The sequence below is a fragment of the Homo sapiens genome, chromosome 5 (genome assembly GCF_000001405.40).
Source record: "Homo sapiens chromosome 5, GRCh38.p14 Primary Assembly".
Lineage (NCBI taxonomy): Eukaryota > Metazoa > Chordata > Mammalia > Primates > Hominidae > Homo > Homo sapiens.
Genome location: NC_000005.10, coordinates 43,559,580 through 43,847,937, shown reverse-complemented (window position 1 = coordinate 43,847,937; position 288,358 = coordinate 43,559,580). Strand labels below are relative to the sequence as shown.

Here is a 288,358-nt window from a genome sequence, read left to right as displayed (position 1 = left end):
CAAGGGTGGGAGTGGGTGAGGTATAAAAGACTACACATTGGGTGCAGTGTATACTGCTCAGGTGATGGGTGCACCAAAACCTCAGAAATCATCATTAAGGAAGTTATCCATGTAACCAAACACCACCTGTTTCCCAAAAACTACTGAAATAAAAAAGAAAGAAACTAATTTTTAAATCACATATAAATATATTTTTCTTTTTATGGAGAAAAGATTTCATTTTAAAAATAAAATAAAATCTTTCCATTCTGAAAAAATATTTTGTAGTCCTCTACTTTGTGTAATTGGCCAAGTAGAAATTTGTGTGTTTCCAGGGATAACTAGTTAGTATTGCTTTAAAAGTCTGAGAATCAGGGACTCTTCCCTAAGATAAGGGTTGTTCATAGTTGGTCTATATGGGACTTAAAAGTGTTTTAGTACGTAGACTATTATTTTTAGACAATAATTATGTGCTGAGCTCAAGGGATTTTTGCCATTTTAAATGCCTCAAAGACACATTTCAAACATTTGACACCATCAAATTGGACTTGTCTTCTCATATCGTCCTGGGTTCTCTGTTTTTTCATTTCTGTTTACATTGTTCTGGGGAATTAATATAATCACATACCTTTAACCACTGGTAGAAGTACACAATACCTCTAAATATTACATTAAAAACCAGCTTCAAATTAAAATTATTAACCAGGAATTCTTATGCTTCACTATCCCTCTTAAACTTAACATGTTGAAATTTCTTTCTCCGTAAGCTATTACCTCTCCCTAAATTCTCAATGGCATTGATACTGTCAACCTCATAATCTCTCCAGCTTAAGTATTATAGTTAGTATTACTTCTTCAGGCTTTAACCGTCTCACACATAAAGGAAAATAATATCCCTTGAATTGAGATCGGGTTATTCTGCATAAAACCCTTCCCATCACACCTGCTATAAAATATAAAATCCAAGTTTTTATCATGGACTTTTAAGACTCGATACTTTATGTGATCTGGACTCTGTCTATTTCTCTTCCCTCATCTCCTACCACTCATTAAGGCCAGTGACACTGGCCCCCTTTCCATTCTCATGACTACGGATGACTAACTCCTTCCTCCCAAGCAGGTCTTAACCAAAATATTGCCTCCCCTAAGAGAAATTCCCTGACTACCTGACTACCTGACCGCTTGTCAAGGTGCTGCCTCATCACCCAGTTTGATTTGTTTCAGAGCACTCACTTTGTTCACTTGTTTATTAGCACTCTGTCCCCTTCCCGCCCCCCACACACATTTGAATATAATTTATGAGAGTGTCCTTTTCTCAGTTGTTTCCTCACTATCCACTCTCCTCCAGGTAGATTCTTCCAAGTTCCAGTCTTCTCCCCCAGGATACCTTGCACTTTGCTTTTCCACTTGCTCATCACACTTAGAATTACTTGTTCAGGTTCTGTCTGCCACTATAGACCTGTGAGTTCAAAAAGAATACAGGATATATCTGTCCCCTTCCCCACTATTTCTCCACCACCCAGTACAGAGATTGATATAACAGGTACTTCATAAACATTTGTGGAAGAAATAAAGGAAGGGAGGGAGAGAGAGGAGAGGGAGAGCAGAAAGGAGGGAGACAGGGAGGAAGGAAGGAAGGAAAAAGAGAGGGAGGAAGGGAGGGAGAGAGAGGGGAGGGAGAGAGAGAGGAGGGGAAAGAGGGAGGGAGGAAGGAAGAAAAATGTGAAAGAATATGCTTTAGTATAACCAGTCTCCCGCCCCCACCCCCCAGATGCCTGGGACAGGAATTTCCCAGTATATGAAACCTTCAATGCTTGAACCTGGAAACTTCCAGGAAAACCAGTTCAAATTGACCATACTAGCTTTGAAGGAAACCCTTAGAAAACAATCATCTTGGACATGAAAATGCCTGCAGCTAAAGTAAGTCTCTCCTACATGTTTAACAAAATAGTCAGATGTAGTCTGTATTCATCTGGTCAAGCAAGATACTTCCTAGTTATATTGATTACTTCAAGACAGTCTCAGAGTCCTGCCATGACCATTTGTTCACACATAAGCATTGCTGGTACAGTGGCCACAATGTTTGGACCTGCATGAACAGCTGAACCAGAGGCAGACACTAGAGGCTGTTAGCAAATTAGAAAGCAAACTCATATAAGAACCCAGCTTCATATGTAGATAAGGGAAGGTGAAGCCTAAAATGGATGATGATTAACTATACCACCCTGTTGGAGAAAAGACTTGAACTTGACATTTACAAAGAAGGTTCAAGGAGAAGTGTCAGGAGAAGTAGATGCAGAAATAGCAAGAGATGTTAACATAAAGATGGCCCATGGAATAGGGAGCAATAGGTTTTTCAGTTTCTGAGTAATAGGATGTCAGAGCTATTAAGAACTGTATCCTAACTGTATCCTAAAATACATTGCAGTTTCCTTGAAGCTTGAGTGATTAGTGGTTGAAACTGTTTCATGCTTCCATGTTTCCCGGGGTATCATTACAATAAACCCCATTAAATAAGGTAATCTGAGCATGTCTATATTTCTTAGAAGTTAAAAGAACCTAGTAGATCATTATTTTTTCAGTCAATAGGATTAATGGGATAAAAAATGAGATCCAACACCAAAAAGTCAAAAAAAATAAAATAAGCTGAGAGATAGACCAAGCTCCCTGACTATCAAACTATCACAAATCCCTGGTGAGGAGAGATTAGAGGCCAAACGATCCACAGTCTTATGCCTTACTCACAGCCATCTCTGAGTTACATGTGCTTGTTTGGTTTTTTCTTTTTTTCCAAAAAATATTTTTTGGTTATTTCATCACTTGTAGTTTAAAGTTGCTATTTAAAGAGTTATTTAAAATCCTGTTTGTTGTGGAAATACCTGAATTTGAGTGAGCACACTCCAATAACCTACTGATAGATACCATGGAATATAAACAGAAATGAAGTACTTTGATTGGAAATATTTGCATTCATAGCTAATAGGAAGAGAGGAAGGTTGGGGTTATAAAGTTATCATGAATGCCAATATAAATACAAACAGAAGGCACACAAATAGGGAACAAAAATATAAACTACATATTTATTTTTCTTAATTTTATAATTCCCATGGAACTTGGTGACTCAGAACCTTATCTTCATTTCAAAGTGCTCCCAGAAACTTCAGAAGTTTTCTGAAACTTTCCAAACTTTGAAAGAAAGACAACTGGAAAATGGTCTGTCTCTAAGAGTATCTTTCCAGTAACTCAGAGTAAGAGTAGGTTATCTTACAACTGACAAATAGGTTACTGTTAACTTGTAATTTCTCACTTTAGGTTTCAGAGGATTTAGTTTTTATAAATTTCTCTATAAATATTTTATTTAGTTGTTGGATTCTTTAAGCATATTACACAAATGAGGGGGAATGGCAATCTTGAAGCAGGAAGAGGTGTGGCCAAGAATGGAAAACTGGCCTAAATTTAATCATTTCATTACTAAATATTGAGAGTTAATTCCATGTATAGTCTTTATTTTCCTTAAACTTCACGATATAGATCTAATCATTTATGTTCATGATAGTCACCATTATAATATTACTGCTAGACAAAAAAACTAAATGCCCCAAATCAAAATATCAGAATCAAATGCTAGGAAGCATACAAGGAAATGGGGTCTCACTTGTGCAGCTGGCAGGAATGTAACCTGGCCAGCCATCCTACAGAGTACTCTGGCAATATTTTATGAAAGTGAGTCTGTGCATATTCTAAAATTCAATAAAACATACACCCCTAGACATACACCCAAGAGAAACTTACGTACCAAATCCAAAATACATATACAATAGTGCTTCTTATTTCATCATATGTGGTATTAAGAGTTTGAGAACAACTTAAATTCCCATCTTAGAAAAACTGAGATGCCATTAAAAAAAGAAACAAACTAGGTCCACATGGATAGACTTAAAAAACAACATGTTGAGAGGTTGGGTGAAAAAATTCAAGAAACAGAAGCGCAGTGTAGTGCAACAGAATTTAGATAATTTTTAAAAGAAAGACTCAAAATCATATTACATATTTTTCATGTGTAAACACATTGGTGATTAAAAATACAAAAGTTCAAATGAATGATGTAAATCAAATTTATAAAAATGGGGCCAATGAGAAAAACAGGCAGTGAGTTTGAGGCCAAAAATGAAGATAAGACAATGAACCAAAGACAAAAGATCAATCCAATTCGATCCTCAGGTACCAACCTGCTGTCTCTCTTTCCTCACCTTCAGTGCACTTCTCAATCCAGTGGCTTTCATACATCCAAAACGATTCCAACAACACCAGCTATTTATTCTTTTTGCTAAATTCAAAGAACATTTTCAGCTCTCATCTTATCTGACTTCTCCCTGCATTTGACTTATCTTACTTTGTCTTCTTTAACACCACAGGCTTCTAGTTTTCCTTCTCTGCCCACCTTCTAGTTCCATTGATTTTGCTGTTTCACCCACTTCTTAATCAGCCTTTATATGTTCTCATTCCCCCAGACCCTTCCCAAAACAGACTTCTTTCTCTGCACCATCCAAGGTGTGGCCTCAATTCTCTTCATTTTTAAATGTTTCCCAAATATATTTATATTTCCAGCTAAACTACTGTCTAAATTTCTACCCATTTAAACAACTGCCTTCTTGACATTTGCATTTAAATATCACAAAGGCCTTCAAGCTCAACATATCCAACTCATGATCTTCCTCTTAAAGCCTAGTCCTTTCCCAAAGTACCCTATGAGTGAATGGCACCACCATCCATCCAATTACTTAAACCAGAAAACAAAAGTCATCTCTGACCCCTACTGTCTGACATTCTACTCATCTGATACCCATTGGATATATATCCAATATATCACTAAATGTGTTGATTTTTTGTGTCCTAAATGTCTTCTGCATACATCCACTTCTTTTCATCTACTACTACTGCCTAATTCCAAGCTACTATCATTCCTCACCTGGACCCCTCCAATAACTTCTTCACTCATCTTTGTATGTCCCCTGGAATCCATTCTCCCACAGGCCACCTGAGTGAGCTTTTCCAAATTGTAAATCTGATTGTGTTAATCTCAGCTTAAAACACTTCAGTAGTTTCACATTGCTCTTAGGATGAAGGTCAGCATCTTTAAGATAGCTTCTACACATTTGCCTAATTTATCACCTTTCTATGTCTACAGACTCATTACATATCCCTCTTCCCTTTGGTTATCATGTCCCACCTTAAGTTCTTCAAACAAGCCACACTTCTCTCCACCTCAGGGCCTTTGCACACACTGTGTCATTTGCCTAGGTTGCTCTTCCCTCTATCCTTAGTCTTCAGATCTCAGCTGACATTTCACCCAGGGAAGTCTTTTCTGATGGCTAGACAAGAGCAGGTTGCCGTATTTTAAAATCCCTTATGATTCACTACTTTTTCCTGTATAACACTTACCACCACCTATATGTTTATATATGTGGTTATTTTATCAATTTCTCTCACCCACCCCCCAAGAATGTAAGTTTCACAAGAGTGGAAAACATGTATGCTTTGTTCATCAATGTATGCCAATATTTAGCAAAGTACCTGCCATACTCAGTAAATATTTGTTGAATGAATGGATAAACTTGATATGCTAGGGTATTACCCATCCCAGAATGTATCTTCCAGTAAAATTTCATAAAAACCCTACCCCACCAAATTTAAGCATTGGCTTCTCAAATAATGCCACAGAGACTGATAATTATCTTTTAATATCTATTCTTTGTTTTTATCAAAATAGAATCCCCAGTTTGTAGGAGGAATAGGCACTGTTATGGAGTGAAGGTCTGTGTCTTCCCAAAATGTATATGTTGAAGCCCTAACTCTCAATGTGATAATATTTGGAGGTGGAATCTTTGGAAGGTAATTAGGTTTAGGTGAGGTCTTGAGGGGTGGCCCTATAATGGGATAAGCATCCTTATAAGAAGAAGAAGAGAGACCGGAGCTCTATCTTTCTCTCTGCCATGAGAACACAGTGAGAAAGCAATCATCTGCAAGCCAGGAAGAAGGCCCTCCCCAGGAAACAGATCTCTTGGCATCTTGATCTTGGACTTCCAAGCCTTCGATAAATAAATTGAGAAATAAATTTATATTGTTTAACAAATAAGTCTTGTTATAGCAGCCTGAGCTAAGACAGGCACTTAGGGGGAAAAAAGCCACAATTCTCAGTCTCACTTGCATCCCAAGGAAACTACGTGAATAAGTTTGAACCAATGCGATGCAAATACAACTTTCTGGACATGCCCTTGAAAGGAAGGGGCACACCCGCATCTTCCTCTTTTCATCTTTCTCCATGCTGGACAGAAATGTGGACAAGGTGGTGAACAGATGACAGCAACACTCAGAATGGAATAACAACATAGAAAAACCAGGCCCCTGAGGACTTTGTATGCAGAGTCACTACAGCTCCCCAGACTTTTAGAAGAAAAAGAAAAATTTATCTTCTTTAAAGCCTGTTTTCAACTTTTATTATAGCAACTAAACCATTCTTGATTAGATAATCAATACATTCTACTAATCAAAATATTAAACATGTGAATATTTCTATGAAGGGTGACACAAAAAGAAATTTTCACATGAATTCCTCCTAACAGATATGTGCCCAAAATAAAGTTAAGGAGGAAAAAAAGAGATATGCAGATTCAGGAAAAAAGAAATAGAAAGCAAGGAAAATTTCATGTACTGCAATATTTTTTCAGGCCTGCCCAATTCAACCATATGCCCAGCTTATGGCTGAGCTTTGTCATCAAAACACTTGGTCAAACACAGCGCCATCCCAATCTGCCCTCCAAGCTCACATTCTAATGTTCCCTCCTCTTTTAACTCTTTTAAAGGCTTCAAGGGCCTTGGGGAATCCATCTGCTTCCAGCTGTGCTCAGTTCATTTTTGATTCATCCCTCTCTTCCCTCTTCCTCTTTATCTCTGCATCTTATCAAACTTGAGACTCCAACTACACACTCACTCAGACATGAGGCATTGGTAGTAAGAGAAAAACAGCCCTTTAAATTTAATCCAAATGTCAAAGCCCCATAAATCCACCCCACCCCATGCCACCGCTTCTCCAGAGATTGCTCACATACGCATTTTGGTAGCTGCTGCCAGGGCACAGGTTGCGATCTAGCCCTCTCCCCATCTCCATTCACTTATTTATTTCCAGATGCCCTTGGTCAAGAGTCCCTTATCCTTATATTTCCACACAAATTTTATCTTCTCATTTGGCAGAGAACATGATGAGAACAATAACAAAGAGCTACAGGGATTAACTGACACTTAATGATTTCTCCTTTTATAGGATTCCAGCCAAGTATTCAACAAGCCATGCAACTCTCAATATGACTGCTATTTCCCTCATTGTGAATAATAGCTCATTCCTAAAGGGCGGGCTGATCTTTTGCTCCCTTAAACAAATGGAAAATGCTGAATTTTTCAAAGGTCACAAAGCCAAAACTAGCAAGCTCCTGTATCAAATAAATTGATAACATTTCATAATTATGTGAATTCAGATATATTTAAGTAGAAATACCAAAACTGAAAATACTTCTATTTTATACCTTGGTGGTGAGATCATTTTAAGTTATAGAAACAATTATTAAAACCATAGGCATTTGTAACTACCTGTAAATAGGAGGTAAGGGTGCCAATAATTCAATATTCAAATGCCTCTGTGTTTGATGGTAATTATCCCTATGACCAATAACTTTTTCTGTACTTCTAAACATTGAGTTCAGAAGCAGCTGTTACTCCCACATTTCTTTACTGCACACATATTATATGCTAGATACTGGGAGTATAAACTAAGACATGTCCTTAATCTCTGAAGAAGAAGATGAAACAAATGATACAATGTGTAAGTGCTGTGAGAAGGCACACATAGTCCACCTTGGAAAAGTGACCTCTAAATCTAATTTTAAAGAATAAGTAGGAGTTCTTTGGAGCAATGTAAGAGAAAATTCATTTTGCACAAAATATATAGCATGTCCAGAAGCACAGGAGCAAGAGTAAGAAAACACAACTAGTTGGTTACAGTTGGTACTCAGGGAGCTAGTAGGGAAATAGCTCAGAACAAGACTGGAAAGATGAGCAAGTACATGACCCTGAATTTCTGGCTACTTCAGTAAGTTAAGTCCAGTACAATGTGCGCAAACTCTTCTCTGTCATTACTTAAACTTAAACAACCATTTACAAATTACTAACCCTAAATATGAAAGAGCTAATACTGGGGTCTGATGACCAACCCATGATTGAGGCATTGATAAGCATTTCTCTACTTTCCATAAGGTGGTGAGATAAGTACTGTTACTCCTATTTCACCAATGAGTAAACTGAGAGCAAAAGAAGCTAAATGACTGCCCAGATTTATACCATTAGTCATAGAACCAAGAACACACCTAATAATTCAGACTAAAAACCAAGTCCAGTGAAATTTCCACACAACACAGCTGCTTCTCAAAATAACAACTACCAACATTTGTTCTGATCTATTTATCTTATGAAGTCATTTCAAATGCATCATCTGGCTCAATACCCATAAAAACACTATAAGGAAATTTAAGGCTCAGAGATTTATTCCAAGTTTGTTCAACTGTTTAAGTGATGAATCAGGGACTCAAGACATGTGAGGATGATGATCTTTTGGTTAAGCCATGAGTCTTCTACTAACAGCCACAGATGAACATTTATGAAGGAATTGGAGTCTTTGAGGGTAAGTTGGGAATGTAGTTAAAAACCAATAAAAACTACAGGTCAAGGAAGGGCCTTGCTAATCTAGATTTTGCTCTTTACCTCTTCATCAAGCCTATTTTTATTAATTTCACTATATATCTTTGCTTCATAGAAGTTATCAGAGTTGCCATTTTACATTTATTTCAGCAGTTGTTTGATCAACATGTCTTTCCTCTATAAGACTACAAGTTCCATGAGAACAAGAAGAGATCCATTTTTGTTCATTATTGAATCTCCAGCATCTAGCACATTTATAATAGGGACTCAGTAAATATCTTTCAAATATATGAAAAATTCCCCAATCCAGTGACTTTTGCAATCATCACCTGGAGAATTTGATTATATTGACTTTCTCTTTCTTGAAACCCTTTTTAGCATGAGCCCCAATAACATCCTCCTCATTTTAAAATAAATAAATATATATATTTATATATATATATAATATATTTAGGGCTATAAATGCAGTTGTGTTATGTGGATATATTGCATACTGCAGAAATCTCTTGGCTTTTAGTATTGTCCTTATTTTTCCTATTCCTTTCCATTGCTCATTCTTGGTGCTTCATGATTCCTCCCCTCAAAACTACCCATGAATGTTGTTCCCTAAATACAATCCTCACTTCTCTTTTCTTCCTACTTTATTTACTCTCCCTGAGTAATCTCACATACAACCAATAGTTCACCCACTATTAATCCCATTGGCTTTTAAATCTATCATCCAAGACCTCTTGCCTGACATCCTGATTCATATTTCCAAATATCTACTAGGCTATCTCACACACAATATGTTCCAAACTTAACCCACCATCTTGCTACCAAGCCTGTTTTCATGTATGCCTATGTTGATGAATACCAGTTGCCTAAGCCAGAAATTTTGGAATACACAACTACTATCTTGCTTATTCTCATCCTCATATCCAATTATTCTTTCAAGTTCTATATGTTCTTCCTCCTGGATATTCCTGTAATTTTTGCCATTCTTTCCATTCCTACGGTCACTATGTCACTAATTTGGTTCAGTCTATTTATTATCTTTGACCTAAATTCTTGTAGCCATTCTTGTGCTCCCCAGTCTGGTGACAGTCTAGGGTGTCTTGTGGCAGATTTGGTGTCTAGTGAGGGTACTCTCCCTGGTTCATAGATGGCCATCTTTTTGCTGTGTCCTCACTTTGCAGAGGGCACAAGGGGGTCTCTCTGGGGTCTCTTTTATAAGGGCACTAATCCCATTCATGAAAGCTCTACCCTTGTGACCTAATCACCTCCCAAAGATCCAACCTCCTCATATCATCACCTTGGAGGTTAAGATTTTTAACATATGAATTTGGGGAAAACATAAACATTCAGCCCATTACAATGCATAAATGATTTACACAAGAAAAAATTCTACAGAATCAGATATGGTATAATTCTAGCCCACAGACTAAGTTAGAATATAGTAAGTATGTATATATTCTAAGGCAAATGGTTTATTGGCTTATTTCAAAATGATTTTATTAATATTCATATGGCACACCACATACCTGATACAGAAATTTTTCATCAATTTATACAATAAGAAATTCTGACTCACAACAAATATTTTTGGCAGCAATTTCTGTAGACAATTGACCGTCCAAATCAGATTTGGCACCCAAGATCAATTTCTACATCTTCTTGGCCCAAAGTTGACTGTACATATCACTTGAAACCTAGTTTTTCAATAAATTATGATGTTTTAAAAATTGTATGAGCATACATCTTAGCCCCATAATAGGTAAATATGTGTAATTACATGTGTGCTATATTCTTTGGGGAAGCAAGATGTGATTTATGTAAAACATTCACATACAAACAAAAAAATGCATCCAAGCATTCTGTGCGTTGGTTGATGTTACTATTTTCAAGGCAACAGCTTGGAAATGTACTTCTCTGCCAGTTTACAGTTGCAGTTGCAACTGTATTCAATTATTTACACCTATAACTTGCAATTACCCATGATGTATACATAGGATTAAAAAGAAATAATATTTATTCTATCCCCTACACTCATATTTCCACTTTCTATTATAAATAAGAACCCAGAAGTGACAATTCAGCTTAGCCCATTCAACAAGCTTTTGGCCTATTCGGTGCAGAATGTGTATCTGGGATAAATAACACAGGTTGATGTGAGGAAGATGTATCCCTTTCTAGCTCCTCACAAATGAGACCCTTGCTAAAGGTCTTGTGATTTGTTTGAAAAGCTACAGATGTCTTGATTGTCAAATACCTTTCTATACTACTGTAAGTAGAGGAAATTACTAAATATTCCCAGTTTATGGATAATTTGCTATTTTTCTCACTATTCAGGTCCTGCTCATCTCCAAGAGTATTTTATTATGTACTGACCAACTCTATCTGTTCAATTATAAATCAAATTTCTTTCAAATTTTGAGAGTTCATAAAATAGGATGTCTAAAATCAATGCATACCTGTGTATAGCAGTTTCTTCTTTCCCCCCACAAAGTACTTGTGATACTAGTGATGCATCTACTAACTGTTGATATCTTAAATTTGATAAAATATATTAAATTCATAAAAATACAGCATATAGTAGCTATTAAAAAACAAATACACTGATGTCAAGTAATTATTTTTTAAATGTCCTTCATAAAAGTATCCAAGTTGCTTTTCAACAATACTATATTTATTTCTACCAATGCAAAACATGAAAATCAATTCATTATAGTGAGTCCTTTAAAATAGGAGTGATGCCTTATTACTTTGTACTCATACACCCTAGAGCATACCTAGCATATGGTAGTCTCTCAAAAGATCCCTGCTGAACGAGTGAGTGAATACAATCATCATGTACCGGTAAATCACAATGACACCCAAGCTTTTCAGTCCTATCTGTAAGCAAGGATTCAACAGAACAGCAAGACTTTCAGAATCTCACAAAGTATTTCTATTCTCAGATCACTTCAAATCATTATGAAATCCTCCCACCTGGCATTTGCTTTTAAAATCATTACTAGGATCAGAGGTCAGGAATAAAGAAAGAAATTAGGTTACTTCCCTTTCCTAAGCCCTGGGTTTTTGTTGTGCAGATTCAGGAATAAAAGAAAGGGCAGTTTTCATGTTATTTTTGTGTTATTTTTTCATACACCTCAACTTAAAAGGAACTGAGAAATGGTCTTATCTATCTAATAATTTTGAAGCAACCAAACTCCATAACTAACGTGATTTGCCGAAATTCATCCAGCTACTGAGGGCAGACATGGACTAGACCCATGCCCACTGACTTCAAGGTTCACACTTGCTCCATGATTTCAGCTCTGCCAAAGGAAAACACCACCTTCTTGAGCCAGGGCTGTAGTCTTCAAGCTTAGTAACAGGTCAGTCTTTGTGCAACGTTTACACAGAATTTCCCTAAAGCTCAAATAAATCATGGTCTTTGTCTATACCTAGGCAGAATAAATTCTTATCTCATCAAAGCTAAGTAATCAGGTGAGGCCGTATTTGCTGTCAACTCAAATTTAAAATTCTTCTATTTTAACAATTATCCATCTCTTCTACCCATGGGTTTTCCTTGCCATCTTTCTAGGGCTAGTACAAGCTGTCTCTGATATTTTATATGTTAGAATCTTGAGAAAAAAAGTTGTATTTCATTATGTTACCTTCTTCTGCAACAATGTTTATTTTTGCCAACATAGCTTTCATTAGCACTTCACAGTTTTAATTTCATTCTGTAATCTTTCTTGGACCTCATTTGCATTTTATATTTATTTACACATTATATTTTCTTTCCCTAGATTATAAAAAGTGATTTAGCCATTGTAGAATTTTAAAAACAAAATTGATGCATATTTTTAGTGACCATTCCTTCTTATACTTTTCAATTTTGTCCTCCAGAGCGTTCTCTCTCAACTTTATATTTAAGTATTGTGTTTCTTTCAGCATTTTTTCTGCTGTAATTTGGCAATCATCATTCTAAGTGTTACTTTCCTGGGTCTCACTTGATTATGAATTACAATCTAACTGAATTATGATGGCTATCACTCCGTTAAGCAGTCCCTTATGTCATCGCTGATCATTTCCTCTGTGTTACTCAAAAGACCGACATAAATTGTTTCCTTTCTTGTTTGTTCCTTTAAAGTCCATATTGGATAACCAACCAGTTCCCCACCATGTACACAAACTTGTAGTTAAAATGATTTAACATCCTGTGGGCCAGTTTATGTCCAAGGGGGTGAACACTTCCATAACCCCTTATTTAACTTTTTCACAAACCCTTTCCTTGTTTTACCATTTGCCCAGACAGCATTAGCCACATTCCTCATATCAGTTTACCCTGTGACTAAATTTAATTTTGAGTTGCTTAACAATGATACTACAGTTCTTTAAAGGTCTTCTCATTCTCTCAATTATTTCCAAACTTCATTTAGTTAGAAATTTGTACCCCCAAATTAGGCAAAATATTCCCATCCTGCTATAGAGGAGGGGAGAAGCATGCACACATAGTAATGTATACACGACTCAGAAAAATTGTAAGCGTTCATCACGTTCTATATACAAAAGAAATTTCTAAATTGCCTGAAAACAGTATCTTCTCATAAGTTGCCTCTGAATGGGAATCAGGAGTCCTGGGCTACAGTCTTGGCTCTGCCATTAATTAATGTGTGGCATTGAGAAAGTTAAATCTTAACTTCTATGTCTTAATCTGGAAACATAATTCTCCTTGTGATGCCATTAAGGCTAAGAATTTACTCAGCAACCACTCTCTCAAAGATGGTACAAAATAAACTCAACCCAGTCTTAAACTACATTGTCACAAATTCTGGATATTTGGGATCCAAATTAATGAGTTTGAACTACATTGTTGAATTTTGAGACCTAGTGACGTGGGACTCATTTATTTAAACCAATTAAGAAGACATTATTTTTAAGAAAATAGAAAAAGAGAAAATGCATGTCTCCAACAGCCAAATGAATAGGAGGAAGCTGGGAAGGATGATTCCAAACAGTAAGTGCAGCTGGGCACAGTGGCTTACATCTGTAATACCAACACTTTGGGAGGCCAAGGCAAGAAGATCTGTTGAGGCCAGGAGTTTGAGACTAAACAGCTGGTTATCCAAAACTTTACAGTTTACTTTGGAAATTTTATTTATTTGAATTGGCTCAATTATAGTATTTCAAACAAGCTTAAAATGAAACTACCCTGCCCTGCAACTATTCCTTTCTTCCTATAGTCTCTACTTTCTGTTCAAAATAGTCTTAATCATTCTTCAAAATGATGTAAAGAATTTAACAACGTTCTTAATATGTTCTGCAAATTTGCTAATTCATGTTTTTCCTAAAGTAGGTAAATAATTGCTTTTGCTTTCATGACTATTATTAACATTTGGTGAACATGTTATATCAAATCAATACTTAAATATAAAAGGAGGCCAGGTGCAGTGGCTCATGCCTGTATTCCAGTATTTTGGGAGGCCAAAGCAAGAAGATTGTTTAGGCCCAGAATTTCGAGACTAGACTGGCCAACATGGCAAAAACTCCATCTCTACCCTTCCCCCCACAAAAAAAACATATATATATGTGTTAGCTGGGCGTGGTGGTGCATGCCTGTAGTCCTAGCTACTCAGGAGGCTGAGTTAGGAGAATTGCTTGAGGCCAGGAGGTCAAGGCTTCAGTGAGTGGTAATCATGCCACTGCTCTCTAGCCTAGGTGACAAAGCAAGACTCTGTCTCTAAATAATTAATAAATGTTAGGTTGGCGCAAAATTAATTGCAATTTTGCCATTGAAGGTAAAGCTAAAAACTGCAATTACTTTTGCACCAATCTAATAGTAATACTTTAAAAAGTTAAAAGCATTATTTAGGCATTATAGAATAATAAATAAGTGTTGAATGTATTTGTTTTTTTTTCTTTAGAATGAAGCACAAGACCCAAAAACAGGATATGAGTACAGAAATAAAAATAATAGAGAATAGCTCTTATCATGCTTCCCCTAAGAGATTCCTACACATACACATAAACACATCATAAAAATACTGTTACATGGTTCTGAAAAAGAATGACTCCTGTTGATCAAACCATGTTAATGATGTTGTATCAACAATAGACTAATTTCAGGTTAACATTTTGTTTTACTTCATGGAAACCTAGAAATTTACAGTATGGAAAACACAGAATCTCACTAAAGATAGAGATTATTTTACTCTGTCAGTCATTAGAATCTCAACAATACCAGGCCTTAGAATTAGCACATCACTATAAACAGAAAAAAAAGAGCCATGAGAAAATCTTAGAACTATCTTTGGATTTTGATCACAAAACTGCAAAATGGCAAGAACGTTATTCTTATGTTACAGTACCTTTTGGGGAGCTAAAGGGTTGTTACCTTGAGAGCTAGGTTATGAAATGAAATAGACTTTATGAGCCTTGGTGGTGCATTAAGTACTGTAAACTCAGAAAGCTACTTATGTAAGCTTGAACATTTTAAGCTTTATCTATTTGTTTTAATTCTCCTGAAATTTCATAAAAATTCTAGCCTGCCTCATTCAGGATTCAGGGGAAGCTAGGAAAAATGTTTTAGTCCAAGCTTGAGGTCGAGTTTTAAGTGGGGAGCGGCAAACTAAGGGGATCAGCAGAGCACTGGCAAGAGGGCTCATAGTAAGAGAGTCTTGCTGGGATGGTAAACTTGGGCTGGAGGAAGGGAAAGGGTAAGGTCACTTGCTTTCATAAAGTTTAGAGAACAAGATACTCCTTCTAGTGCCTTGTGGAATCCATCTTTAATTTTAGCTAAATATCATTTAAATGTCACCATTTGAAAAATAATTTTAACTTAAAAATCATAAGCTTTCAAATAATTTAAGAACTTTTTTCAATATCTGATTTTAAAGGAGGATATAAAACTCAAGATTCCAATTTACTACTTTCAAGTAGTAATTTCAAATTATACACTTAAAATGTCATATCTACTCAGCTGGTGATTATGCAGAAAGTTTATTTCTGACATTATAGGATCAAAATCACCCACAGAACAGATATCAAGTGTCTTGGGGAAATAATATCTGAACATAGTCATACAAACAATAAAATAATTTTTCAACATGAGACTTATTATACTCGAAATCATCTACACCAATGAACTACTAGTTTAATATGTATATACAAGTGAGAGGTAAAAGGAAAGTGGATAAGTGGGGTAGGTGGGTGGATGGATAGGTGATAGATGATAGATAGATAGATAGATAGATAGATAGATAGATAGATAGATAGAAAGAAATAACCTCTCCCTTCCTTGTGGAAAAAAATACATTATTAAAAATCGATCTGACAGAGTTCAAAGATTGCATTATGATTCAATAAGGCTCATTTAGAATTCCAAATTAGCAAGTGTGGATCGAGAACATTTTGAAGAGCTTACCTTTTGAAAGGAGTCATAGTGTATTGCTAAAAATTAAAATTTCATTGATTCCAAAAAGATTCAACTCAACATACATGTTACAAATCCTTTTTTAATCTTTGAAAGAGCTGAAAATGAATAGGTCTTTCTGAAAAAAACAAGTTATAAAAGATATGGTAATTGTTTTATAGTTTTCATACCAGTATTTCTTGCTATTTTTCCATTTTTTCACTTTTGAAATGTGTGCTATTTTGAAACATATTTTCAGTTATCTAAATTCACTTTTCTATACATTAAGCTAGCATTGTTGGCATAAAAGTTGGTTTTAATTGTCATTAGCTGTTAAGGCATCAGATAACTTCAGTTTCTGTGTCCTCCCTTGAGATATTTTAAGATTAGAAGATTCAAATCTGATGTTACCATCACCATGCCTCTAAATGTTACGGATTTATGTTTTTGGTTAGCTTCATATTAGAACATAAACTCTTCAGGGAATGAGTTTCAATCTCAGAGAGAACCCATAATATTGATAAGCAGCTTTAACCATTTGGTCCCTAGTGACCATTTAATGCACTCAAGAGTCATACACTAAGAGATTCCCCAACAAATAAAAATGTCCCAAAGTCCCTAAATGAATTTCAGACCTTGATCATTTCAGGATAATTAAATGGAAAGAAGGGAGCTAGCAATCTGGGTAATTGAGCTTGCTAGACAGTCTTAAATAAATAAGAAATAATGTAATTGTCTATAAAATTTCAATCATCAGTCTATTGACTATAGAGATTTCAAGACAATCTGAAGCATCCTATCATGAATCTGTTTTTGTAAAAAGAAAACTGTATTTTGGGCTTACTGTTCATCTTTTCCTATAAATCATGCACATTTTGGTCTAGGAAATCCTGCCCTCCTAGTTGATTACCAATACAATATATAATTTGCAATAGAACTTTGCCTTTTGACTTCTTTGAAGAAACAATTACACATGTGGGCATAAAAAATTGGTCGCTTACACCCACTTGACCTTCTCTAAAAGGATTTCACAGATAGCCAGTAAGAATTCAGTAGCAAAACTATAATTTCTATCTGTACATTTCTGTGTTCATTAAGCTTATACTTATATTCTCTCATGAATAAAACTGTTAAAAGGTATAAAATGCTAAAGGAAAAGAAAATGAAAGCCAAGTGCCCAGAGGCTACATAAAGTAGAATGACTATTCAGTATATTGAGATATTTATTAATTCACTCATTCATAAAATATTTACTGAGCACTTATTGTGAAAAATTTACTCTTCTGAGTACTGGCAACAAGAGTTAGCATTTGTAGTAAGGTGTGTCTAGTGGTGTTGAATTTTCTCAGTTTTTGTTTATTTGGGAAAGACTTTATATTTGAAGAATAAATTTGTTGGATACAGTATCTTAGATGGCAGTTTCTTTTCTCAGGACTTTGAAAATATTGTCCCACTCCCTCCTGGCTTGTATGGTTTCCATTGAGAAGACTGTTGCCAGATGAATTGCAGCTCCTTTATGTTTCTTGCTTCTATTTGTTGCTGCTTTTAGAATTCTCTCTTTGTTTTTGACCTTTGAGAATTTTATTATTATATGCCTCTTAATTGGGTCAGATCTGTTTGGTGTTCTCTGATCTTCCTCTCCTTGGATATTTATATCTTTCTCAGGCTTTGAAAAGTTTTCTGTTATGATTGCTTTGAATAAGCGCTCTTCCACTTGCTCTTGCTCAACTCCTTCTTGAACACCAATAATTCTTAAATCTGGTCTTTTGAGGTAATTTTTTATATGGCAATCTTCTTTTTCTTTTTTTCCCTCTGCCTGTGTGTTTTCAAATATCCTGTGTCCTAGCTTACTGATTTTTTCCTCTGCTGGATCCATTTCGCTGTTGGAAGTCTCTAATAAAATTTTCAGTCAGCCAATGTATTTCTCATTTCCAAGGTTTCCACTTGATTTTTTATTATTTCTATGTCTTCGTTAAAAGTCTTTAAATTTTTTTCTGAATTTTTGTGCCCTTTGCAACTGCCTTCCTATATATCCACTGAGAATGGACTCAGCAAAACTTCACCACAGCCTCCACTAACAACTGCACCATAAACCACCAAGGAAATCAGAGATAGCTGTGATTTAGATTTAACCACTAAAGCTGGTTAAAGCTAAAGAAGTCATACAGAGACCAAACTACTGCATAGACATAAAATCAAAGCCAAAGTTGCTACTCAACTAACAATGTATATCCATGTTTAGGAAAATGTCCTCCCCTACAAAAGCAAATCCAAATAATTAGAAGGGGCGACTGTTACACTAGATGGGTAGACCTCAACATGAGGACACAAGAAACATGAAAAATTGAGGAAATACAACACCTCCAAGGGAACTCAATAATTCTCCAGCAGCAGATCCCAATCAAAAAGAAATTCGTGAAAAATCTCAGATAAAACATTAAAAATGCTGTTTTAAAGAAGTTCAGTGAGATATGAGAGACTTCTGAAATACAATACAGAGAAATCAGAAAACTAATTCAAGATATGAGTGAGAAATTTGCCAACAAGATCAATAATTTTTAAATGAACCAAATAGAAATCCTGCAACTGAAGAATTTATTGTATGAAATACAAAATACATTCAAAACTTCAACCATAGACTAGATCAAGCAGAAGAAAGAATCTTAGAACTTGAAGACATGTCTTTTGAAAAATAATAACAATGATTGAACAAAGTCTTTGTGACATTTACAACAACATAAAATGACAAAATATGCAAATTATTGGTGTCCTCAACACCAAAGAGAAAACAAAAGGGTTACAAAACCTATTTGATGAAATAGTAAATGAAAACTTCCCAAGTCTAGTAAGATATTTAGACATCCAGATACAGGAGGCTCAATGATCCTCAAACACATAAAACACAAAAAGGTATCTTCACCCGATATGATAGCCAAACTGTTTAAAGTCAAAGAAAAAGAAAGAATTCAAAAGTAGCAAGGTAAAATTGTTTAGTCGCCTATTAAAGGAACTCCCATAAACTAACAGTAGGTTTCTCATCCGAAACCTCATAGGCCAAGAGAATGAGTGTAATATTTAAAAGGCTAACTGAAAAAAAAAAAACCTGCCACCCAAGAATACTACAACCAACAAAAATATCCTTAATAAATGAAGAAGAAATAAATTCTTTTCCAGACAAGCAAATGCTAAGGGAATCTATCACCACTAGACTGGTACTACAAGAAATACTAAAGGGAGTTCTAAACCTCAAAGTGAAAGGAAGACATTTATCATCATGAAAACACATGAAAGTATAAACCTCATGGGTAAATCAAACACACAAATGAGAAAGAGAAAAGACTCAAATTATGCCACTACAGAAAAAAACAGACCACAATGACAAACAATAAGAGAAAAAAGAAAGAAACAAAGAATATAGAAAACAATAAAAAATATGACAAGGACAAAAAGCCCTGACATATCAATAATTACCAAGAATGAAAAACAGATTAAATTGTTCACTTAAAATATATAGAATAGCTAAATAGATCAAGAAGCATGATCCAACTATATACTGCCTACAAGCAATGCACTTTATGGGTGAAGACACATATAGACTCTAAGTAGGGATGAAAATAGATATTCCACACAAACAAAAACCAAAAGCAAGCAGTATTGGCTATACTTTTATAATATAAAACAGACTTAAGTTAAAAAAAGACAAAGAAGGTCATTATATAGTGATAAAAGGATCAATTCAACTAGAGGAAATAATTATAAATATATATGCACCCAATACTGGAGCATCCAGATTCATAAAGCAAATATTAATAGATCTAAAGAGACAGATAGATGCTAATACAACAATAGTTGGGGACTTCAATATTCACTTTCAGCCATAGACAGCATCATCTAGACAGAAAAATAAACAAAGAAATGGTGGATTTAAACAGGGCTTTAGACCTAACAGATATTACAAAACATTTTATCCAACAACTATATAATATATATTATTCTTATCAGCACATGGAAGATTCTCCAGGATAGAGTACCTGTTAAGCCACAAAATAAGTCTCACTAAATTTAACAAATCAAAATCCCATCAAGTATCTTCCCAAACTATAATGTAATAAAACTAAAAATCAGTACCAAGAGGAAGTTTGGAAACTATACAAAAATGTGGAAATTAAACAACATGCTCCTGAAAGGTCATTGGGTCAATGAAGAAATTAAGTTGGAAATCAAAAATTTCTTAAAACAAATTAAAATGCAAATATAACATAGCAAAAGTAGAAAAAAAATTTAAATAATCTAATACCCTTTAAGAAACTAAAAAAGTAAGAAAAAAACAAACCAAAATTAGCAGAACAAAAAGTAATAAATATCAGAGTAGAACTAAATGAAATAGAGACTAAAAAAATTCAAAGAATCAATGAAACAAAAGCTTGGTTCTTCAAAACGATAAATAAAATTGACATATCACTAGCTAGACTAATGAAGATTAAAGAAGGAAAATCCAAATAAACAAAATCAGAAATGAAAAAGGAGACATTACAACTGATAGAATAGAAATACAAAAGATTATTAGAAACAATTATGAATAACTATATGCTAACAAACTGGAATACTTAAACAAAATTAATAAACAGCTGGAAACATAAAACCTATCAAAATTGAATCAAGAAAAAATAGAAAACCTGAAGTTACAAGTAGTGAGACTGAATCAGTAATGAAAAGTCTCCCAATAAAAGAAAAGCTCATCCTGGGCACGGTGGCTCACACCTGCAATCCCAGCACTTTGGGAGGTCAAGGTGGGCAGATTATGAGGTCAAGAGATCAAGACCATCGTGGCCAACATGGTGAAACCCCATCTCTACTAAAAATACAAAATTAGCTGGGCGTGGTGGCGCTCGCCTGTAGTCCCAGCTACTTGGGAGGCTGAGGCAGGAGAATTGCTTGAACCCAAGAGGTGGAGGTTGCAGGGAGCCAAGATCACACCACTGCATTCCAGCCTAGTGACAGAGCAAGACTCTGTCAAGAAAGAAAGAGAGAAAGAAAGGAAGGAAAGGAAGGGAAGGGAAGGGAAAAGAAAGAAAGAAGGAAAGAAAGAAAGAAAGAAAAAGAAAGAAAGAAAGAAAGAAAGAAAGAAAGAAAGAAAGAAAGAAAGAAAGAAAGAAAGAAAGAAAGAAAGAAAAGAAAGAAAAGTAAAGAGAGAAAGAAAGAAAGAAAGAAAGAAAGAAAGAAAGAAAGAGAGAAAGAAAGAAAGAAAGAAAAGTAAAGAAAGGAAGAAAGAAAAGCTCAGAACTGGATGGAATCTCAGCTAAATTCTACCACACTTATAAAGAAGAATTAATACCAATCCTCATTAAACTATTCCAAAAAATTGAAGAAGAGGGAACTTTCCATAACTTACTGTATAAGAATAGTGTTACTCTAATATGAAAACCAGAAAAGGACACAGCAAAAAATATAACTATAGGTCAATATCCCTGATGAACATACACATAAAAACCCTCAAGAAAATACTAGCAAACCAATCTAACAGCACATTACCAAAATAGTATACTATTACGAAGTAGGATTTACAGCAGGGATGCAAGTATGGTTCAACATACAAATCAATAAACATAATTTATCTCATCAATAGAATAAAGGACAAAAGCCGTATGATCACCTCGATATATACAGAAAAGGCCTCTGATAAAATTCAACATCCCATCACAATAAAAATTCTCAACACACTAGGAATAGAAAAAGCATACCCAAAATGATAAAGGTCATATATGGCAAACCCACAGCTAACATCATATTGAATGGGGAAGAACTGAAAGCTTTCCTCTGAGATCTGGAACAAGACAAGGATGTCTGCTTTCACCATTCCTACTCAACATATCACTACAAGTTCTAGCCAGAGCAATCAGGCAAGAGAAAGAAATAAAGGGCATCTAAATTAGAAAAGAGGAATTCAAATTGTCCTGTTTTGCTGACGATATGATCTTATCTAGAAAAATCTTAAGACTCCAACAAAAAAACTGCTAGATTTGATAAATAAGTTCATTAAAGTTGTAGGATACAAAATCAATAAAGAATAATCAGTAGTGCTTCTATACACCAATAATGAACTTATTGAGAAAGAAACTAAGAAAGCAATCCTATTTACAATAACTACAAAAAATAAAATACTTAGGAATAAATTTAACCAAGGAGATGAAAGATCTCTACAAGGAAATCTATGAAACACTAAGTAAAGAAACTTAGGAAGATACAAACAAATTGGAAGACATCCCATGTTCAGGAATTAGAAGAATATCATTAAAATGACCATAGTGCTGAAAGTAATCTACATGTTCAATGCCACCTCTATCAAAAATATAAATGTCATTTTTCACAGAATCAGAAAAAAAAAATTCATTCATATGGAACCAAAAAAGGGCCAGAATAGTCCCTCTCCCTCTCCCTCTCCCTCTCCCTCCCCCTCCCCCTCCCCCTACCCTTTGCACGGTCTCCCTCTGATGCCCAGCCGAGGCTGGACTGTACTGCTGCCATCTCGACTCACTGCAACCTCCCTGCCTGATTCTCTTGCCTCAGCCTGCCAAGTGCCTGGGATTGCAGGGGCACACCGCCACACCTGACTGGTTTTCTTTTTTTTGGTGGAGACAGGGTTTTGCTGTGCTGGCCAGGCTGGTCTCCAGCTCCTGACTGCAAGTGATCTGACAGCCTTGGCCTCCCGAGGTGCTGGGATTGCAGACGGAGTCTCGCTCACTCAGTGCTCAATGTTGCCCAGGCTGGAGTGCAGTGGTGTGATCTCGGCTCGCTACAACCTCCACCTCCCAGCCGCCTGCCTTGGCCTCCCAAAGTGCCGAGATTGCAGCCTCTGCCCGGCCGCCACCCCATCTAGGAAGTGAGGAGCGTCTCTGCCTGGCCGCTCATCGTCTGGGATGTGAGGAACCCCTCCGCCCGGCTGCCCAGTCTGGGAAGTGAGGAGTGCCTCTTCCCGGCCGTCATCCCATCTAGGAAGTGAGGAGCGTCTCTGCCCGGCCGCCCATCGTCTGGGATGTGGGGAGCACCTCTGGCCTGCCGCCCCATCTGAGATGTGAAGAGTGCCTCTGCCCGGCCGTGACCCTGTCTGGGAACTGAGGAGTGTCTCTGCCCTGCCACCACCCCGTCTGGGAGGTGAGGAGCGTCTCTGACCAGCCACCCCATCTGGGAAGTGAGGAGCCCCTCTGCCCAGCAGCCGCCCCATCTGGGAAATGAGGAGCATCTCTGCCCAGCAGCTGCCCCATCTGGGAGGTGGGGGGCAGCCCCCGCCCGGCCAGCCGCCCTGTCCGGGAAGTGGGGGGCAGCCCCCGCCCAGCCAGCCACCCCCTCTGGGAGGTGAGGGGTTGCCTCTGCCCGGCTGCCCCATCTGGGAAGTGAGGAGCCCCTCTGCCCGGCCGCCACCCCATCTGGGAGGTGTACCCAATAGCTCATTGAGAACATGATGACAATGGTGGTTTTGTCGAATAGAAAGGGGGGAAATGTGGGGAAAAGAAAGAGAGATTAGATTGTTACTGTGTCTGTGTAGAAAGAAGTAGACATAGGAGACTCCATTTTGTTCTGTACTAAGAAAAATTCTTCTGCCTTGGGATGCTGTTAATCTATAACCTTACCCCCAACCCCATGCTCTCTGAAACATGTGCTGTGTCCACTAAGGGTTAAATGGATTAAGGGCAGTGCAAGATGTGCTTTGTTAAACAGACGCTTGAAGGCAGCATACTCGTTAAGAGTCATCACCACTCCCTAATCTCAAGTACCCAGGGACACAAACACTGTGGAAGGCGGCAGGGCCCTCTGCCTAGGAAAACCAGAGACCTTTGTTCACATGTTTATCTGCTGAGCTTCCCTCCACTGTTGTCCTATGACCCTGCCAAATCCCCCTCTCCGAGAAACACCCAAGAACGATCAATAAATACTAAAAAAAAAAAAAAAAAAAAAAGAAAGAAAGAAAGAAAAAGAGCCAGAATAGCCAAAACCATTCTGAGCAAAAAGACCACAGCTGAAGGCATCATCTATCTCACTTCAAAATGTATTAGAAAGCTATAATAACAGGATTGTTAAGGATATAAAAACAGACACATAGACCAGTGAAACGGAATAATGACACCAGAATTAAATTCACTTATTTATAGCCAACTGATTTTCAATAAAGGTGCCAAGAACATACACTGGGGAAAGGAAATTCTTCAATAAATAGTTTTGGGAAAATTTGAAATTCACGATATGCATAAGAATAGACTGAACACCTATGTCTCCCCATACACAAAAATCATCTGAAGATGGATTAAAGACTTAAATGTAAGACCTGAAACAATAAAACTGCTAGAAAAAAAAATAAAGAGAAAAAACAAAACATCAGTCTAGGCAAAGATTTCATGGCTAAGACCTCAAAAGCACAGACAACCACAACAAATAGGCAAATAGGATTATATTAAACTAAAAAGCTTCTGCACAGCAAAAGAAACTATCAACAGAGTGAAGATACAACTTACAGAATGAGAGAAAAATATTTGCAAACTATTCATCTGAAAAGGGATTAATATCCAGCATATACAAGAAATTCAAACAACTCCTCCATTTAAAAAGAAATCCCATTAAAAAGTGGGCTAATGATATGAATAGACATTTCTCAAAATAATACATACAAATGGCCAACAGGTATATGAAAAAAATGTTCCACATCACTAATCATCAGAGAAATGCAAATCGAAACCACAATGAGATATTATCCTACCCCAGTTAGAATAGCACTATTAAAAATACTAAAAATAACAGATGCTGGTGAGGTTGTGGAGAAGGAACTCTTATACACTGTTGTGGGGAAGTGAATTAGCACAACCACAATGAAAAACAGTATGGAGGTTCCTCAAAAACCTAAAAATGAAACTACCATATGATTCATTCATCCCACTACTGGGTATATATCCAAAGAAAAAGAAATTATTACGTCAAAGAGACATCTGCATTCCCATGTTTATTGCTGCACTGTTCACAGTAGCCAAGATGTGGAATCAATCTAGGTGTCCAACAACAGATGAATGGACTATTTAGGGGCTTGGAATCATAGGCGGACATGCCCCTAACTTTGCAAGATAGGCAATTTAGTACCATGGAAAGAAAATCAGATGTGGACTCAGGAAACTAAAATTCTTGTCTTTTCTGCCAAAAACTAGCTATACAACTTTAAAGTAAGTTACTTAATTAGTTTTCATACGGGTAAAATGTAGCTAATGATATTCTCTCTCAGTAAGATTATTTGTATTATTTAAATTTTATAAATTTTCATTATCATTGATACATAATACCTTATAATTTGTAAAAAAAATTAATGGATAAAGAAAATGTGGTATACATACATAATGGAATACTATTCAGCCATAAAAAGAATGAAATCATGTCTTTTGTAGCAATATGGATGGATCTGGAGGTGATTATGTTAAGTAAGATAACCCAGGCACAGAAAGGCAGATACTGCAAGTTCTCACTCACATGTGAGAGCTTAAAAAGTTGATCTCATAGTGATAGAGAATAGAATGACAGATACCACAGGCTGAGAAAGGTATGTGGGTGAGAGTCAGAGAGATAAAGAGAGGTTGATTAATGGGCAGAAACGTACAGTTAGATAGAAGAAGCAAGTCCCAATATTCAATAGCAGAGTAGGGTGACTATGGTGAGCAACATTGTGTTATATATTTCAAAGTGGCTAGAAGAGAGAACTTGAAATGTCACCAACATGTAGAATACCCCAATATCCTGACTTGATCATTACACATTCTATTCATGTAGCAAATACTCATACATACCCCATAAATATGTAAAATATTTTGTATCAGTAACAAAAATGATAAGCCCCAGCAACAATAACAAAACATTTTGAATATCTTTTTTGTGTTATTTTGAAGATCCCTGAATTTCCTTTAAACTGCTATTTTGAATTTCTGGTCAGAGAACTCACATATCACCATCTCAGTAATGTCAGTCCCTGTTCCCTTGCTTTGTCCATTTGAGGAGGTTGTTGTCCCTGTTTGCTATTGTTTCTTGTAGATGTACATCTTTGTCTTGCATCGACGGACTCGTTGTTTATTCCAGTCTTCTATGTCTGGCTTGTTTTGGTTATGATAGAATATGTTTTCTTAGAGATTCTTTGTAATTTACCTATTGATTTTATTTCTTTTATTTTTCCCACTAGGTTGTTACCTCCTTTCAGCAGTAAATGATGCCTAAAGCCCAGGCTGACCTTGGCTCTGGTAAAGGAGTGGTGCCTGTCTTGAATGGGGGAGGTTCCAAAGGGGAAGGGTGGCTCAAGATTTGTGCCTAGGGGCCCTGTGAAATGAACCTTCTACTGTGTGGTGCTGCTAAACAGCCACTCTGATTTGGAATCTCCTTTGGTGGATTGACAGAGCAGAATTTCCAGGGCTGGAGGTGGTATTTCTGCCTTCCCCTTTTCCTCTGGCTATCCTCAGGGATATTTCTCCCTTCAAGTACTCGGAATGCTTCCTATAAGTTGAGGCAGGGACAGATATCCTGCCAGGGAACTCACGGTGGTGGGGATACTGGTTATCCACCTTGTTCTCACTTTTTCCAATATAGAAACAGTGAGTAGCAGAAAGGATTTTCTGCATGCTTGATGACAGGCAGATTGTGAGAAGGGGTGCCTGATTCTCTTACCATCTTCTCAGAGTATCTTCATGTCTGTGGTCCCAGGAACTGTCTCCTCCTCATATTTGAGTTCTGGGATATTGCTTGTGATAATCTCAGTGCTTTATGTTTGTTTCTGATTTTCCGTAAGGAGGAGTAAAGCCAGCTTGCTTCTACACTGCCATTTTGGAACCAGAAATCTAACAAAAGATTTTAAAAAGGAGAAAAAGAAAAAATGATGTATTTTTCTCCAGATCCATTTAATTCCTTGGATGATGCTTTAAACATAGATGTACAATTATAACAATAGCCAGTGCCAGCATTATCACATCTTCTTGAAATCTGGCTAAATAGATTCATCATTAGCTTTCTCCTCACTTGCCAACGATTAGAAGAACAATCTTATGGCAACTTGAACTGATAAATAAATAAATGGCCAGATGTCATTTTGAATGACAGTCAAAAGATGTTCTGGAGCTGGCTCATACCAGTTCACAAGAGCCAATAGTTAAATCTTCAGGAATTTTGTCATCTGGCTAACATCATGTTGGTAGCTTGAATCAGGCATAGCGGGAGTGTTCATACCACAGAAATTGGCAAACACTAAAAATCAGGACTTTATTTCTATGAGCCAGTTGTTAAACATGTACACTGCTTTTGGTTAATAATAATAAATAACAGTACCATTAGAAGCTACTATTTTTTTCAGGCCTAATGGAGAAATGCAGCATGTTGAGGATAGTGTGCAAATTCACAACCTCCCTTAATCCTCACAACCACCATTTGAAATGAGACTGCCATTAACTCAATTTTGCAAGTGATGAAACTGGAATATATGAAGATTAAGTAAAATGTCCAGGGTCACATAACTAAATAATGGTGGAACCAAGACTCAAGCCTTCAGATTCTCTAGCACTCACTCTTAATCCAGATAAACCAAAGAGGTCACCTGGAACACAGTCTAGAGAGAATGAGTTTCTGAGTTCCTTTTCTTGACTTTACTCCCGGACTGGATACTGAACCCTCAAAGATGTCATAGATTCTATTGATCAATAATCACACACACACATACACATATACATCTTCCTTAGCTAATAGAACCCTCCCAGATTGATGGCAATTTTGTCAGGGAAGATCTTTTGAGGATTTTTAGGTAATCTTGCTGTATAATTTAGCTACATTCTTATTTTCCCATAAACCTTCCACAAAGACCTAACAACCTTCAAAACTACCAGAATCATATTTAATTGTGTGTGGTTTTCTTTAATACGGCAACATATGACATTGGCCAAACAATTAAAGTTGGGAAAAGACAGAGACTGCTGAAAAGGTCTCTAAAGTACAAAATTTACATTACTTAAAAGTAATTACCCTGTTGTTTAAGAGACTAGTGTAGGAAATTGTTAATTTTGCTTTCAGCAAATCTGTCAGAAAAAAAAAAAACTCACAAAGTGTGGAGGGGAGATTAGGTCAAGGAATAGAAAGAGATCATTAAAATCTGGTCCTAATGCCTTAGCACCCAGGCCAAATAAATTTCCAACAAAGAAAAATCTTTATTATGATATCAATAATTATGATCACATATCTCTTTGACTCATTACTACCTTAGCCTATTTTTACACTATCCTGTCTGTGATGCTTATTTTCATCATGTCTTATGATTATTAATTATCTGCATATCATTGTAGCAACATTTAACTGTGTTCTGAAGTATATAGTTTACCTTAGAATCCTTGAACATGTTGAAAGTAATGTTACCAATTATCTAATCTTGATGCTTTTATTTTAATATATTGGAAACTATGACCAAAGGAAGCAGGTTGCTAAATCTATCTCAAATAACGTATATATTTTAAGATTGTGGTTACTATATTAAATCATTTGATGCATTAGGGTATTTATAAATTTGCACTTTAAAATTCTCCCCCATGTATAGTGACATGAATATTTTACTGATGATATATTTAACATCCATGGCATCTGAATATAATATTGTTAAGAATGATGACTAAATTTTATACATATATAGAGTTGACAACTGCATATGTGATGGACAGATATGACAAAATTACACTTCCCACTCCCTACACCTTCAAGTAAAGAAAACTTTGTTCATTGACACCCAGCTGCATTTAATAGATTCTAGTAAGAAGTAAAAGAGAGAGTCACATTCAGCCATTAAAAGCTATTAACAATCTGTTTGAAATCAGTTCATCATATTAAATAACCAGCACTAATAGAACCACAGAAACCAGAGAACAGGGAAGGTATATTTTAATGAAATAAGAAAATGTTGGCTGGGTGCAGTGGCTCATGCCTGTAATCCCAGCACATTGGGAGGCCGAGGCAGGTGGATCATCTGAGGTCAGGAGTTCGAGACCAGCTTGGCCAACATGGTGAAACCTCATCTCTACTAAAAATACAAAAAATTAGACAGGCATTGTGGCAGATGCCTGTAATCCCAACTACTTGGGAGGCTGAGGCAAGAGAATCACTTGAACCCGAGACACAGAGATTGCAGTGAGCTGAGATTGCACTTCAGCCTGGGCAACAAGAGTGAAACTCCATGAAAGAGAAAGAAGGAAGGAAGGAAGGAAGGAAGGAAGGAAGGAAGGAAGGAAGGAAGGAAGGAAAGAAAGAAAGAAAAAAAGAAAGAAAGAAAATGTTAGTAACTGAATACCAATTTCACAAATTAGCCAAGGGGCTTGCTAGAAACATACATAAGTACAATATAAGCTTTGAAAAAGTATAGATGCCAAACTGCTATTTCAATTATCTATATTTTTACATCAAGCTAAATTTTCATAGTTCCTTCCTGTCATAAAAATGTTTTCTCTTGAATAATAATATTTTTGTTAATGAATAGGATTCATAATTATTTCTAATATTTTATGTTAGTTATCTAGTATCAAGAAAACCTTTCATGAATAGATGCCGAAAGTGCCTGGTCAGCTCCCACAGGAATTATATACCAATAGCCAGACTCATTGATGGGCAGTATAGCAGAACTCATTTGACAGTCATTATTTATTAAGAACCATTTTCACTATTAGAATATTTAGGAAAACTTTATGAATATTCATTGTATATTGCCAATATTACAACCAATATTTAAATTTTTCCATAATAAAAATATATATGTAGGTAAACAGAGGTAGATAAGTAAATTGTTCTGTCTTGGGCTTAAGTCTCTAAAGGATTCTTCAAATAAAAAGATATGGTACATGTTTATTTCCATCTATGCAGCCTGAACAGAGACCTGTCACAGCGGAAAGCACCTATAATCTCAACTACTTGGGAAAGCTGAGGTGGGAGGATTGCTTGAGCCCAGTAGCTCAAGGCCAGCTTGGGCAACATGGCAAAATCCCATCTCTTAAAAAAAAAAACTTTAGAGAATACCACAATCAAGGAATCAAAAGCATTTATATGTGAAATAACACCAGTGAAATCAAAGACACAATAGTTTCAATGACTAGGTAATATGACATTTAAAAAGTTATAAACATTCTCACTAATTAAATATTGGCATATATGACTAGTTCCCTTCCCAATATCCACACTTCCCTTCCTCCTTTCCAAGATAATCCCTATTTAGAGGGTGGAGAGGAAGAGATAGCAAGGTGCCCAACTTTAAAAAATAAATTACATCAGCCAACTTCCCTTGCAGCTAGGAATACCCTTGTGACAGAGTTAGTTCTGCCAACAAGAGTTAGCCAGTGTTCCTGGGAAACCTGAGTTAAGGATTTCTGAGAAAGCTTTGCTTCACTAATATAGGTACCACCCCTTTCCTACATTTCTTCCTTATTCCCACCTGGAACATGGATTTAATGGCTGAGCTGCAGCAGCCAGCTTGCAACTACAGAAATAAAGCCCAAAGAATTACAGAGACCTGAGTTCTAACATACTTGACTTGCTAAACCAACCCTTATGCTGTTAAACATAACAGCCTATGACACCATAAAAATAAAACACCTATTTGGTTTTATAGTTGGTTCTCAGAAGCCAAAAGCAAATGTTTATTAATAAAGAATATAAAGATTAAGGTTTTTCTTTCTCTTTAATTGATAATATAATAAAGTAAACACTTTTCAAAACTTGAAGTTTCAGCCAGCTGAAAATTCTCCATTTTCCTAAGACCATATCCATGTAGCCAGTAATTAAGTCAACCAACGTATTAGGCCATTCTTACACCGCTACAAAGAAATATCTGAGACTGGTTAATTTATAAAGAAAAGAGGTTTAATTGGCTCATGGTTCCACAGGCTGTACAGGAAACATGACACTGGTATCTGCACAGCTTCTGAGGAGATCACAGAAAATGTGAAATCAGGGCGGAAGGTAAAGGAGAAGCAGCACATCTTACATGGCCTGAGCAGGAGGATGAGAGAGAAGGAGGAGATGCCACACACTTGTAAACAACCAGATCTCATGATAACTCACTCACTATCATAAGAATAGCACACAGAGGGACGGTGTTAACCATTCAAAAATCCAATCACCTCCCACCAGACCCCTTCCTCTAACACTGAGTATTACAATTGAACATGAGATTTGGGTGGAGAGAGAAATCCAAACCATATCATTCTGCCTCTGGCCCCTCCCAAACCTCATGTCCTTCTCATATTGCAAAATACAATCATGCTTTCCCAACAGTCCCTCAATGTCTTAACTATTCCAGAATTAACTCAAAAGTCCAAAGTCTCATCTGAGACAAGGTTAGTCCCTTCCACCTCTGAGCCTGTAAAATCAAAAACAAGTTAGTTATTTCCAAGATACTATGAGATTACAGGCACTGGGTAAGGGAAATAGGCCAAAAGAAACGGGCTACAGGCCCCACGCAAGTCTGAACCACTGAAGGGCAGTCATTAAATCTTAAAGCTCCAAAATAATCTCTTATCATTTTATACCTCACACTTAGGGCACACTTCTGCAAGGGGTGGTCTCCCAAGGCCTTGGACAACTCCATCCATGAGGCTTTTCAGGGTACAGACCTCATGGCTGTTTTCACAAGTTGGCATTGAGTGCTTGCAGCTTTTCCAGGCACACAGTGCAAGTTGTCAGTGGATCTATCATTCTGGGCTCTGGAGGATAGGGGCCCTATTCTCACAGCTCTACTAGGCAGTGCCCCAGTAGGGACTATGTGTGGAGATTCCAACCCCACATTTCTCCTCTGCACTGCCCTAGTAAAGGCTCTTCATGAGGGCTTCACCCTGTATCAGCCTTCACCCTGTAGCAGGATTCTGCCTGGATGTCCTAGCCTTTCCATACATTCTCTGAAATCTAGGCATCAGCTCCTAGGCCTCAAATGTTACATTGTTTGCAGCCTCAGGCTTAACACCATGTGGAAGCCTCCTAGGCTTATAGCTTGCACCCTGTGAAACAGCTGTCCAAACTTTACATGGGCCCCCTTAAGCCATGGCTGGACCTGGAGCAGCTGGGATGCAGGGACCAGTGTCTTTAGCTGCAAAACCATTCTTTCCTCCTAGGCCTCTGGGCCTGTGATGGGAGGGGCTGCCTCATATCTCTCCAAAATGCCTTCCTTTTAGTTATGCAAATTTCTGCAACCTCCTTGAATTCCTCCCCTGAAGGTGGGCTTTCCTTTCCCACCACATGGCCAGGCTGCAAATTTGCCAAATTTTTATGCTCTGCTTCCCTTTTAAATATAATTTCAAGTTTCAGTTCATTTTTTTGCTTGTACATATGAACATATGTTATTAGAAGCAGCCAGGCCATATCTTGAACTATTTGCTGCTTAGAAATTTCTTCTGCTAGATACCTAAATCATCACCCTCAACTTCAAAGTTCCAAAGATAACTAGAGCAGGGGCACAATGCAGCCAGTCTCTTTCATAATACATAACAAAAGTGACCTTTGCTCCAGTTCCCAATAAGTTCCTCATCTCCACCTGAAACCTCCTAAGTCTGGACTTCATTGTCCATATCACTATCAGCATTTTGGTCACAACAATTTAACAAGTCTCTAGGAAGTTCCAAACTTTCCCACATCTTCCTGTCTTCTGAGCCCTGCACGCTCTTCCACCCTCTGCCCATTACCCAGTTCCAAAGCTGCTTCCACATTTTCAGGTATCTCTACAGCAATGCCCCACTCTGTGGTACCAATTTTATGCATTAGGCTGTTCTCACACTGCTATAAATAAATACCTGAGACTGGGTAATTTATAAAGAAAACAGGTTTAATTGGCTCATGGTTTCACAGGTTGCACAGGAAGTATGATGTTGGATTCTTCTCAGCTTCCAGGGACACCTCAGGAAACTCAATCATGGTGAAGATAAAGGGGAAGCAGGCACATCTTACATGGCTGAAGCAGGAGGAAGAGAGACAGGAAGAATGGGCCCACACTTTTAAACAGCAATATATCATAAGAATACACTCACGATCATGAGAGCAGCACTCACAGGGATGGTATTAAATCATTAGAAACCACCCCCAAAGTCCAATTACCTCCCATCTGGCATTTCCTCCAACATTGAGGATTACAACTGAACATGAGATCTGGGTAGGGACACAGATCCAAACCGTATCAACCAACCCATGTAAAAAGCAACCATTTGAAGACCTTTCATGAAAACTTACAATTAATGAGCTTGTTCATTGGTTAATGAGATCAAATAAGTTTCCAAACTATAAACTTCTTTCAGAATTCTGTGCCATAGAAAGGCAGGTATTCACAAATATATAAGTTCTACTTACTAGACAATGAGAAATTTGTAAAATCCATCTTATTTCCCTCTTTGTCAACTAGCAGAGAGTTCAGTTTCACACTCAATCACAATAACTATCTTATCTCAGGTACCTGAAGAAATTTTTTTCAACTGCTATTAAAACTGAGGTCTTGAGGATTCCAAGATGCCCGAATAGGAACAGCTCCAGTCTACAGCTCCCAGCATGAGTGACGCAGAAGACAGGTGATTTCTGCATTTCCAACTGAGGTACCGGGTTCATCTCACTGGGGCTTGTTGGACAGTGGGTGCAGGACAGTGGGTGCAGCCCACCGAGCATGAGCCAAAGTAGGACAAGGCATTGCCTCACCTGGGAAGCACAAGGGGCCAGGGAATTCCCTTTCCTAGCCAAGGTAAGCTGGAACAGAAGGCACCTGGAAAATTGGGTCACTCCCACCCTAATACTGTGCTTTTCCAACGGTCTTAGCAAATGGCACACCAGGAGATTATATCCTGTGCTTGGCTCAGAGGTTCCCACGCCCATAGAGCCTCACTCATTGCTAGCACAGCAGTCTGAGATCGAATTGCAAGGCAGCAGCGAGGCTGGGGGAGGGGCGCCCACCATTGCTGAGGATTGAGTAGGTAAACACAGCCACCAGGAAGCTTGAACTGGGTAGAGCCAACCGCAGCTCAAGGAGGCCTGCCTGCCTCTGTAGACTCCACCTCTGGGGGCAGGGCATAGCTGAACAAAAGGCAGCAGAAACCTCTGCAGACTTAAATGTCCCTATCTGACTGCTTTGAAGACAGTAGTGGTTCTCCGAGCACAGAGTTTGAGATCTGAGAATAGACAGACTGCCTCCTCAAGTGGGTCCCTGACCCCTGAGTAGCCTAACTGGGAGGCACCCCCCCAGTAGGGGCAGACAGACACCTCACATGGCCAGGTAACCCTCTGAGACAGAGCTTCCAGAGGAACGATCAGGCAGCAACATTTGCTGTTCAGCAATATTCATGGTTCTGCAGCCTCCACTGCCGATACCCAGGCAAACAGGGTCTGGAGTGGACCTCCAGCAAACTCCAACAGACCTGCAGCTGAGGGTCCTGACTGTTAGAAGAAAAACTAACAAAAAGAAAGGACATCCACACTAAAACCCCATCTGTATGTCACCATCATCAAAGACCAAAGGTAGATAAAACCACAAAGATGGAAAAAAATAAACCGAGCAGGAAAGCTGAAAATTCTAAAAATCTGAGCACCTAGCCTCCTCCAAAGGAATGCAGCTCCTCAAGAGTAACAGAACAAAGCTGACAGAGAATGACTTTGACGAGTTGAGAGAAGAAGGCTTCAGACAATCAAACTTTTCTGAGCTAAAGGAGGAAGTGCGAACCCATCACAAAAAGCTAAAAACCTTGAAAAAAGATTAGACAAATGGCTAACTAGAATAAACAGTGTAGAGAAGTCCTTAAATGACCTGATGGAGCTGAAAACCATGGCACGAGAACTATGTGATGAATGCACAAGCTCCAGTAGCCGATTTGATCTACTGGAAGAAAGAGTATCAGTGATTGAACATCAAATGAGTGAAATGAAGTGAGAAGAAAAGTTTAGAGAAAAAAGAGTAATAAGAAACAAAAAAACCCTCCAACAAATATGGGACTATGTGAAAAGACCAAATCTATCTCTGACTGGTGTACCTGAAAGTGATGGGGAGAATGGAACCAACTTGGAAAACACTCTGCAGGATATTATCCAGGAGAACTTCTCCAATCTAGCAAGGCTGGCCAACATTCAAATTCAGGAAATAGAGAGAAACCCACAAAGATACTCCTCGAGAAGAGCAACTCCAAGACACATAATTGTCAGATTTACCAAAGTTGAAATGAAGGAAAAAATGTTAAGGACAGCCAGAGAGAAAGGTTGGTTTACCCACAAAGGGAAGCCCATCAGACTAACAGCACATCTCTCGGCAGAAACCCTACAAACCAGAAGACAGTGGGGGCCAATATTCAACATTCTTAAAGAAAAGAATTTTCAACCCAGAATTTCATATCCAACCAAACAAACTTCATACGTGAAAGAGAAATAAAATCCTTTATATGCAAGCAAATACTGAGAGATTTTATCACTAGCAGGTCAGCCCCACAAGAGCTCCTGAAGGAAGCACTAAACATGGAAAGGAACAACCGGTACCAGCCACTGGAAAAACATGCCAAATTGTAAAGACCACTGATGCTAGGAAGAAACTGCATCAACTAACAAGCAAAATAACCAGCTAACATCATAATGACAGGATCAAATTCACACATAACAATATTAACCTTAAGTGTAAAAGGGCTAAATTCTCCAATTAAAAGACACAGACTGGAAAATTGGATAAAGAGTCAAGACCCATCAGTGTGCTGTATTCAGAAGACCTATCTCATGCGCAGAGACACACATAGGCTCAAAATAAAGGGATGGATGAAGACCTACCAACCACATGGAAAACAAAAAAAGGCAGGGGTTGCAATCCTAGTCTCTGATAAAACAGACTTTAAACCAACAAAGATCAAAAGAGACAACGAATGTCATTACATAATGGTAAAGGGGTCAATTCAACAAGAAGAGCTAACTATCATAAAAATATGTGCATCCAATACAGGAGCACCCTGATTCATAAAGCAAGTCCTTAGAGACCTACAAAGAGACTTAGACTCCAACACAATAATAATGGGAGAATTTAACACCCCACTGTCAACATTAGATAGATCAATGAGACAGAAAGTTAACAACGATATCCAGGAACTGAACTCAGCTCTGCACCAAGCAGACCTAATACACATCTCCAGAACTCTCCACCACAAATCAACAGAATATACATTCTTCTCAGCACCACATTGCACGTATTCCAAAATTGACCTCATAGTTGGAAGTAAAGCACTCCTCAGCAAATGTAAAAGAAAAGAAATTATAACAAAGTGTCTCTCAGACCACAGTGCAATCAAACCAGAACTCAGGATTAAGAAACTCACTCAAAACCGCTCAACTACATGGAAACTGAACAACCTGCTTCTGAATGACTACTGGGTACATAACAAAATGAAGGCAGAAATAAAGATGTTCTTTGAAACCAATGAGAACAAAGATACAACATACCAGAATCTCTGGGACACATTTAAAACAGTGTGTGAGAGAAATTTATAGCACTAGATGCCCACAAGAGAAAGCAGGAAAGATCTAAAATTGACACCCTAACATCACAATTAAAAGAACTAGAGAAGCAAGAGCAAACACATTCAAAAGCTGGCAGAAGGCAAGAAATAACTAAGATCAGAGCAGAAATGAAGGAGATAGAGACACAAAAATCCCCTCAAAAAATCAATGAATCCAGCAGCTGGTTTTTTGAAAAGATCAACAAAATTGATAGACTGCTAGCAAGACTAACAAAGAAGAAAAGAGAGAAGAATCAAATAGACGCAATAAAAAATGATAAAGGGGATATCACCACCAATCCCACAAAAATACAAACTACCATCATAGGATACTATAAACACCACTATGCAAATAAACTAGAAAATCAAGAAGATACGGATAAATTCCCAGACACATACACCCTCCCAAGGCTAAACCAGGAGAAAGTTGAATCCCTGAATAGACCAATAACAGGCTCTGAAGTTGAGGCAATAATTAATAGCTTACCAACAAAAAAAAGTCCAGGACCAGATAGATTTACAGCCGAATTCTACCAGAGGCACAAGGAGCAGCTGGTACCATTCCTTCTGAAACTATTCCAATCAATAGAAAAAGAAGGAATCCTCCCTAACTCATTTTATGAGACCAGCATCATCCTGATACCAAAGCCTGGCAGAGACAAAACAAAAAAAGAGAATTTTAGACCAATATCCCTGATGAACATCGATGCAAAAATCCTCAATAAAATACTGGCAAACTGAATCCAGCAGCACATCAAAAAGCTTATCCACCGTGATCAAGTGGGCTTCTTCCCTGCGATGCAAGGCTGGTTCAACCTATGCAAATCAATAAACATAATCCAGCATATAAACAGAACCAAAGACAAAAACCACATGATTATCTCAATAGAGGCAGAAAAGGCCTTTGAGAAAATTCAGCAACCCTTCATGCTAAAAACTCTCAATAAATTAGGTATTGATGGGACGTACCTCAAAATAATAAGAGCTATTTATGACAATCCCACAGCTAATATCACACTGAATGAGCAAAAACTGGAAGCATTCCCTTTGAAAACTGGCACAAGACAGGGATGCCCTCTCTCACCACTCCTATTCAACATAGTGTTGGAAGTTCTGGCCAGGGCAATCAGGCAGGAGAAAGAAATAAAGGGTATTCAACTAGGAAAAGAGAAAGTCAAATTGTCCCTGTTTGCAGACGACCTGATTGTATATTTAGAAAACCCCATCATCTCAGCCCAAAATCTCCTTAAGCTGATAAGCAACTTCAGCAAAGTCTCTGAATACAAAATCAATGTGCAAAAATCACAAGCAGTCTTATACACCAATAACAGACAAACAGAGAGCCAAATAATGAGTGAACTCCCATTCACAATTGCTTCTAAGTGAATAAAATACCTAGGAATCCAACTTACAAGGGATGTGAAGGACCTCTTCAAGGAGAACTACAAACCACTGCTCAACGAAATAAAAGAGGACACAAACAAATGGAAGAACATTCCACGCTCATGGATAGGAAGAATCAATATCATGAAGATGGCCATACTGCCCAAGGTAATTTATAGACTCAATGCCATCCCCATCAAGCTACCAATGACTTTCTTCACAGAATTGGAAAAAACTACTTTAAAGTTCATATGGAACCAAAAAGGAGCCCACATTGCCAAGACAATCCTAAACCAAAAGAACAAAGCTAGAGGCATCACGCTACCTGACTTCAAACTATACTACAAGGCTACAGTAACCAAAACAGCATGGTACTGGTACCAAAACAGAGATATAGACCAATGGAACAGAACAGAGCCCTCAGAAATAATACCACACATCTACAACCATCTGATCTTTGACAAACCTGACAAAAACAAGAAATGGGAAAAGGATTCCCTATTTAATAAATGGTGCTGGGAAAACTGGCTAACCATATGTGGAAAGCTAAAACTGGATCCCTTCCTTACACCTTATACAAAAATTAATTCAAGATGGATTAAATACTTACATGTTAGATCTAAAACCATAAGAACCCTAGAAGAAAACCTAGGCAATACCATTCAGGACATAGACATGGGCAAGGACTTCATATCGAAAATACCAAAAGCACTGGCAACAAAAGCCAAAATTGACAAACGGGATCTCATCAAACTAAAGAGCTTCCACACAGCAAAAGAAACTACCATCACAGTGAACAGTTAACCTACAGAATGGGAGAAAATTTTTGCAATCAACTCATCTGACAAAGGGCTAATATCCAGAATCTACAAAGAACTCAAACAAATTTACAAGAAAAAAACAAACAACCCCATCAACCAGTGGCCGAAGGATATGAACAGACACTTCTCAAAAGAAGACATTTATGCAGCCAAAAGACACATGAAAAAATGCTCATCATCACTGGCCATCAGAAAAATGCATATCAAAACCACAATGAGATACCATCTCACACCAGTTAGAATGGCGATCAGTAAAAAGTCAGGAAACAACAGGTGCTGGAGAGGATGTGGAGAAATAGGAATACTTTTACACTGTTGGTGGGACTGTAAACTAGTTCAATCATTGTGGAAGTCAGTGTGGCGATTCCTCAGGGATCTAGAACTAGAAATACCATTTGACCCAGCCATCCCATTACTGGGTATATACCCAAAGGATTATAAATCATGCTGCTATAAAGACACATGCACATGTATGTTTATTGTGGCACTATTCACAATAGCAAAGACTTGGAACCAACCCAAATGTCCATCAATGATAGACTGGATTAAATGTGGCACATATACACCATGGAATACTATGCAGCCATAAAAAAGTTGAGTTCATGTCCTTTGCATGGACATGGATGAAGCTGGAAACCATCATTCTCCGCAAACTATCCCAAGGACAAAAAAACAAACACTGCATGTTCTCACTCCTAGGTGGGAATTGAACAATGAGAACACTTGGACACAAGAAGGGGAACATCACACACTGGGGCCTTTTGTGGGGTTGGGGGAGGGTGGAGGTATAGCATTAGGAGATATACCTAATGTAAATTTCGAGTTAATGAGTGCAGCACACCAACATGGCACATGTATACATACATAACAATCCTGCTTGTTGTACACATGTACCCTATAACTTAAAGTATATTTTTAAAAAAACTGAGGCCTTGAGCAGGCCTCTCAGTTTCCTTATTTTTCAGCTACTATTAATGCATAACAAATTACTCCAAAATTTAGTGGCTTAAAGCAACAACCACCATTTTATTATCTCTCTCCATTTCTTTGATTCAGTACTTCAGGAAGGGCTTGGCTGAGCTATGGCTCAGAATCTGTTAGGTAGTTGCAGTCAGATGGTGACTGAAATCAGAACAGCAGGAGACAGGAGTCTAGGGACTAAATGATCATCTCCGTCTTCATGGAGTCTCACACTGTTTCCATGTGGTTTTTCCACATGGATTAGTTTAAGTTTCTTCGTAGGATGGTGGCTTCAAGGCAGTCAAGAGCACTGACCTGGCAGTTAATGGCTTTAAGAATAAGTATTCCAGCAAGCAACGTAGCAGTTTCATACTCTATTAGTTGAAGCAGTGACAAAGGTCCATCCAGTTCTAAGGGAAGGGGACATAGATGCCACTTCTCAATGGGAAATGTGACAAAGAATTTGTGGACATATTTTAAAACCACCACACCTTGAATATACATGCATCATAAACTAATAATAAACTAGATAATGGCAACTTACTATATAATTCTTTACCAAATGAAAAATTCTTTGGAGCACATATTATGCCACACATATAATGAATATGGCCTTCCATAGCCATAACTAATTTTGATTTTTGATTTGCAAATCTTTATACATATAAAACCAATATAAAAATAATTATGGAATTATTTTTATGTTATTTTTATACTTTTTATATTTTATATAGTATTTTATTTATGATATATAAATATTATACATAAATATATATGAATATATTATACATAAATATATAAATAAATAATACATATATTTTATATAATATTTTGTATATTATTTTATATTTTATAATTCTATATAATTATAGAATTATATTTGTTATATATAACCAATTAAATATAAATATAATTATGAAATTTGTTTTTATATTTAATTTGTTATACATATATAACATAAATATAATTCTATAATTTTTTAATAAAAATGAAAGGTCTTACTCTCACTGAGAATAATTATACTCTGATTTATCTCCTCTATCCAGAATTTTATTTATAGAGTTTTTTCAAAGCTGGAAACTCATACATCATAACCTAGAGAGATGCACACTTTTAGCAAATTTTCATGGTGAATGATTATGTTAAGATAAATTAAAACTTTTTGTCATGAGCTCTCGATTTGTTTATTGATAAAATGTGAAGTTCAGCAGACAATTAACAATTCTGCAATCCTCAGCCAAATTGTTGAGCTATACTTCAAACCATGAGAAAATTCTATAACCAAGTATTTGGAAAACTTAGGCACTTATTCCTTAGACACCTAACCCCAGTTCATTATGCTCATCATTTAAAAACATGCTTAAAGGAAGAGCATATCATCACACAATGTAACATAGAGTAGATATTGGAATACAAAATACAGTAAACCAGACAATGAAAGCCAGTTCATAACAAGAGAGCATGAATCAGGCCTACAACCAACACAGCTTAGCTGTAACAAAACCTTCACTCCTAAAACAAAGTTATATTCTTTGAAATGCGCTTTAATTATTCAAACTTTCCTTACTAACCTATTTACTTGTTACATATTAACTTATTTAAAACCGTTCATGTATTTCATTCAACACTTTTTCCCCTAAAACCTTACTGCTATATTCATGGAAATACTCTTTTTTCCCTAAAGTTTCTCTTTTTCACTCTTCCCGGGGGTTCCCCACTTTTAATACAATGAAATGCACAAATGTAGTAAACCTGTCACTGTCTACCTAACTCACACCCATTACAATTTCACTGATTTAAGCATGTGCCCCCACTAAAATGTCCCTAATCTTCCTAGCCCATCTTTATAAATTTTTTCCCTCCCCATGTTCATTCCTCTTAACTGAAGTAATTGCTCTTCTTCATCTTCCTGGTGCTTACTTTTGTGTCCTAAAGACCAAGAAAATAGATGTCCCTATAGTTAGCAATCCATTAGAGCATTCCACTTCTAATAGCAATATTGCTAATATTACTAATGCTCTCCTTTCCCATTCAGTAATTCATGACCAACTTCATGTATACAGAGACACCTCTAGTAACACACTCCATGTGGATCTTAGGATGTGAATGAAAAAAAGGAGATACTATAATCCTAAACAAGCTCTTTAGGATGTGCAGACATGCCGGAGACAGAAATTCCGGACCCTTGGACAGGGTCACTTCCTTATGTACCCCTGTGTCCACAGCACCTAGGGTAACTCTGGTTCATCATAGCCCTCAATCCACAGTGAATGTTGAATTCATCAATTGTTAGATAATCATGCGACCTTATAAAAGAGATAGATAGACCTTAGAAATTATCTATTCCAACCTCTTACTTCGCAGATGAAGAAACTAAAATCTAGAAGAAACATTATCTTGGCAAAGCCTTGGGAACTTGCCCAAAATTTAACAGCTAGGTAGCTAATGCAGCAATTAATCATTTTTCACAACAGTATGCTTTGTCTTACGGGTCTTCTAAAACCTTTTTGTGTTTGCACTTTAAAGAGATAATATTCCAAAGAATAAATATTCGCACTTTACAACCTAAAAAGTATGTTCAATTGATATATTAATTCAATTGAATATTTCCTCCATCTCAAACATGTTTTAATTGCTGATATTAAATTGATTGGTGCTCTCCTCACCACACCCCCAACCACTGCCCAATACAGAATCCTGAACTAACTGCTTCATTTAATCTGGCTTTGTTTATTGAATCTAATTTTGTTTGTCCAGCTGCCTTATGCATTTTTAACTTTGTAGTTTGTTAAGACTGACCAGGACACTGAAATATGATATGAACTTCAACGCAAATTTATAAACATAGTTTATTTTAAACCCCACTGAACAAAAACCAAGTATCTTCTCACTGCTATTGTGTGCGCTTCCTGGGAAGATAATTTTCCACCTTGAAATGGTGTAACTATGAGAGCAATTACTTCAAACTATTTGAAAAAGTGAGCCTGTATGGAGACTCATCTCAGTGCCTTACAAGAGTAAGGCATTTTGTATACCACTTATCTACTCCCACTGACTTTGCTGTTATTTGCTGCACACCCAATTTGTCTCTTTTCTATGTGTTTCCAGAAAAGGTGCATGAGTTAAGATGTGGCAATACAGGTCACAACAGGAATTTGAATCCCTTATTGTTTGCATGCTGCTCCTGATTGCAGTATCTGCAAACCACAACACCAACATCTGGGAAATAGAGTTAACAGCATTGAAAAAGCCTCCAGATGTCATATAGTTCCATCTTCTGAACCCAAGTCAGATGGTTCCTAATGATAACAAAGTTAAATATCTCTAAGGAAGGAGCTGCTATAACCTCCTTTGGTATCTATCATGCTAACTATGATAAACTGATAGAGTGAGTGTGGTATAGGCCATGTTCTCATGATCCAGATGGTTCTTTCTTATATAATGGAATTCTCCATTAGATGTCAACAAAACAAGAGTGTAGATATCTTTTCAGAGTCAAGTGTGAGAAGATACACAATCTGGCTTTTGCAAGAGTTATTAAGGAAGAAGAGAATAACAAGGAGGAACACAGATGTGAGGGAGAGAAGTTTTGCTTGGTTTAAACATTCACTGTCCCATGACATCAATGTTTAAAGACTAGTTGCTCTTGCCTTGCTCAGCTAATGTTATTGGGAGGAATCTGTGTAGAATAGAAACAAAAACTGACCTTTTATCTTAGACATAGCACCTGAGAGATAATGAATCACAACCAAAATCCCTTACATTCTGGGCATCTACTGGAAAAAGAAAAGGAAGAAAAAAGAAGAGTAAGAATAAAATGAGTCAGAACCATGATGGGCAACATAGCGAGAACCCGTATCTACAAAAAAGTAAACAATTAGCCAGGCGTGGTGATGCATGCCTGTAGTCCTGGCTACTTGAGAGGCTGTGGCAGGAAGATTGCTTAAGCCCAGGAGTTCAAGGCTGCAGTGAGGTATGATTGTGCTGCTGCACTCCATCCCCTAGGTGAGAATGACACCCTGTATCTTTAAAAAAAAAAAAAAAAACCATCAGAAGCCTCACTCTTCCTGCTAATGGGTTCTATTTACATAAACTTTTGAACTTTCATCCAATATATCTTCTAAGAAATAAAAAATATCTAAGTTTCAGTCAACTTGGCAGTGAAGGTAACTTCCTCAATGGAAAACAGATGACTAAACATATATGTTAGGTAAATAAATAATTATTGTTCATTTATTTGACTATGAAAGAAGAAAACAAACATTTATTGAGTGCCATTTATTTTTAAACTGTACAAGTCTGTGAGGCAAGTACAGCTACCTCTACTTTTATATAAAGGGAATTTACGCAATTGGCTTAAGGTTGAAGAAACAGTGTCCAGGTTCAAAATCTGGTGTTCTTCATTCTGAAATCACATAGTCTGTATATTGGGCCACACATAAAAAGGAAAATAGTTTATCTTCTTCTTTCTCTTGCATATAAGGACAGAGTTATTTTCTAGTGAGAAATAATTCTTATACACTTTGGTTACTGGAAACTTACTTTTTTCAGATGATGCATTAAATAAAGAAACCAGAGCTTAGTTTTACCTCTTTTGATATTGAAGTACATTAGCTGTGTCTCAAGGATAGGGGTTCCCATATATCCATGCTGCCTTAATCAGGGCTATAGTCTCAGGAGGATCTGTGCATTCTCTCCCATCACCCTACCTCTCACCTGAACTTTTGGAAAGATAATCTGGCCTGGAAGGAGAAGAAAATGGAGACAGAAATTTCCCCAGGTAAATCCTCACCATATAAGAAGTGAATTTGTAAGTAGCATTTAACACTCTATTATATATTGCAGTTTTTAAATAAATGTCTTATATCTCCTACTCTCCTATAAGCATCTTATGAGCAAGAACCATACCTTAATAATTTATGAATTCCCACAGTAAGCACAATAATATTCTGAATGCATTCATTTCAACATGTATTTGTTGAATATTAAAGGAAAACTTATTAAACCAAATATATATTTGTTGATAACCAACAGTTGCAGAATGTCAACATTGAATGAACCCTTAAAGATTATCAACTACAGCAACATATTTTACTAATGAGGAAACCTTGCCCTAGAGAGGCTAAATAATTTGCTTAATGTCACATAATAACATAAGAAGCCAGTACTAAAACACAGGCCTCCCATTTAGTAATGAAATGCCCTTTCTTTCATGTAACTTGGATCATCCTTCTTCTCATATGTCTGAATGAATAAATAAACTTACAAGTGTTACCAAATACAGAAATTGGCTGGACTAATACCATGCTGTGTAGGCAAACAATATCAGAGCCAGCCTTCATAGGATATGATTCTTGCCTCCCCAAAGGACATAATTAGACATGTACTACATAAATGACTGTTCATAAGTTAAACAATTAAACCGTATTCTCGAGTTAACTTCGTCTGTATCACTTATCCTCTGAGTTTCACTGGAACAGTCACCTTTCTCATATTTTGATTTGTTGTGTTCTTGTTTATATTTTTGAAAATGCTATTATGATAAGTCAAATTTCAGTGGAGTTCTTGGAATGCCTCACAACCCAAGTCTCAGAATTAAAGCCAAAAATATGTTTCTCCTGCCTTTTTCTTCTTTCCTTCCTCATTCTGCAGGTTAGTTTATAACAAAGAGAATTCATGAATCATAATTTTGGATGGAAAACATGCTACCCCAAGGCATTCTCAGTATTTTATAGCTGGGGAGAGCAACGCAGCAGGAGAGCCTGCAACAAATGTTGGGAGTGAAGAAGACTGAGGGGAAAAGAGGATCCACTGGTATGCTTGTGGTTCCATTTATTTCCTAGCAAGAAACAAGAAGCAAACCACAAAAGCCATAGTTTTCAGATCTCCTTTGCCAGGGATACTCCTGAAGGCAGCACATCCCACTCCAGTCATAATCTTATGACTGACTCTTGACTCATTTCTCCTGAAAGAATGGCACTTCAGAGCACCATTATGGGTGCCACTGCTCCACCCAGATCATTTTCCCCTCTTTTTAAAAAATATTTTTGTTCCTTCATATTTGTTTTCCCTTTACTTTTCTTTCTCTTTACTGGCTCCTTCAGAATCATGTACAAGAATAAATACTTCCTCTCCTGCTTAGGTCATTGTCTCTTTTTTATTTTAATTGAAGTAACTAATATATGAGCCTTCAAGAAAAGCAATGGCTGTAAACAGAAATTACAAAGCTGATGGGAATAGGATTTACAGAAACAACTTATTAAAATATGACACCTGACAACCTAGAAAGAATAAGGTAATTTCCCTGAAGATTAAAAAAAAAAGTCATCGCATATGTCACTTCCATTCTAAAGCAAAGATTGCTAATGGTTTACTAAAATCCATGTGCTTCTCTTTTCTTGAGTATACACCTATGCTATATTCCTTAGCTTTCCTTGCATTTAGGTGGGGCCATGTATTGAGTTCTGGCAAATGGACTGTGAATGGAAGTAGTGGTACGTGCCACTTCCAGACATAACCTATGTCAACTGTGAATATGTTTCTCTCTGTTCTTTCTACATTCTGGCTGTCAGAAATGGGGATAAACCACAATGATCTTGACAGTCGTGTTTTGAAAATGTCAGAGCCTAGATCCATGAGTCCTTAAGTAAAAAAGAGCCACACATGAATCAATAAATTCCTATTATTTTTGAGCTACTATATATTTTGGGTCTATTTATTATAGCAGCTAACATTATTCTAACTAATACATTCTTTTCTAGGGACTACAGTCAGAGAACAGGTATCAAGAGACCCATATATCACTGCAACTCAACTGGTATTGATATAACTGAGTCAATGAAATTGATCCAATTGTATCACTGAATACAATTTTTATCTTAGATGTATTCCTTCACTTCTTTGCATCTCTTAACATTTTTTAGAGATAAACACAATAGTAGTTAATCAAATAATTGTAGAACCGTAGTGTTAAAAGATCACTTAGCCCAGCTTCATTATTACACAGATTAGAAAACTGCAGCCCAGAACCACTAGACTATTTAAAACAGATCTCACAAATTAAAGTCAAAGTTGGCAGCAGAATCCAGGACTATTATTCCCAGTTCAGGGCTCTTTTCTCTAAAAAGCTTATAGTGGAATGATTCCCCACCAAGGTAATATTTTGATTAGTAAGGAAAAGGAATTCACATATGTATTAATTGGGATTCTATTTGTAGAATAAATAGAATTAAAGCCAAAAAATCTATTTGTTGAATAGAATCCCAATTAGCATTTTAAAAGTCATTCAATTGTGTAAGTAGCACTTTAAAAGTCATTCAATTGTGTAAGACTCTATAGTTAGATTATATTGAGCCATGTTAAATGTACATAATAAAAGAGAAGAATCTCTACTTCCTATGAAAAGAAAACATAATACTAATCATTTATTAACATTAATGATTCACAAGAAACAATTTTAAAGTTATATATTTTGAGCAATAACAGCACAAGTGTATTGAATGCCAAGGCTTTCTTGTTATATCACTCCTTGCTAATCAAATCTAAAACATTGGAGAGTAAATAAGTGAGTCTTTGGACTGTCCACAATTTCTTAAAACCAAGACTGTTCTGTTGGTGATTTATCCTGCAAATCTAACAAAGTGTTTGACACTTTAAAAACTGTGATAAATGTTTAATAAATGTGAATGTACTATTATATTTACCCCAGAGTACTTCTATGCCATGAAGTTTTGCATTACTATCATTAGCTACAGTATACTATCTGTTATTTATCCTTTTGTAGAAAGCCCAGCATTTACTGAAGCTGAGGGACAGAAAAGTATAGTGACTGCTGGGGTTTTAATCCCAATTCTACCAATTACCTTGTGTCCTTTACTTAACTTCCCTTTGTGCCTCCTAAGTCAAATAAGGTTCTGATAACAACAGAATATACCTTGGGGGTCTGAGTACCAGCAGGAAAACAATAACTCACAGAGTTTTTGTGGAAAGTTTAATGAAGAGATTATTTATAAAGTTATGAGCAGGTCATTGGAGCACCCCTGAGCTAGCAACAGCAAAGAGATTTTAACACCGCTAGACCCAATGGGTAAGAGAGGGAAGCTATTACCAGAATCCAGAGAGACAGACTTGGAGAAAACCAAATAAATGGGTGCTATTGTCTTTGAGAGAGGGATGCAGCCAACCTGCAGTGCCCCCAAAAGGGAAGGAATTAGGGTAATAACTACTATGGCCTCACTTTGCTTCCACCTTCTGATCTCACGCTGGGAACTCTCATTGGCAAAAAAAAAACAACCAGAAAACATAAAGCAAAATTTCCAGTCCCAAAGATCAGTCTCTTAAGGCACAGAGTATGGAAGTGTGAAAAGTGTCTGAAGAGGTAAATGAAAAATGAGCACACCTAATAAAGCTTTTGTGAAGATTTACAATGCTCATATACATAGCGTAGTGTCTAACACCATGAAAGTGCCTGCTATTATTAATTTTTATTGAGTAGAGCAGTGATACAGCATTAAAACCTGAAGCCATACTGCTGAAGTCCAGTGTCCAATTTTGCTGCTTATTACAACTGTGACCTTGAATAAGTTTCTTAATTTTTTTGCCCATGTTTCTTCTTCTGTAAAATGAAAACTAAAAATAAAGCCCTTTGGAGTTGCACGATGGTAATACATGTAAAACACTTAGAACAGTGGTCAGTATATATAAGAATGCAAACATTTATATTACTCTTTACTTAATATCTATTGATTAAACAGGGTTTTGGTTAATTCTGGTGTAATAAGACCTGGAAAGTAACTCCTTTTCACCTGAAATAATTCCCTACTTATTCCAAGGAAATATATAGAAGGTTTGTTAATACCCCCAGGGCTACATTATCCAACAGGTCAACTAACTACATGCTCAGTCACTCTTGAGACAAGGATAGAGCAAATATGGAAGGGAAAGAGATTAAGAGAGAGAGAAGGAAAAAGTTAAGCTTTGATGCATTTATCAGAAAATCTAGAAAGAAGCAATCTTAATTTCAGCATACCTCTAAGTTTCAGGGAGCTTAGGATTGTTTTTACTTTAAAAAATATACTAGAGGTAGGAGAGATGAACAGAATAATCTTTCCAGTTCTTGGGGTCTCTTCATATCTGAGTCTAGCACTAGGACTTCACCATTTGCTTGTGGCTATTTTTGTTTTGAGTATTTTGTGCAAGTTTTAGAGATGATGCAATTTCTTTACAGGATGCAATGAAGAGCAAGGGGAGCCTAAATGGAAAACAGAATACAATAATTGGACAGTTTATATATAAAAGGCATTGTATTGGGCTCTATCCAATATATAGTCCTGGATCAGAATTACTTTTGTGATTACTTTTTTCATTTAATAAAACCTCTAAACAGTAGAGATGCTCAATGCAACTTCAAAATAGCTTCCCAAGAAAAATGTCTCAAACTGTTTTGTTTTTCAGGAATTATTCCACACAAAAATTTCTTGAAATATTTTATATCTGTGACAGTTCGACAAACTAATCATTTCAAAACCCAACACCTCATGAATTTGAGTTTTTCTGTTGAAAGGACAAAGTACATTTTGCAGGGTGTTGTGGGGTTTATTATGTACATATGCCTGATGATCAGATTCTTCTAGTCTAGCTTGAGAGGATGCAAGGTGGCAGTCTCAAGTTATCCATCCCTCCTCAAGCTGCCCCCTCTGGGGCAGCCGCACAGGACCACTGGACTGCCCCTCAGCTGTTCCCCCTGTGACTTTGCAGTTAACAGAGGAATTGAACAATGAGAACACTTGGACACAGGATGGGGAACATCACACACTGGGGCCTGCTGTGGGGTGGGAGGAGGGGGGAGGGATAGCATTAGGAGATATACCTAATGTAAATGATGAGTTAGTGGATGCAGCACACCAATACATTCTTATTAACCACAGTTACTGTCACACACATCTGTGTGAAGAGACCACCAACAGGCTTTGTGTCCGTTTGAAGAGGCCACCAACAGGCTTTGTGTGAGCAATAAAGCTTTTTAATTACCTGGGTGCAGGTGGGCTGAGTCTGAAAGACAGTTAGCAAAGGGAGTTAGGGGTGGGGCAGTTTTATGGGATTTGTGTAGGTAGTGGAAAATTACAGTCAAAGGGGGTTGTTCTCTTGAGGGCAGGGGTGGGGGTCACAAGGTGCTCATTGGGGGAGCTTCTGAGCCAGGAGAAGGAATTTCACAAGGCAATGTCATCAGTTAAAGCAGGAACCGGCAATTTGTGCTTCTTTTGTGATTCTTCAGTTGCTTCAGGCCATCTGGATATATACCACATGCTTGGACTCAGAGGCCTGATATTCCTATCTTTTTTTTTTTTTTGTAAATATGTTTGTAATTTTATTTTTTTTTATTATACTTTAAGTTTTAGGGTACATGTGCACAACGTGCAGGTTAGTTACATATGTACACAAGCGCCATGTTGGTGGGCTGCACCCATTAACTCATCATTTAATATTAGGTGTATCTCCTAATGCTATCCCTCCACCCTCCCCCCACCCCACAACAGGCTCCGGTATGTGATGTTCCCCTTCCTGTGTCCATGTGTTCTCATTGTTCAATTCCCACCTAGGAGTGAGAACATGCAGTGTTTGGTTTTTTGTCCTTGTGATAGTATGCGGAGAATGATGCTTTCCAGCTTCATCCATGTCCCTACAAAGGACAAGAACTCATCCTGTTTTATGGCTGCATAGTATTCCATGGTGTATATGTGCCACATTTTCTTAATCCAGTCTATCATTGTTGGACATTTGAGGATGTGCCAAGTCTTTGCTATTGTGAATAGTGCCACAATAAAGATACGTGCACATGTGTCTTTATAGCAGCATGACTTATAATCCTTTAGATATATATCCAGTAATGGGATGGCTGGGTCAAATGGTATTTCTAGTTCTAGATCCCTGAGGAATCACCACACTGACTTCCACAATGGTTGAACTAGTTTACAGTCCCACCAACAGTGTAAAAGTATTCCTATTTCTCCACATCCTCTCCAGCACCTGTTGTTTCCTGACTTTTTACTGATTGTCATTCTAACTGGTGTGAGATGATATCTCATTGTGGTTTTGATTTGCATTTTTCTGATGGCCAGTGATGCTGAGCATTTTTTCATGTGTCTTTTGGCTGCATAAATGTCTTTTTTTGAGAAGTGTCTGTTCATATCCTTCGGCCACTGGTTGATGGGGTTGTTTGCTTTTTTCTTGTAAACTTGTTTGAGTTCATTGTAGATTCTGGATATTAGCCCTTTGTCAGATGAGTAGATTGCAAAAATTTTCTCCCATTCTGTAGGTTAACTGTTCACTGTGATGGTAGTTTCTTTTTCTCTGCAGAAGCTCTTTAGTTTGATGAGATCCCATTTGTCAATTTTGGCTTTTGTTGCCATTGCTTTTGGTATTTTAGACATGAAGTCCTTGCCCATGTCTATGTCCTGAATGGTATTGCCTAGGTTTTCTTCTAGGGTTTTTATGGTTTTACATCTAACATTTAAGTCTTTAATCCATCTTGAATTAATTTTTGTATAAGGTGTAACGAAGGGATCCAGCTTTAGCTTTCTACATATGGCTAGCCAGTTTTCCCAGCACCATTTATTAAATAGGGAATCCTTTCCCCATTTCTTGTTTTTGTCAGGTTTGTCAAAGATCAGATATTTGTAGATATGCGGCATTATTTCTGAGGGCTTTGTTCTGTTCCATTGGTCTATATCTCTGTTTTGGTACCAGTACCATGCTGTTTTGGTTACTGTAGCCTTGTAGTATAGTTTGAAGTCAGGTAGCGTGATGCCTCTAGCTTTGTTCTTTCGGCTTAGGATTGACTTGGCAATGTGGGCTCTTTTTTGGTTCCATATGAACTTTAAAGTAGTTTTTTCCAATTCTGTGAAGAAAGTCATTGGTAGCTTGATGGGGATGGCATTGAATCTATAAATTACCTTGGACAGTATGGCCATTTTCACGATATTGATTCTTCCTACCCATGAGCATGGAATGTTCTTCCATTTGTTTGTAACCTCTTTTTTTCATTGAGCAGTGGTTTGTAGTTCTCTGTGAAGAGACCCTTCATGTCCCTTGTAAGTTGGATTCCTAGGTATTTTATTCTCTTTGAAGCAATTGTGAATGGGAGTTCACTCATGATTTGGCTCTCTGTTTGTTTGTTATTGGTGTATAAGAATGCTTGTGATTTTTGCACATTGATTTTGTGTTCAGAGACTTTGCTGAAGTTGCTTATCAGCTTAAGGAGATTTTGGGCTGAGACGATGGGGTTTTCTAGATATACAATCATGTCATCTGCAAACAGGGACAATTTGACTTCCTCTTTTCCTAATTGAATGCCCTTTATTTCCTTCTCCTGCCTGATTGCCCTGGCCAAAACTTCCAACACTATGTCGAATAGGAGTGGTGAGAGAGGACATCCCTGTCCTGTGGCAGTTTTCAAAGGGAATGCTTCCAGTTTTTGCCCATTCAGTATGATATTGGCTGTGGGATTGTCATAGATAGCTCTTATTATTTTGAGATACATCCCATCAATACCTAATTTATTGAGAGTTTTTAGCATGGAGGGTTGTTGAATTTTGTCAAATGCCTTTTCTGCATCTATTGAGATAATTGCGTGGTTTTTGTTATTGTTTCTGTTTATATGCTGGATTACGTTTCTTGATTTGCGTATGTTGAACCAGCCTTGACTCCCAGAGATGAAGCCCACTTGATCACGGTGGATAAGCTTTTTGATGGGCTGCTGGATTCAGTTTGCCAGTATTTTATTGACGATTTTTGCATCGATGTTCATCAGGGATATTGGTCTAAAATTCTCTTTTTTTGTTGTGTCTCTGCCAGGCTTTGGTATCAGTATGATGCTGGCCTCATAAAATCAGTTAGGGAGGATTCCTTCTTTTTCTATTGATTGGAATAGTTTCAGAAGGAATAGTACCAGCTGCTCCTTGTACCTCTGGTAGAATTTGGCTGTAAATCCATGTGGTCCTGGACTTTTTTGGTTGGTAAGCTATTAATTATTGCCTCAATTTCAGAGCCTGTTATTGTTCTATTCAGGGATTCAGCTTCTTCCTAGTTTAGTCTTGGGAGGGTGTATGCATCAAGGAATTTATCCATTTCTTCTAGGTTTTCTAGTTAACTTGGTTAGAGGTGTTTAAAGCATTCTCTGATGGTAGTTTGTATTTCTGTGGGATTGGTGGTGATATCCCCTTTATCATTTTTTATTGCGTCTATCTGATTCTTCTCTCTTTTCTTCTTTATTAGTCTTGCTAGCGGTCTATCAATTTTGTTGATCTTTTCAAGAAAACCAGCTAATGGATTCATTGATTTTTTGAAGGGTTTTTTGTGTCTCTATTTCCTTCAGTTCTGCTCTGATATTAGTTATTTCTTGCCTTCTGCTAGCTTTTGAATGTGTTTGCTCTTGCTTCTCTAGTTCTTTTAATTGGGATGTGAGGGTGTCAATTTTAGATCTTTCCTGTTTCTCTTGTGGGCATTTAGTGCTATAAATTTCTCTCACACACTGCTTTAAATGTGTCCCAGAGATTCTGGTATGTTGTGTCTTTGTTCTCATTGGTTTCAGAGAACATCTTTAATTCTGCCTTCATTTTGTTATGTACCCAGTAGTCACTCAGAAGCAGGTTGTTCAGTTTCCATGTAGTTGAGCAGTTTTTGAGTGAGTTTCTTAATCCTGAGTTCTAGTTTGATTGCACTGTGGTCTGAGAGACAGTTTGTTATAATTTCTGTTCTTTTACATTTGCTGAGGAGTGCTTTACTTCCAACAATGAGGTCAATTTTGGAATAAGTGCGATGTGGTGTTGAGAAGAATGCATATTCTGTTGATTTGTGGTGGAGAGTTCTGGAGATGTGTATTAGGTCTGCTTGGTGCAGAGCTGAGTTCAGTTCCTGGATATCCTTGCTAACTTTCTGTCTTGTTGATCTGTCTAATGTTGACAGTGGAGTGTTAAAGTCTCCCATTGTTATGGCGTGGGAGTCTATGTCTCTTTGTAGGTCTCTAAGGACTTGCTTTATGAATCTGCGTGCTCCTGTATTGGGTGCATATATATTTAGGATAGTTAGCTCTTCATGTTGAATTGATCCCTTTACCATTATGTAATGGCCTTCTTTGTCTCTTTTGATCTTTGTTGGTTTAAAGTCTGTTTTATCAGAGACTAGGATTGCAACAACTGCCTTTTTTTGTTTTCCATTTGCATGGTAGATCTTCCTCCATCCCTTTATTTTGAGCCTATGTGTGTCTCTGCACGTGAGATGGGTTTCCTGAATAAAATGGGTCTTGACTCTTTATCCAATTTGCCAGTCTGTGTCTTTTAATTGGAGCATTTAGCCCATTTACATTAAAAGTTAACATTGTTATGTGTGAATTTGATCCTGTCATTATGATGTTAGCTGGTTATTTTGCTCCTTAGTTGATGCAGTTTCTTCCTAGCCTCGATGTTCTTTACAATTTGGCATGATTTTGCAGTGGCTGGTACCATTGTTCCTTTCCATGTTTAGGGCTTCCTTCAGAAGCTCTTTTATGGGAGGCCTGGTGGTGACAAAATCTCTCAGCATTTGCTTCTCTGTAAAGGATTTTATTCTCCTTCACTTATGAAGCTTAGTTTGGCTGGATATGAAATTCTAGGTTGAAAATTCTTTTCCTTAAGAATGTTGAATATTGGCCCCCACTCTCTTCTGGCTTGTAGAGTTTCTACCGAGAGATCAGCTGTTAGTCTGATGGACTTCCCTTTGTGGGTAACCCGACCTTTCTCTCTTGCTGCCCTTAACATTTTTTCTTTCATTTCAACTTTGGTGAATCTGACAATTATGTGTCTTGGAGTTGCTCTTCTCGAGGAGTATCTTTGTGGTGTTCTCTGTATTTCCTGAATTTGAATATTGGCCTGCCTTGCTAGATTGGGGAATTTCTCCTGGATAATATCTTGAAGAGTGTTTTCCAACTTGGTTCCATTCTCCCCATCACTTTCAGGTACACCAATCAGACATAGATTTGGTCTTTTCACATGGTCCCATATTTCTTGGAGGCTTTGTTCATTTCTTTTTATTCTTTTTTCTCTAAACTTCTCTTCTCACTTCATTTCATTCATTTGATCTTCCATCACTGATACCCTTTCTTCCAGTTGATTGAATTGGCTACTGAGGCTTGTGCATTTGTCATAGTTCTCATGCCATGGTTTTCAGCTCCATCAGGTCCTCTAAGGACTTCTCTGCATTGGTTATTCTAGTTAGCCATTCATCTAATTTTTTTTCAAGGTTTTTAACCTCTTTGCCATGGGTTGGAACTTCCTCCTTTAGCTCGGAGTAGTTTGATCATCTGGAGCCTTCTTCTCTCAACTCGTCAAAGTCATTCTCCATCCAGCTTTATTCCATTGCCAGTGAGGAGCTGCATTCCTTTGGAGGAGGAGAGGTGCTCTAATTTTTAGAGTTTCCAGTTTTTCTGCTCTGGTTTTTCCCCATCTTTGTGGTTTTATCTACCTTTGATCTTTTATGATGGTGACGTACAGATGGGATTTTGGCGTGGATGTCCTTTCTGTTTGTTAGTTTTCCTTCTAACAGTCAGGACCCTCAGCTGCAGGTCTGTTGGAGTTTGCTGGAGGTTCACTCCAGACCATGTTTGTGTGGATTATCAGCCACAGAGGCTGCAGAACAGTGGATATTGGTGAACAGCAAATGTTGCTGCTTGATCATTCCTCTGGAAGTTTTGTCTCAGAGGAGTACCCAGACGTGTGAGGTGTCAGTCTACCCCTGCTGGGGAATGCCTCCCAGTTAGGCTACTTGGGGGTCAGGGACCCACTTGAGGAGGCAGTCTGTCTGTTCTCAGATCTCCAGCTGCATGCTGGGAGAACCACTAATCTCTTCAAAGCTGTCAGAGAGGGACATTTAAGTCTGCAGAGGTTTCTGCTGCCTTTTGTTTGGCTATGCCCTGCCCCCAGAGGTGGAGTCTACAGAGGCAGGCAGGCCTCCTTGAGCTGAGGTGGGCTCCACCTAGTTCGAGCTTCCCAGCCGCTTTGTTTACCTACTCACACCTCGGCAATGGCAGGTGCCCCGCCCCCAGCCTCACTGCCGCCTTGCAGTTTGGTCTCAGACTGCTGTGCTAGCAGTGAGTGAGGCTACATGGGTGGGGGACCCTCAGAGCCAGGCACGGGATATAATCTCCTGGTGTGCTGTTTGCTAAGACCATTGGAAAAGCTCAGTATTAGGGTGGGAGTGATCCAATTTCCCAGGTGCCATCTGTCACCCCTTTCTTTGACTAGGAAAGGGAATTCCCTGACCTCTTGTGCTTCCTGGGTGAGGCAATGCCTCACCCTGCTTCAGCTCACATTCAGTGCACTGCACCCACTGTTCTGCACCCACTGTCGGACACTCCCTAGTGAGATGAACCCGGTACCTCAGTTGGAAATGCAGAAATTACCCATCTTCTTTGTCACTCATGCTAGGAGCTGTAGACTGGAGCTGTTCCTATTCGGCCATCTTGGCTCCACCCCTGTCTTCTTATATCAATATGAAAAACAAAACAAGATAGTAGTGAAGTATTGGTGTCATGAGGGGAGCAGGAAGCTGTTTGGTCTTATTTGCAAATTGATTTTAGTGGGTAAGGAAAACTAGTGTACATGTGCCTTCCAAATTAACATGTAGACACACATAGGTGGAGGAGCACAGAGGAAGAAGAGACCTTGTGTAAGGCAAAACTGGAAATGTAAAGTGGGTGAAAGAATTGGAGTGTGCTTTTCCAGCAAAGGTCATTTATCCATTCCAAGAGGGAGTTAAGAGTGGTGGTTAGGAGATAAGACCAGCTACGATGGTTTGGAGAAAAGTATAAGCCAGCAGTGTAGACAAGGGCAGGGCATTTATGGATGGGTGAGAATGAAGAATAGGAGTATGGCTTGACAGAAGATAGCAGGGATGAAATGTTTTTGGGATGCAGTCTAAGTAGTGGGGGTGACTGCATAAAGCCCTGTGGCAAAAAGTAGGGTAAGGAAGAATAGACCTAACAAAATGAAAGGATGTATTAGGCTTATAAGGGTTATTACTGTTCTTCAGAAATGTGAGTGAATTTAAGGGAAGTAGGGGAGAGTACTTGTAACTTCCAGGAGGAGGAGGAGAGATCAGGCTGGCTGTCTGATGGACACAGCTTTATTCTGGAAAAGTGAAACTAATGGGGAGGGTCCTGCAGACGGACGGCAGTTGGGATGCTATAGATGACTAAGTGGGGTCCAGTCCACCAAGGTTGTAGAGCTTGAGGGGTCAGATTTTTAACAAGAACTGATCATCCAGCTAGGGTGTCCTCATATGGCTGGGAATCTGGAGTAGGCAAGAGAAGATTAGCAGCCTGGCGAATTTCCTGTCTAGCCTGCTAGAGGACTGGAAGATAGTCGCCTAGAGGGCTGGTGTCTGGGATAAGGTTGGGGCCGAAGAAGAAAGTGAATTATGTCTGACAGAAGGGAAGAAATGACTGTGGTGGCCTCCTCAGACCCTGTAGGAAAGGCCTCTACCTACCCAGTTAAAGTGTCTTTCCAGACCAAGAGGTATTTTAGTTTCCCAACTCGGGGCATGTGAGTAAAGTCAATTTGCCCACCCTGAGCAGGGGCAAATCCTCAAGCTTGATGTGTAGGGAAGGGAGGAAACCTGAGAAATCCCTGAGGAGTAGTAGAATAGCAGATGGAACACTGAGAAGTGATTTTTTGAGAATAGATTTTCACAATGGAAAGGAAATGAGAGGTTTTAAGAGGCAGGCTAGAGGCTTGTAACTTATATGGAAGAGGTTATGAAATGATGGCAGAATAGAATGGGCATGTGAGGCTGGAAGGAGATATTTTCCTTAGTCTAAGAACCATTTGCCTTGTGTGGGAAGAGACTGATAGGTGGAAGTTTCAGTGGGAGAGTAGGTGGGAGTGACCTATGAGAAGGAGAAAAACTGGCCATGAGGGACAGAAGTTGGAACTTTAGCTGCTTCTTTAGCTACTTATCAGCATAAGCATTGCCTTAGTGATGGGATCTGATGCCTTTTGATGGCCCTTACAGGGACTGACTCCAGATTCCTTTGGAAGTAAAGTGGCTTTGAGGAGAGCTTTTATTAAAGAGGCATTAATGATGGAGGACCCCTGCATAGTGAGGAAACCTCTTTCAGCCCATATAAAGGCACGGTAGTGCAGGATATAGAAGGCATATTTAGAGTCAGTATAAATATTGACACATAGTCCCTTTGCAAGAGTGAGGGTCTGAGTTAAGGCAATGAGTTCAGCTTGCTGAGACATAGTGGAGGGGGGCAGAGTGGTAGCCTCAATGATAGATGTGGAAGACACTATAGCATAGCCTGCCTTTGCCGGTGATTGGCAATTGGGCCTGGAAGAACTATCATCAATAAACCAAGTTTGGTCTTGGTGGAGAACAGGAAAGAGGGAAATATGGGGGAATAGGGAGAATTAATGGTTTAGTTAGGAAGGCAAAACCACGTATCCAAAGGCAAAAGTACCTAATCATGCCTAGGAAGGAAAGGAGTTGTTGTTTTGTAGAAGGGGTTCGGGTTTGGGAGATTAGCTGGACACAATCAGCAGGGAGAGAATGTGTGTTTTCATGAAGAATTATCCTGAGACAGGTAATGGATGAAGAAGAAATTTGGGCTTGACTGAAGTAATGGGGGCTGTCCCTGAAGCTTTGCGGCAGTACAGCCCAGGTAAGTTGCTGAGGATGATGAGTGTCAGGGTTAGTCAAAGTGAAAGCAAAGACAGGCTGGGATGAAGGGTGCAAAGAAATAGTAAAGAAAGCATGTTTGAGATCCAGAACTGAATAATGGGTTGTGGAGGGAGGTATTGAGGATAGGAGAGTATATGGGTTTGGCACCACAGGGTGGATAGGCAAGACAATTTGGTTGATAAGGTACAGATCCTGAACTAACCTGTAAGACTTGCCTGGTTTTTGGACAGGTAAAATGGGGGAATCATAAGGAGAGTTTATAGGCTTTAAAAGGCCATGCTGTAACAGGCGAGTGATAACAGGCTTCAATCCCTTTAAAGTATGTCATGGGATGGGATACTAGCATTGAGCAGGGTAAGGGTGATTAGGTTTTAATAGGATAGTAATGGGCGTGTGATCGGTTGCCAGGGAGGGAGTAGAGGTGTCCTCTACTTGTGGGTTAAAGAGGGGGGATACAAGAAGAAGATGTGAAGGAGGCTTTGAACTGGGAAAGAGAGTAGCAATGAGGTGTCGTTGTAGCCTAGGAATAGTCAGAGAAGCAGACAATTAAAAGTGCCTCGACCTAATAAGGGGACTGGCCAGGTGGGGATAACTAAAAAAGAGTGCATAAATGAATATTGTCCAAGTTGGCACCAGAGTGGGGGAGTTTTAAGGGGTTTTGAAGCTTGGCCATCAATATCCACAACAGTTATGGAGGCAAGGGAAACAGGCCATTGAAAAGAAGGTAATGTGGAGAGGGTAGCCTCCATATTGATTAAGAAGGGGGCAGACTTACCCTCCACTGTAAGAGTTACCCAAAGTGTCTGTAATGGTCCAGGAGGTTTTTGAGGCAATCAGGTAGTGTCAGTCTTCAGCCACTAAGCCGAGAAGATCTGGGAAGTAGTCACAGAGCCTTGGGCCAGAGTTGCAGGGACTCTGGGAGTGGCTGCCGGGTGAGTTGGACAGTCCAATTTCCAGTGGGATCCCACACAGATGGGACATGGCTTAGGAGGAATCCTGGCTGTGGGCATTCCTTGGCCCCGTGGCCAGATTTCCAGCACTTGAAGCAAGATTCTGGGGGAGAAGGTCCTGGAGGAATGCCTGGCCACTGCAGTTTAGGCATTTTGAAGTTCTTGTGTCCTGGAGCTGTGGCTGGGGTTTCTCTCACAGTAGAGGCAAGTAATTGCAACTCTTCTCTATTATTGTACACCTTGAAGGCGAGGTTAATTGAGTCCTGTTGTGGGGTTTCAGGGCCAGAATCTAATTTTTGGAGCTTTTTCTAATGTTGGGAGTGGGTTGGTAATAAAATGCATATTGAGAATAAGACGGCCTTCTGGTCCCTCTGGGTCTAGGGCGGTAAAGCATTTAAGGGTTGTTGCCAAACAGGCCATGAACTGGCTGGGGTTTTATATTTGATGAAAAAGAGCCTAAATGCTGTTTTGGGAGAGGTCGGATAAAGAAAAAGGAGCATTAACCTTGACCATGCCTTTAGCTCCAGCCACCTCTTTAAGAGGAAATAGTTGGGCAGGTGGAGGAGGACTAGATGTGGAATGAAACTGTAAGCCTGTAAGCCAGACCAGGTGTGAGGAGGGGACACGATAGAAGGATTGTAGGGTTGGAGAGTGGAGGCTGAGGAAGAATTGGGACATGGCTCAGCCTGGTGAGAAGCAGCCTGAGGAGGAGGGGAGAAGTCAGATGGGTCCGTAGAAAAGGAGGATTCAAAGGACTTAGAGCTTGTGGTGGAGACTGAAGGAACAAACAGGAGAGAAAGAAGAAAGATGTGGGACAAGTCACATTGGGAGCAGAGATTAGGGAGGGACCAATGTGTAAAAGAATGCCTGGATATCAGGCACCTCAGACCATTTGCCCATTTTACAACAAGAATTATCTAGATCTTGTAAGGTGGAGAAATTGAAAGTGCCATTTTCTGGCTATTTGGAACCATTGTTGAGTTTGTATTGGGGTCAAGTGGTATTGCAGAACAAAATAAGTCATTTAGGTTTTAGGTCAGGCAAGAGTTGAAGAAGTTTTAACTTCTTGAGAACATAGGCTAAGGGAGAAGAAGGAGGCATAGAGGGTGGAAGTTTGCCGATAATGAAGGAGGCAAGCCCAGAGAAAAGAGAGGGTAGAGACATGGGGGTGGGTACTTGCCCCCCAGGGAAGGTGGTGCTTGACGTCAAGGTGAAGGATCAAGGCAGTTGTCCCTATGGTGATCAGACACCTCTGAAATGTGGGTGAATAATCAGGCAGGTGCCCCCACAGTGATTAGACACCAATGGAAGGCTGTATTCCCAAGTCCGTTACTGGCGATGGAGTTATGGGTTCATGGATAAAACATGTCTCCTTTGTCTCTACTAGAGAGGAAAAAGAACCTGGAATTGGAAGGACAGGGAGATTGAAGGGTAGCAAGAGAGGCTGGAGAAGAGAGTGAAAAGACCACTTACCCGATTTGAAATTGGTGAGATGTTCCTTGGGCTGGTTGGCCTGAGGACCCGAGGTCATAGGTGGATCTTTCTCATTGAGCAAAGAGCAGGAGGACAGGGGATTAATCTCCCAAGGGAGGTCCCCCGATCTGAGTCACAGCACCAAATATCATGTGTGTCCATGTGAAGAGACCACCAACAGGATTTGTGTGAGCAATAAAGCCTTTTAATCACCTGGGAGCAGGTGGGCTGAGTCCAAAAAGAGAGTCGGCCAAGGGAGTTAGGGGTGGGGCAGTTTTATAGGATTTGGGTAGATAGTGAAAAATTACAGTCGAAGGGGGCTGTTCTCTTGCAGGCAGGGGCAGTGGTCACAAGGTGCTCTGTGGGGGAGCTTCTGGGCCAGAAGAAGGAATTTCACAAAGTAATGTCATCAGTTAAGGCAGTAACTGGTCGTTTTCACTTCTTTTGTGATTCTTCAGTTGCTTCAGGCCATCTGGATGTATACGTGCAGGCTTGGGCTCAGATGCCTGACAGTTACCATGTTATACAACACACTTCTTGAATTCATTCTTCCCACCTAACTGAAATTCTGTATTCTTTTTGTACGTTGTTTGTATACCTTTTAAAAACTGAACACTAGCATTCCCAGATGCGAGAGAATTTTATGGTGAGAGCTAGAAAGTACAATTTTTAGTAGTGTAAGCATGCCTCTGTTGCCACTGTAGTCAGTTATGTTCCTGTTGCTGGCTAAGATTGAAAGAGGATGATGGGATTGGGTGGGAAGGGGTGGATATTTAGAGGAGACAAGCAACTCAGGATCAGACCAGCCAAACCAAGCCCAAGCTACAGGTTTCTTACCCTTTTGCTTGGAGCACTATCTTCAGCCCAGTCAAAGACAGAACCCAGAAGATTCTTATTTTGTCTTTCTTATTCTTTATACCACCAAGGAAGACTCTGTGACCATTTAAAACTCCACAGCCACATACAATTTCCAAAGGAGGAGAAAAAAGGAGTCAGGTCCCCCCATCTCCTGGGGTTGAAAATTTTTGAAATACATATTTTTAGTTCTTCCAAAAAAAGTTTAGTTCTTAAAAACATTGTTTATAATAAATCATATGTCTTTGTTTTAAAATTGTAATCAACTATAGGGTGAGAGCAGCTCTTTTAGAAAAACTCTGAAATTAAAACAACCACTTAACACTCCAACCTAATGCCTGCAGTAAATCAAATGTCTTTGTTGTTTAGGTTTTAGCTGAACAGGTCCATATAAAAAGAGAGTTTTAGCACTATATATAAGAAGAATTGTCTCTCCAAACCCGTCTAACAATTTTTTTCATTCTTTAGGTAAAAACGTCAGCAGGAACTTAAGTGGGGTATAGGCAGGCTACCAATAACTTTTTGTGCCAGACATTATATAACAAAGTCAAATTTTAATGTACACAAAAATGTACAGCAGCTTAAAAAAGCAGTTGTTCAAAAAGGTGTTCAATAAATCATTGCCACAGGGCTGGAAGGGCTGGGAGGGCATCTGAGTTAAAACGACAGCTGGCACTAGTACACTGTGTGACCTTGGCCATATCACTTAACCCCTCTGCCTCTCAGCTTCTTTGTGTATGATCTTTTTACTGCTCACCCTGTCTTTCCAGGTCAAACTATCCAGAGAACACTATGTGGCAGAGTGTTCTTTGCACGCTCATGACCCCTTCTACAAATCTGTTCCAGGAAGAGCATAATCCAGTGGCGGTTTTTTCTCTAGACAAAGCAGGCTCTTCCCTGTAGCTAGAGTTTCTACTCTTCCCAAAAACAGTAGAGAGAGATGAGAGTAGCACAGCATAGGGAAAAAAAGTATTGTGTCATAAGTCAGGAAGACTAGTTCCTAGCTCTGGCTCTGCTACTCCCTCGTTTGGGAAAAGACACTTGACCTAGTATGTCTGTTTCCTCAACTGTAAAAAATGAGGTTAGAATACGATCTATTTGTAAATAAAACCCAATGGTACTGGCACATGACTAGACAAAGACCAATGGAATAAAAAAGAAAGTTCAAAAAACAGACCCAACTACTTACGGAAATTTAATTTGTGGTAAAGGTGGTACCTCAGATGACTGGAACAAAGTGGTCTCTTCAATAAATAATGTTGGGACAACTACAGGGCCACTTGGAATAAAGATGAACTCAGATCCATTCTTAGTGACATGTATGAAAATAAATTCCAAATAGATCTGGAATCTAAGTGTATAAAAACAAAACCACTCAAGTGCTTGAAGAAAACATGAGTGGATTCCTCTACAATGTGAGTGAAAAGAAAAGCTTTATAAAGATAATGCAATAAAAGAAATATTAGTAAATTTGAAACTTTTGCCTATAATAATCAAAAACAAAAACAAATGACAAATTTTGCTATAGATCACAAATAAAGGACTAATTTGTCTTAATATTTTTTAAAACTTCATAATTGAGAAAATAATAGAAAAATGGGCAAAGACTTGAACAGAAAATTCAGCAAAAAAACATTTTTAAAGGTTCTTCAACATATGAAAAGGTGTTCAAGTTTACTCATAATAAAAGAAGTGCAAATTAAAACTACACTGAAATACTTTTTTTTCCATCAGACTAATAAAAATTCAAATGTTTGACCATACATTTTGTTGGCCTGGCTGTGAGGAAAAAAAGACTTAAAGGAAATTAGTACTAATAGCAATGAGCACAGCTAGTGCCCTATTCTTACTTTCTAAATACTATTCTTCATTAAAAGGAAACAGAGCTGCTTGCAGAAATGGCTGATTTCATGGCCATCTTGTTGGGACAAAAAATAAGAAAGTGCTCCAAAAAATGATGGAAATGCAGCACAAGGACACAGGAACCATTTTAATGGGATTTCAACTACCCAAATCTGTGATAATTTGAGTATGAAAAGAAATAAGGCTAATAATAAATTATAACCTACTGAATAAAATAAGATTTAATGAGTGAATATAGATAATAAATAGATAAATAAGTAGGATAAACAGGGTTTTTCTTTGTAGTAAAATTTTAGCTGATAAATGTGGAGAAAGTAAAGTTCAAAAATCAGTATCTGGCAATCATACTAGTAATGATTGGTATAGGCAAGAATCATCAATGAATGCTAAAGATTGATGAGAAACGGGATATTTTCATGGTCTCAAAATGTCTCTCCCTTGTTGTTTATTAGTTGTATAAGAAAAAATAGTCATTGTACGTGGAAGAAGCCAGAGAACACCTTGAACAGGTTATCAAAATTAGCATCACCAGTGAGAAGCAGACAAACATCATGTGCTTCCACATTTGATAATCTGAGAAGGGTAAGTCATCCTTATGGGGTATTCTGGATGAGAATGCAGAACTTTAACCGGACTATGAGAAAATATGTGGACAAACTCATACTGATTGACATTCTATAAAATATTTGGCCCATATTCTTTTAAAAATGTCAGTATTATGAAAGATAAGGATATGTTAAGTAACTTTTCCAAATTAAAAGAGAGGAAAAGATCATAGCAACTAAATACAATATGAATTTTAGGCTCAACCCTGTTTTAAAAGGGGAAAACTTTTTTTAAGGACATTATTTGGCACTGGGGAAAGTTAAAGTATGAACTGCAGATTGAAGTATCATCTCAATGTTAGATTTCCTAAATTTGTTATCTGCACTATGGTTACATATGAGAATATCCTTTTTCTTAGGATATATACAATAAGGTTTTAGGAGATAAAGGGCATCATGCATATAACCTACTCTCAAATTGCTCTGATAAAAAATAAATTACCATATAAATTTTTAAATATATGATTTATCATATGCTGGAAAAGATAGAGTATGATGTTTAAAGATAGATTTTGGTGCAAATTCTGTCTTCACCAATGACTTCTGACTTTTGACTTTTGGCAAGTTTTAACCTTGTAGAGCCTTAGTTACCTACACTTAAACTAAAATTAAAAGGTCTGTCTTAGAGTAGGTTGTGAATATAAATAATTTATGTCTTAATAAAGTGCAATAAAGTGCCTAGCAGCATAGAAAACATTGAATAGATTACTAGCTTCCTCTTTATTGCCACCTTTTCCTTCTAAATGCTAGGATATTTTAGAAACTCATTAACTTTCTTAGGCTGCTAAAATACAATGAAATATGTAGATGTAGAGTTGTCATCAAATTAATAGAAGTAGCCACAAAGAGGTAATACACAGTGGTCAACCCAAAGTTCTGTGTCACTTTCTGTATATAACAGTTTCAGAAGACAGTATGGCATCAAATTTGAATTTGAACAGGAGCTCCACCAGTTATTAGCTGTTGATTTTCCAAACCTTAATTCCTCACCCATAAGTCATGCATAATATTACCTTGCATAATTATTAAAAGGGCTAGAAAGAATATATGGAAAAGACACGTCCTGGCACAAAAAGGTGATCCTGCAAATTATAGCTATTACTATTGTGACACCAATAAATGTCTACTGATTCAGTTTTACAATCCCTGACAAGAGTTGTTTAAAATATAAATGGATATGTTTCTGAGAAGTAAATTATAGAACTAGTTGGGGTGTTGTTGCACAATCCTAAACTCCCCGTTTTCAAGATTGCCAATCAAGGGCAGTGATTGCTATTCAGAAAAATAACTATCAAATAGAAATAGAGTCCTCTTTTATTAATTGCTAAGGGAGAGCCCAATAACTTACAATTCCAGAAATTGTGTTTGAGATATAAAGGTAGCTAGTGATGTAGATAACAACTGAACAGACACTTTTCAAAAGAAAACATACAAGGAGCCAACAAACATGAAAAAATGCTCCACATAACTAATCATCAAAGAAATCCAAATTAAAACCACAATGAGATATCATCTTACACCAGTCAGGATGGCTATTATTAGAAAGACAAAAATCAACAGATACTGGTGAGGATCCATGGAGGAAAGGGAATACTTACAGACAGTTGGTCAGAATGTAGATTAGTACAACCTCTATGGAAAACACTATGGAGATTTCTCAAATAAATAAAAATAGAACTGTGCCTTATTCCAGCAAAGAGATAGTTTTATAAAAAGACACTTGCACTCGTATGTTTATCACAGCACTGTTCAGAATAGCACTCATGAAATCAACCTAAGTTTCCACCAAGAGATGATTGCATAAAAAACATGATTAATATATCACATTGAATAGTATTCCATGGTGTGTGTGTGTGTGTGTGTGTGTGTATGTATATGTATATATACATACACATATACACACATTATATATATAAAAAATATATATATAATATATATGATGGCTGAGCAGTATTCCATGGCATATATATATGCACAATATTACCTTGCATAATTATTAAAAGGGCTATACACCATGGAATACTACTCAGCCTAAAAAAGAATGAAATCATGTATTTTGCAGCAACATGGTTGGAACTGGAAGCCACTATCTTAAGTGAAATAACTCAGAAAGAGAAAATCAAATAGCACATGTTCTCGCTTATAAGTGGGAGGTAAACAATGTATACACATATATATACAAAGTGGAATAACAGACTTTGAAGACTCCAAAGGGTGGGAGGTGGGAGGAGGTAAAGGATGAGACATTACCTATAAGTTATAAATTACACTATTCAGGTGATGGTTATATTAAAAGCTCAGACTTTAACACTATACAATATATCCATATAATAAAAATGTACTAGTACCACTTAAATCTATGAATTTAAAAAAAATTAAAAAGAAAAAGAAAAAAGAATTAAAGAGAGAAGGAAGAAAGGAACTTTTCTTTTTCTTTAGGAATAAAAGTCTTTTTAATTTATTTTGGAAGGAAGTCGATGGTAATGGAGCTAAGAATAGAAATAACAGTCACTCAGATAAATGATACAAAAAAATGAAGTGCTACCCAAACAATTTGGGAAAGTATTCTTCTGAAAACTGAGAGTGGGGCCCCTGGAGGAGTTAGACATCACCAAAGGCTTTGGGGCTGCGGGAATGGAAAATTCCTTGGCTCCCTTTAATGATCTCAGGTGCCCCAGGTGCTACTTATTCTAAGATGAGATTTTTAGGACTCTCAATTTTCATATGTACTCCAAAGATTCCATTCTAGGAGTAGTAATGGGGAGAAAAGGACTTTCTGCTAGTTTCCAAAGCACTGCTTATAGAGCTAAAGCCCTGGGCTTTCCTCTTGGGTGCATTTTTCCCAGATGTGCTGTTTGGGAACTCAGCCAATGATGTGTGATTCCCAATTCCCTAGTCTATTACCACCCCATGGTTTGAGGATAAAGGTGATTAAGAAAGTTTACAAAGTAGAACTCTTGGATCAAATTCTATGGAACATTGAAATCTCATGACTGAATGTCACAAAATCCACCAACCATGTAATTATAAGTTCAAAACAACTAAAGAAATCAAACGATTGAAACTGGACCCCACAGTCTTTGAAAGATCACATCTGGAGAAGTCACTCATATTAATACAAACAGTGGCACCATGATGAACAAAATCAACTGTGATATGGAACTCAACATTAAAATTTTGGAAGTATCCACTTTCCAAATGTCAGTGTAAACATCCAGGATATTGTTGAGTTTCTCTTCTAATCTACACTTGGGGTAGGCCCAACCCACTAGCCTTCCTGAACTGCCCCAGTTGCAGCCAATCCAGAGAAGCCTCCAGGAGAATGGAATTTTTCCTTTTATTACACCATGGTTTCTTTCTAATAGGGATGCAAATTAGAAGAATTTCTGAGGCAATATGAATGTTCTGTTAAGGATGTGTCACCTACAAAAATTTGACCAGTTAGCAGAAGCAATAATAGGTCTCTAGTGTCCAAGAATTTTCAGTCATGAAAATTCAGTTGGGTTTGTGTATTTCTGTAAAACCACCTCCCCTTTTCCTGTTTTACCCTCTTTTGACTTGATCCAGATTCCCTCCTTATACTTCCTTCGTGAAGGTGATAAGGGGCCACCCATCTTTAATATAATTAGGCCAGTTCTTCCAATTATTTCCTTATGTTATTATTTTAATATAGGCAGTTGTTTGGAATCCCATTGTTAGGCATGTGCGTAGGAGGCCTTTCTTGGTGGCAATCCTTAATAACCTTCAAGCCACTTATTATACTTCTCTTCTCAAAACTTTGAAAACCTAGAGAGTACTTGCATTATGTCTTGAAATGTTAATGCATATAAAGCTTTTCCTTGATGTCCTGTGCTTTTGTTTCAGCTTCTTGTCAAAGAGATATCTTCTTACATTATCCTTATTCCTATGCACTTGTTTCTAACACACTATGAGGTCTACTTTTCTATTTCATCTTATTCCCTTTCAAATGGTACTCCCCCAAGTCTTTGGTCTGGTGACACTGGACCTTGAGTACACCAGACATGTTGCACCCATGGCCCAAAGAGAAACCAAAGAAGTTTGAAATTAGGAGACAATATGCCAGAAGAGATTCAAAAAGACATGCGGACAAGGCATTGCTGAACAGGACTTTGAATTAGATGCTCAACTGTTCCACACACTTGAATTAGGCCTAAAGTAACCCATGATCATTTTTGCTTCCAACTAAGGCAATTATATTTTCAGAGATAGTGATATGGTTTGGCTTTGTGTCCCCATCCAAATCTCATCCTGATTTTTATCCCCATGTGTTGAAGGAGGGACCTGTAATCCCCACATGTTGAGGGAGGGAGGTGACTGGATCATGAGGCAGTTTCCCCCATGCTGTTCTTGTGGTAGTGAAGGATTTCTCACAAGAGCTGATGATTTTTAAGGTGTTTGGCAGTTCCTCCTTCATGCACTCTTTCTCTCTCCTGCCACCTTGTAAAGAAGGTGTCTACTTCCCCTCCCACTATGATTGTAAGTGTCCTGAGGCCTCCCAGCCGTGCAAAACTGTGAGCCAATTAAACCTCTTTCCTGTATAAATTACCCAATCTTAGGTACTTCTTTATAGCAGTATGAAAACGGACTAATACAGATGGTAATATAAAAACACAAATGCCTTCTAGACTTTCTGGACCAAGAGATCGTCATTCAAATAATGCTAGATGTATCAAAGAAATATAATCATCATAAAATTCAGAGCCATGAGAGACATTCATGTTAGAAACAACTGAACCACCTAAAGGAACATATAAAGAAGATACCTTTTAAGATGCTTAATATAGCTACTGGCCCATGAAAAATACCAGATCCAGAAGAAATACACTGAAGAAAATAAAAGGAGCTCTAAGACTCCAAGTTTCCAATCAAGATCAGTAAGATAAATACATGAAATAAAGTGACGCTGGGATTTTAACAGTTCAGCTGAAATATCGTGTGCTAGAAAGTGAATGATTCTGGAACAGAAAATACCTGGTGCCTGAGTCACATGTTTTCTCCCACCTATGAGCACAGCATTGTCTGGTCCCTACAAAACCATTTCTTCTAAATGTTCATATATTTTTCCATGGTTCTTTGGTAAGATCATCACTATCCATGTTTTTCATGCATATTTTTTCAAAATTAAACAGTTCTAAAGAAGTAAAAGGCATCCAAACTGGAAAGGAAGAAGTCAAATTAGCCTTGTTTGCAGATAATTTGATCTCCTATTTGGAAAAATCTGAAGACTCCACCTAAAACCTATTACAACTGATAAACGAATTTAGTAAAGTTGCAGGATACAAAAGCAACATGTAAAAATCAGTAGCATTTTTATTTGCCAACAGTGAAGAGTCTGAAAAATAAATCAAGAAAGTGATCCAATTTACAATAGCCACCCATAAAATGAAATACCTAGGAACTGACTTAACCAAAGAAGTGAAAGATCTCTATAATGAAAAGTATAAAACACTGATGAAAGAAATTGAAGAGGAAAGAAAAAAAGGAAAGATAGTTCATGTTCATATATTGGAAGAATCAATATTGTTAAAATGTCCATGCTACCCAAAGCAATCTACAGATTTAATGCAATCCCTACAAAAATACCAATAACATTCTTCACAGAAATAGAAAAAACAATCCTAAAATGTATGCAGAACTACAAAAGACCTAGAATAGCCAAAGTTATCCTAAGCATAAAGAACAAAAGTGGAGAAATCACATTACCTGACTTCAAATTATTCTACAAAACTATAATAACCAAAACAGCCTGGTACTGGCATAAAAACAAACAGACCAGTGAAACAGAGAGCTCAGAAACAAACTTACACACTTACAGTGAACTTATTTTCAACAAAGTTGTCAACATACCCTGGAGAAAACAGTTTGCTGTTAAAACTGGATATCCATATGCAGAAAAGTGAAACTAGACCTCTACCTCTCAACACAGACAAAAATCAAATCAAAATGGAGTAAATTATTTTTCTTCAATTTTAATCTAAGACCTCACGCTAGAAACTACCACAAGAAAGCATCAGGAAAACTCTCCAGGACATTGGTCTGGGCAAAAATTTCTTGAGCAATACCCTCCATATACAGACAACCAAAGCAAAAATGAACTGATGGGATCACATCAAGTTAAAAAGCTTCTGAACAGCAAAAGAGACAATAAAGTGAAGAGACAACCCACAGAATGAGAGAAAATAGTTTCAACAATCCATCTGACAAGGGGTTAATAACCAGAATATACAAGGAGCTCAAACAACTCTAAAAAAACTAATAATTTAATTAAAAAATGGGCAAAAGATTTGAAAAGACATTTCTCAAAAGAAGATATACAAATGGCAAACAAGCATATGAAAAGTATTCACCATCACTGATCATCAGAGAATGCAAATCAAAACTATAATGAGATATAATCTCACCCCAGTTAAAATGGCTTATATCCAAAAAAACAGGCAATAATAAATGCTGGAGAGAATGTGGAGAAAAAGGAAACTTTGTACACTGTTGGTGGGAATGTAAATTAGTACAACTACTATGGAGAACAGTTTGGAGGTTCCTAAGAAAACTCAAAATTGAGCTACCGTATGACCCAGCAATCCCACTGCTGGGTATATGCCCAAAGGGAAGGAAGTCAGTATTTCAAAGAGATATCTGCACTTCCATGTTTATTGCAGCACCGTTCATGATACTCAAGATTTGGAAGCAACCTAAGTGTCCATCAACAGATGAATGCATAAAGAAAATATGGTACATATACATAATGGAGTACTATTCAGCTGTAGAAAAAGAATGAGATCCTGTCATTTGCAACAACATGGATGGAAATGGAGGTCGTTATGTTAAGTGGAATAAGCCAGGCAGAGAAAAACAAACTTCACATGTTCTCACTTACTTGTGGGAGCTAAAAATTAAAATGATTAAACCCACACAGAGAGAAAATGCTTATCAGAGGCTGGGAAGAGTAGCTGGGGTGGAGGGAAACTGGAGATGTTTAAAGAGTATAAGAAAAATAGAAAGAATGAATGAGACCTAGGATTTGCTAGCACTACAGGTTGACTATAGTCAAAAACAATTTAATTGTACATTTCAAAATAACTAAGACAGTATAAGCGGATGGTTTGTCAACACAAAGGATAAATGCTTGAGGTGATGGATACCCCATGTATCCTGATGTGATTACTATGCATTGCATGCCTATATCAAAATATCTCATGTAACTATGAATATATATACCTACTATGTACCCATGAAAATTAAAAATAAAACATTTTTAAGTAAATAAATAAAATGGTTCTGAATTCATTTTTGATTAAACATACTGCTTTCTCATAGAAAACCCTTCCAACCAAGACCCTCACCTAACCCTCCTAATCTATAGGTTCTTCTTATCCCTCTGGAAGTTACTACTCATATTTCCAAAGTGCAACAGAATGAGCATGAGAAAACAAAGATCATGAAAGAGAAACTAGGAGTTCAACCCCAGGGTAGTCCAGGAGCTTCTCTTCTCCTAGACAAAATTAGAGGTCAATTCAAATACAAGTCTTGAATCCTATGTAACAAACCCATTCTTCTCTCCACCTTCATAATGGTACAAGTTTTTTATGGACAAATTGTAGCAACCCATCCTATTTCTTTTTTCTTTAGTATAGAAAAAAGCGGGGAAGGATTACTAAAACTATAAGGGCCCAAGTTTGTTCTAAAAAAATTATTTTCAAGGAATAAAAGAGAAATTATCCCAGCCCTGAGATTAACATGATATTGTATGAACCCACCTAACTGTTCAGAGTTTGAGAAAATTTCCCTCGTCTCCTGGGTCCTATTATTTTTCCTATGCCCACTGGCCTAACATAAACCTCCGTACAAAACCCTGTCTGGGATCCCTGGATACAAATCTGTTTTCTCCCTGTCACCAAGCTGCCTTACACACTGAGTTCTGCATCCTCTAACTATGCATTTGCCTATAACCTCTGCTCTGTTTGAACCTCTGAATGTCCACCCCAAACTGCCTTCTCAAAATTTGAAAAAGTCCAGTTTGGCCTCATCTATGAGGCTCTAACCTCTAATTTAGCCCTAAAACTTCATTATTCACTCTGTCCCCAGCCTTGCCTTCTGGTCCTGCTCCTGCCTGACCTAACATGTGTTGACTGCTTACTACTAAGTCCAGATGCCAACCGGAAGACATTATAAAACTCTTCAGCCAACCCTTCAACTCAGAAAAGAAATGATGAGAGGCCTAGATATAATTTCCACATCAAGCATAAAAAAAGATCCTGCTGATCATTTCAAACATGAGTTGTAATTAAAGTGATTTGAGGAGAGAGTCTATTGAGAACTATAATTTTTGGCAAATAATTCTACCCATTTGGAAAGTAAGGTCTGTGTTTTTTTGTTTTTTTGTTTTTAATGATTCAAACAGAGTACACTAGCCACATGTGTAGAAATACACTTGTTGGAGTCAGGTTTTCATTGTTGCATTATAAAGGGTAGCTTTCACAAGAAAAATGTTAATCCTTGTAAGGAATTGGCATTAAATAACCATCAAATATTTCACTCTCATAGATACTTTAAGACAGTTTTTAAATCTTGCTACATTCTTCCATGGTTTTCTTCATTCCAATCTTAACATCAAAAATGAAATTCCTGAATGCGTAAGACTTAGGTCTTTACATTAAGTTTTAGTAATACCTCTACACAATATCTCTAAATCATTTCTGTCTCAGGGTTCACCATTGGTCACTTACTGTGTGAATAGTGAAATGCAGTGTTTTTGCAAATGGTACAATATTCTAGTGGAAGATGTAGTACCTGGCCCCTCATTTTGTCTGCCTCTGGTTTGTGTCAAGCTGACACTGTGTAGGTCAGTTCACTCGTCCTTAATACAATGTTTAAATACACAGTAAAAGCAATATTCATGGAGTGGTATAAATATCATACTCCCAAATTACAGCAGTTTTATTTAAATACTTCCATTTTCTACAGGACCCATAGAGATTTCAGTGTTTCCACAATTTAAGATTTAAACAGACCAAAAGAAATAGTCTAAAATGGATGATACAAAAGCAAAATATGAAAAAAGATATTATTGCTTTTTCAAAATCTCCTTTTCAAGCATCATTGCTTTGCAATTTTAGGGCTGGGGGATAGTGCTAGTGAACATATAGATCATTCTAGGGTGTAAATATCTGCTCTATAAAACACTTCTGTTTGTAAAAACCCTTTTTCTATCCCCATTGAGGAAGTCAGGGTGATGAAAAGAAGAGATGTTTGTGTCAGCAACACCAGACTACATTCATCATTAAGGCAACAAGACAGAATTAAACCTCCCCATATAGAACAAAACCACCAAGATCGTTCCATTGCTATACTAACTTCCCACACAGGTGAGTTAATGTATCACACCACCAGAAAGACATATATATTATTCATCACCAATCTCACTGATGAAAAGAACTTCCTAACTGTTTTGATTTCCCTGAAATCTGACTTTGCTGATTCTTTTAAAGTATGCAGTTTAAACTGGGTCTTCAGAGTGCTCTGAAAGGTTTTTTTTTTTAAATCTTCATTTTTATCCTTAAGTAATTGCTAAATAAATGTATGACCTAGCTCAGAAATTAGAGAATAATTTCTTAACACTCTTCTGTTAATATTTATCAAAATAACCTCCCAAATCCAGAAAGAATAAAATTCAAAATTTATTATAACATTTATCATTATGCATAAAGGATACATTTCATTTTTAAAGAAACACAAGAAAATTCAAAATAAATGTATATCTCAGTATTTCATTTTAATTACCTCCTCTGTTATGATGATTCAAATAAAAATGCTGAAATGAATATAAATAAACAAGCTTGATTAAAACAAAGCACATTAAAATAATTTTTCTTTTGAGAGGAATGCATAGCATATCTTAACAAATAGTTTCAGTAAAGAGCTTCCTGGCATGAAAGATGGCAACAGTTAGGCAATAACAAGGTAACGCTGAGTCATAGACCAAAACTTTAGCTGAAAGCTTCAAAGACCCAAAGAATTACTATTGAATAACATTTAAAGCCATTGATATGAGAAGAATTTTAAGTATTCCTCAAATGCAGATGTCTGTGGAATAATGAATTCAGTGAAGACTTGACTTTTATTGAGAACTTTTTGAAAGGAAACCTACCTCCTGACATTGGTTCAAGGGTAGAATTTATTGAAATGCAGTTGTTGTCAAGTGGAGCCCCTTTCCTTCGCTTTTTCTTTTCGCAATTGTGAGCAATCACTAGACACAACATGTTCCTGAAATGTAAGCCAAAGCCCCACATGCCTGCCCAGTTTCTATCCTTTCCAATTTACATTGACATCCTTGGTTCCTTTCACAGGAAATGAGCATTAGCCTCTTGTGCATCTTGCCTCCTCGGTAATGTCCCATCTGAAAGACCACTGTCAGAAACCAGCCAGTTCTTACCTGAACCAGACACATAATTGAAAAGCAACTCTGCAGGTATTTGGCAGATGAACTAATAGAGAAGCCTCTGCAATTCCCATTTTCATTCTACAACCCCACTGTCTGGTGCTTAAATCATTTTTTCCTTTTCTCTCATTGAATTTAAGTGAATGTTAAAATAGTTAAAAGGAGACCACATTATAATTTCTCCCATTTACTGAAATCTGCTAAGTTAGCGTACTTTTTTTTTTTATCATTGTAAGACATATTCCACCCTCTGGCAAGGGCCTACTTCCTGTTTGACATAATGAGCTGTGCCATCATTCATGAAAAGATAAAAAAACTTGTTCAACAGCCAATTTCCTGACTGATGTAATACCCGTGTAAGATATGGCCTACACCTCAGTCTGTAGGTTTCCAGAAAGCCAAAAACAAAAGTTATATTTTTGCTCCCTATACACAAGCCACCTCTGACAAAATTTCCTTATGCTTGTCAGCAATTCTAGAAGCAAATGGATTATTTGTTCCTCTATGGGAATTCTCAAAGCCACAGGATAATGATTTCAAAGAAAGGAAGGAGAAATGATGAAATAACAACAATGCTATTACTCTTTTAAGGAGAAAGACTACCGGCATATTTCTACTGGGTGGTCCAATTATTACAAATGAATATTTGTTTTTTATTTGTTTGTTGGTAGTATGACTTATTCCAGAAAGGATTTACAGCATCTTCAAAAGAAACTCATAACACATCAAGACACAATAACTTTAAAACACATTAGGAAGAAAATCAAATAAAGAAAAACTAAGGCGATGGAGATAAAAGGGACACAGAATTCAGCAAATAAAACTCACATTAAGTTCTTCTTGCTAAAGGTGTGTCACAGATTATTACTATTATTTTTAATTAACTATAAGTTAATAAATCCACAAGCAACAATACCACTGCTTGTGGAATGGGGATGTAGGATTGAAGACCTCTGAGAGTTGTTTCTGAAATAAAGATTGTAGAATTATAGAAAAGTCATTGGTATCACTAACTGATTGATTTATGTTGAAGGTAAACATGGATATTCTATGATGGAAATACTCTGATACCATTTTAGTCCTCAAATTCCTACATATTAAAGCTAAACCTGAAAGAATAGTTTTACTGTGAGTTTATGTTTGTCAATTAAGAACCTTGCCATAGTAATTTCCCACAAACAGAAATGTTCATGATTGGCATCATAAAAGCTGATGTCCTAGTATTTCATGCCAATGTTAGAAGAGCAGTGACACCATCAAATAACACTTGCAATCTGGACCCAGCTCTCTGTTGACTAGAGAGCAGTTTCTTGCACACTTATGGAAGAAATTTCACTACCAGATTAAACAGTAGCAGAAAATTGCTCTCTTAGCCACACAAGCAGTCAATACTCCTCCCATGGTTTTCGATGATTTATTACAACGCACTGTGAAGTTGGCACCTAGGAAACCAACTATTCACAAAATTATTCTATTTGAGATCCTGTGCATGACATGTTCTGACATGGCAGGATGATGTCTCAAAATCACTAGTAGCTGTCTTTCACTTGGGAAACCCCCAGTGACAAAGAGTTGGTAATTGCCCTAGTTCTTTTCCTATTGCTGCTTCCTCCATCGCCAAGCTAGATATGCGGAACTCTAGACACAAAGAGAAGTTCAATTGCTTAAAATGCTTTGGGGTTTTTTATGCTATTCTATCTTACAATGACAATAAAACTGAGAAAGAATTATGGACTTTTCTATACTGGCCAAAATGCTGGCAACATTCTGGCTTATGTTAAATATTTCACCTTAAGGCATAGGTAATTTGTGTTGGCCTTTTTTTTTTTTTTTTTTTTTTGGCACCAGTGTGGTGAGATGTGATCAACTGAACATCAAAATACTGCATATTGCCCTTGGAAGCATAATGCCCTTGGAAGCATATTGCCCTTGGAAGCATTTCACAGTGTAGAATTGAGATTTCCAAAAGTTCCTCAAGATTGGTTTCAGTCCAAAAGTGGAATATATCACAGAAGATGGCCAAATTCTCCATGCTATAATTGAAACATCCTGGTCATTGGGCGGTTAAAAAGTGCTAAAGCACAACTCAGAGCTTCTCAGTTTTGTTTTCAGAGGCCTCCTTGATGTATCAAAAAACAGAATAACAACCTACCTATGTTGTCTTTCACTCTTATCCAGATTCACTCACCTATCCCTTAGAAATATCCATAGAAATAACCAACCGACATCATCCTAGCTAAATCTAATCAAAATATTAATAATAGTAGCAGTTCCTATTTATAGAAGGCCTGTTATGTGCCTAATACTGCCCTCAGACATTTTATGTTATTTTACTCAGTTCTCACAATAGGTTTATAAAATTGATATTTTTACCCTTATTTTACAGTGGAGGAAACCAAAAGTCAGAAAAGTGAAGTCATTTGTCCAAGATAACTTTACTAACAAGTGGTTAGATATAAGAAGTGAAGTGTGAGACTATTGAAAATGTCTTTTAGCTCCTTGGAGAAATAAATCATATAAATTATAAATTATTTGAGACTTTTGAAAAAATTTTCCTACACTGTATATTGACCAACAGTGAAACTGTCAGGAAACATAGTCAATTAAGCATAGAAGGCCACATGGATGGCACAAGGTCTGCCTCCAGTCCAGACCAGCTGAATAGCCTGGCACCATGTTTATCAGTTGGTCACAAATTGCTATTAGTTAGCCTATACAAATGATATAATTGCCAACTAAGTGTCAGTAACCTTCAGTTCTTTCTAGCAATGTGAGACACCCAGGGCACAATTCATGTCATTTGTTCACTCATAATTTACCCAGATATTAAAACTAGTTCAAACTCCCTAAAAACACCGTATGTGTTTCAAGGAATCCAGGAAAACTCCATCCAACTGAAGCCTTAGTAAAATGCCTGCAACTAATCCATGGCCTATGGGTTCACTGGAAGCTACTTTAGGGGGTCAAAGCTTACACACAAGGGAAAACAAAATATGTGTGAATGCAGCTGATTCTTTCCCCCATAGCAATGCTGGAAAACTCATATAAATATACAAATACACTGAGCTGTATTGTGAAAGGAGCCATTTGTTTTACTAACACAAGTTGGTATGGTGCAAGATTTTTCTTGGCAAATATAGTAGACTACAATGGAAAAAATTATAAACAATGGAGTTTTCTGGCAATTTTTAAAAAACTGAATGAACAGCCTTTCCAAAAGGTAAAAAAAAAAAAAAAAAAGAAAGAAAAAAAAACCCTCTTTCTTTTCCTCGGTCTCCCATGAGATACTACTCACATATAATCACTTTAAAAGTCAAAGCAGATGAAGAAATATGGCTCAATGATCAGCAGAGCTTGTTAAAATGACTATTTGGTCACTAGCGAGCTACCCTGCCAAATTTCAACACAGAGAACTACGTAGGCCATGCTATTCTAGCCAGAATGAAAAGTCTGTCGAAGATGGTCGCATGCTAGAGTTCAGGAGGTGAAGAAACCACTCCTCTTCCCAGAATTCCTTTGAGTATAGTTACCGTCACAGTGACGAAGGTTTGAATACAGGCATTGCTTTCATTACTAAATGTTACTATAGAGACCAAATGTTCTTGCTTAAACACAGATTTCATAGGAAGTGTGTTGGCTGAAGGTCAAAAATATCAAAAATATAGAGGAGAAACTTCCCCAGAGATAAAGTATATGATACTAGCTTAAGAAATCTAAGCCTATAGTGGCTACACCTCTCTCCTGAGCAGACCCCACGCCAAATGGGTGAAGTCTGTCTTTAACAACCTGCACAACTCTTTTTCTACTTGATCATTCAGAATGGTTGAAAACACATATACACCCCATTCCAAATTCAGTGCCTACTCACTTCATTCTTTAATATGCTCAAAAGTACATTATATCATGCATTCATGCATATGTTAAAGATGCAAAACATTATGAATTAAATATTTTCTTAGTTTATTTCTGAAATATTTTTAACCAAGAATTTTACATACTTTTTCATATATAATTGTATAAAACTACATATAAAAGATACACAGTGGAGTTTAGGATCCAACTCCAATCCCTCCTTAACGAACTGATAATAACCCTTAATTACTGTGGCTAAAGGCCTAATTCTTACACAATTCTAGATCATCTCCTATGCCCCACACTAGGCTTATTCCACCTGGTTTGTACTGGGATGTGTCATTTTTACTTCAGAGTTTCTGCCACCAAAGTACATAGATGCTACTTAAGTACTTAATGTCTACCTAGTCTTACCCAAGTAACCAATGTTGGCAATCTATTAACAACCCGTGTGTATAATTGTATACCCTTTCCATGCTTATATATTCATATATATGTATATATACATATTTTGATACATATATAGAAGTTGGAAATTGTCTTTGATTTTCAAAAATGAGGCTATAGGTATACATATCTACAATATACACATTTTTTCTCACTTAAAAGTGTATCCTGGACGTCCTTCCCAGTATTCACTTATCTCACTCTTTCCAATGATTGTATAATAATTTATGGTAAGAATTTACTCAGCCATTCCTCTGTTTATGGGGATTTTATATAAATTCATGGTAAAAATTTAATCAACCATTCCTCTGTTTATGGGGATTTATTCCATTTTCTGTCTTTTGCCACATAAAACAATACTATCCAGTTAGAAGTAAAGCACCAATAGAAATAAATGTAAACTGCTAATAGAAATATATGTAATCTCTAATGACACATGAGGCCTGCTTCAAGTAGAACACCGAAGAGGAACTAAACGTACATACCTTCAATTGCTTTGTCCCTCTTCTGATCTGGTGTCATTGCACAACAGTAAGTATTCCCCATCTGGTTCCTCCGCTTCTACTCCTGTCCTGCTGCCTTTCATTCATCAGTAGAAGCCAATAAGTTGTTAAAATAATAAATCAGCTGATTTCCTTTCCTTGCTCAGAAACTTCCAACAGCTTCCACTCATGCAAAGAATAAAGTCATAGCCAACCAAGCCCTATGTAATACGGCCCCTGGCTTCTTCTCCAACCTCTTGTCATCCCACTAACCACATTGCCTTTCATCCTGTTCCTCATCTGCACCAAGCACTCTCCAGTTACCTGCCTTTGCACCTGCTGTCTTTTCCCACCTGAACCCTCTTCCCCAGAAATCTTCAGTTCCTTCTTCCACTTTATTCAAGCCTCTGCTTAAATGTCCTCTCCTCAGAAAAGCCTTCCCTAATTATCATATCTAAAAATGGCCACTTACCTTGCTATATTTGTCTTTCAGTCACTGATCACTACCTGAAAATATATTGCAAAATTATGAAATTTTTTATTTTCCCTCATTAAAATATAAGCTCCATGCCTTGTTCTCCATACTTTCCCCAGTTCCTAGAACAGTGCAATGCATGAATAGGTGTTAAATATGTGTTGAACAAATACATGCACAAAAATGGTTTACAAGGGAACACTATAAGACAGATACAGCACATGTAGATTTTGAGTCTTTTGCGAGTGTTTGTACTTGTAGACATTTTGCCTACATTGACTCTACCACTAACTTCCCTCTGCATTAGCACTTTATGTACTAAATCTTCTCCACAAGCATAGACACTTAAAATTTTCTATGAAAACAGAAAATTGTGTAATGGCCCTAAGGATTCATTACGCCGTTTGTACTATTGCACTCAGTTGCCTGAGTTTCCATTTAATTTTGCCCTTATGGTTTCCCCAAGCATGAACTACAGAGTTGTTAGTGGAGGCTAATGACACTGGAAAAGGAAACACAGGAGAGAAAACTATCTCTACATTTGAGGGGTGTTCTGTTTCACTTTGGGGTATTGTATCAAAAAGAATCCTGGAAAATAGATGCTAAGTTGTATTGACTTGTTTCTCATTTTCCTGTGAGTCCAAAATACTGTAATTGGAAAGACAGGCAACCCTCATTATTTCCTATTTACAAAGATAGATTGCACATGGAATTGAGCTTCAGTCAATAGAGCACATTAATCAGTTTAGAACAAATGTCACAAAATGGGAAGTGGTTGAAGATTCATTCCATTAAGCAGAATATGAGTAGACAGGGTTAACTCTATATTTTTCTTTTCTTTTCTTTTCTTTTTTTATTTTATTTTATTATTTTTGTTGTTGTTGTTAAGATGGAGTCTCCCTCTTGTCGCCCAGGCTGGAGTGCACTGGCATGATCTTGGCTCACCGCAACCTCCGCCTCCCAGGTTCAAGCGAGTCTCCTGCCTCAGCCTCCTGAGTAGCTGGGATTACAGGCACCTGCCACCAAGCCCGGCTAACTTATGTACTTTTAGTAGAGACGGGGTTTCGCCATGTTAGCCAGGCTGGTCTCGAACTCCTGGCCTCAGGTGATCTGCCTGCCTCTGCCTCCTGAAGTGCTGGGATTCCAGGCGTGAGCCACCGTGCCCGGCCTAACTCTATTCTTAATAGAACATCCTATCTGCTTACTAGTCATGATCTTAATATTCTTTCTGCTTCCAGGGCTTTCCTTAAGAGGCAGCAAGTTCAGCTGATTGGCTCCATCTCAAGCTTTGTATGATCCTACCATTTATATGGGGCAGACTCAGAGACATTTCCCAGTAGATGGAAGAAAGTAGGTTCACCAGATGATAGAGAAATCTGGGATTCATAGAACAAGCAGCCTGTGTATCCATCCACCAATACTATGGTAAGTGTACTCAAGCCAGTGTCTTTCCTGGTTTGCTTCTTCCCTTCATCCTTATCGTTACTTGAAGGCACTTCGGTATTTATTTTAACTTAACTTCATCTGAATCAAGATACTGACAAGGCCAGTAGAGTCCATAGTTTTTCTTTTTAATATATCAAAGAATTATACAGCTTACTATTTGCCAAACATCACTCTAATCATTTAAAATACTATCTCATTTAATCCTCACATCAACTCTATAAGGTCAGAGCTATGATCTATTTGGTAATTGACTTATTTAAGTCACTTAACTAGAGGGCAGCAGAGTCAGGATTTGAACCCTAGCACTTTGATGCCACAGTCCATGTTTATAACAATGACTGTGCTGCCCTATGATGTCACATATATCTGACAGTGTGGAAAGGAAAACAAGATATTTTCTGCAACTCTTCTCTTTTTAACTAAAAAAGCTACTCATAAAAATTTTCAATTGAAAAAGGAAATAACAAAAAGTAATTGCTATTTTCTGTTTTAAAGCTTATCTAACACTGACAAAACTTAGCTTGAGGAGTAAAGTTGTATTTGAAAAAAATGAGTAAAATATTAATGGTTAATGTCATTGATTTAGGTTACAGCACAACTATTTGCCTATGATAATTTCACTTACATTGCTAATTTTAAAACCTGTTCCAGAAGGTGGTTTTATTTCAGAGGAACACCCATTTATAAGCCTTGTAATCTGTGGTTAATTTTTACAGAATTTCATTTACTCCAATTTCTCCAAACAAAATTAGGCTGGGTTTATGTTGTATATACATTTGATTGCATATAATTTAGAATACATGCACTCAATTTTCCTATTGTATCTAATATTATTTTATAGCAACTTTTCAGAACGTTCTGTACTATTGATAATTTGTTTTATACAATGTAATATGAGGTGGGAACTCAAAAAAAGATTGCGTGCTTTAGGAGAGGAAAATGTTAAAGAAAATTTGTTTATAAAATACATGAACTAACAATGATGAATTGAAGAATATTATTCCACTAACTTGCATTGTATAATTCCTCTCATACCACAGTCTGAGATCTCAGACAAGGTCTTCTCTCTTTATTCCAAAAGGGAAAATTGATCACAGATTTGTGGGTAGTCTAGGGTATGATAGCCAGTATATGATTGAGTAAAAACTCAGATTTTCTACTTATGAAGAAACCAATAAGAAATATTTTCTGCCTTGTCAAAACAGCAATAATTCAAAGAACACTTTTAAAGCAGGTTAGAAGAAACGTCCAAAACCTGTGTGAGAGAAATTATAAAATTCTCTGAAACTCACACAGAACAAATGCAAAGACACCATGTTCTTAAGAGCCAGGAGTGTTACATGTTCATAAAGAGAACTCCACATGATATGGATGTCATTTCTCCCTACAGTTATTTATAAATTTAATAAAACCAAACAACAATCATTCTCAGACTTTTTTTCAGAAGACTTGTTTTTCAGCTTTTTTCTCAGAGTTTTTTTCAAATTGCATGTTAGAACAAAAGGACTTAACAGACATCTACAAAACTTTCCATCCAAAAGCAGCATAAGACACATTCTTTTCTAGTATACATGCAACATTTTTTAGGATAGACCATATGTTCACTGCAAAACAAGTCTTAACAAATTTAAGAAGATTGAAATTATATCTAATATAATTTCCAATCACAACGACATGAAACCATAAATTAATAGCAGGAAGAATCTTGAAAATTTTGCAAATATGGAAAAATTAAACAATATGCTCCTGGATAACCAATGCATTATAGAAGAAACCAGGAGGGGAATTTAAAAATATCTTGGCACAAATGGCAACAGAAATACAACTTCCCAAAGCCTATGGGATACAGAAAAGCTGTTCTAAATGGAACTTTATAGCAATAAAAGCTCACATTAAAAAAGAAGAACAATCCCAAAAAAAAACCTAACATAATGCTTCAATGAATGAAAAAAGAAGAAACAAAACCAAAAGTTAGCAGAATGAAGGAAATAATGAAGACTAGAACAGAAATAAACAAAGAGAATGTAAAGACCACAGAAAATATCAATAAAACTGAGGGGTTTTTTTTGAAAAAAGGAAAACACAAAGCCTTAGCTAGACTAAGAATAAAATAGAAGACAAATCAATAAAATAAAAAATGAAAGTGGAAACATTACAACAGATGCCTCAGAAATAAAAAGGACCATAAGGAACCATTATGAAAAACTATATGTCAACAAATTTAATAAGCTAGAGGAAATGGTAAAATTCACACAAAAACAAAACCTATCAAGATTGAACCAGAAAGAAATATAAAGTCTTAACAGACCAATCAAAAATAAAGAGATTGGAGAAGTAATTTAAAAAAAACTCCCAACAAAGAAAAGCCTAGCCCCAGATGGCTTCATGGCTGAATTCTACTAAACATTCAAAGAATTAATGCCTTGCTTCCTAAACTTCCAAAAAAAAAAAAAAAAAAAAAAAAAGGAGCTAGAGGGAATAGTTACATATACATTCTATGAGGCCAGCATTACTTTGAAATTTAAACCAGGCAAAGACATTACAAGAAAAGAAAATTATGAAGGTAGTGGGAGGATGAAATCAGGTTGATTAATGGACACAAATATATACTTAGATAGAAGAAATAAGAGCTGGCATTTGATAGATCACTAGGGAAACTATAGTTAACATTAATTGATTGTACATTTCAAAATAAAAGAGAATAATTCAAACATTTCTGATGTAAAGAAGAGATATTTAAGGTGATAGATATCCCAATTACCCTGATTTGATTATATGAATGCATCAAATTATTATATGTATCCCAAATTATGTATATTTAATATGTATCAATAAAAAATACCTTAAAGAGTCACTTTGCATACTCTCTCCCACAATAAAGTTATGTCAAAAATTTCTACAAAGAAAACTATAAAATATCTATGATAAATATGATGAATATTGATACAAAAATCTTCAATAAAATATTCACAAACTCAATTCAACAACACATCAAAAATATTGTACATCATGATCAAGTGGGATTTATCCCTGTCATGCAGGGCTGGTTCATCATATGCACATCAATCAGTGTGACACATCATATTGACAAAATGAGATAGAAAAACCAATGATCTTCTCAATTAATGCAGAAAAAGCACTCAACAAAGTGTATCTTTTCTTGATAAAACTTTTCAATGGTTTAGTTATAGAAGGAAAGTTCCTCAATATGATAAATGCCATTTATGAAAGACACACAGCTAACATTATATCCAGTGGGGAAAAGCTAAATACCTTTCCACGAAGATCCAGTACCAAGCAGGATGCCCATTCTCACAACTTCTAGTCCATATGGTACTGGAAGTACCAGCAAGAGAAATCAGAGAAGAAAAGGGGAGATGGAGCAAGATAGACAAATAGAAGCCTCCAGCAACCATACCCCTGCAAGAACACCAAACTGAACAACTATCCACACAAAAAAGAACCTTCACAAGAACAAAAATCAGGTGAATGATTACAGTACCTGTTATGAACACTGTATGAAGGAAAGAAACAATGAAGTAGAAAAGACAGTCTTCAATTCCTGACACCACCCTTCCCCCATCTCCCAACAAGAGTCGCATGGCACACATAGAGAATCTGTGCACTTGGAGGAGGGAAAGCACAGTTACTGTGGAATTTTGCATTGGAACTCAGTGCTGCTCTGTCACTAGAAAGCAACACTAGGTAGAACTAAGCCAGTGCCCACAGAGGTAGCATTTAGACCAGCCCTAGCCAGAAAGGAGTTACCCATCCCAATAGTCAGAACCTGAGTTCCAGCAAGCTTCATCACCATGGGCTAAAGTGCTCTAAGGTCCAGACTAAACTTAAAAGACAGTCTAGACCACAAGGACTGCAATTCCTGGGCAAGTTCTGCTGCGGTGTTGGGCTCAGACCAGTGGAGATGAAGTGCATGTGACCTAGTGAAACGCCAGCTGCATCAGCCAAGAAAGTACTTATATCACCCGTCCCCCAATGCCAGGCAGTACAGCTCACAGCTCTAGGAAACACTTCTTCCTTGACGAGAGGAGAGGGGAAAATAAAGAGAACTTTGTGATGTAACTTTGATACCATCTCAGCCATAGTAGAACAGGGCAGGAGGCAGTGTCATGAGGCCCTCATTCCAGGTCCTAGCTCCCAGACAACATTTCTAGACACACCCAAGGCCAGAAGGTAACCTGCTGCCTTGAAGGGAAGGACCCAGTCCTGGCAAAATTTATCACCTACTGACTATAAAGCCCTTGGGCTCTGAATAAACACCAGCAGTAGGCAGGCAGTACTCACTGCAGACTCTGGGTGAGACCTGGTGCCATGTTGGCTTCACGTGTGACCTAGTACATTTTCAGCTATGGTGGCTATGGAGAGAAACTTCTTTTACTTGAGGAAAAGAGAAGAAAGAGTAAGGGGACTTTGTCTTGCAACTTGGGTACCAGCTTGCCTACAATGGGACAGAGCACCAAGCAGACCCTTGGAGTCCTCATCCCAGGCATTGAATCCTAAATGACATTTCAGGACCTTCCCTGAGCCACAGAGGATCCTACTTCCCTGAAGGTAGAGACCTAAACCTTGCAGCATTCACCACAAGTTGACTAAAGAGCCCTTGGGCCTTGAGTGAACATCAGCAATAGCCAATAAGTACTTACCACTGGCCTCAGGTGATGGTGGGCCATGGGGAGAGACTCCTCTGCCTGAGAGAAGAGGAAGAAAAAGTAGGAAAGAATTTTTCTTGTAGCTTGAGTCCCAGCTAAGCCACAGTGGAACAGAGCACCGGTAGATTCCTGACGTTTCCAACTCCAGGTTCTGGTTCCCAGATGGTATCTCTAGACCTGCTTAGGGCCAAGAGGAACTCACTGCCCTAAAGGGAAGGAAAGAGACATGCCTGGATTTGCCAACTGTTGATTGTAGAATTCTTAGGTCTTGCATGAACATAGGTGGTAGCCAGGCAGTGGTCACTGTGGGCCTTAGGTGAGACCCAGTGATGTGCTGGCATTGAATGTGACCCAGCACAGTCCCGGTGGTGATGGCCACAAGGGAGCTTGCATAACCCCTACTCCAGCTCAGGGCAGCTCAGCACAAAGAGAGAGACTCCACTTGATTGGGAGAAGCTAAGGGAAGAGAACAGGAGTCTCTGTCTAATAATTCAGGGGATTCTCCCAGAACTTAACCAAGACTACCAAGGTGGTACCTCTATAAGTCTGCAAGGGCCAAAGCATTACTGGGCTTGACATGCTCCCTAATACAGATATGGCTATAGTGACCAAAGACATAGATTACAATACCAAAGTCCCTTCAAATACTTGGGAAGCCTTCTCAAAAAGGATGGGGAGAAACAGCCCAGATGTCAAAGACTACAATAAATACCTAACTCTTCAATGACCAGACACTGATGAACCTCTGTAAACATGAAAACCGTCCAGGAAAACATGACCTTACCAAATGAACTAAAAATGGACCAGGGACCAATCCTGGAGAAGCAAAAATATGTGACCTTTCAGACAGAGAATTCAAAATAGCTGTGTTGAAGACCCTCAGTGAAATTCAAGACAACACAGAGAAAGAATTTAGGATTATATCAGATAACTGTAATACAGAGATTGAAATAATATTTAAATATCAAGCAGAAATTCTGGAGTTCAAAAATGCAATTGACATACTAAATAATGCAACAGAAATTCTGGAGCTCAAAATGCTATTGACATACAGAAGAGTACATGAAGTGTTAAGAGTCTCTTAACAGCAGAATTGATCAAGCAAAAAAAAAAGAATTGGTGAGTTTGAAGACAGGCTATTTGAAAATACAAAGTCAGAGGAGACAAAAGAAAAAAGGATAAAAATCAATGAAGCATGCCTACAGGATCTACAAAATAGCCTCAAAAGGGCAAATCTGAAGGTGCTAAGATAGCCAATTAGAAGCAGCTGTGGTCCATGGCACTCACAAAGGGGAATAAAAGGGGCAAGTGAATTAAGCACCTTCAACTGAAATATCCAAGTTCTGGCACTGGGACTGACTAGGCAAACAACTCGACCCACAGAAAATGAAGAAAAGCAGGATGGGGCGATGGCCCAGCCAGGAGCAGCATGGAGTCAAAGGAACACCCACCCCCAGCCAAGAGAATGGTGAGTGATTGTGGGACCCCACCCAGGAAACCAGCTTATGCCACAGATCTTTGCAACCCATGGATCAGATGCCCTCATAAGTCCATGCCACCAGGGCCTTGGGTCTAATACACAGAGCTGTGTGGAGTCCCGGCACAGCATTGCCCAGGCACACACAGAGACCCAGGAGTGTTACAAACTCATGCCCCAGGATCCCCGGCAAGGCAGGAGATCCATTTGTACATATCCCTAGGAAGGGAGGCAAGCATTGTTCTGCAGGCCCCACTTCCATGGCAACTCAGAAGTTAAGACCCACTGGCTTGGAATTCCAGCCAGCTAACAGCAACAAGCTGGGGTCTGCCTGAGATGAGACCTAGTTCCTGGAGGGAGGGGTGGCCACCATCTCTTTAGTTTGGTTGAGTTAGCTGTTCCAACCTGCCGACTTTGGAGAATTCATAGTCCTAATGAGAAAGGGTCCCCCTCAACACAGCACACCTGCTTTACCAAAAAGCAGCCAGATTGTTTCTTTAAGTGGGTCCCTGATCTCATTCCTCCTAACTGGATGAGACCTCTAAACATGGGTCTCCAGCCACCTCCTACAGGCACATTCAGGCCAGCAACAGGTCAGTTCCCCCGGGAACGGAGCTTCCAGAGGAAGGAGCTGGTTGCCATCTTTGCTGTTTCTCAGCCTTCGTTGCTGATACCTCCAGGTACAGGAAAAAGTGAGGCAACTTGTGTCTGGAATAAACCCCCAGCAAATTGCTGCAGCCTTAAGGAAGAGTGATTTGACTGTTAAAAGAAAAAAAAACAAAAAGAAAGCAACATCAACAACAACAACATGAACAAAAAAGACCCCACAAAAACCTCAAAGGTCAGCAACATCAAAGATCAAAGGCAGATAAGCCCATAAAGATGAGAAAAATTCAATGCAAAAATGCCGAACACTCAAAAAGCCAGAATGCCTCTTTTCCTCCAAATGACCACAATACCTCTCCAGCAAGGGCACAGAACTGGGCTGAGGCTGAGATGGCCAAACTGAAATAAGTAGGCTTCAGAAGGTGGGTAAAAACAAACTTCACTGAGCTAAAGAAGCATGTCATATCCCAATGCAAAGAAGTTAAGAATCATGATAAAACAATATAGGAGCTGACAGCCAGAATAGCCAGTTTAGAGAGGAACATAACTGACCTGAGGGAGCTGAAAAACACAACACAAGAGCTTCATAATGCGATCACAAGTATCAATAGCATAATAGAACAAGTGGAGAAAAGAATCTCAGAGCTTGAAAACCACCTTTCTAAAATAAGACAGACAGAGAAGAATAGAGAAAAAAGAACAAAAGGCCGGGCACTGGCTCATGCCTATAATCCCAGCACTTTTGGGAGGCCAAGGTGTGCCAATCACGAGGTCAGGAGTTTGAGACCAGCCTGGCCAACATGGTGAAACCCCATCTCTACTAAAGATACAAAAAATTAGCTGGGTGTGGTGGCACGCACTTGTAATCCCAGCTACTTGGGAGGTTGAGGGAGGAGAATTGCTTGAACCCAGGAGGTGGAGGTTGCAGTGAGCCAAGATTGTGCCACTACACTCCAGCCTGGGCCACAGAGTGAGACTCTGTCTCAATTAAAAAAAAAAAAAAAAAGTAATGAACAAAACTTCCAAGAAATATGGGATTATGTACAGATACTGAACCCAGGACTGATTGGGGTAACTGCAAGAGACAGGGAGAATGGAATCAAGTTGGAAAAAATACTTAAGGTTATCATCCAGGAGAACTTCCCCAACCTAGCAAGACAGGCCAACATTCAAATTCAGGAACTGCAGAGAACCCTAGTAAGATACTTCATAAGAAGATCAACCCCAAGACACATAATCATCAGACTCTCCAAGGTCCAGACGAAAGAAAAAATGTTAAGGATAGCCAGAGAGAAAGGCCAGATCACCTACAAAGGAAAGTCCTCAGACTAACAGTGGACCTCTCAGTGGAAACCCTACAAGCCAGAAAAGATTGGGGACCAATATCCGACATTCTTAAAGAAAAGAATTTCCAACCCAGAATTTCAGATCCAGCCAAAATAAGCTTCACAAGCAAAGGAGAAATAAAATCCTTCTCAGACAAGCAAATGCTGAGGAATTCATCACCACCAGGCCTGCCTTGCAAGACTTTCTGAAGGAAACACTAAATATGGAAAGGAAAAATGGTTACCAGACACTACAAAAACACACTGAAGTGCATAGACCAGTGACACTATGAAGCAATCACATAAACATGACTATAAAATAACCACCTAGCATTACGATGGTGGCATCAAATTCACACATAACAATACTAACCTTAAATGTAAATGGGCTGAATGCCCAAATTAAAAGAGAATGGCAAGCTGAATAAAGAGCCTAGGCCCATCAGTATGCTGTATTCAAGAGACCCATCTCATGTGCAAAGATACACATTGGCTCAAAATAAAAAGATGGAGGAAAGATTACCAAGCAAATGGAAAAACAGAAAAAATAATGGGTTGCAATTCTAGTTTTTGACAGATGTTAAACCAGCAAAGATCAAAAAAGACAAAGAAGGGCATTACATAATAGTAAAGGATTCAATTCAACAAGAAGAGCTAACCATCCTAAATATATATGCACCCAATACAGCAGCACCCAGATTCATAAAGCAAGTGCTTAGAGACCTACAAAGAAACTTAGACTCCCACACAATAATACTGGGAGACTTTAATACCCCACTGATAATATTACACATTTCATCAAGACAGAAAATTAACAGATATTTAGGACCTGAACTGATCAAGTGCACCTGATAGATATCTACAGAACTCTTGACCCAAATTCAAAGAATATACATTCTTCTCACCACCACATGGCACTTACTCTAAAATTGATCACATAATCAGAAATAAAACACTCATCAAATGCAAAGGAACTGAAATCATAACAACAGTGTCTCAGATCACCATGCAATCAAACTAGAACTCAAGATTGAGAAATTCACTGAAAACCACACAATTACAAGGAAATTGAACAACTTGTCCCTGAATGACTCTTGGGTAAACAATGAAATTAAGGCAGAAATCAAGAAGTTATTTGAAACTAATGAGAACAAAGAGAGAACATACCAGAATCTCCGTCACAGCTAAAACAGTGTTAAGAGGGAAATTCATAGCACTAAATGCCCACATCAAAAAGCTGGAAAAATCTCATATGTACCCTAAAACTTAAAGTATAATAACAATAAAATTTTTTTAAAATGCTGGAAAAATCTCAAGTTAACAAGCTAGCATCACAACTAAAAGAACTAGAGAACCAAGAGCAAACAAACCCCAAAGTCAGCAGAAGACAGAAAATAACCAAGATCAGAGCAGAATTGAAGGAAACAGAGACATTAAAAACCCTTCAAAAAAATCAATGAATCCAGGAGCTGTTTTTTTTTAATTAATAAAGTAAATAGACTGCTAGCTAGACTATTAAAAAAGAAAAGAGAGAAGAATCCATTAAACACAATCAGCAATTATAAAGGGCATGTCACCACTGACCACACAGAAATACAATCATCAGAGAACACTATAAACACCTCTATGCACATAAACTAGAAAATCTAGAAGTTAATAAATTCCTGGACACATACACCTCCCAAGACTGAACCAGGAAGAAACTGAATCCCTGAACACAACAATTATGAGTTCTGAAGTAGTAATATATAGTCTACCAACCAAAATAAGCCCAGGACCAGACAAATTCACAGCTGAATTCTACCAGAGGTACAAAGAAGAACTAGTACCATTTCTAATGAAACTATTTCAAAAAATTGAAAGGGAGAGACTCCCAACTAACTCAATCTATGAGGCCAGCATATTCTGATACCAAAATCTGGCAGAGACACAACAAAAAAAAAAGAAAACTTCAGGCTAATCATCTTGATGAACTTCAATGCAAAACTCCTCAACAAAATACTTGCAAACTGAATCCAGCAACACATCAAAAAGCTTATCCACCATGATCCAGTTGACCTCATTCCCAGGATGCAAGGTTGGTTCAACATATGCAAATCAATAAATGTGATTCATCACATAAACAGAACTAACGACAAAAACCACATGATTATCTTCATAGATGCAGAAAAGGCTTTTGATAAAATTCAACATCCCTTCATGTTAAAAACTCTCAATAAACAGCTGGGCATGGTGGCTCATGCCTGTAATCCCAGCACTTTGGGAGGCCAAGGTGGGCAGATCACAAAGTCAGGAGTTTGAGAACAGGCTGGCCAATATGGTGAAACCCCATGTCTACTAAAAATACAAAAATTAGCCAGGCATGGTGGCAGGCACCTGTAGTGTCAGCTACTCAGGAGGCTGAGGCAGGAGAATGGCTTCAACCCAGGAGGCAGAGGTTACAGCTAGCTGAGATCATGCCACTGCAATCCAGCCTGGGTGACAGAGGGAGACTCTGTCTCAAATAAATAAATAAATAAACCCTCAATAAACTAGGTATTGAAGGAACATGCCTCAAAGTACTAAGAGACATATATGAAAAACTCACAGCCAATATCATACTGAATTGGCAAAACCTGGAAGCATTCCCCTTGAAAACCAGCACAAGACAAGGATGACCTCTTTCACCACTCCTATTCAACATAGTATTGCAAGTTCTGGCCACGGCAATCAGGAAAGAGAAAGAAATAAAGAGTATTCAAATAGAAAGAGAGGAAGTCAAATTATCTTTATTTGCAGATGACATGATCCTATAACTAGAAAATTCCATCATCTCAGCCCAAATGCTTCTTAAACTGATAAACAACTTCAGCAAAGTCTCAGGATATAAAATCGATGTGCAAAAACTGCTAGCATTCCTATAAATCAACAACAGGTAAGCAGAGAGCCAAATCATGAATGAACTCCCATTCACAATTGTTATAAAGAGAATAAAATACCTAGGAATAGAGGTAACAAGGGAAGTGAAGGACCTCTTCAAAGAGAAATACAGACCACTGCTCAAAGAAATTAGACAGGACACAAACAAATGGAGAAAATTCCAGCTCATGGATAGGGAGAATCAATATTGTGAAAATGGCCATACTCCCAAAAACAATTTATTAATTGTTAATAAATTAAATGCTATTCCCATTAAACAACCACTGACATTATTCACAGAATTTAAAAAAAGATTTTAAAATTCATATGGAGCCAAAAAAGGGTCCAAGCAGCCAAGATAATCCTAAGCAAAAAACAAAAAACAAAAACAAACCTGGAGGCATCACACTACCAGATTGCAACCTATACTACAAGACTACAGCAACCCAAACAGCATGGTGCTGTTATAAGAACAGACACATAGACCAATGGAACAGAACAGAGAACTCAGAAATAAGGCCACAAACCTACAACCATCTGATCTTCAACAAACTTGACAAAATCAGCAATGGGGAAAGGACTCCCCATTCAACAAATGGTGCTGGGAGTGCTGGCTAGCCATATCCAGGAAATTGGAACTGGACCCCTTCTTTACACCATATACAAAAATTAACTCAAAATAGATTAAAGCAATAGATTAAAGACTTAAATGTGAAACCCAAAACTATAAAAACCCTGGAAAAAATATAGAGAATACCATTCAGGACATAGGCACAGGTAAAGATTTCATGATGAAAATACAAAAAGGAATTGCAACAAAAGCAAAAATTGACAAATGGGATCTAATTAAACTAAAGAGCTTCTGCACAGCAAAAGAAACTATCATCAGTAGGACACAGCCAGATCTCATCTTGAATTGTAGTTCCCATAATCCCCACATGTCATGGGAGGGACCTGGTGGGAGGTAATTGAATCATGGGAGCAGGTTTTTCCCATGCTGTTCTTGTGATAGTAAATAAATCTCACAGGATCTGATGGTTTTATAAAGGGCAGTTCCCCTACCCATGCTCTCTTGTCTGCCACCATGTAAGATGTGCCTTTGTCCCTCCTTCACCTTCTGCCATGATTGCAGGGCCTCCCCACCCATTTTCAACAATGAGCCCCTTAAACCTGTTTTTCTTTATAAATTACCCAGTCTCAGGTATGTCTTTATTAGCATCATGAAAATGGACTAATACAGTAAATTGGTACCAGTAGAGTGGGGTGGTGCTGTAAGAATACCTAAAAATATGAAAGCAGCTTTGGAACTGGATAACAGACAGAGGTTGGAGCAGTGTGGGTGGAGTGCTCAGAAGAAAACACAGAAATGTGGGAAAGTCTGGAACTTCCTAGAGTTTGGATGGCTCAGAAGACAGGAAGATGTGAAAAAGTTTGGAACTTCCTAGAGACTTGTTGAATGGCTTTGACCAAAATGCTAATAGTAATATGAACAATAAAGTCCAGACTAAGGTAGCGGTCTCAGATGGAGATGAGGAACTTGTTGGGAAATGGAGTAAAGGTGACTCTTGTTACACTTTAGTAGCAAACAGACTGGTGAAATTTTGCCCCTGCCCTAGGATCTGTGGAGCTTTGAACTTGAGACTGATGATTTAGGCTATCTGGCAGAAGAAATTTCTAAGCAGCAAAGTGTTCTAGAGGAAACAAAATATAAAAGTTTGGAAAATTTGCAGCCTGACGATGCAATAGAAAACAAAAACCCATTTTCTGGGGAGAAATTCAAACGTGCTGCAGAAATTTGCATAAGTAACAAGGAGCCAAATGTTAATCACCAAGACAATGGTGAAAATGTCTCCAGGGCATGTCGGAGACCTTCCAGGCAGCCCATCCCATCACAGGCCTGGAGGCCTAAGAGGAAAAACTGATTTCACAGGCTGGGCCCAGGACTCCCCTGCTGTGTGCAGCTAGGGACTTGGTGCCCTGTGTCTCTGCCATTCCAGCCATGGCTAAAAGGGGCCAAGGTATGGCTCAGGCAGTGGCTTCAGTGGGTGCAAGCCTCAAGCCTTGGCAGCTTCCACGTGGTGTTGAGCCTTCAGGTACACAGAAGTCAATAATTGAGGCTTGGGAACCTCCACCTAAATTTCAGATGTGTGGAAACCCCTGGATATTCAGGCAGAAGTTTGCTGCAGGGGCAGGGCCCCCATGCAGAACCTCTGCCAGGGCAGTGAGGAAGGCAAATGTGAGGTTGGAGGTCCCACACAGAGTCCCTACTGGGGCGCCGCCTAGTGGAGCTGTGAGAAGAGGGCCACAGTCCTCCAGAACCCAGAATGTTAGATCAACCAACAGCTTGCACCATGCACCTGGAAAAGCCACAGACACTCAATGCCAGGCCATGAAAGCAGCCAGGACTGGGGCTCTAACCTGCAAAGCCACAGGGACAGAGCTGCCCAAGGATGTGGGAGCCCACCTCTTGCATCAGCATGACCCGGATGTGAGACATGGAGTCAAAGGAAATCATTTTGGAACTTTAAAGTTTAATGACTGTCCTATTGGATTTTGGAATTGCGTGGGATCTATAGACCCTTTGTTTTGACTGTTTTCTCCCATTTGGAATGGGTGTATTTACCAAATGCCTGTACCCTCATTGTATCTAGGAAGTAACTTACTTGTTTTTGATTTTACAGGCTCACAGGCAAAAGGGACTTGCCTCGTCTCAGATGAGACTTTGGACTATGGACTTTTGAGTTAATGCTGAAATGAGTTAAGACTTTGGGGGATGGTTGGGAAGGCATGATTGGTTTCAAAATGTAAGGACATGAGATTTGGGAGGGGCCAGGGACAGAATAATATGGTTTGGCTCTGTCCTCACCCAAATCTCATTTTGAATTGTAGTTCCCATAATCTCCACATGTTGTGGGAGGGGCCCAATGGGAAGTAATTGAATCATGGGAATGGGTTTTTCCCATGCTGTTCTCATGATAGGAAATAAGTCTCACAAGATCTGATGGTTTTATAAAGGGCAGTTGCCCTGCATATTCTCTCTTGCCTGCCACCATGTAAGATGTTGCTTTGCTCTTCCTTCACCTTCCACCATGATTGTGAGGTCTCATCAGCCGTGTGGAACTGTGAGTCCATTAAACTTCTTTTTCCTTATAGACCCAGTCTTGGATGTCTTTATTAGCAGCGTGAGAACAGACTAATACAGTCAGTGCAAACAGACAACCTACAGAATAGGAGAAAATTTTTGTAGATCTATCCATCTGACAAAGGCCTAATATCTAGAGTCTACAAGGAACTTAAACAAATCTATAAGCAAAACAAACAACCCCATTAAAAAGTGGGCAAAGGACATGAACAGACACTTTTCAAAAGAATACATACATGTGGCCAACAAACATATGAAAAGAAAAGCTTAACATCATTGATCATTAGAGAAATGCAAATCAAGACTGCAATGAGATACCATCTCATGCCGGTCAGAATGGTGATTATTAAAAAGTCAAAAAACTCAGGAGGCTGAGGCAGGAGAATGGCATGAACCCGGGAGGTGGAGCTTGCAGTGAGCCAAGATCACTCCACTGCACTCCAGCCTGGGCAACAGAGCGAGACTCTGTCTCAAAAAAGAAAAAAAGTCAAAAAACATAATACCAAATTGTTAAGAAAAGGAAAAACAGTCAAAAAACAACAGATGCTATCAAGGTTGTGGAGAAAAAGGAACACTTTTACACTGTTGGTAGGAGTGTACATTAATTCAACCATGTGGAAGACAGTGTGGTGACTCCTCAAAGACCTAAAGGCAGAAATACTATACAACCCAGCACTCCCATTACTGGGTATATACCCAAAGGAATATAAATCATTCTATTATAAAGATACATGCACACATATGTTCATTGCAGCACTCTTCACAATAGCAAAGATGTAGAATCAACCTTGGTGTCCATCAATAGTGGACTGGATAAAGAAAATGTGGTACATATACACTGTGGAATACTATGTAGCCATAAAAAGGAATGAGATCATGTCCTTTGTAGGGACATGGATCAAGCTGGAAGCTATTATCCTCAGCAGGAACAGAAAACCAAACACTTCATGTTCTCACTTATAAGTGGGAGCTGAATGATGAGAACACATGGACACATTAGGTGGAAGAAATAACACACACTGGGGCCTGTCAGGGGTAGTGTGTCAGGAAGGGAGAGCATCAGGAAGAATAGCTAATGGATGCTGGGCTTAATACCTTGGTGATGGGATGATCTTTGTAACAATCCACCATGGCACATGTTTCCCTATGTAACAAACCTGCACATAACGCACATGTACCCCTGAACTTAAAATAAGTTGAAACAAACAACAACAAAAAAAAACAGAGAGTGAGGCTGAGGGGTGGAGAGATTGGGGAGATGTCGGTCAAAGGAAACAAAATTTTGTTTAGACAGGAGAAATAAGTTCAAGAGATCTACTGTATATCATGGTGACTACAGTTAATAACAGTATACTATATATTTGAAAATTGCTAAGTGAGTAGATTTAAGCGTTCTCACCACAAAGAAATAAGTATGTGAGGTAATGCTTATGTAAAATAGCTTAGTCATTCCACATTGCATATACATATATATATAAACATGTTATACAACATATTTATAATATTTACTTATCAGATTTTACAAATAATTTTTTTAAAAAAATTAAAAATTAAAATAAGTACCTTGCAACTCTAAAGCAAATAAATTTAACCAACAAGTTGGTAGATTATCTGTACAGAGAATTATTTTTTTCAAGTGACTTTAAAAGACAATCATTTGTATATCCTTATTGGTGTATATTCTACAAGTGAAAACTGCAAGATAAAATCAAGCTGTTTTAAATAAATAAATAAACCTAATTGTACATAAAGTTGATGGAATAGCTTAAATGTAGTATCTGTATTGTACATCAGTGGTGGAATATATCCTAAGGACACAAAGAACCCCCCCAAAATCTTAAACTGCATTAAATGTCATGCCATTAGTAGTAGCAACATAATTGTTATTTTGAAATTACTATATAAGTATATTTTTTAAAACCTGAATACTATGTATATTCGGATAAAATAAATAATATATTAATATCATTAGGAATCATGATTCAGTGTAAAAGAAAAAAGATGCCCTTGTAAAATCAAAATGATTAAATAAAAGTCCTATAATCTTACATTTGAATATAAAATATCACAATAAAATAATTACTTTTCTCTTTCTAAAAAACAAATGTTTACTAATTAGCTCTGACCACTGTAAAAGCTTGGGAATAATAACAACTCAGTGGCAATAAGCACACCAAACACACAGATCTCTAAACACCACTTTTAAGTTGGGCAAGTAATGTACAAGATAAGTCTGAGAACCTATCATGCCAGAAATCAAGAAAGCTGTCAGAAACTACCAGGGTCATGCTAGAATAACATAGAAACCAACTCAAATTGACTCACTGGCTGAAGAGGACTCACAGAGCAAAGAAATTTTGAGCATAAAACACACACGCATATCAAATATATAAAGATCCATAAATTTACAAGTACAGAAAAAAATGACAATTACCTACTTGGTTATCATTTAATTTCTAGGTCTCCAATTCATTATTCTGAAATAATAAACTAACAGTAAAGGGAAATAATTATTTATCTTGTTTTTTTCCACAAATTCTACTTGAGAGTAACCAAACTGTTAATAAGGAAAAGAATTTCTACTCTAATGTAGGAATAATAGAACTACACGATCGTCATTAAAGGCTGCTAAAGCCATCAGATGAGGAATAATAGAACTACACCATCATCATTAAAGGCTGCTAAAGCCATCAGATGAAAGTAGTTGGAAATCTTTTTTTTTTCTTTTGAGATGGAGTTTCACTCTGTTGCCCAGGTTGGAGTGCAGTGGTGCGATCTCGGCTCACTGCAACTGCTGCCTCCCGGGTTCAAGCAATTCTCCTGCCTCAGCCTCCAAAGTAGCTGGCATTACAGGTACGTGCCACCATGCCTGGCTAATTTTTTTTTGTATTTAATAGAAACAGGGTTTCACTGTATTGGTCAGGCTGGTCTCAGACTCCTGACCTCAAATGACCCACCTGCCTCGGCCTCCCAAACTGCTGAGATTACAGGCATGAGCCACCTTGCCCGGCCTGGGAATCTTTAAAATGGGGATCAAACAGAAAACACTTGAACCACTAGCTATGGGGGAGGAGCCAAGATGGCCGAATAGGAACAGCTCCGGTCTACAGCTCCCAGCGTGAGTGACACAGAAGATGGGTGATTTCTGCATTTCCAACTGAGGTACCAGGTTCATCTCACTGGGGAGTGCCAGACCGTAGATGCAGGACAGTGGGTGCAGCGCACCATGCACGAGCAGAAGCAGGGTGAGGCATCGCTTCACCCGGGAAACACAAGGGGTCAAGGAATTCCCTTTCCTAGTCAAAGAAAGCGGTGACAGATGGCACCTGGAAAATTGAGTCACTCCCACCCTAATACTGCGTTTTCCAAGGGGCTTAAAAAAATGGCACACCAGATTATATCCCGGACCTGGCTCGGAGGGTCCTACACCCACAGAGTCTCACTCATTGCTAGCACAGCAGTCTGAGATCAAACAGCAAGGTGGCAGCGAGGCTAAGGGAGGGGAGCCCGCCATTGCTGAGTTAGTTGTTTGATTAGGTAAACAAAGCGGCCTGGAAGCTCGAACTGGGTGGAGCCCACCACAGCTCAAGGAGGCCTGCCTGCCTCTGTAGGCTCCACATCTGGGGGCAGGGCACAGATAAACAAAAAGACAGCAGTAACTTCTGCAGACCTAAATGTCCCTCTCTGACAGCTTTGAAGAGAGTAGTGGTTCTCTGAGCATGCAGCTTGAGATCTGAGATCGGGCAGACTGCCTCCTCAAGCGGGGCCCTGACCCCCAAGTACCCTAATTGGGAGGCACCCCCCAGTAGGGGTGGACTGACACCTCACATGGCCGGGTACTCCTCTGAGACAAAACTTCCAGAGGAACCATCAGGCAGCAGCATCTGCGGTTCACCAATATCCGCTGTTGTGCAGCCACTGCTGCAGATACCCAGGCAAACAGGGTCTGGAGTGGACCTCTAGCAAACTCCAACAGACCTGCAGCTGAGGGTCCTGTCTGTTAGAAGGAAAACTAACAAACAGAAAGGACATCCACACCAAAAACCCATCTGTACGCCACCATCATCAAAGACCAAAGGTAAATAAAACCACGCAGATGGGAAAAAAACCAGAGCAGAAAAACTGGAAACTAAAAATCAGAGCATCTCTCTTCCTCCAAAGAAACACAGCTCCTCACAAAGCTGGATGGAGAATGACTTTGACGAGTTGAGAGAAGAAGGCTTCAGACAATCAAACTACTCTGAGCTACAGGAGGAAATTCGAACGAATGGCAAAGAAGTTAAAAGCTTTGAAAAAAAATTAGATGAATGGATAACTAGAATAACCATTACAGAGAAGTGCTTAAAGGAGCTGATGGAGCTGAAAACCAAGGCTCTAGAACTACGTGAAGAATGTAGAAGCCTCAGGAGCCGATGCAATCAACTGGAAGAAAGGGTATCAGTGATGGAAGATGAATGAAATGAAGCGTGAAGAGAAGTTTAGAGAAAAAAGACTAAAAGGAAATGAACAAAGCCTCCAAGAAATATGGGACTATGTGAAAAGATCAAATCCACATCTGATTGGTGTACCTGAAAGTGACGGGGAGAATGGAACCAAGTTGGAAAACACTCTGCAGGATATTATCCAGGAGAATTTCCCCAATCTAGCAAGGCAGGCCAACATTCAAATTCAGGAAATACAGAGAATGCCACAAAGATACTCCTCAAGAAGGGTAACTCCAAGACACATAATTGTCAGATTCACCAAAGTTGAAATGAAGGAAAAAATGTTAAGGGCAGCCAGAGAGAAAGGTTGGGTTACTCACAAAGGGGAGCCCATCAGACTAACAGCTGATCTCTTGGCAGAAACTCTACAAGCCAGAAGAGAGTGGGGACCAATATTCAACATTCTTAAAGAAAAGAATTTTCAACCCAGAATCTCATATCCAGCCAAACTAAGCTTCATAAATGAAGGAGAAATAAAATCCTTTATAGACAAGCAAATGCTGAGAGATTTTTTCACCACTAGGCCTGCCCTAAAAGAGCTCCTGAAGGAAACACTAAACATGGAAAGGAACAACTGGTACCAGCCACTGCAAAAACATACCAAATTCTAAAGACCATCAAGGCTAGGAAGAAACTGCATCAACTAAGGAGCAAAATAACCAGCTAACTTCATAATGACAGGATCAAATTCACACATAACAATATTAACTTTAAATGTAAATGGGCTAAATGCTCCAAATAAAAGACACACACTGGCAAATTGGATAAAGAGTCAAGACCTGCCCTTTCCCTCTCCCTCTCCCTCTCCCTCTTCCTCTCCCCTTTGCACGGTCCTCTTCTCCCCTTTGCACGGTCTCCCTCTGATGCTGAGCCAAGGCTGGACTGTACTGCCGCCATCTCGGCTCACTGCCGCCTCCCTGCCTGATTCTCCTGCCTCAGCCTGCCGAGTGTCTGGGATTGCAGGTGCGCGCCGCCACACCTGACTGGTTTTCGTATTTTTTGGTGGAGATGGGGTTTCGCCATGTTGGCCAGGCTGGTCTCCAGCTCCTGACCACGAGTGGTCTGCCAGCCTCGGCCTCCTGAGGTGCCAGGATTGCAGACGGAGTCCCGCTCACTCAGTGCTCAATGTTGCCCAGGCTGGAGTGCAGTGGCGTGATCTCAGATCGATACAGCCTCCACCTCCCAGCCGCCTGCCTTGGCCTCCCAAAGTGCCGAGATTGCAGCCTCTGCCCAGCCACCACCCCGTATAGGAAGTGAGGAGCATCTCTGCCTGGCCGCCCATCGTCTGGGATGTGAGGAGCCCCTCTGCCTGGCCACCAAGTCTGGGAAGTGAGGAGCGCCTCTTCCCAGCTGCCACCCCGTCTAGGAAGTGAGGAGCGTCTCTGCCTGGCCACCCATCATCTGGGATGTGAGGAGCCCCCTGCCCGGCTGCCCAGTCTGGGAAGTGAGGAGCATCTCTTCCCAGACATCATCCTATCTAAGAAGTGAGGAGCGTCTCTGCCTGGCCGCCCATCATCTGGGATGTGGGAAGCACCTCTGCCCCGCCGCCCCATCGGAGATGTGAAGAGTGCCTCTGCCCGGCTGCGACCCCGTCTGGGAACTGAGGAGTGTCTCTGACCCACTGCCACCCCGTCTGGGAGGTGAGGAGCGTCTCTGACCGGCTGCCCCGTCTGAGAAGTGAGGAGCCCCTCTGCCCGGCAGCTGCCCCGTCTGGGAAGTGGGGAGCCCCTCCGCCTGGCAGTCGCCTGTCTGGGAAGTGAGGAGCATCTCCGCCCGGCAGCCACCCCATCCAGGAGGTGGGGGGGCAGCCCCCACCCAGCCATCCGCCCCATCTGGGAAGTGGGGAGCCCCTCCACCTGGCAGCCACCCCATCTGGGAAGTGAGGAGCGTCTCCACCCGGCAGCCACGCCATCCAGGAGGTTGGGGGCAGCCCCCACCCGGCCAGCCGCCCCGTCCGGGAGGTGGGGGGCAGCCCTCGCTCGCCAGCCGCCCCGTCCGGGAGGTGGGGGCCAGCCCCCACCCGGCCAGCCGCCCCGTCTGGGAGGTGGGGGGGTGCCTCAGCCCAGCTGCCCCTCTGGGAAGTGGGGAGCCCCTCTGCCTGGCCACCCCGTCTGGAAGTGAGGAGCCCCTCTGCCTGGCCACCACCCCATCTGGGAGGTGGGGGGCCCCTCTGCCTGGCCACCCCATCTGGGAAGTGAGGAGCCCCTCTGCCCGGCTGCCACCCAGTCTGGGAGGTATGCCCAACAGCTCATTGAGAACGGGCCATGATGATGATGGCAGTTTTGTCAAATAGAAAAGGGGGAAATGTGGGGAAAAGAAAGAGAGATCAGATTGTTATTGTTTCTGTGTAGAAAGAAGTAGACTTAGGAGACTCCATTTTGTTCTGTACTAGGAAAAATTCTTCTGCCTTGGGATGCTGTTAATCTATAACCTTACCCCCAACCCAGTGCTCTCTGAAACATGCGCTGTGTCCACCAAGGTTTTAAATGGATTAAGGGCGGTGTAAGTTGTGCTTTGTTAAACAGATGCTTGAAGGCAGCATGCTCATTAAGAGTCATCACCACTCCCTAATCTCAAGTACCCAGGGACACAAACACTGCGGAAGGCGGCAGGGCCCTCTGCCTAGGAAAACCAGAGACCTTTGTTCACAGGTTTATCTGCTGACCTTCCCTCCACTATTGTCCTATGACCCTGCCAAATCCCCCTCTCCGAGAAACACCCAAGAATGATCAATAAATACTAAAAAAAAATAAAAATAAATAAAAATAAAATAAAATAAATTTAAAAAAAAGAGTCAAGACCCATCAGTGTGCAGAGACACACATAGGCTCAAAATAAAGGGATGGAGGAAGATCTACCAAGCAAATGAAAACAAAAAAAGGCAGGGGTTGCAATCCTAGTCTCTGATAGAACAGACTTTGAACCAACAAAGATCAAAAGAGACAAAGAAGGCCATTACATAATGGTAAAGTGGTCAATTCAACAAGAAGACCTAACTATCCTAAATATATATGCACCCAATACAGGAGCACCAAGATTCATAAGGCAAGTACTTACTGATCTACAAAGAGACTTAGACTCCCACACAATAATAGTGGGAGACTTTAACACCCCACTGTCAACATTAGACAGATCAACGAGACAGAAAGTTAACAAGGATATCCAGGAATTGAACTCAGCTCTGCACTAAGCAGACCTAATAGACATCTACAGAACTCTCCACCCCAAATCAACAGAATATACATTCTTTTCAGCACCACACCACACCTACTCCAAAATTGACCACATAGTTGGAAGTAAAGCACTCCTCAGCAAATGTAAAAGAACAGAAATTATAACAAACTGTCTCTCAGACAACAGTGCAATCAAACTACAACTCAGGATTAAGAATCTCACTCAAAACCACTCAACTACATAGAAACTGAACAACCTGCTCCTGAATGACTACTGGGTAAATAATGAAATGAAGGCAGAAATAAAGATGTTCTTTGAAATGAACGAGAACAAAGACACAACATACCAGAAGCTCTGGGACACATTCAAAGCAGTGTGTGGAGGGAAATTTATAGCACTAAATGCCCACAAGAGAAAGCAGGAAAGATCTAAAATTGACACCCTAACATCACAATTAAAAGAACTAGGGAAGCAAGAGCAAACACATTCAAAAGCTAGCAGAAGGCAAGAAATAACTAAGATCAGAGCAGAACTGAAGGAAATAGAGACACAAAAGACCCTTCAAAAAATCAATGAATCCAGGAGCTGGTTTTTTGAAAGGACCCACAAAATTGATACACCACTAGCAAGACTAATAAAGAAGAAAAGAGAGAAGAATCAAATAGATGAAATAAAAAATGACAAAGGGGATATCATCACCGATCACACAGAAATACAAACTACCATCAGAGAATACTATAAACACCTCTACACAAATAAACTAGAAAATCTAGAAGAAATGGATAAATTCCTCGACACATACACTCTCCCAAGACTAAACCAGGAAGAAGTTGAGTCTCTGAATAGACCAATAACAGGCTCTGAAATTCAGGCAATAATTAATAGCTTACCAACCAAAAAATGTCCAGGACCAGATGGATTCACAGCTGAATTCTACCAGAGTACAAGGAGGAGCTGGTACCATTCCTTCTGAAACTATTCCAATCAATAGAAAAGAGGAAATCCACCCTAACTCATTTTATGAGGCCAGCATCATACTGATACCAAAGCCTGGCAGAGACACAACAAAAAAAGAGAATTTTAGACCAATATCCTTGATGAACATCGATGCAAAAATCCTCAACAAAATATTGGCAAACCGAATCCAGCAGCACAGCAAAAAGCTTATCCACCATGATCAAGTGGGCTTCATCCCTGGGATGCAAGGCTGGTTCATCATACGCAAATCAATAAATGTAATCCAACATATAAACAGAACCAAAAACAAAAACCACATGATTATCTCAATAAATGCAGAAAAGGCCTTTGACAAAATTCATCAACCCTTCATATTAAAAACTCTCAATAAATTAGGTATTGATGGGATGTATCTCCAAATAATCAGAGCTATCTATGACAAACCCACAGCCAATATCATACTGAATGGGCAAAAACTGGAAGCATTCCCTTTGAAAACTGCCACAAGACAGGGATGCCCTCTCTCACCACTCCTATTCAACATAGTGTTGGAAGTTCTGGCCAGGGCAATCAGGCAGGAAAAGGAAAAAAAAGGGCATTCAATTAGGAAAAGAGGAAGTCAAATTGTCCCTCTTTGCAGATGACATGATTGTATATCTAGAAAACCCCATCGTCTCAGCCCAAAATCTCCTTAAGCTGATAAGCAATCTCAGCAAAGTCTCAGGATACAAAATCAATGTACAAAAGTCACAAGCATTCTTATACAACAATAACAGACACACAGAGAGCCAAATCATGAGTGAACTCCCATTCACAATTGCTTCAAAGAGAATAAAATACCTAGGAATCCACCTTACAAGGGAAGTGAAGGACCTCTTCAAGGAGAACTACAAACCACTGCTCAATGAAATAAAAGAGGATACAAACAAATGGAAGAACATTCCATGCTCATGGGTAGGAAGAATCAATATCATGAAAATGGCCACACTGCCCAAGGTAATTTATAGATTCAATGCCATCCCCATCAAGCTACCAATGACTTTCCTCACAGAATTGGAAAAAACTACTTTAAAGTTCATATGGAACCAAAAAGGAGCCCGCATTACCAAGTCAATCCTAAGCCAAAAGAACAAAGCTGGAGGCATCACGCTACCTGACTTCAAACTATACTACAAGGCTACAGTAACCAAAACAGCATGGTACTGGTACCAAAACAGAGATATAGATCAATGGAACAGAACGGAGCCCTCAGAAATAATGCCACATATCTACAACTATCTGATCTTTGACAAATCTGACAAAAACAAGCAATGGGGAAAGGATTCCCTATTTAATAAACGGTGCTGGGAAAACTGGCTAGCCATAAGTAGAAAGCTGAAACTGGATCCCTTCCTTACACCTTATACAAAAATTAATTCAAGATGGATTAAAGACTTAAATGTTAGACGTAAAACCATAAAAACCCTAGAGGAAAACCTAGGCAATACCATTCAGGACATAGGCATGGGCAAGGACTTCATGTCTAAAACACCAAAAGCAATGGCAACAAAAGCCAAAATTGACAAATGGGATCTCATTAAACTAAAGAGCTTCTGCACAGCAAAAGAAACTACCATCAGAGTTAATAGGCAACCTACAGAATGGGAGAAAATTTTTGTAACCTACTCATCTGACAAAGGGCTAATATCCAGAATCTACAATGAACTCAAACAAATTTACAAGAAAAAAACAATCCCATCAAAAAGTGGGCAAAGGATATGAACAGACACTTCTCAAAAGAAGACATTTATGCAGCCAAAAGACATGAAAAAATGCTCATCATCACTGGCCATCAGAGAAATGCAAATCAAAACCACAATGAGATACCATCTCATATCAGTTAGAATGGCAATCATTCAAAAGTCAGGAAACAACAGGTGCTGGAGAGGATGTGAAGAAATAGGAACACTTTTACACTGTTGGTGGGACTGTAAGTTAGTTCAACCATTGTGGAAGTCAGTGTGGTGATTCCTCAGGGATCTAGAACTAGAAATACCATTTGACCCAGCCATCCCATTACTGGTTATACATCCAAAGGATTATAAATCATGCTGCTATAAAGACACATGCACACATATGTTTATTGCGGCACTATTCACAACAGCAAAGACTTGGAACCAACCCAAATGTCCAACAACAATAGACTGGATTAAGAAAATATGGCACATACACACCATGGAATACTATGCAGCCATAAAAAATGATGAGTTCATGTCCTTTGTAGGGACATGGATGAAACTGGTAACCATCATTCTCAGCAAACTATCGCAAGGACAAAAAAACCAAACACCGCATGTTCTCACTCATAGGTGGGAATTGCACAATGAGAACACATGGACACAGGAAGGGGAACATCACAAGCCGGGGACTGTTGTGATGTGGGGGTTGGGGGGAGGGATAGCATTAGGAGATATACCTAATGCTAAATGACGAGTTAATCGGTGCAGCACACCAACATGGCACATGTATACATATGTAACAAACCTGCACGTTGTGCACATGTACCCTAAAACTTAAAGTACAATAATAATAAAATTTGAAAAAAACACACTTGAACCAACTAATCAACATTAACATCATTAAGAGTAGGACAACTTGACATCATACACCTCATAATGTAAAGAATAAGTACACAGAGCTTCCTATGAACTAGTTTCAAAAAAACTGGACTTGAATGTAATTAAGTCTCTAGATCTTATATTCTAGAATTTGAATATAATTGTCTATAGTTCTTATATTCTAGAACTTGAATATAATTATATCTCTAGATCTCTAATGCAACAAATTTACAGGAAGTATGAGGGATAAAGGAACAAACTAGATGACACCATGAAGAAGCCATCAGCCAAATCCAGAGTGAGGAATGTTAAATGATGACACCAGCAACCTGATTTCTTCAACAAAGTAATGGCATTAAGAAAAAGGGAGATGAGGGGAAGAGAACCTGTTACAAACTGAAGAAAACAGACATATCAACTAAATATAAATGTGGTCTTTACTTAAATCCCACTTCTAATAAACCAACTGGAAAAGATATTTCTGAGAAAATTGGGAAATTTTTAAAAAGCCTTACATTTTAAGTGATATTAAGGAATTGGTGTTATTTTTGTTAGGTATAACAATAGTATCGTGGTTATGTTTTTCAGCCCTTATCTGTTAGCAATACCTACTGAAGTATTTACAGATAAAATAATATTGTTTTATCTATAAATGACTAATTCATAGATAAAATTGTTGGGGGAAAGAGAACCAAGTCAAGGGATTGAGGAAGACGTTACTTAAAATTGATAATTGTCGACAATTGTTGAAACTGAGTAATGGATATATTGGAGTTAAGTATACTAACTATACTTTCATGGATGTTTAAAAAATTCCATAATAAAAAGATACTTTAAACTCTTGGTTGAGTTCAGGTGTGACATTTTCAATTGTCAGGAATGCTATCCAGAACTTGTGCTAACCAGTCTTCCCTATTATGTGTAAGAAGCACACATTCCACACATTTGACATATTTACATGATGCTCTGTTCATCTCCCATTCTCCTTACTCGATGCATATCCCAATTGCCTCCAGGCCAAGGAAATAAAGGATTGAATAAGACCCAAAAATTATAGACCATGTGCATCAGTTGGTTCCACAGGCTAGTGACATCATAAAACTATTCAGTGTGTGGGCTAGCCTGGTTTAAGGTAATATTGGGTTTATTTTTGTCAGATGAGAACTGTGTTTGTCAGGACCCTTAATGCAGATGTTCCAATACAATGACAACCTTTAAATGTCAAAGCTGATTTTAAAATGAGACATTTCCAAGATTCATAAACTGGATTTAGAGCCCCTTTCTGGCACCACTGCTTTTCCTATGGACGAACACACAGAAAGGGCATGTGAAGACTTTGCAGTCCTCTGATGCTTCAGGCCTACTGGGCTGGATGTGCAAACAGCAACACTATCAAGCGATTCCCCAAACAACTTAAATCTCTTAAAAAAAAAAAAGTTTGGTGCTGTTGAAAAAAGAATATGGAAAAAACAATACTGCGACACAAAGATCAGCTATAAGAACACAACGATGCCATTATAAATGATAAAAAATCAACTTCTGAAAAAACACTGCAGAAAGCGCACAGATTTGGGAGTCAGATAAACCTGCATTTAAATCCTACTTTTATGTCTTGACCAGGTGTATATCCCATTGGCAGGATGTTAAACTTCTCCACGTTTCACTTCCCTCATTTGTCAAGTGGATATGAAAATGCCTATTTAATAGGACTTTTGTAAAAATTTAAGAAAATTTTACACATATATACAAGTGCTTAGTAAAACACATAAGTACTAAAAAATAGTAACTGTTACATGAATTAGAGTGATGAAATGTTCTATCCAATTAAGATAAGAAGCTCCAAAACTACTTTGCTAGAAAACTAAAAAGGAATGCAACAAACCATTTTAAGACTATTTACTATTCATAACAAAACATGAGCACTTTATAAATCATTTATCAATGCTGAATACATGTCTCCTCAATGCGGTAGAAATGGATATTTCTACAAACAAAAGGCAAAATTACATTACTGAAAATGCCTTGAGTGAAGAGAACAATCAGTTGGTCAGTGTAAATTGCAATTCTCTATTTCCTACTACCATTTCATGAAATTTCCATCAGTTCCTTTGCCACATGACTTTGATTTCTTCCCATCAATTCCTGCCCAGCCTGGTGTGCAATTCCCTTGGCCTATGCCCATGTGCTAATCCATTATCTCAACTCTAAAGTACATATACCTTTTCTTTTGTGTCATGTACATACTTGATTCTCCTTAACTATTGTGTATCCCAATTCTACACTGCCATTTTTATGTAGTATAACTTTATCAATTTATTAATATGGTCACTTATGATGCATAATAATTTGGATAGGCTTTTACGTATTGTTTTGCAAACTTACCATTTATGGAACCAGGTAATAGTGTAGATATATCTTCAGTTAGTTGCTCCTTTGGCATTCTGAAAACACTGTAGAAGTTTGTATTAATAATAAAAATAGCTAATATATATTGAGCATTCAACATGTATTAATAAATGCCTAAAATGCATTAACTAGTATTATCCTGATAACCCTAAAAAGAGGATACTACTACTATTTCCACTGTATAACAAGGAAACTGAGGCTTAAAAATCTCAATTCTTCCTGGAGTTCACATAGCTAGTACATAGAGGAATTGGTATAACAGGTCAGTGGTCAGATTCACGAACCCTTACTCTTAACCATTAGACTTTATCATTCATTTGTATTAAGGATTCTGCATTACAATTACTGTATAAGCTCTTAAGCATATTATCTATCAAAGAATAAAAACACAAGCTCCAAGTTAGTAAAGGTTATATCTCATTCATCTGTGTATCCCCAGTACCTTAACCTACATCCTGCCATACATAGAAAATCAATCTTTGATGAATGAAAAAAACAACTGATATCAAATATAAATTCTTCAAAGTTGTTAGCTCTTGCTATGTTTTGTTTTGAAATCAAATCTGAAGAATGTATCACCACTTATTTATTCACAGACTAACATAGTAATTGTGTTAAATATTCTGATCCATTAATTTAATGCAAACCCCCTGAGAATCTTTCATTAGCAGTATTTTAGTAGCCTCATTTAGTAGCCTAGTATTTTTAGGCACTTCAAAGTCACAAAACCAGTATTATATTTTTTCCAAAATACTCTGGGAATGTTTTTTATTTATCCAACTTTTAATCTAAGTAAACTTCCCACTTTACTTAGACCAAATTAATTAGGTGGTGTTCTGTTGGCTTTATATTTTTATTCCACTATTTAGAGTATATATAAGCCCAATTATTCCACTATTTATATTTTTATTCCACTATTTAGAGTATATATGAGCCCAATTTATTCCACTATTTAGAGTATATATAGGCCCAATTTATTCATATATATTTTTTCAACATATATATGAATATATTGAAATATATATTTTGAAATATATTCACAAAATATATGAAAATATATATTTCAATATATTCAAAAATATATGAATATATATTTTTCAATATATTCATATATATGTTGAAAATATATATATGAATACCTATACTTTCACAGTGTTTCAACTCAATAAAATTAATATTGTCAAGAATTTGGAAATAACTTTTGAATTTAGGCAAGTAGCAAATTCTTTTTCATGATAATAGTAATCAAGGACACAGACACCACTGAAAAAATAACTACCAAATAACAGAACTGATTAGGGTGGGAGGAGCTTCAAGATGGCTGAATAGAGGCATCTGGCACTCGCATCTTCCACAGAGAAGAATCAAAGTAGTGAGTAGAATACTTTGAATAGATTTCTAAGAGAGAACACTAGAATTAACAGAGAAGTGACAGGAACCACCTAAAGCAAGGAAGGAGAGAGAAGCAAGGCAGCCTGCTGTCCTAGGAACAGCTGGGAGCCCAGAGAGGCTCCCTAGTGCAGGGAAAGAGTAAGGGAAAGATCCCAGCAGTTTGCATTCCCACTGTGGACTCCTGTAATCCTCACCATGAGACAGTCCCTCCGTCTTCGTGGACCGAGACTAACATAGGGAGCTGCCTGGAGAACACACAAAGGTATTGGTGCAGAGTCGGAGCTCATGCTGCCTCCTTCACACTGCCCAAGACCTAACGAGCTACAGCAATGCACCATATGAAAGCCCAGCCCCTACCAGATTTCATCTTTTCTAGGGCCCAACAGTCCCCGCATCTCTTCATCCCTAAAGCTCCTTTGATATCTCCCATCCACAGCCTCCACGCTTCTGGCTGCTGCCACCAGGGCCAAAATGAAAGCTACTGAGAGCAACCCCTTCACCCACAGTAGTGGATATGCCACGCATTTGCAAGATCCCTAGGGCAGGCTCCCCCATAAGCAGCCGCTGTCTATATCAAAACTTCTCATATGCTCCACATAAATATATGCTTACCCATAAAAATTAAAATTAAAAAAATTAAAAATAGCTAGAAGAGAGGACTTGAAATATTCCCAACACATAGAAATGATAAATACTTGAGGTGATGAATACCTTAAATACACTGATTTGATTGTTACCCATTCCATGCATGTGTATTCCATACATATTAACAAAATATCACTTATACCCCATAAATATCTACAAATATTAAGCATCAATAAAAAACTTAGAACTAAAAATCCTTTTATTTGGCTTCTCATCATCATTAAATATCATTATCTAAAAGAAATATTTATTGAGTAACTCCTATGTGTAAGACGTAGTACTAACAGCCAAAGAAGAGATTAGTTTTAACATAATATGAACTCTTATTGTATGTCCTTGAGTTGGTAGCTCAACTATTTTGTGCAATTATCTCTTCACTTGTAGAATGGGAGCGTCCATTTCTATCTCTTCATACTTCACAGAGTTGTGAGATTTAGTAAAATTTAAAATGAGACTTTTGTTTAAAGATTCTGCATAAACTCAAGATATCTTTACCTCTAGGTATCATATTAAACTTACATGAAGCAAGCAATACTAAACAGCACAATGAGAGAGACATGGGACTTGAAATCAAGAAGCCCAGATCTTTGATAAGCTCTGACATCTTGCTTGAGGGTCAGATGACTGAGAAATAGGCTAGTCTCCCCATCAAGCAAAGGCAAGTCCTGGACAAAAGAGAAAAGGCAAGTCCTGATTATCCTAAGGACAGACACCCAAAGATGTAAGTTTCAAATATGTCTGAACTAGGAAGATCCACAAAGAAGGAAGATAAACAAAATGAGTCTCATAATCCATAGTCCCCAACTCTGTAGATTTAGGTTGTTATGAATTCAATTAGGCTGTTGTCATTCATTCACTTTTTTCACCAAAAAGTTATTAAACACCTAATACATGTCAGGCACTATGCTGATCATTGGGAACCTAAAGATAAATTAGACAAAAGCCTGTCTCTCAAAACAAAAATAAATAAAGCTAGGAAAACAAATAAATACATTAAAATTTTATAAGAAACTGTGAAAGTTGCTGTAATAAATGTACACACTAATCGTACTAGGAGCATATAAAAACAGCATGTAAACCAAAGTAAGAGAGGACAGGAGAGGCTAAATCCAAAAGGATAAGTAAGCACTACCAAATGAAAGGTATTGAGGAGGCTTTCCAAGCAAGAGGAATAGCATAACGAATCATTGCAACACCTCCATTATCTTAATTTTCCACCATTCCCTTCTCCAATCAACATCTCAAGTGATTCTTATGCACCCCATCCAATACCCTATCAACAATTTTTTGACCAATACAGGACCTCCAGTCTACAGACTCTATCACTTTTACACTGTCTCTCACCCTACTCCTGTCTTCTTTTCCTTCATTACCCAACTTCAATTCCAAGACTCATCATTAAATTCGCTTTTTTACATATGCTCTCAATTTCCTTGCTCCTTTCATAAATTCTGGGTGAGACTCCAATTCTACTTAAATGCAACTGTCTACCCTGTGCATAGCCTGAACAACTCAATGTTGTTGGAGAAAAGCAAACCACCATGCAACAGATCTCACTTTACACTTATTTCTAGTAAGCTAAAAAAAAAAATTAAAATAAAAAAATGCTCTTGATACTGCCTGGCAATTCTCACTTCCCTACTGTCCTACTCTCCTAAAAATCTATTTCACACATCTCACTTCAAATGATAAACACCTCTTCTGCCTCCTTGCTCTCAGCTCTGGCCTTTGTTCCAATTTCACCAAAAAATAGAACCCTTCAGAAGAGTAACTTCTACATCCTGTTTTCTCCACCACAACTGCCACTCTATATATCCTGCCATCCTGCCAGTTCAAAATGGTGAACCACCCAAGATCCTATTGGGGGCCAACTCCTCCACTTGTAAATGGTTCCCATCTGCTCTCATTTAGTCAAGGGCATTGCTTCTGCCGTTACTCCTACTCTCTTCCACCATCACGAATTTTTCTCTCTACTGAGTCAATAACATTTTCTTCTTAAAACGCTTTCCTCCCTTGGCTTATGAGGCACCACTCTCTCAGTTCTTTTTCTACCTCAGGGGCTGCTTATTCAGTCTCCTTCACTGTTTTTTCCTTATCTTCTAAAACTATAAACGTAGAAGTACTAAGACCTCTTCTGCTCTCTCCTAGGTGAGCTCGTCTATAAATTCCATCTATACTTTCACACTCTTCAGTCCCAACCTCTCCCCTGAACTATTGTCTCTTATATAGAGCATGAAGATTCAGAGCTTTATTGAGGGGAGGCAGACTGGGGTGAGGAGGGCATCCATAGAGAAGGGTCGTCCAGGATAAGAATCACAGTCCAAGCAGGGTTAAGAGGGGATCAGTGTGGGAGAGAAATTCAGCATGGGGTATCAGAGCCCAAATATGGTGAGAAGGATATTCATGCAATAGGATAGTCTGACATGAGGAGTCCAACCACGGAGTGGTCTATACAAGATGAATAAGGGATATAAGGGATGGACCATGAAACACAAAAGCCCAGGCAGGAAGAGGAAGACCTTCCCAAGGCAGTGTGGCCAGGCAGAGAGTACCACAGTTCAGCGCAAGTGAGGGAAGGAGGATGTTCATATTAGTACTACTATCTAGACACTACAGTGTGTCCATACAGATGTGTGACCAGGTACAGGGTCAAGATCTAAGTAGGATGAAGAGGATATCCAGGCATCTTTTAAACCAGGGACCTATTTGGTCTCTTTAAAGTAATTTTCAAAATCTCTAACCTGATATAGTATGTGTTTTTCAAGCTCACTTACTGTTATATCCATGTTCTACCTATAAATACAAAATACTGTGGCAACTTGTTGGAATGGGAGTGGGTAGGTACATGAGTGGTGGCCAGGTCTAGTATCATAGAAGAGGTGACAATATTTGTCGGACTGTAAGGATTAATTTGCTTTCCCTAGATGGAGAGAGGGAGCAAAGTAAATCTACACCAAAGGAATTGCAAAGATGTAGAATCATAAAAAATGTCATCCATTTAGTAATTTAAACTAGTTAAAGTCTGGAATGACATAATTTCAATTTGAACAGTAGATTATGAGAAGATACAGTTCCTAGATAAATCAGAGAACCCAACAACCATGTAGTAGTAGTGAGTATGGCATATAGGTATCATATCCAGTTCTGAAGTTAGATTTGCGCTATTATTTCTGCTTCGGAAATTACTCTTTGTACGATCCTGGACAAATTCCTAAACATTATATACCTCCATTTCTCTACCTGTAAAATTGGAAATAGTAACTGCTTCTACTTATTTCATAGATTTATTATGAAGATTAAATCATATAATTCCCTTAGACCAGTGATTCTCAACCAGGGGGTAATTTTGCCCCCAAGGGACTTTTAGTAATGTCTGGAGACATTTTTTGTTATCATGACTGGGGAGGTGGGGAGGCTGCTACTGTTATCTAGTAGGTAAAAGTCAAGGATGTTCTTAATATCCTATCATCCACAGGACATCCTTCACACAAAGAATTTCTGGACCAAAATATTAACAGTTCTGAAGTTGTAAAACCCTAACTTATAGTATACAGTGAATAAATGTTATGCGGAAAGAGGAGGAGGAGGAGGACGAAGTAAGGAGAAGGAAAAAGTGGTGGGAGGAGGAGGAGGAGGAATGATGCTGTGCACAGGAGATGAGCTTACTGCAGCTGCTTTCTGCTATGGTGAATGCTAAGACATCATGACCTGCTTGTCATTGACTGCACCCCCTAATCCCAGCCACCACTTACTCTTCTACTTATACAATTGGTCATAGGATGATTAGATAAGAATTACAAACTGGTGGGCCCTGAAAGGGGAGTCAAGCATCTGACCAAAGATAAGTTTATAAAACAGGAAGCATGAGTGACCAAACTCCCCTGTAACTCTAACACATAGGCACCATCTCCTGTCCCATAAAAAATCAACTCAGACGTGAGAACAGTAAATCGCAAGACCCAATAACCAACCATGAAAGCCAGCAGTTCACTCAGTCACTAGTCTTGAAAGAGTGATTCATACAACTCATGTCTAATGAACCAGGCATGTATTAAAAATGGACCATATCACACTAAACATTTCTCCCATATAAATCCTGTGAGGCCAAAAGATCTCTGAAGATTCTGCAATCCAGCAGGTGACAAAGCTAGAAATGGCTAAGAACAAGAACAGAGGATGCCCTGGTGAATATATAGGATCCATGACAGTATAGCTTTCTTCAAACTAAGCTTCAGCTAACCACGCTTTGGCAGAACAAAATACAGAAGCAAGGGTTGAGCCACAAACCAAAGAGCAATCTGCATGTATATAGACGTGGAAAGAATTGCTTGTCAGAGGCTGGTTTTTCTCAGCCACAGGCTCATATGCGATGGTATCATCTTCAAATTATGAAGGACAATTTGATTCTTTATCGAGGTATGCAGGGAACCAATGAAGGATAATACCCTAGTTGACAAGTTAATGTCTCAACAGGAAAGACCAATTAAGAAATGTGTCATTTAAGGCACTGCCTATACTTCCAGAATCAACTCAATGTTTTTGTTTGAACTGACATCTGAAAAGAACAACTAAATGCTGGGTCTGGAGTGAGGCAGAATTGGGTTTCAGTATTAGCTCCTCCATTCACTGACTGCGTCTTTGAGGAAAAGTTATTAAACTCTCCAGACCCCAATCTCCTCAACTCTAGAACGGGGATGCTAATACTAGCTACACTGTGGAGCTGTAGTGAGGATTAACTGTGATAATTCAGGTAGAATTCCTATCTCCACACCAAGCACAGAGTAAGCCTTTGGTATATGCTGGCTGCCTTTGGTGTCCATGAAAAAAATCATTTATTTAATTTTCATATATCATCTCCTATATTTGAGAGGAAAGAACACAGGTCTTCTCAATCATATCACATGTCGATAACTGTGAATTGGAGTGCAGGGGTTCATATACACTAAAAATAGAACTATAAAAAAAACTGACTGATGAATGTGTTCATAATTCTTCCCCAATGTAAACATAACATTTGTTTAGTTTTGATATATCTATTCAAATGTTTGTCCTTCTGTGTTCTTTCTCACACCCATATTACCACCACCACTTTTAGAAGAAAGGACATTTCTTTTGAATAATCTGTTCCTCTTATATTTTTCTTTCTCTGCTGTGCTACTGATCAATCATTGTCAGAAATCTGTCAGCAACAGAAGTTCCACTCAGTGCCAGGTACAGTGGCTCATGCCTGTAATCCCAATACTTTGGGAGGCTGAGGCAGGAGAATTGCTTGATGCCAGGAATTGGTCAACATAGTGAGACCCCATCTCTACAAAAATATTTAAAAATTAGCTAGGCATAGTGGCTCGTGCCTGTAGTCCTAGCTATTCAGGAGGCTGATGCATGAGGATCGCTGGAGCCTAGGAGTTTGAGGTTACGGTGAGCTATGATTACTCCACTGCATTCCAGATTAGAAGACAGAGCAAGACTGTGTCTCAATAAAAAAGGAAGAAGAAGAAGAAAGAAGAAGAAGAGGAAGGAAGAAGAAGAAGAAGAAGAAGAAGAAGAAGAAGAAGAAGAAGAAGAAGAAGAAGAGGAAGAGGAACAGGAAGAGGAAGAAGAAGAAGAGGAAGAGGAAGAAGAAGAAGAAGAAGAGAGAGGGAGGGGGAGGGGGAGAGGGAGGAGGAGAAGTTGTTCCACTGGCAGAAGTTTCCTAGTGGTCACTGCAGTAGCTCAGTCCCAGGAATTATATTGTGAAAACAAACCCCTTTCTTCCTGGAATGCTGAAGTTAAGCTATCCCAAAGTCCACGATTAGAACATGATTACTTCTAATGAAAGATACACTTAGTAAAATATAAGTCAGTTTCATATCTAGAGGGAGAATAATAATAGGTTAGAATACTAGAATAAGAGAAAGGAAGGAAAGAAGCACAAAATTAAATTAGTATTACCACTGATTGTTTTGTGAGCTGCAATAAATCAGTTTTCACTGTAAGTGAAACATGAAAAATGTTATGATCGCTAACATTTTTTAAATACCTACTAATGTGCCAAGCACAGTTCTAAGTCTTTTACATGTATTAACTCACAACAATCTTATGAGGTAGAAATTATGACAACTGCATTTTGTAAGATGAGGGAAAGGAAGGTTAGGGAGGTGAACTGCCAAGATTACACAGCTAGTAAGTGGCAGATCTGGGGTTTAAACCCAGGTAGTATGACTCCAGAGACTTTCCTTTTAACCTCTACTCTTTGATGTCCCTGAATAAAAGTAAAGGAATATTGCCTATCAGACAGCATTAGAAATCTAGACAACAACCCATTTCACAAGATAACATTAGGTAATGAAGCTATAATCTCATCATGGTAACAATTTAAATGATTTTGCCCCCAACCAAAGGTAATGTTGTATTTTAAGGAGAGTAAAGAAAATCTTTTAATTCATTAGGATTGTACAGTCAGCCCACAAAACTTTCAGAATTTGGTGATTGTAATCGTCTTAATGAGAATGAGTATTTTTTTCTTCCAAGAGTTTAACATTGTTACCAGAAAGTAATATGAGGTTTTCTCCAAGTAGTTTAACTTAACTATAAAGGTCTGTCTTAAAGTGTTCTAATTTTTCATTGTCTTTTTCTATTTAATTCACAAATTTCTCATTTCCCCTTAAGTGAATAAACCATAAACTCAAATATTTTTCTTCTCATTGGCTCACAAGCACCATCTAGTGAAAAAACAGAATAATTACAGAATAGTTTCTCATGGGAATCACTATTTACTTTGTATTAACAAAGCCCAATACAATACCATTTTTTCATTGTTCTAAAACAGAATGAGATGTGTTCAATGAAACGTTATAGACAGGGCTAAAATTTGCATTCAAAAGTTGTTATTGTTTTGAATTTGCAGATATTGAGAACTAGCTTGCTTTCTATTTCCAACCCCTATTGGCCTTCCCACTACCAGGGACTATGAGTTATCAGATAGCATTTAAGTGATAAATTTTATGGTACCAATATTGCAGAATTGTTTTTGAAATTTATTGTTCTGTATCAGCCCACCCTTTGCTCTCTCCCTTTTCCTTTTCATTTCTCGTGCTATGTTTTTAAAAATATATTCACCAAACCATCTATTGAGGACAACACTTGCCCTCAAGAAGTTCACAGTTTAGTAGATTTAGATGTTAGGGAAATAAAGTATTACAGGTATTATGATAGTGTATAGTGTATAGTAGAATTAATCAATTCAGATAGAATTGGCTACTATTTTGCAATTTATTGTAGATCAAGAAGCACATCTTATTATACAGCAGAAACTCTTTTAGCCAGCCTCCACTTAACCAACTCACTACATTAACTGAAGCTCTTCATTGCATCTGTAAAATATATTGATTAATTCCCACTGTATACTGAATGCTTTGGGCTAGTAGGCTACTCTAAAATGCTCGTGGACTTCTGTTGCTACCAGCTAATTGTATGCTTAACAAGAGGCAACTGGGTTTTGTTTCCAAACATGTTCATGCAAGATTTACTTGCAGTCACACAATATTAATTACACAATTTAATTAAATAATACATCAACCAATAAAATATAAGTTTAAGTACTATTGTCAAATCAGGTTGGAGTGAAACAACTATAAAAGATTTGAGGAAAATCATAAAAACTAAAAGAATTCTGCATTCAAATTGCATTGAAGATGTTTTTAGGTTTTTACTCTAATTTTAAAAAAAAACTTACTTGATGTCTATAGATATGTTTTATGCAAGAGAGACAGTGTGCAGCATTTCTAGTATCTCAAACCTTAAGATGAAGTGAACAATGATGACAAAAGGATTAATAACCAAGAACCATATAAAAAAGTGGCAAAGAGGCTTAAGAATAATGTCAAAAAAAGCAAAAGCACAAAGGGAGCTCAAGGCTGTGGAAAAAAACAATAAACTTCGCCCTTAAAATCATATTTAGCGAAAAATGAGAGCAGGAGATGTGCACATCTTTGGAGTATGGTAGATGATGTCATAGTAAGTAGCAGAGAGAAAGTTGATCTCAAATCCCATTTTCCTCTGTTTCCTGTAAAAGAGAGTGAAACTTAGATGGAAAAAAGACCCTTACAAAGGACCTCATAACTCCTCTAAATTGCGTTCAAATGAAACTTTCACATGCTATTTCCAAGCATAATTCCAGAGCATGCTTTGAGCTGACGGAATCTGTAGTCAGCCATCTTTAAAGAATCAAGACAAACTAGAAAAGTGTTACAAGTGTTACAAATATATTCCTGACCAAAAATGGCAAGAAGTGGATAGTGCAAATGATGGACTGGACTGTTAATCATCTTCAGCTACATTCCAGAACAAATTATTAAAATCTTAGACTATGAGAATTTTTAAAGGGAACCATGTTGAGTATGGATCAGAATTAGTTCATAGAAAACAAGTCCTACCAGAACTAACTCATTTCTGGGTTTGTGTATTTATTACGTTAGTCAGTTTCTTATTTTTGTGTGCTTTTAGAAGATATTTGACAAAGCTTCTAAGATATTTTTCTGGACAAAAAGTGAAGAAATATGAGTTCAATATACACAGTTGTTTCTACCTAAAGTACCCAGATTAACAGATCAGAGTCAGCCTTGGAGAAGAGCTTGGAATGCATGTTGCCCAGTTTTAGCCTAAGCCCTACAAAATGATGACATCTTTTTTCCCTCAGTGAATCCAGTGAGAAAATTGATGCTGTATTTGCAGGTGACACAAAATTAGAAGGAACAGTCAACACATTGGATGAAACAGAATCAGAAACCTGATCTCAGAGGATAGAAAATGGGCTCAAATGAGTCAAGTTAAAAAAAAAAAAAAACTACATGTGTAAATGGGAGAGAAATGGATTCACATCAGCAGCATGTGTAGAAAAAGATGAAGGGTTTTAGTTAAGTTCATTGTAAGAAAAAGAAGTGTCAAAAGAGTTCATGTTATCATAGACTGTATTAATTAAAGAATTAGTAGCTTAGAGAGGAGATGCCCAGAATAGTCTGTCAGTGGTGTCAAATGTTACAGAAATGTGCAAGAAAATGCATTTGAGATATGTATTTGGTGATGAGGTTATTGTTTACTTTCCAAAGTGATTTCAGTTAAATAATTAAGGTAGGGACCAAAAAAAAAATTTTTAAGGAGCAAACAGAATGTGAGCAAAAGTACCCATTAGAGGGCTTTGATTGGTAAAGGGAAGAAAATAACTTTTAGATAGAGAAGATAAGCTAATATTAGATTAATGTTAAGTACTCTTGTTTTTTTAAAAAAACTTTGAAATTTTATGCAATTTAGAGTAAAACAATTAAAATTCAAAAACTACATGCTTAGTATTCCTAGATTATTATCCAGCTTCAGCTGTGCTGTCTCTAATAATCAGTAATTTTTATATTTTATTTTAATTTTTTTTAAGATAAGCATATCAGAAAGACCAACTCTGGGTGATACAAAGGAACTAGAATATGGTTTAGCAGAATTATTGGAGTAGTAAAAAGAAAAGAGGAATCTAAACTGTGAGCAACAGCAGACAGAAAATTTTCTGCCTATCAGCTCTACCATAAAGAAACAACCTGTATAGGAAACATGGGCCAGAATGGAACAGAGAAAAGAGTCAGAAGATGATGAAGAACCCAGACAATAAAAAGAGGAGCACTAGAAGTAAAAGGAGGACAGAAATTCTGCCCAAACCAGGCTAGACTACAAGCTTCATAATTTTTGAATAAGGAAAGAGTAATAGTTAACACCGAACCACAATATGGTTTTCTAGTTGAATAATTTGTAGCTTGTTATGTGGATATGTATGCTTAGGTAGATAATGAGGACTACAGCTATACCATGAAAAAGAGAGGGAGAAGAAGAGAGAGAGAGAGGGAGAGAGAGAAAGGAAAAGAGAGGGAAGAAAGACAGGGAAAACTACTCAAGAGCAGCCTGCCCATAAAAAGGAGTACTACAGACCCTGGGAGTGAAGCACATGATCCTTCTCATGGCACCACACCAAAACAACTGATTCTGTATTTGTAAAGGGTGAAAAAATCTTTCTGAAAAATTGACTCTACCAAACACATGCATGAAGTTAAGCAAATGTCAAATTGGTACAATTACTATATTTCTTTGCTTCTTTGTTTAGTATCACAAAGAGTTCAAAAATTACAAATAGTTTCAACTTACTAAGAAGTTGTTTTCTAAATGTTAGTTGGCAAATCAGTTCTATGACAGCAAAGTGTTGTGGTTCAGAGTGGAGCCAGACAGCCCAGATTCAAATCCTGATGCCACCACCTACTTAATTAATTGGGCCCTGAGCTTCCACATCTATAAAATGGGATAGCTACTCAAAGGATTGTTCTGCTGTAATTAATAAGTTAGTATATTGAAAGTCTTTAGGACAGTGGTTGGTACTTAATCAGTGTTAAACAAATGTTAGCTATTGTAATTAGCATCCTTATAGAAAGAGGAACAGGAGCATAATAGGGCCGTGGCTATGGGAAAAAAACAGGAGAGAAATACCATGTCACCAGGAAACTGATGATAAACAGGCATAAGTCATTTTATTGTGCTTTAAGGCATTTTGCAGATATTGTGCTTTTTTACAAATTGAAAGTTTGTAGCAACCCTGCATTCAGCAAGTCTGTCAGCATCATTTTTCCAACAGCATGTGCTCACTTTGTGTCTTTGTGTCACATTTTGGTAATTCACATAATATTTCAGACTTTTATATTATTTTTATATTTGTTATGGTGATCTGTGATCAGTGATTTTAATGTTACTATTGTAATCGTTTTGGGATTGATAAATGTTGTGTGTGTTCTGACTGCTCCATCAACCAGCCATTCCCCAATCTCTCGCCTTCTCCTCAGGCCCTCCCTATTACCTAAGACACAATAATATTAAAATTAGGACAATTAATAACCCTATAATGGCCTCTTAAGTTTTCAAGTAAAAGGAAGAGTTGCACATCTCTCACATTAAGTAAAGAGATAGAAATGATTAAGCTAAGTGAGGAAGGCATCTTGAAGGCCAAGACAGGCTGAAAGCTATGCTTTTTGTGCCAGTTAACCAAGTTGTAAATGCAAAGGAAAAGTTCTTGAAAAAAATTAAAAGTGCTACTCCAGTGAACACGTGAATGATAAGAAAGTGAAACAGGCTTATGGCTGATATGGAGAAAACTTGAGTGGCCTGGAGAGACGATCAAACCAGCCACAACCTTTCATTAAGCCAAACCTAATCCAGAGCAAGGCTTAACTCTCTTCAATTCTCTGAAGGCTGAGAGAGGTGAGGAAGCAGCTACAGAAGAAAAGTAGAAAGCTAGCAGAGATTGGCTCATGAAGTTTAAGGAAAGAAGCCATCTCTGTAACATAAAAGTGCAAGGTAAAGCATCAAGTGCTGTTGTAGAAAGTGCAGCAAGTTATCCAGAAGATTTAGCTAAGATAATTGAAGGAGGTGATCGCGCTAAACAAAAGATTTTCAATATAAATGCAACAGCCTTCTACTGGAAGAAGATGACATCCAGGAATTTTGTAACTAGAGAGGAGAAATCAATATCTGGTTTCAAAGCGTCAAAGGACAGGCTGACTCTCTTGTGAGAGGCTAATGCAGGTGGTGACTTAAAGTTTATGCCAATGCTCATTTACCATTCTGAAAATTCTAGAGCCCTTAAGAATTATGCTAAACCTACTCTTCCTGTGCTCTAGAAATGAAACCGCAGAACCTGGATGACAGTGCGTCTGTTTACAGCATGGTTTACTGAATATTTTAAGCCCACTGTTGAAAACTACTGCTCAGAAAAATAGATTTCTTTCAAACTATTACTGCTTATTGACAATGCACCTACTTATCCAAGGGCTCTGCTGGAGATGTGCAAGCAGATTAATGTTATTTCATGCCTGCTAACACAAGAGTCATTCTGCAGCCCATGAGTCAGGAAGTAATTTTGACTTCCAAATCTTATTATTTAAGAAACACATTTTGTAAGACCATAGCTACCATAGATAGTAATTTCTCTGATGGATCTGGGCAAAGTCAATTGAAAAGCTTCTGGGAAGGATTCACCATTCTAGATACCATTAAGGACATTCATGATTCATGAGAAGAGGTCAAAATATCAATATTAACAGGAGTTTGGAAGAAGTTGATTATAACCCTAAAGGATGACTTTGAGGGGTTCAAGGCAGAATGGAGGAAGTAACTGCAGATGTGATGGAAATAGCAAGAGAACTAGAGTTAGAAGTGGAGCCTGAAGATGAGACTGAATTGCTGCAGTATCATGATCAAACTTTAACATATAAGGAGTTGCTTCTTATGGATGAGCAAAGAAAGTGAGATGGAATCTACTCCTGGTGAAGATGTTGTAAACACTGTTGAAATGACAACAAAGGATTTAGAGTAAACTTCGTTGATGAAGAAAGAGCAGGGTTTCAGACACCAATTTGAAAAGAGGTTCTATGAGAGTAAAATGCTATTACACAGCGTCACATACTACAGGGAAATCTTTCATAAAAGGAAGAGTCCATCAATGCAGCAAACTTCATTGTTGTCTTATTTTAAGAAATTGTCACAATCACCTCAATCTTCAGCCACCACTACCCTGACCAGTCAGGAGCCATTAACATCAAGGCAAGACCCTCCACCAGCAAAAAACTATATATATATATGACTCATTTATGGCTCTGATAATTGCATTTTGTAGCAATTTAAGTATTTTTAATTAAGGTATGTACATTTTTAAAGACATAATGCTATTACACACTTAGTTGACTATAGTTTAGTGTAAACATAACTTTTTTTTAATTTATTTTTTTTTAATTATACTTTAAGTTTTAGGGAACATGTGCACATTGTGCAGGTTAGTTACATATGTATACATGTGCCATGCTGGTGCGCTGCACCCATTAACTCGTCATCGAGCATTAGGTATATCTCCCAATGCTATCCCTTCCCCCTGCCCCCACCCCATAACAGTCCCCAGAGTGTGATATTCCCCTTCCTGTGTCCATGTGATCTCATTGTTCAATTCCCACCTATCAGTGAGAATATGCGGTGTTTGGTTTTTTGTTCTTGTGATAGTTTACTGAGAATGATGATTTCCAATTTCATCCATGTCCCTGCAAAGGACGTGAACTCATCATTTTTTATGGCTGCATAGTATTCCATGGTGTATATGTGCCACATCTTCTTAATCCAGTCTATCATTGTTGGACATTTGGGTTGGTTCCAAGTCTTTGCTATTGTGAATAATGCCACAATAAACATACGTGTGCATGTGTCTTTATAGCAACATGATTTATAGTCCTTTGGGTATATACCCAGTAATGGGATGGCTGGGTCAAATGGCATTTCTAGTTCTAGATCCCTGAGGAATCGCCACACTGACTTCCACAATGGTTGAACTAGTTTACAGTCCCACCAACAGTGTAAAAGTGTTCCTATTTCTCCACATCCTCTCCAGCACCTGTTGTTTCCTGACTTTTGAATGATTGCCATTCTAACTGGTGTGAGATGGTATCTCATTGTGGTTTTGATTTGCATTTCTCTGATGGCCAGTGATGATGAGCATTTTTTCATGTGTTTTTTGGCTGCATAAATGTCTTCTTTTGAGAAGTGTCTGTTGATGTCCTTCACCCACTTTTTGATGGGGTTGTTTGTTTTTCTCTTGTAAATTTGTTTGAGTTCATTGTAGATTCTGGATATTAGCCCTTTGTCAGATGAGTAGGTTGCAAAAATTTTCTCCCATTTTGTAGGTTGCCTGTTCACTCTGATGGTAGTTTCTTTTGCTGTGCAGAAGCTCTTTAGTTTAATTAGATCCCATTTGTCAATTTTGTCTTCTGTTGCCATTGCTTTTGGTGTTGTAGACATGAAGTCCTTCCCATGCCTATGTCCTGAATGGTAATGCCTAGGTTTTCCTCTAGGGTTTTTATGGTTTTAGGTCTAACATGTAAGTCTTTAATCCATCTTGAATTGATTTTTGCATAAGGTGTAAGGAAGGGATCCAGTTTCAGCTTTCTACATATGGCTAGCCAGTTTTCCCAGCACCATTTATTAAATAGGGAATCCTTTCCCCATTGCTTGTTTTTCTCAGGTTTGTCAAAGATCAGATGGTTGTAGATATGTGGCATTATTTCTGAGGGCTCTGTTCTGTTCCATTGATCTATATCTCTGTTTTGGTACCAGTACCATGCTGTTTTGGTTACTGTAGCCTTGTAGTATAGTTTGAAGTCAGGTAGCATGATGCCTCCAGCTTTGTTCTTTTGGCTTAGGATTGACTTGGCAATGCGGGCTCTTTTTTGGTTCCATACGAACTTTAAAGTAGTTGTTTCCAATTCTGTGAAGAAAGTCATTGGTAGCTTGATGGGGATGGCATTGAATCTATAAATTACCTTGGGCAGTATGGCCATTTTCACAATATTGATTCTTCCTACCCATGAGCATGGAATGTTCTTCCATTTGTTTGTGTCCTCCTTTATTTCCTTGAGGAGTGGTTTGTAGTTCTCCTTGAGGAGGTCCTTCACATCCCTTGTAAGTTGGATTCCTAGGTATTTTATTCTCTTTGAAGCAATTGTGAATGGGAGTTCACTCATGATTTGGCTCTCTGTTTGTCTGTTCTTGGTGTATAAGAATGCTTGTGATTTTTGTACATTGATTTTGTATCCTGAGACTTTGCTGAAATTGCTTATCAGCTTAAGGAGATTTTGGGCTGAGACAATGGGGTTTTCTAGATAAACAATCATGTCATCTGCAAACAGGGACAATTTGACTTCCTCTTTTCCTAATTGAATACCCTTTATTTCCTTCTCCTGCCGAATTGCCCTGGTCAGAACTTCCAACACTATGTTGAATAGGAGTGGTGAGAGAGGGCATCCCTGTCTTGTGCCAGTTTTCAAAGGGAATGCTTCCAGTTTTTGCCCATTCAGTATGATATTGGCTGTGGGTTTGTCATAGATAGCTCTTATTATTTTGAAATACGTCCCATCAATACCTAATTTATTGAGAGTTTTTAGCATGAAGGGTTGATGAATTTTGTCAAAGGCTTTTTCTGCATCTATTGAGATAATCATGTGGTTTTTGTCTTTGGTTCTGTTTATATGCTGGATTACATTTATTGATTTGCATATATTGAACCAGCCTTGCATCCCAGGGATGAAGCCCACTTGATCATGGTGGATAAGCTTTTTGATGTGCTGCTGGATTCGGTTTGCCAGTATTTTATTGAGGATTTTTGCATCAATGTTCATCAAGGATATTGGTCTAAAATTCTCTTTTTTGGTTGTGTCTCTGCACGGCTTTGGTATCAGAATGATGCTGGCCTCATAAAATGAGTTAGGGAGGATTCCCTCTTTTTCTATTGATTGGAATAGTTTCAGAAGGAATGGTACCAGCTCCTCCTTGTACTCTGGTAGAATTCGGCTGTGAATCCATCTGGTCCTGGACTCTTTTTGGTTGGTAAGCTATTGATTATTGCCTCAATTTCAGATCCTGTTATTGGTCTATTCAGAGACTCAACTTCTTCCTGGTTTAGTCTTGGGAGAGTGTATGTGTCGAGGAATTTATCCATTTCTTCTAGATGTTCTAGTTTATTTGCGTAGAGGTGTTTGTAGTATTCTCTGATGATAGTTTGTATTTCTGTGGGATCGGTGGTGATACCCCTTTATCATTTTTTATTGCGTCTATTTGATTCTTCTTTTCTTCTTTATTAGTCTTGCTAGTGGTCTATCGATTTTGTTGATCTTTTCAAAAAAAAACAGCTTCTGGATTCATTAATTTTTTGAAGGGTTTTTTGTTTCTCTATTTCCTTCAATTCTGCTCTGATTTTAGTTATTTCTTGCCTTCTCCTAGCTTTTGAATGTGTCTGCTCTTGCTTTTCTAGTTCTTTTAATTGTGATGTTAGGGTGTCAATTTTGGATCTTTCCTGCTTTCTCTTGTGGGCATTTAGTGCTATCAATTTCCCTCTACACACTGCTTTGAATGCGTCCCAGAGATTCTGGTATGTTGTGTCTTTGTTCTCATTGGTTTCAAAGAACATCTTTATTTCTGCCTTCATTTCGTTATGTACCCAGTAGTCATTCAGGAGCAGGTTGTTCAGTTTCCATGTAGTTGAGCGGTTTTGAGTGAGATTCTTAATCCTGAGTTCTAGTTTGATTGCACTGTGGTCTGAGAGATAGTTTGTTATAATCTCTGTTCTTTTACATTTGCTGAGGAGAGCTTTACTTCCAAGTATGTGGTCAATTTTGGAATAGGTGTGGTGTGGTGCTGAAAAAAATGTATATTCTGTTGATTTGGGGTGGAGAGTTCTGTAGATGTCTATTAGGTCTGCTTGGTGCAGAGCTGAGTACAATTCCTGGGTATCCTTCTTGACTTTCTGTCTCGTTGATCTGTCTAATGTTGACAGTGGGGTGTTAAAGTCTCCCATTATTAATGTGTGGGAGTCTAAGTCTCTTTGTAGGTCACTCAGGACTTGCTTTATGAATCTGGGTGCTCCTGTATTGGGTGCATATATATTTAGGATAGTTAGCTCTTCTTGTTGAATTGATCCCTTTATCATTATGTAATGGCCTTCTTTGTCTCTTTTGATCTTTGTTGGTTTAAAGTCTGTTTTATCAGAGACTAGGATTGCAACCCCTGCCTTTTTTTGTTTTCCATTTGCTTGGTAGATCTTCCTCCATCCTTTTATTTTGAGCCTATGTGTGTCTCTGCCTGTGAGATGGGTTTCCTGAATACAGCACACTGATGGGTCTTGACTCTTTATCCAATTTGCCAGTCTGTGTCTTTTAATTGAGCATTTAGTCCATTTACATTTAATGTTAATATTGTTATGTGTGAATTTGATCCTGTCATTATGATGTTAGCTGGTTCTTTTGCTGGTTAATTGATGCAGTTTCTTCCTAGTCTCGATGGTCTTTACATTTTGGCATGATTTTGCAGTGGCTGGTACCGGTTGTTCCTTTCCATGTTTAGCGCTTCCTTCAGGAGCTCTTGTAAGGCAGGCCTGGTGGTGACAAAATCTCTCAGCATTTGCTTGTCTATAAAGTATTTTATTTCTCCTTCACTTATGAAGCTTAGTTTGGCTGCATATGAAATTCTGGGTTGAAAATTCTTTTCTTTAAGAATGTTGAATATTGGCCTCCACTCTCTTCTGGCTTGTAGGGTTTCTGCCGAGAGATCCGCTGTTAGTCTGATGGGCTTCCCTTTGAGGGTAACCCGACCTTTCTCTCTGGCTGCCCTTAACATTTTTTCCTTCATTTCAACTTTGGTGAATCTGACAATTATGTGTCTTGGAGTTGCTCTTCTCGAGGAGTATCTTTGTGACATTCTCTGTATTTCCTGAATCTGAATGTTGGCCTGCCTTGCTAGATTGGGGAAGTTCTCCTGGATAATATCCTGCAGAGTGTTTTCCAACTTGGTTCCATTCTCCTCATCACTTTCAGGTACACCAATCAGACGTAGATTTGGTCTTTTCACATAGTCCCATATTTCTTGGAGGCTTTGCTCATTTCTTTTTATTCTTTTTTCTCTAACCTTCCCTTCTTGCTTCATTTCATTCATTTCATCTTCCATTGCTGATACCCTTTCTTCCAGTTGATCACATCGGCTCCTGAGGCTTCTGCATTCTTCACGTAGTTCTCGAGCCTTGGTTTTCAGCTCCATCAGCTCCTTTAAGCACTTCTCTGTATTGGTTATTCTAGTTATACATTCTTCTAAATTTTTTTCAAAGTTTTCAACTTTTTTGCCTTTGGTTTGAATGTCCTCCCGTAGCTCAGAGTAATTTGATCGTCTGAAGCCTGCTTCTCTCAGCTCGTCAAAGTCATTCTCCATCCAGCTTTGTTCTGTTGCTGGTGAGGAACTGCATTCCTTTGGAGGAGGAGAGGCACTCTGCTTTTTAGAGTTTCCAGTTTTTCTGCTCTGTTTTTTCCCCATCTTTGTGGTTTTATCTACTTTTGGTCTTTGATGATGGTGATGTACAGATGGGTTTTTGGTGTGGATGTCCTTTCCATTTGTTAGTTTTCCTTCTAACAGAGAGGACCCTCAGCTGCAGGTCTGTTGGAGTACCCTGCCGTGTGAGGTGTCAGTGTGCCCCTGCTGGGGGGTGCCTCCCAGTTAGGCTGCTCGGGGGTCAGGGGTCAGGGACCCACTTGAGGAGGCAGTCTGCCCATTCTCAGATCTCCAGCTGCGTGCTGGGAGAACCACTGCTCTCTTCAAAGCTGTCAGACAGGGACATTTAAGTCTGCAGAGGTTACTGCTGTCTTTTTGTTTGTCTGTGCCCTGCCCCCAGAGGTGGAGCCTACAGAGGCAGGCAGGCCTCCTTGAGCTGTGGTGGGCTCCACCCAGTTGGAGCTTCCCGGCTGCTTTGTTTACCTAAGCAAGCCTGGGCAATGGTGGGCGCCCCTCCCCCAGCCTCGCTGCCGCCTTGCAGTTTGATCTCAGACTGCTGTGCTAGCAATCAGTGAGACTCCATGGGCGTAGGACCCTCCAAGCCAGGTGCGGGATATAATCTCGTGGTGCGCCATTTTTTAAGCCAGTCGGAAAAGGGCAGTATTCGGGTGGGAGTGACCTGATTTTCCAAGTGCGTCTGTCACCCCTTTCTTTGACTTGGAAAGGGAACTCCCTGACCCCTTGCGCTTCCCAAGTGAGGCAATGCCTCGCCCTGCTTCGGCTCACGCACGGTGCGCGCACCCACTGACCTGCGCCCACTGTCTGGCACTCCCAAGTGAGATGAACCCGGTACCTCAGATGGAAATGCAGAAATCACCCGTCTTCTGCGTCGCTCACGCTGGGAGCTGTAGACAGGAGCTGTTCCTATTTGGCCATCTTGGCTCCTCCCACCAACATAACTTTTATATGCACTGGGAAACCAAAACATTTGTGTGACTCATTTTATTGTGATATTCACTTTATTGTGGTGGTCTAGAACTGAACCTGCAATATCTCCAAGTTATGCCTGTATACACCTCTCTACATGCATAAGAAGAGGATTATTTATATCTCACAAACATTTTGAGGGTTAAGTCTCCCAAAATTTAAACTGAGAGAACACATTTAAATGTCAAAGAACATACCAAACCAAAAAAGTGTTTAATTAAATTTAAAATTCAATGATCAGATGACAATGGGAAATGCTGTATATTATAACCTTCCTTTTGGAGATTTACAGAGCATATTATTATCAATCCTGTGACAAAAGAAAAAAAGCACTATTTAATTTTATTTAAGGCAGCATTTCCCAAACCTGTGTGACCACAGAACCCATTTTTCTCTTTCCTGCAATTAGCATTGCACTTTAAGAAGTGCTTCTCCAGATCAATTACTACCCCAGATATTCTAAATTGAAGAACAAGCAGCAATTATCCCTAGGGAAATAAAAGTGGCAGCTTTTGACACACACCCCTCAGAAAATGACAAAAATACTATTCATAAGATAAACATTGGTTAAAACATGATTGCTATTCTTGCTCAACCCATTCAAAGGTGGAATAGCAATATTAAAAGAAAATCTAAAGCTCCATCACTTCCTTTTTTCTTATATTAATAAACCCACTGTATATAATTTTTATGTTTAATTATTACAGGCTTCAGTGAAGATAAATCAGAGAACTGCAAAGTGTATTAAACCATTATGGTTCTTCCTTAACACGTCTGAAATTATTTAATTATAAAAGAAAGGGAAGCTATAAATTATTATGGTGTGGAAAAACAGGAATAATATTGACGGCGCTCCAGTGATGTTTTTACAATGCCTGCTAGTACAAGGCATGTTAGCTCTTATTAGTTTTCTCACTTCTGGAAATGATTTTGTTCATGGGCTACAACTGAAATGGGTCAGGCATTGTAAGGGAGCCTACATTGGTCTAATAAGTCTTCATTTCAAGCATAGCACACTTAGCTTTAATTTCCTCCTCTTGAAACATCTCATAGAGCTTTTAGAATGCCAAGTGACTGCTTTCTTGCCCCCAATAGTAATAAAAAACCAAGTCCAGGCACAAGAATTTCTAAAGAAAGAAAGAGAGAATTTAATTGTTCAGAATCACAGTTCATTCATTCACTCATTCATTTAACAAATATTGAGTACATTCTGTGTGTCAGCGTATATGGGAAGAATTGGGAATACTACAGTGGTCAAAACAGACAAGGTCTCTGACCCTTTGGAGCTTACAGTTCTAGGAGATATAAATATAATTACACATAAAAAAGGTTGAATTGCCACTGCGATAAGTGCTCAAAGAGGAGTTTTTTGGTACTATCAGAGCCTATAATGGGAAAATTAACCTAATCACAGGGTTCAGGGAGTTAAAAGCTGAAGGAACAGGCCAGGCATGGTGGCTCATGCCAACACGTTGGGAGGCCAAGGCAGATGGATCACTTGAGGCCATGAGTTCAAAACCAGCCTGGGCAACATGGCAAAACCCCGTCTCTACTAAAAATATAAAAATTAGGCAGGTATGGTGGTTCATGCCTGCGGTAACCCTACTCGGGAGGCTGAGGCAGGAGAATCACTTGAACCTGGGCGGTGGAGGTTGCAGTGAGCTGAGATCGCGCCACTGCCACTGCACTCCAGCCTGGGTGACAGAGCGAGACTCCGTCTCCCAAAAAAAAAAAGAGCTGAAGAAAGAGCAGGAGTTATTTGGATAGAGAAAAAGGGGAAGAGCCTACCAATCAGAAGTCAATGTGTGGGCAAGTCTTTCTGTTCCTTCTCAGTTAGCTGTTTCCCAGGAAAGCAAACTTACAAATTAATCCTGGCTCAATGGTGAATGACAAAGAATAGTGTATGTGTCCAGGGATAGTTGCATATTTATTCTTGGAGATGAAAATTCTTTAGTTTAGGAGAAAATTTTCCTTATTTATATAATGGTGAAGTTTCAAGTACCAGGACAGGCTGATAAGGAAAAGATTCTTGGTAAGCAGGGCTTGCCAGTATCTCCCAACTCACAATGCTTATAGCACCAGCCATCCACACCTCCATGAGAAAAGACGAAGTTGAGACAATAAGAGGAAAACTAGGGAAGGAGTTTAAAAAGGAATAATCAGAACTAAGTTAATGCATAGTTTGTTTGTTTAAAGAAAGAAGAAAGTTTGTTGTGAAGGCTGTTATAGCTTGTTTCAGTCTTCCATTGCCATATAACAAACCACCCCCAAACAACAATTTATTATTTCTCAGAATTCTGTTTCTCAGAAATTCTGGCAGGGTTCAGCTGGTGGGTCTCCTAATTCCCCATGCCTCTCTCCATGTTGCCTCTCATGATTCAGCCCAAGCATCTTTTCAACATAGTAACTGGCTCCCGAAAGGGAACTTTCTAGATAGCCAAGCTCCAATGCACAAGTACTTATGAAGTCTTGGTTTGCACTCTCTTGCTAATGTCCTATGGACCAAAGCAAGTTATATGGTCATGCTCAAAGTAAGAAAAGGATTAATTCACATTTGCAGGAATAAGTGCTCTTTGGATTTTTGAAAATGATATATGTGTACACATACTATCACCAAAAGTGTCACTAAAAATATTTAGCCTCCTCCTTTTCTCACATTTGTAAACAGTCTCCACACATATCTCCACTCTCTGACACAAAGAAGACAGATGTTACCAGTGTTGGAAGTTCCCTCGGTATTAAATTGTCCCCTATGGAAAAAGCAATGATTTACATAGGAGAACCATTAACTGTATTCATCATTCAATTCATAAAAGGCAGTGAAATAGAAGTCACCTAATTTTTATATTTGTTAGAAGAAGTGGTTGAAATTACTAAATAACACGTTTTAATCACCTGTAATTTTAATGATTTATGCCACCCAATTGCTCGTCACTATTAATAAGCACAAATTAGCCACACTTGCATTCATGATGTATTGTAGGGGAACTGTACCAGTTAAGGTTCAATCAGAGAAGCAGAACCATTATGTGTGATGGAAAAGAAGAGATTTTACTAGGAATTAGACTTCCCACAATTGTGGATGCTGGTGAAGAAGCCTCTGAAATTCTCTTGGCTCTGTTTCTGGTGGTGGGCCAGAGGTGACGATTGGTGTGAGCAGGGCTGCCAATGGACACAAAGTCAAGAGAGTGAGGAAAAAACAGAACCCTCCCTCATCTGTCTCTCACTGCCCTCATATCCAGTGACACACATGTCCTGCAGAAGCTGGTGCCCTTCACCATGGGGCTGTACATGAGCTTTTCCCAGGACGTAGAGAAGCTGAAAAAGAGATCCTGCAGGGGCAGGAGGAGCTGTGGTCCCAGCTGCCACGCCAGGCCAAAAAGGGAGGCCAGAGATCAGGCACAATGTGCACAGAGCAGCAGTCATGCCTGGTGCTCAGAACAAACCTTCAGAGCAAAATGGCAGCAGCTTCACTTCGTCTTCCAAATTTCATACAATTTCTCTTGGGGCTACTCCTGGGGCAAACCTCAAATCAAAGAGGAAGGAAATTCTGGGAAACATACTTCCAGCTTAGCCAAATATATTCCAAAACTACCGTAACCATACCCACCATCCATCAGAAACAGGGCTGCTTCTTGTCTAACAGACTAATCTGCGATCAAGCTAGAGGGCAAACAAGACACCAGGCATCAGAAGAAAATGGAGAAACTGGTACTACTGAATTGCTGATGCCTGGTTTCAACTGACTCAATATTTTCTTGGTAAGTTGAGCCCTCTCTAACAAAAAGAACAGAGAACGCCTTCTTCATTTATGCTCTAACAAATGAGTAAAAAATAGATTTTGAAAAATACTGGGAGTGTTAGTTTTTATTTTAGTTTTGCTTGAGAACTGCGTAAGGAAAGGGACATTGGTCAATGCCAAAATCTTCAAATAACTTTTGAAAGTCAATTAAAAAAATAATGACTATTCCAAGAGTCATGGCCCCATGCCTCCCCCTCACAATAACCTGAAAAATGATACAGTTCTCTAGCACAAGAATTTGATTTAAAACAATAACAATTAATTTAAAAATCTACATTATATTACGTATTTGAAGATAACTGTTTTCTTTGAAATTTCTTGATTTGGTGAATTTCCACATGCTTTCTCCTCCATTTAAAAATTCCTGTTCCTAACTGGGAACAGTGGTGCATGCCTGTAGTCCTACCTGGCTTGAGGCTGAAGTGGGAGGATCACTTGAGCCCAGAAGTTTGACTCCAGCCTGAGAAATATAGTGAGACTCCACCTCTAAAAAAAAAAAGAAGATGAAGAAGGAGGAAGAGGAGGAAGAAGACAAGGAGGAAGAGGAGGAGGAAAAGAAAATTAAAATTCCTGTTCCTTCCTTCTCTAACCATCTCTTCTGTATCTTCTAGAACACTTCCTCTGCAGAAACTCCCCAGAACCCCCTACTCAGATTTCACCTCTTGCCACAGGCAGTGAGAATCATTCCTCTATAAGCCACTGCCATAACTTGTAAATCATTTGGTTTTTGCACCAAATTGTAATTTAATGTCTTATATGTATCCCATATTATACTGCAAGCTTCTTGAGACAGGTGCCATGTCATGTGTGTATGTTACCTGGCACATGGCACATAACAAATGTTAGGGCTCATCATTGCTACCTGATTATATATTTTACAGATGGGAGACCAAACCAAGTCAGCAGTGGAAGGAACAGAATTCAAAACATTTCAAAACAAGCAATTTCTCACATCTCCTTATAATCTAGAAAATATCATTTACTGCTACCATTAGTTCCTTTTATAGCTTCTTCTAGTTTGAATTGCAACTCCTTACTCCACATCCCTTCCAAAAATCTCATGCTCATGGTCTCTCTGATTCTTCTCCCCTTTGATATCCCCTACCACTATTTTGAATTGAAAAGAACTATCACAGTTTGGGTTTCACCCCCATCTCACAAATGGTTGTTTGGTCTCTCTTCTTTCCAGGGAGTTTTCCTCCCCATCTCATGGAAAATGAAAGGTCCCCATGCGTACCAGTAGCCACTTCACCTTTCTCAATCTGTGTCCCACCTCAACAAGCCCTCTCATCCCACAGGCTCAAGTCCATCAAAAACACCAATGATGCTATTGTTCTATGCTCTCCCTGTAGTATAGTCTAATTTTATGCTCAGATGGTGGTATAAAAATATTAAATCATGGCAATTTTACACATCTGTCTTCTTTGTTCCATTTTGCTCAACTTCATTTCTATGGGGAAAAAAATATTTTTCCACAGAAGCAAAACCCTTATGCATAAAATATAAACCATTACATTTACTGAAATGCCCAAGTACTTGTAATTAAAGAAAAATATCCTTAATTGGCAGAAGATGTAATTCTTGAACTTCCATCTGCCACAGGTTAATTACAGGAAGGTTGTGATGTTTTGTGCTCCAATTTCTCTAGTAAAAATTACAATTAACAGCATACATAGAAATCACTTTTTTGAAAAGATTTCCTGAGTAATACATCAGTATGAAAAAAGTAGATGGGCTACAAATGCTAACTTGTGTTCCTAAAAGAATACTTACCAAAAGAGCTGTGTTTTGACCTTTCTGTGTTTGTTTTGAGATGTGTTCCAACTATGAATTAATGGTTCCTTTCAACTTTTGGCTATACATTTAATACCAAAGCATTGCTGAAAAAAAACTAACAGGAATGAGATGACAGCGCACTTTTCATTCCTCCTAGGGCAGCACTTTTTATTCCTTCCCCCAAACAATTCGCTGTCTCGCTAAATTTCTCAAAGTAAAGATTTCTGAAGCAATTGAGTTAGTCTCAGGAGATGAATTAAATGGCACCTCCTTAACTTTTTTTTTTTTTTTGCTTAGATCAATTCCTTCATAAATTATTTGAATAGAATGCCTACTCTTTTCCTTGTGAAAATAGCACTAATATTCTATTTTCCTACAGAGGCTTTTTAAAATTTCACCCCAAATATAAGTTGTAGTCATAGGAGAAATTTGCCAGAATCTGTTGAGATTACCATACCCTCTACTTCATGCATTTCTTCCTTCCCATTCCACGCTGCATTAAACATCTTGTAATTTCTATTTCATTTAGACCAAAGAAGAATCAGAGGATGTCAGTGTGCAAAGATATCAGTAACCAAGACTAGCTATGACTATGACAATAGGTATCTAAGGAATGCCAGACAGGATGGATGAAGACCAGGACACAACTCACTCCACCAAACTGTGATGTTACGTCATTTACCTTGGTCCCCACCCACTTTGCCTTTGAATGAAGACGTGTCCCCAGCAGTAGGAGAACGAGAAGGAAACACGCCAAATTAAGGTCAAATTTACATCAACAGAGAATATAGAGGCTCAAGAGAGGAATTCACTTAACTTATAGGAAAACGAAGTCATATTTTGGCACATCGAGTTTGTAGTCTTTGAGAAATGAAAATCCTCAGCAAAAAGCTTTTGTCTGACCAGCTGTGAGGTAAGAATGTGCAAGAAGTCAAAGCAAGCGAGGAGGCGGAGCCGGTACTGTCCTGGAAAGCAAAACCCAGAAAGGTGGCGAATCTGCTCCAAAGCTGCCTCTTTTCTGCTCCTAAGGAAGATGCATTCTCAGGATACAGGATTTTGTGCATGAGAAAAAAATGGCAATAGCTGCTTACAGAGAGAATGGGTGGAAATGCAAATTATGACTATATAACCAGCAACTTTCATAATTCTATGTAAAAATGGCATATAATTATGCTCTTATTTTCTCTATGAAATTGGAAACATCTCTTCCTCTCATTTTATAAATAAATGGCATCTTCTTGATGAAATTTAACTGCTTTTTTTCCCTTTTACGACTTGCATGCTTCCCTTTTTTTTAACAGAAGTCAACTGAATGGTTAAGTGGACCTTGCCATCAGCCAGATTTCAGTTTAAGTCCAACTCTGCCATTTGCTATTGTAGGATGCACTGAAACCCATAGGTTGTTAATAGAATGTTGCCTAGCACAAAATGAGTACTCATTAACTAGTAGATGCTATTACTATTATCCACCCATTGAACACTTTAAATAAAGGAACAAGGTCTTTCTATCTATAACCTTAAAAAAAGAAAAAAAATTGAGCCAGAATAAAATTCCAGATGAGTCCTGAACAGAAGACAATGAGAAACATATATAGTATACATTTCCCTTCCTCCACCCTGCATGGTTATATATGTATATTTATTTACATAATATATACATACATAATATATATTTTATATATGTGTTTATATATATTTTATATATAAATGCCTTTGTGCTTAATTTATCAAGAGGTGATACACTCTAGAAATGTAAGCATAACCAAAAGTGATTCATTTTGTAGAAAACAGTAACACTTTTCATAACGATGCCACCATCTAAATATTCATCAAGAGTTCATCACTAAAATCCACCCTTTGGAGCAACATGTACAAAACAGTATTCTGGGAAAGACACATTACAACAAGGACCACAGGCAGGACAGATATTCTGACATCCTTACACATATAGTATACCTATATGATTTTTGTGTTATAGTCTTTGAATGTTCTATTGGTCTCATTTACCATAGTGATTCTAATCCTTAAAAAAACACATTTCCTAGTTACTATAGCTATACCCAGTGCTCATGGGGCAGTTACTCCCAATCAGACACAAGGATGTGGACCTGAACTAGGTGTAAGCTTCCATGCCCATATATATCCCAATGGGACAAAACCAGAGCATTAGCTATAATTTAAGGACACAAAATTTTCCATGAGTCAATAAAGCTTTAAAAGGCTCTTTCTAGAAGGAGTGATTTCTGAAGCACAGTGTTCCATTAAACTCAGACTAGTGACAAAACATCCTAAAGGGATGAAATTCTGCTTCATCCCTCTGGGGAAGAAATTATCTCCCTCCTGTCATAGCACAAAGGGGTGATTTAGTGTCACATTCTCCCTTTTCTCTGGAGAGTTTTACACATGACCTTTCAGTTCTAACCCACTGATGCTGCTGCCTCCATGTGTATAACTGGGGACTAGAATCAAAGTCTAAAGAGAATTAACCAGGCACAGGACCCTGCTCCATTAGTGTTAATCACTGTATTTTTGTGAAAAGTGCACCCCCTAACTGGGAGGAAAAAAAAAAGACAAGTCTGGCTGACAATAACTCACTGGCTTTTAAAAACTCAGTTCCAGAAAGGCACTGAAAAGCATAACACAAGGTGGTAATCACTGGCAAAATATGAAGTGCAAAACTTCACTGGTGGAATCTAATTCTATCCCTGACTGTAGACATTCCTGAGTTCTGCTTTTCCCATAGTAAACCAAAAATGAAGTAAGAGAATAGAAAAAAATGGCCTTATTTCAATTTCTAAATGGTCCTTTTCCAAAGGTTTTTATTATTCCCTACATCATATCTCACTGATACTTTGTATTTTTCATATTCCCAAATGCAACAGGAAGGAGGGTGAGAAAAAGTTTATTAGATCTTCATATTCCATCTTTACATAGGGGAAACTTACGCATCCCAAACTTCCTTGCTCTGAGCTCCCACTTCCTTTTCACTTCTCTCTATGGGGGGAAAGAACTAGCCACCATCATCCTAAGGGTCACCTACTTTCCCCAAATCCACATCCCCTTCCTCAATTCTTCTCAAAGTCCATGACAACCACTTCTTCTCCCCACTATCCTATTGCTGCCATGTGGACTCCCCTCTGAATTCATAGTCACCTTAGGCAAGCAAGATCACTTTGACTCTCTTCATTCCAATGTCTTTATGTCTGCTTTTCACAGTGACCCAAACAATGTGGCCTAACTGTCCAGCTCTCTGAAAGTCTGGTTTTGTCTATGGATAAAATATGAAATATCCAGGGACAAACTGGACTCTATATCTTTTAGGCAATTTTTACACTAGTGTTATCCTTCGTAAATATGCTTTTGGCAAGAACTGGAAGGCAGAGCTCAAGGCAGTAATCTTTGGCAAAATATGAAGTACAAATATTTCCTACAGAATGATGAGGCAGTCACATGATTTGACAATCAACATGACAGTGATGTAATATCTCCCCACTATTTAGGGTTTCAACTTTTAAAGTTTTTAGCTTTAAAGAACTTTTAAAGTTCTTAGCTTTCTCTACCATTGTTAGGATTCCCTACTATTCCCCCAAATAAATTATCTTCCATGGACTATTTTTTTTTTTTTTTTTTTTTTTTTTGAGACGGAGTCTCGCTCTGTCGCCCAGGCCGGACTGCGGACTGCAGTGGCGCAATCTCGGCTCACTGCAAGCTCCGCTTCCCGGGTTCACGCCATTCTCCTGCCTCAGCCTCCCGAGTAGCTGGGACTACAGGCGCCCGCCACCGCGCCCGGCTAATTTTTTGTATTTTTAGTAGAGACGGGGTTTCACCTTGTTAGCCAGGATGGTCTCGATCTCCTGACCTCATGATCCACCCGCCTCGGCCTCCCAAAGTGCTGGGATTACAGGCGTGAGCCACCGCGCCCGGCCCATGGACTATTTTTTTCTACCACTATCTTAATCATTATATATAGGAGTTTCAAATATTGGTTGCTCTAATTACTGTTCTCATCATACACATCATTTTGTTGCCAATAGCCAAAAGATTTTCATTCAGAATTACCACATATGCCATGCTAAATGCCTTTAATCACTTAAATAATAAAGAAAACAGTTCAATTCCTCAACCTAATATGTAACTTCTAAGAGACAAAAGTTCAAGAACTCTGAGTGCTTCAAAATCCAAATGTGACCATTTCTGCTACTTTGCTAAACAACACTTTAAAAGTTTCACTTAGAAAAATTTTTTTCCTCCTTGTTAATTAACCTAATTCTTCTTTCCTTTGAGAATCTAAAGAATACCTGGATTATGCAAGCTGCTGCCACTGGAGGGAAAGGTTTTGAGTTTTTGTTGTTGTTGTTGTTTACTATTCTCACTGAATAATATTTGTTGGCAAATGCTCTCAAAAACTGGTGAACTATAAATTAGATATTTGAACTATTCTGCCTAGTTACACAAAAGAGCTTTCCAATACTAAAATGCTTTAATTCACAAGACTTATGCCTTAGGGGACTAAAAAATTTGTCCCTAGGTTAGATGAACATATGAGTCACAAGTTACTACTTTTAAAGAATCAACCTTTGGGATCAGATAAATTTTATGAAACCTTAAAGTTTACTGATATATAATATATTTTATATTTATGTTGGATGCGAGAATATAGCAAAATCTAAAAGTTAGGGTCATGACTTGGGTAGAATCAGAAAGGCAACGGTTCACTTTCCAAATTCATTACCAAATACTTAACTGATATTTCCTGACTCAGTAAAGGGTTAAAAGCCTACTGCACGAAGAGACTATTAGTCTCTATTAGTCCTCTCTATTCTAATTCCTAGAAAAAAAAGAGAATATAAAATGATAGTCTACATGCCAGAAAACTGTCCAGATAGATACATGAGTAGCAATATAAACATATATATAATGTGTAAAAACTTATACATTTACTTATTTTTTAATGTATGTATTTATTGTGTATAACATATTTTTAAGTATATATACATTGTGGAATGACAAAATCTTTCTAATTAATATGTGCATTACCTCAATTAGTTATCACTTTTGTGGTGAGAACACTTCACATCCACTCTCTTAGAATTTTTCAAGAATACAATATATTGTGTTTTTTTACCCCAAAATTTCTTTATTTTTTTAATGGGAAAGATCACATTTATTTCAGCAAATAACTTCTTTATAAATAGCTTCTGTTTTCTTTTTTTTTTTAATTATACTTTAAGTTCTAGGGTACATGTGCACAACGTGCAGGTTTGCTACATATGTATACATGTGCCATGTTGGTGTGCTGCACCCATTAACTCATCATTTACATTAGGTATATCTCCTAATGCTATCCCTCCCCACTCCCCCCACCCCATGACAGGCCCTGGTGTGTGGTGTTCCCCACCTTGTGTCCAAGTGTTCTCATTGTTCAATTCCCACCTATGAGTGAGAACATGCAGTGTTTGGTTTTCTGTCCTTGCAATAGTTTGCTCAGAATGATGGTTTCCAGCTTTATCCATGTCCCTACAAAGGACATGAACTCATCCTTTTTTATGGCTGCATAGTATTCCATGGTGTATATGTGCACATTTTCTTAATCAAGTCTATCATTGATGGACATTTGGGTTGGTTCCAAGTCTTTGCTATTGTGAATAGTGCTGCAATAAACATACGTGTGCATGTGTCTTTATAGCAGCATGATTTATAATCCTTTGGGTATATACCCAGTAATGGGATTTATATACATTTTTTGCTTAGATGAGTAATTTAAACACAAACTCCTAATTTAAGACAAATGAGAAAATAAAGGATAGTTAACAAGCCCTTAAAGACAAATCAACATTAGCATTTCACTACCTACAGATAATTTTTTTTTTTTGGTGACAGACTATAAGGTACAATAAATTTTTTTAATTATTTATACTTAAATATCATAAAGATATAGTGAATAATACAAAAATAAAATAAGTCATATCTACCAATTGTATGACTTATTGGAAAAAGAGGAATAATGAAATAGAATGTATAAAAATCATTTTTGTTGTTTTTAGATTTTTGCCATAATTTATAATCTAAGTCCACTAACCTTTTGGAATATTAATTTAAGAAATTATATATACAAAAATCCTTTAAATATCCTAACCAATAAAGTAAAATAAAATGAACAGGGCATGAATTTTCAATTCATTTAACACAATTGATGACAAAGGATTGGCAAATAGCAAAGAATAAGATAATACTAAATAAAAATATATATAAATTAAAATTTTTACTATGACAAAAATAAATAAAATCCAAGTATGATTATTTTTAGTTTAAACTGAGTGCAGGAACTACCTTTTCAAGAAATCAAAATTGCTTCTTTCTAGATATAACTACAACTACTTTGAGAGAAGAAAAAGGGCAGGAATAAAGATGGTGTTTACTTTCTTCTAATAGAATATACATGGTATAATTCAGCCCTGAGTTTACTAGTGATCTAAGATCAATTAACAAATTGCATTTATCACTTAAAACTTTTAAAAAAGTCTTTTCTGCTTTAACACACAAACGCACACACACACACACACACATACACAGATCTTAATCTCAGGCACAGCAAAATAGAAACTGATTATAAAACCAAAAGATACTGTGTGTTTTAAACTCACTAAACGCGAGCATTACAGTAACAAAATTTGTACTACTTCTTTTTCTGGTTTAGAGATTGTCTTTCATGTGTTAATAATTTTTTGAGAAACTTAGTACCAAACTAATTATATAGAGAGACAAATAATCTGAGTATTCATCACACATTCACCTATATTTAGAGCTTTAGGCACGATAGCAAAGTCACAAAGAAAATCTACACTTCTATAAAAAGACATGATCTTTACTGGTGCTTAAATGAACAAAGAGGTAGCTAAAAAAAGCCACCATTTCTCTCAAATGTCATCAATTACATAAGACCTCAAAACACACACTGATTTGAAAAAAAATCCATCCGTATTATAAACAGTGAAGACAGATTAATGTCATCTATTTCATAGTAGCAGGTCTTCCTTGATATTTGTAACAGGCAGAAATATTTGATTTTACTCTTTTGTCACCAGAGATAATTGCCACATCACTTGCCAACATGATGAACTCATTTTATTAGTCAAATGTTGAATTCCACTCAAGTGCACTTAATATAGTACTACACATTATAAGTTGATCGAAATTAAAGAGATCTCCAATTAGAAATGGGATCTTCAAAAATACTATTACTAATTTTCAAGTTGTATGTTTCATTGGTATTCTAATGAAACATATAAAGCAAATGATTTGTTTCCAGCATCTCTGAAAGATTATTTAGTCCTTTAATGTATTAAAATAGTAGTGAGAAAATGTGCCCTTGAAATATAGACTCTGAAGTACAATTTAAAAAATTAAAACTGATTTGATATGATTAATTCAAACTGCGGTTGAATTGCAAGGGGACAGCTCAGAAGTTCATAAAAGTTTCAAATTAGTCACATTTGTTGAAAAAAAAAACATAAAATGCAGGTGCCTGCAATGTTTACATTGTGTCAGATATTTCAGAGCCATGTATAATGTTGTCTTGAAATCCTAAACACTTAGTTTTTTAAAACATTTCTGGTTACTGAGGAGGCATAAAAAATCCAACAGGACTACATCTAAAATGAGGCTGTTCTTTCTCCTTTTATAAAATACTTTTGATTCCTAACACAAAAAATATGCACAGAAAGACATTTAGAATTTTCAATCCTTTTTTAAAATTGAGGGATTACTGCTTTTGAAAAATCTCTCTATACAGTTTTTGCTTTGCTTTCTTCAGTCTTCATTTTCTCCAAGAGCTTTGCTACAGATGTACATCACCATGTATACTGATACTTTATTTGCCTGTTCCCAAAACTGCAGAGGTGGCATTATTAGCTAACAGCTTGATCCTTAATATTTACTTCTGATAGGATTCTCTAACTTTCGCCTGGAGCGCGTCACATGTTTTCTTGGCATCACCTAGAAGCATGGCCGTGTTAGGTTTGTAGAAGATTGGATTGTCCACTGCAGCATAGCCAACACCCAAAGACCTCTTCATAACAATCACCTGAGAACCAGAGATTAAATGAGAGAGTGTATTTAACAGACCAACCTAGGACATGTTAGGCAAACAAACATTGCTCTTCACTACCTTTGAACAAGGCATGTACCACTACTAATTCTTTAGTGCAGGGACTTTAAAAATACACAAGAAATATTTTTAACATATGTTTACATTGTATTAACTTTAATACTTAAGTGTGCCCTTATTCTTATATCCATTAGAGAAAAAGTCATGTTAATAATTTATCTCTGAGTGATAAGATTACAATTATTTTCTTCTTAGTGCTTCTTCTCTATAAAGACCATGTATACCATTTTCTAGTCAGTAAAATAAGCATCTTTCTATGAATGTGCTAAAGAAAACAAGTTTAGTGCATAAGTTTCCACTACAAATTCTAAAACAGATGAGGTTGAGTGGGAAAACAATGTTATTCTTTTCTATGACTTTAAAGTATATCAGAAAGTTCTAGAACAAAAGCCCAAAGAGCAATCCAGCTTCTCACAATAGCAGAGCTATAACTAACAGAATGTTCCTATAAATCAAAATGGAAGAGGTAAGTCAATCTATAATATTGATATGTTATAGACATTTACAATGACATGTGTTATGGATGTTGCTGTCCTGCTGAATATCAAGTCATTTCTTAATGAAATGAAAAGTCTTTCTATGGTCTACTAGGACATGTAATCTATTAAAAAACAGAAGCAGTGCAAATGTATTCTTCTTCTTATAGCGTTAGTATAGTAATGCACTCTACAAATTCTCAAATATTGACTACTGACACAATTTTTCATACACACATAAACAAATATATTTTATGTCTACTCATTCATCACAAATATTAAGTTTTAAACTCCAATATTTACAATAAAAAGAAACGAAATTAAATGGAAATGTACATTATGTTATGATTTTTTAAATGCAGAGGTGACTCAGTAGTGGTAAAATGTGCCTACTGCTGAGGCAGAGGAAAATTTACAAGCCTTTGAGTTATCTAAAATCTAGCAATTAGCTTTTTCAGGAGGAATACACATGAGCGAAGCTTGCTTCATTATGCCACATTATTGTTTGGATTTCCAAATCACCTTTCTGCTAGACACTCTATAACAACTTATAAATTCCCTTTCAAAAAGTTAAGTGAAAAAAATATGCTCATCTTGGCATATGAAGGCGATTGATACTTCCCAGAGGGAAGCCATCTGCTTCACAGGACTCGATCTGGAATTTAGCCAGACTCATTACAAAAGCTCACAGCTCTTTTTTCAGCTGTGGTTACAGATTGTGTTAATCCACCCACATAATCTCATCTGGTTCTACTTGTGATTAGGGCATTCACTCAGGTTCTCTGGTGGCCGGAGAACAGACAGAAGCTGGATATAGGAAACTGGGCCCTAAACATGCTCTTACTCCTGGCCTCCTAGAAGGCATCATCATTTCTTATCAAATGATCAAAGAAAGTTCTGTGTGTATATTTGAAGTGACCTTTGATTATCAGAATGAAATACAAGTCTGAAACTTTACCTGCTTTGATTTCCAGACCTCAAGGACTGGCATGCCTGCAATAATAGAGTTGGGATCTTCTTGAGCTGCTGAATTAACAGTGTCATTAGCTCCAATTACAAGGACCAAATCAGTATCTATATAATAAAACAAAAAAGAAAGAATATAAAACTCAAATGGTCACTTTTACATATTTTCAGACAAATTATAGTGATCTTTACTTTATAATAACAATAACAAAAATATAGGATTCGCACTTGTGCCAGGCACTTTACAAAGAACTTTATCAGAGAGGTTAAGCAACTCGGCCAATTTCACACAGCTAAAAAGCAGTAGGTCTTGCATTTGAACTTGACTATCTTGACTACAGCCTGCATTATTATGCTTCTCCCTTCTCAATAAATCTACCTAATCTGACTCTATAACTTTTATGATCTCAAAATGATCTTGCAATAGGGTCACATGATTTTATGAAATTTGCATTCCACTTTCAACCTTTAAAATGACCACTTAAACCTCAAACTATAAGAATCCAAGAAGAAAACCTAGGAAACACCATTCTGGACATCAGCCTTGTGAAAAATTTATGACTAAGTCCTCAGAAGCAAATGCAACAATGCAATAATTGACAAGTGAGACCTAATTAAACTAAAGAGCTTCTGCTTAGCAAAAGAAACTAACAAGAGAGTAAACAGACAAGCTACAGAATGAGAGAAAATATTCACAAATTATGCATGCATTGGACAGAGTTCTAATATCCGGAATCTATAAGGAACTTAAACAACTCAACAAGCAAATAAAATAAAATAAAATAAATTTTAAAAAAATTTTAAAAAATATTTAAAAACTGGGCAAAAGACATGAACAGACATTTCTCAAAAGAACACATACAAGTGGTCAACAAACATGAAGAAATGTTCGACATCACTAAACATAAGAGAAATGCAAAGCAAAACCACAATGAAATTACTATCTCACACCAGTCAGAACAGCTATTAGTAAAAAGTCAAAACAATAACAGACGCTGGCAAGGCTGTGGAGAAAATGGAACATTTACACGCTGTTTGTAGAAATGTAAATTAGTTCAGCCAGTGTGGAAAGCAATTTGGAGATTTTTCAAAGAACTTAGAACTCCTACTTGACCCAGCAATCCCACTACTGCGTACATATCCAAAAGAAAACAAATCTTTCTACCAAAGACACATTCACTAGCATGTTCATCACAGCACTATTCACAATAGCAAAGACATGGAATCAACCTAGATGTCCATCAATGGTGCACTGGATAAAAAAAAATATGGTACATATGTGCCATGGAATACTACACAGCCATAAAAAGGATGGAAATCGTGTCCTTTCCAGCAACATGGAAACAGCTGGAGGCCATTATCCTAAGCAAATTAACACAGGAAAAGAAAATCAAATACTGCACATTCTCACTTATATGTGGGAGCTAAACACTGGGTACTCAGGAACATAAATACGGCAACAATAGAACCTGGAGACTACCAGAATGGGGAGTGAGGGATATGGGCAAGGGTTGAAAAACTGTGGGGTACTATGCTCACTACCTCCAACCCTCAGCATCCCACAGTATAACCAGGTAACAAACCGCACATGTACCCCTGAATCTACAATAAAAGTTAAAAAAATACATAAAAATAAAATAAGATAACTCCTTGAGAGTCTCAAAATCTGCATTAAAGCCATGTCCATAATTCCTGGAACTGGGTGGTGTCACACATAATTTAACAACAGTGGAATCTGAAAAGGGACATAAAATTAAAATGGCCTAAGTTTTCTCTTCAAGAACTGCAATATAAACTACCTTAGACTGTTGCCAAAAAAATGCTATGTGAATCTAGACATACACACAATTTCAATACTTTTTCTAATAAACAGCCTTTTTTAAGTTTACAGTGGATATTTGCCAGAGGGAAGTGGTTTAATTTTAACAAGCATAGGCTTGGGCCAAATGTCATTACCATTCAACATCTACCCTATGACAGCTATAACGTACAGCACCTTATCTAGGGAAATTCTAGTACTTTTTAAAAAGAAAAGAAAGAGAAAATTACTTCACCAGTCATACGTTAGTACAATTGAAAACCAGTAAAATCTCAGAGACTGGCAAGAATCAGACACTAAATTATCAACAGAAGCACTCATAAATGAAGAGCCTGAGGTTGGGTAACAAGCTACTGAGAATCAGGATCTGGATTCAAAAGCCAGGTCTGCCCAGATCCCCAGTCTTCAACATTTCTATACTACACACCAAGGTTTTCACCATCCTTCAGTTCTTCACGGAGGAGAAAAATTTACCTGTGCTGTTTACGAATCTTTTGTACCTTATTCAATACTATATTTCACTTATTTAATTTCAACTTATTATCTACCATGTACAAGTTCTTTTTCATCTGACTAGTCAGTCTTCACTGAATCTACAATTCATATCCCACACCTGCACTGCTTTATTCATAGTAAGAATATTTAAACTTCACAATTGCCCCCACCACTTACCTGGAAAATCATGGTTGATCTCATCCATTTCCAACACAATGTCATATGGCACACCAGCCTCAGCCAGCAGCACATTAAGCTGACCAGGCATTCGGCCTGCAACTGGGTGAATTCCAAACCTAGACATGAAACAAATGAAGAGCTGGCCTTACTTGACAGGACATAATGTACAGAGACCCCAATATCACCTCCAAATCTGCACACTTTGTTCTTGGCACCTCTGCTTTTTTCTGGTACTATCTGATCTCTACAGAATGAAACAGCAGTAGTCCAGATATATAGTCAATTTACAAATATTGAAGCTGAAGTTTCAGTATTTTAGTGTGCAGAAACTATAACTTCCCTCAGAAAAATAAAAGCTTAACTTTGTTTTCAGTGCAGTGAACTTCCAATAATGTTAATAAATAATATCACCTTACATTTAAAAATCACTGTGTTCTCTCATACTTTCTGGTAAATATTGAATCTTTAAAAACCTATTTACCTAGCCTGGAATTAAATGTTTCCCACGAAAAATCAACATTATTCTATCAAAAGCTGACTTCACATTCAACTTTAACCACTTTGTTCAAAGGTAGGGAGATGGCTGGGCATGGTGGCTAATGCCTGTAATCCCCGCACTTTGGAAGGCCAAGACGGGCAGATCACTTGAGGTCAGGAGTTCAAGACCAGCCTAGCCAACATAGCGAAACCCTATCTCTACTAAAAATACAAAAATTAGCCGGGCATGATGGTGGGCACCTGTAATCCCAGCTACTCAGGAGGCTGAGGCAGGAGACTCACTTGTACCCAGGAGGAGGAGATTGCAGTGAGCTAAGATTGTGCCACTGCACTCCAGCCTGGGTGACAGAGCAAGACTTTGTCTCAAAAAAAAAAAAAAAAAAGGTAGGGAGATAAAATGTTGTCATACACATGATGTTAAAGCCTACAGCCACTCAGAGAATGATATAAAATACTACTCCACATCACAGAAGACATGTGATGGGAACACACAGGAGCATCTAAAACACAGAGTGGGTAATACACAAGCAGAGCTCTACACTTAAGGTAAAGGACCCCAAAGCATCAAGCAACTTCTTTTGACCACAGATATAATGAGGTCTTTAAAGTTTTTTAATCCAACCTCTTGCCCAGTATTTATCTGTCTCCACAGTACTAAGAACAGTGTGTGGCACATAGAAAGGGCTCCATAAGAAGTGAATGAATGAATGAATGAATCCAAAAATAAATGCAGTTTATACTATCTCTTGGAAGAGATCCATCCAACCTCAGCCTAAATACCTTCAATGACCCTTCTAAGGTCTAATCCATTACTAGACTACATATATATATATATATATGTAGTGTATATATATATATAGTCTACATATATATGTGTGTGTGTGCATGTGTGTGCAAGTATGTGTATATATGTGTATGTATGCATATATATTCATATAGTAATATATTCATTCATATACAGTAAGTCCTCACTTATCATCCATAAGTTCTTAGAAAGTGCAACTTTTTAGAAAGTGCAACTTTAAGTGAAACAAGATATAATGAAACCAATTTTACTCTAGGCTAATTGATATAAACAAGAGTTAAGTTCCTATGGCATATTTCTGGCCACAGAAATATCACCAAACTTCTAAATAAAGACCAAAATACTTCTAATATTAAACATTGAAATAAATGTGAGCTATACATACAGTTAGGAAAGATTAATAAAATCAAATAAGATAATTATTTGCCCAAGGCAGGAACCAGATCTGGACAGGACACTATCTCATTGCAGGGCACACTCCCAGACACCCACACTCACTCAGACTGGAACCACGTAGACACATCAATTCACCTAACATGAACATCTTTGAGATATGAGAGGAAAGCAGAGAATCCAGAGAAAACCCACACAGGCATGGTAAGAATGTGCAGACCCCACAGAGACAATGGCCCCAGCTGGGAATTGATTTTTTTTCTCATCAAAGTGGTAACAAAATGATACTGAACAAAATGACGTTATTTGAGGATTTGCAATATATATATATTTTCATATATTAATATATTCAGTCTTAATACAAGATTATATATTATATAATATATTCATCCATATTAAGCCAGATAAATAAGTTATATGTGTGTATATGTATGTATATGTGTGTGTGTGTGTGTGTATATATCCAAAGAGAAACTCCACCTCATTTTTTTCCAAGGTCTATAGTTGTGCCATCTGGAACCATAATGAATCTACAACCTCTTTCATTTGCAGATTCCTGTCAGCTATCCTAGTGATATGGTTTGGCTGTGTCCCCGCTCAAATCTCATCTTGATTCCCACATGTTGTGGAAGGGACCTGGTGGAAGATTACTGAATCATGGGGGCAGCTCTTTTCCCATGCTGGTCTCGTGATAGTGAATAAGTTTCACAAGACCTGATGATTTTATAAGAAGGAGTTTCCCTGCACAAGCTCTCCTTTTTTTGCCTGCCACCATCCACATAAGATGTGACTTGCTCCTCCTTGCCTTCCACCATCACCATCCACATAAGATGTGACTTGCTCCTCCTTGCCTTCTGCCATGAATGTGAGACCTTCCCAGCCTTGTGGAACTGTAAGTCCATTAAACCTCCTTCTTTTATAAATTGCCCAGTCTCAGGTATGTCTTTATCAGCAGCATGAAAATGGACTAATATAGTAAATTGGTACTGGGTGTAAGGTGCTGCTGAAAAGATACTCAAAAATGTGGAAACAACTTTGGAACTGGGTAACAGGCAGAGGCTGGAACAGTTTAGAGGGCTCAGAAGAAGACAGGAAAACGTGGGAAAGTTTGGAACTCCCTAGAGACTTGTTGAACAGCTTTGATCAAAATGCTGATAACGTTATGGACAATGAAATCCAGGCTGAGGTGGTCTCAGATGGAGATGAGGAACTTGTTGGGAACTGGGGCAAAGGTGACTCTTGTTATGTCTTAGCAAAGAGAATGACGGCATTTTACCCCACCCTAGAGGTGTGCAGAACTTTGAACTTGAGTGAGATGATTTAGAATATCTCACAGAAGAAATTTCTGAGCAGCAAACCATTCAAGAGCTGACGTGGGTGCTGTTAAAGGCATTCAGTTTTAGAAAGAAAACAGAGCATAAAAGTTTGGAAATTTTGCAGCCTGACAATGTGATAGAAAAGAAAATCCCATTTTCTGAGGAGAAATTCAAGCCAGCTACAGAAACTTACATAAGTAATGAGGAGCCTAATGTTAATCCCCAAGACCATGGAGAAAATCTCTCCAGGGCATGTCAGCGACCTTTGCAACAGGCCCTCCCATTATAGGCCCAGAAGTTTAGGAGGAAAAAATGGTTTCATGGGCCAGGCCCAGAGTCCCTCTGCTGTGTGCAGTGTAGGGACTTGGTGCCCTGTGTCTCAGCCATCCAGCCATGACTAAAAGGGGCCAAGGTATAGCTTGGGCTGTTACTTCAGAAGGTGGAAGCCCCAAGCCTTGGTAGCTTCCACATGATGTGGAGCCTGCATGTGCAAAGAAGTCAAGAACTGAGGTTTGGGAACCTCTGCCTAGATTTCAGAAGATGCATAGAAACACCTGGATGCCCAGGCAGAAGTCTGCCACGGGGGTGGGGCCCTCACAGAGAACCTCTGCTACTGCAGTGCAGAAGGGAAATGTGGGGTCGGATCACCTACATAAAATCCCTACTCAGGCACCACCTAGTGGAGCTGTGAGAAGAGGGCCACCATCCTCCAGACCCCAGAATGGTAGATCCACTGACAGCTTGCACTGTGCACCTGGAAAAATCTGCAGAAACTCAATGCCATTCCATGAAAGCAGCCAGGAGGGAGGCTGTACCCTGTAAAGCCACAGGGGCAGAGCTACCCAAGACCATGGGAACCCACCTCTTGTATCAGCATGACCTGGATGTGAGGCATGGAGTCAAAAGAGATCATTTTTGAGCTTTAAGATTTGATTGCCCTGCTGGATTTCAAACTTGCAAGGGGCCTTTAGTCCCTTTGTTTTGGCCAATTTCTCCCATTTGAAATGGGTGTATTTACCCAATTGTATCTAGGAAGTAACTAACTTGCTTTTGATTTTACAGGCTCATAGGCAGAAGGGACTTGCCTTGTCTCATATGAGACTTTGGACTGTGGACTTTTGAGTTAATGCTGAAATGAGTTAATAATTTGGGGGATGGTTGGGAAGGCATGATTGGTTTTGAAATGTGAGGATATGAGATTTGGGAGGGGCCAGAGGTGGGATGATACAGTTTGGCTGTGTCTCTACCAAAATGTCATCTTGAATTCCCGTGTGTTGTGGGAGAGACCCAGTGGGAGGTAACTGAATCATGGGGGCAGGTCTTTTCTGTGCTGTTCTCATAAGTCTCATGAGAACTGGTGGTTTTATAAGAAGGAGTTTCCCTGCACAAGCTCTCTTTTTTGGCTTGCTCCCATCCATGTAAGATGTGACTTGATCCTTCTCGCCTTCTGCCATTGATTGTGAGGCCTTCCCACCCATGTGGAGCTGCAAGTCCATTAAACCTCCTTCTTTTGTGAATTGCCCAATCTCACGTAAGTCTTTATCAGCAGCATGAAAATGGACTAATACACCTTGGATGCCTCCTAAGCAAAACATCCTCAGTCCTTTCAACCATTTAATGAATGACAGACATCCTGACCTACTGCTGTCCTAGTCATCTGTATCCTATACTGTCAATGCCCAGCTTAAGCCTCAGTCCCTCAAAGTGAATACAGTGTGCTAGACATGATCTAGATGCATAAGGCACAGTAAGAAAACCATATCCTCACATCTTTCATTGATAAAGCCTAAGTCTGTATCAGCATTTATGGCCACCACAACACACTGCTGCCTCACACAAAAATTATGGTCATTTAAGATGCCTTGTTATTTTTCACAAGAACTGTTGGCAAGCCAGGCCTCCCCACTCTTCATATAGGCGCATCAGGGAAGAGGTTAAAGAGCATAGGACTTGACCCCTTCCTAAAAGGAAGACCTGAAAAGAGCTATAGATGGTGATTTATTTTGCCCAGACAAGTGAGAAATTGTTTTCGACATCTTTAAAGCTAATAATGAAGACTCTAAGCTACCATTAGGGGTCTTGTAATTGGAGGAAAAATACATCAAATGACAGATATTCTTTTTTATCAAATACCTCTATACACACAAACTAGAAAACCTAAAAGAATTGAACACATTCCTGGACACATACACCGTCCCAAGACTGAACCAGGAAGAAATTGATTCCCTGAACAGGTCAATAAAGAAATTGAATCAGTAATAAATAGTCTACCAACCAAAATAAAGCCCAGGACCTGATGAATTGACAGCTCAAATCTACCAGATGTACAAAGAAGAGCTGGTACCATTCCTACAGAAATGATTCGAAAAAACCAAGGAGGATAGACTCCTCCCTAACTCATTCTGTAAGGCCAGCATCATTCTGATACCAAAATCTGTCAGACACACACACACACACACACACACACACACACACACACACACAAACTTTAGGCCAATATCCTTGATGAACATTGATGCAAAAATCCTCAACAAAATACCTGCAAACCAAATCCAGCAGCACATCAAAAAGCTAATACACCACAATCAAGTAGGCTTCATCCCAGGGATGCAAGGTTGGTTCAACATATGCAAATCAATAAACGTGATTCATCACATAAACAGAACTAAAGACAGAAACCACATGATTATCTCAATAGATGCAGAAAATGCTTTCAATAAAATTCAATATCCCTTCATGTTAAAAACTCTCACTAAACTAGGTATTAAAGGAACATACCTCAAAATAGTAAGAGCCATCTATGACAAACCCATGGCCAACATTATACTGAATGTGCAGAAGCAGGAAGCATTCTCCTTGAAAACCAGCCTAAGACAAGGATGCCCTCTTCTCACCACTCCTAGTCAACACAATCTGAGAGTCTTTGCCAGAGCAATCAGGCAAGAGAAAGAAATAAAGAGCATCCAAATAGGAAAAGAGGAAGTCAAACCATCCCTGTCTGGAGATGACATGATTTTATATCTAGCAAACCCCACAGTCTTGGCCCCAAAGCTCCTTCAGCTGATAAACAACTTCAGCAAAGTTTTAGGATACAAAATCAATGTGTAAAAATCACTAGCATTCCTATACACAAACAATAGCCAACTCTAGCCAAATCAGGAACATTACAAAATTCCACATTACGAAATTCCATGGGTTTTATAAGCTTTATGTCAGGAATGGGACACAAAGACTAAATAGGTATTTTTTATTAGCACTGATAGCAAGTAGAAACAAACTGCAGAGAATGAACTATTAATACTCTAAGATTATTTTAAAAGGAATCCAGCATCCCTTCCTTCAGTGGGTTGTTGACAGTTTTATTTAAGTGAGAATAAAATTAAAGCCATTCATTAGTTTTAGGTGGTCATCCAACCTCACCATCTTAATGCAGGTTTTAGGTTCTTCAACCATGAATTATTCTATCACTTTTGGCAATATTACAGCTAGTTCAACACTTAAGTTAATTTTTTTTTAATTCTCTAGAAACAAGATTGTTTATTTTTTTAACCAAACATTGCTATCCTAATGTCACCATCTGTGCCAAATCAGAGTTTCAGTCACTCTTGACAACAAATGAATGAGGCAAAATACTGACAATTTATGTGCATACTTTTCATGTAGTAATACAAGCTATATTCAGTACTACTACAGCTGTTTTCAAACTGCTCCAGAGAAAGCATTTCCAAAATGTTACAAGGATTCTTCTGCTGAGATCTCTACTTTAAAAATGTAATATTTTACAGCAGCAATAAGAAAATATTTGGAAAAAAATTTCTCCAGCAATCAAAGTGCATGCTCATTAAATAAGAGGTATTTTTCTAAACCTCAGCTCTAAACATAAATATCTTTTCATATGCAGGTTTAAGCATGAAAATTAAAAATAGATTTAGAAAGAAAATGCATTATATTGAAATAACCAAAATATACTCCCAAGACTACTGATCACCAGGAATTTGAGAAAAGACATGATGAATGGAAGTTTCCAAGGTGCCTGAGTTTACAAATAACCATCACTGTTTTCATCAAGTTCCAGACTTTTAACCTTGTCTTCTACGGTGGAGATAGCTGAATAATCCCTCAGGTTCAGGGACAATAAAAGAAGAACTAGGAAAAAGATAACAGATCCAGAAAAAAAAAATAAATAAAGCTTACTTAAGTATAATAACAATTCAAATTTTTTTAAAAAGAGGAAAGGGCTGAATTTGTGTAATCTTTGAGTATGTGAGAAAGAAGGATGCAAACAAAGCAAAATGCACATGAGATTGACACAAACACATGGCTTTAAAGGCACATATGACACAAAGTGTTTAAAAATAAGAAAGTTATTTGAACATCAAAATGGAAAGGATAGTAAGAGATTATAACCCACTGCAGAAAGTGGGAAACCAGGAATCAATACTGATAACAGATTCATAAGTCAGTAAGAAATAAACAAAGAAAGAAAGAAGCACTCTCCCTTACAGTGGTAGACCATGAACTGATAAATGTGATGGGGTTTTTACATCACCATTTTGCAATCATCATAATAAAGATTGGTACCGTAAAAATCATCAGCATGGCCAGGCTCAGTGGCTCACGCCTGTAATTCTAGCACTTTGGGAGGCCAAGGCGGATGGATCACCTGAGGTCAGGAGTTCGAGACCAGCCTGGCCAACATGGTGAAACCCTGTCTCTACTAAAAATACAAAAATTAGCTGGGCATGGTGGTGGGTGCCTGTAACCCCAGCTACTTGGGAAGCTGAGACAAGATAATTGCTTGAACCCGGGAGGCGGAGGTGGCAGTGAGCTGGGATCGCGCCACTGCACTCCAGCCTGGGCGAGAAAGCAAAACTCCATCTCAAAAGAAAAAGAAAAAAAAATCAGCACATGTTCAGTCTAGGGAGTTAAGTTTGATGAAGAGCAAGATATTTGCATGGTCTTAAAGAGAGCTCAAAGCAGTTTGCCCCTGTTCCCTTACTCTAACCTCAACTGAGAAAGAAAAAAAAAATTAAAACTTTTAATGCTTTATTTGATAACTACGTCAATGAAAACTGATCTATAATCAGACAGTAGTTGCTAGAAATATTAACCACCTGTACACTTTGCTGAATGGGCATTTAATTATGTGGACAGAGTCCATATTTTTGTTTTCTCCCCAGATAATAATTCCTTGTAAATACCTAACAAAATAGATTTTACCAAGTTTAACATCCAAATCTCTGCCAAGAAGAACTTACATTGAAACTATAGTTTATTAATATGTATTTTAATGCACTGTTTGGTAGACACAGGTACTGACAATATTTTAACTCAATGTTCTATTTTATGAACCAAAGAAAGGCACAGAGATTGTGCTCCAACAAAGGCAGAGATCCTATAATTAAATTCTAGAGCCCTAGCGTGTGATTATTTTTGAATAATAATGGAAGAAAATCATTTCCAAAAGAATGTATCTTAAAATAAAAAGTTTTAGATTGAAAAAGTCATTTCACTTTAACAGAGATGCTTAGTAATATATCTAAAGTATCACATTGCATTATTAATCAGCTGATTTTCTTTCAAAGTTAATGCCAAGTTGTATTTCAACTGTTATCAATTTCAAATCAACATTTCAAATTAACTCAGAGACTTTTTCCCCCAGTTACCAAAGGTACTCTTCTATCACTGACTAAACCCAATGATGAAACTAAATAACTAGATTTAGCTCATAGAACTACAGATTTAAAAGATCAGAGGGCACTTGGATAAGGTTCAAGAGAAAGACAAAATAGCTAACAACTTAAAAAATAACACACTCTGGCCGGGCATGGTGGCTCACACCTGTAATCCGAGCACTTTAAGAGGCCGAGATGGGCGGATCACCTGAGGTCAGGAGTTCAAGACCAGCCTGGCCAACATGGTGAAATCTTTTCTCTATTTTAAAAAATACAAAAATTAGCTGGGCATGATGGCACATGCCTATAGTCCCAGCTAACTCGGGAGGCAGAGTTGGGAGAATCGCTTGAACCCAGGAGGCGGAGGTTGCAGTGAGCCAAGATTGCGCCACTGCACTCCAGCCTGGGTGACAGAGCGAGACTCCATCTCAAAACACACACACACACACACACACACACACACACACACACACACACTCTCTCAAAAAAATTCTGGATCAGTTGGCCAGAAAAAAAGGCAAAACTGTGATTTTCAAATAAACCACAGAAAATGACCAAATATTTCTTATTTGCACAGAAGAGAAGAAAATATTCAAATGCAAAAGAAAGAATTTAAAATCTTTTTTACTAAAAAAAAGCTTTTTGTTAACAATTTAAAACAAATGCCTTATCTAGGAAATTTCAGTCTTCTTTTTTGTGGGTCAGAGGGAGAGAGGCTCATTAATCTGCCCTCATGCATAACCCCCAGTTCAATCCAAAATGAATCCAAGAGTATTTTACATATAACTCAAAGGACGGTTGGCAGTGGGCATGATCAAGACCATTATGGAAGCTGGGACAGCCTTTTATTTATGGAAGGTGGGGGAGGGATTTCAACCAATGGTCTTAACCACTAGTAAGAGCAAGAAGCAGCTTAGAGGGAGCCCAGGATTTCCAGAATAACTACATGATGTTGCCCTAGCTCAATCCTACAGTACTAACTGCCTCTCAAATTAATCATGTGTGCTCTTTTGAGGTATTAAAAGTAATATTGGACACCAAAAATGTTTCCTAATTTCTCAATCCAGATCACCAATAAGCATCTCCTAATTCCCCCAGGCCCACCAGGCCCACTGCTCTTCCCAAAACCTGACTGATGAGAACTTAAGACTAAGAATCGTTGTTCTACATGACATTTAAAATCTGTATTAGTTTCATATTGCTGCTGTAACAAACTACCACAAATTCAGTGCCTTCAAACAACACAAATTTGTTATCACTTAAGGGCTGAAGGTCAGAAGTCCAAAATCAGTTTCCCTGGACTAAAAAAAAAAAAATCAAGATATCGAGAAGGCTTAATTCCTTCTGGATTGTTTTGTGATGAATTCTCCAGGTGTTCTTTGAGTTTTACTAGGTGTTATTTGGATGTGTCGATCTCTAGCAAGGCCAGGGGGGTTTTCCTCGATTATTCCCTCAAACATGTTTTCCAAATTTCTAGATTTCTCTTCTTCCTCAGGAACACCAATTATTCTTAGTTTTAGATGTTTAATATAGTTCCAAACTTCTTGGAGGCTTTGTTCATTTTTTTTTAATGCTTTTTTCTTTGTCTTTGACGGATTGGGTTAATTCAAAAGGCTTATCTTTGATCTCTGAAGTTCTTTCTTCTGTTTGTTCGATTCTATTGCTGAAACACTCAAAGCATTTTACATTTCTCTATCTGTGTCCTTAATTTCCAGAGGTTGTGATTGCTTTTTATTTATACTTTCTATTTCACAAAAGATGTTTCCTTTCATATCCTGCATCATGTTTTTGATTTCTTTGACTTGGACTTCGCCTTTCTCTGGTGCCTCCTTGATTAGCTTAATAATCGGCCTTCTGAATTCTTTTTCTGGCAATTCAGAGATTTTGTCTGGAAAGGACACCCTGTTCAACAAATGGTGCTGGGATAATTGTAAGCCACACGCGAAATAATGAAACTGAATCCTCATCTCTCACCTTATACAAAAATCAACTCGAGATGGATCAAAGACTTAAATCTAAGACCTGAAACCATAAAGATTCTATAAGATAATATGAGAAAAACCCTTCTAGACATTGGCTTAGGTGAGGATTTCATGACCAAAAACCCAAAGGCAAATGCAACAAAAACAAAGATAAACAGATGGGACTTAATTAAGCTAAAAAGCTTCTGCACAGCAAAAATAATAATAATCAACAGAGTTCATTCACAGACAACCCACAGAGTGGGAGAAAATCTTCAAAATCTATACATCTGACAAAAGACTAATGTCCAGAATCTACAAAGAACTCAAGCAAATCAGCAAGAATAAAACAAACGATCCCATCTAAAAGTGGCCTAAGGACATGAATAGACAACTCTCAAAGAAGATATACAAATGTCCGACTAGGATATGGAAAAATGCTCAATATCACTAATTATCAAGGAAATGAAAACCAAACCTCAATGCAATACCACCTCAATCCTGCAAGAATGAACATAATCAAAAAATAATAAAGGTTGGTGGGGATGTAGTGAAAAGGAAACATTTTTACACAGCTGGTGGGAATGTAAACTAGTACAATACACTATGGTAAACAGTGTGAAGATTCTTTAAAGAACTGAAAGTAGATCTACCATTTGATTCAGCAATCCCACTGCTAGGTATCTACCCAGAGGAAAAGAATTCATTATACAAAAAAGATATTTGCACACACGTTTATAGCAGCACAATTTGCGATTGCAAAAATATGGAACCAGCCCAAATGCCCATCAATCAATAAGTGGATAAAGAAAATGTGGTATCTCAGCCATAAAAAGGAATGAAACAATGGCATTCACAGCAACCTGAATGGAACTGGAGACTATTATTCTAAGTGAAGTAACTCAGGAATGGAAAACCAAATGGAAAATTATATGTTCTCACTCATAAGTGGGAGCTAAGCTATCAGGGCACAAAGGCATAAGAACAATACATTGAACTTTAGGGACTCAGAGGAAAGGGTGGGGGTGGCAAGGGATAAAAGAGTACACATTGGGTACAGTGTACACTCCTTGGGTGATGGGTGCACCAAAATCTCAGAAATCACCACTAAAGAATTTTTCCATGCAACCAAACACCTATTCCCCAAAAACCTATTGAAATTGAAAAAAAATTTTAAAAATTCCTTCTGGAGATTCTAGGGCAAACTCCATTCCATGCCTTTTCCAGCTTCTGCAGTCTTCCCTCTTTCCTTGGTGGGGGGGCTACATCACCCCAACTTCTGCTTCCACTGTCACATGTCCTTCTCTAACTCTGATCCTCCTGCCTCCCTCTTATAATGACCCTAGTGATTACACTGAGCCACCCAATGATCCAAGAAAATCTCCCCATCTCAAAATCCTCACCTTCATCAAATCTACAAAGTCCCTTTTGCCATGTAAGGTAAAATAGTCATTAGGTTCTGGGGATTCAGATATAGACACTTTGGAAGGCCACTATTCTGCCTACCACAAAGCTCTCCAGTCCTGAAATTCAGTGAACTAGGACTTCTATTTTAGCTAAATAACCCAATATATACGTTGTGATTACTTTTGGATTTCAATTTTATATCCTTCCTTGATTCTAGCTTATTTTGTTTAATTTTATTTGTTTTTAATACTGTTTTTGTCATCTTTAAATTAATCCATCTGGCTACCATCTTGAGGCTTTAACTGAGGTATCTTGGACCAAATTAGAAATTAAGGACCTCTGAATATATTTGTTCTCATTTTGATGCCTTGATTAGCTGCAGACTGCATAAAGACAATGTTTTTGTTGAGCTAGTTGTAAAGGGTAAATAATTACCAACATAACCATCATGTTATGCCTAATATCCCAAAGGACCTATCATTTTATATCTACTTGCACAGTAATTTATTACACTAAACTTTATGACTCTAAAGTCAGAGAAAAACACGTGCAAGATTATTACAAGAGAATGCCAATGTTTTGAGAAGAATAACAGAATACAGTCAAATGTGTAGAGATATATATGCACACTGATGAGTCAATGTGAGTTTATAAAAAATTCTGGCACAATGTAACAGGCTAATCCCCAAAGTATGTATTAAAATTAATTATATCAGACACTGGTTGGCCATAATGAGCAATTTCCCGGAACTGATGGCCAAAGCTCATCGATATTCCATCATCACATGAAGAATATCCAGAATTTCAACATGCAAAGCCTACCAACCTTTTAGTTCTTCTCTTTCAACTATGAACATTATCTTTTATTATGTATATGCTTAAAAAAGAATGAGCTATCCCTGACCATGACAAGATTCTACAGAGGAAAATAACTAAAATGAGGTCATAGAAAGATCTTGCAGGCTTTCAGAATTCTTCCTTTATGCATCTACTTCTTACTATACAATAACATAACTGGTTGACATGACTGTGCTCTCCTAAGAGTTCCTTGAGAATAGGAACAAACCATGTCTTATTTACCAGTTCCTGCCACTCTATTGCAAGGACTCCATTCAAGAGAGAGAAGGAGAGAAGGGGTTTTAAACAACACAGTGTGCCCAATAAAGTATACTGATTTATACACTATCTATGTCTCTTTTTAGAGAAAGGATTTAGAAAAGCAGTATAGGGTAGCAGTTAAGAGTTCTAGATTGCCACTGCCAGGTTCAAAGCATTTGAACAATTTACTTCTGTGTACCTCCATTCTTTCATGTGTACCATGGGATTGATAATAAAATCTCCTCAGAGGACTACTGAGGGATTTAAGTGATGTAGTTTGTATAAAAAGCTTTTCATACAAAGTGCTTTAGGCCAACACCTGGCAGACACAATTGTTCAATAAATGTACACAGCAATTATCCTGTTCAAATACATTTTTGTATAATAATATAAATGTTCATCTGTTTTTCAAATAAATGCATATTTTTAATAATCACTTAATACAAAGAAGCATACATTTTCACATTAAAACAAATGTTGATTTAATGTCAACACTTACTGGGTTGCTTTTCTAATTTTTATCTTGTAATGCCAGTAAAAATCAATAAAGTCCAATAAAAGCCAGAAATTATTTGTATTTGCAGCTACATCAAAAATACTAAAAAACTGTATAGTCAATCTAGATTGAGGCCAATAATTATAAACGTTGGGCTCCCTGGAAACTTGAACAAAACTAACATTCAAATACACATTTATTTTGATACAGTCAAATTTCAAAAGGCCATTTTTAACCATTTAACAGATATGATTAGGCAAAAATGTTGTTTCCTTGGTTGACAGATACAACAAATGTCATCAAATTAGGATAATCTCTTCAATATCTTGAAGCAAAAAAAAAAAAAATTCAACAGTATTTGTTATTTTCCTCTCTCAAATATGAAAACAATAGAGCCTTTCATGGAACATTAGATAATAAAAAAGCTCAGGCTTCAGTCATCAATTAAGAATAGACCCAGGCACAGTTCAAAAAAAGTAGAATAATCTACTCAAATGAAACAACCTGATCTTCAGAACCTTTTAAATTAACCAAGGAAGAATAAAAACTAATATAAGTGTATACAAGAACTATTCACGAATACTGAGTATACTTGGTAAAATATGAAGAAGAAGCAATTCAAAAAGTACTATTTTTTAAAAGCCTCTTTTATAATATATGGTGACATGAACCTCATTCTTTAGAGTTTTTCACAACTTCACATTAGATTTCAGATACCACATGTTTTAAAGGGGACACAACAACAGAAGTTTCCATGATCACAGACCATGGAGACAATATGTCCTACCAGAGTACACAGCAGCAGTTTTCTTGGGCATGTGAGGCTATTGAAGAATATAAAACATTCACCACATGGGTCCTACCACAACTGTTCAAATAAACTATGTTTTGCTTCTTGTATTATGGAAATATCCAGACCTAGTTCAGCAATAAACTATTAAGAATGTTTAATTAAATCAAGCATCCCAATTCAACAGTTACACAAAGAAACTGTAAGTACAATTGGGCCCCTTTCTAAACTATTTAGAGTGCTTTTTCCATTTTTCAGCTTCTTGCTATTATAAATAGTGACAAGGATCAACAGATTTTTTTAAAAAAAATAAGCTCTTTACAACCTTCAACTATTTGCTTACATGTTTTGTGAGTCACCATGCAAAATTTATGTCCATACTCCAAATGTTCAGTTACTTTCCCTTATTTTACTCTGTTTTACATTTTAAAATCAAGCTGGATATAGGGCAATGTACACTGATAGCATTTTGGAATTCTGCCTTCCCAATACTATCATCCCACAATTTTTCTAAATATGTTAATGATAACCTTCTAGGAGGTTGACAAATTAGGCAAAATACATAAACAGAAAATAAAAAGAAGGCTCATTTGTTAAACATCTACTAACTTCTCCTGTTTTAAAACTATAAATATTTATAAATCTATAAAACCTTAATGGTTTAAATAGAACTTAAAGATCTTCCAATCCAACTGCTTCTTAAGGTAGGAACTCTTCATTTAGAAATTATACCAAAAATGTTTGCACACTGTTTTGTCCCAAAAACAGGCTGGAAATTCCACTGTGGATACAATAAAAAGTCCGTAGTATGGGCTATAGCTCAAGGACCTTTGGAATTTTGTTTGTATGTGGCAGTGTTACATTCTGAGGAGGGTCTCTGGAGGTAATCAAATGATTCATTACTATATTCAGTATTTTTTTACATTTAATTATGCATTTCACCTGTGAAAAATATGATAGACTCCCTGAAAAGGCAAGTTTCTTTGGTTTATCACATGCTGATCAGAACTTCTGGTGACAGTTATAAATCATACTTATTAAAACTACAAGGAAAAGGTTTTTTTTTTAAGCAATCATTTTAGTGAATCAGTTCTGAATAAAAATTTCCAAATCATGGTGTCAGCAGGGTAATTGTTCCTGTTAGATAAATTATCCTTGGTAGTGAAAAGGCCTGGACCAACTGGGTCGGGCTAGTCTATCCATCCGAAGGGAAACATGGTAAGGAAGTGAAAAAAAAAAATTCCCGATGAGGCAACTGCTGTCCACAAAAACTAACGAATGAGATGGGTTGTAGAGTCAACATCTCTGGTGAGGCTTCCCAGGCAAAGGAATAAACACCTACCTTTCTAAAACCACCAAAATCCTTCTTAGAAGCAGCCGTTCTGATGAATTCACTCATATAATTCATAGTGAAAAAAAAGTGTTCATTTAACTTCCTAGAACTTTCTAAAAGCCAGAATTAGAGAACACTTTGTACTTTTCTTTTTTTGAAGGCAAATAAGGGCTGAACTGCTACTCTGTTTCTGAATTCTGTTGTTCATCCATGGCCTTCCCTTCTTCAGAAAAAAAAAAAAAAAATTATGAAAGAAAGCTTACGAAAATATCTCAGGGGAACAATTTTTCTAATGCAGAATAATAGACCTTGTCTTATGAATGTGAATCAGGAAATATTTGACAGGCTACAGTCACATTTTCCATCTGTACATGTGGCCTGTGACACTGAGGCCACCCAAAGAGATGAGCTGTCACCTAAGAAGGATCAGCTCAGATGGTCTGGTGCAAACATCAACGCAGTCCTCTATAAAACCATGTCCCAAAACTACCTTTTCCATCCTGAGGAGAGTAATTATAGATTGTGCCCAAATCTGGCTTTCCCATCGCTTAACCAAATCCAACTACCAGGCCCAGAATAGAAACTGTATGACTACTGACACTGTTTTGATTTTAAAATAGGCAACAAGATTATGAAGAATGATACCAGAAAAAAAAAATTCAATTTGCAACTAACTCTTGAATATTACATTCTGGCATATTATAGAGATTTAGTTAAAATTATACATAATTTCATCTTTCTGTCTGAATAATTTTTATGATGCTATTAAATGGCTGCTGGAATGCAATGGCTAATGAGCTCAATAAAATGAAAATTATTTATAAGCAAGATCCTTATTTATTTGTTCACATGAACTTCATTGTAAAAACTCAGCTCAAAGAGTTTCCTGTAACTAATACTAAAACCAGAAGCCAAAAATCACCCTGATGGTCAGTGACAATGATTTCATCAACAGTGAAAGTTTTTTCCTCAGATCACAGGAATGCCTGTGACAAGAGTTTATAAGGAATGCATCCTAGAGTGGTATGACCAAAAGAGGCTTTACAAAGCACCTAAAGCACAGGCTTTAATGCAGTCTTCTGTTCTTTCCACCATACCAATATGCTGTGGACAAGATAAAGCCAATCTGGGATGAAGGTGGCCACTTTCTAGGAGCATAACAGACACCTTTGATCTGGGAGATTACTAGCAACTCCACACAATAGGTTGAACATAGATGTGAGTGAATGCACATACTTTCTTTGGTTTTCCTCTCTTCCATCAAAGTTTCACTCATTTGACCAGTTACACGAATAACCCATACCCACTATCCTGCCACCATGTTTTTCGAGAAGGCAGCCCCAATGCAAAGTGCAAAGAAACACACCACATTCTTTGAGAAAACCAAAAGCGCTGGCTAATTCAAGGCCAAATAGTGGCAGCTATAACTTTGAAACTCTGATACAATAACCTATGTTACAGCTGTTCTCTGGTGTTTCAAGTAGCATTGAAATTGGGAGACAAATGGGCTTATAATCTCCAAGTCAGATTATCTTGAAGCCTATTAATTAATCAATTAATTAACTAATGTAAATTCCATAAGACCAGGAATTTTCAGCTGTTGTCTTCACTGAGGTATCCCCTGGACCTACAACAGTAGCTTAGGAAAGAGTAGTATATATTATAATTATTTGTTCAATGAATGGTTATGGATATGAATAGTGGTATCTTTATTTTATAAAAGTATTACAAAGCTGACATGAAACTGCTAAATAATGTCTATTTCGTTACTCAAATACTATACAAGATAATTTTAACTGGCCTAGTTTCTATTCTCGTCAGAAATACATGACTTTATTGCTTTACCAATTTGCAAGCCTTGACTCTTCCTCCACCCAAAAACATAACAAATCCAAGAAGGCTGGACTTTGTTTATCTGAATCATACTTATCCATGAAAAACAGGAAAATCCTGCCTGAGTGTGGTGGCTCACGCCTGTAATCCCAGCACTCTGGGAAGCCAAGGTGGGCAGATCACCTGAGGTCAGGAGTTTGAGACCAGCCTGGCCAACATGATGAAATCCCATTTCCACTAAAAATACAAAAATTAGTCAGGCGTGGTGGCGCATGCCTGTAATCCCAGCTACTTGGGAGGCTGAGGTGGGAGAATCGCTTAAACCTAGGAGGCGGAGGTTGCAGTGAGCCGAGATCACACCACTGAACTCCAAGCTAGGTGACAGAGCAAGATTCCAACAAAAAAAAAAAAAAAAAAAAAAGAATCCAGTTAGACAGTTAGATGGACAAAATATTTTATATTTTCAAGTGTCTTCAAAGAATCAATTTCTAAGTAAAAATAATATGTATTTAAACTTATAGCCATATTACACAAGACTGTAAAACATTATTAGACTGCAAATACCACAGGCAGCTAGATGTGTTTAGACAGTACATAAAAAATAAATGAAAATATTTATTTTTAAAAACATGCAAGATATTTCAGGTTGTAAAAAGTTTAAAATATCTCCTGGACAGCTAACTACTCCTTGCATTCTTACTACTACTCTACTTGTCTTAGCATACTATCACATTAAATGGAATTCATTCATTGATTGATCTGTTAATAGAGATTTCTTCATAACTATAAACTTTTGAGGACTGGACTTACGCATCCTTGTATGCTCAGTACCTAGCAATAAATTTCTCAGTAAGTTATTAGTAGAAGGATATAGCAGAACATTAACATGAAAGCAATACATAACATCAGCTAGTCAATCAAAGAAGTTGAGGCCGGGTGCGGTGGCTCACGCCTGTAATCCCAGCACTTTGGGAGGCTGAGGCAAGCAGTTTACTTGAGGTGAGGAGTTCAAGACCAGCCTGGCCAACGTGGCGAAACCCCGTCTCTACCAAAAATACAAAAATTAGCCAGGTGTGGTGGTATGCGCCTGTAGTCCCAGCTACTTGGCAGGCTGAGGCAGGAGAATTGCTTTGAACCCGGGAGGCAGAGGTTGCAGTGAGCTGAAATCATGCCACTGCCCTCCAGCCTGGGTGACAAGAGTGAAACTCCATCTCAAAAACAAAATAATAATTAAAAAAAATAAGTTGAAAGTTGTTCAATAAATTCAAATGACTTCTGTGATAATTCAAGCAATGATTTATAGAAAGAAAATCAAGCAGTAATTATAATAAAAAAATTCTACCCCTTTCTTTTTTTTTTTTTTTTTTTTTGAGAAGGAGCCTCGCTCTGTCACCCAGGCTGGAGTGCAATGGCACGATCTTGGCTCACTGCGAGCTCCACCTCCTGGGTTCACGCCATTCTCCTGCCTCACCCTCCCGAGTAGCTGGGACTACAGGTGCCCGCCACCATGCCTGGCTAATCTTTTGTATTTTTAGTAGAGACGGGGTTTCACCATGTTAGCTAGGATGGTCTTGATCTCCTGACCTCTTGGTCTGCCTGCCTCAGCCTCCCAAAGTGCTGGGATTACAGGCATATTCTACCCCTCCCTAATTACTCAATGGGAACATTATCTCTGCCTTATAATGAAAAGCCTATCATATAATCAGTCCAAAAATTGGGAAGGAAAAAGACAAAATATCTGTGGCTCTTACGTCGTAAGATTGTTGTCATAAAATCCTTTTAGACATCAAGCAGAAGTTAGGTAAGCTATACAGGCATTCTGGGCTACTGGGAAGCAAATGATATCTTGGCCACTAACAAAAGTCTAAGCCAGTGAACTTTCATGACATTCTAAAATGAGTTCTTGTCATGAAATGTCATGTGCTTCATTATATAATCTTAGCTCGTGAGCATATTATGACTATGGGCAAAGTAAAGGAAAACAGGAGTGTCTCTAAATCAATCATGGGCCATGAAGCCAGACAGACTGTATGACAGATGCGATTTTTCTTGGCACCACTTGGGTATAACTAATTGATGACAATCATATGTCCACACTGGCACATTTCCACAGGGGATGTGTGTGAATATGTCACCACATCTGGATGCTAGGCATGCTGGGGTCCTGAGGCACAAAGACCTGCTAACTCCAGAGGCCCAGCAGCTGTACTCAATGAACACCGTGGGAGCTCCACAGAGTGATGAAAGGACTAAATTACTGCAAACTGTAAATACAGATTTATTTCATTAAAATATGAGGTAACTGCTGCAGCCATCTCTTGTTCAAACAGACGTTTGCCCTTTAAAAAAAAAAGGAAAAAAGCTAGCATCTATGTATATACATATTCCTAACTTCGTAAAGAAAATTTGCATTTCTCCTGTGAAAAGCTAACACACGCACAAAGCAAAATCACAAAGTTTCTACAAATCTCTTTCAATAAAAAAAATTCACACAGAAAAATATGATGATCTGCTGTCATAATTTTAGCAAGAATAGTCCTCTTCCATTTAATTCAAATGGAAGATTTACATAATTTGTTACAAAGTTCATGTTGAAAATTCAACATACTATAGTAAAAAAAAACTACAATATATTAATATATTTTACCTTTAATATGAAAGAAAGATGACTATAAATAACTTACAAATAGAGAAACTAGACTGAATTAATAATCTTATTCTGATCCTACATAATAAATTATTAATAAATTTATAAAATTATTTGAACTATGTTAATAATTATGTGAAGCAATGAAAAGCTCTCTCATGAAAAGGCTTTGGTCCTATTCACACAATTACTTCAATAAAAAATGTAGAACTGAAAAACTATTCATATATGTATAATTAAATATTTCTCTTAAACCTTTCATCAAATAATTACTCTTCCCAAGCACTGTCACAGAAATCATCCTACAACAGTAGTTTATATCATGTCCTCATAGATAAAATTCTAATTTTAATCAGATCAGAAACAAAAAATTCATTTGTCTTATCCTTTTTCCTTTCAGATCATTTTTCCCATCTCTCTTATTTCCTTTGACATTTCCCTTAAGATGCTGCCTTCCTTCAAGCTACACTACAGTCACGATGTTCTTCACTCCACATCCACCTATTTAACACTGGACTGATTTTCCAAGATGTCTGGTTAACCTAGGCTGATCAACAGGTAACAAGAGAGGTATGCCAAATTAATCCTTCCCTTCCCTAAGGATAATTAAGACATGAAAGGCATTTTTCTTTCTCTATTATGATTGCCACCCATCTCCTAAATATTTATGTGGTGAAAGAGGGCATTACGAATACATTACACTTTTTCACATCTGGACTAAATAGAGAAAACAGTTTCTTTTTAGGAAAATCATAAAACGTTGTTTAACATATCATTTTCACTTGCAGGCCTACAAATGTTCTCAGCAGCAAAATGATGGCTTTAAAAAGCACAGCTTAATATCCTATGTAAAAATTGGAATAAGTAACTAAAAAGTAGACTTCTTATACAAAAATTTAAAAATAAAGTCAATGACTTTTCTCATCTTCTACCTTCAATTCATCTAAGACTCTCAATAAACATGAAAATCTTGTCACAGAAATGCTGGTCCCACCACAAAATAGTATTTTGATTCTATATATTTGACAAACACAGACTATAGATTGGAGGAAGGAGTGGAGAAGGAGTGAGACAAGAAAGGAAGTGTAGGAAACAAAGGAAGGAAGAAATAAAGTGCAGCTGACACTAATACAATTAACTGCCGACACTAATACAATTAAGGTAGCCCCCTGATTTCATCATCTAAGTTTCTTTCACCACTACTAGTAGCTGGGACATTCCAGCCAGAGATTAAGATTCTGCATCCAGTCCAGCACAAGTACTCTGACTGGCTAACTCAGCTAACTCAGCAAAACAGTAACCAGGGCACAGGTTTATTACTTGGTCTTGCTCTTCAAGGCCTCTCTTTTAAGACCTTTTGTTTTTATTCAGTGTGACCGGAAACCAAAAAGATACAACTTGATGTAGTTAAAATGCTTCGCTTGACCTCTTTCCTCAAATCAAACCACAGAGAAACAAGACATCCGATTTCCCCATTAATAAATCTCCAAGAATTTGGAATAACACATTTTCCTTTTCTAAAATGAGTCGATAATATTTGAGTTGACGCTAATCCAGGAACAGCAAAATCTAAATAGTAAGACTAAGACCAGAATATGGCTTGTTCATTAACAACTTAACTTCTTTACCTAGGATTACACATGTAAAACACCACTTTAAGAAACAGTCATCTTTTTCAGAAGCCATATACAGCTGACCCTTGAACAACATGGGTTTGAGCTGAGAGGGTCCACTTATCCACAGATTTTCTTCTACCGCTGCCACTCATGAGAGCAAGACCAACAACTCCTCTTCCTCCTTCTTCTCATCTCACTCAACGTAAAGACAAGGATGAAAACCTTTATGATGATCCACTTCCACTTAAGGAATAGTAAATATACTTTCTCTTCCTTATGATTTTCTTAGTAACATTTTCCTTTCTCTACTATTTAATACATATAATATACAAAATTTGTTAATTGATACATATTTTGTTTATGTTATCAGTAAGCATTCTGATCAGCAGTAGGCCATTAGTAGGTAAGTTTTTGGAGAGTCAAAAGTTATATATGGATTTTTAATTGTATGGGCGGGTCAGTGCCCTAACCCCTACATTGTTCAAGGGTCCACTGTATTTCCTTTTCTCCACACACACATCTTTACACATAGTGCAAGCCTCTCCACTGCAAACGCTTACCTGACTTTTTTGCCTTGCTCAGTGAGCATCTTTACCAAATCAGCAATGGGGTATTGAGCTTTGGCTGCACAGAGACCATAGCCTGCAAGGAACATTAAGAACACAGAAGAATGTGTTTTTTATTTTGAAATTACATGAAGTACAACTTCTCTCTTGATGAAAACACATGTTTATGCCAACAGAGGCAATCATTTAACAGGACTAGAAATGAAAGCAAATTTATAAGCTGGGCTTTTAAAAATATTGCCCTAAATTTGAAATTGAAAATGTAATGATTGCTCCTCAATCTTCTGTAGTGTCTCATGCTGCTGTGCAACCCCACCCCCGACACTGCACACACCCTTGGGTGTTCCCTCTCTTGTCTCTTTCTCTGTCTCTGTCTCTCTCTCTCTCTCTCTCTCTCTCTCATGTTTTTAAACTCTCTTCATACTTGGCTTTGACGACACTGCGGTCCCCTGTCCCAGCCTAACTTTGTTATTATTCTTTCTCTAGTTCCTTGAATAGTTTTTCTCCTTCTTTTCTCCGCTTATATAAGTTTCCAAAGGGCTTTAACTTTGCCCCTCACATTCTCCTTGAAAATCTCAGCTCCTCTCATGGCTTCAACAACCATCTGATGATTCCCAATCTGTCTGCAGGCTTGACCTGTCATTTGAGCGCCAGTATAACATGGCTCTTGTCCCATCTTCACCTCAAATTTAATGTCTCAAAAAAAGAACTCAAAATTTCCCCCCACCCCACACTCTAAAAACTGTTTCCATATTTCTGATGTTATTACAGGTATAACCAAGAACTTCAGTCATCTTCACCCTCCTTTCTGTCCATTCTACCTGCACAATGAATCTCACATCTGTCCCCACTTTTCTATCCCCATTTTTTCAAATGCCAAGTCTCTGCTCAAGCTATTCCCGTTGGCTTCTCCCATCCCAACACCATCTATTCTCTAAGTCCTAAAAACAAATCGTCGCCTCCCTACAAACCTTCATAGGTTTCTTGTGATTGAAAAACTGTCTACATAGTTCAGTTTAGCCCTTATCATAACCCACCTTGCATTACTGATCTACCTATCTGACTTAATCACTAGATGGAAAGTGCCTAGAGGAAATAGATTGTGTCCTCTACATCTTTACACCTTTACACTCCAGAACAGCATTGCTCAATAGGTAAGACCAATGCTACTTTGGGTGTGATGATTCATTATGCAGCAGTGTCCCACACGTTACAGTACATTTCATTTATCTGCTTCCATCCACTAATTGACAGTAGCATTCCCATCTTTGGACAACCAAAAACCCAAATCCACCTATTTCAAATGCCCCTAAAAAGTGATATTGTCCCAAGTTGAGAAGGCTTACACTTTAACACTCAATTCAGCTAATGTCTCCTATTTTTACTTCAGTACATAACTAACTAGTAAACTACTCACATGTCAAATCAGTAGATTTTATTTACAGAAAACTCATTTGATAACATGATAGAGTTAAAATCTTAATCTGAAACCAATGTATGACTCATAATACCACAGCATCCTGTGATAACAGTGAAGAAGAACTGAGCTAAAACTCAGAAAACTGGAAAATTGAGGCCTGGAGAGATTAAATGACTTGGGCAATGTCACATAGATTGTTAGAGGCAAAATTAAGAACAAAAGTGAGGTATCGTGACTCCATACCAAGCTCTTTCTACTAGGCCACATTGCCTCATTTTGTTGAAAACCACATGATTCTTGATCATTTTTTAAATAATCATTTTTGAAAAAACAACATTTATTAAGCAACTCTAATGAGTGAGCTAAAGACTTTCATATACTATATCTAATTTAATCTTGACAACGGGCCCAAAAATTACCAATGAGAAGAAAAAAGACTCGAAAATGATGTAAACATGTACACATAATCACAGAAAGACATGGCTAGAACCCACTGTAAGAATTTATAGAATTTCCATGTGATCTCCAAAATATTAATTTAAACTGAGAATTCTCAGTATTTTTCACTTAGTAATCATAGATTTGCTATTGTTTCCATTATATTTTCAAAACTAAAGAAGTTTCAATTCTACTTTCCTATTATAAGAAATTTTAATGTCATCAATTATAACAGCTATTATAGGTTATTTGCTTTTGCTTTTTTTCTTTACCTGGTGTAATAATAATGCTATTAGCTTCTCGAATCATGTCAATTGCATTGTCAAGGTTGATTTCCGTATGTGTGCCAGAAATTTCCATGGGTTTTCCACCAGCTGTTGAAGTGGTGCCATAGCCTCCAAGAATCACATTAGCCAGGGAGCGATTCATTGCCTAGAAAGCCAAATTATCAGCTGTGAGAGTTTAACACACATAACTTTGTGAGAATAGTACAAATGTTGTGTATATGATATTTGGAATCATTTTAAAAGGTTTATTTGATCATTTAAAACACTTTAATCAGATAAATTTCAGCTGGTTTCTGAAAATCACTTCAAAAATTGAAATGACAGAAGATATCTGAGAACCACATTATCTTTTTCCCTATCAAATCAATTGCACACTGATATATTTTCAGTAAAAAAAATAGAAACCAAGAAAAAATTATCAATAAAATTAATAAACTAATGAAAAAATCACATCTATTTATTACTGTCTGAATGCTGATTGAACAATTTTATCTCTCAGCTGAATTCTGCTACAGATTCCATCTTCACAGATACCAGCTGTGAAGAAGCAACTGGTAAGAATCAAAACAGTAAAGATCCATTTCATCTAGAATTTTGCTGCCCTCTGTCATCAAGAAAATAGAAATATGGGGGTTGATACTGTCTTATTTTCCAAATCAATTATAGCTCCACAAAGCCCCATACCTAAGTTTTAATAGAAGTAACTGGGTTCATCATTAGGACTCTAAAATATTTCACTTCCAAATAGGTAGAAGAATAAGGTTATATACTCTTTAAAATTTATACTCACTCTTTTAACTAGAAAAATAATCTCAAAAGAAAAATAAAATAAATGAACTTCTCATGCTCATTTATAATCACTCAAGAATGTACCATAGGAATGCCACTGCTGAAATATGTTACAGTAACTGGTCTGGTTTTGAAAACAGTTCATTTGTAGACCTCTGGAGGTGGGGTAGTAAAAGAAAGGGGAAAAAAAACTAGTTGTTCTGAGTAATCAAATGCATTTTAAGAATTCAAATCACTGCATGTGATTGAAACTGTCATTCTACATAATCATAACTGACTTTATCACTTCAGAACAAATTTCCAAAAACTTACTGAACTCTATTTTAAGTGCTGTAATAAATATATTATTGCTTCGTTATACAACTTAAAGGCTATATAAGTGTCAATCTATTGCTTTTTTTAAAAATACAACACTTTAGTATTAAAAAGGTAAAAAAGCACCAAGATCTTCAATGATAAGTACCACATCGAGACAACTATGGCCACCCCACACAATGATGGCTCAGCCTGCTACCAGCTTGGTGGAGACATTTCCATTATGCTGAGTAGGGCCCAGACAAAGGCAGGGAGGAAAAGGTACACAGAAGATAAGCAAGAAGCCATACTTTAATAAAGCCTAAATAACGTAAATTTCAAAGATGATGAATCAAAATGTTGCCAGAATTGTAATTGTTCTTTCAATCTAAACTCGTTTATCAGACACAACATTGACATTTTACAGAGCCCAAAGTCTGACAAATTTGTCTAAGATTGTTACATACAAAATAAAACCTGAAATGTCTTTACGTGTATTATTAAAGGATAAGAGGGTGAAAGAATTAAAGTGATGTCTTTTTTTTTTTTTTTTGAGATGGAGTCTTGCTCTGTCACCCAGGCTGGAGTGCAGTGGAATGATCTCAGCTCACTGCAACCTCCGCCTCCTGGGTTCAAGAGATTTTCCTGCCTCAGCCTCCAGAGTAGTGGGGATTACAGGTGCATGCCACCACACCTGGCTAACTTTTTATATATTTGGTAGAAATGTGGTTTCACCATGTTGGCCAGGCTAGTCTCAAACTCCTGACCACAAGTGATCTGCCTGCCTCGGCCTCCCAAAGTGCTGGGATTACATGAATGAGCCACAGTGCCCAGCTAAAGAAATGCTTTTAATTAAGTTCACAATCCCTAGCTGACATGGTGTTTTAAATTCCTAACACATTCCTCCCATATTTAAAACCAACGTTTAATGGAAACACAAATAGCCACATCTGAGACGTCCCAAACATTCAACTCATTGATCTAGATTAATCCTTTCTAGTTTTGAATTATACAGTTCTGAAATTGTTATCAAAATATATGTTCTACCAAATTTTTGCCCTTAAAATTGATTTAAAGGACTATTTCAGACATTAAGATATTTCTGTCATAGATAACTTTTTTAAAAAAAGAGTCCAGTGAGGATTGGGTTCCAAGATGGCCGAATAGGAAGAGCTCCAGTCTACAGCTACCAGCATGAGAGACGCAGAAGACGGGTGATTTCTGCATTTCCAACTGAGGTACCGGGTTCATCACGCTGGGGCTTGTCGGACAGTGTGGGCAAGACAGTGGGTGCAGTCCACCAAGCGTGAGCCAAAGCAGGGCGAGGCATTGCCTCACCTGGGAAGCACAAGGGGTCAGGGAATACCCTTTCCTAGCCAAGGGAAGCGGTGATGGAGGGCACCCGGAAAATCAGGTCACTCCCACCCTAATACTACTGCGCTTTTCCAATGGTCTTAGCAAATGGCACACCAGATTATAGCCCATGCCTGGCTCAGAGGGTCCCATGCCCACAGAGCCTCGCTCATTGCTAGCACAGCAGCCTGAGATCGAACTGCAAGGTGGCAGCAAGGCTGGGGGAGGGACGCCCACCATTGCTGAGCCTTGAGTAGGTAAATAAAGCAGCTGGGAAGCTCGAACTGGGTGGAGCCCACCGCAGCTCAAGGAAGCCTGCCTACCTCTGTAGACTCCACCTCTGGGGGCAGGGCATAGCCGAACAAAAGGCAGCAGAAACCTCTGCAGACTTACATGTCCCTGTCTGACAGCTTTGAAGAGAGTAGTGGTTCTCCCAGCATGGAGTTTGAGATCTGAAAACGGACAGACTGCCTCCTCAAGTGGGTCCCTGACCCCTGAGTAGCCTAACTGGGAGGCACCCTCCAGTAGGGGCAGACTGACACCTCACATGGCTGGGTACCCCTCTGAGACGAAGCTTCCAGAGGAACGATCAGGCAGCAACATTGCTTTTCAGCAATATTCGCGGTTCTGCAGCCTCCACTGCTGATACCCAGGCAAACACGGTCTGGAGTGGACCTCCAGCAAACTCCAACAGACCTGCAGCTGAGGGTCCTGACTGTTAGAAGGAAAACTAACAAACAGAAAGGACATCCACACCAAAACCTCATCTGTACGTCACCATCATCAAAGACCAAAGGTAGATAAAACCACAAAGATGGGGAAAATACAGAGCAGAAAAGCTGAAAATTCTAAAAATCAGAGCGCCTCTCCCCCCTCCAAAGGAACGCAGCTCCTCGCCAGCAATGGAACAAAGCTGGATGGAGAATGACTTTGACAAGTTGAGAGAAGAAGGCTTCAGACGATCCAACTTCTCCAAGCTAAAGGAGGAAGTTTGAACCCATCACAAAAAGCTAAAAACCTTGAAAAAATATTAAGACGAATGGCTAACTAGAATAAACAGTGTAGAGAAGTACTTAAATGACCTGATGGAGCTGAAAACCATGGCACAAAAACTACGTGATGAATGCACAAGTTTCAGTAGCCAATTCGATCAACTGGAAGAAAGGGTATCAGTGATTGAAGATCGAATGAATGAAATGAAGCGAGAAGAGAAGTTTAGAGAAAAAATAGTAAAAAGAAATGAAGAAAGCCTCCAAGAAATATGGGACTATGTGAAAAGACCAAATCTACGTCTCATTGGTGTACCTGAAAGTGATGAGGAGAATGGAACCAAGTTGGAAAACACTCTGCAGGATATTATCCGGGAGAACTTCCCCAACCTAGCAAGGCAGGCCAACATTCAAATTCAGGAAATACAGAGAATACCACAGAGATACTCCTCAAGAAGAGCAACTCCAAGACACATAATTGTCACATTCACCAAAGTTGAAATGAAGGAAAAAATGTTAAGGGCAGCCAGAAAGAAAGGTCGGGTTACCCACAAAGGGAAGCCCATCAGACTAACAGCTGATCTCTCAGCAGAAACTCTACAAGCCAGAAGAGAGTGGGGGCCAATATTCAACATTCTTAAAGAAAAGAATTTTCAACCCAGAATTTCATATCCAGCCAAACTAAGCTTCATAAGTCAAGGAGAAATAAAATCCTTTACAGAAAAGCAAATGCTGAGAGATTTTGTCACCGCCAGGCCTGCCTTACAAGAGCTCCTGAAGGAAGCACTACACATGGAAAGGAACAACCAGTACCAGCTACTGCAAAAACATGCCAAATTGTAAAGACCATCGAGGCTAGGAAGAAACTGCATCAACTAACGAGCAAAATAACCAGCTAACATCATAATAACAGGATCAAATTCACACATAACAATATTAACCTTAAATGTAAATGGGCTAAATGCTCCAATTAAAAGACACAGACTGGCAAATTGGATAAAGAGTCAAGACCCATCAGTGTGCTGTATTCACAAGACTCATCTCACATGCAGAGACACGCATAGGCTCAAAATAAAGGGATGGAGGAAGACCTACCAAGCAAATGGAAAGCAAAAAAAAGCAGGGGTTACAATCCTAGTCGCTGATAAAACAGACTTTAAACCAACAAATATCAAAAGAGACAAAGAAGGCCATTACATAATGGTAAAGGGATCAATTCAACAAGAAGAGCTAACTATCCTAAATATATATGCACCCAATACAGGGGCACCCGGATTCATAAAGCAAGTCCTTAGAGACCTACAAAGAGACTTAGACTCCCATACAATAATAACGGAAGACTTTAACACCCCACTGTCAACATTAGACAGCTCAATGAGACAGAAAGTTAACAAGGATATCCAGGAGTTTAACGCGACTCTGCACCAACAGGACCTAATAGACATCTACAGAATGTCTCCACCCCAAATCAACAGAATACACATTCTTCTCAGCACCACACTGCACTTATTCCAAAATTGACCACATACGTGCAAGTAAAGCACTCCTCAGCAAATGTAAAAGAACAGAAATTATAACAAACTCTCTCTCAGACCACAGTGCAATCACACTAGAACTCAGGATTAAGAAACTCACTGAAAACCACTCAACTACATGGAAACTGAGCAACCTGCTCCTGAATGACTACTGGGTACATAATGAAATGAAGGCAGAAATAAAGATGTTCTTTGAAACCAATGAGAACAAAGACACAACATACCAGAATCTCTGGGACACATTCAAAGCAGTGCGTAGAGGGAAATTTATAGCACTAAATGCCCACAAGAGAAAGCAGAAAAGATCTAAAATTGACACCCTAACATCACAATTAAAAGAACTAGAGAAGCAAGAGCAAACACATTCAAAAGCCTACAGGAGTCTAGAAATAACTAAGATCAGAGCAGAACTGGAGGAGATAGTCAAACAAAAAACCATTCAAAAAATCAATGAATCCAGGAGCTGGTTTTTTGAAAACATCAACAAAATTGATAGACCACTAGCAAGACTAATAAATAAGAAAAGAGACAAGAATCAAATAGACGCAATAAAAAATGATAAGGAGAATATCACCACCAATCCCACAGAAATACAAACTACCATCAGAGAATACTATAAACACCTCTATGCAAATAAGCCAGAAAATCTAGAAGAAATGGATAAATTCCTGGACACATACACCCTCCCAAGACTAAACCAGGAAGAAGCTGAATCCCTGAATAGACCAATAACAGGCTCTGAAATTGAGGCAATAATTAATAGCCTACCAACCAAAAAAAGTCCAGGACCAGATGGATTCACAGCTGAATTCTACCAGAGGTACAAGAAGGAGCTGGTACCATTCCTTCTGAAACTATTCCAATCAATAGAAAAAGAGGGAATCCTCCCTAACTCATTTTATGAGGCCAGCATCATCCTGATACCAAAGCCTGACAGAGACACAACAAAAAAAGAGAATTTTAGACCAATATCCTCGATGAACATCGATGCAAAAATCCTCAATAAAACACTCACAAACCAAATCCAGCAGTACATCAAAAAGCTTATCCACCATGATCAAGTGGGCTTCATCCCTGGGATGCAAGGCTGGTTCAACATACACAAATCAATAAACGTAATCTAGCATATAAACAGAACCAATGACAAAAACCACATGATTATCTCAATAGATGCAGAAAAGGCCTTTGACAAAATTCAACAACTCTTCATGCTAAAAACTCTCAATAAATTAGGTATTGATGGGACGTATCTCCAAATAATCAGAGCTATCTATGACAAACCCACAGCCAATATTATACTGAATGGGCAAAAACTGGAAGCATTCCCTTTGAAAACTGGCACAAGACAGGGATGCCCTCTCTCACCACTCCTATTCAACATAGTGTTGGAAGTTCTGGCCAGGGCAATCAGGCAGGAGAAAGAAATAAAGGGTATTCAATTAGGAAAAGAGGAAGTCAAATTGTCCCTGTTTGCAGATGACATGATTGTATATCTAGAAAACCCCATTGTCTCAGCCCAAAATCTCCTTAAGCTGATAAGCAACTTCAGCAAAGTCTCAGGATACAAAATCAATGTGCAAAAATCACAAGCAGTCTTATACACCAATAACAGACAAACAGAGAGCCAAATCATGACTGAACTCCCATTCACAATTGCTTCAAAGAGAATAAAATACCTAGGAATCCACCTTACAAGGGATGTGAAGGACCTCTTCAAGGAGAACTACAAACCAGTGCTCAACGAAATAAAAGAGGACACAAACAAATGGAAGAACATTCCATGCTCATGGATAGGAAGAATCAATATCGTGAAAATGGTCATTCTGCCCAAGGTAATTTATAGATTCAATGCCATCCCCATCAAGTTACCAATGACTTTCTTCACAGAATTGGAAAAAACTACTTTAAAGTTCATATGGAACCAAAAAAGAGCTCACATTGCCAGGTCAATCCTAAGCCAAAAGAACAAAGCTGGAGGCATCATGCTACCTGACTTCAAACTATCCTACAAGGCTACAGTAACCAAAACAGCATGGTACTGGTACCAAAACAGAGATATAGACCAATGGAACAGAACAGAGCCCTCAGAAATAATACCACACATCTACAACCATCTGATCTTTGACAAATCTGACAAAAACAAGAAATGGGGAAAGGATTCCCTATTTAATAAATGGTGCTGGGAAAACTGGCTAGACATATGAAGAAAGCTGAAATTGGATCCCTTCCTTACACCTTATACAAAAATTAACTCAAGATGGATTAAAGACTTAAATGTTAGACCTAAAATCATAAAAACCCCAGAAGAAAACCTAGGCAATACCATTCAGGACATAGGCATGGCAAGGACTTCATGTATAAAACTCCAAAAGCAATGGCAACAAAAGCCAAAATTGACAAATGGGATCTAATTAAACTAAAGAGCTACTGCACAGCAAAAAAAAAAAAAAACCACCATCAGAGTGAATAGGCAACCTACAGAATGGGAGAAAATTTTTGCAATCTACTCATCTGACAAAGGGCTAATATCCAGAATCTACAAAGAACTAAACCAAACAAATTTACAAGAAAAAAACAAACAATCCCATCAACAAGTGGGCAAAGGATATGAACAGACACTTCTCAAAAGAAGACATTTATGCAGCCAAAAGACACATGAAAAAATGTTCATCATCACTGGCCATCAGAGAAATGTAAATCGAAACCACAATGAGATACCATCTCACACCAGTTAGAATGGCGATCAGTAAAAAGTCAGGAAACAACAGGTGCTGGTGAGGATGTGGAGAAATAGGAACACTTTTGCACTGTTGGTGGGACTGTAAACTAGTTCAACCATTGAGGAAGACAGTGTGGCGATTCCTCAAGGATCTAGAACTAGAAATACCATTTGACCCAGCCATCCCATTACTGGGGTATATACCCACGGGATTATAAATCATGCTGCTATAAAGACACATGCACACGTATGTTTATTGCGGCACTATTCACAATAGCAAAGACTTGGAACCAACCCAAATGTCCACCAATGATAGACTGGATTAAGAAAATGTGGCACATATACACCATGGAATACTATGCAGCCATAAAAAAGGATGAGTTCATGTCCTTTGTAGGGACATGGATAAAGCTGGAAACCATCATTCTCAGCAAACTATCGCAAGAACAAAAAACCAAACACTGCATGTTCTCACTCATAGGTGGGAATTGAACAATGAGAACACATGGACACAGGAAGGGAAACATCACACACCAGGGCCTGTCGTGGGGTGGGGGGAGTGGGGAGGGATAGCATTAGGAGATATACCTAATGTAAATAGTTAATGGGTGCAGCACACCAACATGGCGCATGTATACATATGTAACAAACCTGCACGTTGTGCACATGTACCCTAGAACTTAAAGTATAATAATAAAAAATAGGGTTCTAGGCACTTCGGGACCGGCAGCTTAAGGTGCAGACATGGCCAAGTCCAAGAACCACACTACACACAACCAGTCCCGAAAATGGCACAGAAATGGTATCAAGAAACCCCGATCACAAAGATACGAATCTCTTAAGGGGGTGGACCCCAAGTTCCTGAGGAACATGCACTTTGCCAAGAAGCACAACAAGAAGGGCCTAAAGAAGATGCAGGCCAACAATGCCAAGGCCATGAGTGCACGTGCCCAGGCTATCAAGGCCCTCGTAAAGCCCAAGGAGGTTAAGCCCAAGATCCCAAAGGGTGTCAGCCGCAAGCTCGATCCACTTGCCTACATTGCCCACCCCAAGCTTGGGAAGCGTGTTTGTGCCTGTATTGCCAAGGGGCCCAGGCTGTGCTGGCCAAAGGCCAAGGCCAAGGATCAAACCAAGGCCCAGGCTGCAGCTCCAGCTTCAGTTCCAGCTCAGGCTCCCAAAGGTACCGAGGCCCCTACAAAGCCTTCAGAGTAGATATCTCTGCCAACGTGAGGACAGAAGGACTGGTGCGACCCCCCACCCCCGTCCCTGGGCTACCATCTGCATGGGGCTGGGGTCCTCCTGTGCTATTTGTACAAATAAACCTGAGGCAGGAAAAAAAAAAATAGATCTCCCTCTCCCTCTCCTTCTCTCCCTCCCCCTCCCCCTCCCTCTCTGCTCGGTCTCCCCCTGATGCCGAGCTGAGGCTGGACTGTACTGTCGCCATCTCGGCTCACTGCAACCTCCCTGCCTGATTCTCCTGCCTCAGGCTGCTGAGTGCCTGGGATTGCAGGCGCGCGCTGCCACGCCTGACTGGTTTTCGTATTTTTTGGTGGAGACGGGGTTTCGCCGTGTTGGCCGGGCTGGTCTCCAGCTCCTGACCGCAAGTGATCTGACAGCCTCGGCCTCCCAAGGTGCCGGGGTTGCAGACGGAGTCTCGCTCACTCAGTGCTCAATGTTGCCCAGGCTGGAGTGCAGTGGCATGCTCTCGGCTGGCTACAACCTCCCCCTCCCAGCCGCCTGCCTTGGCCTCCCAAAGTGCCGAGATTGCAGCCTCTGCCCTGCCACCACCCCGTCTAGGAAGTGAGGAGTGTCTCTGCCTGGCCGCCCATCGTCTGGGATGTGAGGAGCCCCTCTGCCCGGCCGCCCAGTCCGGGAAGTGAGGAGCGCCTCTTCCCGGCCGTCATCCGGTCTAGGAAGTGAGGAGCGTCTCTGCCCGGCCGCCCATCGTCTGGGATGTGGGGAGCGCCTCTGCCCCGCTGCCCCGTCTGAGATGTGAAGAGCGCCTCTGCCGGGGCGCGACCCCGTCTGGGAACTGAGGAGCGTCTTTGCCCCGCCGCCACCCCGTCCGGGAAGTGAGGAGCATCTCCGCCCGGCAGCCGCCCCGTCCAGGAGATGGGGGGCAGCCCCTGCCCGGCCAGCCACCCCGTCCAGGAGGTGGGGTGCGCCTCTGCCTGGCTGCCCCGTCTGGGAAGTGAGCCCCTCTGCCCGGCCACCACCCCGTCTGGGAGGTGTACCCAACAGCTCCTTGAGAACGGGCCATGATGACGATGGCGGTTTTGTCGAATAGAAAAGGGGGAAATGTGGGGAAAAGAGAGATCAGATTGTTACTGTGTCTATATAGGAAGAAGTAGACATAGGAGACTCCATTTTGTTCTGTACTAAGAAAAATTCTTCTGCCTTGGGATGCTGTAAATCTATGACCTTGCCCCCAACCCGGTGCTTTCTGAAACATGTGCTGTGTCCACTAAGGGTTAAATGGATTAAGGGCGGTGCAAGATGTGCTTTGTTAAACAGATGCTTGAAGGCAGCATGCTCGTTAAGAGTCATCACCACTCCCTAATCTCAAGTACCCAGGGACACAAACACTGTGGAAGGCGGCAGGGCCCTCTGCCTAGGAAAACCAGAGACCTTTGTTCACATGTTTATCTGCTGACCTTCCCTCCACTATTGTCCTATGACCCTGCCAAATCCCCCTCTCCGAGAAACACCCAAGAATGATCAATAAATACTAAAAAATAATAATAATAATAATAATAAATAAATAAATAAAATACCAGAAAAAAAAATCCAGTGAACAAAGAGGTTTCATCACCCTTATTACACAGTCCTGCAGAAGATCACAGCAGTAGATGTACCGCTGTACAGATGTAGAGGGACAGAGGAGAGGGATAAATAAACCATTTTATTCTAACTCGGCTTAAAAGGAACCATTATTTCCTCCTATAAAACTGAATGAAGAAGAAGGAAAGAATCTCTGAGGACATTTAATTAATGGGTACCCACTTCTGATGGCATCTTAGGGAGAAAAAAAAGGAACCACACAGTAGTTTAACCATCATAGTCAACTTGTTAAACATGTATCCACAATTACATCACCATTAAGCTATAACAATTCCATGTGGTCTCTTAAAAACGAAATTATTTTTATCTCTAAATTTACCATTGCAACATCACATTCTCAACAAATGTTTAGCATTTATGGTTTTGTTTTGGTTCTTTCTCTTTTTTTCTTTTTTCTTTTTTTGCCGGCTTAAATGATTAATGAGACTATCCTATGACCACTGTTCCAGAGATTGAACAGTTCCCAGCTTCCAAGACAAAGAATTTGCAAGACTGTTTAAGACTGTTCATTTTAAGCTATTAAGCCAATAATTAAAATTGCATTCTACATTAAAGAGAATCCTAATTCACATAATTCTGAATACACTGTAAGAAATAAATCTGAAAGCCAAAGAAAGGTCATAAAACTGACAAAGCCAAAGCAATAATAACATATATACCATTTACTAGCATCTCTCATTTCAATGCTTTGTAGATACTAATTAATTAATCACAAAGGAAAAAATATTTTTGATTTGGCTTTTGATCCACTTCATTCTGTTCTATTTTTATTTGGAACCAAGCAGCAAAGTGCAAAAATCAGAAAATTCGATCTGAAAATGCTGTTCAATTTTTGTAAGACCTCTATTTCTGAGGCAATCTGGATACTATCACAAACAAAGAAACTGTAAAATCATAAAGAGGTTAATGTCTATATGATATTTGGATATCATTCATTTGAATTGGTTGTTTGGACACTGACAACATTTTTCAGTTTTTATAATCTTGGGTATTGTGTAACCATAGCACTGAGCTCAGAGGACACCCAACAGAACAAAAATTCAATTTTAGGGATTGCTGGTTAGCCACTTGGGGTGCATTCCATTCCCTCACACATAATAAAATCACCCTGTTCTAGTTTGGACTTGTGTGTTTCCTTCAATAAATAAGAGTGAAGGTCAACATACTGGTACCATATTAACTCTGCTATATCTGCTATCATAGTCTATCTGGAGAAGATTCTAAAACATGAAATAAGTTAACAAATAAAATATTTCTCTAATGTTCATTTAACAAACCAATTTGTGTGAATGTGCCAGGTACTTGGCCAAACTCCACAAACACAAAGGTGAATAATAAATGGTGCCTTACAATACTTTCTCAGTAAAATGAGAATAATATTTCCTACCTCCAGAATTTGTGCGGGGATTAAATGAGCTATATTTTGTAAAGCACCCAGCATAATGCCTGCTACGTTGCACTAATGGCCAATTTTAAGTAGCTATTTCATTTTTATGATTATACCGATCTACCTAGAGCCGCTAAGCACAGCCATGAAGAAACTGAATAAATCTCCTATAATTTCCTATAATAAAGAAGCATAAAGAAGGTTTATCAACGAAGGTTAATGTAAAAAGTGAGAAATCAGAAAATTGTAGAAGAAAAGATAATTTCCATCTTCAAAATCGAAAAATATGACAGGCTTGTATTTGTTGGTTTCTGACTTGTTTTGTAACAATGCCTAGGAGTAGAGATCATACAGTAAGACAAACACATTGCACATCACAAGTAAGAGCTTTGACTGGTGAATCCTTTGTGAAGATCAATTTAGTAATATCAAAAGCCAACAAAAAGTTCTTACTCCCTTTGACCATGTAATTGCACTTATAAAAACTGGACCTAAGGAAATAATCAAGGATGTAGAAGAAGGAAAACTGCAACCAAGAAAAAAAGAAAGTTAAAAACAACTAATATGAATTTGAATAAATAGACTATGGTAATATCTGTTTGCTATAATACTAGGAGCTAAAAATTATTAGAAAATTAAACATTAATTAAACCTTAATTAAAATTAAGGTTAGACAATTACATAATATATTAAATAGAATGTATTTAAACATTCATATAAAAAAGACTAGAATGTTAATAGTTAAGTGGTAATGGAAGTTTAGGTGATTTTATTTTTTTATTTATCCTTTTCTGATTCTTCCAAATTTCCTACATTAAACATCTTTAACTAATTGGAATTTTTTTTTTTTTTTTTGAGACAGGGTCTCACTCTGTCTCCTAGGCTGCAGTCCAGTGGTACAATCACAGCTCATTGCAGCCTCAACCTCCCCAGGTTCAGGTCATCCTCCTGCCTCAGCCCCCCAAGTAGCTGGGACTATAGGCATGTGCCACCATGCCCAGCTAACTTTTATATTTTTTGTAGAGACAGGGTTTTATCATGTTGCCCAGGTTGGTCTTGAACTCCTGGACTCAATTGATCCACCTGCCTTAGCCTCCCAAAGTGCTAGAATTACAGGCATGAGCCACGGCGCCTGGCCAGAATTTTTTTTTTAATTAAAACTTAAACTGTTCTTGAATCCGAATTATTAATCTGACCCAATATGATATTTATGGTCTCAGGCAGCTATCGGAATAATTTGGTAGTTCTATATACAGAATAGGAGTACAAAATATCTATGGAATGCTGATGGTAAGTGGCATGCCTGTGGCAGTGAAATGGAAAGAAAAGAAATAGAAGACCTAGAGAAAACATATCAAAAAAATAAAAGAGTAAGAAAAATAAGAGAAAGATGATATAATTGCAGAACACGTAGAAGAGAGTACTTTCAACAAGTACCTCTTACTACCTTATTCTAGTGTTACAGAAGAGTTACTGTAAGACTTACTATGGTTGCTATAACTAATAATAATAAAAGACACTAAGTGAAGAAGGAAAAAGAGAGTAATAAGAGAGACACAGACAGAAATGTGGGGAATACTCTTTATAAATTTAAAAACCTAAAGAAAACCATTTTTAAAAAAGGATAAAATGAGAAATTACCCATGCTGACATTTCAAGAACTAGAAACAAGTCTTCTTCCCTCCTCTCCCCATATCAGCATGCCATAGGCTTTGTTAACATTCAAATCCTTCAAATCCTCCCATTTAACTTTAAAAGCCACTTTCTGATTCCTCAGGGATCTAGAACTAGAAATACCATTTGACCCAGCCATCCCATTACTGGGGTATATACCCACAGGATTATAAATCATGCTGCTATAAAGACACATGCACACATATGTTTATTGCGGCACTATTCACAATAGCAAAGACTTGGAACCAACCCAAATGTCCACCAATGATAGACTGGATTAAGAAAATGTGGCACATATACACCATGGAATACTATGCAGCCATAAAAAATGATGAGTTCATGTCCTTCGTAGGGACATGGATGAAATTGGAAATCATCATTCTCAGTAAACTATCACAAGAACAAAAAACCAAACACCGAATGTTCTCACTCATAGGTGGGAATTGAACAATGAGATCACATGGACACAGGAAGGGGAATATCACACTCTGGGGACTGTGGTGGGGTGGGGGGAGGGGGGAGGGATAGCATTGGGAGATATACCTAATGCTAGATGACGAGTTAGTGGGTGCAGCGCACCAGCATAGCACATGTATACATATGTAACTAACCTGCACAATGTGCACATGTACCCTAAAACTTAAAGTATAATAAAAATAAATAAATAAATAAATAAATAAATAAAAGCCACTTTCTGACAAACCGCAAGTTTAAGTAATAATGAAAATCTGCTGCCCCCTGCTGGTCATTCAAATTCATCAACTGAAGCAAAATCAAACTAAGGGTTAAAAGTTTACTTTTACAGAAAACTGTATTTCTAGTACAATTTCATAAACATTTCTTCTTCACAAATGTTTCTTCTTTCTGTCACAAAGCCTGACACTTTTCAAATAGGATACATAAACCTTCACCTTTCCAAATTCCCCAGGTAATTTAGGCTATTTAATTTTAAAACCCCTTAGCTTGTTTTGAATTTGGGCTATCAAATCCTTTGTTTTGCAATATAGCCTAAGAAACAAAAATATTTTTTACTATGAAAAGATACTTCAGCCTTCCAAATTACAATGAGATTTTCAGTTAAATCATAAGAAAAATCCTGAGTTGTAAAATAAGCGAGTTTTTTAAAATATTATAATAAAAGAATGAAGGTAGAGTAAGTATCTGATATGGTTTGGCTCTGAGTCCCTACCCAAATCTCATGTCGAATTGTAATCCCCACATGCCACGGGGGGACCTGGTGGAAGGTGATGGATTATGGGGGCTGACTTCCGCCTTGCTGTTCTTATGCTAGTGAGTTCTCACGAGATCTGGTGCTTTAAAAGTGTGTGGCACATCCCCCTTCACTCTCTCCCCTTCTCCGCTATGGTAAGATGTGCTTGCTTCCCATTCACCTTCTGCCATGATTGTAAGCTTCCTGTGGCCTCACAGTCATGCTTCCTGTTAAGCCTGTGGAGCTGTGAGTCAATTAAACCTCTTTACTTCATAAATTACCCAGTCTGAGGTAGTTCTTTACAGCAGTGTGAGAATGGACTAATACAGATCCCTTTCTTGTCTAAATTATTTATCAGTGTAAAATCACGTTCTGCTTTCATTTAGTTTCATTATTATTTAGAAAATAACATCCATAATTTGAAAAAAAAAGTTCTACTCAAACCTTTAATTATAATATTTGCAGAACATCTTCTTGCCATCAAGAAGAGAACTTGAAACAAACAGAAAAGCTAGGAAGTATTAGTGTTGTTACTTTTTTCTGTTCTTTTAAAAAACCATCATGCTGACCACAAAACTTCTAAGGTAGAAACTCTCACAGATGACCAACAGGAGTGTAAATTAGAACAACCTTTCCAGAAACATGGCTATAAGTATAATGAGCCTATAAATTCTAGGAATCTATCTTAAGACAAAAATCTGAAATGTCAAAGATATGTACAAAGAGAAATCAAAATCAAACAACTTCATATGTATAGCATTAAGGGCAAATTAAATAAATTTTGTATATCCATATGATGGATCACGATAAAGTCTCTTAAAATAATATTTTAAAAGAATTTTTAATGACAAAAAGTCAACAATATAGTATATAAGTTTTTTTAAATGTAGGACAATATACAACACGATCAGACAAGTAAATACACAGATATGCCATACATAAGGAAATAAACCAAAATCTTACCTGTTTATCTCCAGATGGAGAGAGGCACTAGAAGATTTTCATCTTTCTATTTAATTTTCCTAATTATTTACAGTTGGGTACCTTAAAGGCAGTCTTGGAAATTTATGCAAATGAAATACTCTGCTATGTCTGCTGAAGAGAATTCAAAGCTACCATACTCTTTTTTTTTTCTTTTGAGATGGAGTCTCGCTATGTCACCCAGGCTGGAGTACAGTGGCATGATCTCAGTCACTGCAACCTCTGCCTCCTGGGTTCAAGCAATTCTCTGCCTCAGCCTACCAAGTAGCTGGGATTACAGGCACCCACCACCACGCCTGGCTAATTTTTGTATTTTTAGTAGAGACAGGGTTTTACTATCTTGGGCAGGCTGGTCTTGAACTCCTGAGCTCGTGATCCACCTGCCTTGGCCTCCTAAAGTGCTGGGATTACAGGTGTGAGCTACCATGCCCAGCCTACAATATTCATTTTTATGGGTAATAAAAGAAATGACATGCACATCCATGTTTTCAGGAAGCCATTTCCTTTTGTTTCATGTATGTGTTGTTTCTTACCACACACATGATGTATGACAGGATAGCACCAGACGAGCCTATGAGTGCACCCACGATGGTCAGCAGATTGTTGTTGAGCAGGAAGCCCTCTGCACACAGGGCCCAGCCTGAGTAGCTGTTCAGCACAGTGATAACGACGGGCATGTCAGCACCCCCAATAGCAGCTGTCAAAGTCACACCCTAGAACAACAATCAAATCAGAACTCAAAATTAATAACATAAAAATAAAACCTCTGACATTTAACATTTTGCTCCTTAATTATTCTAGTTTTCCCATTAATATATTTACATATAAGTTCCACTTCCGGTAATAAGTGTCTCCCATCTGACCAACACTTCCACAGGTATAACAACTATAAACACTGAGCCACCCACCCCCCTAAAAAAAAATCCCTACATTTTAAAAAAACACTTTTCAGTGATGAAAAGCAGGCAGAAACTGGAGAAGCGTCTACATTTGGAAAAATACAATGACACTAAGTGAATTTCCCAGTTTTTATGGCTTTAGACTGAGGGCAATCCCCTGTTGGTACCAGTTAAGGAAATTATAAAATATAAGCCCACAGTCTTACTGACTTGAAGATCCTGAAGATAGCATTTGAGATGACTAAGGCAGCTGGAAAGTAATAAGGGGAATCCCACAAAGAAGCAGGCTAGAGGGAAGGAGTCCCAGTTTCTGTTTATAAATTCTACTCAAATCTCTGGATGACTCTTGAACTACACATATGTGAGACAGACTCCAAGCAATCCTGTTAAGGATAAAATAACAATAGATTTCAGCTGCCCCCCACCACCCACCATAAGGGAGTCAAAATTTGGAATTTGAGTTTAGCCAAGTTAGCTGGCTACAAAAACACATAAATAAATAATAATAATCAATACCCTTTGAAGGAATATAACATAACATCCAAAATGTCTATAATGTATCATTAACAATGTCCGTGATACAACTCGAAATTACTAAACACATGAAAGGAAAAAGCTTTTTGCTTTTTATTTCACATGTTTTTACCTTTTTTTGTTTGTTACAATGAGAGCATATTCATGTATTACTCATTTAAGCCAAAAGCAATAAAATAAATTCAAAAAATACTTTGTCTTAGTCAGACATTCTCATAGAACCAATAAATCCTTTAAATATCATAGTCACTGCTTCCCAAAAACAACAATTCTTAAAGTTTTAGATTTGTATATCTTTTTTTCTTTCTTTTTTTTTGAGACAGAGTCTTGCTTTGTCACCCAGGCTGGAGTGCAATAGCATGATCTCGGCTCACTGCAACCTCCGCCTCCCAGGTTCAAGCGATTCTCCTGCCTCAGTCTCCCGAGCAGCTGGGAATACAGGCGCAGACTACCACACCCGGCTTATTTTTGTATTTTTAGTAGAGACGGGGTTTCACCATGCTGGCCAGGCTAGTCACAAACTCCTGACCTCAGGTGATCCACCCACCTCGGCCTCCCAAAGTGCTGGGATTACAGTCATGAGCCACCTCACCCAATCACATTTGTATATCTTTTATTTTGAGACTTCATCAACCTATTCTGCTTTATTAGATTAAAAATATCAAAATTATTTTTCTTTTGTTTAAAACAAAAACCAGTGCAATAAGCCAGAATAAAATTAGACCATGAGTGTGAATATAAAGATGAGATTTTAATTTACTTTTCAGTGTTCTAAAATTTCTGTGTTAAAATCATGACCTAACTGCCATGATCACACAAAAATAAGTATCATTTTTACACTATAAATTAGGTGTTTCTCAATCAAGGAGCCAGTAAGTATTTCATAAGCAATTGCTATGTGTCTAACTTTGTGTTAGTTACTGTAGATAATTTTTTTAACTTAAATATAAACCTTGTCTACGGATTACACACTGAAAGAACATGAGTAACAGTGAATAACAGTAAATAGCGCTGCATAAAACAGCATCATACATTGATATAAGATGCCAGACTGTCACATAGACAACTAAAAACTACTGTGTGTTTCAATACACTAAATATAAAAATTGCAGAGAAAGAAGAAAGCCAAACCTATCATAAAAGCCTTCACTGAATACTCTCACTGAGCATACAGGGTTTTTTAACTGCATTTCATTTTATACTTATTTGATTTCGTGTCATATCTTCCAATGATGTAAGAGCAACTGGTGGGCAGAGACTATCTTACTTGTATTGTATAAACCCCGAAGCACTATTTTGTAGGGCTTGTCATATAGTAGGCACCTAATACATTGAAACCCTTGGCCTTTTTAAGCTCCTGTTCACCAACACATTGATCCGGTGAAAAGACTCCAGAGCAATAAAGGTGTCTCATGTGACAACTTTAAAATGAACAATTAAGTTGCAAGAAAGAATAATGTTCTTCCTACACTCTTCTATGTTTTCCAGATTCTAAAAAGATGCACATGTGACGTAATTTTAAAACATTTTTATTCCATCAAGGTTCTTGAAGAGATAAAAATATGATTACACTTTAATCTAACAAAATATTCCCAGTTCTTCACCAAATATGTACTTTTCAATCTCTGACTTCTTACCATGACAGCAGAGAGAGCAGACACTGAACCCAGACAGGTGATGCCAGTAGTAAAGCTTGGGTCCACCATGAATGGGATTATCCCGCCCACACTAGCAGCCAGTAAGCCTGCATTGAGTAAGTGCCTTCCAGGCAGTAGGAGAGGGGCAGATTTCAGGAGACCTAGAGCCAAGCACATAGTAGTTACAATTCAGAATGTGTTGTAAGAAAATACATAAAGTTCATTTCTGTGAATTCTACACAGTCATCTCTAACCAAGGATTATGAGGATGCTGTTTAGTTCACATATATTATCAAAAGTCAACTAGTCCCTCCATGCAAATTTCTGTTCACTAATTTCCTCCATTAGCTGTCTGCAAATGAAACAGCTTCAAAGCTTTATGAGACTTACTAAGTATCAATAAAGGGGAAGGATGAGGGGAAAAAAACTCTTACAATTTCTGAGTGCTATACGAATACTCTTCACCTAACAGTTTTACTGTTAAGGCATTTTTTTTAATCTTTTTTATTAGTAGTAATATTTTATTTTTTATAAAAAGTAGAGATAGGGTCTCGCTATGTTGCCCAGGCTGGTCTTGAACTCCTGGGCTTGAGAGCCTCCCACCTCAGCCTCCCAAAGTGCTGGATTGCAGGCATGAGCCATTGCGCCCAGCCCTGTTAATGTATTTTCTGAAATTAAAATGGATCCCTAAATGCCCTAAACAGTAGATATTTACCTCTATGTTATGCTGAATCACTTACCCTGCAATTTTCCATAGGCAATGAGAGACCCACTAAAGGTGACGCCACCAATGTAAGTGCCGAGGTAGGCCACAATCTTGGTGAGATTTGCTGCTGCATCCGTAGCAAAATGTGGATATTCTATAATGTACTCAGCTATGCAAGTAAGTACAGCTGCCAAACCCACTAAACTGTGAAAAGCAGCAACTAATTGAGGTAAATCAGAAATCTGGATGCGTTTGGCAATTGTCAATCCTGTTATGAAAGGTCAAAAATAAATTAAAACTTGACAAACTTTTGAGAAGTAACCACAACAAAGATCACCCTTAAGGATTTCCACCATTGTCACAAATAAATATTATCTAGTTCCTAGTACGGGCTAAATATTCTCTACAGGGGCTGTACAGAAGGTAAGGGCACTAGTTGTATACAGGTTGAGTATCCCTTATCTGATATGCTTGGGACCAGAAGTGTTTCAGATTTTAATTTTTTTTAATTTTGGAATATTTTCATATACATAATAAGATATCTTGGGAATGGGACCCAGGTCTAAACACAAAATTCATTTATGTTTCATATATATATAGCCTGAAAGTAATTTTAAACAACATTTTAAATTATTTTGTGCTTGAAACAAAGTTTGTGTTAAGTATTTATGTGTGGAATTCACCACTTGTGATGTCATGTCAGCACTCAAAAAGTTTTGGATTTTGGAGCATTTTGGATTTTCGGATTAAAGATGCTCAACTTGTATACCCTTTCAAAACAGCAGTTTTTCTCCACACACCTAAGCACGACCCAACTCCAATGAACACCCAGCATCAATGCGTGCCTCTTCCCGTCACAAACTCCCAACCTTCCCCTAGCCAACACTTCTTCAGACTACCTAAATCTCTAATCAAATTCCCTTATATTCTCCCCATTGCAACCCAGGCCCTCTTCTCTATAGCCAGTGCTTTCTCCTGAGCACATAAGAAACACCTGGAACATGAAGAAGACCTTGGTTTTCAGGTGGGTAGGTGGGAGCAAAGTCCCAAGGTAAAGAAATGCAAAAATCTGGGCAGTAAATACCCAAATTAGGAGCCTCTGAAGGAACTGCATGGCTATAGGTAGGTGATACAGAAGGAGTGGGGCTCAGAATATTTGCTAAGATCATGTCTAAAGGTTTTCCTGCCATGAACCTACAGAGCAAACATTTTCCTTCAAGTCCCTTTCCCCAGAGATTATCAAGAAAAGAGTCAAAGCTTTCCTGAGGAAGTATAAAAGGAGGCCTAAAGCCAGTGTTCCACTGGGAAACATTTAATAACCAGTTCCAGGGGAAAAAAATACATGCACATACAAATACATGAGCTTTAACTGATATAAAGGTGGCTAGCACACAATTTTCAAATAATAAGAAATAGTGCTCTTTACTGAAAATTCCATGTAGACAAATTGACTTTCAAAGAATGTTTTTATGGATCTTTGCTAAACTCTTACATCTGTAGCCAACCTAGTGTTTGCAACTGATGAACAAGCATACTTCCAACAGGAACATTGTTTGATATTTTTATTTGCTTTAATAAGTAAGACGAAAGTAAAACAACAGAATGTATGCGAGAACTTCACTCATTTATCAACCATATGAATGACTTTATTGCTGAATCTGATAATAGTTTTCAAATACTGGAAGATTATTTGCTCAATTATTTGTGCTATTCACAATGTCACAGCTACAGTCAAAACATCTCAAGTTTAAGCTGCATCATTAACATTTTCTCCATCACTTTCTCACGTCTGGACAATAAACAAAACAATAAATCAAGCCCAGATTTGTAGCGTTTGCTTATTTCCACACTGCAATACTGCTACCAAGTCAAATTTCAATCTACCAATGTGATGTCATTGAATGTAGAATTGGAAAGAGATGTACCACAGCCCACTGATACATAGTATTTCTTCTATACACATACAATAGACATAAGTAACCTCAAGAGCATAGACAATAAAACCTAGTAAATTAATTAGAAAGTTACGAGTTTTTAATATTATTAACTTTGTTTCTGATTCATTTAAGTTTATGTAATTTAGTATTTAATAATGGCTGTGTTTAACAATCAACTTTAAAAATTCCTGGAAAAAAAATTTTTTTTTTTTTTTTGAGACAGAGTCTCGCTTTGTCACCCAGGCTGGAGTGCAGCAGCATGATCACAGCTCACTGCAACCTCCACATCCCAGGTTCAAGCGATTATCATGCTTCAGCCACCCAAGAAGCTGGGATTACAGTTGTACGCCACCATGCCCAACTAATTTTTGTATATTTAATAGCGACGGGGTTTCACCATGTTGGCCAGGCCAGTTTCAAACTCCTGGCCTCAAGTGATCCACCCACATCAGCCTCCCAAAGTGCTGGGATTACAGTCTGAGCCACCATGCCCAGCCTAAAAATTCCTGAAAATTTAACAATCCAGCAAACAACTGAATAAAATTAAAACAGTAGTTTTTCTGCTGGCACATGTTTTTTTTTTTTTTTTTCATTTTTAACAGGTCTATGAAGCAGAATCTTTGGCTGTTATTTATACCCAGCAGAACAAAAGTTAGCTTATGTATAGTACATACATAAGGATTCCAATCCCCCATTCCATTATCAGCTAACGGGACACAGTCAGTAAAGGAAGATAAGAATTGAGTATAGGATATTTTGACTCAGTTGATGCATTTATTCAGTGTTCTAAAATGTATTTGAATGAGAATTACACCAACTGGAATGAATTTTCACCAAAATAATATTAACTGAAGCAACTTCCATGAACAAAATTTAATTATTTCATCAATATGGACCTTAGAAATATATATTGAGAAACTGGAGTTCACATGAAGGCAGAAGCCCACAAGTGCTTACCAATGGTACCACCCAAAGCCATCGCTCCAGACATCTGAGCTAGTAATTCTGGGCCCGGTTTTAGGACTCCGAGGGTGGCTGCCAGTCCTCCAGCAACCCCAATCATGCCCAGTGCATTGCCAAGACGTGCTGTTCCCTGGGTGGAGAGGCCAGCCAAGGCACCGACACAGCACAAACCCGAGCCTAGGTACATGATCTTTTCAAAGGAAAAGTGAGAGAGAGATTATTAAAACCTTTGGTCTATTAGCTTAGAGATTTCAATATATTTTCCTGCCAATTAGGAATATTAACATATTAAATACTTATATTGTATTTGCACTTATACCATTTATATAAATTGATTTTTTCTGGATTTGCTATCATGCACAAATACACATAAAAGTACCTAAATTTAAATGGAGTCATTACTGGATCTAAAAATACTAAACCTGACCAAATGCTGTAAAAGAGCCAACCCCTGAGGTAAGTGCCAGGGGCTTTGCCACATGTTTTATTTGTGTTGTCACAGTGTCATGAGATCCACAAGAGGGAAAAATCATTATCCTCATTTTGCAAAAGACAGAATCAAAGCTTAAAGAAGTTGCATATTTTCTCCAAGGCAAATGATCAATAAATTGGAAATCTGGAATTCAGACTAAGGTCTTTCTGACTCACTGCTCCAACTCTTCTCAAAAAAAAAAAAAAAATTGTTCATTCAATAAATACTGCAGGTTGGAAACATAGAAGAAACTAAAAGACAGCCATTGAAAAGAAATAGAAAATACAGAGTTCAGAACAAAGCTGAAGGTCTGTTATATTACAAGTTGGAACTTTCAAAGTCCAGCTGGATTATTTCTGTTTTTCTATACAACATTAAGTTTAAACTATCCTTTTCTTTATGGATTTTTTTATGAATATATAACATCTCTTAGTAGCAAGAGATGATGTGCTGGATTTGTAGAGGAAGAATAGGAAAAGAACTAATAGTACTTAATAATAATTTTTCAAATTTTGTATTGTTTCATTATAAATCCACCGCAATCTAGCTAGATACATAATGAAGATACTGATAACCTTAACTCCTCTTACATGTGGAAAAATGTATCAAAACAAAGACATAAACCCATATTTAAACTCAGTTACCAGAAAAATCTGTCTCTAGAATCCAGGGTCCTGATCCTTAGGGGAAGAGAATGCTCAGTTTGACCAAGATGTTTCTAGGGTTATTGTTGTATTTGCTTGACAGAGTTGTATTTGCTCGATACTTTGAATTAGGATAACTAACAATGTTAAATCTAATAGAGAAGAAAATATTGTGGTAAATATAAAAACTTACAAAGAGCATCTTACCTGTTCAATGTTATAACCACTGTAGAGGGCAGCTAAATATCCACCAACAAAGGTGCCGGCAGGGAGCAGGTACAGGTAGTTGTATTCTGGGGGGTCAGTGGGACGCTTGAACATGTCCAGCATTCTCTGAGTCACCAGAAAGCCACCTTAGCAAACCAAAGGAAATAAAAAACATAGTACCTCTTTGAGCTCACTGAGCAACATGATTTTTTAAAGTGCTACAATTTTTCTGTTTTAAGCACATCTTTATCACCTAGGAACAAATATAATTTAAAGTAACATTTTGCAACCTCAAATTTTTTTTTTTGAGATGGAGTCTCACTCTGTTGACCAGGCTAGGGTGCAGTGACACGATCTTGGCTCACTGCAATCTCCGCCTCCCAGGTTCAAGCTATTCTCCTGCCTCAGCCCCCCGAGTGGCTGGGATTATAGGCTCGCGCCACTATGCTGGGCTAATTTTTGTATTTTTAGTAGAGAGGGGGGTTTCATCGTGTTGGCCAGGCTGGTCTCGAACTCCTGACCTCAGGTGATCTACCCGCCTTGACCTCCCAAAGTGCTGGGATCACAGGTGTGAGCCACCGTGCCCAGCCAAAATTTAAAGTCATTCTATTACTCAAGCCAGTTCCATTAGAGAGGTGGGGGAAAAAACACTAAATATATTCAGGAAGAAAACTTGCTATCAGAATGCAAAACTATTTCTGCATGACTAAAAGGAAAAAAAAGCCATTCAAAAAGCTTGAGAATGTGAAAGATCAAAGATTGGTATCTTTTCCTAGTAGGTTGTTACATTTGTAAAACCCTATAATAAATTATAAAAGAAAAAAATACCATATCAACAGGCACCAGGTTTCTTGGACACATTAAAGAATTGTTAGCTACAAAATAGCATCAAATGAGTCTCACACATGAGTGATGTGCTAGGCTTTCAGTTTCCAGTAACAAACCCTGGCTGGGATAAGGCAAAAGACTAAAATTTTATCTAAAATTATACTAATTTATAGATGTTACGGTGATAGCTCTAACCCAACTTCAAAACTATGCATTCAATAACTTTCCAGTTAACTTGTAGCAAGACATCATTTTGTTTGTTTGTTTTGGGGATCTGGGGGTTGTTCTTTTATCAAGAGTTTCTAAAAATTACAGATGGGCAAAATAACTAATTTTCCTGCAAAAAGAGCATTTACGGTCAGAGTGAAACATTTTTTGAAGGCACAATTATGTCTATTTTATATGGATTTATATTTGCTTTGTATGTCTCCATTGAAAATAGTACTGAGACCTTTCACTGACATCATACCTGCAATGTTGACAGAGGATATGAATGCAGCAAGAGCAGCAAGGCCCTGAGAAGTTGTGGAAGGATACAAATGTCCTCCCATCAGTGCCAACCCACCAACTGCAGTCAGCCCTAGAAAGAAAGCATTAACATGGTTAATAGTGATAGTGACACCACCAAATCAAATATCATAGCTGAAGTACCTCACATACATAGATTCATAGAGGGTAAAGTTCTCAATATTAAAAAACAAGGCAGCTTTCTTACACCCTCATTAAAATGAAATAAACAATTTTGCTTATGCAGACTGTTGACAACACATCTTCACATCATTCTCACTGAAATTACTACTGTGGGAAAAGGGTTAACAAAACTTTTTCTCCTTCTGCATTGGAATTGGACTTTCTTTTAACTTTCTAGCGATGTTCCTCTAATACAGATATAAATCCACCAGTGTTATAGACAACATTGCTTATGGTTAAAAAGTGACCCTGGTAGATAATTTGCATGTAAACTGGAAGAAAGTATTCATGAACTGTAAATGCCTGCTGGGGATGCCTAGCTTTGGGTTTTCCTGACTACAGCACCTCTTGGAGCTAGACATGTTCCCTGCAGAGATCCTCGAAGCTGTGCCTATGGCAATGTTATAAAAGATGACTATTGGCCCTGAGGCTTTCAAGCCAGGACAGCTCCTATGCTTGTCCAATGTAGGACTCATTCTCTCATATCTGACCCATTGCTAGGGGACAAAGAGAATAGATCCTGGGCAACCACATGGACTGCTGCATGAACTGCTGAAAAGACCGGCACCAAAGAGAAATGCCTGATGCCACCTCACTGGAAAGCTGTGTTTTCCTGTCCCATAGCTTCATGGTGAACCTGATGCCACATGGGGCCTATTGTAGCCTTGCTAGGCTGAATGCTGAGTTGAATCCAAGGAGAGCCCTATAGGATGTTGCAGCTATGATTCTGTGGAACACTGGTTTTCAAATTTTATCAGTGGAATCCTTTTCTTTAAAAAAAAAAAAAAAGGATCAAACTTGGAAGAAATAACAGTGGCTCTGCACTGCTTGAAATGGGAGCAGCCCAAAGAGCTGACACACTCCCACGGCCTCTTACTCTGCAGGCCCATATCCCATACCCTCTCAGAGTCTGGGAGCCCTTAGATCACCAAAGCAGATGACTCAGATGCCAAGCAAAACAACTTGAAAACACACTTTATAAACGGCATTGATAGTCCTCCTAGAGCTGAGTAACCCTATGAAAACCTGAGATGAGGAAAAACAAGAGAGGAACAAACCTGAGATTGCATTTGTCACAGACATCAGTGGTGAGTGGAGAGCAGGGGTCACTCCCCAGACGGTATGATACCCCACAATGCCAGCCAAGCCAAAAGTGGTCACCATCTGAGAAAAGGCTAGATTGGGAGCCGCAATGCCCAAACCCAGTATCCCTGTGAGACCTAGAGAAAGAGAGTAAAGAGTGTGTTTGAGCTGACATCCAGTTATCTCAGTAAGATTAAAAGCACATACATAAATATGTGGAATAGCCAATGCTTTTAAATTCCACTCCCTTGCCAGTAATGAGCAGATTTTTTAGACATTTGACAGTTGAGAAGTGGGGGGATGGAGGAATACTGTGGACAAAACCCAACTTTCTGACCACCCCCCCAAAATAAGCTATAAAGATCTAGTAATATTTATGAGTCACACTAATAACAATTTGCACATTTTCCTCTGTGTAGTTTGTCCTCTTCCCTGTTTTAACTTTTATTAACAATGCCACATGTGTTTATATAAGCATTTTTATTCCCGATTACAGGCCTACAGAGGATCTACCAAAGCATTTTCTACTTGGGCAAGACACAACCTTTATAAGACAAGACTTTTATGAAGGCAATTTTATGTCACTCTCAGATTTGGCTGAGGAATAGGGGTTTTAAAAGAGTAGGAAGAATTTCATTCACTCCAGCACCTCCCCAAAACATATGGCTTCCACCCACCCGGGACACAAATTTTGCAATTGCTCCTGAATCTGGACTGGACTGTTGGCCAGGGCAGTCAGCTCCAGCCTCAACACCAAGTCAGCAAACAGGATTTTACAAACAAAAGGAAAAAAAATACAAATTAAATTAAGAATGTGCAGAATACAAACAGCTCTGAACATACATCTTTAATTATCGCCTTCCTTGATAGCAAACATGTGGACAGTTGTTCTGCAACAGAAGAAAGTGTTACCTAGTGGTCAGTAAAAAGAAAATGACAGTGGGTGACCAGGGAACTAGAAGTTAACTTTCCTGAATAAGGTACCTTTTTCCTTGATGTAAACTATTACTTTGGAAGTGGCACCACTGGAATATCTAGGGATTGACATTAATTTTACATTAAATCATTCAATATGACTGTAGTTTTAATTTATTTTCCTACCCACATATCATGTATCCAAAGTTCCAGTGCATAGCCCATTAACCATCTGGTGAGAGAGTTAGATACAACACTATTTTGTCTTCCAGTTAAAAATTAGAGAAGTTGCATAGGGTTGTGAATAAGAATATGTTTTCTTAAGTCAGTCTGGTTTGAATCCTGGTTCTGCTGCTCCCTAGCTGTGTCATCTCAGGCAAGTTACTTAACCTCTCTGTGCTTCAGTGTCTTCATAGGTAAAATTATCAACCCTCTCTGTCTTCATCTGGAAGAGAAAATAATAATATACCCACTGCTGAATTCTTGTAAAAAATAAATGAGCTAAGACATGTGAAGTATTTAGCACAATGCCTAGGAGTCACTAAATGCTAGCTATTATCATGACCACATTAGTCAAGAAGCACTACCTTATCACAATCCACAGTCTTTTGTGTTAGGCATCTATGATAAAAATTACATCATACACCTGAAGGTTTTCTTATCAACTATTCAATAAACTAATGTATTTTCTATAATATATTTAGTAACGTATGTCAGACTATATTTCTATATCTGTATAACAGAGGAAGAGAAAGGCTGACAAAAGAAGAGAAAGCAAATCACATTCTTTGAAGAATGCTGTTCAAATACATTCCTGATACATATAAAAGAAAAATACTTATTTTTAATATGAAAGAGGGAGTTCAAGATAAAGAAAAACACATATAAGTTCATCCTTTCATTCACTGGAATATGCCACTGTCATATATATTAAGAAGCAATATGCCCTGATTCAAGAAATATAAGAGAAACTGAGAAAAATAAATCATTATATGTGCCTTGCTACATTTCCTTATGAATCTGAAAGAGAAATGGAAATTTACAATCCTACTCATAATATGTTCCATGTACAACACAATAACCTCATTTCTTTTGTTTTTTTAACAAATAAGTGCAAGTAGGGACACTGCTTTATCTACTCACAGTGTTCACCACTAGAGGCTTTTTCAGTCATTTTGCTGAGACTTACTCTTTATTCAAGGAGAGTTACATGTTTAGCTTTAAAACATCTGGACTCACATGGGAATTTGGAGAATGATGACTCTACAAGAATTCTATGCGCCTGGTGCTGGTCCTTAATTCTTTATAGTTTGCTTTTGTTTTGTTTTTGTTTTGGCTCTGAATAGATCTAAACATTTTTAATTCATTCTTTGAGACAGAAACCAATTTAAAATCAAATATCCGTATTTCAGCCTCCAACAATGCATAGCCAGAATGAATATTAATCATCACTTTACAATAAATTATTTAGTGTTTTTGTAAAGATGAATTTTAAAAAAAGAATTTATGTTAAATTACAAAGAAAGAGATCTAAATGAAAATGTTGAATTTGTTTACAAGTTGAGTAACTTAAAATGTTAGTCAAATGTTCAGGGGCTATAGCCTATATTGTAGTATTTATTCTTTAAGGCAAACTTTGCTTCCCTTGTCCTACCCATGTGTGCAGATAATCACAACTGATATTTCACAAAAATAAAAATAAAAAACAGAAAAAAACGTAATTATATTTATACGCATTTAACACCAGCACAATATGGCATACATCACTTCTCAATACATTTGATGTAGATAAAAGTAATCTCAGCACTGTGGGAGGCCAAGGCAGGAGGATCACTTGAGCTCAGGAGTTCAAGACCAGCCTGGGCAACACGGTGAAGCCCCGTCTCTACAAAAAAAAAAAAAAATACAAAAATTAGCTGGGCGTGGTGGCATGCGCCTGTAGTCCCAGCTACTCAGGAGGCTGAAGTGAGAAGCTTCCTTCCTCAACCCCAGGAAGTTGAGGCTATGGTGAGCCGTAATCACACCACTGCACTCCTACCTGAGCAACAAAAAAAGATTCTGTCTCAAAAATACATATATGTATATTTTTAGTATATATATAAATGACTGCATTTAAAATGCTTTCTATAACAGGAAAAATGTTTATTGTCTGCATATTATTTCACATGCTTTCATTCCAGTATTTAGCACAGTGCCTCTATTTACTGAGTCAATAAATGTAATCTCCAATTCCGTAGAGGTGGGACAAGTAACATGTTGCTGAAAAACCAAGTCTGTCAGGCCCGATTACTAATGGAATCCAAAAAAGACAACAGCATTTCATTTACTAATTTTGACAATTAATATATTACTTGCAGGCCGGGTGCAGTGGCTCACGCCTGTAATCTCAGCACTTTGGGAGGCTGAGGCGGGCAGATCACGAGGTCAGGAGATCGAGACCATCCTGGTTAACACAGTGAAACCCCGTCTCTACTAAAAATACAAAAATTACCCAGGGGTGGTGGTGGGTGCCTATAGTCCCAGCTACTTGGGAGGCTGAGGCAGGAGAATGGCATCAACCCGGGAGGGGGAGCTTGCAGTAAGCCAAGATCGCGCCACTGCACTCCAGCCTGGGCGACAGAGCGAGACTCCGTCTCAAAAAAAAAAAAAAAAAAAAAAATATATATATATATATATATATATATAGAGAGAGAGAGAGAGAGAGAGAGAGAGAGATAGATAGATAGATGTGTAGATATATATGTGTATATATATCTATATATACGTATATATAGCTACACATATATCTATAGATATATATATATATAACTTGCAAAATCAAACAATCAAGACTAAACCCTGGTAAATGGTATCCTCACCTGCTGTATATGCAGAAGCCGTTGACATTGTCTTCCTGAAGGGTGTAATGGTAGCTGCTTTTTCAGCTTCCAGCTCAGCCACTGTCTTCTGTTTTACTGGGGCACCTTGAGGAATATTTTTCGGTGTGGGAGCTGGGAAAATCACTTTACCATCCTAATAGACATTAAAAAATAGTACGTATTAAAAAGTCAATCCAGCATTTCAAAATTGCTTAAGGAATATACTATTTTTTAAAACCCTGTTCTTTTAAATATAATTTTATGTAAATATATAAATTCATATAATTTGTAACATCATTTTACATAAATATGTCACATACATATACAAATACTAATATCCATGTTACATATACAATCATATATATGTAATTTGTATGTGTACAGGACCATATAAGCAAGAGTGCAAATTAAACCCTTGAAAGCAGATAAGTGGGGGGAATGTTTAATTTTTACTTTATTCAATTTGTTTGTTCATCTCCGTTTTTCAAAAGGAGTGTATATTTTTGGTTAAGTCATGTACTTTTAAGTCTTTGAAATATTTTTCTTTAAATCATTCTGCATTTACAAATAATTTTTATCAGCATAAAGCTGGCATACCAATACCTTATTAAAATATGTCTCAATTCCAAAATAGAATTCTTCCATAAACAGAAATTCTAAAACAAATTTACATTAAAAGCAAAGGAAGGAATAGATCTCTTTACTTACTTTCATCACTACAGTTCCTCTAATGACATGACCCATCGTACCAAAGTCAAAGTCATCTTTCACATCAAAATAAAAATTATCTTTGTCCGGGCTGATGGCCTTCAGGAGTTTGGTGATGTTGTTGGAATATAGGGTGCTGGCCTGAGTGGCCATTCGGCTGGGCAGGTCTGTGTAGCCTATGTGAGTAATTCCCTAAATGAACAAAATTATAGTCAAAAAGGTCTATCACCCTATGTTCACATTCATTCTAGAACAATTATCATTCATATTCAATGCTAAGTTTTGTAATTATATATCTTTATGAATATACATACATACCCATAAACAAATACATATTTCAACAGGAGCTTTAAATATGCCTATTTTTAATTTTAAAATTTCAAGCCTTAATGTCTCTAAATATTTAAAGAAATAAACACCCCCCCATAACTCAAGACATGAGAAGTGATCACAGATAGAAAACGCATCTTGCTATACCTTATGAATGTAGAGTTCTCCTGGCTTAGTGGTTTCAAAGTTTCCACCAGCCTCAGCAGCTAAATCCACAACAACTGAACCTTCCTTCATTGACTCAATCATTTCTTTATTAAATAAAACTGGAGCTTTTTTACCTAATAAAATCAAAGAAAGCAGCACAATTTGTATTATCATTTTCTAACACCTTAAAGTCTAATTATTACAGTAGTCTCTGGGCATTCAGGAATTTAACATCTGAAATTTTAACTCTTTCCAAGAGACCCCTAAAGACCATAGCATGGGTGAGACTGGGCATTCAGAAAAATATATGATGAGTGTGAGCAGCAAAGGCAGTGTGCAGGAGGAAGCCATGTGGCTGGCAAGCAGGCCCTGCCATCTGCTCAGCATGAGAATCTCAGCACTGCTCTCCCTACCCGGTTTATACACCACAGCATTCATGAACAGATAAACAGTTTGACTGTTTTTTAAAAAATGCCTAATAATAAACCACTATGGAAACTATATGCACCCAAATTGAACAATTCGTAAAGGTCACCAATGTCAAGAGTACAGTTAATACTAATTTATGAATTACAAAACAGAACATTGCCAATTATCTTAACATATGTCACCAGATTTTCTAACACATCATATTAACCTACCTTAATTTAACACAGAAAACTTTGAGGAGAGACAGGAAAATGCCAATAAATCAAAACAGTGGAATCCTACAACTCCAAAAGGTTTAGGAGTTCCCTCATACACTTTTATTCCCACTCAACAACTATGTATTGGTGTCTACAGTGAGTCAAGCCCTATCTATGCCTGGTGCTGGGAATACAGTGGTAAATAAACAAAAAAAGTCCTTGTTCTCATGGTGTGCATTCTCCTCATTTAATAGTTCACATTTTAAATTCACAATGTCTTTTTAAGAAGTTCACTAATTCTTACATAGAAGATGAAAACCCAGACCTTAGGACTTTTCGAGCTAATATACATCAATATGTTCAACAGGGGCTTATACTGTCAGCATACTATCGTGTTCACATTTCATAAAACAATGGAAATACCTAAATCAAAAGATAACGGAAATAAACTTGTAATGTTAGTAGTATGGAAGTAGAGCATGGCTGGGTGCAGTGGCTCAAGCCTGTAAGCCCAACAATTTGGGAGGCTGAGGTGGGGAGGATCACTTGAGCCCAGGAGTTCCAAACCAGCACATAGCAAGACCCCATCTCTACAAAAATAAAAAAACTTAGCTGGACGTGGTGGCACATGCCTATAGTCCTAACCACCCAGGAGTCTGAGAAAGGAGGATCACTTGAGCCCAGGAACTCGAGGATGCAGTGAGCTATTTTTGCACCACTGCACTCCAGCCGGGACAACAGAGTGAAACTCCATCTCTTTAAAATATACATATTTTTTATAAAAAGAAAGCAGAGCATTAGTAGCCTGATTATCTTTAGTTCTTCTGAAAGCTTTCAATTCTGTGTTTACAGAATTTGATTCAAAAAGGAAAAATAACATTTGTAGTACATGTGGAAATAAAAGGTTGTGAAGATACAAGTGAAGTGTTTATGTAGTACTTCCTTCTTTTTGCTACAAACTGTATAGTTTTGAGATAAAGTCCAAATCCTAAGGCTCCTGGGACTAAATGCCTCTCACCCTGGGTGAAGTGCTTTTTCTAACATGCCCTCTCAAAACTGCACCATTGGACCTTCTTCTATTTCAGCCACACTGGGCTCGCTGCCACATGATTTGTTATAAGATCTCTTGTTCTTTCTTTTGAGTTTCCAAGAAAGAGCAAGAATCAAGAGACATTTTGCCCAGAGACAATACCCTGAAGTGCTGGTAGTTTCACCACTTCTCAAAATTCTCCAAAAGTATTCCTTTCCTCTACCCTCCGTACTGTAATCTAACAAAGGCACCTTGAATACTTAACTAAACTTTACTCAACCATGAGAATTTGAGGAAGCAAACCACATCCATCTGAGGACTATTCCCAAAATAAAGGTCATGCTGCTCGGCTCTCCAGTGACTTAAAGCTATGGATCATATGGCCGCCTCAACATAGAGGGGCGCATTTAAAGGGCTACCTGTACTTTCCAGGTATTTACTGTCATCACCATCCCCACCCTCTAGGGCCAGAGCCTCTTCTCTATTTATCAGCTGTTGTTTAGCACAGCTTTTCCTCCCACCTTATTTGTACCCAACTTTGGCCAATGATTGCACATATTTGATTTGGCATCTAACTAATTTCTCCTGCCCTAGATATGTGAGACTCCTTCTTTCTCCTGAGACATCCATAGCTAAGGATCAGTCCCTGGACTGTATGCTACCACTTTGCAAGACATCAAGTGTCCAAAACCATTTTTAGGCTCCCTAGAAACATCAAAATATACAACCCATTTATCTCCTCTGATTTCACTCATTCAACCTCCACAGAACAACTGTACAGTGGCTAACACAACTTTGAAAAACACATGGACATGTTTGCATCTTAACAGAGATAAGTTGGGTGTTTTGTCCCTATTATTGCTCAGAAATTCAATCACTTTTAAAACAATAGCATATTCTTTCACATAGGTTAACTTATTTGGTGTACAGACTGAAGGGTATCACTATAACAAGTTTAAAATTTTACTTAAGTCACACAAGAAAATTTAAAGACATGGAATTATTATAAGTAAAAAGCACATAACAAAATAGTATGTCAGTTTAGATATATATTTATATACATGAATGTTTCTCATTTATATATACATAGATTAATATTACATAATACAATACATATATGATACAGTTTGTAGTAAATTCTATATCATATAAAATTTAACAAAATCAGGGTATATTTGAGTGGTGAGACTATTTTCTTCTCTGTGCTTTTCCTTATCTCCAAAATGTTTTAATTTTAAAATTAAACGTTTTTAATAAGGGCTACAGGGAATACAGTCATGAATGTAACAGTGCAGCTGCCTTCAAGCACTCACATGTGGATTAATTTTTTGAAAATTCTGGAAAGTGCAGAAATAAAAATTGAAAACAGAAGGGAAAAAAATAAAGCCAAAAAAGAAGCAGAATAGTAAATAAAAGCTCCAGATAAGCAAAACCCCAAAAGAATAAGTCCAGAGAGAGAAAGACTGAGAAGACAATTTCAGAATACTACCTTACCCTGGTAGCCTAATATAATAAAGTATAATGCATAATAAATGCAGCATTACACAATGAAGAACAAAAGTAATATGATGATTAGTTAGGTATCTGGGTAAAAAATATCTACCCAAACCTAATACCATAAGTTAAACTCTAGAAAGATAAGAATTAATTGTAAAAGAAGAGAATCAATCCATAAAATGAAAGAAAAGACAAAAAAGGAAGCCTTGGGGAATATCTCTCCAGTCTGTGGATAAAAAAGCACTTCCTAAATTTAAAGCAATGAAGAAAATTACAAAAGAAAACATCAATAGATATGAAAATATAGATATATATGATGTATATGAAAATGTATATATTATATATGTGTATATATGATATATATGAAAAATGTATATATTACAATTCTCAGACAAAAATTGATGAAAAGCTCACAGAAATTTCAATAAAAACAAAACACTATAATCCTATAGATAAGTGAAAAACAAATACAAATGGAAAATTCAATAAAAACAGTAAAAACAAATAAAAAAAAAGTTCACTCTTAGTATGATGTGGAGAGATCACAGGTGATCTTTATTTTCTACTTTGTACTTTACAGCATCTCCAAAAAAACCACATATCATTTTTATTTTAAAGATAAAATAAAGTACTCCTGGATAATCACAACCAGTTTCTCCTTTAAGTCAAGAAGTGGCAGTTTAAAAGTTGGTACTAGGAGAACTAGAAGAATTTAGAAAAACCCCAACCTACTTACTTACCAATTGAAAAGCCTGGCTCAAAGTCACCTGCCCTCCCTTCTACAACAAATGAAGCTATGCGGTTAGGGCAGTCTTTCAAGGAGTGTACCAAAACACAATAAAGGGAGACATGGGCATAACTAAACATGGAATACAAACAGGAAGATGTGTCCGGATTTTGTACATGTATAACATGGAAATGAATATATCCAATGTTTACAAATTCTTCAAATATAAAGAGATGCCCTCTACACCCCAGAGACAGCTTGGTGAAAGACCTAGATATAAAAGAGAAAATAAGCACATCTTTCTGACAAAGGCTGATAAAAAAGAAAATAATAATGAGCACATCAGGTATTTTTAGACATAATTGCAAAAGAAACAGGAAAATTAATAAAAGAAGGCAGATGAGAGGCATTTTTAAAGCCCAATTGGGCTTTAACTTTTCTATTAATTTTATCATTTATCTGCAAAAGATGAGATACACAAAAAGATCATTATATTTCCTAAACCAGCCCGCTTAAAAAAAAAATCAGTCACTGTGACAGAATAAAATTAACAAGGAGAGAAAATTTTAAGAAATATTTTCTGACACAATACCAACTGTGGGTGAAGGATTTGGCATGATATCCAACTTTATGAAATATTTCTTGCTCCCTTCTGGTTCATGGACATTAAGTTCCCCTGGAAGGGTTACTCAGTTCCCTCTCAGAGGGACTTATTTCCACACTTTTGCCAAGAAAACTGTAGGACATCAAGCTCTCACAGTCATCATTCAAATATTCATTCATTCATTGACATAATTAATACTTATTTAGTGCCTCCCATATGCAGGGTGGATGGAGGAAGAAAAATTTTACTTAGGCTCTAGAGTCTAATATTTTACAACTAAAAGTGGCTGCATTCAAAGGTTGGTCAACAATTTTATTACTAGAAGAGTTGGATATTTAAAGCACTCATGTAAAAATTTGAATTATAGTTTCCCAATTGGTTGGCAGTTATTTGGAGTGAATAAGTGTACCACAGGTTAGTGTAAGGCATCCTTGAATCTCCATGTGCACCATGAATTGACTGTAGACTGAAAAACTGCCTCATGCATGTGTTCTATTTATTGATATATGCACATATGGCTGTGATTCACGTAAATTCATTTTTAAATGTTACTGAATTCACAGTATCTTTTCTCAACCATGTATTTTCTCAATAAATGAATACTAAGATGCAATTTTGAAAGTATTAAAATAAGGAGCTGCTAGAAAAACTAAGTTCTGCTTTTTTGTTTTTTCTCATCTGTGACTGGAGAAAAAATTACTAATTTCTAAAAATGGCTTTAACAACTCATTGCTATGTAGCAAAAGAATATATCATTGGCTTCTTTACAGCACTAAATTCAAAAAGAGTCACACAGCTTAAATTAAATACCAAAGACTAAAGATTTACCAGAAAATTCTGTAATATATTGTATCTTTTTGAATGAATCAGGCCTAACATGATCATCTGAAATCAATAAATTCCCAGATTCTATCTTAATGGGAAAAGAACCAAGCCCTCACACTCTAATCATACCAAAAAGAAAAAATTAATTAATTAATTAAGAAGAAACCACTAAAAATATTTAAAATAACAAGACATGAAGATGAAATGGGTTTACCACAAAATTTTATAATGATTCCAAGGAGCATTCAGCATCATTTACTGGAATTACTCAACAGCATGTAATCAGATGGGGAAATTCCTAACTTCCTGACCTGTAAGGCATCAAATTAGAGGGTCTAAAAAAAAAAAAAAACAAAACTTTCTGCTTTAACAAAAACATGAGATATTTAGCTCCACAGTAGCAAATAAATAATATGAATTATAGAATCTATTAATCCAAACCAAAATAGATTTCTCATGAACAAGTACTAGGCAGACAAGGACAGTTTTTAATGTAATGTAGTCTCTATATTGACTAAATGTAAAATAGAGCAGGTAAAGAAAGATAGGCTGAACTTTATCATTTACACAGTAAGAACCTTCATTATAACAACATAATGTTGCACTGAGTATTGTTAGTATCTACTCAGTATCCATTTCCTCCTTTTATCACTATGCTGATTTTCATTTTTCCACCCAGTCCACAAGCTTCAGGAGACATGACTTCAGAAACCACTTGTATTAGTCTGATCTCACGCTGCTATAAATTGCTGGCCGAGACTGGGTGATTTATAAATGAAAGGGGTTTAATTGACTCACAGTTCTGCAAGGCTGGGGAGACTTGAGGAAACTTACAATCATGGCAGAAAGGGAAGCAAACATGTTCTTCACATGGCAGAAGCAGAAAGAAATGAGTGCCCAGTGAAGGGGGAAGCTCCTTATAAAACCATCAGATCTCATGAGAACTAGCTCGCTATCACGAGAACAGGATGGGGGAAACTGCCCCCTTGGTTCAATTCTCTCCACCTGGTCCTTCCCGTGATACGTGGGGATTATGGGAACAACAATTCAAGATGAGATTTGGGTGGGGGCACAACCAAATCATATCACCACTCCAGAGGCAGGCCTGGAAGGCCTAAGGGTAATCTTATCACCTTATTAGTGACTGGTTCAGAAATCCAGGTGTAAGCCGAGGTGCATCTCATTGCCCTACCTACAAGGATTGGTTCAGAAATGGTCATAAATCAATCAAGGTTAATATAAATGAGGGAAAATGTGCTAAGGATTTCTGAAAAAGAAGTTTCCTTCTTTTTGCTCTTCAAGAGGGTGCCATCAGCACTGGACTACCTCCTCTAGATATTGTGTTGTACACACTGGAGCCTGAAATTGTTGCTGCCTTCTGCACAGCACTGAGGATGAAGCCAACTCAGAGAGGAAAGCATGAAGGAGCACAGTCAGAGTGTCCCAGCCCACACCTATCCACAGCTATAACTGGACTACGTTCTGTTAACAGAACCCAAGAAATCACCTACCTTAAGGCAGGTTGTATTAGAATTTCTGTTTCTGGCAGCTAAAGGCATCCTAATGGATCCATACCAAAATCTCTTTTAGCATTTCAAAATCACTGATGGGGTTAAAGTACTGAGTCTTAAGCTTTTAAAATGTTACCAATGATAACAAAAGGGTTTTTATACATATATGTATGCATGTGAGAATAAGAAATGATAGATTATGTAAAATATAGAATATGGCAAGAAAGTGCTGAACATCTAATCCACTGATCCATTATCTAATGAGTCTCTGATTTAGCTGGCTCCATAGTACATACAGCAACCCCTCTACTCTGTTTATCACAGATATGAAAGCTGTGTTCATGAGCCTAAAGAGATTCTGGCCCAAGCTTAAACAGTCAAGCAGAGTACTTTATATGTGAGCTTTATCCCTGGAACCACAGGAAAACTTTGTCTGCATAATTATTTGTATAAGGAACCAGACAGAAAGTCAGGCTGGCAAATAGTTGGCTTTTACAAACTGGACCCCTTGAGATATTTCTAAATGTAATACTTCTGAAATATGATTAGTCAACAGCATATTTTAGAAAATTAGAAAAATTCCTAAAGATCTATTTAAAGAAGAAACCTAAACACAAGCTTTTACCTCATAATTAAAGAACATGTTTATAAAAATTTTGAAAGGATTAACTTAATAATTTACCTCTCATAGCTGCAAAATTCTGTATAAATAAAAAGCAAAATTAGTCAAGATTTTACCATGGTTTCACAGGTTACAGGAATTCTCCAAACTTAAATGGTAGCACAAATAAGGAAATATACATTCTCATAGAAACTATAGCATTCTTTGAATTCTCTCCAACATATGTATAGATGTACATTAGCTACCAAAATCCTTTAAAAATTGAAGCAATAAAATTGTATTACGCATTCTGATGTTATTATTTTGTTACTACAAAAGAATTTAAAAGTGTTTTAAAAAATAGAAACAGTACTGCTTATTTTCTTTCTCACGTCTTTCAACTTAGGTCAGAATGAGGTTAACTGGGAAAACAGCCTTAATAAAATGGATATCTTCAGCAAATTCATATCAAAAACAATTAAGTCATGTTTCTCCCCAGGGAAACCCATGCCACATTGCCATCCAATAAATACTGGTTATGTAACTTCATGGGTGGATTCATGAGGCACCATCTTCAATGGTCCACATAATCCTTGAGAATGTCTGGACTTTTATTGCAAAAGTCAGTAAGATTTGTGTCCTGGGTACCATCCAGAAGACGAGGCATCGCCAATGGAAGAAAGAATTACAATAATGTTCTCTATGCCCAGCCCTACACTGGGCTTTTTCTTCATTCCTCAAAACAACTTTGCAAGGTAGAAATTTTTATCCACATTTCAGAGATAAGGAATCTGATATTCAGAGAGACAAATCAGCTGTTAAGTAGTGGAACCAGAATTTTAATCTACTCTATCTGGCTCTAAATCTATGACCCTTCCTCTGTTTTCCAATGAACAGATTAAACATTAACACATAAAATTACAAAGTAGAGAAGAGGAAAGAGGCTGTTAGCTGTGCACAAAAATCTACATTTGTTATGGGCTGAATTGTGGCCACTGCAAAATTCCTATGTTGACGCCCTAACCCCCAATACCTCAGAATATGGCTGTATTTAGAGACAGGGCCTTTAAAGAGGTGATTACGTTAAAATGAGTCTATTAGGGTGGGCCCTAGGACAATCTGACTGGTGTCCTTAAAAGGAGAGGAAATTGAAGCATAAAAAGAGAAACAAGGAATGCACACACACAGAGGAAAGACCATGTGAGGACACAGCAAGAGGGCAGCCAACCACAAGCCAAGGAGAGAGGCTCAGAGGAAACTAACCCCACAGACACATTGACCTTATACATCTATCCTCCAGAACTCTGGGAAAATAAATTTCTGTTGGTTAAGCCACTAGGTCTGTGGTATTTTGTTATGGCAGCCCTAGCACACTAATACAATGTTCTCTTATTCCTGGGCACAGAGCTAGACAATTCCCAGCTTCCTTCACAGTTAAGTTTGGCCACATGACTAAGTCTTAGCAAAAGAATGCAAAGCAAGAATGATGTGTACCACTTCCTGGCCTTCCATGCACACTCCTCCATCCCACTTTCCCTATAGCTGGCTTAAATAGAGACAGTCCCAGAGCAACCTTCATAGCCTCATAATGATGATGGCAACACTGTCCTAACCCGAATCCCAAATGACCATATGAAAAAGAGCTGCCCATCAATATGTGAACCTATCTATTACTAAGCAAGATGTTAATTTCTGTAACATCAGAGCCATTATGCATTGTTGGATTAATCTGTTATAGCAAAACTCATAGATTTAGGGCTAGACCACCCTAACTAATACTGAAGCACAAGAAACTATAAGGAAAATGGAAGGAAGGAGATACAGCAATGCATATGGTAGGGAAGTACTAGTACATTAGCAGTAACGCTATTTGTGCTGCTTTGCCAAAGACAGCCTCAGTCTCCCAATCCTTTACAACCCAGGGAAAGCCAGGAAGGAAGCATAATGCATACCAATATTGCAACATGCTTTTGGAGAAATAACAAACCAAACCAAAGTATAACGATGCCATAAATTTTCCTAACAGAACATTTGTTAAATCTGGCCCAGTCACTCACAAAGTGTGCTCAAATACACCCTAAGAACAAGACTGATAAATAGCAATGGAAAACTTCACAGTTTTGGCATCTTCCACTTGAGGACAAGTTGCTCTATCTGCATTGAAAGCTACGAAGAGGTGTGTAGACAGCCTGTGGTTACCAACCCTTGATGTTGCAACACTTAAGTTTCTCTCTGTTCTTCAAAATGTCTTCAATATCCTCAAAACAAATGAAACTTTATATAACAATATTACAAAAGTCTATATAATCATAAAATACATTGAAGGGAAGGAATTACCGAACATGAATCAGATAACAAAAAAAGTAATATAAAAGAATTGGGAATAACTGATCTATAGCATATAGTTTTGTCCTTTATGATCATAATGCATACAGAATAAGAAAATGAATAATAAATCCTTACTTTTGGGAAAAACTTTAGTCATCAAAAACAATATTTCTTTGTGGAATTACACAACTAGAGAGTATAGTTATTCTTGTATCAATCACTCTCTTGCCCGAAAGCACAGGTTTCAACAATTACTATGGAAAGTCATTCTTTTGCGCTATATTTCCACTCCATATGAAAGATAAATTTAACAAGACAGATGGAGAACAAAGCAACATCTCAGGTTCATATATGTAAGGAACTTGCATATTGGAGGAAAACACCTCCCACCCAATTCTCCAGAGACATGGAAAATTACCACAGAAGTCCACATCCTTTGAGGGGTGTATTTTACAGATCCTAACAAGTATAGATAAAAACAAAAAGTATGGCCACCCTAATCTGGATTGTGCCTAAAAAGAGACACAAGTACATATGGCATAAGGTATTTTAATTTACAATCAAGCAATGAATATGTTCCTTCCTCTCTGACAGGACACTTTCTAATTCCCAAACAGCCCTTCCACTACTTCCTAATTCTATCTCCTGAGAGGTCTAGCTAGCCAGCCACCTCAAACTGCAGACTGGGCATGTGTTCCAGTTTTGAATAATTTAAGAAAGTTAAGTTCCCAAGCTTAAATTAGCCTCTGCAATGTTCCTATCCAAAAGTGAACCAACAGAGTGTTCTATAAGAATTTGGGGACAGCACTGAAAAAAATGAAAGGAACTGTACCAACCAAGACCTAAGGAAGGTATCCAGAATTATTAGTTCAGCAACATTTGCTAAGCCACCATTGTGTACAAACCACTATGCCAAGCGCTGGCATAAATCAAAGACTCCTGCTGCACTCACTGGGAGACAAGATAACTGAGGAATGATGGGACTAAGCACTGCTGTAATAGGAAGAACAAGCAAAGTTCTTTGAGTGCAGAAAAAAGAAAAAAGAACACTACTGCTGAGCAGGAGGCAATAGAAACTATGGAGGATGTAGTAATTGAGTTGAGTAGGATTTCAAAAAGCAGGGAAGGGCAAGGATAGTATTCCAAAGAGAAGGAGCAATATGTGCAAAGGCAAAAAAGTATCTTGGCCCATTTGAGGAGATAATAGCAGTCAACATGGCTGAAATCAGGCCCAGAGAATAAGATATTAGTTTAACACCAGACCCAAAAGCTAAATCAGGACCAGATAATGAAAGCCAAGAAATACCTCCAAGGAATGCAAACTTTATACCACAGGTAATTGGGGAGTGGGAGACTATGATCCAACTCTGTTCAGTTTAGATGGCTTGTTTCATCTAATGATGCTGGGAACCCAAGTCGCCCAAGCTACTGTCATCATTGCTAAACAAAAACCCAGGCCTTAGAATAGCTATGGTTCCCCTAAATTAGTAAGGACTAGACCTGAGGTGGGAAACGGGAGAGCTGGGAAGGTATAGGACTTAGCATGTGCTCCATAGTTCTCTTCATTCTCATTGGAACTTAGGTGAAATTTGCCCAAGACACAGTCAGTGCAAAATCACCATGATTCCTTCTCACCCCACACCATACTCCCCTCCCCAACGTACTTATCAGATTTTCAACCTGATTCAGTCCCTTCCTGATTAACTATTCTATGTCTATGAAAAGTTTCTCTAAAAGGGTTTCAGATCACTAGGGATGCTAAAAAATCCTGTGTCTCAAAAGGCTTAGCAGAAAAGATTATGAGCACAGCCTGAACATTACCAGACAGCAGGGCTGCCTTACTTTTTAATGGTAGCCCCAAAGGTCAACGAGCTGGACAGGAAAGTAGAGAGCTTTTCTTTGTGTGCACAGCACCACAAAGCGGGGCTGTCAGCTTGGCCCCATCCTCAAGTTACCTGCATTAAGTGAAATTCTCACCTTTAACCCATCACTCAACCCAATAGGGGGGTGAGATGACGGTTTAAGATATCAGGCAGCATAACAACTAGCTAGCTACAGAACTATCTCATTCCACATACAATCTACGTAAGTACAAGTTCATTGTTTTTTCAAGACCACCAAGTGACGTATACCTAGGACAATAAAAATTTACTAACTCCGTAAAGTTGCTCCCTGAAACTAGTTACTTACCTGTGTCTGCCTCTCAACATTCTTATCCACACCAGGCCTTCAGTCCAGCCTTCCAGGGATCTCAGTCTATAAATCTTAGCTTAGAGAATTTCTGACATTTGACTTAATCCCCTTTGAATCCACTCAAGGAAAACTTCAGAACAATTTCTGCTCTGAGGGTCATTCAAGAGTCAGATACATCATCAGGGGACCCAGGCAAAGGCTCAGGACATAAACCAGTAAAGGTATAATGCCAAGGATATTGTTTTCCAAAGGGCATTTGTACCTTCATGTACTCTTTCAGTCATTTTTGTTAAATGCTCATGCTTTCCGTTTTCAGTGCCCCAGAGATAGGAAAGATCTTTAGAAAAATCACCTTCTTCCATATAATATTCTAATTCACTTTTTTCTTTCTTCCCTTTTTTTTTTTTTTTTTTTCCCAAAAGAAACTGAAGGCCTTTTTCAGCCAGCCTTTTGAGGGTGAGCTCTGGGCTGAGGTACTGATCAAGGACTTTCTGTAAATTTAATGTTCACATTAATCTTCAGATCGTGGCTTCAGAAAACAAGAAAGGCTTAGTGGAACAGATTAATAAAACTTCTTCAACTAGTCTTCAAGACTGTCATACAGTCTGACCTTTTACTAAAGTATGCTAACTATAAACTACTTATAAAAAATAAAATATTATGGGGAGAGGGGAAGGCCCTGAAAGTCAGTATGTGTTTATAAAATAAATCTTGAGTACTATCACTGACATCTAGCTCTGTAATCAATAATAAATCTATATACTCTATTCAAATTATCCCTAGCTCTTTAGAGTATGAGTTGACTAAATAAAACTAGCTTCCTATCCACATGGCTTACTCCATGAGTAAATGTTTTAGCACCCTCTACTGGCCACTTGTTACATCTAATCCTCTCATAACTTCCCCGCTAATGCGCAGCTGCCTCTCAGAGGTCAGATGGTGGCTGCAGCATATGTCACCCCATTCCTTCCTCAGAACCACCTGTGAAACAGCTGAGCCAGGAGCCACTGCCACACAAGGAAAGGATGAATCCTGAAGTGCTCTCCTGACACTGCTTGTGCCTGAGTTATGTCTTCACTGACAGATTTCACAAACACTATCCTGGGTCCGGGGTTTGTCTGATCTGCATGCACCTCCAGAAACCAACCACAGGCCTCATTCCTACACTTACAGATGCTCCCATTGCCTGAGCCCTGCCGAAACCCCCATATCAGACTCCTACCTGTCTGCTTCATCTAGCCGCTCTGGGGGGATGCGGTTATCTGGAGAGACGAGCTCACCTATCACCTGGGTTAACAGAGGACAGAAAGAAAAACACATTTGGAAGGCTTGTTTTCCCCAACAAGCTCACAGATCTGATGCCAATCAATTCTTTGTCCTTGGGTTTATATTAGCCAGGTTTTTTGTTGTGGGGGAAGCTACTGGAGGAGAGTTTCTCCTCTTTCATAGCCTCATGACAAAGCAAATTCTAATTCTCCACAGCACCTCAGAGAAAGTGAGGCTCCTTCACTAGGATCTAACATAAGCAACCAAGAACCCTTTAAGCTCTCATTATATGACCCACTTTCTTTCAGAAAGGAAAAAATTAGAGTCAGTATGGTATTCATTATTCAATAACAAAAGGAAAGGATAGGTGAAGAGAAGAGGTGAGACTATAAAAGGTGGACAGTTTCTTCACTCCCAAATCTTGTTAGATCAAGCTACTGCTTACTGATTAATAAACACTTATTGGTTTGACATCAGTCATGCACTGAGTACAAAATACTCTTTAGAAGGAGATTTGTAAAGGGACTAGAAAGTAATTCCTACCATCAAAAAGCTCACAATTTGGCTGAAAACATGTCAAAGGAAATAATTTAAAACTGACAAAGGGTCATTCCCATAAGTAAAAATATACACTGAAAATTCCATAAATACATATACATACAAAGTCCCCTCTCTCTCACATATATAGAAAAATATGATCAAAATATTAATAACAGTCATCTCTCTGGTAGAACTTCAAATGATCTGTATTTTTTTTCTTATTTATCACCACAGTTTGAATTTCCTACAAGGAGAAGGTAGTATCTTAACAAAGAAAATGTAAATAAATTAACAATCAATTTATCAAGGGTTTGAGCAGAGGAACCTGCTTATGAATATAATATTGTACATACATCAAGCAATGGTGCTGGGATAATTGGCAAGCCACATGCAGAAGAATGAAGCTGGATCCTCACCCCTCACCTTATACAAAAATTAACTCAAAAATGGATCAAACACTTAAATCTAAGACCTGAAACGATAAAAATTCTAGAACATAACATCAGAAAAACTCTTCTAGACACTGGCTTGGGCAAAGAGTTCATGACCAAGAACCAGAAAGCAAATGTAACAAAAACCAAGACAAATAGATGGCACTTAGTTAAACTAAAAAGCTTTTGCACAGTAAAAGAAATAATCAGAGTAAACAGACAACCCAGGATGGGAGAAAATTTTCACAAACTATGCATCTGACAAATGACTAATATCCAGAATCTACAAGGAACTCAAACAAATCAGCAAGAAAAAAATAAATAATCCCATCAAAAAGTGGACAAAGGACATGAATAGACAATTATCAAAAGAAGATATACAAATGGCCAACGAACATATGAAAAAATGCTCAACATCACTAATGATCATGGAAATGCAAATCAAAACTACAATGAGATACCACCTTACTCCTGCAAGAATGGCCATAATTTAAAAATCAAAAAATAACTGATGTTGGCATGGATGTAGTGAAAAGGGAACACTTTTACACTGCTAGTGGGAATGTAAACTAGTACAACCACTATGGAAAGCAGCATGGAGATTCCTTAAAGAACTAAAGTAGAACTACCATTTGATTCAGCAGTCTCACTACTTGGTATCTACCCAGAGGAAAAGAAGTCATTATATAGAAAAGACATTGCATACACATGTTTATAGCAGCACAATTCACAGTTGCAAAAATATGAAACCAGCCTAAATGCGCATCAACCAACGAGTAGATAAACATACATATACATATATACACACACCATGGAATACCACTCAGCCACAAAAAGGAACAAAATAATGGCATTCACAGAAACTTGGATGGAGTTAGAGACCATTATTCTAAGTGAAGTAACTCAGGAATTAAAAACTAAACATTGTTAAAAGTGGAAGCTAAGCTATGATATAATGGGCTTTGGGGACTCAGGGGTTAAGAGTGGGAGGGGGGGTGAGGGATAAAAGACTAAACATTGTGTACAGTGTATACTGCTCAGGTGACAGGTGCACCAAAATCTCAGAAATCACCACTAAAGAACTTTTCTATGCAACCAAACACCACCTGCTCCCCAAAAGCTATTGAAGTTGTTTAAGTTGCAGAGAAAATAATAGTAATAATAATCTTTTCTAAATAAATGGCGTTTTATTCTTCGGAAAAAAAAAAAAACATTGTACACACAGTATAATCTATGAATTTATATAAAAATTCACAAAAGGGCTAGGCGTGGTAACTCACGCCTGTAATCCCAGCACTTTGGGAGACCAAGGCGGGCGGATCACCTGAGGTCAGGAGTTTGAGACCAGCCTGGCCAACATGGCAAAACCCCGACTCTACTAAAAACATAAAGATTAACCAGACGTGGTGGTGGACACCTGTAATCCCAGTTACTTGGGAGGCTGAGGCAGAAGAATCGCCTGAACCCAGGAGACGGAGGTTGCAGTGAGCTGAGACCATGCCACCGCACTCCAGCCTGGGCAACAAGAGCAAGACTTCATCTCAAAAAAAAAATTTTTTCACAGAAAAAATACTTGAAGGAAATTATTAATGACTATGAATTTTGTCATATATTTTCTCGTTTTCTAGTACTTTTATAATAGAAAGTACTAGATCCTTCCTTAAAGAAATTCAAATGTTAAGCAATCATTCACTCTCGCTTTTTTTTAAAAAAAAAGAGTAAAAGTGCTTTTAAAATAACCGTTTACTTAATGGCATACCTGGAATAAGTGCTGTGCTGATAAGGATGTCTACCTCCTTGCATTGTTGAGCAAAGAGTTTCATTTCAGCTTCAATGAACTCTTTGGACATCTCTTTTGCATATCCTCCTTGTCCCTCACCAGATTCCTTCAAGTCCACCTCCAAGGGCTCAGCACCAAGAGACTTGAACTGTTCCAAAGCTGCAGCTCTAGGGTGATTGTTAAAGTGGAAAGAGTAGTTATTTCAGGCCCTAATAAAGAAGTCAAGATCATCATTTACATATACCTTTTTAAGAACAACAAACTATATATTCAAAAGTCAACAGTCCCTTTGATTTCGTACTTAATTGTTCCAATTTTTTTCTAAAGGCAAGTAACATATTTATGAGAATATTCTTTTCTGAAAGAAAAAAAACTACTGAGAATTCCAACTTCTACTTAGTTAAGTTGCAAAAGCGATTTCACAATTGCCAACTCCAGTAATCAATTATGTTCCTTATGACCCCGATGTGGATGATGATGTGATACCTCATATACATCAGGATTTGATATCATTCAAATCACTCAGGATGAGGTTTTTCACTTGTAAATATTCTGAATTTGTTCTTACTAGAGACCTTTCCCACAAAAATAACTCTTTATATGTAAAATTATTCTAATAAAGTGATTTTTACCCCCCAACCAGTCCTTATTAAATTGTGTTTGCAAAAAGTAACCTATAAATAGTAGTAAAGGGTAAAATATGAAAAGCCAACACATTTAAATTATATAAAAATAAATTCAGTTTTAAATAAATAAATAAATGCTACCCAAGTACTGTCTCCTGGTTGGAAAACCACAGCCAACAAACACCTCAGTTCTGTGGTGGACGTGCATGTAACTCATCAATATCCATTCCACTATGGTAAATCTCAAACCCCCCTAATGACAATAATCACTCAGGGTACTTGTTAAAAATTCAAATTCCCAGGCCCCTTCCCAGACCCAGTGAATTATAATCTCCAGCAAGCAGGCCAGACACTATATTATTTTTAGCAAGAGCTGCAGTTCATCCTTGTCATCAGGGAAGTTTGGGAAACCGTGATCTGAGCCAATAAATCCCTAGCAACCATCATGTTCAAGAGTATGCATAAAGGGTAGGACATACAGTCCATGGTTGAGCAAGAGGTTCTCCCTCTGCTGGCTTGAGCAAGGAATCTGGTAGCCCAGATTGCCCCCTGGAGGTAAAGTTGCAACCACAAGTGGAATCAGCCTTAGGAGGAAGACAAAGCCAAGGACAGCAGAGAGGAGTGACAGAAACTGGTCCTTGATAGCACGGAGGAGCATCTCACTCTAATGTGAAAAGGAAGTCATTCCCCTGGATTCTCAGTTAGAAGAAATAATACATTTTCTAATGGTTTAAGCCAATCTGAGTTGGTGTTCCATTTGTGGCAGCCATAGGGATATAGTTCTTTAAAAAGCTTCAGAATTGTCTACCAATATTAATAAGAATTAGATGAATTCAAAATGTTATATTTGTATTTATATGTTATATATATACACACATACATATATGTGTGTATATGTGTGTATACACAGACATATATATTATATATACACATATACATATATATACACATACATATATGTATATAAAATAATCCAAATTTTGTTCTAAAGTTATATATATATAATTTCTATAAGAAATTACACCAAAATATCACTAGCAATTATATCTGGCTGATAGAATAATAAAAGGTATTTTCACTTTCATCCTTATGTTTCTCTCTATTTTTCAATAATGAATATGCATCATTAGAAATATAAGCTATTTCTAAATCTTTGTAGTTATATCTTTGCCCATAAAATAATCTCATAATTTAAAAACATTATAACATATTAGCATTTAAAATGTGTATATCTTTTGATTCCAATATTTCCTTAGAATTTATCTAAGGAAATAATGAGATATCTCCATAAATGTATGTTCTCAGATATAAAGTCATCCCTCAGTATCCATGGGGAATTGGTTCCATGATCCCCCTGAGATATCAAAATCCACGGATGATCAAGCCCCTTATAAAAGACAGTGTAGTATTTGCACGTAGCCTACATACATCTTCCCAAATAGTTTAAATCATCTCTAGATTATTTATAATGCCTAATAAATGTAAATGTTATGTAAATAGTTGTTATACCATATTGTTTAGAGAATAATGACAAGAAAAATGAAATTGGTACTAGCTCAGTACAAACACAATCATTTTTTCTGAATATTTTTGATCTGGTTGAACCCACAGATAATAGAACATGGATAGAGGGCTTACTGTATGTACATGTATATGTATATTGACCTACAGAGTATTGTTTAAATATAGCAAAAAATGAGGCCTAGTTAAATAAATTGCTGTACTTCTCTATACAATGGAATCTTCTGCAGCCACTAAAAATATTTATAGGTAAGGAAAGATCTTCATGATCTACTGTTAATTGAAAAAAGATAAATGGAACAGTAAAATTACATTTTTAATTAATGTGTAGATGAGGAAACACATAAAAAAAATCTCTAGGCAGTGAGACTTTAAGGTATTTTATTTTCTGTTCTTGTGCTTTTTCACATTTTTCCGAATTGGAAGAATAATCATGTACTATTTTATGATAGGAAAGAAAGCAAGGATTTTATATATTTAAACTTTGTGATACAAGCATTAGGCAAGATAATCACTATTGCTAAGAGGGGTATCTCCTAGTTATTGTTTGAAAGAATTCAAAAATCAGACCATTTAAATACCATTGGGCAATGAGCTGTCTGTAAGTTTTTAGGATATTTAACTGAAAATACATACCACTCAATCTTCCAACAAGAATTTAAAATCAAGTATGTTTTCCAATACATTTGGATTTCATATTTATAATATGAAACCAAACCCATCTCAAAATAGTGACTAGAGTAACTAATGAGCTATAATTCTTAGAAAAGTATTAAATCACTTCAGCCACATCTTTCTTCATTGTACACTTGAGATACCCGTATAACAAACTTAATAAATTATAAAGAAAAATTGAGTTTTTGTATTTTTCTAATATAAGCAACAGCCATATTCTAGCTGTTGATTCTGTACACAATCTAAAAAATGACATCAATATACTAAATTCTCAGTAGTTCACCCACCACCAAGTTTCAAATCACCTTTAAGTCAAATACATACATTTCCATTTTAATACTACTGTCCACTACAATGAAAACTTAAACGACCGGCTTTCTATGGGCTTGGAGGTCTTGAGAAAACTTCACATCAACAAACAGTAAAAATAAAATGACAGGATCAATGGCATGCTTAACTCTAGCTATCCTTGGTTTGTGTCCTGGTTACTTTGGAAATGCCTTATTTTCTCATTTCAGCAGGACAGCTTTTTATCAGTATATCACTTTAACTCTAGATAAAGACTATTAACCATATTCTATGGAACATTCTTTACTCTGAAAAGTCACATTCTTCCAACTTTGAATGGTTGCTTTTTTCTTTTTTGATCATTCTATGTTCAAGATTAACAGTAGTATTATTCCTCCAGTACCCTCAGCTGATAATAAATGACTACATTTTTCAACCTCAAAAATTATTAAAACACATATTAACTGTACTCGACTGACATTTAATAAAATCCAGTGTCTAGTGTCTTCTGAAATGAAGAAGAATTTTAATCAAACTTCTCTTTAAAGACAATCTAGGAAAATGTGTATATGTCTGCATTAAAGAAATACACAGTATACATAACCAAGTACTTTCACCCAGGGGCTCAAAAATTATCAGAAAAATATATGCAGCTCTATCTTAACATAAAACACAGAAAGCATAAATAATGCAGCATAAATAATTCATGCGTTGCTAGTCAGGTGAAGTGCCAGTCAGCTTTATTTGCTTCTATTCATTCACGGTAGGGCATGCCCCCAACTCAGCCTGCTATTTTACTCTTTCTTCAGATTCACAAACATCTTTGTTTATGCCCTAACTAGTGCCTAAAAGCATTCTGAACAGAAATAGGTAAAGCAACATGTTAGAAACTCAGGATAGAAAGAATTCTGGTCCCACTGTCAATCCACCCAAGAAAACAGAGCTGTGAGTTGTTAGTTTAAGTAATACATTTTCACTTTGCATTAACTTTTAAAAAGTGGAAACATTTTTAAATGGAAAGAGCTTATAGACCAGTTGCAATGTGCTACTTCAATTTACAAGTTTTAAGGCAATCATAATATGCCCCTGAAACAAAATGTTTTTACCTTAACATCAGTCACTAGTAAAGCACTCACCTTGTGTCAAATCCTCGAACAATTGCACCCATCGACTTTGCTGCGCCTGCAGAAGCAAGCCCAGCAACACCACCACCAACTATCAGAATCTAGAAGACAGACCCAGTTATGTGTTAAGGCTCATTATCAACTAATAATGAAAAATCATCAGCTAACAATTATTGGTGCCTAGTATAAGTTTAGCATCAATAAATGGCGGTGCAGATGGTGATAATGATGATCAGCCCTTAGTAACTGTATGGAGTACATAGACTATTCTTTAACTGAACCACCACTGATCTTGAAATTTTATCAAAGAAACAACTGCTAGCAAAGGCCAACAACAATTCACTAAAAATAGCCTAATAATCAGAATATCCGTGTAAAACTACCTAAGCATGATCAGCATTACGTATGTTGAAGATTAACAGATTCTTTTCCACTGTCTAAAAGTTCCTTCTACTAAAAGTCCCAGTGTGGCATTCTAACTACCTTTACCCTATCAAATTATAAGGTTTTTCTTTGTTCATCAAACATCAAAACACATTTCAAAGATGGGTACAACATTGGTGAAACATCTACCCCAACCTCTATTTTCAGCCAAAATGCTTCTGAAAGGAACAGCTGATGAGCAACCACAATTCTGAACCATTTTGAGCAACTCTCCGTAAGTCTGAAGCAATGTAACTAATGTCCCTAATCATGGAAGGATCAGCAACAAGAGAACCAAAAAATTCCTCAGAAACAAGTCTCCCCCTACCCCCGCCTTCTAAGAAACAAAGTAAGAACATTGTCTCCAGTCTGGAACGGGCCTTCCAGAGTAAAGTCCTGTTATATATCCCATAAACAGTCAATTGAAAGCAACACTTTGTTCCTGTAGAAAAAAAATGCCACCCACAGAATCAGTGAAGCTTACAAATTGCCACCCACCCATCATGCCCACATGTCCTTCTGCCTTTACAAAGACTAGGCTAGTCAGACTGTGCTCCAGTGAGCTCTGGGCAGTGTCTCAGAGGTCATGTGAATTGATCTTGATAATGGGGTGTTTGGTGCTGTGTTTGGGGACAGGGGTAAGTCTATAGGAAATGGGGCAAAGAGTGACCAGAGGGAATAAGCAGGCTCTAGGCTTCAAAGCACCAAACTCTTCCACACAGAAGCTCCATCACCACTTAAAGAAAGAAAAAAAGAAAGAAAGAAAAAGTAAATAAAAATAAGTAAAAGTCACAGGACTTGGCCAAGTTATCCTGAATCAAGACATAACAAAAAAAAAAAAAAACCATAATTTAAAAAAGCAGAATCGCACAAAAGCAGCAGATCTTACTATCGAAATTTACTTTTTCTCTCTAAAGCATGGAGTAAAGAAAAAGACACAGTGAGTAAGAGTCAGAGAGCTTAGGTCAAAATCCTGACTCTGTTACTAACTAGTTCTGGGTGATCTTCGGCAAGCTGCTTATCATCTGCAATACAGCAATCAAAGTGCCTTCTCAGACTGTTGTTATATTAAACAATGGAATCTAACCGAAGCACTTACTGCTAACTGTTACACCGTAGGCATATGCTCAAGAAATAGTACGGGGCCAGGCAGGTGGCTCAGGCCTGTGATCCCAGCGCTTTGGGAGGCCAAGACAGGAGGATCGCTTGAGCTTTGGAGCTCAAGACCAGCCTAAGCAACATAGTGAGATCCTGTCTCTATTAAAAAATAAGAAATAAAAACTTTTTTAAAAAAAGAAATAGTATGGGAAAGGGCAGGAGAAAGGAAATAACTTTAGGAACAATGCTCGTGTTCACTCATATAACCTTCCCCTCCTCTGGCCTTCCCCATCTGAGTAAAGGCAGTAACTATGCACAATTGTTTAAGCCAAAATGGGGAATTCATCAACTCCTCCCTTTGCACATATTTCCATTTCCAGTTCATCAACAAGTAGTACTGGTTTTAACTCCCAAAGATCATCCCTAATCCAGATAAAATCCTTCACCTTTCTCTACATTTCTGGTGCCGCCATCGTCCCAGGTGCAACCAATTGCTGACAGATCTTGCCTTCACCCTACTATCCATTCCCCCACAGAACAGCCACATGATTTTTTTAAATCCTAAACCAAACATTTCCCTCACCTGCAGGAGAATCCAAAGTCTATAACATGACCTAGAAGAGAGGACCCACATGATCCAGCCTAGACCTTCCTTTCCAACATGATCTCAGATCACTCTTCATCTTGTTCACCACACTCCAAGACCAATGGTATTCTTTATTTTTCCAGAACCTAAATACTGGAATCCTAAATGCTTGGAATCCTTAAACTCCTGTTTCCTTCTTCCATGCTTCAAATCTCACCTCAAAGGTCAGAGGAAGCTTCCCCATCACTCTACTAAAGTGGCCTGTGCCCATTACTGTCACATCATCCGGTTCATTTTTTTTCCTGTGTGAAATTATCTCATGGCCAGGTGCAGTGGCTCATGCCTGTAATCCCAAAATTTTGGGAGGCCAAGACAGGAAGATTGTTTGAGCTCAGGAGTTCCAGATCAGCCTGGAGTGAAAACTCCAGGCAGAGTGAGACCCTGCCTCCAAAAAAAAAACCAAGTCAAAAATAATAATAATAATAAAATTATCTCAGGTATTTATTTGATCTTTTGTCTCCTCACTATGACCCCCACTGGAGTGTAAGTTTTATGCAGCAGGAATTTTGTCTTGTTCATGCCATATCCCCAGCTCCTAGAACAATGCCTCGCATATCATAAGCCTTCAACTGATTGATTTTCATTCAATCTAGGCCAGGGGCCAATCTTTTGGCTTCCCTGAGCAACACTGGAACAAGAATTGTCTTGGTCCACATATAAAATACACTAGCTAACACCAACAATTGCTGATGAGCCAAAAAAATAAAATGGCAACAAAAATCACATAATGTTTTAAGAAAGTTAACAAATTTGTGTTGGGCCGCATTCAAAACCGTCCTGGGCCACTTGTGGCCCACAGGCTGCGGCTTGAACAAACTTGTTCTAGACAGGTAAGAACCCTCCATGTTTAAAGGAAATCCAAATAAAAGACAGTATTATGCAATCCACCTTAATGAGCTATACCAGTGCCTTCAATTTCAGAAAACTATTTCTGTCATGTAACCAAAGTCCCTTAAGCTGCAATTTAAATTTTCAATAAAGATAGTCACTTTTCCACCTTTTAAAGGCTGATTCTCTTTTCTTTAAGCCTCTTTTGTTTCACTTTTTAATATCTTTTATTCACAGCTTTTCTCTCAACTTCCACATATATCTAGAAAGATTATAACCAAAATTAGTAGTAGACTTGTGCATCAAAGCATTCAGTCAATTTAAGAACAGCATCGAACTTCTGGCCACTATGCATGCCAGACATTTTTGTATGATCCTGAGAAAGAAGTCAAAATTTAATCATTTTACATCTCACGTCTGTGTTGTTTGCTCACACTTTCTTGCTAAGTATTCTGGCCTACACTTAAACAGCCTGCCATTTTTTTCACCTGGCCTGTTTTTCAAAACAATATAATTTCTCAAAGCTACTATTTGCTTTTGTTTTAATTTTTTTCCAGGAGATTTATTTTGTGTGAGAACTCTGGGCTTTATATAACAAAGTACTTAAGAGCAGGAAGCAGCCGGGCATGGTGGCTCAAGCCTGTAATCCCAGCACTTCGGGAGGCCAAGGCGGGCGGATCACAAGGTCAAGAGTTCGAGACCATCCTCGCCAACATGGTGAAACCCCGTCTCTACTAAAAATACAAAAAAATTAACCGGGCATGGTGGCCGGCGCCCATAGTCCCAGCTACTCAGGAGGCTGAGGCAGGAGAATGGCATGAACCCGGGAGGTGGAGCTTGCAGTGAGCCGAGATCATGCCACTGCACTCCAGTCTGGGTGACAGAGTGAGACTCCGTCTCAAAAAAAAAGAGCAGGAAGCACCAGTTAACCTGTAACCTACAGGTAGGTAAATGATCACATTTAAAGTCAGGTTTCCTGTACCTAGTGCTGTGGTTTGGATGTGCTTTGTTCCCACGAAAACTCATGTTGACATTTGATCCCAAATGTGGCAATATTGGGAGGTGGGGCCTAGTGGGAGGTGTTTGGGTCATGGGAGTGGATCTCCCATGAACAGATTAATGCCCTCCCTGGGAGTGGGGGGCTGAGTTCTCACTCTGGGGGTTAATAGAAGAGCCTGGCTCCCTCAGTTTCTCTCTCTTGATTCCTCTCTCACCATGTGATCTTTTTTGCACACGCCTGCTCCCTTTACACTGTCCACCATGAGTTGAAGCAGCCTTTAGGCCCTCACCAGATGCAGCTGCCAAATCTTGAATTCCAGCTACCAGAATTATGAGCCAAATAAACCTCTTTTTTAAAATAAATTACCCAGTCTCAGGTATTCTCTTTTAGTAACACAAAATGGACTAAGACACCTAGCCTCAGGGTTTCCATTGTTACTGAGTGTACATAGGATTGAAGGATCACAATATGACCTCCTATTCTTTCAGCAAGCCATCGTCACCTCTCATCGTTAACTGCTCCTCTCTGCTTTCAGTGTGGATTAAAGAAACTGGCACCATTTCTCTCTGCCAAATACTCTGATTACACCACCTCCCATTTCCTGTCTTCTTGATCCAAAAATTGACAAGAAGTGAAGAAACCAAAAATACCTTGTATATGTGCCAAAATGTTGCAAAAATTGAGAAACCCAGAATCTGCTGAATGGTATCTTGAAAGTTTTTTTTAAAAATTAATAATATATAGGCTACAGAGAACAAGTTATCCAAAATTCTTTTAAAAATTCAAATTAGTAAAGTCAAAAAACAGAAAAGACTAGAACTTTCAGAAAGTCAAAGTTCATTTTTTTCTAGCAATCTTAAACGTTAAGCTTTGAGGTTTCGTGAAATATTTATACACACCAAAAAGTCATCAGTGAGGTTAACATATAAAAATTTTTAAATAACTGTATTTTAAGACTATACATACCCTTTCCTTTAATCAATGCATATTATAAAGAAACATTAAAAGTTGTACCTACCTTAGCTGGAGGAACTTTTCCAGCAGCTGTGATCTGACCAGTAAAAAAACGTCCAAAATGATTTGCTGCTAGGACAACAGCCTTATAACTTTAAAAATAAATAAATAAATAAATAAATAATTCCATAAAAGGAGAGATCTCAGACTCACATATCATCATAAGTCATCAATGAAGTTTTGTCAAAGAATAATAGCTAATATTTATGTAGTATGTACTATGTGTCAAAAACAGTTCTAAGTGTTGTATATACACTTGCTCCTTTAATTTGCACAACAAGCCTATGGAAAGGTACAATTACTGTCTTCATCCCATAGGTGAGAAAACTGAGATACAGACTGAGAGACTTGCCTAAGGTCACTCAGCTAGTAAATGGTAGAGCCAGAAGTCTAACACAGGCAGTCTGCCTACAGAGGCACTCTCTTATCCATTATGCACCCACCCTCTTCATAACAAGTACTGTAGAACATAATAGAAAATGTAATGAAAGAAAGATAGGAAAATACTAACAATGGTTTTCTTTGGGTACTAGGACTATACATCCTTCACACTTACTTTACTATATAGTCCAAATATTGTTTGATGACTGGGTAGTGCTTAGGTAATGGGGGGAAAATCCTTAAAATAAAAAAAATTAGGTCAGCCATAGGCTTGTACAAAATAAGATTTCAACCTCGGAGAACAGAAGAAACACTTCCCTTGATCTCTAATGGTTCAAAGTATGGGATTTTCCGATATACTGACCTTAGTTCATGTCCTAGTTCTCTGACTGATTACCTTTGTGACCTTGGGCAAATTTTTAAAATTTTCTAAACCTTGGTTTCCTCATCTATAAAGTAAGGACAAAAAGCATCTATCTTTTAGGGTCGTGAGGACTAAATGAGATAACGCAGGTGAAACACTTCGCATAAAGCCTGTCACATAGAAAATGCTCAGTGAATATTAAGTGTTTTAGCCAAAGAAACAAACTATTTAATAAATCAAATAATATGCATCATCTTTTCTTTAACAGGATATTTTTAACATGCTACACTAATTTCATTTTCATAGCAATTTATATGTAAAAGGCACTTTTGCATTCTTACTTGGTAATATATACACTGGCTCAATATTATAAAGCAACTATTAAAACTCCCCTGCTAGGTGACAAGAAAATCTTCTCCCTGATCATATTTTTACATAATAATACTTGATACAATAATTGATGCAAAAACATATAAAGTCACCATTATTAAGTTAATCACACTGGAGCAAAAAACAATACTTTAGAGATTACAGTATCTGTTGCTCTCCTGAATTCAAATGACAGCAATTTTTAATGGGCAAATATGACAAAGATTCAAAGGCCACTGTAAGAAATTAATTGTGGAATTAATGCTCTAAAAGATTCAGTTGCTATTCTGAAAAATAAATAATAAAAGGAGATTACACAGGAAATGTACGAGGAAACATTGATAGTGAAAAAAGTAATAAATTGGACATTTTCTTCATGACAGCAAAAAAGTTCAGAATGAACAGTAATGAAGTGGAAGTAGCACATCTTCACTGTAATATGGCTGTGTGTATGAATGAGACGGATAATGATTTATCATACATTGTATGGATATGTATACTAGATGATTCCTTTCACACTATGCTCTCTGCATATATCAGCTCAGGACATAGAAGAGTGATTCCTCAAATTGTGATCCCTGGGTCCCTGAAGGTTTAAACTTCAGACAAATCTGGGGCCATAGTGGATGAGATGGAGAGTAGGAATGTTTCTGCACAATCCTGCCATACTCAGTGTACCCAAAGCTACTCAGCTCTTACTGGATTTATTTATATTGTCTCATAATATTTCATTTGCTCAAAAGATTCAACAGCTAAAACCACTTGATCTAGAGCGACTGGTTTTGATATTCTTTCACATATGTGTATTTCAGAATCAACAGCACCCTTAAAACTTTACATTATACATTTTCTAGATAAAATTTTAAGTCACACATTGCATAATATAACTCCCTTACAGGCTAAATAAATTTAAAAGTGTGCAGCTAAAACACAAAGTAGAATCTATGACATATTTCCTATGCTAAAATATAAAACCTAAGAAAACTTTCTGCTTAGGTGTCAGGCTATAGAAGGCTTTATTCATGTTAGTCATGTTAGTGTCTTTTTATGCACTGTTTTTTTAAAAAGGTTATTTTCTTTGTGCCTCATTAATATTAGCAAATTCTCAACTACTAATAGTTTTCATGATTAAAATCTAATTTAATTAGTTTCTTAGAGAAGTTGATTCATAAGCCTTATCCCATTTCCAGATTGTTCCCACCCTTTAAGGCAAAGTCAGCAGTACACTGCTTTCATGTAGCTATTCCTGTCCCTCACCCATGGCAGGCATGATTACTCAATCATAGCCACATTCCTCCAAGCAGAATGGGCCTTAGAATCCTTCTCAACATAGTACTCCAGGCAATCAACATAGAATGTATTAGTGCTATTGGGCAAATGAAGCTTATTACCATCTTGACCTTAAAGGTCGAAGACATAGCCCTCAGTTATCAATATGGGTTTTGACATCAGATGAAACTTCCTCTAGTCCAGACCTTTTTCCTATTCTTTAAATATTTTATAAATTTACCTAAGCAAAACCTAATTAAGACAGCAAATCCACTAATATATGCATATTAATTTAACCACATGAAATTGTCACTATTCTACCATTTTTGACCTATAAAAACAGTAACTTCAACCTTACATATACATGTACACACACATTTATGAAATACAGTGTGTTCCTCATACAAATAATCTGACAGCTATTTGCTTTGGTGAATGGAAACATTACTACTCTTCTACTCATTAAGATTAAAAAGGAATATAAATAGAGTTCATTTCCTATCTAATTACTGTAAAACAATAAAATGAGTCAAAAATAATTTAAATGCACTCTCAAAAGGCTGTAATCTCCAACAATAATTACAAATAAAATCACTGTAAGACAGAAGAGCTACAGTGTGAAGGTTTCTGTAGCACTATTGCGCTTTTGTTCAATTGAAATGGAAAAGAACCTACCCCGCAATGTTGGCCATGGAGCTTAGCGCATCATATCCCTGAGCAATTGTGACTCTTGGAACCTGGTCCATTGCCAGAACTGTAGTTTTTCTTTGGGAAAGTTTATTTAGCAACTCTGGATTTTGGGCTGGGTAAATAAAACTAATCAGCGTTCCTGATGTCTTTAAAAGGTCAGCTTCATGAACACCTAATGTTGGATTAACCATAGGGGCTCGCACCTGGGGAAAAAATCAAGTCACAGATTATAAATATAAATACTTTAATCATATTTTTAAGCAAACAGGAAAACTTAGATAATATGCCATGACTGAAATAATACTCCAGAAATAAATCTTCCATCAATAATTTCTGACTAAATTCTTAAGCAATATAAGGCACACACAGAGGTATACCATCTATCCCCTGCCTAATGACCTGTGGACTGCTCTGAGTAAAGGGCACACACACCTGGGAAATACAAAATACTGAGACTGGTTTGACAATTAACTGCAGAGAGGTGAAAAAATATATGGAAGCTCTACAGCAAACCTGCAGTCCCCAAAACTTATTACCCTGGTAAAATTAACAGATATTAGAATAAACAGACAGGAAGTTTTGTTGTGTGTTCAATCCTTCAAGCAAGATTCAGTCCTTGCTAATTTTGGCAAGCATGAATAATTGGAGTGATGAGACATTAAGAACATCATAAACTAAAACTAAGTATAGATTTATGTCACTTTAAAATTCCAGATGACTATTTATTAGATGAACACAATTCACACTAGTAACCTTGCTGAATTGGGTTTAAGCCAAAAGCTACAATATATTCTGTTACATTAAGAAGTATCAACTAAGTCAATGAATATACACTCCATATGCTTGAAAGTTTCCAATATCCATTTTTTATTTTATTTTTTATTTTATTTATTTTTTTTTGTTTTTTGAGACGGAGTCTCGCTCTGTCGCCCAGGCCGGACTGCGGACTGCAGTGGCGCAATCTCGGCTCACTGCAAGCTCCGCTTCCCGGGTTCACGCCATTCTCCTGCCTCAGCCTCCCGAGTAGCTGGGACTACAGGCGCCCGCCACCGCGCCCGGCTAATTTTTTGTATTTTTAGTAGAGACGGGGTTTCACCTTGTTAGCCAGGATGGTCTCGATCTCCTGACCTCATGATCCACCCGCCTCGGCCTCCCAAAGTGCTGGGATTACAGGCGTGAGCCACTGCGCCCGGCCATCCATTTTTTAAAGCCAAATTTTTAAAACTGTATTTTAAATGTATTTTAAAATGTTTTATATCCAAGTTTAAAATCAACCTTCAAATAAAATATCCCATTTCATTAGTTCCTAGTTAGCAATAGTGCTTTTAGGCAAGTAAACACAGAAAACACAGCCTCTGGGACTTATGTTTTAAATACAAACACAAACATTGGGTCAATAAGTTTATCTCACAGCATTTCACCTCAATTTACCTATGAGACACCTTTGTCTGCTATTCCCATTTCAGTTGTTGATCTGGTGATGCATATGTTTCTAGGTTCTGGACTTTAATTAAGGCTCTCTGACAAGGTCTACTTTTCCTCCAAGAAAATCTATAACATAGATTTAGTAAAAGTTAGAAAACAACTCTGAATTGATTCTACTGGCCCCTATCAAATGCTCAGCTGAGACCGCTGTCATCTGAGTAAGTCAAGCCAATAGAATGTTTCCCTGAATGCGCTCCTCAGGATATTAACAGACTTGGCTCAAATGAGAGGCCCCCAAGATCAAGAAGTTTGTTAATGCTAGTACTGTATAAAGTCATACAATATTCTATGTTATAGGATTTCTGAGCACACCATTAACTGCTTATATACATTGTGAATCCCTAAAAGGAACACATAGCACTTCCAAAATGTAAGCACACCCTTATAGGGCTTTTTCAAGACATCTCAAAAGATGATCCCTAGAATATATATGAGAATGAATTATACTCTTCTTTTTTCTCTAAGTAATTTTACTATATATCTAGCTATATCACCAAGTATTTGTAAACTTAAACCTTTAAAAAGCTTTAGCTGAGTTACAGTTAACCCCCATGCCACAAATTTTACTATTAACTTTCAATAGCAAAAATTGGTTTTGTAACTTTAGCAAAAACCACCTGTCAAGTGTTAGGATCCTGTCAAGTTATTCAGTGGGCTTTATGTAAGGAAATAAAAAAACTATGTGATTGATACCTCATAGAAATTAATGTAGAAAAAAGCTGTATCTCCTGAAAAAATGAGTTACTTCCCTGTTTGCTTTGGTTGCAGGAGGCTTAGCATTTAATTTAATGCTCAACTCTAGTTATCATCTGTGCTAGACCCTTGATACAGTCTCTCCCCCTTTCTCTAAAGGATTTTTTATTTAATATTTTAATTCTCAAGTCATTTAGTATATAGATTTCTGTTATATATTACCTTAAGAACTTATTTTAGAGTAGGTAAAGCTACTCGCCACTCAGCCCAAAGCTGCTTTCTCCAAAATAGTCATGCCCTCTCTAGAAATAGCACGTATGTCAGTGTAAGTCATTGCGCCTTCAGGTGTCAGAAGATCACTGAACATTTAGTCCCAGACTAAGTTCCATACCTTCTTTCCATTCTAGCAGTAAATGTTCACGTGTGGGTACTCTGGATATATATGGACCATGTAGAACAAATTTTTCCTAGCCAATTAAAAGAAAATGTCCATATAGCAAATGTAAAAATGAAGATCACTTTTTCTCTCCTCATGGTTAAACATAGATCATATTGTCTGATAAAAGTTTTACTGGAGCATGAAGAATATGACGACATGCAGTCATTTCTTTGAGAAAAATACACTGTTTGAAAATAGGAAAAGGTGTAACTCCAGATAAAGTAATTTAATTTTTCTATGAAAAGATTTCAAAAAGTCAGCATGCTGTAAATGGGAGAGGAAAAAGGAATAATTACTTTGACCACCAAATCAGAAGCCAGCACTTCCTTTGCCCCTTGGATTTGGGCACCTGCCACTCTATAGTGATCATCTGAGAACTTGGAAGCTTCGCCCGCACCCGATTCCACGACAACATTAAAACCCTGCTTGACCAAGTTCTGAACACCAGCAGGAGACAATGCCACTCGCTTCTCATTTTGGAATATCTCTTTGGGGACTCCAACAGTCAGTTGCTTATATGGAATTCCTAGAAACAAGCAAAGGCAAAAAAAATATATATTTGGTAAAAAAACAAACAAAAAATGTTTAAAAACAGATTTCAGAAAATTGAAAGGAGCAATCTTTTCTTCAAAATATACCACACATGCAAGCTGCTGTTCAGAATGATGTTCCTGATTCATACTTATAATTCTTTGACTTTTGTGGTAGATTATAAGAAACTTTTATGCCTACTCTTCTGAAACTTCTAAATATTTTATTTAATCAATTGGCTTTCTTCAAGGAATATAACAAGCTTAGTTGATTTGTAGGAGAAAAAAAAATGGGTTTAGAGATCCCTCCACATGCTGACTCCATTCTTCAAACTAAGGGCAAGGTTATGGTCTCCTTGCCCTTACTTTTAACAAAATTGGAAGTAATTAGCTATTTTGAAGAACAACTGTATCCTAGACACTTTGATGGCCTGCCACACTCAAAGTTCCCTTCCAGGCAATTTGGCCACACACAATGCCTCATAAATTTCTAAGTGTTGTATCTTAAGACTCTACACACTCAGCCACTTAGACAAGGGATCAGCAACTGTGTCAAGGACAATCATCTACAGGGCAGACAAGGAAAACTAGCAGCTGCACCTTATAAGATGACTTAGACAGGAACTCTGTCCAAGGACGCTCTATGTTGGCCAGTGACTACTCAACCCACTGGGTTCTCTCTCAAGGAGTTTAAATGGGAGACCCACAGAGAGGGACAAGGAGAGTAGATCAGTGCAAATATTATTTGTAAGCACAGCTATGAGGTAATCAAAGGGAGGTCAGCAGTAACAGTGATAGAAACATCAGTAGTAGATATTTAAAGAGAGAAGATGGGTCACAGCCATGAATTCTACAAATAACATTCCACTTATCCAAGGAGTAGATGGGGGGTTTCTGGGCTCTCACACTTGCCAAGAATCCACATAGCAAACCCTCATCACAAAATATAATCTGATGTGATTCTGTTCCTTGCAACCCAAAAAAGCCTATATAGTACAATCTTATATTTAGATATGGTTCAGACCATCTTTAGCTACAGGACATCAGTTTCTCCTGATGTTTTACTTAATATGCAGCATAAACATTTTTTAATGAAGAGTATCTGTTTCTATATAAGGTTTATTAAAGCTTAGGAAACCCATTCTTGCAACCTAAGATCTGAATATGTATAATTTCAAAATGAATGAAATTATCCCTACAAAGTAACTTATTAAGTAAGACCTTAGAGAAATTAAGTCAACCTAGACCTGAATTTGAACACTGTCTTAGATTCCACACTACCTATATAGTAATAATTTACAGTACACGAAAGGCAAATAATGCTGAATCTTACTCCTTACTGGAAGGAGAAGGAGGAAAATAATAGAAAGCTGGCAAATATTTGGATTGACATACAAAGCTCAATCACATACACTCATCTCAAGTTCACTTAGCTGACAACCTCAAATTGTCAGGCTCTACATGGCAAAAGCAAGGAAGCTACCAAAGATGACTGAAGCCATGTCAAAAGGATTTAGAAGCCAATTTGAAAGGGCTTCCACTGACCAAATAAGAGATAATTTAAGCACATACAAGGGACAGAGAAACTGGCTAAACAATACCAAGAGGATTCAATCAGCCAAACCTAGAATGTTGTTAATTCTACAGAGCAACAATGAAATTCTTCAGTATATTAAAAGGAATAAAGAGAGGGGAACTTATAGATAAAAAGAGACAAAAGAGACATAGCAAATACAATGTGTGGACCCTGTTTGGATCACTCTTTGAACAAGCCAACTGTAAAGAAAAAGAGGGAGGGAGGGAGGGAGGCAGGGAGGGAGGGAGGGAGGAAGGAAAGAAGGAAGGAAAGAAGCAAGAAAGCAATTGAAAAAATATGAATACTGACTGTAGCTGGAATTACTTACTACACTTTTCAATATGGTAATGAACTTATGGTTATATTAAGGAAAAAATAGACTTCTTATCTTTCAGAGATAAAAATAATTAGGAAATAGTGAAGAACCAGAAATTAAACAAAAATGTCTTATACATAATCAATATAGAGATCTTGATGTCCATGGATTTACTCACAAGGACAGTTTTCATGTCTTCAACAGTTATTTACCTTTATTTTATACACAATTTTATCACCAGGATAATCTGGCTTTCCAGAGCAATTTAAAAGAAAGCATCTGAAGATAAAGTTGGAGGCTTGTAGGGACAGATACCCTGCCAATTGTGACTTGTCATCTGAGAACAAGAAAAGAGGCTATAAAATCTATTCAAGGCAGACATAAGATCTCAAAACACCTAGCAGTTTAGAGGTCCTTAATGAATCCACAAACAGTCCTACAAACTTAAAAAACAAAAGAGGGCATTATTCTAGGTGACAAAGGTTGCCCCCCAAAATATCCATCCTGTTCCTTCACCTTAATAAGAAAATGCCATTTTTAGCTGGGTACATTGCCATCTAGAATAAAAGACAAAATGTCCAAGTCTCCCTTACAGCAAAATGTCCAAGTCTCCCTTACAGCTACATGTCTGAGTTCTGGACAGTGAGGTGAAGTGACAGAAGTACTGGGATGATCTTTGGGCAAGACTGATGAAAGAGAGTTGACTTGGGGGACAACCTGCTCGGGTCCCCTTCCATTCTGTGGAAGCTTTGTTCTTTCGCTCTTTGCAATAAATCTTGCTGCTGCTTAAAAAAAAAAAAAAAAAAAAAAGACAGACAGTTGACTTGGTTTAGAAGGGCCCCTTTTTAGCCTCTCCTCCTTCTGGCCTGTACCCCAGAACAGAAGCAAGGAGACATTCTATCAGGGAAGGCCTTGTAGGCCACTGGAAGACTTCAGATCTTCCTCTGTAAGAGCTAGGAAGCAAGTGGCAAATTTTGAATTGAGGAGTGACATGACTGTACATTTTAAAAAGATTATTCTCACTGTCCTGTGCAGAACAGACTGTAGGGGGCAGAGGTAAAAAGCACAGAGACATTTAGAAGACTGGTGCATCAGTACAGGTGACAGATGACGATGGCTTGGACCAAGATGATAAAAGTAGCAATGGCAAGAAGAGGACAGTTTGTAGATATGAGATGGAGCTGACCTATACCTACTAGGAGGATGTAGAATGACTCCAGGGTTTCTGACCTGAGCAACTGCAATCAAATTGCTACTAACTAAATTGGAAAGCATTAATGTAGACCAATTAATATACTTAATTCCTAATTCCTGAGCATAGATGAGCTGTATATGGTACAATTCTCAAATACTAACAAGGAATTAGGAAGGGCTTCTAGGAGAAATGGTTATTATGAGCAATAGGCTCCAGGGACAACTCAACTGGTTTATCTTTTTTGTTTGTTTGTTTTTTCTATTACCTTGTCTTCTCTGTTAGCGCTGGAAATCAGGAACGTCTATAGTACATGGAAAATACAAGATAGCACTTACTTGTTGTTTGTTTAAAATGATCACTCACAAGCACCAGGCCATAAAACTACATGGCTTTTCCTTTTATCAATCATCAGATCTATTAGTTCCTATGACTTGAAGGTTTCATTTACAATCACTGAAGTGAGACTTTACCTGGTTTTACAGGCGCTTTACACCACAGTTCTTGGTGAGTATAAAATGTTCGTAAAAAATCCTTCTTCACACGTAGACCCTTACAGGACCCCAAATTGCTAAGTAGAGGACACGAGCAGCCAGTCACCACTGTTTTCAATAGGTTTGCCATGTTGATATGAGTTCCCAATTTTCTGACTCCCCAGTTTCCTTGAAGGCAAATCACTAAGAAAAAAGAAAATAGGATGTATATATGCCAAGAAAAAAACTATTTGTCTTTTAAACATGAAAAACATTTTAAAAATACTAATCTAAAGAGCTTGAAATATAACAGTTACATGTAGACATCTATAAAGAATTTATTTGCCAAGTTCCTTACTTATAGAAGATGCTCAAAATTCGTTTTCCAGTTCAGACATTTAAAACTTGGAATCCATTTTCCCACTAAAATTGGAGTTCTAAACTCACTATTCAATTCCAAGCCTAGGTCATATAACCTATTTGATCCTTAATGTAGCTAGAAAGCTTTAATACACACACATATTGCTACAGAATCAAGTTGTATCTTACATGAAAGTTATCTTCTAAGTCAGCATGTCCAGCAAAAAGTGCATGTAATTCAGTTACCTTTGAATTTCCCTTAAATTACCTAAAATACTGTACAGTATAATGGTGACTTACATTTAGCCACCAGGTCATACCAAATACTCTGACATCCTGTTCAGTGCAGCAGGATGCTTATCCACTGAGACCTCTGAACTGAGGCTGACTGAGTGAACAAAAGATTCATGTTTGCCAAGTGCACCTCTCAAGAAAATTAAACATGCATGACACATGACTCTAAGAAAGAAGAAAGAAAGAAAAATTCCATAGTATCTTTATCAAATAGGCTTGTGCTTGCTGATGTGGCCATAACTATGAACTGTTTTGTCAGTGGTTCTCACAAATGGCCACTTTTTGCGAGTTCTCACCAGGCTGCGTGAAGTGTCACTGGGTTTTGCTGTTACTAAGGTTTCAGGAACTACCTCCACCACATTCCTCAGTAGATCCCCAGGGATGCATGAAAGGCACTCCCACTGTCCCCATAATTCCCAATGATCCTCCATACCTTTCTCTTCTTTCTTTCAAGAATGGAAAGAAGCCAGGCGCAGTGGCTTATGCCTGTAATCCCAGCACTTTGGGAGGCCAAGGTGAGCAGATCACGAGGTCAGGAGTTCGAGACCAGCCTGACCAACATGGTGAAACCCCGTTTCTACTAAAAATATAAAAATTAGCCGGCCCTGGTAGCTGGCACCTGTAATCCTGGCTACTCAGGAGGCTGAAGCAGGAGAATTGGTTGAACCTGGGAGGTGGAGGATGCAGTGAGCCAAGATTGCACCACTGCACTCCAGCCTGGGTGACAGAGTGAGACACCGTCTCAAAAAAAAAAAGAATAGAAAGCAGCCAAGGACTTAGAATTTTATCAGCCAAACTCAGCTAACACTGCTAACTCTGCCTGTAAGTTCTGCTGTATCATGTGGACCCTCACGGGACTGAGCATCTGATCCTAGCAGGCTCCGTAAATGTTCTTCCAGACTCCAGAGGGAGAAAGACTTAGCTCATTTTTAATTTCAGAACTGCTGCCACTGGCCAGGCTTGGTGGCTCATGCCTGTAATCCTAGCACTTTGGGAGGCGTTGCCTGAGTTCAGCAGTTCAAGACCAGCCTGGGCAACATGGCAAAACCTCGTCTCTACTAAAAATACAAAAAATTAGCCGGGCGTTGTTATGCACGTCCGTGTGAAGAGACCACCAAACAGGCTTTGTGTGAGCAACAAGGCTGTTTATTTTCACTTGGGTGCAAGTGGGCTGAGTCCGAAAAGAGAGTCAGCAAAGACAGATAGGGGTGGGGCAGTTTTATAGGATTTGGGTAGGTGGTGGAAAATTACAGTTAAGGGAGGTTTTCTCTTGCAGACAGTGGTGGGGGTCACAAGGTGCTCAGTGGGGAGCTCCTGAGACTCATTGTCCAGGAGAAGGAATGTCACAAGGTCAATTGATCAGTTAGGGTTGGGCACAAACAAATCACAATGGTGGAATGTCATCAGTTAAGGCAGGAACTGGCCATTTTCACTTCTTTTGTGGTTCTTCAGTTGCTTCAGGCCATCTGGATGTATACGTGCAGATCACAGGGGTTATGATGGCTTAGCTTGGGCTCAGAGTCCTGACAGGAGTGATGGTGCGCACCTGTAGTCCCAGCTACTCATGAAGCTGAGGCACCAGAATCGCTTGAACTTGGGAGGCAAAGGTTGCAGTGAGCCGAGATCATGCCACTACACTCCAGCCTGCCAGCCTGCCAGCCTGGGCGAGAGAGCAAGACTCTGTCTCAAAAAAAAAACAAAAAAACAAAAAACAAAAAAAACCTGCTGCCACAACTCCTTGAAGAAACATCTTTAAAATACCAGAAAGCAGCATTGGTAATGGAAATTTTTAATCCAGGGAGCATATTTATTCATAAGATGCCCCTTAATTCAACAAATATATACCAAGGGCAGAGTTTTGCCATTAAGAAGCACTTGTAGAATCAAACTGGAATTTTCCTGGAGATAAGAAGTCAACAAATAATAACACTACAAAGTAGAGTAACAGAGTAACACAAGCTCAGAGTCCTTTGAAGGATCAAAGAATGAGATTGTGTCCTCTTTTAGAGCTCAGAAAAGGAAGGGAAAGCCGTTTGAGATGAAGAGAATCAAATGAAAAATAGCTAAGGAAGAAAGAATGCAAGATGTGTTTTGGCATGCAATTAAAAATATGTATGAATAATTATTTGCATTTGGACAGACAGCTTTACATGTTCAAAGTGTTTCCACATATCATGTCATTTCATTTCAGTCCTAAAGTATTCTCAAGTCTCATAAATACCCTACTCATTCATTCATGGGTCACATCTAGAGTTATCATGGCTGAGAATAAAGAGAAAATTAGTTCGAAATTCAGCTACACATTCAAAACCCCTACCGAATCTATGCCAAGAACTAAGGGAGTTGCAAAGATGTGTAAAAGATTATTCTTGTCTTGAGTGAGATTTTTTTTCCCCACCATTACTGAGTGACCTACTCCTATCCCAACCTCCCCACTTACCCAAGTTTCTCTTCTTGGATCATCCCAACTCCCCAACAACCACCATTTTTATGGGGCTGACAAAGAGTTCCCAGACCTCATCAGCAAAAGAGTGAACTGAGCTTTAATAGAGTCCTGTATTGTCCAAATCTGCCACTCACTTACTGTTCGACCTGAACCTCCCCCTGCCTCAGTTAGCTCAACTATAAAAAAAGCACAGGTTTCAAAGGCCATTTTAGTCTCTAGAAATTTTATGATTAGATGAGACTTTGTAATGCTATAAAACTGAAGTCCTATTTCATGGCCTGAAATCTGGAAAATTTGTTCCTTCTACTTGGAAAATGGTAATTTGATGTTCAGCAGATCCTTGGCAGGGGCATCAGACATCAGTAGGGCCAAAGCCTTCATAGGCCCATTTCTGTGAAAAATTTCACTTGATTCAACTGTGAACATACAGGGCAGAGATCAGGAGGTCATTTCTTGGCAAAAGCAATACATATCACTAAGTCTAAACCAAATACAAATGGCCCTGAAAGATAGAGAATATTTAAACTATCTTATCATTGACCTGTACAGGTTTATACAAAAGATAATACTCCATCCTAATCATCACATTTTCCTCCATCTTCACTGTAAAGCTCTCATTTATCCATGTGTTCCTGTGGCTTTGAAGCAATAAGAAAAAAACTTTATAACTCAAAATTAGGGGAAAAAAGCACAACTTTTTTTTTTTTTTTTTTTTTTTTTTTTTGAGACGGAGTCTCGCTCTGTCGCCCAGGCCGGACTGCGGACTGCAGTGGCGCAATCTCGGCTCACTGCAAGCTCCGCTTCCCGGGTTCACGCCATTCTCCTGCCTCAGCCTCCCGAGTAGCTGGGACTACAGGCGCCCGCCACCGCGCCCGGCTAATTTTTTGTATTTTTAGTAGAGACGGGGTTTCACCTTGTTAGCCAGGATGGTCTCGATCTCCTGACCTCATGATCCACCCGCCTCGGCCTCCCAAAGTGCTGGGATTACAGGCGTGAGCCACCGCGCCCGGCCCAAAAGCACAACTTTTTAAGCATTGCTTTCATATGTATGTTTAATGTAACTTATATGGGTTATTTCCCCTATTAGATATTAAAATCCTTGAGGGAAAGCACCCAACCTAAAGAGGGAGGATACCACAGATATTTAAGAGAGTCAGCTCTGGATCTGCGGATTGGAAGCCCCACTCTGCAACTTATTGGCTGTGTGACCTTGGGAAGTCACTTAACTTCCCTGTACTTAATTTCCTCATCTTTAAAATGGGGAATAATAGCACCCACCCAGGGTGGTGGCTCACGCCTATAATGCCATCTCTTTGGGAGGCTAGTGGGGAGGACTGCTTGAGGCCAAGAATTCAAGACTAGCCTGGCCAACACAGTGAGACCCCCATTGCTAAAAAAAAAAAATTAATTAGCAGGGCATGGTGGTGCAAGCCTGAAGTCCCAGCTACTTGGGAGTCTGAGGTGGGAGAATCACTTGAGCCCAGGAGTTCCAGGCTGCAGTAAGCCGTGATTGTGCCACTGTACTCCAGCTTGGACAACAGAGCGAGACTTGAAAAAATAAAATAACAGCACCTACCTCTCAGGGTTGTTGCCAGGACTGAGAATATCCTTATCAGCTGTTATATTCACTTTGGTATTACTCTCCCCCAGTGCTTTGCACAACACAGAGGAAGTCAGTATTTTTGACTGAATGAATAGGGCTAGGTGACCTTAAGCCTAAGTACCTATTGAGCACATTTTCCAAGGATTTTCGGAAAATTTCCTTTGAAAAGGAAATGTTTGTGTAGCCTTGTGGAAAACTGATTCTATCACCAAGGTAAGCAGCCTAAGCGCACCTGCTGGAAAGAAGGCAATCCTAAACTGTCTGTTAATAAAAAGTCAAGGTTTACAAATAAAAGGGGTGCAATGAAGAAAAGGGGCACACTTTAAATAAGAAGAGTAGGTAGGCACCTAAGCCCCACGCGCTTCTCCGAATAAGTCTGTCCTACAAGACTCCTGACAAACAGACCACCTAAGGACTGGCCGGCGCCACAGGGTGAATAAAGGACACCGGCAACCATAAACAAGTCACGCTTTTAAAAGCGAGACATACCAGCAAGGACACAATACCCTACTGAGCCAGCTTCGGCTGGCAGGCGCCGTGACCTCACCCAAAGCCACTGGTGTCACGGCTACTGCCACCGGTGCCGTCCCTTGCTCGGCAACTAACTGCCACCCGCTGGCATCTGCACGAGACCGCTATTTATAACCTCCCTAGGAAGCCGATTGGCCACGGCTGCAAATAGTCATTCCGGCTGTTGAGTTTGAACTAGCTCTGCCCAGGTCGCCCTCTCCGCTGTCTCTTCCTCCTCACCAGCCTAGGCCCCAGAAACTTGTACCCACCACCGCCAGACCGCCCCAACTCACACTCACAATTTGTGCTCGCAATCTCCTATGTCCCCAGCCGGACACCCTCTCCGAACTCCCTCAAGGGTCAAGCATACCTCAAGGGCATCCAGCTGCCACCTCTCTGGATGAACCGCCCATCGAAAGTCCTCTATGACCTCCCTCTCCACCACCCCCGATCTTGAGGGCCGAAATGACCCCGTACGACTCTCGCTGTCCCCCAAAGCTGCAAATATCTGCACCTGCACAGCTGCCGCCTCATTCCCTGCCCTCTTCGGGGACCCAGTTCCCAAATCCACCAGCCCACTCCCTTCGACATCGCCCCAGCAGGAGACGAGAAAGGGACACCAAGAGGCACGGTGCTTCTTCCCCACCTAAGCCTGCGGCCTGCGGACACCCCAATGCACCCTGCGCCCGGGACACCGCCGACCCCGCCCCGCTTTGCTCTTTGACAGGTCTCTCTCCCGGCGAGGGCCGTGGTCTTCAGGAAAGGCCCGAGCCCCTTTCCCAGCTGCGCCCTAGGCGCGCGCCCCGGCTGCCCGCACCCGCCAGTGCCGTCGCGCTCACCTGGGCCGGGAGGCTGACAGCCTTGGGCTGTGCCCTGAGGGCCGCGAGAGGACGTCGCGCTGGCAGACCCGGGCTTGGGCCCCGCGGCGCTGCGCCTCCAACCCGGAAGAACAGCCCCAACTCCGCGGCGGCGGGCGGCCACGTGACTGCAGCTCCGCTCCCACCTCGGCCCGCGCCCCTTCCCCGCCCCAGCTTTCTTCCCGCCAGGCCCCCTCCACCCGATCGCCGCGCGCTCTCCGAACCAAAAGGCGACCTCACGAAATGCCCCTTTGAGCTCAAAGGCTAGTTACCCCCAGGGGCCCTTCCACTCTCGGGGACAGGCGAAACCTCTTTGTCTCTGCCTCGGCCTGCGGCCCCCAGCCCAGCCTCCGCGCTTTCCCTCCGCCAGTCCTTGTCAATCAAACCTGGTGCCAAACGCGGCAGCTGAAGTTTTCAGGGACACATTTGCTTCTCCCCTTGAAGAACCAGTTACAAAGCGTGATGTCCTCTCTGGGGTCCCATCAGAACAAAGAAACAGGTAATATAACTCCACTCCGGGTACCTGCCTTTCCTCCAGCTCGCTAGGAAAAATCAGAACTTCTGTAACAGAGAGGACCCAAGGGAAAGGGGCAGGCGGAGAGGGGTTGGTGAAGGGCGGGAATGGGGGGCGTTGATTTTCCATTCTGGCAGGAGAGGTGGAGTTAAATTCCTCAGAAACGATGTCCAGGCTTGAAAAGTAACACACATCTGCGTGCTTGTCTTCCAACATCAGAGCCAGCCTAGAGGAAGCTGGCTAGTGTCACTGCTAGTACGAATATCCCCGAGGCTGGAAAGCATCTGGGTGGAGGTTGTGAGCTTTCCAGACCAGGCCTCGGCTGTTTTTCTAAAACTATTAACCGTAATGACCTAGTCGTTCTTTTCACACAGTTCTGTTACTTATTCTGCAGGTGTATTCTGACTAAAAGTGGGAGGAATAAAAAATAGAGTGTAAAATGGTTCACTTGCCCAAAACTTAATCATCATGAAGTGTCAGTAACGTCATTTATTTCTATTAATTGAAATTTTGATACAAGAAAAATAATTATGAATCTAAAAGGTATAAGCAGAACAGGTATTCCATAACTTTAAAAAGAAATGAGCCGCAGGGAAACCCTTAGTTTGAGAACTTGTCTTGTGATTAACCTACACAGAAGGTCATTCAACTAATGGATTCCCACTGCAGTCCAAACTCACAGACAGGAAATGACACAGCCCCATGTTTTAAAATAATAATGAGCCGTGGTAAGTGTGACCATAGGGACGGTTTCCAGATACTGAAGGTACAATGAAGTGAGATTAGTAATGATCCCACTTAGTAAGGATTTTAAACTAAGTTATTGATTTAAAACTTTTTGTAGGGGTCAGGAGTTGCTGCTTTGTCTTTTAGGGATTAATAATTCGTGGTTCCCAACTGGGGACAATTTAGTTCCGAGGGATATTTGGCAATGTCTAGAGACATTTTGGTTGTCACAATTGGAGAGGGGACCTATCTAATGGGTTGGGGCCAGGGATATTACTGAACACCTCACACTACACAGCCCCTCACGACGAAGCATTATCCAGCCCCAAATGTCAATAGTGCTGAGGCTGAAAAATCCTGGCTTAAATTAATGCTCAGTACATTATTTAATTTTGACTTGCTTATAAATTTATATCACATGAAAACAAACTCAAAGATAACATACTGTTTTTCACTTTTGAAAATCATGAATGTTAGGCATATGATAATTTTAATAACAAGCATATGATTATTTTATTCCGCTTACTTGTACAACATAATTTGGGTGCCATTTCTTCAGGAGAAAACATTTGTCATTTGGAATGCTCTGTTTCAGTCCTTAAGCTTCTACGTATAATTACAGCATATTATTCATAAACGGAGTCCCCAATGAAAATAGGATTAAGTTCCAAAAGTTTGCTTTTAAGTTAGTTGCTTCTAAGTCTTAGACACTGTCTTGAATAAAATTTTTGTAGAGATTTGATATTCCCTATTAAGTTTTAAGGGCCTTTCCCACTCTGACTTCTACTCTTTCCTCCCTGACTAATTTGACCTGCAAACTCTCATCTTAAAATAGTACCTCTCACATATGTGTAAGTTTTCATTACAGATTGTTCTATTATTGAATAATTTTTAAAATATTTTAAAATTAAAATAAACATCAAAATTTAAACCATTTGAAGTTTAGGAGTTTTTGTAGTCACAAATGCTTAAAAATAGTTTTTAATAATTAGAGTTCTAATCTATCAGAAGCAAAAAGGATGAAACATTTACAAGACTATAATATAACATTTGGATCTGCTTTAAAGCCTAAAAACCAGAGAGGTGCCCAGTAGCCAAAAATCAAAACATAGGCTGAACCTGAGAAGACATGTAATCAAAAACTGACCTCTAGTGATGGCTTGTTACCAAAACCCACCATCTAGGTAAAATCAGGCTACAGAAAAGGTAGCTTTAATGTCTTTTCATTGTGGTTATTATGTTACATGGTTATTGGCAATTTATTGTCTCAGCTTCCCTTTTATAAATAATTATTAGTAAAGTGAACAGCCCCAGAGAGATGGGATTCTTAGATTTCAGTGTGTCTAACAATGCAGACACTCGACAGGTTTTAAGGGAACCATCACTAACCTTAATCTTAGCCCTCTTCTCCCAGGCTGACCAATCAAGAGTGTTTGATTTTAGGAAATAAATGTTAACTGACTAAATGAGCTGATGCTAATCAACATTAACTGGAAGAAAAAAGAGAACTGATATTAAAGAGCCAGCACAAAGTTCAACAATTGGCATTTGTTTAAGCTACATAAGTAAAACCAGTTTGCATTTGAAATTTCTGTGAGCATTTAAAAAACTAGCTCATGGCATACTACTGTGAATATTGTCCTTTGCATATTCATGTAAGTACCAATTACAAAAACCTATGGGTTTTTAAATCAATATAAAAAATTGGCCGGGCGCGGTGGCTCATGCCTGTAATCCCAGCACTTTGTGGCCAAGGCAGGCGGATTGCCTGAGGTCAGGAGTTCGAGACCAGCCTGGCCAATAGGGTGAAACCCCATCTCTACTAAAAATACAAAAATTAGCTGGGCATGGTGGCAGGTGCCTGAAACCTGAAACCCCAGCTACTTGGGAGGCTGAGGCAGGACAATCACTTGAATTCAGGAGGTGGAGGTTGCAGTGAGCCAAGATCACATTGCACTCCAGCCTGAGTGACTAGAGTGAAACTCCATCTCAAAAAAAAAAAAAATTATCTGTGTAATCATAGTTTAGGGGGTCTGGGAAGCTGGTGAGGAATAGAAGCTATGTTAGTTTCCTACGGCTGCTGTAAGAAATTACCACAAACTGGGTGGCTGAAAACAACAGAAATCATTTCTATCACAGTTCTGGAGGTCAGAAGCCCAAAATGAAGGGGTTGGCAGGGTGGATTCTTTCTGGAAGCATTGAGGGAGAAACCATCCCATGCCTCTGCCAGAGCTTCTGTTGGTTGTTGGCAGTCCTTGGTGTTCCTTGGCTTATAAATGCAGCCAATCTCTGCCTCCATCTTCACATTGCCTTCTTCTCTATGTGCCTGTGTCCAAACCTCCCTCTCCTCTCTCTTATAAAGATACCAGTCAGTGGTCTTAAGGACCACCCTAAGTCCAGGATGGTTTCTGTCTTGAGATCCTTGACTAATTACATCTACGAAGCCTGTATTTCCAAATAAAGGCGGACACAGATACTTTGAGGGGGAACACTATTCAGCCCACTACATGGGCATTCTGTGTGTTTAAGGGTAACACACTGTAAAGAGGGTTTTGGGGGTCTTTGGGGGGAAGTTTCTTTGTTTTTTGAAGAGGGATGGATTTGCCAGTTATTGAGTTTAAAGTGAAAATCCAAATTATTTGAGGGAAATTCAGGTGAAAGTCATTTTGTATTAATAATTGGGGAAAAATTTCCTTAGTTATATACCCGGTTTACTGGTTTAATAAGCACTCAACCTAATTGAACTTTTCCTGCAATTTCTATATATCATATATTTATCACCATTATCAAACTACTTGATTATAAAACCCCATAATAGTACTTGATAAAAGAACTTCAGCCAAATTAAATTTAAAGGAGTTTAATTGAGCAATGAACCATTCATGAATCGGGCAGCCCCCAGAATCACAGCAGATTCACAGAGACTCCAGGGGTGTCTTGTGGTCAGAACAAATTTATAGACAAAAAAGGTAAAGTGAGGTACAGGAATTGGAAATGAGGTACAGAAACAGTGAGATTGGTTACAGCTCAGCATTTGCCTTATTTGAATGCAGTTTGAACATTCAGTAGTCTATGAGTGGTTGAAGTATGGCTGCTGGGATTGGCCACCACTCAGCTCCTGTTACAGGTGCATAGTTATTAAGTCAGGTTTTCAATTTTGCTTATTAAGTTAGATTACAGTTCATCCACAAAGACTCAAATATAGAAGTACGGAGTCTTTCTCAGGCCATATTTAGTTTGCTTTAACACGCTTAACATTTTTATAATACTTCACTTTTTAAATTTTGCATTTGATTAAAAGTTCTAATTTAATATAAGTTTTGCAAAGCATCATCTCTTTGAAGATCTTTTTTTATGCTACATGTTACCCATAATAGAAAAATAAAAACCAGAATATCTCACCTCCACTGGTTCGTTATACTCTCCTATCTCCTCTCCTCCTACCATTTATTATCAATTCTTTCTTTTTCTTTTTCTTTTCTTTTTTTTTTTTTGAAACAGTCTCACTCTGTAGCCCAGGCTGCAGTGCAGTGGGGTGACTTCAGCTCACTGCAACCTCTGCCTCATGGGTTCAAGTGATTCTCCTGCCTCAGCCTCCCAAGTAGCTGGGATTACAGGTGACCACCACCACACCTGGCTGATTTTGTATTTTTGATAGATGGGGTTTCACCATGTTGGACAGGCTGGTCTTGAACTCCTGGCCTCCAGTGATCTGCCTGCCTCAGACTCCCAAAGTAGCTGGGATTACAAGTGTGCGCCACCACACCCAGCTCATTCTCAATTATTTTACCACTTAAATGTGCACGTTTCTAATGTTCCCTTGGCCCTCTCTGCTATTAACTCTAATACTTTCTCTGTGTACAATGTTACTTGTGCTAGGACCACTCCCAAAGCTCAATCTCTAGCCCAGACCTCTCTCCTAAGCTCCAGACTCTTGCAGCCAACTGCCTGCTGGTCATTGCCCTTGAGATATCCACAAACATTTCAAGCCAAACATGAGAAAATTCTCTACTACCCTCCTTTTAGCTGTAGCAAAACACTGGATGTTTCTTGAATGTATGGAGCAATTCCATACTTCCTTGCCTTTCGCATGCTTTTCCTTCAGTCTAGAATGCTCTCCCTGCTCTACCTTTTCTTTGCAAGCTTATGTTCATCCTCTAAGGTGTAGCTTTTGTCTCTTCCTCTGTGAAGTATTCTAGGAAGCCTTGTTCAACTCTTATTTCCTCAAGCTTAGCACAGTGTTGGCACATAACAAATGCTAAATAAAAGTTAGCTAGATCAATAAGCAGCAGCCACTGTGGAAGAAGACTGGACTGAATCCTGAGTCTGGCTGAATACCCTTGGGATAGTTCAACTATAAAAAATATGGAGACAATAACTATTTAACAGGCCATTGTGAAGAGGAGAAGAGAATTTATGTAAAGAATATAGCCCAGAGTCTAGCCCATCATAGGTTTTAAAAAATGCATCTGACTTTTGGCAAGGGTGCGAAAGCAATTCAATGAAGGAAAGATAGTCTTTTCAACAAATGGTACTAATACAGTTGGACATCTGTAGTCAAACAAAAATGAACCTCAACCTAAGTCTCACAGATTTTTACAGTAAAGTCAGGATGGAATACACAGTTACGTGTAAAACCATAAAACTTTCAGAAAAAAATAGGATAAAATCTCCAGGACCTAGGAATAGTCTTGACACCAAAAGCGTTATTTTTTTACCTTATTTATGTTGAAGGACTAAAAAAGCATTATTTATAAAGGGAAAAACGGATAAATTAAACCTTGTCAAGAAAAAAAAAAGGCCAGGTGCTGTGGCTCACTCCTGTAATCCCAGCACTTTGGGAGGCCAAGATGAGCGGATTACTTGAGGTCAGGAGTTCGAGACCATCCTGGCCAACATGGTGAAACCCCATCTCTACTAAAAATACAAAAATTAGCTGGGCATGGTGGCAGGCGCCTATAATCCCAGCTACTCGAGAGGCTGAGGCAGGAGAATCGCCTGAACCCAGGAGGCAGAGGTTGCAGTGAGCCAAGATTGCACCACTGCACTCTAGCCTGGGCAAAAGACTGAGACTCCGTCTCAAAACAAGAAACAAAACAAAACAAAAGCAAAAAAAAATTTAGCTCTGCAAAAGAGTCAATCAGTTATATATATATAAATTTATGTATATTTAAGAAATATATAAATATTTAAGAAAATATTTAAGAAATATTTTCTTATTTTTTTAAGAAATACATATTTAAGAAATATATATATATTTCTTAAAAATTCTTAAAACCTAACAGCAAAACAAAATTCAAATAGAAAATGGGCAAAAGGTATAAAGAGACGTTTCACAGAAGAGGAATATAAGCACATGAAAAGATGATCAACATTATTCGCCATTAAGGAAGGGAAAATTAAAACTCAATGAGACAACACTACATATCTATAAGAAAGCCTAAACAGGGCTGGGCACAGTGGCTCATGCCTGTAATCCCAGCAGTTTAGGAGGCCAAGGCGGGCAGATTGCTTGAGCTCACAAGTTCGAGACCAGCCTGGGCAATATGGCGAAACCCCATCCCTGCAAAAAATACAAAAATTAGCTGGGCATGGTGGCATGTGCCTGTAGTTTCAGCTACTCAGGAGGCTGAGGTGGGAAGATGGCTTGAGCCTGAGAGGCAGAGGTTGCAGTGAGCTAGGATCCAGGATTGTACCACTACACTCCAGCCTGGGCGATAGAGCCAGACCTTGTCCAAAAAAAAAAAAAAAAAAATGCCTAAAACGAAAAATAGCGATAATATCAAAATCTGGCAAGGGTGGGGAAAAACTGTATTATTCATACATTGCTGCTGAGAGTATAAAATGATATAGTCAAACTGGAAAACAGTTTGATGGTTTCTTTAAAAAACCTGTAACTACCATATGGTTCTACCATTTATACTCCCAGGCATTTGTCACAGAGAAACAAAATGTATGTTCACACAAAAACCTGTACATAATTGTTCATAGTAGCTTTATTCATAAGAGCCAAAAACTGGAAACAGCCCATATGTCCTTCAACAGGTGAATGGTTAAACAGACTGTTATACATGCTTACCATGGAAGACTACTCAGCAATGAAAATGAATGAACTACTGAAATACTCAACAACTTGGATCACTCCCCAGAGAATTATGCTAAGAGGGAAAAGCCAGTCTTAAAAGATTACATACTTACTATTCCATTTACGTAACATTCTCTTTTATTTGTAGAAATGAAGGTCTCATTATGTTGTCCAGGCTGGTCTCAAATTCCTGGCCTCTGGTGGTCCTCCTGCCTCAGTCTCCCAAAGTGCTATAATCTATAATTATAGATTATATAGCTATATATACATTATACATTATATTTAATATATAATGTATATATATAAGTATATGTATTATTATATATATTTATAATGTGTATATATATAGTTGTTGTTGAGACCAAATCTCCCTATGTCACCCAGGCTGGAGTGTAGTGGTTCAATCTCGGCTTACACCAACCTCCACCTTCTGGGTTCAAGCAATTCTCCCACTTCAGGCTCCCAAGTAGCTGGGACTATAGACATCTGCCACCATGCCCAGCTAATTTTTGCATTTTTAATAGAGACAGGGTTTCACCATGTTGGCCAGAGTAGTCTTCAACTCCTGGCCTCAAGCAATCCGCCTGCCTCGGCCTCCCAAACTGCTGGGACTACAGGCATGAGCCACTGCACCTGGCCCACTATATAATATTCTTGAAAAAATGAAATTATCAAAATAGAGAACAGATTGGTAGTTGCCAGAGTTTGAGGAGGGGGTGAGGGTAAAAGAGATGTAGCTGTGGCTATAAAAGGCCAACCCGAGAAATCCTTGTGGTGATAGAAATATTCTGTATCTTGATTACATCAATGTCAATACCCTGGTTATGATATTGTACTATAGTTTTGCAAAATATTACCCTTAGGGGAAACTGGGTAGAGCCTACAGGGGGGGATCTCTCTGTATTATTTCATACAACTGCATGTGAATCTCCAATTATCTCAAAATAAAATGTTTAATTAAAAAAATAAGCCTGACAGGTGTAGTAAAATAGTAATGGTAGACTCTAGGTGGTAGATGCACAGGTAAGTACATAAAATTCTTTCAAATTTGCTGTTTTTTTAATGTTTCTTTGTAAAATTAGAAAAAAAAAGTTAAGTATTGTAATTATTCTGAGACTAAGTCCCTCACTCTCACAATCTAAAAAATAAAAGTAAGGTACATTCGGTACATTCAGCTTACTGAAAATATTCATTATTGCCTCTTTTCCTGTGGCATAAATTTTTCAAATGAATTGCCTGTAGATTAAGAAAGCAATTTCATGAAATCATTTCTTATCAGTGGAAGCAAACATTGAAGGTTCAGGATGCCATCCTGAATTTGGGATAAAGAGGTTTTTCATCTTCCTTACCCCACACCTCATCTTTAGTCAGTGTTTTCAACATTTATTTGGCATGTTAATTGTCAAATTCCCCTTTCAAGTGATCTTTTTATCTGATAGAGTGTCCAAGGTACTCTAAAGATTGCATTGCTGGCACACTCTACTGTTAGGTGACAGTTTAGGCACTACATCCCTCTGTAGTGGCTTTTGAGTAGACGACAAATTGTAGGAATTTATAGCATTAACTCAAAAATTTTAGAAAGCCTCAGGGAACAATTAATTTCAGGGTTTAAACTTGTCAGACCTGAAAAGTAACTATAAATTCATATTGATGATTACAGATTCTTTGTTTCTTAATCTCCACAATGGGCTCAAGAGTCCAAAAGCATAAATCATGCCACCTTAGGACAGTAAGAATAGTTACTTTCTGTGTAATATTTCAGTTTACACACCACCTTGACATGTATTACCTGATTTAATCACTTTAATAACTCGGAAGAAGGTTCTATTATTCCTGGGTTTTTTGTTGTTGTTGTTTTTTGAGATGGAGTCTCACTCTGTTGTTGCCCAGGCTGGAGTGCAGTGGTGCAACCTCCACCTCCCAGGTTCAAGCGATTCTCCTGCCTCAGCCCCCCGAATAGCTGGGACCACAGGCGCACGCCACCATGCCCAGCTAATTTTTGTATTTTTTAGTAGATATGAGGTTTCACCATATTGGCCAGGCTGGTCTCAAACTCCTGACTTCATGATCCGCCCACCTCGGCCTCCCAAAGTGCTGGGATTACAGGTGTGAGCCACCGTGCCCAGCCTGTTCCTGTTTTAAGGTGAAGAAACAATGGCTTAGGGTAAACTGATACATCTGAAGTCACAACAACAAGAATTAGAGCTGAGACTTAACTGTAGGTCTTTTGGTTCTGAGTTCAATGATTCTGGTGGGAAAGAGTATCCTCTGAGAGGGGATGCTAAAATGACTTCCCTGTGGGAATGAAGGTACCAAGAGAAGCAAGGAAAACAGAAGCCCCTTTATAGAGAGAAAGAGGGAGTCCTCTGTGAACATCAAGTCCCTCTCATTTTTCCCTCCCCATTCATTTTCCTGGATTATCCTACTAATCCTTAATTTTATTTGAGATGAGACCTTTACACAGAAGCCTTTCCAGACCATCCAAGGTTAAGTGCCCTTCCATAAGACTCAAGTTTTAACATTATTATAGTGTTTATCACTCTCTGTCTTAGTCTGTTTGGGCTGCTATACCAAAATGTTATAAACTGGGTCATCTATAAACAACAGAAATTTATTTCTCACAGTTCTTGAGGCTGGGAAGTCCAAGATCAAGGTAGCAGCAGACTTGTTGTCTGGTGAGGGACTGTGTCCTCAAAGACAGCTATTACCTCACATGGGGAAGAAGCAATGTATCTCTCTGGGTCTCTTTTTATAAGGATGCTAATCCCTTTCATGAGGACTCTGCCCTCATGACCTGATCACCTCCCAATACCCAAGGTATTGGGTATAGGTATTACCCCCTGATTCCATCACCTTGGGGGTTAGGATTTTAATATATTAATTTTGCAGGGACATAAACATTTGGTTCACTGCATTCCATATTATTTCCTATTTGTATAATTCCTGCACTGAAGTGCAAGCTGCTTGAAGATGGATATTTTATCTTATTCATTGGCATGTCATCAACACCTAACAGAGTGTCTGGCTTTCTTAGGCAGTCAGAATATACTTGTTAAAAGGAAGGAAAGCATTGTGAATATTCTGTAGGAGTTGAAATAGAAAAAAGATACTGGGTTTTGACCACATGCCAACAAAAAGAGCAGTTAATAGATTGAACGAGAGAAATAGGGAAACAAAATGTGCCAGTGGCAAAAGCCTGCTTGCTGACATTTATACATTAAACATTGATGTTCCTGTCTTTTTAAGTGCCAAATTTGGAATCTGTACATTACTTGGACTCTGTACATCATCTGATTAATGAGCATTTCCAGATATTACATTACCTTGCTGCTGGTCAGCAAGCACTCAGTTCAGTTAGTTGAATTGTGCTATTAGTAGTATATTGCATGTTCTGATTATTCATTCAGAACTTCCTCTAAACTTTTCAACACCAACATCTCATGGTCTGACCACAACTTTCTTTTCAACTCCCTTATTTCTGTGTCTTGATTCCTTTTTCCTTCCAATCTATCTTCCATCTTCAACCCTTTCTCTGTCTAGTCTAAGCCATGAACAGCCTCTCAACCCCTTCTGTCTTAATCCTTGTGTCTTAAACTACATAACAAAATTACATTCCCACTAACAGGTTTCCCAATGCCTATATCAGGTTGTCAAGAGTTGCTAGAGAGAAGCCAGGTGTGGTGGCTCATGCTTGTAATACCAACACTGGGAGGCCAAGGTGAGTAGATTGCTTGTGGCCAGGAGTTTGAGACCAGCCTGGGCAACATGACAAAACCCCTTCTCTACTAAAAAAAAAAAAAAAAAAGCCAGGCATGGTGGTGCATGCCTGTAATCCCAGCCTCTTGGGAGGCTGAAGCACAAGAATTGCTTGAACCCAGGAGGCGGAGGTTTCAGTGAGCTAACATCGTGCCATTGCACTCCAGCCTGGGCCACCAAGCAAGACTCTGTCTCAAAAAAAAGGGGAGTTGCTAGAGAGAAATCACAAAATGGTCCAGAGTGTTGCCCCTGCAAATCTCTACTTTCCAACCTCAACTGGACCTCTGCACCACCCAATAGTTTTCCTAGGATCACACTCCTCCCAGAGCAGCTTTTGCAACTGTTGTCACTTTCCTCAAGTCCTCTTTTTTTACATTCCCACCCTCACTCTCAGCAAAGACATTTCCTTCTTTTTCACTGAGAACATGGAGAGCATCTTGTTTCCAACATTCTCTTTTCCTGCAGTATCTGCATCTCCTTCCATTTCTCAGTGAAACAGAGTTTCTCCCATCCAAAGTTACTCCTGCTGCCTGTACTTTGAATTTGCGAGCTGCCACCTCCTTCAGTCCTTTCCTCCCTTGATTTCCCCTCTTTTCCCTGATGTAGTCCTTCGCCTCATTGTCTTTAGCTGACATATTTATGTTTACGTAATTTAAAAAAAAAACTCTAATAGCAACAGAAACTTCTTTAATACACTTGCATTGCAAACTAGTTCCATATCTCTTTCTTTTATTTCACAATCAAGCTTAGACAAAGTTGTCTACACTCACTGTTTATGTTTCCTGGTACTGACAATTGCTGGTTTCCAAATCATTCACAAATTTTTATTATTCCAAATGCTAGTACGATTGGGAGGCCTATTTATTTATTTATTGTGAGAAATATAATTCAAGAAGAATGGAATGTTTGCATCAATATGATCCATTTATTCTGGAGACAAAGTGTAGCATATTGTTTAAGCTTGTAGACTATGTATTTAGAACTGAGTAGCTCACTATTTATGTGATCTTAGGCAAGTTAATTTACATGTCTGAGCCCCAGTATTTTTATACGAATAAAATAGGTAAGCAATAATGCCTACTTTATAGGGTTGTTTTGAAGATCAAATTGATGCAGGCAAACCCAAAAATTGGGGCTCTTGGCTTCAGGTAGGAAGGAAAGAATTCAAGGGTGGTGACAGAGTAAAGTAAAAGCAAAGCAAGTTTATTAGCACAACAGAGAACAGGAAAATGGCTGCTCCATAGACAGAGCAGGGCTACCCCATTGGCAGAGTAGCACTCATGGATTGCTGACTAACAATATTTATAGCTAATCCTTAATTATATGCTAAATAAGGGGTGGGTTATTCACAAATTTTCTATGAAAGGGATGGGGAGTTCCTAGAACCAAGGGTTCCTCCCCTTTTAAACCATATGAGGGACACATTTTTAAGCAGTAAAGTGCTCAAAATGTAAAAGAAGACAATGCCCCTGAGAAATGGGTCAGAACTGAGAGGCTGACTCATATCCAATAAGGACTCAATATTGTTACCTGCTATGTAAAGGGTTACCAGAAGCTCCTCTGTGGAGATAGTAAGGTGTCCAGTGGGAGCTGTGGGGGATCTCAGGCCCCATGAGTCCTCTGTTCTCTTGGCTATTATGGGTTTGGTTGACCCCCTCAGAGCCTGGGGCAGCCCTTTTCCAGTGGTCCTCTTGCTTACAGAGGGCACACTGACTTTGGCTCAGGGGCCACTAAGTCAGGCTCTCATTTATGCATCCCAGATGCCAATCTCATGGCACTTCCTCAAGATGTGTAACTCTGAGGTGGTAGGGGGCTCAAGGCAGCCACCAGGAACTGTGTGTTTTGACTATTTCTTTTGGTTTTCTCTGCCTCCTCTGCCCTGTTCCTACTGTTGTAAACTCCAAAGGCCATGTTTAAGAGTTGGCCTGGCCAGGTGTGGTGGCTTACACCTGTAATCCCAGCTCTTTGGGAGGCCGAAGCAGGCAGATCACTTGAGGTCAGGAGTTCGAGACCAGCCCGGCCAATATGGTGAAACCCGTCTCTACTAAAAATACAAAAAAATTAGCTGGGCGTGGTGGTATATGCCTATAGTCCCAGCTACTCAGGAGGCTGAGTCAGGAGAATCATTTGAGCCCAGGAAGCAGAGGTTGCAGTGAGCCAAGATCACGCCACTGCACTCCAGCCTGGGCAACAGAGTGAGACTCCATCTCAAAAAAAAAAAAAGAGTTGGCCCATTGGGGTTTGAAGTGTCATTTCTGCCTTATGTAACTTCCTTCTAATCTCAAGGAAAGACTGAGTAATAAAATGCATACCCAGGAAAGCATACCTTTCCAGGGAGTCTGGGTCTGTATTAGTATAATTCCTGAGTGTCTCAACCAGACAGCCCTGAAATAAAGCAGGATTTCCATCCTTTTCAAAGTTACATCTCTAATCGTGTCATAATTAGCTGGCTTAACCGCACACTTTTTCATGCTTTCTATTAAACAAGTTACCATGTGATTTCTGCATTCAAAATCTTGGCAACTCCTCTGGTAATCTCTTTGAGTCTCCAGATCTGGAACTGCATCTCCCCCCATATAATAAATGGCATGGCCTTGGTTATAAGCATTCTACCTGCATTTTTACGGGCAGTACCCAGAATCATTTGTTTATCCTCTATGATAGAGCAGGTGGACAATATTTGCAAGTCATGCCAAGTTAAGTCAAAGGACATGGTCAACTTAACAAACTTCTCTACAAACTTCCCTGCATCCTCTTAAAAACCAGCTACATTTCTCCTTGCATAAAGCCAAATCAGATATAGAAAAAAAAAAAAAAACACATGTATTCTGATTGTCCAGTCATCTCTATCAGCTACCTCTCACAATGAACATAGGTTCAGTTTTAGGGGCTGATATGAGACCCCACTCCTGGTGATACTGGTTGGGCTTACTTCCTTGGGCAGGGCGAGATATAGGCTTGGGATAGTTTAATAAGGGGAAGGGGAGGTGGAATCCTGTGCTGTGGAACTGGTGAGATCAGCCTCCTCAGAACTGGGGGACTGAAGAGACTTCAGGTTGGGGAGCACATGGGCCTTCTATGGGGAGTAGCTAGGAGGGGATTATCTAGGGTATCTAGTGTGGCTTTTTGGTGTCTGGATGTAACATGAGCAAGGCACATTCTACAGGTGTCCCTTAAGTCAGGCTCCTAGTAGAGAGCCATAAGAGCCTGTACATAAGGGATTTCTCTTCATTCTCCTTCCTTTTTACAGAATAAGTTGAATTGTAAAATAGTTGAATTGTAAAATAATGTAACAAACCATTTTTAGGCCAAATTTCTTGGTCTCTTAATTTGTATTGGACCCAAACTGCGTTGCAGTGGAAAATGAGTCTCGGCTTATACAGTATGGTCAGCCACATTAGCTAGCATTCGCTCTACTCTCTCTGACAGGGAAGCAGCGGAATACAAGAGACTGAACTGTATCTGCCTCTGTTTCCAAAAGATTCACGTTCAACTTTCACTCACACAAAGCCGGGAAAATTTTACTTTTTTTTTTTTTTTTTTAGACAGAGTCTCGCTCTGTCACCAGACTGGAGTGCAGTGGCTTGATCTCGGCTCACTGCAACCTCCGCCTCCCAGGTTCAAGCGATTCTCCTGGCTCAGTCTCCCAAGTAGCTGGAATTACAGGCACCCACTACCATGCCCAGCTAATTTTTGTATTTTTAGTAGAGACGGGGTTTCACCATGTTGGTCAGGATGGTCTCGATCTCCTGACCTCGTGATTCGCCCGCCTCGGCCTCCCAAAGTGATGGGATTACAGGCGTGAGCCACCGCGTCCGGTCATTTTATTAGTCTTTAAAAAAAAAAAGGAACCTGAACTTTTCTAACACAGCTGGAACAATTCACAGCAGCCGCGGCAGCCGCAGCAGCAGAAGAAAAGGTTTAATTTAGTTGATTTTCTGTGGTTGTTGATTGTTCGCCAGTCTCATGGTGATGGAAGCTGTACATTTTTCCGAAGGGACCGAGAAGCGGCTGGAGGTTTGGTTCTCCTGGCAGCAGCCCAATGCAAACCAAGGATCTGGGGATCTTCGCACTATCCCAAGATCTGAGTGGGACTTTTTTTTTTTTTTTTTTTTTGAGACGGAGTCTCGCTGTGTCGCCCAGGCTGGAGTGCAGTGGCACGATCTCGGCTCACTGCAACCTCGGTCTCCCAAGCTCACGCCATTCTCCTGCCTCAGCCTCATGAGTAGCTGGGACTACAGGCGCCCGCCACCACGCCCGGCTCATTTTTCGTATTTTTAGTAGAGACGGGGTTTCACCGTGTTAGCCAGGATGGTCTCGATCTCCTGACCTCGTGATCTGCCTGCCTCAGCCTCCCAAAGTGCTGGGATTACAGGCGTGAGCCACCGCGCCCGGCCAAGTGGGACATACTTTTGAAGGATGTGCAACGTTCAATGATAAGTGTGACAAAAACTGACAACCAGGAAGCTTGTGTACTCAGTGAGAGTAGCATGTTTGTCTCCAAGAAACGTTTCATTTTGAAGACACGTGGTACCACTCTCTTACTGAAAGCGCTGGTTCCCCTGTTGAAGCTTGCTAGGCATTACAGTGGGTTTGACTCAATTCAAAGCTTCTTTTATTCTTGTGAGAATTTCATGAAGCCTTCCCCCTAAGGGTACCTACACTAGAATTTCCAGGAAGAAATAGAGTTTCTTAATGCAATTTTCCCAAATGGAGCAGCATATTGTATGGGAAGTATGAATTCTGACTGTTGGTACTTACGTACTCTGGATTTCCCAGAAAGGTAATCAGTCAGCCAGATCAAACCCTGGAAAATTTGATGAGTGGGCTTGACCCAGCAGTTATGGACCAGTTCTACATGAAAGATGGCGTTACTGCAAAGGATGTCATTTGTGAGAGTGGAATTCACAACCTGATACCAGGTTCTGTCATTAATGCCACAATGTTCAATCCTTATGGGTATTCGATGAATGGAATGAAATCAGATGGAACTTATTGGACTATTCACATCACTCCAGAACCAGAATCTTTTTATGTTAGCTTTGAAACAAACTTAAGCCACCTCCTATGATGACCTGATCAGGAAAGCTATGGAAGGCTTCAAGCCAGGAAAATTTGTGATCACTTTGTTAATCAGAGTTCTAAATGTCGCGCCGTGTTTTCTTCACCTCAGAAGATTGAAGGTTTTAAGCGTCTTGATTGCCAGAGTGCTATGTTCAATGATTACAATTTTGTTTTTACCAGTTTTGCTAAGAAGCAGCAATAACAGCAGAGTTGATTAAGAAAAATGAAGAAAAAAATGCAAAAAGAGAACACACGTAAGAAGGTGGTGGATGCTTTCTAGATGTCGATGCTGGGGTCAGTGCTTTCCATAACCACCACAGTGTAGTTGCATAAAGCCCTATATGTAATGATAGTGTAATCATTTTGAATTGTATGCATTATTATATCAAGGAAATAGATATCTTGCACGAATGTTCGCTTCTGTGTTTAGGTATTCTCTGCCACTCTTGCTGTGAAATTGAAGTGCATGTAGAAAAAACCTTTTACTATATGAAACTTTATAACACTTGTGAAAGCAATTCAATTTGGTTTATGCACAGTGTAATATTTCTCCAAGTATCATCCAAAATTCCCCACAGACAAAGCTTTCATCCTCATTAGGTGTTGGACTCAGCCTAACCGTCTAGGACTGTTCTATTAAATTGCTGCCAGAATTTTACATCCAGTTACCTCCACTTTCTAGAACATATTCTTTACTAATATTATTGAAACCAATTTCTACCTCATACAGAGGTTTTTTAAAACAGCAATTAAAGTTTTTCTTCCATGAAAAAAAAAAAAAAGAAAGAAAATCGGTCTCTTTCTCTTTAAGAGAATTTGAATTTGATCCAATTGCTTTTGACACCCTAGCAGCAAGTCCTTTGAGATGCTTGCCATTGTCCCCATGTCTAACAAGGATCTCCACTAGACACAGAAGTTTTTCTAAATCTATCAAGAGCCTAGTTAATTTTTCTTTCAAATGCCTACCTCCCTTTTCCCTCAAGAAAGGTCAGTAGGGCAATCACCACTAATTCCTGCAAAGAAGGCATAAGTACAGTTACCATGGCATAACGAAAATGAATTATCAGATATGAGTGGACAGTAGAGAGATGGATGGCTGCATCCACTAGCAAATGGAATGCAACAAAAGAGGAGTTTTTGTTTGTTTGTTTGTTTGTTTGTTTTTGAGACGGAGTCTGGCTCTGTCCCCTAGGCTGGAGTGCAGTGGCACGATCTCAGCCCACTGCAAGCTCCGCCTTCCGGGTTCACGCCATTCTCCTGCCTCAGCCTCCTGAGTAGCTGGGACTACAGGTGCCCGCCACCACACCTGGCTAATTTTTTTGTATTTTTAGTAGAGACAGGGTTTCACCACATTGGCCAGGATGGTCTCGAACTCCTGACCTCGTGATCCGCCAGCCTCGGCCTCCCAAAGTGCTGGGATTACAGGCTTGAGCCACCGCACCCGGCCAAAAGAGGAGTTTTAATAAGCAAATTATTGAAGGAGAGATTAAAATAAGGAAATAGGATTCTTATAGTCTGAATTCCACAAAAAGTGAAGAAAGCATTTTGGAGAAAAAATGGGATGACAAAGACAACAAGAAAAAATGAGACCAAGATCCCCCAAGGATGGGACTCTAACCCACAATCCTAGAGGGGATACCTAGATCCCTCTAGAGTGGGACTCTAACCCACAATCTTAGAGGGCCAAAAGCAGTTAATGCTGAAAAACCTGGAGCATCCAGGCATCAACCAATGACGGTCCCCCACATCAAATGCTACACATCCCAGAACAACCTGGAGGCAGACAACAGTGAACCCCAAAGGCACAAGCCCAAGGTCCTCAATGGTGGGATTCTCACCCACAATCCTATGGGGACAATTCCAAAACAATTGGGGGCACAGAACAGCATGACTCCAACATTCCAAAGTCAGCACAATGGGGGATCACTCATAATAACAAAAGAAAAAATGCAGCCAGGCGCAGTGGCTCACACCTGTAATCCCAGCACTTTGGGAGGCTGAGGCAGGTGGATCATGAGGTCAGAAGTTTGAGACCAGCCTTACCAACATGGGGAAACCCCGTCTCTACTAAAAATACAAAAATTAGCCAGGCATGGTGGCGCACGCCTGTAATCCCAGCTACTCAAGAGCCTGAGGCAGGAGAATTGCTTGAACCTGGGAGGCAGAGTTTGCAGTGAGCCGAGATCACGCCACTGCACTCCAGCCTGGGTGACAGAGCAAAACTATGTCTTGGAAAAAAAAGAAAAAAAAAAGAAAAAAATGCAAAACAAGGAAACTGTCCTACCTCATATAACATAGAAACAATTGCCCAAATAGCAGGGGAAACAAAGGAGACACCTATCCATGGAGGGCAAATGGTGCTGATTGATGTTAGTAGGGGGGCGTCCAGTGAAGGTCTCCTGCAGTTCCCCTCGGCTTGTTAATCCCTTCATGGGTTCCAGGAAAGATGATGCAGGTGAATCCCAAAACTGGGGCTCAGCCCAGGAGGGTTCTTGGCTTCATGCAGGAAGGAATTCAAGGGTGAGCCAACAGAGTAAAGTGAAAGCAAACCAAGTTTATTAAGAGCAACAGAATACAGGAAAATGGCTGCTCCATAGATAGAGCAGGGCTACCCCATAAGCAGAGTAGCACTCATGGATTGCTGACTAACTCTATTTATAGCTACTCCTTAATTATATGCTAAATAAGGGGCAGGTTATTCATAAATTTCCTAGAAAAGGATGAGGAGTTCTCAAAACCAAAGGTTCCTCCTCTTTTAAACCATATAATAGCTTCTGGACATTGCCATGGCATTTGTAAACTGTTATGGCACCAGTGTGAGTATCTTTTAGCATGCTAATGTATTATAATTAGTGTATAACACAGATCAAGGGCAATTAGAGATCACATTCGTTGCCATCTTGGTTTTAGCTGATTTAGCTGATTTATTTAATGCCTCCTGTTTTGATTAGCAAGGTTGTGACCAGTGTTTGGAAAACAAGTCCTGCTGATCTACCTCTATATAAGATAATTAAATTAGATAATCCATGTAAAGTGTTCATTTGGAACATAGTAAATGCTAAATATTAGCTATTATTATTGTTATTATTTTCCTCCCAATATGCAAATTTAGATGGATAATAAAATTATAAGAAGAAGATTGCTTAGCACTAGATTCCCAGAAGTGGTTTATTCATTAGTTTAATGGCCTCAGGCAGGATACACCCACTGCAGCATCTAGAGTGCTCAATCTCAGGAAAGGGTGCACTTTCATGGACTCTTCAGAATCCTACTATTATTTCACATCTCTGCAACTGTAGGCTGTCAGAAAAACAATACTCCAATACAAAGGCTTCAAAAGCAAGTCTCTCTGACCTTCTATCCTCCTGCCTCTGGCCCCTCATTCTCCCAAGGCTAGCCTTAGAAACTAGAATTTTTCTTCCTCAAGGCAGGTCATAGAAACTAGAACCCCATTTCCCCAACACCAGGCATAAAACCTAAAAGTATTATCCTAACGTTCCCCCAACATTTTTGTGTAAAAATCAGCCATAAAAAAAATTATTTGACCTACCTTGTTTGATTGCAGGTCTAAAGACCCTCATTCCAGAGAGCATCCTGCCCCATATCCAGAATGAAATCCATGCTCAGAGATGCCAAGAAGAATCTAGACAGACAGGCCTTTCTAGGTAGGTTTCCCCACTCGGTCTTTAGCATTAGATCTTACCCTTTTTGTCCAATCATATTTCTACATAGCTGCCCATACTTTGTTGAACCTAATGATAAAAATGGACAGTTTCCTCTATATCTTTGGGTCCGCATTCTAAAGGCTCCTGTGTCAGGTACAACTCTAACCAAATAAATTTATATGCCTTTTCTCCTAGTAATATGTGATTTTCAGCAAAACTTCAGAAGGCAAAGGGAAAGATTTCCCAGCCCCTAACCAACATTTGGCACTCGTAAGCTCTTCCTCTTTAACCTTCTATTCTCCACTGGCTTCTGTCATTTTATTCCTATGTAAATGAAGAAAACAGATTTCTCTTCTTCAATCCAGCCATTAAACTTGATAATTTTCTCTTCTCTTCTGTCTCACTTTTCCTAAGTAATCTCATTTCTTCCTGTGGCTTCAGCTATCAAATCTCTAACTCAAGCAACATTGCTCTGAGTGCCAACACCATAAATTTAACTCTCCTCTGAAGAACTCTACTTGGATGCTCCAGGTACCAAATGAAATATCCAAAACGGAAGAAAGGAGAGTCCCTTCATTTCCTGAATCTGCTCCCTTCTGGTATTCCGAATCTTATAGGCTGAGGCACCAAAGCCAGAATCCTGAAAGTCATCCTGATCTCTGGCCTCTCACTAATGACTCACATACAATCTCTCAACATCTGTCAACTTCTTCCTAAAAATCTCTTAAATGTGGCCCTTCTGTCCAACCCCACTACTACTAGCTTAGTAGCTACCATCATTTCTCACCAGAATTTCTACAATAGCCACTGAACTTGTTTTCTGCTTCATGTCTCATATGCCTCCAACCTACCAATCTCACACCCCTGCTTATCCTCAGCACCTGGAACAGTGTCTGGCATGAAGTAGACACAAATCAATATTTGTTGAATGAACAAGCGAATGAATCAATTCCTATCATAGAGCCCAAGGAAAAACTTCCCCTTTGCCCTCTGAAGTTTTGTTGAAAAGTCAACTGACAAAAAAAGCAGATTAAAAGAAGAAATGACATGAGGAATAATTACTCTGTGGTTCTCCTTTGTGGGTATGTTAATAAATTTCTGTGCCATTTCTCCTATTAAGCTGCCTTTTATCAGTTGATTTTTCAGTGGACCTTCAGAGGGCAAAGGGGAAGTTTTTGCTTGGCTCCTATAGTTTTGGTGCTGTGAGCAGTATACCAAAACTATTCTGCTCTTAAGCCAGAGTGAAGGGAACCCAGGACCTGACTAGCTGCCAGAAGAACAAGAATTTCTTACCGGCCAAGCTTCTGGCCTCTCTTTCTGTGGAATCTGATCAAGTTGACAGTTAAAATCCCTGTTTGTCTCTTTTCTCTGCAAAATCTTGATTAATGGGAGACAAGGATTTGTGTGAGTAGTCTTGGGTGTTGTGACTCTGGTGTAATTTTTGGTTTAAGTATTCATATTATTTGATCCTTTTTGTCCCAGAAATCAACTTTTTCTTTCTTTGTCTTTCCGTGTTGTTATGTCATAAAGAAGGGTACCAAGCATGAGGTAGAACATAGGCCTAAAGCCTTTATAAGCCCATTTTTCCAGCCAGCCTTGCGGACTTGTCAGAATTGTAGTTCTGACCAGAACAGCATATAAACTTTGTTGTGGGCCCCCAAAATAAAAACCATATGAGATTCCCCTTTCATCTTGTTTTATATCCTTGAAAGTGTGGCTGGTGACAAAGTGGGAGCACTCTCTCTTGGTCTCCACTATCTATGAGGCATGATTTTCAGGTCATATAAGGTGACCAGTCTGAAAATGGCTGGGACGTGAGACATGTAAGATTTTAAGCAGCACACTTTTTGTTATGAATGTGTCAAGCTCTCAGGGGAGTTTGTCTTAAAAGTCCCATCACTGTGGGCTTTTGTCATCTCAACTCTTGTTGCTTGGTTCTAAACAATTGCCTTCTTTGTGTTTATAGACAGACCAAATTAAAATAAAGACATATAATAGTATCATGGCTAACCTTAGAAATTCTCTTGACAAAATTAAACAGCAAAAATCTGACCTAACACAAAGTGAAAATCATAACTGAAGGGGTGGGTTGCCCCTCCACACCTGTGGGTGTTTCTCGTTAGGTGGAACGAGAGACTTGGAAAAGAAAAAGACACAGAGACGAAGTATAGAGAAAGAAAATAAGGGGACCCAGGAAACCAGCGTTCAGCATATGGAGGATCCCGCCAGCCTCTGAGTTCTCTTAGTATTTATTCATCATTTTTGGGTGTTTCTCAGAGAGGGGGATGTGGCAGGGTCATAGGATAATAGTGGAGAGAAGGTCAGCAGATAAACACGTGAACAAAGGTCTCTGCATCATAGACAAGGTAACGAATTAAGTGCTGTGCTTTAGATATGCATACACATAAACATCTCAATGCCTTACAAAGCAGTATTGTTGCCCGCATGTCCCACCTCCAGCCCTAAGGCAGTTTTCCCCCATCTCAGTAGATGGAACATACAATCGGGTTTTATACCGAGACATTCCATTGCCCAGGGACGGGCAGGAGACAGATGGCTTCCTCTTGTCTCAACTGCAAAGAGGCATGCCTTCCTCTTATACTAATCCTCCTCAGCACAGACCCTTTACGGGTGTTGGGCTGGGGGATGGTCAGGTCTTTCCCTTCCCAGGAGGCCATATTTCAGACTATCACATGGGGAGAAACCTTGGACAATACCTGGCTTTCCTAGGCAGAGGTCCCTGGGTACTTGAGATTAGGGAGTGGTGAAGACTCTTAATGAGCATGCTGCCTTCAAGCATCTGTTTAACAAAGCACATCTTGCACCGCCCTTAATCCATTTAACCGTAAGTTGACACATCACATGTTTCAGAGAGCACGGGGTTGGGGGTAAGGTTATAGATTAACAGCATCTCAAGGCAAAAGAATTTGTCTTAGTACAGAACAAAATGGAGTCTCCTATGTCTACTTCTTTCTACACAGACACAGTAACAATCTGATCTCTCTTTCTTTTCCCCACAATAACATATGTGCTCAAACTGTCTGTAGGATTCACAATAAAGCTGCTCCACCTTTCAGTCCAGTAATTAAAATTCTGTGCTTTCACTACTGTGGTCTGGGTTTGATTACCAGTCAGGGAACCAGTACCTTTTGGTCTGATATTTGTGTGACTTTTGGCTTTTTGGGGTACCCATTTGTTGTTGATCATTTTCTGTTTCATGGACAGCTTTTGATTTTCTGCCTCCTTCCATCTGTGGGGGCGTATGAGGCTTTTGGGCCTTTGTGTGTAGACAGTCAGCTGAGAAGTTGAGACACTAGAGAATATGGCTGGACAGATGTGGGTTGAATCCCGTTTGCGGCTACTGAAACTTTATTTTCTTTGAACTGTCTTTCAGTGCATCTGCATCTTGTGAGGACTGCTTTTTACCTCTTTGGAGACACCTCATGTGTCCTTAGTTAAATTGTTGAGTCACTTGCAAAGTTACCTTTCATAAAAAAGTTTAAAAGTCAGGAATATTAGCTATTTGTCCTAGCCAAAATCCAATAATAAAAGATCTGAAAATATATTTTTAAAAAGCTCTATGATCAGAAGTCAGCTTAATTAGAAGCTAATATTCAACATATATGTTGAATATATCGTTATATACATAAATATATAATATACATATATTTATATTATATTATATTATAACTATATTAAATATATAGGTATATATTTAATATAGTTATATATTTATATAAATATATACCTATATATTTATAGAAATATATTTAATTTATATTTAATTTATATTATATTATATTATAAATATATTGTTATATATTTATATATTATATTTTATTTATATATTATATAAATGTATAATATTATGTTATATATTATATATAACATATAATATATAAATATTATAAAATATATAATAGATAAAATATTTTTATATTATATATTATAATATATAAATGTATTATTACAATATATAAATATATGTGTATATAAATATGCAAAAATATATTTATATAAATATATGTATATAAATATGCAAAAATATATTTATATAAATATATATATTTAAAGGCCTTTCTGCCTTTTTTCTTTGGGATCCTATTTCTGAGGATTTTTCTAGTTTACTGAAACTTCTTTTAATTGTATATTTGGTCTTTTTGTATGCTTCATTTCTTGTGGTATGATTTTTGTTAAGAAAAGCGTAAAACTTCATTGGCTTTTTGTTCCTCCTTTCTCTTTGCTGTCTTGAATATCACATAAAAGGATCTGTGGGAACATCTAAAGACCCTGTAAGAAACATAGAAAACCCTCTCCCTCCCCCTCCCCCTCCCCCTCCCCCTCTCCCGAGCCGAAGCTGGACTGTACTGCTGCCATCTCGGCTCACTGCAACCTCCCTGCCTGATTCTCCTGCCTCAGCCTGCCCAGTGCCTGCAATTGCAGGCGCGCGACGCCACGCCTCACTGGTTTTCGTATTTTTTTGGTGGAGACGGGGTTTCGCTGTGTTGGCCGGGCTGGTCTCCAGCTCCTAGCCACGAGTGATCCGCCAGCCTCGGCCTCCCGGGGTGCCGGGATTGCAGACGGAGTCTGGTTCACTCAGTGCTCAATGGTGCCCAGGCTGGAGTGCAGTGGCGTGATCTCGGCTCGCTACAACCTCCACCTCCCAGCCGCCTGCCTTGGCCTCCCAAAGTGCCGAGATTGCAGCCTCTGCCCGGCCGCCACCCCGTCTGGGAAGTGAGGAGCGTCTCTGCCTGGCCGCCCATCGCCTGGGACGTGAGGAGCCCCTCTGCCTGGCTGCCCAGTCTGGAAAGTGAGGAGCATCTCTGCCCGGCCGCCATCCCATCTAGGAAGTGACGAGCGCCTCTTCCCGGTCGCCATCCCATCTAGGAAGTGAGGAGCGTCTCTGCCCGGCCGCCCATTGTCTGAGATGTGGGGAGAGCCTCTGCCCCGCCGCCCCGCCTGGGATGTGAGGAGCGCCTCTACCCGGCCGCGACCCTGTCTGGGAGGTGAGGAGCGTCTCTGCCCGGCCGCCCCGTCTGAGAAGTGAGGAGACCCTCCGCCTGGCAACCGCCCGTCTGAGAAGTGAGGAGCCCCTCCGCCCGGCAGTCACCCCGTCTGGGAAGTGAGGAGCGTCTCCGCCCAGCAGCCACCCCGTCCGGGAGGGAGGTGGGGGTCAGCCCCCGCCAGGCCAGCTGCCCCGTCCGGGAGGGAGGTGGGGGGGTCAGCCCCCCGCCCGGCCAGCCGCCCCGTCCGGGAGGTGAGGGGCGCCTCTGCCCAGCCGCCCCTACTGGGAAGTGAGGAGCCCCTCTGCCCGGCCACCACCCCGTCTGGGAGGTGTACCCAACAGCTCATTGAGAACGGGCCATGATGACAATGGCGGTTTTGTGGAATAGAAAGGGGGGAAAGGTGAGGAAAAGATTGAGAAATCGGATGGTTGCTGTGTCTGCGTAGAAAGAGGTAGACATGGGAGACTTTTCATTTTGTTCTGTACTAAGAAAAATTCTTATCCTGTTGATCTGTGACCTTACCCCCAACCCTGTGCTCTCTGAATCATGTGCTGTGTCCACTCAGGGTTAAATGGATTAAGGGCGGTGCAAGATGTGCTTTGTTAAACAGATGCTTGAAGGCAGCATGCTCGTTAAGAGTCATCACCACTCCCTAATCTCAAGTACCCAGGGACACAAACACTGCGGAAGGCCGCAGGGTCCTCTGCCTAGGAAAACCAGAGACCTTTGTTCACTTGTTTATCTGCTGACCTTCCCTCCACTATTGTCCTATGACCCTGCCAAATCCCCCTCTGCGAGAAACACCCAAGAATAATCAATAAAAATAAATAAATAAATAAATAAATAAAATAATAAATAAATAAAAAGAAACATAGAAAAGCTACCACTCACCCACTTTATGGGAATGATCTTCTGTCTTCCTGTGGAGTCTGAAGAGTCATGGGCAAGTTCTTATCAGGTCTAAAGCTCCACTCTCCTTTGCATTGCATTACCTGGTCTCTTTGGCTTTGGGGGTTCAAGGAATTACTTTGACCTATTAGAGAATTTGACCTTGTGTATGCAATGGCTGGTGGGTCACTGGTGAGGGCTGCAGTTTTGGAGGTAGCTGACAGTGGTTGCAATTAATAGTTATTACTGTATGTAGGCTACTTGTTGCTTTGCTCTATTCTATAAAAAAGACATAGTTGAATACATGGAGACTGTGGGAATACTCACCACCAAGGAATAACTATCCCATGGTGGATGGGCTGATCACAGAATGGGCTGATTGATATGGGTCTCCCACCCACTAATACCTGACACACAATCTGTCACTCTCACTAATGCCTCACACACCCCCACCAGCCTCAGGGTGACATCTTTGTAGTGAGGTGTACTCTGGAAACACTGTGCAGCCCAGTCCTTTGGTGTTTCCCTCTTTTGTGGGGGACCCAGGGTTCAGTGTAAAAGTAGAATCCTTGATTTTTAAAAATCTAGATGCTCTGTCTTCCAGCTGTGCCTACTTTTTACATATACAAATATTAGGCCCTAAAAACTGCAAATGCTTTGTTTGCCCTGTTCCTTAATGGGCTCTGCCCAGAACTCAGTGGTCTAAGTAGAAAACAGATACTAAATTAGAAGCCACCTATATGACTAGATTGGTCTCCAAAATATGACTTTCTGACATTTAGGTGTTTGTTTTTGTTTTTGGTAGGGTTTTCTGTATTTTTTGTTTCGTTTTGTTTTTGTTTTTGTTTTTTGAGACAGTGTATTAGGCCATTCTTGAGTTACTATAAAGAAATTCCTGAGACTGGGTAATTTATAAGAGGTTTAGTTGGTTCACAGTGCTGCAGGCTGTACAAGAGGCATAGTGCCAGCATTTGCTTCTGGAGAGTCCTTAGGAAGCTTACAATCATGGTGAAAGGAAAAGGGGGAGGAGGCACATCTCACAGCAAAAGCAGGAATAAGAGAAAGAGAGTATGGGGGGAGGTGCCACATACTTTAAAATGACCAGATCTTGCAAAAACTCACTTGGCACCAAGGGGACAGCCCTAGCCATTCATGAGGGACCTGCCCCCATGATCCAAATACCTCCCACCAGTTATTACATTTCAACATGAGATTTGGGTGGGGACAAATATCCAAACCATATCAGACTGGGTCTTAATCTGTTGTCCAGGCTGGAATGCAGTCACACAATCACAGCTCACTGCAGCCTCAACTTCCTGGGCTCAAGCAATGTCCTCATCCTCCTACCTCAGCCTCTCAAGTAGCTGCTATTACAGGCACACGCCACCATGCCTGGCTAATTTTGTTGCTTTTGTAGAGACAAAGTTATATACCATGTTGCCCGGGCTTAGCTAGTTATTTTTAAAAGGCTTCTGAATTTCCTCTCTGCTCATTTGTATCTTTCATTGTAACATCCTATGTGAATTTCTATAATTTTGTGTCACATTGGTGTGTTTGTCTGTTTTGTGTTGCTATAAAGGAATACCTGAGGCTTGGTGATTTATAAAGAAAAGTTTATTTGGCTCACTATTCTGCAGGCTGTACAAGAAGCATGATGCCAGCATCTGCTTCTGGTGACAACCTCAAGAAGTTTACAATTGGCCGCGTGCGGTGGCTCATGCCTGTAATGCCAGCACTTCGGGAGGCGGAGACAGATGGATCATTTGAGGTCAGGAGTTCGAGACCAGGCTGGCCAACATGGTGAAACCCCATCTCTACTAAAAATACAAAAATTAGCTGGGCATGGTGGCATGTGTCTGGAATCCCTGCTACTCAGGAGGCTGAGGCAAGAGGATCACTTGGAACTTGGGAGGCAGAGGTTGCTGTGAGCTGAGATCACACCACTGTACTCCAGCCTGGGCAACAGAGTGATACTCTATCTCAAAAAAAAAAGAAAGAAAGAAAGAAAAGAAAAAGAAGCTTACAATCATGGTGGAAGGCGAAGAGGAGGAGCAGGCATATCACATGGCCAAAAAGGGAGCAAGAGAAAGGTGAGAAAGACACTAGACTCTTTTTAAAACCAGCTCTCACATGAGCTAATGGAATAAGAACTCACTCATTACCACAAGGACAGAACCCAGCCATTCATGAGGGACCTGCCACCATGACCCAAAAACCTCCTACTTGACCCAACCTCCAACACTGGGGATAACATTTCAACATGAGATTTGAAGAGGACAAATACTCAAACTATATCACTTGTTGTCCATTTTTAATCTTTCTCTAACATACCCTAACTTCTTCTTGAAAATGCTTAATTTTCTCTGTTTTGAGATGTAAATTTGCTATCCTGTTTTTCTTAAAACTTGGTAAGATCTTCAGCCATGAAGGACAGACAAACTGTAACCTTTCCATTTACAAAGCTGCATTTGAATTCAACTGTCCTTTTAAACTAAGGAGTTTTACTGGTCTCGTGGCTAAAATTTTAAAGATGTAGGCCAGGTGCAGTGGCTCATGCCTGTAATCCTATCACTTTTGGAGACCAAGGCGGGGATGGATCACCTGAGGTCAGGAGTTCAAGACCAGCCTGGCCAACATGATGAAACTCCATCTCTACTAAAAATACAAAAATTAGTCAGGCATGGTGGCACACACCTGTAATCCCAGCTACTCGGGAGGCTGAGGCAAGAGAATGGCTTGAACCCGGGCGACGGAAGTTGCAGTGAGGCGAGATTGCACCATTGCACTCCAGCCTGGGCAATAAGAGTGAAACTCTGTCTCAAAAAAAGAAAAAATGATATAAAGTATTTATTTGTGTTTATATTTTATGGATACGTGTCTATGTTTATAGATTGCCTGTATGGTACCAACTTGACATAAATAAATTAGTACTCATAAATTAAGTAAATAAGCCCAAACGCTTTTCAAGTTCACAGGGCATTAGTAATCTGTGGTAAATGAAGATAGTTTAAAATTTGGGGTAAAATAAAATAGAAACATTTTCTGAATTTAATTTAGATATTTTTCTGGGTCTATTTGTTAGACAGGTTTACACTATCTCTGCTATTTTTTTAAGGACCTAAAACTGAATGGACATAGAAAATTGAGGAAAGAAATAAAACCGTAACAATTATAAGAGGTTATAAAAGGTTCATGGAACCTTTTTATGTTTTTTCTTGTGCAGTCAAAACCAATTGCAGGCTGGATGCAGTAGCTCACACTTGTAATCCCAGCACTTTGGGAGGCTGAGATGGGCAGATCACTTGAGCTCAGGAGTTTGAGACCATCCTGGGCAACATAGTGAAACTCTCTCACTACCAAAGTACAAAAGGAATTAGCTGGGCATGATGGTACACACTTGTAGTCCCAGCTACTTGGGGGACTGAGATGGGAAAATTGCTTGAGCCCGGGAGTCAAAGGTTGCAGTAAGCCAAGATTGCACCACTACACTCCAGCCTGGGTGACAAAGTGAGACCCTGTCTCAAAAAAAAACAAAAAAAGGAAAAGAAAACAATTGCAATTGGATTGATCTGTTTATAAGGCTTTATTAAAATTAGCTTTAGCATTTATAATACACTGGCACAAAGTTAGAATTTGGATTTCTCTTTTGAACAAGATTTTTGTATACATTAATAAGAAATAGTAAAAGATTTTTGTTTACCTTTTGAGTAAACTGCAAAAAATATTAGTAATAAGAGGAGAGAATTTCCCTAATGCTGTTTTTATTATGTCTTTTGATTGTTTGGAAAACTGAATCTCCCCTCTGTCAAAGAGTAAAATTTTTGCTTTTTGAAATTTTTGAATTATCAGTTTGGCTAAATGAATAACTATTATCTTACAGTGACCTGTAATCTTATTTTGATCAAGTGTTTTAAACCTTTGATATTTGACAAACTTCCCAAAATCAAATGTAAAATTCTAACTTAAATGTTTTCGACCTCAAGCTAACTTTTGGGCATTAAAGCCCTTGGAAGTCCAAATAGGGCCCCTGGAAGTCCAAAAGAAACATATTAGGCTAATTTGGTATATTAAAATCATACAGGAAGCTGATCAAATAAAAAATGTTGTTTAATTTTCTTTGAGTTGTATTTGTATAAATCTGTTATTAATATGCATCCCAAAATTGTATCATATTGCTAAAATGTTGATAGATCTTGTTATATGTTATTGGTAATAATTGTTATCCTGTTAAATTATTGTATACCACAGAAATAATGAAATTTCTTTGTCAATTGCATCAGTAATCATGGCTCTTCTAAGTCTTTTGTCATTCACAGATGATTATTGTTTTACTTGGATTCTTTTCAAAAGTGGTTTGTAATTGGCTACAGCCTAAAATCTGCTTGTTCAAAAAAAAAAAAAAAAAATCCATGGAAAGGGCCCTGACAGCACACACACTTAAACACAGTTTTCTGATAACTTTGGAATTCACACCGTTGGACTAGTTAAAAACTTCTAAAATAATTTTTTAAAATCTAATAAATTAATGAAGATTGCTAATCCAACATCAAGCAGAATAAGTTAATTACATGGGGCTGAACTGATAAAATGCCAAAATAATATTTTCATAACCTTTTTTTGGTTTGAGACATTGCTGATACTTTTTATGTTTTGTTTTCCAGAGTCAAGAAAATTGTTTTTTTCTTTTGAGCTGTACATAGCTTACAGTAATTAGATAAATTACACTTTTGTGAGAACAATTGAAACACTAACCTTTCTCTCTACCTGATGTCTCCAGAATTTGGAAAGTATTTGTGAGTATTCTTCACTTTTGGCAATATAGTTATTTGTACAAATTCGATAGGAATCTGTTTTCTTTTGTAACAGAACACAGTTGGATACACTGATTATTTTGCCAAGGCTTTCATTGGAATGGCATAATTTTTTAATGACCAGACTGCTTTGAGGATTTGAAGTTGACTTTATAGAGCCTATAAAAAGCCTGTTGGAAAAATTAGCCTGATACCTTGTCTACACAGTTTCCTTACAAGGTTCCTGACCTTGCGGTAGTAAAGAATGTCACTCTCTGGCAGGCCCAGGAGCCTCAGGATATTTTGGGAACCTTGACAAGAGAGGAGTGTATCCAATTTATACAGGAATTACAAGTGCAGTCTGATTGTGAATCCTTGTCTTGGCTTCTTAGCCTTGAGAGTTTTTAAAAGTTGAATGTGAAATTCCTTATGAAAAAGTTCCAACAAAGCCAAACTTTAAAAGAGCCTATATGTGGTCAATCACTATTTTTGCTGTACTTTATGCAAATAATCAGGCCAAATATAATAAAACTAAAACTTATTTTGCAAATAAATTGGTCCTGTTATGATTTGCCTTTAATAGAAAAGGGGGACTGGAGAGAGAAGAATTATGTTTCAGAAGAAAATGATAGCATACCTGTTGTTAGATTCTAGCTTTGTCCATTGTTTTTAAGTTGTAATTATTTGCCTACATTTGAACTAAATCTTGAATTCTTTCCTGGCTACAAGTCTCCAAGCTAACATTTAAATTTTTTTCTCCTATGTTTCTGACTTGGAATAAGTAGAAGTTAAAACTATGCTTTTCTTGAAGCCCTGCAGACTGGAGCAAGACAACTTGAATAAACTATGGGAAAAATCACTACAGCAACTTATATATAAACAGCTTTTATGCTTTGTTGATGTATGGAATACTCAGAAAGTTCACTGCAACACCTGATTTAAACTACAACCAGGAGACTCTGTCAGATTAACACTACAATCTGAAGAACTACAGAGACTCTCAAAAAACTAGTGTATAGTCTACAGTAGATATTAACCTTTGTTTTTCTTCTGTTTTCATAGAAACACCTTTTATTAAAAATCTGTTTGCCGCTTCATATATAGAGTCCTAGTCCATCTGTAATGCCACCCCCTGGAATGAGACATAGCTGTTTAACTGAACTGATCTATTCTCGGGACTAAGAGACTGATAAAAAAAGATATAAAATGATATATTCAAATTTGCTCCTTTCTGCTTATCCCTTTTGTTTTTCCACTCCTTTGTCTATCTGTTTCTGTAACCAAAAAGGCGTCCTGATCCAGACCCCAAGAGAGGGTTCTTGGATCTTGCGCAAGAAAAAATTCGAGACGAGTCCACAGTGCAAAGTGAAAGTAAGTTTATTAAGAAAGTGAAGGAGTGAAATAGTCCATAGACAGAGTAGGGCATTCCCAAAAGTAAGAGGAGGAATGCACCCACCCTAAGTACAGTGCTTGTTTATATGTAGGATAACAACAACAACAACAACAACAAAAAATCACAGGGAGATGTGCTCTACTACAAGGGCTTGTGATAAAGGACTAATTTTCTCAATTACTATATTTTGCAAGAATTGATATTATTCTGTTTAAAGCAAAATTAGGAATGTCTTTGTTCTCAGGATGTCAGGATATCGGTCATTCCTGGGCCTGGGTCTGTTTAGTAAACATTTTTAATCTGTACCCTTAACCAGAAACATCTACAGGCTAGGAATACCTAACCTCCTGGGAATCCAGCCCAGCAAGTCCCAGCCTTATTCTTCTAGATGGAGTCACATTCAAGATGGAGTCACTCTGGTTCGAATGCTTCTGACATATTTTCCCCATCCCTTTTACAAGAGGAACCGTAATCCTAAGGGTTGCAGAAGAATGAAGATCCCTCTTCTGTAACTTCATGCTGAACAGGGGCAATGATATTCCTACCTACCTGTTAGGGTCTCTTATATTCAGGGTAGAGAGAAGCTCAGTCAGAAAGCGTCAGTATGGTGAGGGTCATTTGTAACTCTGAGTCCCAGCAAAAGGGATATCTGGAAGATTAACAAGTGTTCAATTTAAAAAAGCGTTGAGTAAGCTTATCTTGCATTCCTACACAAAAAGTACAACAGCAATGTATTCACAACAGCAAGGCAAAATAAATGAAATCATCCCAAGTAAACTAAACAGGAAGGCTTGCCAAGAACTAGGCAGTTTTTGGAACCAAGTTGATACAGGGTCGACTGACAGCGCATCAATGACAGAGATATGAGTGTCTAAAGCTTTCATAGGCTGGGTAATATTATGTAAACCATCCAGAATACACACACAACATTCGGTTTTTATCAAAGCACAAGTTTCCCCTTAGGCTGCTGTTAAAATTCCACAGCCATACAATTTTGTAAGGTCACCTGCCTAATCTGAGAAGTTTCCTAAGTTAGGAAGGTAAGGCATGGTAAGTATTATTGAAAGTTGCAGCCGTGTGCTTGGCTAGGGCTTCAACTCGCAGCTCAATATCCATCGTGGCACCTGTGGGGAAAATATAGCCAACAGGTAGAACCACAAAAATGCCCATTTTTGTCACGTATGCCGAGCCTTTACAATTTCCCAGTTAGATGAGAGAGAGTCCAATTTGGTGAGGATGTGTCCTGGGAGATAAGGATGACCCCACATACACTGTCCAGTTCAATTATAAGGTAAGTATGGCCAGCCGTGGGTTCCGCAAGCCCATAACCATCCCCAAGGGGAAGGGTAGGCACCCGTTTTTGGTGAATTATGTTGCCATCCCAACCAAATGTGGTCTGATAAAGAAGGGTCTGATTATGTTGTTGAGGCGGCAACCATCCTATATCATGTGTTCCAGTGTGGTGGTGACTATTATTATACCTCTCAAAACAAAGAGGTCCTTTGCCTGATACCAGTACTTGAACAGCTGTCATCTGCCTAAGTCCATCAGGTACAGTATAACCTAAAGTTGGGGTGGAGTTTAGCTGTTTCCTAATTACATTAAAAAGTGCCTTTTTTTCTCTCCATAGGAGAGGAAAGGACTAAGGCCTGTGTGGCTATGGTACCGGGGAAAAGAGAGAATATGTTTACAATATTCAGTTTCCCAATCATAATAAAGTCCCCATAAACTTAGGTTGGCCAGTTGAATATTCAAGGGCAAACCAGAAGTAGAGGAAAGTGGCAATTCTCCACATACCCAACAGTTTGTCCGATTATGTAGAGAAATTAAAGTCTGTGCCCACTCAGCAAATAAGTTACTCTCTGTGTGATTCCATCTTATACCCAAAAGTAGGATGCCAATCCATATCTTTGTGTTACCAATCCCTTTTGTTTATTTTGAACAGGAGCCAGAGGTCACTGGTTGATTCACAGGAATAAGTGGTATTAGTCTCTTGTGTTCCGTTGGCCTGTGGGATGTTATAAGAGACAAGTTTAATTCGGATAAGTGGACCCAGTTGTTTATTCCTAGAAGTTTAACTGCAGTTGGGATACTAAGAAGAACTTGCTAGGGTCCCTTCCATTTGGGGAAAGTTGATCTGCTGGGGATCCTTCCTCCCAAGCTTTTAATGGGACACAATCTCCCAGCTGGGTTATAATAGGATTCTCTTCCTTAGTAGGGGAAGGAGTCTTTGGTTTCCATATCCAAGGGGTGTCTTTTGCACTTGTCCTGAGTTGATTACATAACTTTGTAGCGTGAAAGTATATATGTCTATCAGGAAGTCTGTAGTTAAGAAAGGCCTTCCATACATTATTTCAAAAGGACTGAGCTGCAGATTTCTCATGAGGGGCCACTGGAATCTGTAACAAGGCTACAGGCAATAAAGACAGCCAGGTTGCTGATGTTTCCTGTTAGAGTTTAGCAAGAGTCCTTTTTAGTGTTTGATTGGCTCTACTTTCCCTGAAAACTGTGGCCTCCACACTAAATGAAGGCAGTACTGAATTCCTAGGCCTGAAGATATGTTTTGGAGTATTGTCACTATGAAAGATGGGCCATTATCACTCTGCAATCTCTTAGGCAAGCCAAATCTAGGAATTGTTTCCTTCATAGCAGTTTAGAAACCTCAATTGTCTTTTCAGACCGGGTAGGGAAAGCCTCAATCCTACTGGTAAAGGTGTCGATGAATAACTAAATATTAAACCCTTTACCTGGGGTAATCTGAGTATAGTCTACTTGCCAATCTTCACTGGGGTATGTTCCCCTAAGCTGAACAGACCTTACTGAAGAAGGAGGTAAAGATTGGTTATTCAGATTATTCTGGGCACAGAGTTTACAGGCCCGAGTTACCTGCTTTACTGTTTTAAATAAGCCTTTTACTAAAAAAAAAGACGAGACATTAACTGAAATTGGGAATCTCTTCCCAAATGAGTAGAATCATGCAAATACTTAACTATTTCCCACTGATTAGCACCCAGTATCAACAGTTGTTTTCACTGATTACCCATCCAGAAGGATCTTGAATTAAACCCTGACCTTTAGCCCATTCTTATTTCTCTCAGTACATCTCGGTTCTCTCATTACTGGGGTGGTGGGCACTAATATGCCTACAAGTCCAGCTGGCTCCATTAATGCAGCGGCCTTAGCTGCAGCATCTGCAGAGGAGTTTCCCTTTGTCACACTACAGTCTCGTTTTTGATGCATTCTGAAACAGATTACACCCACTTCTTGGGCAGCAAAACAACATCTAATAGATTTAAATTTTCCAAATGATGTTGCACAGGGGAGCCCTTAGCAGTTCCTCCCAGATAGCAGCATGAGCATGAAGTACCAGGAAGTGTAAATGTTGATTCTTAAGTCTTTTTCCAATTGCAGGGCTCTAATAAGAGCTACTAATTCTGCTTTTTGAGCCAAAGTAGAAGCTGGTAAGGCTTCTATTCAATTACCTCATGTTGACTGACAACGGCATACCCAGCTTTTCTGTTTCCCTGGTGCACAAACCTACTTCCATCTATAAGCCATTCTACTTCAGGATTATCTAGAGGCTTAGCCGTTCAATTTGACCAGCTGGAATAAATTTGCTCCGTAACTTGTATACAAGAATGATTGTCAGGGTGTGGTGGCTCACACCTGTAATCCCAGCATTGTGGGAGGCCAAGGTGAGTGGATCACCTAAGGTCAGGAGTTCGAGACCAGCCTGGCCAACATGGTGAAACCCCATCTCTACTAAAAATACAAAAATTAGCCGGGCGTGGTGGTAGGTGCCTGTAATCCCAGCTACTCAGGAGGCTGAGGCAGGAGAATCGCTTGAACCAGGAAGGCGGAGGTTGCAGTGAGCCGAGATCATGCCATTGCACTCCAGCCTGGGGGACAAGAGCAAGACTTCATCTCAAAAATAAAAAATAAAAAAATAATGATATAGGGTGCCTGTGGGTTCAGGCAGATAGGCAGCTGGATTAAAAGTCTAGCATACTTAAGAGTTACATAAAGACTCAGACTCATCTATGGATTTTCCTCAATTTTTCAGAAAAATGGCCAAACTTCTCTTTACATAGAGCCACATCAGACATAGAAAAGGGGACATGTACTCTTACAGTGCCTTCTTCTCTGTTCTCCACTTGTCTAAGTGGACAAAGATTTCCCTTTGGAGATTAAAAAGAGGCTTGACTACAAGTAGTACCTGCAAGGCTAGATTCTTCAAGAGGTGGTGGGTATAAAGTAGGACTAGACAAGTAAGGAGAAGGGGATGAAGGGGCTTCAGTACAACTTCCAGGTGGACTAAAGGGAGAAGAGGCCAATGCACTGAATACTCAGAGCTGACAGAGGAGGTTCTGCTCCACCCAAAAATGCCCACTGAACTTGGGGGGCTTGCATCAAGGGATCATCTATTGTGGCTAGTTTTTTTCTTCCTTTCCTCTCATCAAACATGCACATGCCTGCTGCAGGGTTTTCTCCTGACTGAACAACAAAAAAGCTTGAACATGTGGCATTTCATCCCATTTTCCCTCCCTCTTACAAAACAAATCGAGTTGAAGTATAGTATTCAAGGCTGTAGTTCCAGTAGGTGGCCATTTTTCTTGTTTTTCCAAATAACATCAAGGCCAAACAGTATTACATAGAAACACCAATTTCCTCTTCTTAAGCCCATTTAATTTAAACTGGTCCCAACATTCAAGAATACATTCTAACATTGAGTCCTTTGGAATCAACAACATGGTTCCCATGAAGGAGGCAGGTGATGTTGGAAGAAAAGTTCCAAACCTACAAGACTGTTTTGCCACTGGCCAAGTTCCACTGAAAAGGATAGGAGAGGTTTTAAGGCCAGTTGCATTAATGAGGAGATCCCTGCTGAAAACTGAATTCTCTTATTCACACAAGCCAAATAACATAAATGAGCTAAGCCATGCATCTTAAATAAACCACAATATGAAACCTGACAAAATAAATGTCAAATAAGGCAAACAAAATGAAGAGGATTTAGTTGGGGATGACCAGAGCAAGCATGTTCTGGGCAACAATGGTAGCATGGATTGGACAAGCAAAGCCAATTTACCTGAATCCAAGAAAGGAAAGAATTCTTTTAGTGTGCAAATGAAACAAAAAAGCAGGGAGAAAAGTCCCCTGATTTCTATCTGTTTTAGTCTGTTCTCATGCTGCTAATAAAGACATCCCGGTGACTGGGTAATTTATAAAGGAAAGAGGCTTAATTGATTCACAGTTCATCAGGGCTGAGGAGGCCTCAGGAAACTTACAATCATGGCAGAAGGGGAAGCAAACACATCCTTCTTCACATGGTGGCAGCAAGGAGAAGTCCCGACCAAAAGTGGGGAAAGCCCCTTATAAAACCATCAGATCTGGTGAGAACTCACTATCATAAGAACAGCATGAATGTAACTGCCCCCATGATTAAATTACCTCCCACCCATTCCCTCCCATGACATGTGGGAAATATGAGAACTACAATTCAAGATGAGATCTGGGTGGGGACACAGCCAAACCATATCACCATCCTAGTGCTTCTTTATTACACCTAGTGGGCATAGCTGCAGCAAAACATAACCACATCTATCTAATCTTACTGCTCATACCTGTTAAATACCAAATCTCAATCAGCAGTTTTAGAGATGGGACCTTAGCAGCTAGAGTTTTAAAATAAGCCAAATATAATAAAACCAAATCCTGCAATGCATTTTGTTCCCAATGTTTCAAAAGCAAGTGGACAGAAATCAGGAGGTACACAGGGGAAGAGAAAGTTCAAATCCCTAAGACCAATTAAATGAAGTTTCCTGAAAATGACAGTGAAACCGAGACAGCAACCAAGAAATTGATTCGTGCAGCAAAGAGGACAAGGCAGATTAATACAAAGAACATAGCAGTTAACATCCCACGGTGCCAAACCCATTTTTAGCCAAGAGGGATTTTACTGAATGGGGCCTCAACCCCCTAAACCTTGGGAGGGACTCCAACCTTCCTAAGTTGGGCCTGAACCCAAGTTCGGTCAAGTGTCTTTGACTTTTATTAAGAGGGGCCTTTAACCTTCCCTGTCTTAGGAGAGAGTTAAATTGGGCCTCTAACCTAATCCCATCCTCTACCTAGGTAAATGCACTCCACTTACCCAAAGTCGGCCACCTGGTGGAGTGCACAGATGATTTTCCTTTGGGTCAGGGGTCTCTTCAGTATAATCCCTTTGTGGTTCACCAGAAAGACGTTACTGGAAAGGGGTCCCGATCCAGACCCCAAGAGAGGGTTCTTGGATCTTGCACAAGAAATAATTTAGGGTGCGTCCACAGTGCAAAGTGAAAGTAAGTTTATTTAAAAAGGAGTGAAAGAATAGCTACTCCATAGACAGAGCAGGGCATTCCCAAAAGGAGGAGGAGGAATGCACCCACCCTAAGTACAATACTTGTTTATGTATAGGATAACAAAAACAAAATCACAGGGATATATGCTCTACTACAGGGTTTGTGATAAAGGATTAATTTTCTTAATTATTATATTTTACAAGAATTGATATTATCTTTAAAGCAAAATCAGGAATGCTTTTGTTCTCAAGATATGGGGATATCAGGACATTGCTGGGCCTGGGTCTGTTTAGTAAACATTATTAATCTGTTTCCTTAACCATAAACATCTAGAGGCTAGGAATGCCTAACCTCCTGGGAATGCAGCCTAGGCCTGCATTGAACGATGGCTTTTTCCCAGCCCTCATTCAAGACAAAGTCTCTCTGGTTTCAATGCCTCTGACATACCTAAGAAACTCTGATATGGTTTGGCTGTGTCCCCACCCAAATCTCATCTTGAATTGTAGCTCCCAGAACTCCCACGTGTTGTGGGAGGGAGGTGGTGGGAGATAATTGAATCATGGGTTAGTTTCCTCCACACTATTCTCGTGGTAGTAAATAAGTCTCACGAGATCTGATGGTTTTATAAGGGGTTTCCCTTTTTCCTTGGTTCTCGTTCTCTTTTGTCTGCTGCCATGTAAGAATGCCTTTCTCCTTCCTCCATGATTGTGAGGCCTCCCCAGCCATGTGGAACTGTAAGTCTATTAAACCTCTTTTTCTTTATAAATTACCCAGTCTCGGGTATGCCTATCAGCAGCATGAGAATAGACTAATAAAACCTCTGATCCAAATTTCTCCAAAGCTATCAACTCGGCTTTTTAATATGTAAACCTTCTTAAAGTTTCAAAATGAGGACTGAAGGAAATAAAAATATTTCACCCCAAAATGTATTTATTTGACATATTTTGCCATGGCTGTTCAGAGGGCCTGCAAATAGAAGTATCCCTGCAAAGCTGCCTTTTGTGGGGGAGAGCTGCATCTGTAGAGAAAATCTGTATTGATGCAGCCAGGTTCTTTCTGAGGCCTTCCAATGTCTATATCAAGAAAAGATTAACTGAGAGTCTGATGACTTTAAAGTTCTGAAAAATTATTCACCATCTAGCCTCTCTGAGGTCTGCTACCTATTAGGTTTCATCTATATAACGAGACCACCTTTGCTAGCCAGGCTTCCTCTTATCTCTGTCTCCCATAACCTGTTTTGTCATTGTAACCTGTTTTGTCACAATCTAAGCCCCCATTCTTCCTGTCACCTCAATATGGTATATAAGCTTCTGAACCCCATTAGGGGTTGGAGTGATCACTCTATGGTTCTCCCCCATGTACATGTTAAGAAATTTGTATGTCTTTTCTCCAATTAGTCTGCCTTTTGTCAGCAAATTTTTCAGTGAAACTTCAGAGGCCAAAGCAGAAATTTTCCTTGGCGTCTATCCCTAAATCTGTTTCCTTTTGGTATTTTCCATCTTACAGGCTGAGGCACCAAAGCCAGAATCCTGGAACTCACCCTGATCTCTGGCCTCTCACTAATGCCTCACACACAATCTGTCAACTTCTTCCTCAACATCTCTTCAGTGTGGCCTTTCCCTCCAAACCCACTAGCACCACCTTACTAGACACCATCATTTATCACCAGAACGTCTGCAATAGCCACCGAACTTGTTTCCCTGCTTCATGTCTCATATGCCTCAAACCTACTAATCTCACACCCCTGCATATCCTCAGCACCTGGAACACTGCTGGCATGAAGTAGACACAAAATCAGTATTTGTTGAATTAACAAGTGAATGAATGAATTCCTATTGCGGGGGCCAAAGAATAACTTCCCCTTTGCTCTCTAAAGTTTTACTGAAAAATCAACTGACAAAAGATATATTAAAAGAAATGACTGTGAGGCCGGGCACGGTGGCTCACGCCTGTAATCCCAGCACTTTGGGAGGCCGAGGCAGGTGGATCACAAGGTCAGGAGTTCGAGACCAGCCTGGCCAATATGGTGAAACCCCGTTTATACTAAAAATACAAAAATTAGCCGGGCGTGGTGACGTGTGCCTGTAATCCCAGCCACTTGGGAGGCTGAGGCAGGAGAATCACTGAACCCAGGGAGGCGGAGGTCGCAGTGAACCGAAATCATGCCATTGCACTCTAGCCTGGGTGACACAGCGAGACTCCGTCTCAAAAAAAAAAAAAAAAGAAATGACTATGCTCAGAGGAGACTCAGAAAGTAATTACCCAAATGGGGTACAGAAGCTGATATACTTACTATCTTGAAGTTACAGAAAGAGAGGAATCCCAGCACATAGCCAAAAACAGATTATGGTGTTAAATCGGTTATAGTAGCAAGACACGGTAGGGGAGAGAGAGAGAGAAGAGGAGAACTGGCTAGCAAAGGTGGTCTTATTATGTAGATGAAATCTCACAGGTAGCAGTCCTCAGAGAGAATGTTTATAAACCTTTAAAGGTATCAGAGTCTCAGTTAATCTTTCCTAGATGGGACAAGTGAGGGTCTCAGAGAAAGCCTCACTGCATCAATGCAAGTTGTCTCTACAGATCCAATCTTCCCCAAAAAAGGCAGGTTTTTAGCTACTCTTATATTTTCAGCCCATCCAAATAACCATCTTGAACTATGTCAAGGTGAAATATTTTGGTTTCTTTCATTAGCCTCGTGGAATTTACAGTACAGCTAAGAGATCAACGTTAAACAAGTATCAGTAGATATTGAGGAGATTCCAAGCAGCATTCCTGGCTATCTTAGACTCTAAGATGAATTGGGGCCCTAATCCAGATGGGAGTCTCAAGAGCTGACTGCCTGGGGTTACTTTTAATAGTGGCCAGAGGAAGATAATTTACACAGATGAGAAACACAAGGACAAATGCATCAGCTAATTTTTTTCTCTCTTAATGATGCCCCCACTCATTTATAATGATATGTAAGTTGCCATGATGATTTGTGCAGAAAGGAGTGAACTGAACTAGCTAGGAGAGAATTAGGAGTGATGGAATAACATGGAACGAAGTTTATTTATATGTTAGGTTTCTAAAACTTAGTTGTAGATTCACATGCAATTGTAAGAAATAATACAGAGAGAACTTGTTTACTCTTCACCTTGTTTCCCCCAATAGTAACATCTTGTATAACTATAAGTGATACAGTTCACCAACCTTAGTTTTATATGCACATGTGTGTATGTGTGTGTATGTGTGCACACTTATTTCTATGCAATGTTATCACATGTATAGACTTATGTGACCATCATTATAGTAAAGAACAAAATAGTTCCATCACAAGGTTTTTCTCATGCTACCTACTTTTTTAATAACCCCATCTACTTGCCTCTAAATTCCACTCCCTCCTTAACCCCTGGCAACCACAAATCTGCTCTCCATCTTCATAATTTTGTCATAAATTGAATCATACAATTGCTCTTGAGATTGAAATTTTGTGTTCAGCATAATTCCCTTGAGATCCATCAACATTCTTATATGAGCAGTTGTTCCTTTTTTTTGCTGAGTAGCATTCTGTGGTATGAATGTACCACAGTTTAACTATTCATCAAAGGATATTTGGGTTCTTTCTAATTTGGGGCTCTTATTAATGATGCCACTCTAAATATTTGGGTACAGGATTTTATGTGAATATAAATCTTAATTCTCTGTGAGAAATGTCCAGCAGTGCAATTGCTAGGTAGTACAGTACTTAATATGTAGAGTTTTTTAAAGAAACTGTTTTCTAAAGTGACTATAGCATTTTACATTCTCACCAGCAATGTATGAGCAACACAGTTCCTAGTTTCTCTACATCCTTGAATTTGCATTGTCACTATTGTTTATTTAAGCTATTCGAATAAGTAGGTAGTGAAATCTCAGTGGTTTTAAAAAAATTTTCCTACTGGCTAATTATGTTGAACATTTTTCATAGGCTTATGCTATCTGTATATTCCCTTCAGTGAAGTGTTCTTTCATTTATGTTTGGCCCTTTTCTAACTGAACTGTCCTTTTACAGTTGAGTTAGGTGTTTTGTTTGTTTGGGTTTTTTTCAGACGGAGTCACGCTCAACCCAGGCTGGAGTGCAGTGGTGCAATCTCGGCTCACTGCAACCTCTGCCTCCCGGGTTCAAGCGATTCCCCTGCCTCAGCCTCCCAAGTAGCTGGGATTACAAGCACGCATCACCATGCCTGCTAATTTTTGTATTTTTAGTAGAGACGGGGTTTCACATGTTGTCCAGGTTGGTCTCGAACTCCTGACCTCAGGTAATCTGTCCGCCTCAGCCTCCCATAGTGCTGGGATCGCACCTGGCTATAGTACTCTCAATACAGTTGAGTTCTGAGAGTACTTTATATATTCTAGATACAAGTCTTTTGTCAAATATGTGGTGCCTTCATCCATTTTTGTTGCTATAAAGGAATAGCTGAGGCTGGGTAATTTATAAAGAAAAGGGTTTCATTTGGCTCACTATTCTGCAGGCTGTACTAGAAGCATGGCACCAACATCTGCTTCTGGTGAGGGCTTCAGCCTGCTTCTATGCATGGCAGAAAGTGAAGGGGAGACAGTGTGCAGAGATTACATGGCAAGAGAGGAAGCATGAGACAGGGGGAGTGTGCCAGGCTCTTTTCAACAACCAGCTCTTGGGGAAACTCCTTGGGAACTAGTAAAACCATAACTCATTCGTTACTGTGAGAATGGCACCATGCCATTCATGAGGAATCTGCCACCATGACCCAAACGCCTTCCATTAGGCCCCACCTCCAACATTCAGGATCAAGTTTCAACAGGAGGCTTGGAGGGTCAAATATACAAACTATACCATGTGGTTTGCAAATATTTCCTCTTGCATATTTATGAAAATTTTCTCCTGTTAGCTGGCCTTGAAGGCTGTACTGTCTACTCCCATAAGGTCTAATGATGATCCTGAGGTCAATAAGTTCTAAAAAAACAGTCTTTTTTTTTTTTTTTTTTTTTTTACCATCACTAGACTGGTGACCTAAGGAAAGGCAGGACCATTGCAGGTGAGTCCTATTTCTGTTAAAAGCTTATTATGGACTAAGTACTGGGTTGGACCTAAAGGATTAAAAGGCATCCTCTGTCTTCAGAGGGCTAGTTTAGGGAAGGAGACATTTAAATAAACCAAATACTAACGATAACAATCTGGCATGCTAAGTACCAAGACAGTTTTCCCAGGGTATACTTATCACAAGGGAGAGAATCTAAGATTAGGCAGCTTGGGAAGTCTTACTGGAGAATGCCTTTCAAGTACAGTTTAAGGAAACATTTTTTTCATAGTTCACAGCAGGTCCTTTTCCATATTACAACATATTTTCCAATTTGTCCAAATTTAGTTCTACTCTCCTTTCACCATAAATTAATAAAAAAGGCATACACGTGGATGAGGAGCACTTTGATGATTCTCTTTAGGGAGTTCCACATGGTGTTCACACGTTCATG

General features: G+C 38.6%; 1 protein-coding gene, 1 long non-coding RNA gene and 2 pseudogenes across 9 annotated transcripts, besides 15 other annotated features; 3 read left to right on the top strand and 1 right to left on the bottom strand.

The window, feature by feature from the left end:
- Nucleotides 82,129–82,298: an enhancer, noted in NCBI's record as "experimental_85427 CRE fragment used in MPRA reporter constructs". NCBI's record gives its function as "activates a minimal promoter by MPRAs in K562 erythroleukemia cells, with activity observed for the introgressed 5:43765827 variant allele {active_cell/tissue: K562}" and the evidence as "EXISTENCE:reporter gene assay evidence [ECO:0000049][PMID:34662402]".
- Nucleotides 87,953–88,122: an enhancer, noted in NCBI's record as "experimental_85421 CRE fragment used in MPRA reporter constructs". NCBI's record gives its function as "activates a minimal promoter by MPRAs in K562 erythroleukemia cells, with activity observed for the introgressed 5:43760003 variant allele {active_cell/tissue: K562}" and the evidence as "EXISTENCE:reporter gene assay evidence [ECO:0000049][PMID:34662402]".
- Nucleotides 101,516–102,187: an enhancer, noted in NCBI's record as "H3K27ac hESC enhancer chr5:43745853-43746524 (GRCh37/hg19 assembly coordinates)". NCBI's record gives its function as "activates a minimal SCP1, AML or CMV promoter by ChIP-STARR-seq in primed H9 embryonic stem cells {active_cell/tissue: H9 hESC(primed)}" and the evidence as "EXISTENCE:reporter gene assay evidence [ECO:0000049][PMID:30033119]".
- Nucleotides 129,715–130,339: an enhancer, noted in NCBI's record as "NANOG-H3K27ac-H3K4me1 hESC enhancer chr5:43717701-43718325 (GRCh37/hg19 assembly coordinates)". NCBI's record gives its function as "activates a minimal SCP1, AML or CMV promoter by ChIP-STARR-seq in naive H9 embryonic stem cells {active_cell/tissue: H9 hESC(naive)}" and the evidence as "EXISTENCE:reporter gene assay evidence [ECO:0000049][PMID:30033119]".
- Nucleotides 139,388–139,889: an enhancer, noted in NCBI's record as "H3K4me1 hESC enhancer chr5:43708151-43708652 (GRCh37/hg19 assembly coordinates)". NCBI's record gives its function as "activates a minimal SCP1, AML or CMV promoter by ChIP-STARR-seq in primed H9 embryonic stem cells {active_cell/tissue: H9 hESC(primed)}" and the evidence as "EXISTENCE:reporter gene assay evidence [ECO:0000049][PMID:30033119]".
- NNT (nicotinamide nucleotide transhydrogenase) lies at nucleotides 140,542–245,263 on the bottom strand. 8 transcript variants are annotated; one of them, NM_012343.4, is made up of 22 exons: nucleotides 245,048–245,263; nucleotides 238,592–238,795; nucleotides 234,801–235,030; nucleotides 231,873–232,090; nucleotides 228,819–228,906; nucleotides 223,818–223,906; nucleotides 219,551–219,738; nucleotides 203,613–203,746; nucleotides 203,136–203,327; nucleotides 202,428–202,581; nucleotides 198,630–198,791; nucleotides 197,351–197,461; nucleotides 196,054–196,199; nucleotides 194,725–194,920; nucleotides 191,865–192,098; nucleotides 191,125–191,285; nucleotides 188,588–188,767; nucleotides 172,268–172,427; nucleotides 170,132–170,213; nucleotides 147,701–147,819; nucleotides 145,202–145,317; nucleotides 140,542–143,683 (listed from the first exon to the last, which is right to left on the bottom strand). In NM_012343.4, exons 2-22 carry the CDS (start codon nucleotides 238,740–238,742, stop codon nucleotides 143,534–143,536), a joined length of 3,261 nt encoding a protein of 1,086 aa, NP_036475.3. In that variant the 5' UTR covers nucleotides 238,743–238,795; nucleotides 245,048–245,263; the 3' UTR covers nucleotides 140,542–143,533. The 8 variants fall into 8 exon arrangements, with proteins under 8 accessions (NP_036475.3, XP_005248331.1, XP_016864782.1 ...); XM_005248274.6 differs by having other exon boundaries at nucleotides 245,185–245,263; XM_017009293.3 differs by having other exon boundaries at nucleotides 245,189–245,263.
- Nucleotides 141,602–141,771: an enhancer, noted in NCBI's record as "experimental_85394 CRE fragment used in MPRA reporter constructs". NCBI's record gives its function as "activates a minimal promoter by MPRAs in K562 erythroleukemia cells, with activity observed for the introgressed 5:43706354 variant allele {active_cell/tissue: K562}" and the evidence as "EXISTENCE:reporter gene assay evidence [ECO:0000049][PMID:34662402]".
- Nucleotides 164,176–164,345: an enhancer, noted in NCBI's record as "experimental_85375 CRE fragment used in MPRA reporter constructs". NCBI's record gives its function as "activates a minimal promoter by MPRAs in K562 erythroleukemia cells, with activity observed for the introgressed 5:43683780 variant allele {active_cell/tissue: K562}" and the evidence as "EXISTENCE:reporter gene assay evidence [ECO:0000049][PMID:34662402]".
- Nucleotides 166,777–166,946: an enhancer, noted in NCBI's record as "experimental_85370 CRE fragment used in MPRA reporter constructs". NCBI's record gives its function as "activates a minimal promoter by MPRAs in K562 erythroleukemia cells, with activity observed for both the introgressed and non-introgressed 5:43681179 variant alleles {active_cell/tissue: K562}" and the evidence as "EXISTENCE:reporter gene assay evidence [ECO:0000049][PMID:34662402]".
- Nucleotides 180,666–181,294, top strand: RPL29P12 (ribosomal protein L29 pseudogene 12; annotated as a pseudogene).
- Nucleotides 216,357–216,651: an enhancer, noted in NCBI's record as "tiled region #11344; K562 Activating DNase unmatched - State 25:Art". NCBI's record gives its function as "activates a minimal TATA promoter and a strong SV40 promoter by Sharpr-MPRA in K562 cells {active_cell/tissue: K562}" and the evidence as "EXISTENCE:reporter gene assay evidence [ECO:0000049][PMID:27701403]".
- Nucleotides 244,498–244,717: a silencer, noted in NCBI's record as "silent region_15997". NCBI's record gives its function as "represses an Ori minimal core promoter by ATAC-STARR-seq in GM12878 lymphoblastoid cells {active_cell/tissue: GM12878}" and the evidence as "EXISTENCE:reporter gene assay evidence [ECO:0000049][PMID:35858748]".
- Nucleotides 244,708–274,753, top strand: NNT-AS1 (NNT antisense RNA 1). Its single transcript, NR_073113.1, has 3 exons — nucleotides 244,708–245,160; nucleotides 264,372–264,471; nucleotides 272,003–274,753. It is a non-coding gene; the product is annotated as an NNT antisense RNA 1 (long non-coding RNA).
- Nucleotides 244,838–244,927: a silencer, noted in NCBI's record as "silent region_15996". NCBI's record gives its function as "represses an Ori minimal core promoter by ATAC-STARR-seq in GM12878 lymphoblastoid cells {active_cell/tissue: GM12878}" and the evidence as "EXISTENCE:reporter gene assay evidence [ECO:0000049][PMID:35858748]".
- Nucleotides 245,191–245,410: a silencer, noted in NCBI's record as "fragment chr5:43602630-43602849 (GRCh37/hg19 assembly coordinates)". NCBI's record gives its function as "represses an EF-1alpha promoter that drives an FKBP-Casp9 reporter gene in an ReSE screen in K562 erythroleukemia cells {active_cell/tissue: K562}" and the evidence as "EXISTENCE:reporter gene assay evidence [ECO:0000049][PMID:32094911]".
- Nucleotides 246,565–246,734: an enhancer, noted in NCBI's record as "experimental_85301 CRE fragment used in MPRA reporter constructs". NCBI's record gives its function as "activates a minimal promoter by MPRAs in K562 erythroleukemia cells, with activity observed for the non-introgressed 5:43601391 or rs35826690 variant allele {active_cell/tissue: K562}" and the evidence as "EXISTENCE:reporter gene assay evidence [ECO:0000049][PMID:34662402]".
- Nucleotide 246,649: a transcriptional cis regulatory region, noted in NCBI's record as "Neanderthal adaptively introgressed variant 5:43601391 (GRCh37/hg19 assembly coordinates) or rs35826690 in the experimental_85301 CRE". NCBI's record gives its function as "modulates activity of the experimental_85301 enhancer by MPRAs in K562 erythroleukemia cells {active_cell/tissue: K562}" and the evidence as "EXISTENCE:reporter gene assay evidence [ECO:0000049][PMID:34662402]".
- Nucleotides 259,116–261,575, top strand: AMD1P3 (adenosylmethionine decarboxylase 1 pseudogene 3; annotated as a pseudogene).
- Nucleotides 266,700–267,446: an enhancer, noted in NCBI's record as "NANOG-H3K27ac hESC enhancer chr5:43580594-43581340 (GRCh37/hg19 assembly coordinates)". NCBI's record gives its function as "activates a minimal SCP1, AML or CMV promoter by ChIP-STARR-seq in naive H9 embryonic stem cells {active_cell/tissue: H9 hESC(naive)}" and the evidence as "EXISTENCE:reporter gene assay evidence [ECO:0000049][PMID:30033119]".
- Nucleotides 274,754–288,358: the final 13,605 nt, after the last annotated feature.

Coding starts and splice junctions, on each gene's coding strand:
- NNT (NM_012343.4), bottom strand. CDS start 238,742: ATGGCAAACCTATTGAAAACAGTGGTGACTGGCTGCTCGTGTCCTCTA. Junction 192,099..194,724: donor GGCTTTGGGTGGTACCATTG/GTAAGCACTTGT, acceptor CTTTCATAACAG/GATTGACAATTGCCAAACGC. Junction 143,684..145,201: donor AGGTCTGGAAATCAAAGCAG/GTAAAGTTTCAG, acceptor TCTGGTTCTCAG/GTGATTGTTATGAAGAGGTC.